Source organism: Sminthopsis crassicaudata, chromosome 1 (assembly GCF_048593235.1).
Source record: "Sminthopsis crassicaudata isolate SCR6 chromosome 1, ASM4859323v1, whole genome shotgun sequence".
In the NCBI taxonomy this organism is placed as follows: Eukaryota; Metazoa; Chordata; class Mammalia; order Dasyuromorphia; family Dasyuridae; genus Sminthopsis; species Sminthopsis crassicaudata.
Window position 1 is genome coordinate 208,874,777 of NC_133617.1, and position 288,358 is coordinate 209,163,134.

Here is a 288,358-nt window from a genome sequence, read left to right on the forward strand (position 1 = left end):
ATGCTCTCATCATCTCATGTTAAAATATTGCAATGATTTGCTGGTTAGTCTCCCTGTAACAAATCTCTCTCCCACTATAGCATATACTCCATTCAGCTTTCAAAGTGATTATCTTAAAATTTAGTTCTTACCATGTCAATCTTCTACTTAATAAAATTTGGTGGCTTCCTATGACATTAAAGAACAAACATAAAATCCTCTGATTGAAATTCAAAGTTCTTTATAACATAGATACTCCTTCCTTTCCAGTCTTCTTATCTCTTACTTGCCACCATATACTGTATAATACAGTGCTGACTTAGATTGGAAAAAGGAGTTTCTTATCTATGAGTACTATGTTAAGGAAATTATGATTTAAATCTTTATTCCTATGAGAACCATGTATTTTAATTTGAAAACTAGTATTAAGTGTTATGGACATATTAATGATCTCATTAAGAAAAAAGACAAACCATATTTGTGAATTCTCACTATTGATATTTTGCATAGTTGTATAAATGCTAGTTAAGGATATTTGAAAAGGTAATAGAATAAGGATTTCCTTGGTACCATAAACTACCTGTTGAGGGAACTTTATCAACCAATGCAGATTGGCATTGCAATTGATTGTCTTAGAGGATTTCTTAGAGCATAGAGATTTAAGTGATTTGTCCAGGATAATGTAGTCAGTCTGAAAAGAAATAAAACTACTTTTACTGATTTTTGAGGCTGTTTCTCCATTTACTGTGTCAGTACATTGACTTTAAATTATGGCAATAAGAAAAGAATATGTTAAAAAATAAAATAGGTAAGAGGAGGATAAGATAACTCCTTTTGAATTATATAATGAATAATTCAGAAATTCCAAGAGATAACTTACATTACTAAAATAACATGTTCAAAAAAACAGTGGAAAATAATATTTTATATATTATTACATTTTGCTAAAATAAAATAAAAGTGAAAGAATACTACCATCCAAAAAGATGATAACATTTATCACATACATGGATATTAATATATCAAGGCATAAATAAGAATTATATTAGAATTTCAATTTTTAGGGTATTGTCATTATGGATTTTTGATTGGATCATACTTTAATGACTTTATTCTGGTCATTAATTAAAGTATTAAATAAAGTGGGGCACTATGTACAGAACATATTGCCATGATTATCTCTCCCTTACTCTCATATCCAGTCAGTTCTGCTATCCTTCTCAGTCCATTCTTAATATGCCAAATGAAATTTTTTTTTTTTTTTAGGAAATTAACGATGAATTTATTTGTTAGCATACTTAACAATAAATTGATAGCAAGTGTTTTCTTTTGGTATCCAATGACCCTTCAGTGAGACACTGAATACCTTAAGTATTTTTTTTTGCTGTTTTGAATTGCTTTATGTTTTCCCTTCCATTCTCAAACAAACTTCTTTTTTTTTTCAAAGTACCCACTCTTTCTTTTTTTTCTTCAATGGTATTTTTCTTCCCACACACGTAAAATAGTTTTAATTCTCATTTATGCAAGATTCCATTCTCCAATTTTTACCTCTCCTCCCTCTTTTTCCCTTTCCAAGAAATTTGTCATATTGTGTAAGTAAAAGATGGCCAAGATGGGGAAAAAAAAAACACAAGAAAGAAAAAACAAGCAAAAAACCATGAAAATATTATGCTTCCATCCATATTCAGTCTCTTTGGTTCTCTCTCTGGATGCAGATAACATTTTCCATTCTGTCTATTCTAATTGTCTTAGATCACCACATTGCTGAGAAAAGCTTAAGTTTATCATATTAGCTCATCATATACTCTTGCTACTATTACTATGTTCAGTGTTTTCCTGGTTCTGCTCACCTTACTCAGCATCAATTAAATTAGCTTGATCATTATTTCTTATAGAACAATAAATAATATTCAATTACACTCATAATCACAACTTATTCAACTATTCCTCAATGGATGGGCATCCACTCTTTTTAGTTCTTTGCTACCACAAAAAGAGCTGCTGCAAATATTTTTGCACATGTGGATTTTTTCCCCTCTTTTGTAATCTTTTTAGGATATAGATCCAGGAAGGGCACTATTGATCAAAAGGTATGCATAGTTCTATAGTCCTTTGGGCATAGTTCCAAATCATTTTCCAGAATGGTTGGATCTTTTCACAACTCCACCAACAATATATTAGTGTCTCAGTTTTCCCACATCCCCTCCGCTTTTATTATTATCTTTTCCTGTCATCTTAGTCAATTTGATAGGTATGAAGTGGTACCTTGATTTGCAATTCTCTAATCAATAGTGATTTTAGACATTTTTATATGACTGTAAATTACTTTAGCTAAATGAACTTCTTGTTCTAATATTAACAAAATAACCATCATCAATACTTTTAACAATATTTATTAATGGCTAAAAAACCCCTACAACTAAATTGTTTTTGATACTGCATGGAGTACTTGCTACTCCAGTACAAAGTACCACATTCAATTCAAAGAAAAATTCAAAGGAACAAAGGGAAAATTGAGATCTCGAGAACTTGGCTACTGATGGATACAACATATAAGAAACTAAGTAAATGCACAATAATTTGAGGTAGGAGAGAATGCTAACATTTTTAGAGATTATGATGGTTTCATCTTGAAGGCAGCATATTATTTGAGTTTTGTAGTACATTAGGCCTTCTAAGAGTTAAAAATGAGGATATCAGGAATAAATGACAAACTTGTTAAAGAAGTAGGAATAAAAGATAATGCAAATGAATTATTTAGCTTTTTTTTCTCTTCCTCTAATGTATTTTTCCTGTTATCATATCCTATTAATATTTCTTTATGATAGTATTTCAACTTCTCCTTAATAATCATAGTCTTAGTTTAGGCCCCAAATATGGTATATTCCTGGAGTCAGGAAAGCCTGAATCAAATCTGATTCCAGAAACTTATTAACTGTGTAAGCCTGGACAAGTCACTTGATCTTAGTTTCCTCAATTATGAAATGGAAATCACAATAAAACCTACTTCCTGGGGAAGGAATTTGTGACCAAAGAAGAACTAGAGATCATTATTGATCACAAAATAGCAAATTTTGATTATATCAAATTGAAAAGATTTTGTACAAACAAAACTAATGAAGATAGGATTAGAAAGGAAACAATAAATTATGAAAATATGTTTACAGTCAAAGGTTCTGATAAAGGCCTTATTTCCAAAATATATAGCGAATTGACTAAATTTATAAGAAATCAAGGCATTCTCCAATTGATAAATGGTCAAAGGATATGAACAGACAATTTTCAGATGAAGAAATTGAAACGATTTCTAGCCATATGAAAAGATGCTCCAAGTCATTATTAATTAGAGAAATGCAAATTAATGAAATTCACACTTCTCAGATTGGCTAGGATGACAGGAAAACATAATACAGAATATTGGAGGGAATGTGGGAAAACTGGGGACTGATATATTGTTGGTGGAATTGTGAATACATCCAGTCTGGAGAGTGTTTTGGAACTATGTTCAAAAAGTTATCAAAATGTTACCCTTTGTTCCAGCAGGGTTACTACTGGGCTTATATCCCAAAGAGATTTTAAAGAAGGGAAAGGGACCTGTATGTGCAAGAATGTTTGTGGCAGCCCTCTTTGTAGTGGCCAGAAACTGGAAAATGAATGGATGTCCATCAATTGGAGAATGGTTGGGTAAATTATGGCATATGAATGTTATGGGATATTATTGTTCTGTAAGAAATGACCAGCAGGATGTATACAGAGAGGCTTGGAGAGACTTACATGAACTGATACTGAGTGAAATGAGTAGGATGCGGAGATCATTATATACTTCAACAACAATACTATATGATGATCAACTCTGATGGATGTGGCTCTCTTCAACAATGAGATGAACCAAATCAGTTCCATTTGTTCAATAATAATAGAACTAGTTATACCCAATGAAAGAACTCTGGGAAATGAGTGTGAACCACTATTTAGCATTTCCAATTCCTCTGTTTTTATCTGCCTGCATTTTTTATTTCCTTCACAGGTTAATTGTACATTATTTCAAAGCCTGATTCTTTTTGTGCCGCAAAATAACTGTATGGATATGTATACATGTATTGTATTTAACATATATTTTAACATATTTAACGTGTATTTGTCTAATTGTCATCTGGGGGAGGGGGTGGGAAGAAGAAGGGGAAAAATTGGAACAAAAAGTTTTGCAATTGTTGATGCTGAAAAATTATCCATATATATACATATGTAATATGTATATATATATATATATATATATATATATGTGTGTGTGTGTGTGTGTGTGTGTGCATATATATTATATGTTAAAGCTTTTTATTTAATATATATAAAAAAATAAATAGCTTTAATTAAAAAAAAAAAAAAAAACTACCTCCTGAGTTGTGATGAACAAATGAGATTTTTTTCAGTGCCTGGAATAAAGTAAAAGCTTAATAAATGCTGTTTCCTTTCCTGTTTCTCCATCTTTTCAAGTTGTTCTGAATCTACCAGGAAGAGTATCTATATATATGTATGTATTTATATAAAGTCATATTAATCATATTCTTTTCTTCACAGGTCAATAAGCTGTGAATTGAGTAGCAAAAAAAAAAATAAATAAAATAACATCAAAATCCTGAAACGGGCTGTCAGATCTTCCATTAAGTTCTCTCTTTCTTGTCTCCTGAACAAGATGGCCCTTTATTTCTGCCTATACTGACCCAAATCTTTAATATTAGAGAAATAAACCCTCTTGTTTTCCTCCCCTTTTGATTACTTTTTCCCTGTATCAGTACTTATATCTTATGCTTTGAAATACTGAACTGTTTCCCCGCAAAATTCTAACACTTACCATCTTGACAATATTGCTCCAAACTCTCTCCTTTAAAGAACTCTTCCCATAACATTCCTGTCATCTTGAAATCTCTCAAATCAATTCACTCCTTTTGGGGTAATAATTCCCTTAGAACTTTCATGGAACAATGCTATCATTTTATTCAGTCATATAGTGTTCCTGTTTTTGACAGGCAGGTTTTATATTTGAGTTCTGAAAGTATAGTTAATTTGAACTCAATTAAATAATAGATATCATTTACTCCAACCCTATAATTTTACAGATAAAGAAATGTTTCTTAAAAAAAATTAAAGTAATATGAAAATGGAATGGGACCTGGGATTTAGTGTTTTTCCTCTCTCTGGATGTGGTACCTGGAGAATTTAATTTAGAGGTGAAACTGAAGAAAAGGTTCCTACTTTGGGTAGGAGTAAAAGTAGTAAATCTTTCATATTATTACTGAAATTCTTTTTTATTTTTGAATAAATATAAAAAATTAAATATATAAAACACTTGAATAAAACAAAAATTTATATAGTTAAATGTGTTAGGATTACAAAGTGCTAACTCAGGTTGTCTAAATAATTCTCTAGCTTAGAATTCGCACCTTTAGTTCAAATCTTTAAAAGAAGTTTACACCTTTAGACTTCTGAAAAGGAGTTTACACATTTAAAGGAGTTTGCACCTTTATAAGGAGAAAGTTCATTGGCTGTAGGAGTTCTCACAAGCCCATTCTCTAGAGGATAAAAGAAGGCAACATTGAGTCTGAAGAGCAGTCTAGACTGGGATATTGAGTTGGCACAGCAGTCTGGATTGAGTTAAAGAGAAGACTTCCTGTGGATTCGCAAGTCTAGTAATTCCACACTTTTGGAGGGGAAGGCTCCAGAAGCCTCCCAAGAAACCTGTTCCCAGAGGAAAAGATTCACAGAGAAAAGAATCCTCCTCCCAGAGAAGGATTACAACTGAGAGAGGACAGAACTTTACAATTTGGTGCCCAAACGTGGGGCAAGGACTAATTCTGAGCCCTTCTGAGGAGCTATCCTGGACTTGACATAAATACATTATTATGCTTATTTTGCAGATGAATAAACTGAGCCCACAGAACTGAAGTCAAACAAGATCACACTAACAGAAACATTCAGATCTTCCCCATAATGTTGAAATTCCCCATACAAAGTTTCATTAGGCTGTTGTTTTCTTATTCATCAAGAAATTTTGTTTTGTTTTATTTTTCAAAGTGTCAATGTCATCTCATATATCATGGTAGAATTTGAGTCAAAACATATGCAAATACACAAATGTACATATATATATTTATATTCATATACATACACAGGCATATATAACTGTATGTATATAGCTTGTTTATGTATATAAAATAATGTTAGTGGGAGGAACCTTAAGGAAAGGAAGTGCTTGCACTTATAGTTTAAACCTCTATTTAATCTACTTAACAAATTCTAGAATGGACTGAAGCATGGAAAGATTAGATGATTAGTTCAGGATCATACAGATTGTAAAAAGAAATGAGATTGGAAGTTAGACCTTGATTTTGAGCATTTCAATTTCATTTTACCATAAATAAGTTTAAATATATTCTTTTTTAAAAAATCTACCCCTGGGGGGGCGGAGCCAAGATGGCGGAGAAGAGACACATGACTCTGTGAACGTCCTTACTCCCTCACAACCAATTAGATAAATCAGCCTCAGAAATAGTGCTGTACTGATAGATACCACAAGTACTGGAAGCACGACTTACCAGCTGAAGAGTATCTGGAGTTTCAACAGAAAAGGTCAGTTCCCAGGGGAGGAAGAAGAGAGGCAAGCACAGACGGCTGGGTGCTAGCATACTGTGCTGATCGCGCTGGGAAGGGCTCTGGGATCAGAGAAGCCACTGAGATAAAGGAATCTGGTACAGGCTGTTAGCTCTTCTCTGCTTATAATACAGCAGTTCAGAAGAGAAATCTAAACTACTTTAAAAATTCAAAGATAGATTAGATCTTCCCTGATCCTGGGGGTGACTCAGCAGATCTCGGCACTGGGGGGTGTGGCCCCTAGCTCCCACCTGAGACTAATTAAGAGATTGAGAAGTGGGCAGATACGGCCCAAGGCAACACACACTGCCTAGCTCAGCTGGAGGGTGTGGAACTCAGCTCAGGAAGTCCCAGAGAAATGGAATCTTTGAACAAGGGACCGAGGTTTCTGGCAGACACTTCCAGTTTGAGCGCAGGGGCTTTTCACGTCATCTGCTGCTGACATCCATGCCCCACTGGGACTCATAGGCTGGGCTTTGTGTCGCCTTTACTGTTCAGTCTCAAACCTCAGGGAAGCCGCTAGAACACAGTGCCCTCAAAGCACAGCAGTGCTGATCACCTGTGAGGCACTTCCAAGGAGGGGGTGGGGAACTCTCTCCCAGAGCTCTCTCTTAGCTCAGGCACAGGAGCCGCTGCATCCATCCAGTCTGGGAGGAATCTGATAAAGAAATAAATAAATAATTTCCTACCCCAGGGACAGACCCCAAAAGATTTTTCAAGTATGAGCAAAAAGCCAAGAAAAACCATAGATTCCTTCGAAAGAGAAAGAGCGGGTATCCAACCCCAAGGAAGTTAACAGCAGAGAGTCAGCAGATAACAACCTAAAGGGGAATGATTCCTGCCCCCCATCACATAACTCTCTCCTAGAAGAGACTATTAAAAAGTTAAGAGAGTTTGAAGAAAAATGGGGAAAGGAAAGGGAAGCTATGATAGAGAATAACAACGTCCTGAAATTGGAGTTGGAAAAAATAAAGAATTCACAGGAGATGCAGGGAAACAAAATTTGTGAATTAGAAAAGGTTAAAAAATCACAGGAAAGTAGGATTTCTGAATTGGAAAAGATAAAAAAAGTCTCAAAAAAATAGAATTTCTGAATTGGAAAAAGAAAATAATTCTCAAAAAAAAATTAGGGAAATGGAAAAAAATTCAATAGAGCAAAATAACTCATTTAAAAACGAAATTGGGCATTTACAAAAAGAACTAAAAACTGTGAAAGAAGAAAATAACTCCTTAAAAGTCAGGATGGAACAAATAGAAATGAATGATTCACAGAGAACCCAAGAATCAGTCAAACAAAACAAAAAAAAAAAATGAGAAGCTGGAGAACAACGTCAAATACTTACTGGGAAAATCTATAGACCTGGAAAATAGATATAGGAGAGATAATCTGCGGATCATTGGACTTCCCAAAAACTATGACCAAAAAAAGAGCCTAGATTCTATTTTACAGGAAATTATCAAAGAGAACTGTCCAGAGATAATAGAAACAGAAGGGAAAGTAGATGTGGAAAGAATTCATCGAATGCCTTCTGAAATAGACCCTAAGAAAAGAACACCACGGAATATTGTGGCTAAGCTGCAGAATTACCACACAAAGGAGAAAATCTTGCAAGCAGCTAGAAAAAAACAATTTAAATACCAAGGTGCCACAATAAGGGTCACTCAAGATCTGGCTGCCTCCACATTAAAAGATAGAAGGGCCTGGAACCTGATATTCCTTAAGGCAAAAGATCAAGGACTGCAACCAAGAATGAACTACCCAGCTAAGTTTAGCATCTTTTTCCATGGAAGAAGATGGTCATTCAATGAAATAGAGGAATTCTATATGTTTCTAAGAAAAAAACCAGACTTAAACAAAAAATTTGATCTACATCCACAAGACTGAAAAGAAACAGAAAAAGGTACACAGAACCCTTGAGAACTGTAACTCTGTTGTGGGTATATAAAAAGTACTCGTGGATAATTTGATAAAAGAAAAAAAGGGGGGTGTAGTAAAGGGAAGGAGGTCGGTTCAGAAAAAGGGGAAGGAATGATAAAAAGAGGGAAACTACATCCCAGGAAGAGGCATAGAAAATACACCATATCTGAGGGAATTTAGTGAGGAGGAGAATCATTGTGTGAATCTTACTCTCATCAGAAGAGGCTCAAAGAGTAAATAATTCACATATTTGTTTTTCAGAGAATTTTCTCTCACCTCATTAAAAGGGGGGAGAGGAAAAGGGAAAAGGAAAAGGAGAATAAGTGAAGGGACTTGGAGAGGGGGGGAGAAATACTTAAAAAAGGGAGGGCTGCGCGTCACAAGGGGGGTCTGTAAATTAAATATCGGGGAGGGAGATCAGGGGGGTCAAGGGAAAAAGCATAATCTGGGGATAATATGATGGCAGGAAATACAGAATTAGTAATTTTAACTGTAAATGTGAATGGGATGAACGCTCCCATCAAACAGAGACGGATAGCAGATTGGATCAAAAATCAGAACCCTACAATATGTTGTCTGCAGGAAACACACTTAAAGCAGGGAGATACATACAGAGTAAAGGTAAAAGGTTGGAACAGAGCCTATTATGCTTCAGGTAAAGCCAAAAAAGCAGGGGTAGCTATCCTTATCTCAGATCAAGCAAAAGCAGAAGTTGATTTAGTTAAAAAAGATAAGGAAGGAAATTATATCTTGCTGAAAGGTAGCATAAATAATGAAGCCATATCAATACTAAACATATATGAACTAAGTGGTATAGCATCTAACTTTCTAAAGGAAAAGTTAAGAGAATTGCAAGAAGAAATAGACAGTAAAACTATAATAGTGGGAGATCTCAACCTTGCACTCTCAGATTTAGACAAATCAAACCACAAAACAAATAAGAAAGAAATTAAAAAAGTAAATAGAACATTAGAAAAACTAGGTATGATAGACCTTTGGAGAAAACTGAATGGCAATAGAAAGGAATATACTTTCTTCTCAGCAGTTCATGGATCCTATACAAAAATTGACCATATATTAGGACATAAAGATCTCAAAATTAAATGTAGGAAGGCAGAAATAATAAATGCCTTCTTCTTAGACCACAATGCAATAAAAGCTACATTCAGTAAAAAGTTAGGGGTAAATAGACCAAAAAGTAATTGGAAAATGAACAATCTCTTCTTAAAGAATGACTGGGTGAGGGGCGGAGCCAAGATGGCGGAGAAGAAACACACGACTCAGTGAACGTCCTCACTCCCTCACAACCAATTAGATAAATTAAGTCTCAAAATTAGCTCAGGACTGATAGATACCACAAGGACTGGAAGCACGACTTACCAGCTGAAGAGAATCTGGAGTTTCAACAGGAAAGGTCAGTTCTCAGGGGAGGAATAAGAAAGACCAGCACAGACGGTGGGGTAGGGGCACACTGCGCCCATTGCGCTGGAAGGGGCTCTGGGATCAGAGAAGCCACTGAGGTAAAGGAATCTGGCACAGGCTGTTAGCTCTTCTCTGCTAATTATTTAGCAGCTCAGAAGAGAAAGCCAAAATATTTTAAAACTCAGATTAGATTTCCCCTCCCCCCCCACCCTGGGGGTGACTCGGCAGACTCGGCACCAGGGGGTGTGGCCTCAGCTACCTCCTGAGAATAGTTAAGAGACTGACAAGTGGGTGGATACGGCCCAAGGCAACACACACGGCCTGGCTTAGCTGGAGGGAGTGGAACTCAGCTCCAGGAAGTCCCAGAGAAGCGGAACCTTTGAACTAGGGACCGCGGTTTTCTGGCAGACACTTCCAGTTTGAGCACAGGGGCTTCTCACGTCACCTGCTGCAGACATCCACTCCCCACCCGGACACATAGGCTGAGCTTCTTGCTGTCTTCACTATTCTACGCCCTCAAAGCACAGCAGTGCTAATCACCTCTGAGGCGCTTCCAGGGAGGGGGTGGGGAACTCTCTCCCAGAGCTCTCTCTTAGCTCAGGAGCAGGGGCCGCTGCATCCATCCAGTCTGGGAGGAAGCTGGTAAAGAAGTAAATAATTTCCTACCCCAGGGACAGACCCCAAAACATTTTTTAAGTATGAGCAAAAAAGCTAGAAAAACTATAGATTCCTTCTATACAGAGAAAGAGCGGGTACCCAACCCCGAGGAAGTTAACAGCAAAGATTCAGAAGATAACAACCTAAAGGGGAACGATTCCTGCCCCCCATCACATAACTCTCTCCTAGAAGAAGCTCTTAAGAAATTGAGGGAGATCGAAGAAAAATGGGGCAAGGAAAGGGAAGTTATGATAGAGAATAACAACGTCCTGAAATTGGAGTTGGAAAAAATAAAGAATTCACAGGAGATGCAGGGAAACAAAATTAGTGAATTAGAAAAGGTTAAAAAAACACAGGAAAGTAGGATTTCTGAATTGGAAAAGATAAAAAAGTCTCAAGAAAATAGAATTTCTGAATTGGAAAAAGAAAATAATTCTCAAAAAAAAAAAATTAGGGAAATGGAAAAAAAATCAATAGAGCAAAATAATTCATTTAAAAACGAAATTGGGCATTTACAAAAAGAACTAAAAAACTGTGAAAGAAGAAAATAACTCCTTAAAAGTCAGGATGGAACAAATAGAAATGAATGATTCACAGAGAACCAAGAATCAGTCAAACAAAACAAAAAAAATGAGAAGCTGGAGAACAACGTCAAATACTTACTGGGAAAATCTATAGACCTGGAAAATAGATCTAGGAGAGATAATCTGCGGATTATTGGACTTCCAGAAAACTATGACCAAAAAAAGAGCCCAGATTCTATTTTACAGGAAATTATCAAAGAGAACTGTCCAGAGATAATAGAAACAGAAGGGAAAGTACATGTGGAAAGAATTCATCGAACTCCTTCTGAAATAGACCCTAAAAAAAGAACACCACGGAATATTGTGGCTAAGCTGCAGAATTACCACACAAAGGAGAAAATCCTGCAAGCAGCTAGAAAAAAACAATTTAAATACCAAGGTGCCACAATAAGGGTCACCCAAGATCTGGCTGCCTCCACATTAAAAGATAGAAGGGCCTGGAACCTGATATTCCGTAAGGCAAAAGATCAAGGACTGCAACCAAGAATGAACTACCCAGCTAAGTTTAGCATCTTTTTCCATGGAAGAAGATGGTCATTCAATGAAACAGAGGAATTCTATATGTTTCTAAGAAAAAAACCAGACTTAAACAAAAAAATTTGATCTACATCCACAAGACTGAAGAGAAACAGAAAAAGGTACACAGAACCCTTGAGAACTGTAACTCTGTTGTGGGTATATAAAAAATACTCAAGGATAATTTGATTTTACTGATATAAAAGAAAAAAAGGGGGGTGTAGTAAAGGGAAGGAGGTCGGTTCAGAAAAAGGGGAAGGAATGATAAAAAGAGGGAAACTACATCCCAGGAAGAGACATAGAAAATACACCATATCTGAGGGAACTTAGTGAGGGGGAGAATCATTGTGTGAATCTTACTCTCATCAGAAGAGGCTCAAAGAGTAAATAATTAACATATTTGTTTTTCAGAGAATTTTCTCTCACCTCATTAAAAGGGGGGAGAGGAAAAGGGAAAAGGAAAAGGGGAATAAGTGAAGGGACTTGGAGGGAGGGGGGAGGGATCCTAAAAAAAATAAAAAAAAAAAAAAAAAAAAAAAAGAGGGAGGGTTGCGCGTCACAAGGGGGTCTGTAAATTAAATATCGGGGAGGGGGATCAGGGGGGTCAAGGGAAAAAAGCATAATCTGGGGATAATACGATGGCAGGAAATACAGAATTAGTAATTTTAACTGTAAATGTAAATGGGATGAACGATCCCATCAAACGGAGACGGATAGTAGATTGGATCAAAAAGCAGAACCCTACAATATGTTGCCTACAGGAAACACACTTAAAGCAGGGAGATACATACAGAGTAAAGGTAAAAGGTTGGAACAGAGCCTATTATGCTTCAGGTAAAGTCAAAAAAGCAGGGGTAGCTATCCTTATCTCAGATCAAGCAAAAGCAGAAGTAGATCTCGTTAAAAAAGATAAGGAAGGAAACTATATCCTGCTGAAAGGTAGCATAAATAATGAAGCCATATCAATACTAAACATATATGCACCAAGTGGTATAGCATCTAACTTTCTAAAGGAAAAGTTAAGAGAACTGCAAGAAGAAATAGACAGTAAAACTATAATAGTGGGAGATCTCAACCTTGCACTCTCAGATTTAGACAAATCAAACCACAAAACAAACAAGAAAGAAATTAAAAAAGTAAATAGAACATTAGAAAAACTAGGTATGATAGACCTTTGGAGAAAAACTGAATGGCAATAGGAAGGAATATACTTTCTTCTCATGGATCCTATACAAAAATTGACCATATACTAGGACACAAAGATCTCAAAATTAAATGTAGGAAGGCAGAAATAATAAATGCCTTCTTCTCAGATCACAATGCAATAAAAGCTACATTCAGTAAAAAGTTAGGGGTAAATAGACCAAAAAGTAATTGGAAACTGAATAATCTCATCTTAAAGAATGACTGGGTGAAAGAGCAAATTATAGAAACAATTAACAATTTCACCCAAGATAATGATAATGATGAGACATCATATCAAAATCTTTGGGATGCAGCTAAAGCGGTAATAAGGGGAAATTTTATATCTTTAGAGGCTTATTTGAAGAAAATTGAGAAAGAGAAGATTAACGAATTGGGCTTACAACTTAAAAGGCTAGAAAAAGACCAAATTATAAACCCCCAACCAAAAATTAAACTCGAAATACAAAAATTAAAAGGAGAAATCAATAAAATTGAAAGTAAAAAAACTATTGAATTAATAAATAAAACCAAGAGTTGGTTTTATGAAAAAGCCAATAAAATAGATAAACCTTTGGTAAATTTGATCAAAAAAAAGAAAGAGGAAAATCAAATTGATAGTCTTACAAATGAAAAGGGGGATCTTTCCACCAATGAAGAGGAAATTAGAGAAATAATAAGGAGTTACTTTGCCCAACTTTATGCCAATAAATTTGATAACTTAAGTGAAATGGATGACTTCCTCCAAAAATATAGGCTCCCTAGATTAACAGAGGAGGAGATAAATTGCTTAAATAGTCCCATTTCAGAAAAAGAAATAGAACAAGCTATTAATCAACTCCCCAGGAAAAAATCCCCAGGGCCAGATGGATTCACATGTGAATTCTACCAAACATTTAAAGAACAATTAGCCCCAATGTTATATAAATTATTTGAAAAAATAGGGGATGAAGGAGTCCTACCAAATTCCTTTTATGACACAGACATGGTACTGATACCTAAACCTGGTAGATCGAAAACTGAGAAAGAAAATTATAGACCAATCTCCTTAATGAATATTGATGCTAAAATCTTAAATAAGATATTAGCAAAAAGACTTCAGAAAATCATCTCCAAGATAATACACTATGATCAAGTAGGATTTATTCCAGGAATGCAGGGCTGGTTTAATATTAGGAAAACTATTAATATAATTGACCATATTAATAATCAAATTAATAAGAACCATATGATCATCTCAATAGATGCAGAAAAAGCATTTGACAAAATCCAACATCCATTCCTACTAAAAACTCTTGAGAGTATAGGAATAAATGGATTATTCCTTAGAATAATCAGGAGTATATATTTAAGACCGTCAGTAAGCATAATATGCAATAGAAATAAACTGCAACCTTTCCCAATAAGATCAGGAGTGAAACAAGGTTGCCCACTATCACCATTACTATTCAATATAGTACTAGAAACGCTAGCCTCAGCAATAAGAGCCGAGAAAGAGATTCAAGGAATTAGAGTAGGAAATGAGGAAATTAAACTATCACTTTTTGCAGATGACATGATGGTATACTTAAAGAACCCCAAAGACTCTGCTAAAAAGCTACTAGAAATAATTCAAAATTTCAGCAAAGTGGCAGGATACAAAATAAATCCACATAAATCCTCGGCATTTTTATATATCACTAACAAAATGCAACAGCAAGAGATACAAAGAGAAATTCCATTCCAAACAAATGTTGAGAGTATAAAATATTTGGGAATCCATCTACCAAAGAAAAGTCAGGAATTATATGAGAAAAATTAGAAAACACTTGCCACAAAAATAAAATCAGATTTAAATAATTGGAAAGACATTCAGTGCTCTTGGATAGGCCGAGCGAATATAATAAAGATGACAATACTCCCCAAACTAATCTATTTATTTAGTGCTATACCAATCAGACTCCCAAGAAACTATTTTAATGACCTAGAAAAAATAACAACAAAATTCATATGGAAGAATAAAAGGTCAAGAATTGCAAGGGAACTAATGAAAAAAAACTCAGAGGAAGGTGGTCTAAGTGTACCTGATCTAAAGCTATATTATATAGCAGCAGTCACCAAAACCATTTGGTATTGGCTAAGAAATAGACCGGTAGATCAGTGGAACAGATTAGATACAAAGGACAAAAAAGGGTACATCTATAGCAATCTAATCTTTGACAAACCCAAAGATTCCAACATTAGGGATAAAAATTCATTATTCGGAAAAAACTGTTGGGAAAACTGGAAATTAGTATGGCAGAAATTAGATATGGATCCACACTTAACACCATATACCAAGATAAGATCAAAATGGGTCCATGATTTAGGCATAAAGAGGGAGATAATAAATAGATTAGAGGAACAGAGGATAATCTACCTCTCAGACTTGTGGAGGAGGAAGGAATTTATGACCAGAGGAGAACTAGAGATCATTATTGATCACAAAATAGAAGATTTTGATTACACCAAACTAAAAAGTTTCTGTACAAATAATACTAATGCAAACAAGATTAGAAGGGAAGTAACAAATTGGGAAAATATTTTTAAAAACAAAGGTTCTGACAAAGGTCTCATTTCCAAAATATATAGAGAACTGACCATAATTTATAAGAAACCAAACCATTCTCCAATTGATAAATGGTCAAAGGATATGAACAGACAATTCTCAGATAAAGAAATTGAAACTATATCCACTCACATGAAAGAGTGTTCCAAATCACTATTGATCAGAGAAATGCAAATTAAGACCACTCTGAGATACCACTACACACCTGTCAGATTGGCTGAGATGACAGGAACAAATAATGACAAATGTTGGAGGGGATGTGGGGAAATTGGGACACTAATACATTGCTGGTGGAGTTGTGAAAGAATCCAGCCATTCTGGAGAGCAATCTGGAATTATGCCCAAAAAGTTATCAAACTGTGCATACCCTTTGACCCAGCAGCGCTACTACTGGGATTATATCCCAAAGAAATACTAAAGAGCAGAAAGAGACATATATGTGCCAAAATGTTTGTGGCAGCTCTTTTTGTTGTAGCTAGAAACTGGAAAATGAATGGATGTCCATCAGTTGGAGAATGGTTGGGTAAATTGTGGTATATGAAAGTTATGGAATATTATTGCTCAGTAAGAAATGACCAGCAGGAGGAATACAGAGAGGGTTGGAGAGACTTAAATCAACTGATGCTGAGTGAAATGAGCAGAACCAGAAGATCACTGTATACTTCAACAACGATACTGTATGAGGATGTATTCTGATGGAAGTGGAAATCTTCAACATAAAGAAGATCCAACTCACTTCCAGTTGATCAATGATGGACAGAGGTAGATACACCCAGAGAAGAAACACTGGGAGGGGAATGTAAATTGTTAGCACTAATATCTGTCTGCCCAGGTTGCATGTACCTTCGGATTCTAATGTTTATTGTGCAACAAGAAAATGATATTCACACACATGTATTGTACTTAGACTATATTGTGACACATGTAAAATGTATGGTATTGCCTGTCGTTGGGGGGAGGGAATAAGGGAGGGGGGGTGATTTGGAAAAATGAATACAAGGGATAATATTATAAAATATATATATATATAATAAAAAAAAATTTAAAAAAAAAAAAAAAAAAGAATGACTGGGTGAAACAGCAAATTATAGAAACAATTAATAATTTCACCCAAGATACTGGCAATGATGAGACGTCATACAAAAATCTGTGGGATGCAGCTAAAGCAGTACTAATCTATTTATTTAGTGCTATACCAATCAGACTCCCAAGAAATTATTTCAATGACCTAGAAAAAAATAACAAAAAAATTCATATGGAAGAATAAAAGGTCGAGAATTGCAAGGGAACTAATGAAAAAAAAAACTCAGAGGAAGGTGGTCTAAGTGTACCTGATCTAAAGCTATATTATATAGCAGCAGTCACCAAAACCATTTGGTATTGGCTAAGAAATAGACCGGTAGATCAGTGGAACAGATTAGATACAAAGGACAAAAAAGGGTACATCTATAGCAATCTAATCTTTGACAAACTCAAAGATACCAACATTAGGAATAAAAATTCATTATTTGGAAAAAACTGTTGGGAAAACTGGAAATTAATATGGCAGAAATTAGATATGGATCCACACTTAACACCATATACCAAGATAAGATCAAAATGGGTCCATGATTTAGGCATAAAGAGTGACATAATAAAAAGATTAGAGGAACAGAGGATAGTCTACCTCTCAGACTTGTGGAGGAGGAAGGAATTTATGGCCAGAGGAGAACTAGAGATCATTATTTATCACAAAATAGAATATTTTGATTACTTCAAACTAAAAAGTTTCTGTACAAACAATACTAATGCAAACAAGATTAGAAGGGAAGTAACAAATTGGGAAAATATTTTTAAAAGCAAAGGTTCTGACAAAGGTCTCAGTTCCAAAATATATAGAGAACTGGCCCTAATTTATAAGAAACTGAACCATTCTCCAATTGATAAATGGTCAAAGGATATGAACAGACAATTCTCAGATAAAGAAATTGAAACTATATCCACTCATATGAAATAGTGTTCCAAATCACTACTGATCAGAGAAATGCAAATTAAGACAACTCTGAGATACCACTACACACCTGTCAGATTGGCTAAGATGACAGGAACAAATAATGATGAATGTTGGAGGGGATGTGGGAAAACTGGGACACTGGTACATTGCTGGTGGAGTTGTGAAAGAATCCAGCCATTCTGGAGAGCAATTTGGAACTATGCCCAAAAAGTTATCAAACTGTGCATGCCCTTTGACCCAGCAGTACTATTACTGGGCTTATATCCCAAAGAAATACTAAAGAGCGGAAAGAGACCTATATGTGCCAAAATGTTTGTGGCAGCTATTTTTGTTGTAGCTAGAAACTGGAAGATGAATGGATGTCCATCAATTGGAGAATGGTTGGGTAAATTATGGTATATGAAGGTTATGGAATATTATTGCTCTGTAAGAAATGACCAGCAGGAGGAATACAGAGAGGCTTGGAGAGACTTACATCAACTGATGCTGAGTGAAATGAGCAGACCCAGAAGATCACTGTACACTTCAACAACAATACTGTATGAGGATATATTCTGATGGTAGTGGAAATCTTCAACATAAAGAAGAGCCAATTTACTTCCAGTTGATCAATGATGGACAGAGGTAGCTACACCCAGAGAAGAAACACTGGGAAGTGAATGTAAATTGTTAGCACTAATATCTGTCTGCCCAGGTTACATGTACCTTCGGAATCTAATGCTTATTGTGCAACAAGAAAATGGTATTTACCCAAATGTATTGTATCTAGGTTATATTGTAACACATGTAAAATGTATGGGATTGCCTGTCATCGGGGAGAGGGAGTAGAGGGAGGGGGGGATAATTTGGAAAAATGAATACAAGGGATAATATTATAAAAAATATATAATAAAAAAAAAGAAAAAAAAATCTACCCCTTAGAAAAGAAAATAATTTTTATCATGTAATTTGATTCCTCTCATTTTTTATTTTTTTTTGCAGTAATTAAATGATTATCTTGGAATGATTCTTATGAAATAATGTCTCATCTACCTTAATTTAAAATGCTCTTTAGCATTTTCCTTTCAATTACTTTGAAATAATGTAAGCTTTAATTGAAAAATTTCTTGGTTATTAATTTAGTTGTAGGTTTGCTTTCCACATAACAGTATTTTGATTTATTTATTTTTATTAGATCAATAATAGTTTTTCTTAACCAATATAGGTGAAACCAAAACATTTTTCCAGTGTTATATGTTCTCTTTTTTCATGAATTTAAAATCCAGAGACTAACTCTTCCTTTTGTCACCACTTATTATAATTTTTGAATGTTTCTGGTTACTAAGATGGTGAGCATTGTGATTTACAAGTTATAACCCTTTTTTTGAAGAAGTATACTCAGTATGTTATAATGTCCTGAGGCCTGTGGGCTTTCAGGAAACACAATTGACCAAATGATCATATGATTTCTAAACAGAATTATAGTAATGAGTTACTTAAGCTTATTCTTTAATGAAAAAGTAGAAACTTCAGAAGAGCCTGAGCCTCTGAATTGGAATATCTCCATGTCTGTGCCCATGAATTGTTTAAACTTTTGTCTATATAGACCGATGGTTCATGGAGTGTTTAGGGAACATTTCTTTAATGAGAAAAATTGATCTCTTTGTGAAGGAGGCCTTCCTTTTTGATGTAAGGATGATTTTATGCTACTGGTCTTTGAAAAGAAATTGTCTTTTGAAACCCTAATGTTAAAATGTAAATAATTAAGTAAATGATGGTGATAAAATTTTATTTAGTGCTTTAAAGTTTACAAAGTGCTTTACATAATGTTATCTCATTTAATTTTCATAAAAGTCCTATAGGTTCAGTGATAACACTATCCCCATTTTATATATGAGGAAATTGAGAGGAAGTCTAAGTGATTAGCTATAGAAATATCTGAAGTAGGCTTTGATCTTAAGTTTTCCTGAATCTTTCTGTGTTTTCAATCTTTTACACCACCTACCTGCTGATTTTACCTATTTTCACTTTCCACTCAAATGTCTATCAATGACTAGAATCTTGAAAATTAGGAATAGGACAGATATAACTAAGAGATTAGTCACTACCTGGTGATGGTCCATGGCAGATTAAACACTTAGTATAAGGAGTCTTGGTATAAGGAATGCTAGATTAGCTTCTAAAAGAAATTAAGATAAAAAACAGATAAAGGAAGAGATGTTTGAATTGTCAATTTTCCTGAATCTGATCATGGTAAGTTCTTTTTTTCATAAAAATAAATGTGCTCTACTGTCTAGAGGAATATAGTCTGGATTAGCAAAACCAATTTTTTTTTATCATGTTGTGATAACAAACATTTTTTTCTTAGTTTTTCAATCTCTAAAATGGAGGAGGTGATCCTGTCTTACCTATGTCATAAAGATTATGTGAAGACATATATAATATTGGGTAATTTACTTAACCTTTTTGGAATTCAGTTTCTTCATCTGTAAAAAGGTGGGTATTTTTCATCTCTAGATGAAAAATTACATAGGATTATTTGTAAAATCACTAGATAATTTTTTTAAAAGAGAGGCACTATGGAAATAATTATTATCAAATTATTTGTAACTTATTGACCATTATGACCTAACAAAAATAAAATTTTTTCAAGTTTTGAGATTATTGCAGGTTTGCAAGAATATGATTTTAGAATTCTCTCAAGAAAACAATTAATTAGAAATTATCATTCATATACTCTATGATTTTTAAGGATAACAACCTAAATGCAATGCTTTTTATCATTACTATAATTATTATGTTTTACATTTGACCCTTTAAGTTAGAATTAAAGAAACCTAGTTTTGTATTCACTTAAACTCATTTAATAATGATACACCCCCCTATATTCTTGCAAGGTAATAATTGATTCAGTTATTAAAAATCTCTTAACCAGCTAGAATATTCTATCTCTTCCTCTTCATAAAGCAGAGGAAATAAGTGAAATTTAATTTTCCTAAGCTAATATATTATAAACAGGAAATCTGATTAAATTAGTTATTATCCCATCTTAAAATCTTTATGAAAATGGGAATAATTTTTTAATCTCAAAAGAACCTTTAATTTTGCATACATTTTAAATAACATATCTCCCTTTATTTCCAACACTGCTTCTACTCAGAATGTATTCATTATTCTGATAAAAGGAAGAATAATGAGATGAAATTGTGAAATAGAAGAGAGGGGTCTGAAAGAGTGAAAGCTTTCATGACTAACTGTAGCAGCTAGGGAATAGACTTCTAAGTACTCCAGGCTCCATTACTTTGAAGAGACCTGGAGTGCTTCTAATATTGCAGTTATTATGCAATGGACTTCATGAAATAATGAAAAAGCATAAGCAGTCATGCAAACTCAGCAATATATTTAAAAAATAATCATTATATCTCTTCAGTCCATTGGTTCTATATTTGCCATGCATGAGTTTCTAAGCTGAGTGTAAATACTGGAAATGTATTTCACATTATAGTATAGTGCAATTTCCTTCTTCCAGGTCACTAATATTGAGCCAGAATCCAATTGTCAACTTGATAGACATTTTTAAGTTATTCTCATAAGCACTCATTCTAGACAATTGCCTGTTTTAAGTACTATAGTTTTATTTGACTTCTTTCTATTCTGCTTACAAAATCTTTATAAACAGAATATTTTGTATGGAAAATCTTCCAAGTAAATAATGTTGTTTTGAATATTCCTTCCATATACTCCTTCCTCTTTTCGGTACTATCCTTCTACCCCTCTTTCTACTAAAAGACCTTGACTTCCTGTTGCTCTCTATCCTCATTTGCTCTTATTAAATTGCATTGCCTTAACTAGACTTGCCTCCTTTCTGAAGATATTCCCTGCATAAAAGTCTGACTGTCATATACTTGTGGTTTATTCCCTGATCTTCTCCACTAAAAAGATGGGAAAGTTCACAGTCTTTAACCTGACATTTAAAGTCTCTCACAGTATATCCCCTATTTATATCTAAATATACATCTTATTGATACTCCATAGGAATTTTCCACATCAGTCAAACTAAATGACCTACTCATCAGTTTGTTGTTTTAGGCCATCTTCTGGCAGAGGGGCATCCTCTTCATATTCTTCATATTATTTGTTAGTTTACTATATTCTCAAATTTTGGTGGTTTGTTTCTTGGAAATTGTTTTGGATTTTGATCATAGTGTTTCTGCCATAATGAATCTTTAAATGTAACCACATTTGGCTTTCCTTAGGATATAAATGTTTAAAAGAGATCATCAGAATATAGTCTATTGAAAACTTTCAGCTCAATAACTGATTTATCAGTCTATAATAATTGGCATCTAATGAACACAGTGTGCTTACCAATAATTATAAACATACTATTAAATTATTAAAGTATTTATTCTAGTAAAATGAGCCTCGTTACTTGGAAATAAAGCAAATAGATTAATAAATTTCTAACAAAGAGGATGAAAGGGAAAGAGGAAAAAAAAAGAAAGAGGAGGACAGAAGGGGGAAAAAGGAGGGGAAAGAAATAAGAATATGAAGAAGAATAAGAAAATAAGAGATGACAGGAAAGGCTCCTAATTTCCTCAACATTTAATGGGGATGAAAATGAGCAATACAAAGATATGACTGCTCCTTTCTCCATTTTAAAGGAAAAAGACGGAATAGGAAAATGTAAGGATTGGCTTTCAGAAATATTGCCTACTGCTTTCATCGAACTAGGTCTTATATCTCAACTAGTGATATTTCTTCTAGGAAGCCTTAGCTATGCTTAATCAATTCAGTCCCACCACATTTGACAAATGAAAGTTGTCTTCTCAAAAATCAGGTTCGTTTGTCCAACTACTGATGGAGCTGTAAATTTCTCTTGGCTTTTTGGAAAGAATCCCAGTCACTGAACTGTATATTCCCTTTGACCTATCAATGCCATTATAAGGTCTGCGCACCAAATAAATCAAAGGAAGAAGAAAAAAAATCTACATATAAAAAGTATTTTTGACAGTATTCCCTAGTCCAAGCCTCTTGTGGTTAGAATGAGTATAAATATCAATTGTTTTTTTGCTCTAGTCTAATACTTTGAAATATTTCCCTCTGAAATTGAATTTGTGCCATGGTAAATTAGGCCATATTTTGTTTCAATGTTTACCTGTCCCTTAGTTTTTTTGAAGGGTGTTGATTCAGACAGTCTGAAACCTGGAAGGATCTGAATTTAGAAAGGTCAAGGTCACCTACCAATTCATTCAATTCAATTCCTTTGTCTTCACTTTGATTCCTTTGTCTTGTTCCTTGATTCTGATGATTCTTGAGAACAGAGAGAGTGACAAATTTGCATAGCTTTACCTCCCTTAAATCCAATTTAAATGGAAGGCAAAAAATCACTCTTGTAATATCTCTTAGAAAACAAAGGAACACCAAAAATAGTAAAAATTAGTAAAATAGTGAAAAAAAAAATAGTAAAATAGTAGCCCTTTTTGTGATGGCCAAAAAACTTCAAATTAAAAAAATGCAAACCAATTTTACTATACTTTATCAAATTGTGGTCTATGAATGTAATAGAATACTGCTGTAAAATAAGAAATAATATTTTCAGAATTTCAGAGAAAATTTTGTGAAATGATGTAAAATGGATTAAACAGCAACAGAACAAAATATTCAATGGCAAGAATATTTTAAATGCAAATAGCTTTGGAAGACTTAAGAACTCTGATTAGCACAATGAACAATCAGGGTTCAAGAGAGATGACAAAGAAGAATCAGCAAAATGTTAGAAAAACTGTCAGAAAAGTGATGGATTCAATATGCAGGATGAAAGACACATTTTTGTCCAATGTCTAAATATATTTTGCTTTTGATCTTACAAATTTGATACAACATTTTTGGTTTTCTTTTCTTTTTTCCTTTTTCATTAGGGTTGATAGGTGAAAAAAGTTGGGAGGGAGAAAAAAAATTAATTAATTAAATTTAAAAAACCCTGCCTCCTCAATACCATTACTCATTTGAAGAGCATGCTTGTACTGGTATACTTCCCCTTCTCTTGCAAGCAACTAGAGAGTTTTAAGTGTTAAGTATAATATTATGAGGCATACAATAGACCCTTCCACATTGTGACTTCTCTGTTTCAATTTTGATACGTAATGGGCCAGCCTAAGAAATGTAATGGGAATTTTGAGAGTTTATGGAAGCTACAGAAAAAATGAAAAGGTGAGTGGATGCCACCAAAAAAAGTTTTGAAATTCACAAATGGCATTATACACACACACACACACATGCACACACACGCGCGCGCACACACACACACACACACACACACACACACTGTCAGTTAGAGTATATATATATCTAGACAGAGTGCATGGGTGTGAGTTGAATATGAAGGGATTTTTAAAAAAATGATGAAATTTAGGGGTGAGAAAGGAATATATTGGGAGAAAAGACGGAGAAATGGAATGGTGCAAAATATCTGCCATTAAAAGAAAAAAAAAAAGTTAAGAAAATGCTTTCACAGTGAAAGGGAAGAGGGAGAGGACAGGGTGAGTGAATGGACCTTATTCTCATAGGGACTGACTCAAGTAAGAAATAACATTACATACTTAATAGGGATATAGAAATATATCTTACCCTGTAGGAAAGTAGGAGAGGGATGGGATATGGGAAAAGAGGGCTGGGATATGGGAAAGGGGGTTGGGCAATGGAGGAGAGGACATATTGGAGGAGGAGTTGGTCAGTGGCAGAACACTTTTGAGGAGATACAGAGTGAAAAGAGAGAATAAATGAGGGAAAATACAATTAGCAATAGTGAGTGTAAAATAAAATTGAAGTGTTTCTCTGATGGAATATTATTGTTCTTTGAAAAATGATGAGCAGGACACTCTCAGGAAAAAAAACAAAACAAAACAAAAACAAACAAACACAAACCTTGGAAAGTCCTACAAAGTCATAGCAATATTCTGGGATGACCAGATATAAATTACTTTTTTTATTCTCAGTAGTACAATCATCCACAATTACTCTGAAAGACTTTTGATGAGGAATCTTATCTATACCCAGAGAAAGAACTGATCAGATCTGAATATAGATTGAAGTACTTCCTGTTTCTCTCTTTATTTTTAACTTAATTTTTGTTGAGTTATATTTTCCTTAGGATGGAAGATCTATTTTTCTTTCACAATCTGTCTTTTATGGAAATGTTTTGCATAACTTCACATGTGGTTTCTTAATTGTGGGTTAATGATGGGGAGAGAACCTGGAACTCAAGAATCTAAAAAAAAAAATAAGAAAAGAAAAGAAAAAAATTGTTTTGAATGTAACTGGGGAAAAGTATTAAAAACCAAAAAAAGGAAATGAAAATAATTTGATATGAGCTGTCCTGAAAAAAAAAAATTAATGTCTCTGTCTTCACAGCTTCTTGTCTAGATGTTCACTAGAACATCCTTTGATGTTGATAATTATCAATTGATATTTTATCAATTATTGATTGATATTATGATTATCATTCCATTAATTAATTATCCTCTCCATAATATATTTAAAGATTATGTCAGGAAAAGCAGTCTATACTGGGCAGTATTGGTACATTGTCTATTCCAGTCTATTTACTTCATGATGGCTAAACAAACTGCACTTTATATTATTGTCATAATAAATGAAGAAATATTATTGTCATAATAAATGGTGACATGAACAATTCCAAGAAAAGTTGGGAAGATTTCCAAGAATTGAGGTAGTATGATATTAGCAAAAATAGAACAATATATATGACAATAAACTGTAAAAACTAATTTTGAAATACTTCAGAAATCTAATTAATTCAATATTAAGTCAGGGGAATAAAAAAATTTCTCCTAATTATAATTGTGGGAATTGTTTTATCTGCTTCTATTTTGCCTATAGAAAACCATCATTTTAAAAGATATCACAGTAACATCATATCAAAATGAATACATCACCTGAATATTAAAAACCAGAATATTTTTTTCTATAGGCAGAGACTTCAATCATGGGGGACATAGTACTTGAAAATGTCCAAATATATAGATGGAGTATCTTGTTCAAGAAACAATAAGGAAGCCAGTGTCACTGAATCATAGTACATGGTTGGAGCAGGGGTAAAGGAGTGTGGATGAGTAAAGGATATATAAATTTGGAAATACAAGAGTTGGCCAAATTGTGAAAGGCTTTGGATTCTTCAAAGTAGAGTCACTGCTAATAGTATCTATGGTAAAAATCCTGTGAATAACTAATACTTCTTTTTACTTTAAAAAATTGGGAAAGACAACATATATAACTTTACTATGTAATGTAATTCTCTAACATCATCTAAAAATAAAGCATATCGAGTAGTATGGAGGTGTGGGGCAACCAAGGTATTGGATTTTATAAGGAGGGAATATTTTAACTAGATCTGCCTCTAAAAACAAACAAAACACTCTAGATTAACTCATAGTACTGCTAAAGAGACATTATACTAACTGTAATGAGCATAGTCACCATTTATCTTAGCTCACTACTTTAGTTATAATTTGATCTGATCTGATTAACTAGATTTAAATATTTACAAAAAAGTCTCAATTGTGCTTACCCAGTACATAAATAAGGTGATTTCAAGTACACTGATCTGCATGTCTGAAAGTATTTTTTTATTCAGCTTCAATTATCTTGAGTGCAGAAGAATCTGTATGCAGTGTTACAAAACATTTTGAATTCTAATTAGTGAAAACTCCATGTTTCTGTATTCATTCAAATGAGGCAAATGTTTCAACAACTATCCTAAAACAAACTTGGTGGGACTAAGGGCCAGAACTTTGCACTGTGGTAAACTTTCTCAATAAATAGTTTCAAAAGGAGTCCACAGGAACTTTGAATAATTGTAATTGTTATTTCTTAGTAGATGTTGATTTTTTTGTGTGTGGTTTCTTCAAATATTCATTATATTTAGCTTTCAAAGAGCAATATTTTAAGCTCCAGAGCTGGCATTGAGGAAGAGCATTAATTAGCATTTGGAGTCCTCTAGTCACTGCTTCCTTGCTTGGGACTGCTATCAAAAGATATGAATATATAAAATAAGCTTTAAAGTAGCCAATTATAAAGATGGTTCCTAAATGAATGCTTCATTGAAGTGTTGATGGGATTTTTTCTGTCCCTTTGCCTCTTTTTCTAAAAGACAATATTAAAACATAATTTTACAAAACTACAAAAAACAATTGATCTTCCTTGAAAATGTTAACGGAATTGACTAGTCTGTTACAAGGGAAATTTTCTATTTGGAAAGGCCAGAATTATCTGGTAGCAATAGAAATAACAAAAAAAATAAAGACAAATAAAGTATTAATAAGACATTAAAACCACACAGAAGAAAGCATTACAAGTCTGATGACTATTGTGTTGAATAAAATTTTGTGAAGATACATTATTGAAGTTCAGAGAGTCTCATCAGTTAGCTATTAAATAAAAACAATGTCAAAATTAAAAAAAAAATGTCAGTTACAGAAACTCATGAAGTGGACCTGGGGGAAATTAACATTTGTTAATTACCTTGTATATGACAGCCACTGTGCTAAAAAAGCCTAAATTTTACAAATATTATTTTATTTGAAGACCATTTGCTAAGGTAACAATTCTCAAAATGTAGTCCCAGAATCCCTTTTGTGGTAGCAGTGATAGTAGCAGTCTATTAGGTCAAAACTATTATAATAATTCTAAGATGTATATTTTTTCATTTTAAATTTTGAAAAATATAACACATAAAATGAAACTTTTTGAGCAGAACCAGGAGAACATTGTACATAGTAACAAGTTTCTGTGTTGATGAACTATGATAGATTAGCTCTTATCAGCAATACAGTAATACAATTTCAGTATACTTGGGGTGAAAATCACTATCTGCACCCACAGAAAGAAGTATGGGTACTAAATGTAGATTGAAGTAATCTATTTTCACTTTTTTGGTTTTCTTTATTGAGGCTCCTCCCTCTTGTTCTGATTTTCTTTCCCAACATGACTAATATGGAAATATGTTAAAATTGATTGTACATGTATTTAAAAAGTTAAAAAGGGAATTTGTTTTTGGGGGGAGTCTCCTATAATATTTAAGAATGAAAAAGGGTCCTGGGACCAAAAAGTTGAAAACTATAATGGTAAGTTAGAAAGGTTGAGATTTTCATTGATGAGGCAAATACCTATACCAATAAAACAATAGATTCTTGGAGTGTTAATGTAAATCTAAATTTACATATATAACACTTTTCTTGAGTGTTAAGTAGAGTTTGGTTTCAAAATAAAGATGATATTAATAAGCAATAATATGTTTTTCCAAAGATCCTTTAATACTAAGGTGTAAAACCCAGTATATATTTAGGAAATAATAAACAAAATTATAAGAACTGTTATAAAGGATTTGAATAGTAACTTGTTTATTCTATATTAAAATGGGAATACCCTGTACAGCTGCCTCAAAGTACTCATCGAGTCTTTGTCTCTAAAGAGGTAATCTGAAGAATTCCATTAAATAGGAAGTTTACTTATTGGATTTAGGAAACAACAATCCAGAAACATTTGGTTAAAAAAAAATGTTGTTTAACAGTTTGGTAAGTCCATGAAAGTATAAGTTTAGATTAAAGCATTTTAATATGATTCATCTTTCTTTGTTAATCATAATTTGATTTGCTTTAATATAATTAAAATATAATTATTAAATGACAATTCATGCTCCTGGAAGTTCAGAATATAGTATATAACCAAAAAGTGAATTAATACTAATGTATTAAAAATGGGATATATGTTTTCATGAATTAGTTGATTAAGGCTGGAAAGTTTTATTTGTACTGACCTATTAATTAGGATTATGTTTTCAAAATAAACTTCTACCTTGAATAATAGTGTTGAGATGGTAATTTTAAAGCTCCGTTTTGGGAATACCTATGCACCTAAATTTATACATGGGATAGAGATGCCAAAATGATGCCTTCAAATATTGAAGCCATGGTGATAAATTATTAATTCCATACCTAAAAATATCCCAACAAAAAATCTGCTCCTGATCTGTAGATTTTTTTTATTTAAGTTTTTTTTTTCTTTTTCTCTCTCTCTTATCACTTGCTTTAAGAATAGACATTGAATATGGCAGGGTAGAAGAAATCATGCTCAGTGTCAAAAGCATCCTTGGACTTAAAGTGGATTTAAAGAAAATCTGAAAGAGCAAAAGTATAAGAAAAGCACTCTATTGCTTAAAGATCTTGATGAGAAGTGTTAGTTAAGAAAGATTCTTTCAAATCTCTTATTAGACTTTATCCTTTTCCTGTGGGGGAAAAATTGGAACCGTAATAATTTTACAACATTTTGATGGACTAATAAAATAAGGACCTTCCCACAATCATCTTGTGGTTTAATAATAGAAAATTTCTAACCATTATTGAAGAAGGAATATAACATCATAAACTATGTTAGGACTTAGTAAATCAAGAAATAATCTCTTCCCTTATTGGACCAAGTATTTTATTACACTTAGATAAGACATTTCTTCAGTCTGGTCTAAATAGTAACTTCAACTGCGCACTTTTGTCTGAAGTTACCTTATTTGATCATTTTCTTTTGTCTCCTGCTCTTGAACATGCATGTCTTTTCATTCTGATTAAAGCCCTATCTGCTGCATGGCAAATATTCCCCTGGAATGCACCACCCCATCCCCTTGAATGATTTCTCTCTTTCTCTAAATCCCACTCTCTTGTGACAGGTATTACTTATCTATCTTAAATTGCCACAAAATATTGCTAATTGGTTGTATACTTTAGCAGGTCCATAAAGCTATAAAAACAATCTGTTGCCAAGGAGGTTGCCTAGGAGGTAGCAGTTTTCTTACTTAGAATGCTAATTTTACATATATATATCTTTTTTTTTTTTTTTTTTTTTTTTTGCTTTCAATTTGGGCTCCTATGTATGACCCATAATCATCGGACCCCATTGACAGCTATCTCTCCCAAGATTTTCCTTTCTTTTTAGTAAAGAAAATTCCCTGAAAGTGTTATAAAATGAGAGATTTGTGTTAAAGGAAAGAGAAACCAGAAGGACACAATTTAAGCATTTTTTAATAGTCCCACTAAATTTCACATGTTCTTATAAAATATAAAATAATATATAAAAGCCTTTAGCTTTTTTTTTTTTTTTTTTTTTTTTTTTTTTTTCCAAATAGGAAAATGATTTACGTAACTTGTAGAAGAAAAAGCCCTGAACTTGGAATCAAGAAGACCTGGATTTTCATCATGACACTACTCATAATTAGCAATGTACTTTAGGAAAAATAAACCAACCAAACCAAACAAAATTATTTTCTCTAATTCTGTTTTACATTTGGATTATGTGATTCCATAAGGCTCTGTTACATTTGAGATTTATTAAAAGAATAAAGTGAGGGAGGTTTCTCAGCAAGATAACCTACTAGCTGGTACATGTTACTTGTCAATGGTTGCCTCCATTCATGAAAAAATATACTTTTAAGGTTTTTGGGGAATACAAAACAAAGAACAGAACAAGAGTAGATGACATCATTGGATTAAGGGCAACTTGATAGATTACATATTGTTTGGGAAACAATATGATTCATTGAAAGTCTGGTTATAGGGGACTAGCAAAGATTCCCCACCATCCTGCCCAACACACACATCTGTTGAGACTACATTTGAATATGGTTATAAGATAGAAGTTTAGATTTTTGAACAGCAAAGCCAAAATCCTTGAAAAATATTTTGGTGAATTAAAAAGTTTCTGCACAAACAAAACTAATGCAAACAAGATTAGAAGGGAAGTAACAAATTGGGAAAAAATTTTTACAGTTAAAGGTTCTGATAAAGGCCTCATCTCCAAAATATACAGAGAATTGACTTTAATCTATAAGAAATCAAGCCATTCTCCAATTGATAAATGGTCAAAGGATATGAACAGACAATTTTCAGATGATGAAATTAAAACTATTTCCACTCATATGAAAGAATGTTCCAAATCACTATTGATCAGAGAAATGCAAATTAAGACAACTCTGAGGTATCATTACACACCTGTCAGATTGGCTAAGATGACAGGAACAAATAACGATGAATGTTGGAGGGGCTGTGGGAAAACTGGGACACTGATGCATTGTTGGTGGAGTTGTGAAAGAATCCAACCATTCTGGAGAGCAATCTGGAATTATGCCCAAAAAGTTATCAAAATGTGCATACCCTTTGACCCAGCCATACTACTACTGGGCTTATACCCCAAGGAACTACTAGAGAAGGGAAAGGGTCCTGTATGTGCCAAAATGTTTGTGGCAGCCCTTTTCATAGTGGCTAGAAGCTGGAAGATGAATGGATGTCCATCAATTGGAGAATGGTTGGGTAAACTATGGTATATGAATGTTATGGAATATTATTGTTCTATAAGAAATGACCAACAGGAGAAATATAGAGAGGCTTGGAGAGACTTACATCAACTGATGCTGAGTGAAACGAGCAGAACCAGAAGATCATTATACACTTCAACAATGATACTGTACGAGGATGTATGCTGATGGAAGTGGATTTCTTCAACATAGAGAAGAGCTAATCCAATTCCAATTGATTAATGATGGAAAGAACCAGCTACATCCAGAAAAGGAACAATGGGAAATGAATGTAAACTGTTATTTTTACCTTCTGAATCCAATTCTTCCTGTGCAACAAAAAATTCGGTTCTACACACATATATTGTATCTAAATTATACTGTAATATATTTAACATATATAAGACTGCTTGCCATCTGGGGGAGGGGTTTGGGGGAGGAAGGGAAAAAATCTGAATAGAAGTAAGTGCAAGGGATAATGTTGTAAAAAATTACCCATGCATATGTACTGTCAAAAAATGTTATAATTATAAAATAAAATAAAAATAAATTAAAAAAAAAAAAAAAAAAAAAAAAAAAAAAAAAAAAGAAAAATATTTTGGTGGAATTAGGATATTATTTCTTTTAAATGGTATTTACACACATATATTGTATCTGGGTTATATTGTAACATATGTAAAATGTATGGGATTACCTGTCATGGGGGGAGGGTGTGAAGGGAGGGGGGGATAATTTGGAAAAATGAATACAAGGGATAATATTATAAAAAATACTCATGCAGATATACTGCGGAAAAAATTCTAAATAAAAAAATAATTATCAAAAAAAAGGTATTATTTCTTTTACACATACTCTTCAAGATTAGATTGTGACAAAGAGTCATATTTTACACAATTGCAGAACAAGAGCAGTTATAGGGCAAAATAAATAATCAATAAAAAATGATACAGGAATGATCTTAATCTTACTGAAGAGGGTGAATAAAGAACGTGATAAACTCTGGGCAGAGATGGGTCAGTGGTTCTTTTCTGGCTGTCTGTCTCTCTATCTCTCTCCTTCTCCCTCCAAAGTACCAAGGCCTGATTCTTAGCAAATGAATTCGGCTACTCAATTTCTGTGTTAAAAAACAAAATCTTTATTGTTTAGAAAAGGGGTAGGCAGGCAATTGACCTCCAGTGAGAAAAGCCAAATTGCCAAGAAAGGGACACTGCAGAGTCTGTGGGCAAAAGGTTTCAAGATAGAAAGCCAATTTGCAAAGAATAGGATTTTGGAGGTTCATTTTATACACAAACAGAATCATAAAACAGAGTTTGTATTTGCAAAGGACTTTTCTGCTTCCTTTGGATATAGAGAAGTTTGTAAATCAAAGAACTTCCTCAGGAGGCTTGTAAATACTTTGAAGTTTGTATAATACAGGAATTTCTCTTGAGGATGTAAGATTCTATTAATCATTTGTGTCTTGGGCTATCTCCTTTAACCTCTTCATTACCAGCCCTTTTAGATTCTGATAGTTTATGATGACATTTTTCCTTTCTGGGATACAGAAACTCTCAAGGTAAACAGCAGAAAAAGGATTTATTATGATCTCTCAAGAAAGGCAACTTGCAACAGACAAGGTGTAAGTAAAGGAGTGCAAAGCACAAACTGCAAACATAGACCCTAACACAGAAGCCCCCTCTCCCCCTTCTGACCTTTTCTCCCATAGCCTTTTAGCCAGAGATTAAATATGGAACCCTGGAAGTACTTTATCCAAAGTAAATTCTTAAACGCTAATGAAAACATGGGAGGGGGAAGACAAGAGGGAAATGTATATCTGAAATTTTTAGCTACAGATCAGATTGTTATTGCAAAGTCTCAAGTCACAATTAGAGCATAGGTCAAAGCCACGTTCTTATGAGATGTCTTTATTGAGTTTTTCCCATTCATTTAATACACATTTATATCTGTTGAGGTTTTCTATAACACAGATGGAGATTTTCAGTAGATTTAGTAACAGAACATTTGATAATGAAAACTTCAATGCTTCTATCTAAAGCATATGTTAAAAAACATAAGGGCAGCAATATTTCTACAAACTTGTACTGCACATAGAATCATATGATTATTTAGTTGTAAGGATCCTTCCTGTACCACAATCATTTTGAATATGTTAATCTAGATAATTTGGCTGTTAAATAATATTAATGTTTATGACATAATCTGTATAAAGTTTCATATAGAAATAAGATACCAATTGAAAATCCAAAGCTTTCTGAGATGCTTTAACTCAGCTTCTATGAATCTCAATCTTGAATTGCTTGTTTGCTTTTCTCCTTCTCCTCCTATATTAAACCTCCTGGAAATATTCCCATGTAGGCTTTTTTGGCCTGAGTATTTTTGTTGTTATTGTTGTTCTTTGAGAGAAGCATCTGAGAGGTGAAGACACTTTGGTGTTGACGCTTTTCAATGATTGATTATCATACTATGAATGTATTTCTTTAAGTAATATTTGCTATTGCCAAAGCAGGAGCAAGTGTCATTGCCATACCTGATATGCATTAGCTCAAATTAAACTACATTAAAATTATTCATATGAACACTGTAGTATCCCTGTCTATCAAATCCTATAACTATCTTGGCAAAAGTGAACTAAGCATGAATTGGAAATATGTTGCCCTTAAATTTGTGAAAGTGTGATATGGTGAAAAGAACAATGGACCTTATTCAGGTGAGACTTGAGTTTTAATCCCAGCTATGACATTTTCCAGTTATATATCCCTGAGGAAGTCATAGAAATTTTCTGAGTCTCATTTTCCTCATCCACAAAATAGAGATAGTGATGCCTGTAACTTATCTCTCAGGATGCACTGCACTTCAAATGAAAAGCCATGTGAAACATTTTGCAAATCTTAAAACTTCATTTAAATGTCAGGTATTATTACATCTCTTATGTATCTTTTAGCTCTGGTTACCCTGTCTTGTTATATTAGAAGAGTGCTTTGTATCTCTTTCCCTTTTCTACTACATAAATCCATTTAGCACACAATGACAATGATTTACTCCCTTATGTTCTTGCTAAGAAGTACTGACTATTATTCTAATCTGATAGTTTACAGGTTAATTTTAAAGGGGCTAAAACTCCTTTTGACTATTTCCTGCCTATTTTGAAGCTTATTCAACACCATTTAAAACAATAACAATACAGTTTTCTACAGCAATAGCATTGCTTTTCATCTTCCAACATAAATGAGTTTTTAGAGATATTTGGAAATAGGTTGATTAAATCTGAAATGACTAACCTAAATGTTCTGTGAGAGTGAGGAGCATGTCTTATTCATTTTGGTGTCTATAATATTCTGAAACACAGGGCCTTGTACATAATAAAACATGCTCATTAAATACTTAATAAATTAATAACAAGACAATTGACAAGTCCACATAATGCTTCTCTAGTGCCTTTCAAGTAAGCAATTGCTGTTAAGCCTTTGTTGTAAAGGAGATTTTAGGTGGAAAGCCAATGAATATAACCTCAGATTTTCTAAAAAAGCCTGATATTAGTTCTTCTTGATCCTTCATGTAAAACAACATGCCTATTACCCTGTCTCATTTTGGCCCAGTATCTGAGCTAACAAACTAAATTGAATGTAGGTAGATATTCCTGTGGTGAAAAGAGATTGCTTTATTTTTCATTCATGAACAGAAAAAGAGAATATTTGCAAGATTCCTAATGGGCATCTCAAACAAGATACAAAATCCTTAGTGTTTTTTCATTTATTGTCTGTCTCTGGTATCTTTGTTTATTAGGAGTTGATAAGTAGTTTCTTGTGTGTATAGCACAAAATCAATTGAAAGCCCTACCTGGAATAAATATACTAAAAATGATTAATTTGGGTTAATTAAAGACAGGAAAATATGGATTTGGTCAAAAGATATAATTTAAGAATTTTATAAATTAAATTTAAAAACCCTCCAACTATTTTGTGTGTGTATGTGTGTGGGGGTTATAAAATGGCTCCCAACTTTTCAGATGAAGTCTTTGAACCTCTTCTCAGAATGATGTTTTTAAACATGTAAAATAAAATACAAAAGATTACAAAGGAAATTGATTTTATTTAGATATCAATTTCTTTAAAAAGTCTTAGACTGTAGGTTATCTATAACTGGGCTAGTAATGCATATTATCTAATTAAGGGAACATTTCATGAGATAAACAATTTTTTTTTCTGTTAGCACCTAACCTGATCTTATTTGTTGAAATTTCTCTAAAAGAATTAGAAAACACTAAGTTCACTTAGATTTTTGGTTTAGTAAAATCACTAGAGGCCCCACTCAATTAATTATGATAAATTGCTGTTTGTTACATATTCAAGAGATTTAATAGAATAGAAAGAATGTTTAAAATGAGACAGTATGGAGATAGTGAATGTATTTTAATCACATTATTGTCTAGAAATATACCCTAAATTCTTCAGTATGTATTGTTTGCTATGATACTATATAGAGCTAAATTAGCTTCCCACATAGGTATGATATTAAATTACTTTTGTTTTGCTTTTCAAATAAAAATGCTAGTTTTTATGATTTGTAGTTTTTTTTTCCTTTTGCAAATTGTGATATATGTTTTTTCCTCCTTTTTTCTCCTTCCCATAACCTCATCCCCAACCCGTTGGCAGTTTTTATCCATGAAGCTTTCTAAGATTTAGTATTTCAGAGTACTTCCATTCTTTTTTTTTTTTTTCTTCTTCCCAGAAGCAAGAACTTGACTTCTATCTTAATTATTTGGAAAATCTAATCTCTTTTCATCTCTAGAGGCAGTAGAGTAACACAATGGAAGCAGCACCAGGACTGGAACCAAGAAGACCTGAGTTCAAATCATGATTCAGATATTTTCTAGGTATGTGTTCTGGGCAAGTCACTTAATCTCTATTTGTTCTGTTTCCTCAACTATAAAATGAAAAGAATATTATCATATACCTCTCAGGACTGTGATATTTACAAAGCTTTTTATCATTAATTTATCCTTTGTCTCCCATGAAGAGGTAGCACTCTCCCAAGACTAAACACATTCTATGGACGATTAATCCCATTCCAACTCACCTTACCTCTTCTATCACCCTCTCACTTGCCTTCATTTTCTTCTTATCCATTGACTGCTTTACAACTGCTTACAAAATATCTTTACCATCCTCAAAAAATCCTTACTTGATTCACCCAACTCCAGCATTATTCTATATCTCTCTTTTCTTTTGTAATTATACTTTCTGAGAAGGTCCACTGACAACAGTTGTTTCCCCTTTTCTTACTCTAACACTCTTCTTAACAAGTTGCTAAATCTAATGGCTTTTTCTCAATCTTCAACCTTTTTTAACCTCTCTGAAGTCTTTGACATTATCAATCACCCTCTCCTCCTTGATATTTTTTTTCCTCTAGGTTTTAGAGATGCTGCTCTGTTGTGCTTTTCCTTCTCCTTATGTGATCACTATTTTTTAATCCTCCTTGCTGGATCTTTATCTAGATCATACCTACTAACTATAGTTATTCCCTATTACTTTTCTGGCCCTTTTTTCTCCTCCCTCCGTGCCATTTTCTTGGTAATGCCAGCAGCTTCCATGAATTCAGTGATCATTTCTTAAGATGATAATTCTCAGATCTACTTATTTAGTTATAACTTCTCTGCTGACTTCCTCTCTGACATCTCCAAGTACCTATTAGACATCTCAAATTGGATGTCTTATAAGACATCTTTAAACTCACTATTTCCAAAAATTGAATTGATTTTCTTCCCCTCAAAACCTTCCTTTCTCCAAAACTTCCTTATAATGTTAATGGTGACATCATTTTCCCAGTCCTTCAGTCTTGTAACCTAAATGTTGTCCTTGATGCTTCACTAGCACTCTCCCCCATCTAATCTGTTTCAAAAACATCAAATTTACAGTCACATTTCTTATATACATCTTTCATTCTCTCTACTGATATCTCCACCATTGTAGTAAGGCTCTCATCATTCCATTTTTGAATTACTGCAAGATGCTACTGGTTGGTATCCTTAACACAAGTCTCTGCCCAGTCTACTTCTTCCCTCAGCTATCAAAGTGATCCTTCTAACATACAGGGTAAATCACATGATTTATGATCACATGGCTGGGTACCTCTATTCAATAACCTTCATCCTATTTGACATTTAAAGTTTACTTTCTCCAATACCCTCCCTATCTTGACTTTAGCAGTTTTCTTAGAACTTATATACTTCTTATCCCTGTTTTCTTTCTTTCTTTTTTTTTTTTTTTTTGATCCAATGGCGTTAGCTCCCATGTTGTTTCTGGAACAAGAAAATCCATCTCAGAATTCTGGCATTTTCACTAATCATTCTCCATGCATAGAAGGTTCTCCCTCATCTCTGCCTCCCAGATTCCTTGATTTCCTTTAAGTCTTCACTAAAATATTACCTTTTAATAGCATGTCTTTTCTAATCTCTTTTAATTCTGCCTTTTTCTGTTGATCATTTCCAATTTATCTTGTATTTGCATGTCATATTAGTAAATAAATTTTGGGTTCCTTGAAGCTAGGAGATTCTTCTTTCTTTGTATCCCAAGTGCTTAGCACATTGCTTAATAAATACTTTATCTACTAGTTTCCTTTCTTCCCCTCTCAAGTTTCTCAGTGTTATTCTTCCTTTCTTTTATTCCTCATCTCATAAAATATTTCACTGGTAGAATCTGAGTAGAGTCTGAGAAATCTTAATTTTTAAAATTTTTATTAAAGCTTTTTATTTTTAAAACATATGCTTGGATAATTTTCAACATTGACCGTTGCAAAACCTTGTGTTCCAATTTTCCATCCTTTCCCCCACACCCTCTCTTAGTTGACAAATAATCCAATACATGTTAAACATGGTAAAAATAAATGTTAAATCCAATATATGCATACATATGTTATCTTGCTTCATAAGAAAAATCAAATCAAAAAGGAAAAATTGAGAAAGAGAATTAAATGCAAGCAAACAATAATAAAAAGTGTAAGAATGCTATATTGTGATCTACTCTCAGTTCCCAGCGTCCTCTCTCTGGGTGTAGATGGCTCTCTTCATCACAAGATCATTGGAACTGGTCTGAATTGTCTCACTGTTGGAAACAGCCATGTCCATCAAAATTGATCATTGTATAATCTTGTTGTTGCTATGTACAATGATCTCCTGATTCTACTCATTTCACTCAGCATCAGTTCATGTAAGTCTCTCCAGGCCTCTCTGAAATCATGCTGCTGATTGCTTCTTATAGAACAATAATATGCCATAATATTCATATACCATAACATATTCAGACATTTTCCAACTGTTGAGCATCTACTCATTTTCCAGTTTCTTGCCATTACATTAAGGGCTGCCACAAACATTTTTACACATGAGGGTGCCTTTTCCTTCTTTAAGAACTCTTTGGGATTTAAAACCAGTAGAAAAACTGCTGGACCAAAGGATATGCATGGGTTGATAGACCTTTGGATCAGTTTACAACTCTGCCAAAAATGTATTAGTGTCCCAGTTTTCCTACATCCCCTCCAACATTAATCCTTATCCTTTCTTGTCACTTTAGCTAATCTGAGAAGTGTAGAATGATACCTCAGAGTAATCTTCATTTGCATTTCTCTGATCAATAGTAATTTATAACACCTTGTCATATGATTAGAAATTATTTTAATTTTTTTCATCTGAAAATTATTTGTTCATATCCTTTGACCATTTATCAATTGGAAAATGGCTTGAATTCTTATAAATTTGAATCAAATCTCTATGTATTTCAGAAAAGAGGCCTTTAACAGAATCTTTGAATGTAAAAATGTTTTTCCAGCTTATTGCTTTCCTTTTAATCTCGTCTGTATTAGTTTTGTTTGTATAAAACTTTTTAAACTTAATATAATCAAAATTATTTATTTTGTGTTCAGTATGAACTTCAGTTCTTGTTTGGCTGTAGATTCATTCCTTCACAGTTCTGAGAGGTAAACAAGCCTTTGTACTTCTAATTTGCTTATAATATCACTCTTTATATCTAAATCATGAACCCATTTCAACTTTACCTTGGTATTTGGTGTTAGATGTGGGTCAATGCCTACTTTCTGCCATACTTGTTTTGAATTTTCTCATCAGTTTTTGTCAAATAATGAGTTTTTACCACAAAAGCTGGAATCTTTGCATTTGTCAAACACTAGATTACTATAGTCATTGACTATTTTGTCCTCTGAACCTAACCTGTTTCACTGATTGACTACTCTATTTCTAAGCCAGTACCAAATGATCTTGATGACCACTGCTTTTGTAATATAGTTTTAGGTCTGGCATAGCTAGGCTACCTTTGTTTGCATTTTTTTTTTCATTAATTCCCTTGAAATTCTTGATCTTTTGTTCTTCCAGATGAACTTTGTTATTATTTTTTCTAGATCTGTAAAATAATTTCTTGGGAGTTTGATTGATATTGCAGTGAATAAGTAGATTGATATAGGTAGTATTTTCATTTTTATTATATTTGCTCTGCTTATCCATGAATGAGCTCTTTACATTTTCTCAATTGATTAGATCTGATTTTATTTGTGTGGAAAAGTGTTTTGTAGCTGTGTTCATATAGTTCTTGACTTTGCCATGGCAGATAGATTCACAAATATTTTATATTATGGACAATTATTTTGAATGGAATTTCTCTTTGTATTTCTTGCTGGTGGATTTTGTTGTTAATATATAAAAAAAAAAAAAAAAAAAAAAAAACTAATGATTTATGTGGATTTATTTTGTTTCCTGCAATTTGTTAAATTTGTGAATTGTTTCTCATAGTTTTTCAGTTGATTCTCTAGGGTACTCATCATATCATTTGCAAAGAATGATAATTTGGTTTTCTCATTACCTACTCTCATTCTTTTAATCTGTTTTTCTTCTCTTATTGCCAAAGCTAAAATTTCTAATATAATAGTGAATAGTAATGGTGAGAATGAGCAATCTTATTTCACCCCTGATCTTAATGGGAATGGTTCTACTTTGTCACTATTATATATGATTCTTGCTGATGGTTTTAAATAGATGTTACTGATCATTTTAAGGAAAACTCCATTTGTTCCTATGCTCTCTAGTGTTTTTAATAGGAATGGGTGTTGAGTTTTATCAAATGCCATTTCTGCATATTGAGACAATCATAGGATTTAATTAATTTGGTTATTGATAATACTCAATTATGCTAATAGTTTTACTAATATTGAATCAGCCCTGCATTCCTGGTATAAATCATACTTGGTTGGTCATAGCTATTATCCTGGGGATAAGAACATTGTCTTGGCAAAAATTATTGATTGTATCTTTTATTTGTTGTTTCACCCTTGCATTATTTAGGATTAGATTATTTAGTTTCCAATTAATTTTTAGTTTACTTTCTCTTAGCCTTTTATTACATGTAATTTTTATTGCATAATGATCTGAGAAAAATGTATTTACTATTTCTGCCTTTCTGCATTTTATTTTTTGGATTTTATGCCCTAATATATGCTCCATTTTTATATAGGTTCCATGTATTGCTGAGAAAAACATATATTCTTTTCTGTCTACATTCCATTTTTTCCAAAAGTCTATCATCCCTAACTTTTCTAGGATTCTATTTACCTCCTTAACTTTTTATTTATTTTATTATTTGATTTATCTAGTTCTGAGAGGGCAAAGTTAAGGTCCCCCACTATTATAGTTTTGCTATCTAATTCTTCTTGCAGCTCTCTCAACTTCTCCCTCAAGAATTTGGGTGCTCTACTACTTGTTGTGTATATGTTTAGTATTGATAATACTTCAATATATATGGTACTTTTATCTAGGATATAGTTTCCTTCCTTATCTCTTTTAATTAGATCTATTTTTGCTTTTGCTTGATCTAAGATCAGGATTGCTAACCCTTTTTTTTTTTATCTCAGCTGAAGCATAATAGATTCTCTTCAGACAGACTGTTACTTTTATTCTAAATGTATTATTCAGCTTTAAATGAGTTTCTTATAAACAACAAATTGTAGGATTCTGATTTTTAATCCAGGCTGCTATCCACTTCCATTTTATGGGAGACTTTCATCCCATTCACATTCACAGATAAAATAACTAACACCCTCTTTCCTGCCAAGTCTTGGCTCACATATTGCTGAAGTTTAGCTTGTAGAATCCTAAGCAAAACCATGCTGGCATATGAAGCAAGTGCATTTGTTCAATAATTTAAACATTCTTTGACATTGATGTTCTTTGGATTGGGACACAAAATAAACTTTTCCAATCTAGGCACCACTGTTCTGCCTTTCAAGGTTTTTTTGTTTGTTTGTTTGTTTTTAAATTTGCTTAAAGTAAATATAACACTTTAGCCATATAGTCTCTTAGGATTTTATATAGGTCACTGAAATTTTATCACCTCCACTAGGCTAATTGCCTTCCTAAGACCCACTTGACTTCATTCTTCAGCATGTCTAACTCTAGATTAGTAATCACAACATCCTGTTATCAGTGATATTAAGATTTTTCTTGTATAGCTCTTTTCTATATTCTATATTCTTCTATATTTTATCTTTCTATATTTTCTGTATTCTGAATTCTATATTTCTATTTTCAATATGCTACTTATTAATCTTTTCACCTTCTGATAAAGCTATATCAATTTTTTTTTGTCTTTTATCATACCTATTTTTGCCATAACAAAGCAGTGATCTAGGATTATGGGGTGAGCAATGGACTAAATATTTTCTAAAAATAACAACTTGTTCTATGAATCTACGTTCATAAAGGCAATGATTCTGTTTCATTTCATCCAGAGCTTCTTAAATTTGCTTGTCATGGACACATTCAGCAGTCTGGTGAAATCTATGGGACTCTTCTCATAATGCACACACACTCACTGCCCCTCCTCCCCTCAATATAGATAGGTATTTTGAGAAGAATTTTCTCTTCTAATGCATATCTGTACTTTCTCTTCAACTTAGAGTTGAAATTCTGTAGAGTTCTGCGGGAACTGTGATAGGTCCATTTTCTCAGGGTTATATAACATAATCTAGCTTTTCCATAGATATCATTTAAACAATGTAAAATATGGATGTGAACCAGTATAAAATATGTATACATGCATAGATTGTATAAATGTTATTTTTATTAGGAATTTATAACTATCTCCAGAATACTGTTTGTTCAAAATTTGAATCATTTCCCACTTTAATCGTTATTTTCAGTTCTCTTTTATGTATTTTATCCTGAATTTATGATTTAACTTATATTTCCAGGATTTAGCATAGTGTCTCCCTCTCTCTCTTTCTCTCTTTGTTTCTGTCTGTCTGTCTTTCTGTCTCTCTCTCTCTCCCTCCCTCTCTCTTTCTTTTTCCCATCAGCTCTACAATTAGGATAATAATGCAAGAAGTATCTATCTTTCATCTGATGTTTCTTTTGTTAACTTAAGGATTTAAGTTATTAAACGCACTCACACACACACACACACACACACACACACACACACACACACATATTGAACCTGCTGGAAAGAAAGTGATGCATTGGAATCAATACTAAAGTCAGAAAAACAGGGTTTCATTCTCTATCACTTATCTGTGTAACATCAGACAAGCTAGTTAACATGTCTGGATTTCTATGAATTCTCCATGAAATAGTCCATTCCTGTTGACCAAATGATTTCAAATGATGTAGATAAATTTCCACAAACTTTATATCATGTCCCCATGTGAATAAGTTATCAAGGCAAGTAGAAAAATCAGTTTACAAAAAAAAAGGTCCTTATGGGGTCTTTATAATTTAAACTAAACCAACATTTAAAAATTGTCATTGATTATCCTTTATCTTTCTTCCCATCCTGCTTCCTTCTCTGCTTGCTTCTTTCCTCTCAGAACAATTCATAAGAACATGAAAAATCCCAATGTCTTTGTTTAGCAACAAACACTTGATAACCAGGTGTGTTTTTCCATGTGCCTTCCTATTCAATTTCTTCTTGCTTAATCAATTTCCTTTGGGTAATTTACCTTTAAATTTGGTGCAGTTACCATAGAAATGTGTTAGTGTGCAAGAGAGCTAAACAGGTGCGACTATCAGTAGTGCTTGTCACAGCCAAGGATGGCATATTTAAATTCTGTTTTGTGTAATTTTCCTTATGTCTTCTTGAACAAATGATAACATGGAAAGGGATTGTCTCAAACTGGTAGCAGTTGGGAACAACATCCTTTAAATACTATAGCTGTTTGTGGTATAAACAAAAGTTTTCTAGTTTTAATGAAAGAAACTTGTGTGTTAATGCATGTATCCATATTTTTGGGAGCAAATGAACAAAAATTAATTACATGAACTGGACCATGACAACCCCTTAGCAAAAGAATTGATGACACAAGAGGGGATTATTTTTACTCATATTTGCCTGAAGTTCTTTTTTAAAAAAAAATCAGTTGTGCTCTTAGTATCTAATAATGGTGTTTTCCAGTGGAACCCCTAGGCATATTGAAATTGAACTCGTATCATGTTTGTAACCTTTGAAGTTTTCATTGCAGCCAAACACATATACTAGATGTAGAACTTTTAGCACACATTCAACTCTCAGTGTGAGATAGCCTTCTGTTCTACTTTCAGTATGTTTGAAACTGAATATATTTACCCCCAACCCATGCAGAAAGTGATATGTTCTAATTTTAGGGGCCTTTAATTGTTGTTACAACAGCAAAGAAATCTAAAATTAATTCGTTGTAATGGCTATGTCAAGGCAGAATGGAGATGGAGATGACAGTTTTCTTCTCTACCCTCTTGTCTTCTGTTCTCACTAGTTGATTGCAAGGATCCTTATCTCAATCTTGATCCTCTTGAGATCATCCTCTGATCTTTATTACACCCTCAGTAAAATTTGCTGAATCTCTGTCCTATTACTGAAGCTCAGATCTCTGTTAAAGTGTTTCAGGAGTTAATCAGGTAAGGTAATTCCTGATGATATTCTATCTATCTTTCTCAGGTAGCACCACACCTTTAAGAGCCTTTGGAAGGCACCCAAGCATTATCTTAAGTTATACAAATTTCAGGAATCTTTGGAAAACTTCTGGGGCAAAATATTGATAGGTAGCTCAATTCTGAAGTCACCTTCCCATCAGAGACCAGCTTCACACTTCACTTAGAAGATTTTTCTTTTTAAACTAATTTATTATCACTGAAGGTAAGGGTTGATTTAACTTTCTGGTTATAACAATAATAATAAGAACATATATAACAACAAAAATCAAATAATATGTACATGTGTTTTCTGAAGTAAAACTATAACAATTAGAAGGTTGTACTATAAAATTCTGCATATTCTGGGTGAAAGATTTTATTTTCTTTTTCTTTCTAACATGAAATACATTATTCAACTCATCCAAAGATGTCCAAACAGTGCTAATGTTTATTGTAACACAATAACAACAAAAACCTCTGATAAAATGTACTATATAAAAATATATTAAAAAGCTGTGGGGATAGGGGAGGTACAGTGACTACTGAGCCTGGGGATTTAAAGTTGACCTCAAATACTTACTAGCTGTGTGACCCTGGGAAGTCACTTAACCCCTGGCTAAAATGGAAGAAGAAAATGGTAAACAAAACACTTTAGTATCTTTGCTAAGAAAACTCCATGAATGGATGGTCCATATGTGTAAATGTATGTATACAAATGTATAAAAGGTTGGTGACCTTCACAGGCCTTCTTCACTCAAAATCCAATTCACTTCAATTTCCTGGCATCACCTCCCTAATGCCATGTTTGTCTTTGAAAACAAAAAAAACAAAAAAACAAAAACAAATAACAACATCAGTATCCCAGTTTATATCCATATATATATATATATATATATACACATATATATGTACATATATATGTGTATATATATATACACACATGATTATCTATCCATCATCAATCTGTACACAAATGTAACAGGTACATACATGAATACACATATGTATGCATGATACATGTGTGTTTATGTTCATATATACATACTGTTGAGTCATTCTAATAGCTTGTTCATATAAATGTATATTGTAGTTGGGGCAATAGGCATTCTTACCCAGTCTCCACTATGTGAAATGTAAGATCAAAATCTTTCAAGTAGTTATAAATTTCATTTTGGAAGCCTCAATATTAGGCTATTTCCTTTCCTTCTTTCAATATTATCTGCAAATGCCCTTGAGATGATTTGATTGATTTGGTTTTCATTTGAGATTTCTGGAAATTCATGTTTCCCTTCACTGTGTCTCACTATTTTATAAAGTGAGACTGCTCAAAATTTTCTAACATCCAACTTAATAAGGTTTTGTCATTAATTTTATATTTATAATGCATTACCCTTAACAGTGATATAATTCCATTTAGCCAATTTAAAGATCTTTTGACCTATTTGTTATGGAGATTGGTTTATGTAAATTAAACTTCCATAGGATATAATAGATGCACAGAAACCTGTTATTTTTTCATTTCCTGTTTTTCTAGCTTTTTTGAGTATAGAAAGTTGGCAATATTTTAGTTGTACATTATTCTCCACATCTCAATAATTCTGTCTAGTTCGATATTGATGTTGATTTCTGCTCTAATAAACTGAGAATTTGTATGTAGAGACAATGGATTCAAACAAGATTTGCACAATGGTGCTTAGCAATTTTCTGTTAATTTCATTTCAGTTTTTGTAATGTAGGTTTTTATTTAAACATTCATTTAATGTTTGTATAACTTTTATTGCTTTATTGAAGGAGAATTAAGAAAAGATCATGTAATCTAAAGTTCATAGAAAACATTGATCTTAAAAGGTTTGTCTGGTTTTGTTTACATTTTTCTCATGTGAGATGCAGCCTTGGGCATTTTTCTAAATGGAAGAATGATCAATATTTTGTTGTCATAGGAAAAAAGTGAAAAAAACCTTAAAATCTAAAGCAAATTGGTAGCTTTGTGTGTGTAAAGATAAACAATAATAAAGCAGAGATTTTTAGAACTAAATGGACTTACATTGTGATATAGTCAAACCCCAAATCTATCCCCATTTTATAGATTCAGGAACAAGCTCACAAACTTAAATTGATGTTAAAAAAAATCACACAGTAAATAGCATATTTGGGACTTGAACACAGTCCTTCCAAATCAAAATTCATTGCTTTTTCTAACTAAAACAGACCAGGTTATAACTCTAGATTTCATTATCATACTATATATAACATCATTAATTGGTTCCATAAAATATATAATTTTAGGTGAAACCATATCAAAGCAATTACTTTCATATCAGTGCCATAAATGTGATTGAATTGTATAAAGACCATAAAAAACTTATATTGAGATAGCAAATATAAAAACTTAAAAACTTATAAAAGATTTTTTACAGACCCTTAGGAGCAGATTGGGCAAGTATGATCTAGATAGGAATACACAGGAATGCTAATAGACATTGAATTATGGTAACTTTTTCAGAGATAGCATGGCTTTGACTTGTATATACCAACTGACAAATCCCTGTGGAATATAATTTCCTTGAAGTCAAGGTATTTGACTTCTTTATATCCTCAATACTTAAGAGAGTACCTCTTATGTAGTAGGAGCCTAATAAAAATTTGTTGGATTGAATTTAAAGAGTACTAAATTGAGATCAAGGAAAACCTAGATTCAATCTCACTTCTGATATTTCTAATAATAATAGCTAACATTTATAATCTATACAGAACCTACAATATGACAGGTACTATGCTAAATGCTTCACAATGCTTATTTCCTTTGTTCCTCACAAAACTCTGGTAAGTAGAAGTTACTATCCTCATTTTACAGATCAGAAAACTGAGGCAAACAGAGTTAAGCAACTTGCTCAGGAACACACAGCTAGTAAGTCTTTGAGGGAAAATTTGAATTTGGGTCTTCCTTATTCCAGGCTCAGCATTTTATATACTGTACTTACTAACTAGTTGTCCCTAGGTATATGAACATCGGCAATGCATGCAATTGTTATAAATATTAGCTTCCTAAAAAGTAAAATGGGAATAATAATATATGTAGTACCTAATTAATAATTTTGTGATTATGTATGCTAAGAATTGCTTAATATGTAGCAGTTGGGTTGCCATAAAAGAACTAAAGATTTTGTTTTTATAGTGAAATACCAAAAGATGAGAGTTAAAAATCTAGATATAATCTAGACATGTGGAAGAACTGACCATTGATGCTGATTGGCTCAAGAATGGAACCAGATACACATTAGGCTGCTATTATGCCTGGAAAAAGGTGTTTATAGAATCTAAGTATAGAAGCCAAATAATGCACAAAAGATTAGCTTAATTATCCATATTAAAAACTGTTAAAGTGAGTGAAAAATATATATTGCCTAGATTAGAACAGGCAGTTGCGTGGGGAGCCCATTAAATTAGTCTTTGAGTACACATATATTGGAGTAGTGCAACAGATAGAAAATAAGCAGGATCTAGATTTAAATAAGGTGAAGATATTCAGCTGAAGTTCACTTGGAGATGTCAATGATTTTAATGATGTGAAAATTATATAACATCACTGCAAATGAATCTGCAATATATGTAATTTCTGAGGGGATTAGAAGTGGACCTTGCTAGGATATTGAAAACAGAACTTCTACAAGAGGATCATAGTTGAAATAAAGATACAGGAGAAATTGTGAAAACTGAAAATTTTGTGTCTACACATACATGGCCCTTTACTATTTGTTTTTCAATGATTTTTCAGTCCTCTAAAAAGATTTTTGGTTTATTATTCATTCTGTCTGTTTGGCAGGAAGCAAGAAAGCTGGTAGTGAAATCTATTTCACTGCTTGCTGAGACTGCCCTGCTGTTGAGTGTTTTCCATAAGACCTGAGATCAGTGAAAACAGAACTGGGACAGATCCTGGAGGGATTCATATGGAAGAGGAAGAAGGCACTTTAGGACAGAGAAGAACTGAAGATGGCAAGTAGAGCCAGAGATAGCACAAGACTGGATCTGAATTTGCCATGAAACTTTAATATAGAATGGGACTGAACTGGAAGACTAATCCCAGAAGCCAAAGCTTCTTCTATTTCTTTATTACTTTCAGAGAGAATATAATCTGATTAAAGCATGAAATTCCTTCCTTGAATCATTTACATGATCTAAAAAATAGAAAAAGATTATATTTGGATGTCAAGTTCATTCAGCAAGACCCAACCCAGGCTTAGTATAGAGCTGACAAAAAAGAGATGTTTCAGAAGGGATAGAAATGGGCAATCCATTTATTCATTGGAGGTAAAAGCTTTTATAGAGCAAAATCACAATAGTGTATAAACAGCTGTGCAAATTATGTTCCTTGTTCCTTCTGGCTGAACACATACTTTTAGCCAATTTCTTTTTCTCATTCATGAGGTCTGTACATACATCAAATTGTTAGGGTCATGGAGAGCTGTGTTTAGATGATGAATGAACATGTTCTTCTAGGTACAGGCTTTCCCGAAGTTCTGCTAGACTAAAGTTCACATGCCACCTCTGCTCTCTACAGTTGGAGTGATTTGGTAATGAGAGCAGAGCATTGTTGCTTTATTTGGAAATCTTGCTTTTCTGATAAATCATATGTCCAAATACAAAAAGGTCAGACGATTGAATGAAAATTTCTTATTTTGTATGTGTGTATGTGTGATTATATAGAAATTTTTATAATTCTATTTTAAATGATATTTAATTTTCTTTTGTATTAGAATAAAATTTGTATTTGGATAATATGGACAAATTAATATTTTACCACAAGAAAGTGGAAAAATGAGATCCCTTACATTATTGCAACATCAGTAATAACTTTGTCAGAACCTTCTTTTTTCTACCTTGGAACATGTCTGGAGTTGAGTTCTACCTGTGGAACAGATAACATAGCAACTTCTCTTGCTGGTTAGTTTATCAGTTTTTAAATGACAAGATATTTTCCTGTAGCCTTTCAGAAAACAGTGCATACAGTGGTTGTGTAGTGCTGCTGCTTAGAGCACCTCAATTGTCATTTAGAATGTCCCAAAGCACTATCAAAATATTATTTTCTTGATGAAATATAGTTGAAAAAAATCTCATGCTAGTAATGTTGGACATTTCTTTATCACTTTAAGATTTAGAATTTGTTCTTTTCTCATTAGCCTACCCTGAAACTCCATAGAAGAATAAAAAATATTGAAAACTCAAAAGGCAATGAAAAGTAATGTAGTGTTTTAAAAGAAAAAGGAATAGAAAAAGAAAAGGCAGAAAATTTGCACTAATCATTTTAACCAATGGAGGAAAAATAATTAGTCTCTGAGAATTGCCTATTTTAATTATAGCTTAATTGCCTGATTTAGTGTATCATATTTTTTTCAGTCTTCAATTGTATGGTAAATAGAATGCTAGGTCTGAAGTCAGGAAGATTCAAGTTCAAGTCCAGTCTCAGATGTTTACTACCTGTGCCATCCTGGGCAAGTCATTTAATACTGTTTGCTTCACATCTTCATTTGTAAAATTAGTTAGAGGATATAGCAAACTATTCTGATATCTTTGCCAAGAAAACCCCAAAAGGGACTACAAAGAATAATATATGATTAAAACAATTGAAAAACAAAAGTGTGTCACACGTCTTTTACTTATTTCCACATTTGATCCTTAGGACTTGAATTAACTATAATAAAGAAGAATCTAAAAATCTATCATCTAACAAAATTTCCTCTTGGTGCTATATCTAGTTACAGAAAATTGACTTCTTTCCCCAACTATGCTGTCTCTCTCCTGTATTTTTCTCTCTTTCTCCCTCTCTGTATCTCTCTATTCTTCTTTTCTTTTCTTTCTTTCTCTCCCTCTTTCTCTCCCTCTTTCTCTCCCTCTTTCTCTCTCTCTCTCTCTCTCTCCCTCCCTCTCTCTCTCTCTCTCTCTCTCTCTCTCTCTCTCTCTCTCTCTCTCTCTCTCTCTCTCTCTCCCCATCTTGAGATTTCTGTGATATTTCTCCCTCTTAGTTCTACTTATTTTTATGACCACTCCTTTCCACTCCCTGTGTGATTATCATTCACCTGTCATCTTTTAATGATATGTGTCCCACAAAAGTACATTCTGTTCTGGCCTTTTTCTTTTTGTTCTCAAAATCTTCTCTCATGGTTATCTCTCTTTAGCTTCCATGGACTTAAATACTGTCCTTATAAAGATGATTTACAGAAAAACGAGCTCTTTGAAAGCATCTGTCATGCCTTTCTATCTGTATCTTCACCATTTAGAAGAGTGCTTGCAATAGATCCATTCATTCATTCACTCACTCACTCACTTGCTCATTCATTCAACTATAGACGCGGTCCAGTTCTGATGTCTTTCTTCACTTCCCATCTGATTTCATCAACTGCCTATTGGACATATTCTATGGGATATACTGAAATGTTAGCATCTTGGACACAGCACTTCATGATCAGAAGAAACAAGCAAATAGCTAGTCTATACTGATTTATTAATAGAAATGTTTGGAGTTTAGATAGCAGTACAAGAATCCCATTATTACTACTAGAAGAAAGGTCATTGATAAAGAGCTAAACATGTCAACTACACATTATTCCATGGAATAGTGGGAAACATACAACATATCATCACTGAAGGTTGTAAAAATTATTATCTATTAAAAACCTAGAAAGATATGATCAAGGGGTTAGAATTATTTGTCAGAAATTTACTGCTTTATAAGCTAATAGAAAACAAATCTCCATATGCAAAATACAGATTCTCCATGCATTCCTATTAATTTAACACATTAACTATTGGAGTCAAAACATTATCACAGACAAAATTATTGCTCATGATCTCTTGGACATCATTTTAGATATGTATTTAATAGTAGAATATTAAATATAATTGAATTGTGGCAAGATGGTGATTTATCTTCAGATCATTTTATTTTCTTTTATACTCTTCTAGATATATATGTATGTTGTTCCCCTTTTCACAGATTCCCAATAAGAATAGGGTTCCATAGCTATCAGCCTTTTTCTCTCATCTAATTCCTCTGGGTTAGTGCTTCCTTTCACAATTCATTTACACAACACAATTACTTTTTTTACCTTTCCCTATATGGTTTTGCTTTCTAGACTCACATCATACTCGGTTCTACCCCAGTCTTTCTTTCCAACAACAATTATTATTATTATTATTATTTTTAAAGATTTCAGACATAGTTTACATTTCCACAAAATTAAAAACATAAACAGGTTGTCTTTACTGACACCCTTGTAATTAGATTTTAATGTTTACCTTATATTTATCTTGGATCTTCCATGTCAAATTTTCTGGTAAGTACAAGTCTTTTTGCAAAAAAATGCTGAAAATCTGGCAATTCATTTTGTTATTGTTGTTGTTCAGGACTATGCTTAATGTTGCTGGGTATATTTTCAGCCATAACCCTAGTTATTTTGCTTTTCTATATATGGTATTTCAAGACCTGCAGTTTTTTATATAGCTGCTGCTAGGTTTTATGTGACTCTAATTGTGGCTCTGCCATAATTGATTTTTTCCCTTGTTGCTCATGATATTTTCTCCTTGTTCTGGGCTTTTTGAATTTGCCTAGGATATGCCTGTAGATTTCTCTTTCAGGTGACCAGTAATTTTTTTTTTCTATTTCTACTTCCTCCTCTTGCTCTAATACTTCAAGAAAATGTTCTTGAATTATTTCTGGTATAATTGTATCAAGACTCTTTTATTTTTTTATTCATATTTCAGGTAGTTTGCTTATTCTTAGGTTTTCTCTTCTTAATCTGTTCTCCATATCAGTTGTTTTCTTATGAGATTTCTCATATTCTCTTCTATTCTTTTCATTCTTTATATTTTTAAAAATTATTTTTTGGTCTCATAATTTCATTGACTTTTCCTTGTCCAATTCTAGTTTTCAAGGAGTCATTTTCTTCCTTAAAATTATTATTTCCTTTTTACAACCTTCTTATTTTTCTTGGATTTTTTAAAAAAAGTTTTTCCTCAATCTGCCTCATTTGATTTGTAGTCTTTTTTGAATTCTTCAAAGAATTCTTTTTAGTCAGGTGACCATTTGACATTACCCAGGTAGAAGAGGCTTTTTTTTTTTTTTTTGGCTTCAGAACCTCATTTTTGTCTAGTCCTATAGTAACTTTCCATGATTGTGGTTTTTTTCTCCTTTGCTTGCTCATTCATACATGCATACATACCCAAGATTATTAGTGTAATCACCTCTAATCCTGAGTGATGGGGGATGGTATCCTGGACCCATGCCCTCCTTTAGTTTTTTTCCCTTTGGCCCAGAATTTGAAATATAGAACTCCAAACTTTTGCAAGTGCCCAAAGCCAGAAGAGTCCTTGCCCCATAGCTTCTCTCCCTGGACCTGTGCTGCTTCCTTCTTAGTCAGGGCCATTTCACAGAAGCACATTTGGCCCTGGCACTCCTTATTAGCAGAAGTTCCCTCAACCTTCCCCCACTCAGATGTGTGACTTCCCACGGTGTCTGAAAGATGAAAAATCTTATGATTGGGATAGAGGCTACCTCCCTATCCAGCTAGCCCCAGGGGATACCCACTATTTCAGTGGAGCTAGCTTGGAGTTTTTAAAAATTTCTTAAGAGGCAAACTTCTGTCTTGGGATTCTTTAGATCTTCTCCAGTTATTCCAGGACTGCTGTTTTGTCCCAACTCTTGTTTTCACCATCCATTTGCCAGGAGGAACTATTTTCTCTTGGTTATAGGGGAAATTTGGAGAACTTGGAATTTCCTGTCCTACTTTGTCATCTTCCTCAAATCTTCTCATATTCGGATCATTTTGACCTTAATGTTATTAAAAATATAAGAACAAGTTAACAGTAATAGCAATACAATTTATTCAGTACAATACAAGCAATTCAATTTACCATTTAACATAACCCTAATACTATTATGACTATGATTATGATTACTATTATGACTATTTCAACTACTATGACTATTATTACTACTACTAAAAAAATAAAAGGCAAAGATAATGAGATATCAACATCATCATTATGAGCTTCCTTTAAGACTTAGCTAATGTTTTACTTTTCTAGAAGACTCCTTTCCTCATCTTCCTCATTATTAATGTTAGCCTAAAATAATCATGTATATGTTTGTCTGTTTACATGATATATCCCATTACCTTCCTTTTTAGTAGATTTTAAGATCCTAAATATCAAGACGTATTTGCCATTTTATCTTCCTATCCTGATTGCCTACCACTATACTTTGGATGTAGTAAATATTTAACAAATACTTGTTAGATTGGATTGAATTGAAATGATGCACTCATCTTTGGCCATTAAAATTCACTAATGAAACTGATTTTTTTCTTTCAAAATGAGAAATAAACACAATTTAAAAACACTTCTCACAAATAAAGTCAGAACTAAACAACTGGAAAAATATCAATTGCTCATGAGTAGGCCAAGTTAAGATAATAAAAATGAATATTCTGCCTAAATTGCTCTATTTGTTCAGTGCCATAGCAATCAAACTGCCAAAAATTATTTTAGAAAACTAGAAAAAATAAAACCAAAATTCATTTGGAAGAGCAAAAGATCAAGAATATGAAGGGAATTAATTTAAAAAAAAAATACAAAGGATGGTGACTTAGCACTACCAGATCTAAAACTATATTATGAAGCATCAGTCATAAAAAATTATTTGGTACTGACTAAGAAATAGGAGTGGTAGATCAATGAAAGAGATTAGATACATATGATACAATAATCAAAGTCTATAGTAATTTAGTATTTGATAACCCCCAAATTCCAGCTTTTGGAACTCACTATTTGACAAAAATTGTTGGGAGAACTGGAAAATAATATGTTTGAAACTTGGTATAGACCTATCTCTCACATCCCATAAGGTCAAAATGGATACATGATTTGGGCATAGAGAATGATACCATAAGCAAATTATGAGAGCAGAGGATAATTTGCCTATTAGATTTTTGAAGAAGGGAAGAACTTATGATCAAAAGGAACTGGAGAACATTATGAAAAGTAAACTGAACAATTTTGATTACATTAAATTAAAAAGTTTTTACACAAACAAAACCAACAGAAACAAGATTAAAAGGAAAGTAAAAAACTGGGGAAATTTTTTACACCCAGTGTTTCTGACAAAAGTCTCATTTCTAAAATACATGAAGAACTTTGTCAAATTTATAAGAAACAAGTCATTCCCAGTCAAGAAATGGTCAAAGGATATGAATAGACAATTTTCAGATGATGAAATTTAAGTCATCTATAGTTATATGAAAAAAATGTTCTAAATCACTATTGATTAGAGAAATGAAAATTAAAACAACTCTGATGTACCACCTCACACCTCTCAGACTGGCTAAAATTATAGGAAAATATAATGATAAATGTTGGATGGATGTGGGAAAACTTGGATACTAATGCAAGTTCTGAAATGATCCAACCATTCTGGAGAGCAATTTGGAACTACATCCAAAAAGGTGTTAAACTACACATAACCTTTGATGCAACAGTGCCATTACTGGGTCTGAATCCTAAGGAAATCATAAAGGAGGGAAAAAGACCCACAAATGCAAAAATGTTTGTAGCAAGTCTTTGTGTGGTAGCAAAGAATTAGAAAATGAGTAGGTCACTATCAAATGGAGGAATGGTTATATAAGTTGTGGTAAATGAATGTAATAGAATATTATTGTTGTATAAAAATTAATGAACAAGATGATTTTAGAAAGACTTGAAAAGATTTACACTAACTGATACTGAGCTAAAGAAACAGAACCAGTAATACATATGCACAGTAATAGCAAGAATGTGTAATGATCAACTATGAAAGACTTAGTTCTTCCACAGTGGTTGAGTGATCCAAAGCACTCCCAATAGACTTTGTATAGAAAATCCCATCTGCATCCAATGAATATAAATTAACATATGCTACCTTAATTTATTTTTCTGTTTTTTTCCTCTTCCATGTCTTTTCCTTTTGTTCTAATTTTTCTCTCCCTACATGACTCATAAAGCAATGTATTTAAAAATAAACTAATTAATTAATTAAAACAAAACAAAATGAGAAACATGGAAAGGCCACAAGATCTGGAATCAGAAATATTTGGATTCAAATCCTTCCTGTAATTCTTATATGACCTTAGAAAAATCACTAAACTGTTTCCTCATCTGTAAAATTAAGCTACTCATAGCTACAGTGAAAGAGCTGTATATGAGATAAGTTAATCAAAACATTTTAAAACCTTTTGAGTCTTATATAAATTGACCTATAAACAAACAAACAAACAAACAAAAAAATCCTTGAATGAATAGTATTATATTACTGTATTGGTACTGCAAAACACATTCTGACTCCTGGAAGGAAAAGAACCTCTAGATGGTTCTTTGTAGTTGGGACAATCTTATTTCAAAGTGAGGGAATTTAAATGACTGGTGAGTATGAATGAACTTATTTGAAAAGACTTCTATATTGTCAAATGGCTAGTATATAATCAGACCTCTGCTCTACTCTGTACATGCAATGGTTACAGAAATCACTAGCTTGACTGAAAGCATCTTCTTTTTTTTTTTTTTTTTTTTTTTTTTTTTTTGGCTATTGTCACAACAGGTAACTGCTATCTCTCTGGAACATCGAAGCAGACCCAAGGGTCAACTTAAAAGTGAGAACTCCTCAAAGCCAATGACCGTTTTTTGCAAATTCCAACATGGGTAAATATCATGCCTAATTCTTATGTAAACTGATTGTGAGGGATTTTCAGGTATAAGATATGGGACTATATCTAAAAAGTGAGCAATAGTGCCTGTAGAGTGAGAATTAGATATATTTATAAAGAGATTTCTTCACATTGAAATTAAAATAGATCTTTGGGACCTTTGCTTAGAAGTCATTTTTAAAAATCGTTATTACATTGTTAGCTCTCCTCCCAGGGGAACAATGACAGAACTATGATATCTTTCAACTTGGTAATCCTTTTAAGTTCTGAATTTTGAGTAGGTTTGAAAGGTCACAGCTCACAAAGGAGGAAATAGAGTCAAAATGTATGATGAAGATAAAGATCTTTTCATTCGCTTTTTTTTGAAAATGTGGAAAGTCTAAGAACATTTGTATGCAGAAAGTAACTATAAAGGGAAAAAAGGGTTGATCTTCATTTCTTCTCTTGTAGCTGGCACAATATATATATTTTCAGCTGAAGTTATGCTACCAACCACTGTCATATCGTTTTCCTTTTCTGGATAAATGCACACAGTTCATTTATAGATCTGTGGTTACAAACATGTATCATTTCCAGAAATGTGAGCTTCACCCAGAAGGTCCAATTAAAGAGTGTTTTTTTTTTTTCCTCTATTAGATGTAAGTACAGATTTTGCTATCAGGAGGTGCTACTCAAATAACTCTGAAGGATTCTGAAACTTTTCTACCATAATTCTAGATCACATGGAGGAAATAAAGTATAAATAGGATGAGAGGGGGGAAAAAGTTAGTAGACAGGATGATTAATTTCTAATGTGTTTGGTGTTGAAGATATTTCTAATTATTTTCATATTAAGGTTTTTGTAAGCTTTGTCATGTGAAGATGACTAAATGAAGTGTAAGAAATGTTTACAGAAAACTAATTGTAAGGAAAGAGCCAATAGTTTTAATCTAATAAATAATAGCTATTTGTATAGCATTTAGGGATTTGCCAAGTGCTTTTCTTTTCATTTTATTCTCACAACAACTTTAGAAGTAGATGCTATTATTAACCCCATTTTATACTGGAAGAAACTAAAGCAGACAGAAGTTAAATGACACAGAGCTAGCATGGATTTGAATTCATAGCTTCCTGACTCCCATTCTTGGGTTTTATTCACTGCTTCATCCAGTCACCTCATGTAACATCTATTTCAGTGCTTGTGGTATCTGAACACTCATTGTTTTGGCTACTGCCTATACCAGTGCATATTAAAACCCCTTTAATCACCATTATATGCACTCCCTGCTCATATTTTTCACCAAAATCTTTGTAGAGGATCCATCCAGAAAATTCTTTCCTTTCCATGGTTCTTATACTATCTCAGAACATAACTAGTTAGACTATCTGTTATCTCTCACTGTTCTTACTGAAGGTTTTTATGCTGCTAACAGCCATTATGTGTCTTTATGTATTTCTTCAGGAAAAGTTCAATTTAAATTTTTCTAAAATTATGGGTTTTTTATGTATTTTCAAATTTGAATGGTTAAGTTAATTTTTTTAGAATAAGTAAGGATTTAATTTTGTGTTATTCAAGCCTCAATGGAAATTTTATATATATATATATATATATATATATATATATATATATATATATAAATATATATATATAAATGATACATATAGAGAAATTAAATGTTATATTTATATAACAATATAAAAGAATATATGGAATACTAAAGACTATTTTTATGAACAAGGAAGTTTTTAATCTAAGTAATTTTCTATTTTTACATGAAAAATATTAATTAGATAATGTTCATCTTGTCAATAAAAATACTATTTTAAATGGATTAGGATGAAGTAAAAATTCTCCCACTATTTTTTTTCTTTGAATAATCTGTAGCTCCATTTTGCAAAATTATCTTAGCTTTCAAGTTGGATACTTAGTAAGAAGTTCAAGCCCACTTTAAGATGACGTGACTAATACTATTACAAGGGATTGTAAAAAATTGTAAAAGACTATAAGAAACAACAGTAGACAACACAGATCCTTTCCTGTCCATGTCTGACTTTGTTCCCCTGGTTTCAATAACACTACTCTTACTTTGCTCCCTTGTGAGCAAGCCAAAATTTTTTACCCCAAGACTACACGTTCCAAGTTCCTTCTTGCTAGACGTCTAGTTTTGTTTCTTGTAAAGAACTGAGCTTGGTCTTTCCTATGTGAAGAGTACATTGAATTTGAGGTATTTGATGCAGAATTTTTTTCTCTACTTTAATAAGTCCATTGGACTTTTATTCTGCACTTAATTTTCCACACTGAGGTGAAAGAAAAAGTGGACATGAAAAGGAGTGTCTGGAGGAGTGTGGCTCATTGTCGAAAGATAGAAAATAACCCAGAAACATCAGTCCTAGGGATAATAACTAATAATAAAAATAAATGCCAATTTTAGGTGAGACTGCTTTCTGCTTATGATTGTATTAACTTTTTGGCACTCACAATGTAGACAGTTTGGTTTATTTTTTTATTTTATTATTATTTTAAAGAGAAAATAGTACTGATGCTTTTAGTCTTTATGTTAGTTATTTTCTGGTATATTTCCATTATCTTTTGGAATTCTTCCCTTAAAACAAGGCATGACAATTTTAAACAGTCAACTAGTACATTAATATTGTTTGGCAATTTGTGTAATATTGCTCATAATAGTTACCTATCTTTTCACTAAAAGGACTCAAGTGACTTTTAACTTTTATTTCCTAAGATTGATATTGTTCAATTTAAAATAAGATTATGCATGTTTTTGTTTGCATTATTACAATCATTATAAGCATTGTACTCTTGGTTCACTCTCTATTAATTTATATAGGTCTCCCCATATGTCTATACACCTATGATTTCTTATAACATATTAATTCTTTCATATTCTTATAGATTGGAATCATTGTTTCATTGAATAGGAAACTCCTGAATGAGAAAACTCTCTGCTATTACTTATTGTTTCCTTTTCCAAGGCAAATTGACCTCCCACCTGTGACCCATAGTGCAAGAAAGCTACCTGGTATATACTGATAGGTAAATGTTATGCCCAGTGTTATTGTAGCCAGTTTGTATAAGAGGCAGTATTTGAATCTAGGTCTTTTGGGCTTCCAACTACAATGCCTTTCTTCCTTTATAGTAGAAACTGAAACTACCCCCTCAAAGATATCAGTGATCTTTTAACAGTTATGACTAATGACTTTTTTCCAATCCTCATTCTAATTGACCTTTCTGAAGGCTTTGACACTCTTGATCAATAGCTCCTGTTTATTTTCTTTTCTCTAGTTTGTTTGTTTGTTTGTTTGTTTGTTTTTTTCTGACACTTTTTCTCTTAGTTACTCTCATATCTATCTGGTACCTCCTTATCAAATTTCTTTTCCTAGACCTTTATCAATCTTTAGGCTCTCTTCTCCATCTATACTATTTCACCAGAAAATTTAATCAGCTCTCAAAAGTCTAATGATCACCTTTATGTAGATTATGCTGAGATCTACATATTCAGTTCCAGTTTATTTCCTGATTTCTGGTCCCATATTATCAAATATCTTCTGGATATATCGAGTAAGATTTTCATAGGCATCTCAAATTCAATATGTTCAAAACAAAGTCATTATCCCTTTCGCCCCCCCAAAAAATCTTGCCTATTCTCAATTTTCCTACAATTGCTGAAGAGATAATCATGGTTTACAATACTCAGGTTTACAATCTCACTGTCACCATAAAATCCTCACTCTTACACATATCTATTATTTCATATGTAAGCCACTGGCAAATCTTGCCATTCTGTCTTCATAACTTTTTCATATATGTTTTCCTCTCTAATCACACAACTACTAGCCTAGTTGAGGCCTTCATCCTCTGTAATCTTGGCTATCACAATAAACTTCTAATGGTTTCCTTGTCTCTTCCTTCTTCAATGCATCTTTCACTTCTCTGCCAACAAATTTTTCCTAAATTGAAGGTCTGATTATATCCCTCTGCTCTCATTCCTCTCTTCCTTTCCTTTCTTTGCCTTTCCTTTCCTTTGTCTTTCTTTCTTCTTCCTCCCTCCCCTCTTTCCTCCCTCCCCTTCTTTCCTCCTTACCCCTTCTTTCCTCCTTACCCCTTCTTTCCTCCTTCCTTCCTTCCTTCTTTCCTTCCTTCTTTCCTTCCTTCCTTCCTTCCTTCCTTCCTTCCTTCCTTCCTTCCTTCCTTCCTTCCTTCCTTCCTTCCTTCCTTCCCTCCTTCCTTCCCTCTTTCCCTCCTTCCTTCCTTCCTTCTTTCCTTCCCTCCTTCCCTCCTTCCTTCCCTCCTTCCCTCCCTCCTTCCCTCCTTCCTTCCTTCCTTCCTTCCTTCCTTCCTTCCTTCCTTCCTTCCTTCCTTCCTTCCCTCCTTCCTTCCTTCCCTCCTTCCTTCCCTCCTTCCCTCCTTCCTTCCTTCCTTCCTTCCCTTCCTTCCTTCCTTCCTTCCTTCCTTCCTTCCTTCCTTCCTTCCTTCCTTCCTTCCTTCCCTCCTTCCTTCCTTCCTTCCTTCCTTTCTTCCTTCCTTCCTTCCTTCCTTCCTTCCTTCCTTCCTTCCTTCCTTCCTTCTTTCCTTCCTTCCTTCCTTCCTTCCTTCCTTCCTTCCTTCCTTCCTTCCTTCCTTCCTTCCTTCCTTCCTTCCTTCCTTCCTTCCTTCCTTCCTTCCTTCCTTCCTGCCTTCCTGCCTTCCTGCCTTCCTTCTTTTCATCCTTCTTTTCTTGCTTCCTTCCTCCCCCATTCCTCCCTCTCTCCCTTCCTCCTCTCTCTCTCTTTCTTTTTCTTTTTTCTCTTGTCTTATTCTTTTTCACTTTTCCTCCTCCTCCTCTTTTTTTATTGTTTTGTGTTGTTATTGTTCTCTTCTTCCTCTTCTTTCACCTTATCTTCCTTCTTCTCTTACCCCTCCTTCTCAATTTTCTTTACATGTCTATCCCATTCTATACTTCTGAAATGTATTAATTCCTTCTCTCATCATTATTCTCCATAACATGTTCAGCATCAAATTTAGGGTACAGCACTTTGCTATGAACTTAATGAATGTTTATTAAATGATTTAACATCTGTCAGTCCAGAGCCCATTATTTTATAGTAACAACTTAATAGTTTTGGGCAAGTCATTTAAATTCCTTGAACCTAAAGTTACCCATTTGTCAAATGGTGATAAATAACTGAAAATCTTTTAATAAACATTTATTATATAATCTGTTCAGGAAATGACAAAAGTAAAGCACTGATGTGGGCCAAGAACTGACTTCCCAACCAAATTAATTTTGTTATTAATATTATTTGTTACCAAATAATTTGGTAATTTTATTGACATAGCATTAAAAGAATAAATTAATTTTGGTAGTATTATTATTTTTATGTATTGACATGACTCAACCCTGAGCACTGAATAATCCTCTGAGAGTTAAGTTTCATCAATCTTATTGGTCCAATGGGAGCAACAGAAGCAGTGTAGTAGGACAACATGATAAAGAGTATCATGGTCAGATATTTGGAGTAGGGGAGTTATAGTAGGCTTGAGTACTACTTTGAGTATTTAGAAGGTGGTTGTAAAGGAAATACTTTGTAAATACTAAACCAATATATTGTGAGTTATTATTATTCCAATATAATGCAGTATATGAAAAGTATTTCCTTTTTTTCTACTTGTGCCCATCTCCCCAAGATATGCAGACTGATTGCTCTCTCTGCCCCCTTCTCTGTAATGCCATGGGCTATATAGAAGCATTATTCCACATACTTCATGTCAATATTATACTGCCCTGTGTTTCATGAGTTAAATAACTTTGTATTAAATTTTAATAATAATTTAAAAAAATATTTAATATCTGGAGCAATTGATCAAAGGGTTCCCAGATTTATAAATCTAAGACAATTCACTCAACATGATAATTTCCCCAGGATGTGGAGTCATAAGGTAAAGAAAGGTATTTCAGTGCAAGACCATCTTTTTAAAGCCTCTTGATTTACACCCTCTATGAGACCAACTACTCCTAAGGCATCCCTTGCTTCCTAGTGAGCAATAATGTTTAATAAATTTATGTTAAGGGAAGGATAGTAGACATCACAGGTTTGCAGAATTTAATGCTGGAGAATATCACACAACCCTGCTCTTCTCCGTTTATGGATAGGGGAACTCTATTATAAAGAAGTAAAATGATTTCCACAAGTTCAAACAGGACTCAAAACAGAGACCAATGACTTCAAAAGAGTCAGCTAAATACTTTTCACGTATTTCAGTATTTAAATACATTGTGGCATCTAATAGGATAAAATGCCTTTCAGAGGATAGTTGTGAGTATTTTCAGAAAGAAATCACAATGAGGTTGATGACTCATATGTCACCTGTGGCTACCTAGACATGCGGCAGCCTTTAATGTTCAACAATAGTAAATAGCAAGCAATACACCTGACCTGCTCTCACACATACCACTCTTTTTTCCAAGAGTTTCAAAATAGCAAATCTCAATATGAAGGCTCTAGATTATCATGCTTCATTTATTACATACTAAAACAAAATGGAAAATGATGTGCATAACTGCAAAAAATTCTAATATCTTTACATATTTTCTCCACTTATCATTTAGAAGTTTGAAAAAACAGCATTTTCACTGTGAGATCAAGAGAGTTGTCATGGTAAGATATTAAATAAGTCTCTTCCATGTAGTAGAGAAGCAACTAGGTGGCATAGTGGTTAATGTGCCAGACTTAGAATCAGGAAGACCACAACACAGATCTGACACAAGTACCTTGGCCTCAGACTTCTTCTTTTTATGAAATATAAAATAGGAATAATAATAGTAACTACCTGTCATCATTATTGTGAGGATCAAATGAAGTAATTTATAAAGCATCAGATATTAACTACTTCTGAGTTCAGTGTGACTGTTTGAAGGGAGTAACTATTCAAACAGGAGTCTTAATCCAAATATAAGATTCATAAAACCAGCAGTCAAAGCAATTAAAACATGATATAAGATCTTCTACAAAAACCGGGGCTCGCACTTTATCTGCATTTGGAGGTGACTGTTGGTAATCAAAGGCAATGCCAATAGGACATAAAATTTGGAAAATCTTACCATACTTTTAAAAGATTTGACTGAGTTAGTTTTGTGAGGAACAAACGAGATAATTAAGGAACACTGACTTGCCAGCAGGTATTGATTTTTTTTTTTTTTTTTTTTTTTTTTGTCTCTGAAGCAAAAGGAAAAGAAATGGCCAGTAGCCTTGGTTGACCTTCTTCCATTTCTTCAGTGGTGATGAAAGAACAATAGGAGGATAGTTGAGGGTGCTAAGAATACATAATTTTAAACCATGAACAGAAAAATTGGACTTTGATCCCTCTATTTGAGAGCCTTATACAATGACTAATGAATGGATATATAGCTGGAGAATTCAAATTAACCCCATTTTATAAATAAAATGAGAACAGTGAAGAAAATTGTGTTTAAATAGAAAGATGTCTCACAGCTACTCCTGGGGAAGGCATACAAAAGGAGTTGACAGTGTAGGTTTTATTATATATTCAAAAGCAAGAAGAAACTTGATTTCATGAAATGTTTAGATTTTAATATTGTAGTATTAATGATAGCTTTTTACAGAAATATATTAAAATACTATCAATCTCTGCATCAACACTATTTGCTAAGGATAAAGTAATAGTGAAATCATATAAATAAATTTTGTTGTTGTTGCTGAATTGCTTCCATCATATCTAACTGTTTGTAACTCCATCCTGGGTTTTCATAGCAAAATATAGTAAAATGGTTTCCCAAATCCTTCTATAATTCATTTTATAGATGAGGAAATAGAGGCAACCAGGGTAATTGACTTGCTCGGGGTTACCCACTTATTAAAATTGATTGAAACCAAGTGTTATTTCAAATCTTGCTGGCAGTAGATCTATCATTTTTTCTCAGTTTGCCACCTAGTTGCACCACAAATAAATTAATAAGATCCTCTAAATCTCGTCAACCTATATTCTGATATTTAATTCTCTGATGCAACTGTAAGGGTAGAGAAAAATGTCCAGGAAAGCATATTTCAGGAAAGTTTAAAGGCTTGTTGATTTGTTGATTATACAGAAGCCCCCATTTCAATATCATGAATATTTTCTTTAGAACAAAGTAACTGGAAAATGCAGGAAATGGTGAGCATCAAATACCATCATAAAAAATAAAATAGAAAATGTCAGATAAAATCCAGGAAGCTTTTTGAGCTTTCTCTAGTTTTCCTCAGAAACAATGTTAAATCAAGCCTCTAAACTGATTCTGGAGTGAAAGAACCCACAAAAAGATGAAATGAAACAACTTTCTAGCTTAAGGTAACTTACAAGAGCTTCAGGAAAGGTTTGTCTCATTTGGATGAAAGGGTAGCCCAGACCAGTGTAGGTGCAGTACAGGCAAGATTGGTAGGAGATTGATAGTCACAGTACAGATCAGAAGTTAAAGTCCCTCTATACTGACTCAGCAGACTAGTGGCAAAACAGGCCATCTGGGAGGACTCCAGCCTCAGCAAAGTAGGCAAATTGTGAGCTCTGGAATCCCAGCAATACAGCCTAAACTAGAATAGGACACCTCTGGTCAGTGACCTGACTCCCATTCCTCAGCACATGAAGCTTGTGACAGTGTCTCCTGTACCTTAGGAGAAAGACCTCAATTTTAAAAAATTAGCTAAAAAAAAATGAAGAGACCTGACCATAGAAAGCTACTGGGCAATAGGAACGATAAAAACGCAAATTCAGCAAAGGACAGCCATGAGAAAATGCCTTCCTGTGAAGCTTCAAAAGGGAATAGGAGTTTTAGTCTCATGCTCAAAAAGTACCCTTGGAAGAGCTTAAAAAGGATTTTAAAAATCAAGTCAGAGAAGTGGAAGAGAAAAGGGGAAAAGAAATTCAAGTTATACTCAAAAATTATGACAAAAAGCAAGTTTGGAAAAGAAAACACAAAGAAATGAACAAGTTTAAAAATTAAATTTGGACAATTAAAAAATCCAGAGAGTAACATCTTAAAAGTAGAATTGGTCAAATAGAAAGTTTAAAAAAATAACAATTCTAACTAAAAAATAATCCCTTAAAATTAAAATTGAGCAAATGTAAGCTAATGACTATGAAATATTTTTCAGAATCATTCAAACAAAAGAATAAAAAATATAAAAATTGATTTAGAAAAGAGATCCATGAGTGACATAATGTAGAAAGAATCAAAACAGGAAAAAAAATTATAAATTACTTTTCCTAATGAATATTGATGCAAAAATTATAAATAAAAGCATAGCAAAGAAGTTACATTTATATATCACTAGGATAATACAATATGACCAGTTAGGATCAGGGATACTTTAATATTAAGGAAATTGTCAGCATAATGGTCCATATCAATGAAAAAAATCAATAAAAATCATGTTATTATCTCAATAAATGCAGAGAAAGCTTTGGACAAACTACAGCACCTGTTCATATTAAAAACACTAAAAAGCATAGGGGTAAATGGAGTTTTCCTTAAAGTGATAAGCAACATCGATCTGAAATTATCAGTAAATATTATATTTAATAAAGATAAGCAAGAACTATTCTCATAAGTCCAGAAATAAATGAAGGATCCATGTTAATGCCACTATTATTCTATATTGTACTAATTAGTTCTAACAATAAGAAAAGAAAACAATAATTGAAGAAATAGATCAAACAATGAGGAAACAAAACTATCACTTTTTGCAGATGATAAAATATTATATTCAGAATCCTAGAGAATCAATTAAAAACTACTTGAAACAATACTTTTTAGCAAAGTTGTAGGATATATAATGAACCCATATAAATCATGAGTATGTCTATATATTGCTAACAGTACAGCTACAAGAGAAAGAAAATATCTATGTTTAAAATAACCATAGGTAATATAAAATATTTTGAAATCTACCTAACCAAGCCAAATTCAAGAACTATATGAACACAATTACAAAACACTTTTCATTCAAATAGTCATATCTAAACAATTAGAAAAATATAATTGCTCACGGGCAAGCTTAGTTAATATAATAAAAATGACAATTGTACCTAGATTAATCTATTTACTCAATTCCATATCAAACTGCCAAAAATTACTTTATAGACCTAAAAAAAGTAATAAAATTAAAGGCAATTATTAAGCAATAATGCAAAGAAAGGTGTCAATCATCAAAACAATTTTGGTATTGGCTAGTAAAAGGATTGGTAAATTAATGAAATATGTTAGGTACACAGTTGTAAATGACCAGTAATCTGCTATTTGATAAACCCAAAGCCTCCAGTTTGTGGGATGAGAACTCACTATTTGATGAAAACTGCTGGAAAACCTGAAAAAATAATGTCAGAAACTAAGCATAGACTAACATCTCACATCCTATACCAACATAAGGTCAAAATGGGTCCATGATGTAGACATAAAGAGTACCATAAGTAAATTAGGAAAGCAAGGCATAAGTTAATTGCCAGATCTTTGAATAAGAAAGCAATTTGTGACCAAAGAAGAAATAGTGAACATTACAAAATCCAAAATCTATTATTTTATTTACATTACACTTAAAAAAAAAAAAAAAAAAAAAAGGTTTTGCACAAGCAAAAGCAATGTGACCAACACTAGAAAATTAAAAAAAAAAAAAAAAAACAAAAACATTAAGCTGGGAAATAATCTTTATACCATGTGTTTCTGATAAATGGCTCAGTTGTAAAATAGAGAATTGAGTCAAATTTATAAGAATATAAGTCATTTCCCAATTGATAAATGGTCAAAGTATATCAACAAACAACTTTCATACAAAGAACTTAAGCGTGTTATAGCCATCTGAAAAAATGCTGTAAATCACTATTGATTAGAGAAATGTAAATTAAAATAACTCAAAGTTACAACCTCATAGCTCTCAGATTGGTTAAGATAACAGGATAAGATAATGGTAAAAAACTATAACATAGACAATAGTTGCATAGAATAGGCTGTCATGGAATGATTGTTTAGAGAGAGAGAGAGAGAGAGAACTTCTGAATTCATGAGATCTCAGATCCATTTGAGTATTTACAAAGCACAAATTTGTAAATTTGTGCCTAAAGGGGTAAAATCATTTATACCTCTAATAGAATTGTAATTGATTTCACCTTCAATTCTTCCAGTTTGTTAGAATAGGAAGAGCATATAGCATCTTCAGAATTTATAGTCACAGTGGTGGATACTTAGAATTTTATGTGTGTACCTCTTGAATTTTCTTTATTAGGAATATGCTCTTAAAAATAATGGCCAAGAAATCTAACTTTGGTTTTGTTTTTTGTTTTTTTCACAGTCTGGATGTAATATAGGGGTTTTTGTGATGAAAACCATATTATTCCTCTATTCCAAATGTAGTCCTCATTCTGCTTCTCTCATCTGTACCATATATATATATATATATATATATATATATATATATATATATATATATATATATATATACATATATATATATATATATACATATATATGTATATATATTGTACATATATAATATATATGTATATATATTGTACATATATAATATATATGTACATTAATATATCAATCAATATCTATCTTAAAGCACCTATTATGTTTAGAGTTCTGGTGATTTACTGAAAAAATCGCATAAGCATTATGTAGAAAGAGTAAACAGAATTTTGGAAAAAATGAGGCATTTTTTTTATAAAAGATAGAGGTTAACTTGGAATTAATTGGAGATAATGGGGTAAGTGAATATAAAGCTAATAGGAAACGAATTGTCATTTGTGAGCAAGAAGACTAATGTGACTGGATTATAGAATTCAAAAGGGACTAATATATAAAGTTGGAAAGTTAAGTTTGGACATATTGTGAAATTTTATAAACTAAGAAAAAATGCCTGCATTTGATCCCGGAAGTTATCTAGAGCTAAATCTTTCATCAGTACATTACTTTTTCAGCAATAATGGTACTCATTTAGTCACATCACCAGATCTATTGTTCCTAAAGAGCAAAGAGCAGCTTCAAGTACCATGGACAATCAGGTCCTATTGGCAATTTTTGTTTTTTTAACCAAAAAATAGTATTTCTTTTGTTTCCTTTAGGAATAAATCGAGGCAAGATAATAGATTACATTGTTAAAATTAAAACATTAACAACATTATTAAGTTTTTCCTTGATTGGTCCTTCCTCTACCCCTCCATCTCCAAGTAAGCCAAATTACTTATTAAATATGTTGTAAGCAGATATTCTTTCTCCCTATGGAACTTGGAAAAGTTTTACTCAATATGCTAGTTGCATATGGATAATTGGCAGTTTAGTTTCTTATCTGGTTTGATGTTAGGCTAAGAAGCCTTTTATTTCATACTCAGATTGCTCAGTTTGATATTCTATCTTTGTATATTACACATTTAAAAGAAGTAGAAAATTGGTAATTGTTTAGAGGTTATTATTGAATTTTTCTCTATATCACTTATTATATTGTTAAGTTTTCTCGGTATTATTATTTGCTCATTTCTATTCCTCTGAATAGAACTATAATGAAGAAACCCAAAAGACTTAATTTTTAAAAGGAAAATATGATTCTAATATGCCAAATTTAACATAATAGGATATCAGGAAATGCAATTCCCTCAGCTTTCTCTGGACATGAAAATCTTTTATTGAACAGTCTTTTAGCAAAGGTTGAAGATTCATCACAATAAGACCTGAATATTTTTAAAACATAGAATCTTACTAAAGTATTTTTCTTTCTTTTTCTTTTCTTTTTTTTAATTTAATTTTAAATTTATTTTATAATTATAACTTTTTTTTTTTGACAGTACATATACATGGGTAATTTTTTCACAACATATCCCTTGCACTTACTTCTGTTCAGATTTTTTCCCTTCCTCCCCCAACCCCCTCCCCCAGATGGCAGGCAGTCTTATACATGTTAAATATATTACAATATATTCTAGAAACAATATATGTGTGTAGAACCAAATTTTTTTTTTATTCATTTTTCCAAATTATCCCCTCCCTCCCTCCACTCCCTCCCCCTAATGGCAGGTAATCCCATACATTTTACATGTGTTACAATATAACCTAGATACAATATATGTATGTAAATACCATTTTCTTGTTGCACATTAATTATTAGCTTCCGAAGGTATAAGTAACCTGGGTAGATAGACAGTAGTGCTAACAATTTACATTCACTTCCCAGTGTTCCTTCTCTGGGTATAGTTTTTTCTGTCCATCATTGATCAGCTGGAAGTGAGTTGGATCTTCTTTATGTTGAAGATTTCCACTTCCATCGGAATACATCCTCATACAGTATTGTTGTTGAAGTGTATAGTGATCTTTTGGTTCTGCTCATCTCACTCAGCAACAGTTGATTTAAGTCTCTCCAAGCCTCTCTGTATTCCTCCTGCTGGTCATTTCTTACAGAGCAATAATATTCCATAACCTTCATATACCACAATTTACCCAACCATTCTCCAATTGATGGACATCCATTCAACTTCCAGTTTCTAGCTACAACAAAAAGAGCTGCCACAAACATTTTGGCACATACAGGTCCCTTTCCACTCTTTAGTATTTCTTTGGGATATAATCCCAATAACAGCAATGCTGGGTCAAAGGGTATGCACAGTTTGACAACTTTTTGGGCATAGTTCCAAATTGCTCTCCAGAATGGCTAGATTCTTTCACAACTCCACCAACAATGTATCAGTGTCCCAGTTTTCCCACATCCCCTCCAACATTCATCATTATTTGTTCCTGTCATTTTAGCCAATCTGACAGGTGTATAGTGGTATCTCAGAGTTGTCTTAATTTGCATTTCTCTGATCAGTAGTGATTTGGAACACTCTTTCATATGAGTGGAAATGGTTTCAATTTCATCATCTGAGAATTGTCTGTTTATATCCCTTGACCATTTATCAATTGGAGAATATGGTTTGGTTTCCTATAAATCAGGGTCAGTTCTCTACATATTTTGGAAATGAGACCTTTGTCAGAACCTTTACTTTTAAAAATATTTTCCCAATTTGTTACTTCCCTTCTAATCTTGTTTGCATTAGTATTGTTTGTACAGAAACTTTTTAGTTTGATGTAATCAAAATCTTCTATTTTGTGATCAATAATGATCTCTAGTTCTCCTCTGGTCATAAATTCCTTCCTCCTCCACAGGTCTGAGAGGTAGATTATTCTCTGTTCCACTAATCTATTTATGATCTCATTCTTTATGCCTAAATCATGGACCCATTCTGATCTTATCTTGGTATATGGTGTTAAGTGTGGGTCCATATCTAATTTCTGCCATACTAATTTCCAGTTTTCCCAACAGTTTTTTCCAAATAATGAATTTTTGTCCCTAATGTTGGTATCTTTGGGTTTGTCAATGATTAGATTGCTATAGATGTACCCTTTTTTGTGCTTTGTATCTAATCTGTTCCACTGATCTACCGTTCTATTTCTTAGCCAGTACCAAATGGTTTTGGTGACTGCTGCTATATAATATAGCTTTAGATCAGGTACACTTAGACCACCTTCCTCTGACTTTTTTTTTCATTAGTTCCCTTGCAATTCTCGACCTTTTATTCTTCCATATGAATTTTGTTGTTATTTTTTCTAGGTCATTAAAATAGTTTCTTGGGAGTCTGATTGGTATAGCACTAAATAAAGAGATTAGTTTAGGGAGTATTGTCATCTTTATTATATTCGCTCGGCCTATCCAAGAGCACTGAATGTCTTTCCAATTATTTAAATCTGACTTTATTTTTGTGGCAAGTGTTTTGTAATTTTTCTCATATAAATCCTGACTATTCTTTGGTAGATGGATTCCCAAATACTTTATACTCTAAAGTATTTTTCTTATGTCAATGATTTTCTTTTTTACTAACTTTCTTTTTCTTTTTCTTTTTCTTTTTTTTTCTCCTCTAAGTGAGGATAACACTGCAGAGCCTAAAGAATTTTTTGATCATCCATTTATGGAACAAGAAAGGGTACACCTGACAACATATTCTTCAATGTCTTTGGATAACTTTTTTTTTTTTTTTAACGTGTCACTAGATGAATCGACTGGTACTAAATTACTGCTGCAGAGTTCCTGTATTCTGCAAACCTGTCTTCAATTAACTGTTAAAGATTGAGATTGCCCTTTGCCCATATTATTGATGACTTGTGGCTTCATTTGATTAGATGGAACAACTGACCATTTGACAGATAATCAAATGTGTGTTTCTAAAGTTCCACGTTTCTAATATTTGGGATCTCCACAGAAACCAACTGATACAAACACCTTATTTTGTAGATAAGCAAATTGAGGCTTGGACATATAGCATGGTGTGGAAAAATCGGAAGAGTTGCAGGAATCAGGAGAGAACTTTTTAGAATTCTACCTTTAGCACTTAATAACTGTGTGATAACCTCCTCATCTGTAACAGATTTTATAATTCCAGTGGTTCTTTTCTCACAGAGCTGTTGTGATATTTGAATGAAGTTCATGTCAACCCTCATTTCTTATGATATATATAAAACACTTTTCAAATCTTTAAGGTACTGTATCAGTTCTAGCTAATATCATTATTTAAGTGACTTTCCCAAGGTTGCAGAAGTAATAAGAGTCACAACCAGAATTTGCCGCAAGTCTAATTCTCAAATTCATTTCATCCTGGGAATTCCAGACCAGAGTTGTCATTTTTTCTTCTTTTTAGGTTCACATCAAGTTTTGCTTCGAGCACAATCTATTTCTTACCTAGTTTGACAGCATCATCTTTGCTCCTATAAACCTTTGCATTAAATCATACATCAACAAGATGGTAGGTGCTAAAGCACAGCTACTGTTGGAGTCCAAGCCAGTCTTGAAACTCAGCTCCACTTTTGCTGAAGGAAGGAGGGTGGGGCATTCAGCTGCGAAGGGGGAACCGCCCAGCCCTTCCAATCCCACCAGGGGAGCCTGCCTGAGTCCTTCCCCATGGGCTGGGGCGCGGAGGTCCGGAAAGGGGCTGCGGGGGAAGGGGGTAAGGGGGAGGGGAGAACAGAGGGGTACCGCAGTGGCCACAGTCGGCTGACCTCTCGGTCCCAGCACTCAGAGGCGCGCACAGCTCACCAACTAAGCAACTGCCTTGGTGAGAACTGAAAGAGAATAACCACTAACTTGGCAGGAAGAAAATCTTTAGTGGGAAGGCCGAAATGAAAGTTCAAATTACGTCGTGATGTCAAAAATTATTTCATGTTTTGGCACTTTCTGAAATCTCAGTGTCTGGTGTGCAGTATGTACTTAATAAATTTTTATTTTATGACTCATCAAAGTGCAGTCTGTTACATGACCATTTTACATACAGAGTGAACTTCAGCAAAGTCTCCACGAAGACAGAAGAATCACAAAAATCATATATTTACCTCAAGATCCACCTTAAATTCCACCTAGAGCAAGCTTTTCCTTGTCCTCCCCCACCCAATCTACTGCCCCGCCCCTTATGCTCACTCCACCAACCCCACTGCAAATACCTGTCCTTAGAAAGGGCATTTTACTCTGTATATCTTGCTTTTCATAGCTGTTTGTGTTTTGCCTTTTCTATTAGAAGAAAAGTTGCTTGAAGGCAAAGACCATGATCTTGGAATTCTCTTTATCTCCAATATGTAGAATAATACTTTGTTACCTTCTTCATGTTTGGGGCAGGTTATTTAGTTTCACTTAGTAATAGTTTCTACATCAATTAAATGACAGGACTGACTAGGTGGCTTTTAAGATTTCTTCTTGCTTTGCTTCTTGTAATCTTGTGATGTTGGAAACTAAAAGAAAATCTCTAAGATTTCGATTACTGCTTATTCTCAAACACTGTTAGCAGCTGTGTCTGTGATTAAATTTATGAAAATCAAGTGTACACATTCAGGTTATTTCATGTCATAGATGACTACAATATAATTTCACATACATTATGTTTTTAGAGCTAAGTATAAAGGTATAGCTGGCATTGATTGCTATAAGATATGAGGACTCTAAAGAGAAATAAGTCCTCAGTACTAAAAACTCAAGGCACAAATAGATTAAGATATTAATCTATGTAGATCTATGCAGATTATTTTCAAACCCTTTTTAGTGAAGCATTATTTGTTCTTCAGTTCCTCAGCTTGGGAAGATCAATAATAATGATTACCTTTAAATTATGGGACAATAATAATACTCTCTCATGTATAAAATTTCATAGTTCAAATTTTGATTAAAACCACAAAGCTGTAGCAGAATTATAGTTTAGAACCATTATTTATATTCAATTCCTAATAAAAAAGGCTTCTATGCAATTTTTTTAAAAAAAGAAAAACTGATTTCAAAATCAGATTAAGTACTCTTCTGTTTTGTATTCTTATTAGTTCTTTTCTTAGGTGGAAAATTCAAGTCTATTCCCACTTTCTGTTTCCCTTAATCCCAATTAATCTTGCTCCCTGTCTTGTTCTCTTGCAGTAAAGGCCTTAATTTTCATTAATATCATCTTCTGGTGTTTGTTTTTCTTGTATTTTCTCTCTTGCCACTTAAGGGCAGGAGCTAAAAGCCTCTCCTGAAACATGAATGGCATTGATAAGCCAGAAAGTAGCACTAGTAGCCAGAATAGAGGCATTTGGAACCTCCAAGAACTTTTCCCTTTAAATTTTATCTCTTATAGATAAGGGTTTGAAGTCTTTAGGTGATCATGAAAATCTTGGGGGAAGTGGAGGGGTCAGGAGGTAAAGGATAAGGGAAGTGCTTATTTAAAGAGGATAATGACTAATCACGATTTATGAACACAGTTATTATTTTATGGTGAGAGATTAAAATTAAAGTTATTTTTTTACTGGATTTATTACCTGGCCGATTAATTATGCATTCAACATGCCATATGCTAAACAAATTAAGGGATAAGGATTAATGTATCAAGCAAATCACAGTTGTAAATACTATACATATTTCTTTTAAAATTTTCCATAGTTGTTTGCTAATTTCAAGAAACTTCATCAAGGTTTTTAGAAGAACTCCTCATCTTTGTGTACTTTTGAAAGCATGTTTTAATTTTTGAGATAATGGGAAAAATGTTTACTTCTATGTAATTTCCTTTTGTCTTTTCTCAGATATACTAGTTTATCCCATCTTCATTTTGGTAAGGAAGAGGGGTAATAGAATTGCAGTATACTTTGAAACTCCTATAATTCATTATGTAATCCACATGCTTTCTGATTGGCCAAGAATTGTAAACTAAAAGTAATCATGTAGTAATTATGACAATTATAAACATTCACATTTATATGGTGATTTGAATTTTTCAAAGATTACCATATAGTATTTCTGTGGGATAGGTAAGGATCTAGAAGGGAAGATGCCATAATAAAATCAGTAGTAATAGGAAGTAAAGGGAAGGGAGAGAGAAAATATTCTTCTGTAATCGTGAGGAAGCAGGAACTGCCATGCAATAGGAAATTCTGGAAATAATTAAAGAGGGCATTTTATATAAAAATATATCTATATCTATATAATGGAGTAAAATGTAAGGAAGAAGGGGGGAAAGGAGAGAGAGAGAAAGACAGAGACAGAGATAGAGAGAGAAAGCTACCAAGATAGAGAAACAGAAAAAAGGAAAAAGGAAAAGAAAGTTGGGAAATGAAGATTTAGTTGTCTCTGGACAATGTTATATGTATCTTTACATACCTAAAAACTGACACAATGCCTTGTGATTATTAAGTCCTGAAATTAATAAGTTCAATGAAATATAAGGTTTACCATTTTTCCCAAAAATGTGTTAATCTTTGTGTTTCAAAATCATAAATTACACATCAAAGGCCATCTAATCTAATTAACAACTAAGTTTCAACTCCCAAAGCATAGCAGATAAGTAGTTATTCAACATTTATTTTGAGACTTCAAATGAGGAACAACCCATTATTTAAAAGACAGATAATTTTACCTTTAAACAACATAATGCATTAAGGAATTATTTTTTCCCACTGTCTGTAAATCTGCCTCTCTACAGTTCTCCCTCATTACTTCATTGTTTCTAATTTTGAAGCTAAGTAGAATATCTATGTATCTATGTCTCTATCCATGTATACACACACACACACACACACATATATATATATATATATATATATATATACATACTAAAAATCTTCTGGAAGACAAGTTATCAAATATTTTATTTTGTCTATCATGTCTCTCTCCTTAAGTTTAAACATTTCTAATTCCTAATTCCTTTAATCAATTCTGTATGGCATGGTTTTAAAAGTGTTACCATTCTGTTTTTTTTTTGTTTTTTTGTTTTTTTGTTTTGTTTTTTGCCTTTTTCTAGACATTCTCCAGATTATTATTGTTTCCTAAAATATGATGTCCAGAGAGAAATCCAATGCTCCAATTGTGGTTCGTCATGCTTTTTTCTCCCCAGGAAATGTTCGTCTACCTATTTTACTTCCATTTGTGGTTTGAAATTTATATAAAAGTAAAAAATTTTAAAGAGTTTTTTCTATTTAATTTAATCTTGTTAATTTTAGATATTCTAGCATCTTGAGATATTTTTGAGTCTTGTCATCCAATGTTAGTTATCCTTCCTAATTCTGATCAGTTAGTAAGGGTTATATGTAAGGGCCCTTTAAATGGGCGGACACAGTGCATCGGGATTGAGGCCCAGAAATAATTTCTGTGGATATTAGGACTGCCCTTGGGCGGGATCCTGGCCATATTGAGATAGCTTCGTAATGGGTGACTCTCTCGCTGATTGGCTGTGTGTGTGACCTCACAGGCCCTATATAAGCCCACTGCAGGCAGCAACCGCCCTCTTTAACCTCCTGCTGTTCACCCTGGCTCACCAGCCTGGGTGGCCAAGCCAAGATGGGTAGCCGAAAGAGGTAAGGGTTTTGGTAGTGAACACATGGGTCTTCTGACCAGGTGTTCACTAGGGAACCAACAAGTCAGGGCATCAGTTAAGGCATTATGTGAGTAGGTATAATAAAGGCTTTTAAGATTACACGTGGTTGTTCTTGAGTGCGCTACCGGTTACTAAGCTATAGATTCAAGAGATTGTGGCCAGAGACCTTAGAAGGCCTCAGAGGAGGCGAGCCGGGTAGAGCTCACACTGCAAAGGACAGTGGTCAAAGGTACTCTGGTGGGTCTAGGACAGACTAGTAATTGTAACTGCCAGGAGAGCACGTTACAGTTATAAGTATGTCATATGTCTTGCTCTAAATAATTAGCAAAAATATACGATAGCATGGGGCCAGAGTAAAATCCTTGAAATATTCCAAAAGTTCTCCTTGTTGAGTTTTAATCCACAAATGACTTTTCTCTAAGCCCCTATATCCAATTGGGTGCCAAGACTTTATCAATTTTACCTCCACAGAACTGCCCACCTACATTTCCTTTTCATGCATATCTGCATGGTACTCATCACAACTCATTTGGACAATATCTTGAAACTCTTAATGGCATTATCTTGTTTCTAGTATTTTCAATCCCTATATACCCTATATAAAGGTGCCAAATTAATAACTATGTCACTTACCTGTTCCAAAATCTTCAATTGTGTATCATTGTATTTTGAATAATATGCAAATAAATACTTGGGATTTCAAGACCTTTGATTGAGCTTCACCTTACCTTTTGTAAGAATACTCTATATTGTTCCCAATTTTACATTCTGTGTTCCAGTCAAATTGACTTATATATTGCTCTCCATCCATGACATTTTATCTCTTCCATTTGTTTCTTATCATTGGCTACCCTCTATACACTGGAATTACCATCCTTACCTTTACCTCTTAGAATTTCCTTCAAGGCTTATCTTAAGTGCCACCTTCTAAGAAAATTTTTCTATATTACCTTGGTTGTTAGTCCCTTCTTCCTTCCCTTTACACATTTACTTATCCATATAAATATTTTATAATCCGTGAACCATAAGCTCTTTAAGGGAGGAGAATATTTTTATTTTATCTTTTATATCCCAGCATTTGCAACAGGCCCTTATTGCTAATAAATTTTAAATTAAATTAATATTTGATCTTATTAGCCCAGGGAATTTTAACCTAAGATCTGTAAACTCCTAATGTATCTTCAGATAGTTTTCAGAGAGTTTGCAAACTACTTCTTTGTAGCCCCATATATTCTATTTTATAATTTTTTTTCTTTTGAGATTTGGTCTAGAGACTTAAACAAACTTCCCAAAGGATCCATGATATTTACCCACATATATACAAAGGGTCAGAATCCTTGTGGATCTAGCCTAACTTTCTTTATCTTGACTACAAGGATGTATGAAAAATGCATAGCAAATGTCTTTCTAAAAATTGAGTTAAATTTAAGGAAATCTGACTAATACAAAATACAGATTCAGTAGTGGGAACTCTTAAATTTTCTGCACAAAGAGAGATACCAGTATTATGGAAAATCATTGGTTGTATTTTGGGGCCAAATTAACCTGTGTGATAACTCATTTAGCAAGTATCTATTCTTTTTATGACTGGAGTTGACATTTTCTATCTCTAATAGTCTCTAGGAAAAAACCCATTACAGAGGGAGCCAATCCTGTTGTTTAACTGTTGGCAGCTTCACCATTTAAAATCCTGTTTTCTAATTTTGCAAAGCCCTTTATGTCAATCTAAGGGCACTGAACATATTCTCTATCATATTTTGAGATTTTTGTAAAAAAAAAAAAGCAAACAAATACTATTAAACACTCCATAGACCACCTATTTATTGATTGGTTACTCCAACCTATCTAAGAAGTTAGGAAGCAATAATACTGAACAAATAAAAAAGCAAACACATTTGGTACCATTCAAAACCAACATACTTTGAATTGCAAAATGGAAATAATAGTCTTTGAAACTATTAAACTTTAATTTAACTAAAACTTTTAAGACATTCTGAGAAGTTATTTTACTCCTGCCCTAACCTCTATTATGGGATTGAAAAGGTAGAAATAATCGAAAAAATCTGGATTTATCTAAGTTTTTGATTAATCCACTTAACTCTCACTGATAATAGATTGCACTAATAATTAAAATATTTTCCCTCTTTCCCTTATATCAAAGCATATAAGCTTCATGTTCACTAGTTTTTTGTTTGTTTGTTTCTTTTTGTTTTTTCCTTTCTCCTCTTTTCCTGTGATCATTGAATATATTTTTCCTCTCTTACTTGCCAAATGCCATTTACATAATCAGGAGAATTGTGTCTATTTTTATTCATCTTAATTATGATATCACTGAAATATTCTGACTTAGTCCTACTCATCCCTTCTCCAATATTTGTGAAATAAAATCTGCATCATCCCAATAACAAGTTTACTGTGCTTGGTTAATTTCATTTTGAGGTTATGCTTGTTAAGTTGGCATTTCTGTAGTCCATTGGGGACTTTTATTGTATTTCTACCCTCTGCTCTGTCTCCAAATTATATGAAAAAATTGCTGAAGATACTTAAACTAGCAAGATTATTTCAAATGAGAGAGGCTAATATGCTTCCTCCCACTCCTCAAGTCTTACTTTTCTCCTTTCTTGTAAGTTTCAAAATTTTAGTTACCACAATAATATGAGTATTATTATTCCTGACCTTGCTAAGTTTCTTCTTGGATCCTAGTTTTTGTAGAAGATAATATTATTACCCCAAGGCAAAAAAAAAAGTCCATATTTTTGCTTAGAGTAGTCTGTTACTTGGAGAATCATTTAATAACATGAGAATACTTTTTCTTCAAGTAGGGAAAAAAGTAGCTGCATCACTGAGGGAAATCCATCAATTAATCAAAAACATTTATCAAATATCTAGTATTTGCCCAGCAGGAAAACTACTGTATCCCCGATTTACAAATAAGGAAACAGTAGCCTGGAGAGTTAGGTGAGTTGCTGAAGGTCACATAGTTTATCATCAAAGATGTCACGGCTTTCATTTTTCCCCAAATTCAGTTGTTATTGTTCAGTTCTTTTAGTCATGTCCAACACTTTGTAACCACATTTGGAGTTTTCTTAGCAAAGATACTGGAGTGGTTTGCCATTTCCTTCTCTAGCTCATTTTCCAGATGAGAAAATTAAGGCAAATGGTTAAGTCTCTCAATCAGAGTTATACAGTTAATAATGTTTGAGGTCAGATTTGAATTTAGGAAGATGAGTCTCCCTTGCTCCAGAACTACTCATTGTGACACCTAGCTTCACTTTTCCCACATACACCCCAAAGCCAGTATTCTGTTGCATTATACTACATTGTTACTCCATAGGAATGAGGACATCAAGATTGTATTCAGGTTGGTCAAACTGAAAGGATTTGGAAACTGAGACCAAAGGTCTAATTAATGATAGAGTTAAGATGAGGAAAGAATACCACCAGAAGCTGACAAATCAAAAAATAAACAAGAAGGATAATCATTAATATGACAAGTTAACAGCTTCCTCTGATAGATCTTTTCATATCTTGTCTTGGCCAGGCTACTTGCTGTTCCCTAAAGGCAAGATGAAGTCAAACTATAGGGTAAGGAGCAAAGAAGCCAGGAGAATCTTAAGAATTATAGCCTAGTCCTTTTTAATGAATAGCGGAATCTGAAAATAGCTGGTGAATCTTGATTATCTGCCTTCTTCCAATAGTTTCCACAAAAGATTTAGTTCTTTTTGTGCCTTTAATTTGCATGATTTTTTTCTACATAGAGTGATTTCCCATGCTAAAAAGACAAGGATATCGTTTTCTATATTACAAAGCACAAAGACAACATTCTGATAACATTGGACATTGAGTGTAGGATTTAACAGTGCTAAAATGAAGCCAAATATAAGGCTAAAAAAAAAAAAAAGAAATAAAGACTCCACAGGTATAAGATGAATAAGGCATGTCTAGGAAGCATTTCATCTGAAAGGAAAAAAAAAGTTTGGCAAGTTTTAAGTGCAACTTGAGTCCATGCAAAATGGCAGCTAAGAAAGGTAATTCGACCTTAGTTTGTATTAAAAGAAGCACTGAAGAAATAATGGTGTCATTGTACTTTGCCCTAGTCAACTCACATTTGGAGGATTATATTCTGTTTCAAACATAACATTTTAGTGATACATTGATCAACTAAAAGTATTTATGGGAAAATCACCAGGATTGTTCCAGGCTTCACATTGGTGCCATTTGAATATTAGTTAAATGAATTCCATATATTTGGCCTGGAAAAGACATAGCATGAACATGATAATTTTACTCAAATATTTAAAGAACTTTGCATAGAAAATGGATTAAATTTGCTTTATTCATTTATTTCATATTAGAAATGATTTTTATTTGAGAATATATTTAAACTCTTCTAGATTAAATTATCTAAATTAACCTTCAAACTCAGAAATTCTGTGATTTTGAATCATTAAAACCTAATAAAGGTCTCATCTATGAAACTTTTCTAAATTCTTTTCATACCTAATCAACAGTGTATTGCCTGTAATGCACCTAATTTAAGGTCACTTTGCACAAGTCTCTAGTTTTGTGCCTTACTGAGTTCTATTTACAATAGAATTATAAGACCCTTAAGGCAAGCACTCAGTGTTGGACCCATAGAGCAGGTTGATGAACAGAACTCACAGAAAACTTTTTACTTTGGGGTAGACCTGATTCAGGTTAGACCTCTGGTAAATAATAATAATTTATCAATTAATTATTAATTAATCATAAATTATTATTAAGTTATTAATAAATTATTAATGCAATTAAGTAATATTACAATAAATTGGGTAGTTGTAGGCCGTTCACACTTAATAAAATTATATTTATTTAGCTATAGAAAGTATTGAAAATCTCTTTAGCTAATTCAACTGAGTGATTCCTTTATCACCCAGCATGGTCAAGTCTTTGAGAGAACTTCTGGGGCTTCTTATGACATTTTTCTATCATTTCTATCAAGAAATGATGTCAATAACCTGAGTTTCATGAGCCAGTCAAGTCTTTAGAATATTCTCAATATCTTTTGAGGGAAAATTAGAACTTTATAAAGGGGAAAAAATTAGGGTTCTTTCCCAATCAAATTCTTCTATCATTTACTTCCATAATTTCTTTGAATCACATGTTTTTACCAATAGGATAAATGTGCCTGCCTGCCTCTTTACCTATCTTTTGATGAGGGACCTAATAACAATAAAGAATAAGGGAAAAATAGAAACAAAAGACCAGTTATCTGGAAAATGAATATCCATTCCCCAAACCACTGAGAAATATTTCACTTTGTGAGAGTTAAATAATTAAGACAGGTTAACAGGCTTCCAGCCTTTGTGCATTGTAACTAAATTCATCAAGTTTTGGGGTAAAGATGGAGGTCCTTAGAAAAAAGTTCTGTGTTTTTTGTGTGTACACCAAATACAAAAAAAAAAAAAAAAAGAAAGAAAGAAAGAAAGAAAGAAAGAAAGAAAGAAAGAAAGAAAGAAAGAAAGAAAAAAAGAAAGAAAGAAAGAAAGAAAGAAAAAAAGAAAGAAAGAAAGAAAGAAAGAAAGGAAAGAAAGAAAAGAAAGAAAGAAAGAAAGAAAGAAAGAAAGAAAGAAAGAAAGAAAGAAAGAAAAGAAAGAAAGAAAGAAAGAAAGAAAGAAAGAAAAGAAAGAAAGAAAGAAAGAAAGAAAAGAAAGAAAGAAAGAAATACTAAAATAAAGTTGAATCATCTTAGCCGGGTATTTGAAGTCTCGAAAGGGAGCAGCAATAAGACACTCCCACTAATACCTCATCATTACTTACAGGAAAAAATGTTTTTGTTTCATCTTTGAATCCAGGAACAAAGATATTGTTAGATGGCTTTTTGTGTGAGAGACTAACTCTTTGCTCTACTTTGCTATTTTTGTTTTTCATTTTCTAATGTGATTAAAAAAAAACTGCAGATCTTTTTCCCATTATCAAATAATATTGGGTATTAACCTTGAATATGAGGCTTTCTTTGCCTGGATTTGCAACTTCAGCATAAATTGTTCCAGTTGATACTCTCCATGCCTTTGAGATTCTCTGGAGGTGATTAGTTTGTTTCCCTTTGACTATTTACTATAGAATATTTTAAATGCACTGAAATCTTTTCATTGGCCTATATATTCCTCTTTTGATGTTCTGTGCCCTAAGGTTGGGACTTTAGCCCTCTGTTGTACTCACTTATTGATGATTCCCTCACTGTTTGAGAATGAGGATAACTAAGACCACCCAAAAACAGCTTTTCAATTTTCAATTTTAATTTTTAATTAATTAATTAATTTAAAACAAATACAAGATCAAAAAAAAAAAAAGACAAAAAAGCAAAAAAGCATTGCCATATGCATAGCAGAATTTAAGAGAGGATTCAAAATAAAAGCAATAAATTTTCAATTCAACAAAGCCTGTATAATAAATACTGAACATTGTGTTTAGAATTGTCTCCTTTCTGTGCTTGCTTGTAGATTTTCTTTTCTTCTCTATTATGCACTTTTTAGTTTATTCCTTTTCCCCTTTCTTTTGTCCCTCCCCCAAGAAGGTTGCAAATAAGCAGGTATATATTTTTACATGAACACGTACATATACACATTCACATAGATAATACATAAACATACACATACATATTCATATGTAGCTATATAACACCATTCCATGATTTTTGTTCTATATTTTTCTGAAGGTAGATAATATCTTCCCTCCTAAATCCATATCTTTCCATATTTTCTTAAGTACACCAATTTTAATTTTGTATGAGTTCATCATTAACATACCTGCTAAAACCTAATAAATTCTACTCTTGATTTATATTATTATGCTTTTTTTCCCTATTCCTTCTGATTCCTCTAACTCGCCTCCCCCTTAAACTATGTTTCCTTTAAGGATGCCTCCTTTATCCTCACTCCCTCCTTTTCTGCTTGCTCTCTTCTCTCTGAATTTAGAAGATATATATATATATATATATATATATCTTTTTAACACATTCACAATGAAAGGTACCAGCTTTTCTCCTCCATCTAATTCCCCTGTATCTATCTCCTGTAATGAAATTAAAATTTTTCCTCTTGTATCTTTTTTGTATGAGATAAACTTTTTTTTTACTCTTTCTTAACGTTGGTTTATAATCATATTCAATCTTTCTTTTCAACTATCCAATTACTGATGACAATTCCACACATACACTTTATAATAACACAGATAAAACATAATTTGTCTTTATTGAGTCCCTTGCAATTAGTCATTGATATTTGCCTTACCTTTCTCTTAGATCTTATATATCAAATATTCTATTAAGTTCAGGTCTTTTTACAACAAAATTCCAAGAGTCTGACAATTCATTGAATGTCTTCTTTCCCCATTTTGGATTATGTTTAACTTTGCTGGGTATGATATTTTTGGCTACAATCCCAGTCCTTTTATTTCTTTGATATATTATGTTCCAAAACCTGCAATCTTTTAATGTAGTTATAGCTAGGTCTGGTGTGATTCTAGTTATAACTTCAAAATATTTCAATTTTTTTCTTTTTGCTCATAATATTTTCTCCTTGAGCTGGGAGTTTAGGAATTTGGTGATGATATTCTTGTTGGTTTTCCTGATAAGATATCTTGTAGGTAATATTTAGTGGATTTTTTATTTCTATTTTCCCCTCTTATTTTAACATTTCAAGACAATTTTCTTTAATTATTTCTTTTATTATATCAAGATTCTTTTTTTGGTTGTAATTTTCAGGTAGACAAAATTAATCTTATTTTTTTTTTTTTGTTCTTGATCTATTCTCCAGATTAGTTGTTTTTTTTTAATAAGCTGTCTCACATTCTCTTCTATTTTTTTCATTCTTTTATATTCTGTTTTACTATTTCTTGGTCTCTTATAACTTTATTGCCTTCCCCTTGTCTAATTCTATTTTTCAAGGACTAATTTTCTTTATTAAAATTCTGCTTCTCCTTTTTCAGTTGGCTGACTTTCTTTTCATAATCTTCTTTTTTTATTGGTTTGTTCTTATTTTAAAAAATCCTTAATCTCTCTTATTTGATTTTTAAAGTCTTTTTAAAGTTTACTTTTGAATTCTTTTTGGTCAGGTAATCATTTAATATTATTCTCTGGGGTAAGAGAGAACTTTCTTTTTACTTCAACATGCACCTCTGAAGATCAGCCCCAGTTTTCTCTATTCCCATGGTAATTTTCTATTGTCTGGTCCTGGAGGATGGCAGGTGATGCCTCTGGTGTCAGGTCTCCTTCAATTCTGCTCTCTGGCCTGAAAGTGAAGTCAAGAAGTCCAGTCTTCTCTAAATGTCTACAACCAGCAGTATCCCTGTCTCACTGTTTCTGCACTCATAGGACTTGTGTTGGTTCCTTCTCAGGCCCAGCATGGTCTGATGTACTTCATTAGCAAAAACTCCCTCATTTTTTCTTCTGCGCAGAAGCTAGACTCCCTAAACTGTCCAAAAGGTGAATGATTCTATAGCTGGGGCTAAGGTCACTCCTCAATCCTGCCAGCTGCAAGGTTCAGTCTTGCTGTTTCAGTGGAGTTAGCCTGCAGTTGTTTATATGTTATTTAGGCCAAATCTTCATTCTGGGATTTTTCTTTGAACCTTCTTTGGTTGTCCCAGGAGGACCACTGTTCATTTTTGCCACTCTATATTTGTACTGAGGCATTATTTTGTATTGTTTGTGGGAGAAATCTGGAGAGCTAGACATTTTCTGACCTGTTCAGCCATCTTCCCAGAATCTTCATAACAGAGATTTTCTTTCTAAAAGTTTCATACTTCTACATATACATACTTCTGTAGCCTAGATCATAGTGATTGACATACTAAGGATAAAGAATGAGGAAATTTTTTATATCCAATCAAAAATTGTAAAAAATTGTGTAAAGAAAAGTAAACAAAAATGTTTACTGCCATCAAAATGGCACTGATGACACTCTTCAGTACCATTTATCCCATTGTAAAAGCCATGAATTAGACTGTTGTTATGCACTGGCAAATATTTTATTTGGTGGTGAAGCTAAGAGATGTTCCTTCTTTGTTCATAAGACCATTAGTATATTTTTATTTTTAAATTGTTTTCAGTCAAAACTGACTTCATGATCCCTTGGTAAAGATGTCCTTCTTCAATTCATTTTATTGTTGAAGAATTAAGGGAAATAGGGTGAATTGATTTGCCCAGGGTCATCTAGTTAGAAAGTGTGTGAAATTCAGACCAGTTCAGGCAGAGGATCACAGACAGTGGAGAAACTTTGGATGAAGTATAAGACCATTTAGCCCTGAGTGAACTTGCTAACAATATCTGGTTCATCTCCCCATCTTCACTAAGGGCTCTCTGCCTTCCTGAGAAGTTTGGGGGTAGTGATAATCGGTGTTGTGATTGAAGCAGAGTGATAGCAGGTGACACACTACTTACAATAGCAAGTTGTTTATGTGGTCCCTTGTGTGCAGTATGTGCTTAGCGCATGTCCAGTGTTTTTGTTACTTAAGGGTATGAGGGTATAAAAGGGAAAGACCTTGTAATAAATGGACTCCATTTTCCCATCATCCTCAGGAGTCCCACCTCATCACTGCTCCACTAGGATGATATATTTTAAGCACCCCAGCATAAGGGCTCCAGAAAGCAATGGTATGTTTTGTCACCCCAATTTGGGGACTTCTAGAAAGCAGGACACAACATTTGGTGCCCAAACTTGGGCCTCTAGATGAGGTCCTATACACATCAGCTCAGTTGACATGATTGGCAGAGTTCAGTGGAGAAGTCCCCTTGACCCAGTCTAGGGTTAGTAAAATAGGAAAGTGGGAAGAATTGGTAAGGACTAATCTAATCACTTTCCTTTTTCAACTGAAATGAGGTAAATACTAAGAAAAGAGCCTCCCCCCAGGGAAGTATGAAGCATGTGTAGCTAGGTTAACAGAGAAGCAAGTTTTGTTGATAACTCAGAAGCAGATCAATGAGTTCTCAGATGCTTTGGGAGTGCACCTCTCTGTGGCTTTGTAAGAAGGAAACTTTGGAGCTAGAGATATAGAAGTTAGAGGGAGAACAACGAACTGAATACAATGGATTAAGGAACCCCACAAGTTTTAAAAAGAGGAAAGATTTTAAAGTGGGCAGCCAGACAAGGAAATATAAGGAGAAAAACAAGCAGAGGGTTGGTACATAGCTGTGGAGGGTACAGCACTTGAGAAGGAGTGAAGGAAGTTTTGTTTTTTTGTTTTTAGTGTTTTACTGATTTATTTGGCTTGTTACTGCCCAAGTTGATTTGTAGATCACAGCCAGTTGGGTGAGAAGAGAGTTAAGTATCTTAACTACTTTGTTGAGGAGCTTGCTTTTCACCTTCAAAGCTCATTTTCAATTCTGCCTACAGCTGAGTATGATCCTTAGGATATTCCCCATCTCCTGATCCTCCTCCCTCAACTCCACTTTCCTGGGCAGGAGAAAGAGGAGTGGAAGGGACAATGACATTCATCAGCACCACCCATGCAGCAGTTTTGCTTATCCCCTATGTTCTCATTACAAGAGATGGGCTCAGCTCCAGGGCCCCAGGCAAAAAACACTTAGGGTGTGATGGCAACTGCTATTATACCCAGAGAGTCTTTAAGCAAGCTAGTGGGTGAAGGGGATTGCAATTAAGGAGAATAGAGCTGTATGCTACCGGAACTACTGAGATATCCCCTGGAGAGTTGAAACCTGTCCCTCTCTCCCACCTATAGACCCCTTGCCCCCAAACACAGTTGGCCTGACCTTTTCACCTCCTGAGAGTGTGCTTATAAAACAGTGTCTGTCCATACCCTGATTTGGGAAACAGGAGAATGTGTAGCTAATATTCCAGTCACTGGCCAAAGATTATGGCAAACACCCAAGTGTCTGGCATAGGAGGATCAATAGCAGCTGAATTTAGTGCTACCCCTTTGAGATGGAAATTTGAAGACATCAAGATGCTCTATCAAAAATAAGAGAGGGGAAGCCATAGGTAACTCTAGAGAATTTCTAAATTTAACTTTATGTAGTAAAACAATTTTGATTTTTGATATACACTGGCTCCAGAAAACAAGTTTGTTTTATAACCCACTGGAAGAGCAGTGTCCAATGTGAGCAGCTCCAGTATCTTTAGATAATAGCAGGGTGATGTGCAGAGATCCAGAAAGTGGTGAATGGGAGGGACCAGATAGGTTAACTGCTTGGGAGAGAGGGTTTGCTTGTATCTCAACAGATGGAGAAGGAACCCAATGGGTACCAATGAGCTGTATCAGTCTTGTCCATCCAAGAAAGAAAAAAGAAAAGAAAAGAAAGGAAAGGAAAAAGAGAAGACCCAAGAAACATCAGATACTTCCAGTGCTGACTTTGCCCACCACTGAAAGAAAGTGGCAGTTAACCCTTTGTCTTGAGTCATTAAGTCATGAGTCATTGAGACAATTGAGTCATGAACATCAAAAATAATTCTCAATGAGATTGATGCAGGACTTCAAAATCTGCAGGAATCATTGGATTCCCTGAAACATGAAGTGATAGACAATAGATTGATTTTGGATAACCTCTTGGCTGCTGAAGAAGGTGTATGTGTGGTTGTGAATTGGTAATTATTTTTTAAACCTTCTTTCTGGGACTCATGGAAATCTTTATAGTATTTTGTTTAGTCATATTATTTGTTATGTTAATACTTTCTTGCATGATATTACAACTTGCCTGTGTGATTCCTCCCATGGTGATGGATTTAACTACTGGTATATACCTGCTTCAATTTAAAAAAAAAAAAAAAAGAGAAAAAGAAAAAAAACAAAGGATGAGATGTAGAGGATCATAGACAGTGGGGAAACTCTGGGTAAGATATAAGACCCTTCAGCTCAGAGGGAATCTGCTAACAATGTCTGGTTCAGCTCCCCGTCTCCCCTAAGGGCTCTCTGTCTTCCTGAGAAGTCAGGGGGCGGTGACAACCTATGTTGTGATTTAAACAGAGTGATACCAGGTGGCAGACTATGTACAAAACAAGTTGATTATATGGTCCATCATGTGCAGTATGTACTTGGGCATGCCCAGTGTTTTTGTTACTTAAGAGTATGAGGGTATAAAAGGGGAAAAGACCTTGTAATAAGGAATCCATTTTCCCCGTTCTCAGGAATCTGCCTCATCACTTCTCTAGGAACATATATTTGAATCACTCCAGCATGGAAGCTCTAGAAAGCAATGGTGCATTTTGTCACCCTAACTTGGAGGCTCTAGAAAGAAGGATACAACAAGTTCCAATGGTCTTGGGATGGAGAGAGAGAGCACCATCTACATGAAGAGAGAGGACTGTGGGAACTGAATATGGATCACAATTTTTCCTGTTATTTGCTTGCACTTTGCTTTTTTCTCTTTTTTTTTTCTTTCTTTTATTTTTCTTGTGCAGCATGATAATTGTGGAAATATGAATAGAAGAATTGCACATGTTTAACATATATTGAATTGTTTGCTGATTAGGAGAGGGGGTGGGGGCAAAGGAGAGAGCAAAAAAAAATTGGAACATAAGGCTTTGCAAGGGTGAATATTGAAGACTATCTATGCATGTCTTTTGAAAATAAAAAGCTTTATTTATTACAAGGGAGGCTTTAATTTCCTGCCAGATGGGGAGGCAAGAGGCTAGGACTAAAAGCTTAACTAATTTGCTCTTTTTAGAGAGAAGGGGTACAAAGCTAGACTTTTATTTCTTTATTCCTTTAAGGATTCTCAGTTTAAGGGATGTAGTTTCAAGTTCAAGCTAAACTTCTAATGACACTTCATTAATAGGAAAAGAAGGAATCAAGTTTTATCTGAAGCTTGACTTCCTTCCCAGTAAATACTAGTTCCTTCTCTCCATCTTTATCTTCTGGCTAATCAGAATTCCTTCAAATGCAGAAAAATCCCATATTCTATTGAACACCTTTCTTGAGCCTTCCTTAATGCTTAAATCCTTCCTTCTATTGATTAGTCCCATTTTATCTTGTTTATAACTTGTTTGCAACATAATATTTGTGTACCATTTCCCTCATTAGACTTTTGAATTGCCTTTATTTCTCCTTTGTTTTTCTTTTCTTAATATCCTTAGCTCTTAAACAGTGCTTGAAACATATAGGCAAATGAAAGAGCTGGGACTTAAATGTGTATCTCTGAGTCTAATACAAGTGCTTGTTTAAGAGAGTTCAGGAAGAAATTTTTTTACCATAGAAACTGAAGTAAAACCAAACCTTAGAGATCTAGTTTATCTCCCTCATTTTTTTTTAACTAAATAAAGAAACTGAAACTGATAAAGGTGATGTAACTTAATCAAGGACACACAGTAAATTCATCTTAGAATCAGGATAAAAATCTGCATTATTTGATTTTCACTCAGGTATTTCCGGAGCTGATTAATTTAAATTTGATAATATAATAATAAGAATAGCATCTATGTAGTTCTTTGTCAAATGTTTTATAAATATTAACTCATTTATATGAATATATATGTACATATACATATATATATATATATATATATATATATATATATATATTGTTTGTTTGTTTGTTTGTTTGAGAAGTATGTATATTATTTACTTGGCAATGAGGACTCAGTGAAAATTTTCCAGGAGAATGAAATCATCAGAACAACTTAATAGACTCATTCTTTTGCCAACAATAAGCATAGATAATTAGAAGTAAAACTAATTAGAAGCCTATTACAATAATTCATGCATACTAATAAAAAGGGACTGCTTTAGGGAAGTGGAAGTGGGAAGAAAAAGGAAGGACAGATGCAAGAGATGTGAAAGCAAAATCAATATGGTCTAATGACTGAATTTATAGGTGGTAAGTAAGGGAGAGGGAGGAGTTAATTCAATAAATGATTATTATTCTTCTAGGGTGAGCCAAGCAGTTTACTGAATGTTGAGGTAGATAAAACTTTTCAGATAAGATATTATCTCTAATTTAATATACCTTATAATTCTATAGGGAAGGAGTAGAACTTATCTCATAAGTGCAGCAAAACAATGTATTTAAATAACTATGTACAAAATATATGCAAACTCAATAAAAGTATTTATTATGTTTATCCTGTATTCCAGCTACTGAAGAAATACCATTGATAACTATGAATTGAAGAGGGTTCACAGGTTTGGAATGATTGATAACTTCCCAAATTATTGAAAATACTTCACATCTTTAGTATGATAGTATTTTTGGCTCACATTCAAATTCCTTTTGGTCATAATTAGTTTTGCATTTGAGCTGTTACAACAGTACTTCATTTTTACTGTAAAGGAACCATGTACAACCTTATATGATCTTATAAAATATATTCTTACTAGTTATGGGAATTTGTATGTTTTAAGTCTATGAAAAAACTTTGAACTCACTAATAATGTCCTTATAACTGTTCTGAACATCAAACACTGTACTAAGCCAAAATCCAGTATATTCAGAGTGTTAGAGGGATTATTAACACAAACAATAAAATACTTGAAGATAATGGCAGGGGACAAGATGGAGAAAAAGAGCTTGATAAGAAAGTCACAGAGAAAATTAGCAAAGTTACTTGAATACTGATACCAAACAAAAACAAACAAACAAACAATAGTGAGGAAGAGTAACAAATTTATGGAAAATTGAGCTTGATTTAGAGATACAAGTGGATATATCAGATAGGAAGATAATTTGGTTCTCTTTTGTCTCTATATACATGCATATATTTATATAGCCATGTATAAATGTGTATATGCACAAATCCATTTGCATGTATAAATGTGTGTTGATATGTATATATCTACTATAAATCTATGCATATGTGCATATAGATTATATGACTCACCCAATGTAACTTCCTTAGAACTAAGAACTCAGGTCTTCTGGTCCAGTGTTCTTTATTTTATTTAAAACAGTAAGAAACAAACAGTTAAAAAGATCTAACCAGCATCAATATGACTGTTTAAAATTGAGCAATTTGATTTTTAAGAACTTAAAAAAAATCCTCACCCCAATTTATTTCTAATTTCTCTAGAAAACAGTCATTCCCAGATTTGAACAGTAACATAAGCTTTATTAACAACCTTGTTTCCCATATTATACCACATATTTGGGCTCTCCTCAAGAGAGCCCTAAGGCTCAGAACTGTAATGGTACTATTTGTTACCTTGACCAAAGTCAATGCTTGTTGTCTAACTTGACAGCTTCCAGCAGAAAGCAGTACATAAAGATAACCAGACCTACTTATTAATTCTTCGGTAAAAAAAAAACAACAAAAAACAAAAAAAACAAACAAAAAAAACAAACAAAAAACTTGATTTTAAAATAACGTGTTAATAATTAGACTACATTTTCAGTCATAATGAGTGGGAAAGAGAGAGAAAGAGGAAAGAGACATAAGAGAGATAGGGGAGAGAATTTATTGATAGACATTAAATAACATCATGCATGGCTTCTGAGAAGCATGGGAAATTTGGAAAAAGGAAATGGTGGAAGGAATGGAAAGGAATAAGCTAAAAGAGGTGGAAAATGGTCTTGGGTCTATGGCAAAAATTAAGAGTCAGCCATCTAGGTGTGTCATACACTAGAAATTATTGAAATCATTGAATTTTTTTTGACATTATATAAACCTAAAACTAAACACAATTCAGCTTGCAATTTTCATTGTGAATAAATTCAACAAAAAAGTAAGATAGAAATTCATTTAATAATTTAATAATAACATTAGGCATTTAAAATGATAGATTTAATTAATATTCTGAGTATATGTGAGTTCAAGACAAGGGGGAAAAAGGAAGAAATATTCTATGAGACTTTGTATCTTCCCAATTACTGATCCAAAGTAACCAGAAAGGATATTATAAAAGAATAATAATGAAAATTTCATTGCAATCTTTATCCTATATCATATGTCCAGCTGTTTATAAATAATTGACTTCCAACTAGGTGGCAAAGTGATCAATTCAACTTATTTAAAAAATGTATTTAGTCATTGAAAACTTCTCAGTTCTTTTTAGTGAGTGGTAATCTTACTTTTGTGGATTCATTAATAAAACATATATCCTATCAGCAAATCTTAAAGGATTTAATATGTTTAAAAATTAATTTATGCTTTGACACCTAAAAACTGATTTCAATGCAGAGACATGACCAAAGCTTTCACACAGTGACTTTGCTAAGTTGTTTACTTTTAAATGCTTATATAGGCAAGAAAGTGTGGATAGTCAGCAGTCCTGGAAATATAGTTCTCAGAAATGTCAATGACAATGGATTTTATTTGCATGTGAGAGATAGTACTTTAAAACGTGTTGGTATATTCCATCTACTTATTCAGATCCCAGATAAAGAACAGCAGGTTACTTATATAGCACTTCAAGATGACATATCACTTTACTTAAATTCCCCAATTTGCAGATGAGATAAATGAGGCAAAAAGGGTTATTTCTTGAATGCAATGTAAGATATGAACCCAACTTTTCTTGACTTTAAGTCCAAAATGAGATAACATTTAAATTGCTTATTAAATAGTATAGTGACTTAATAAATGTTTGTTCCCTTCCTTTCTCTTATTATCTTCCCCTTCAGTAATTTCCCAACAAAGCCAGTTCATAACTCATGTAGGATATATAATCTTTACAATCATAATCTATCGGATTTGATTTGGTACCTTTTGAAAATTATATTGGGCATAATTTTTTGGGATCTCTATTTTGTAATGAGATAACTGAGTGTGACATTAGTGGAGTAATCATTGTGCTAACTTTCCTCAAAATCATTTTTGATAAATTTTTTTGAATGTCAAGATTGTGAAAGATCATTTTGCCATGAAAATTCTGTTAGGATTGCAATAATTACAACATTTTGAATGAAGAAGTAGAAATTTGCTTTGATAGAAGAAAAGCCTATCTATAGAACACATCATTAAAAAGATATTATTCATTAGCAGTGAAATTAACACTCTAATGCCATATTTAAGTCTTAAAGAGTAATTAAATTGAAACATTTTCTTCTGATGCTTATAGTTCTTAAAAGAGGAAGAATTTGGAACCAGAGATATGTGTATATTCTACCCACCTTTTGAGATGGAGTTTCCTTTGTACATTCCTTTAGGGGAAGCCTGTAGTCAAGATGGAGCATATATGCACCATTTGCATCTTTTTACTGACAATAGAAACAAATAATAGCTCCAATACATGTAGATTGTTAATTCATAAGTATTACTGAACACTGAAATAAAGCAACAAGTAGAATGCACCTCAGGATGCCCCTTTCTCATAAGTGAGTCTCTCTATTTTTAATAAGCACATTTTTAGGATGAGACATAACAAAAGCATATGTTTTCACTATCAAAAAACAAAAGTACTCATTACAGTAATTTGTATGTGATGCAGTAGTTGTTTTTTTTAGATCGCTATTTTAGACATCAAGAAAAGCTTCACTTTTTTATTATATGAATTTATGACATCAACAATCAGGAAGCTGGGACTTTTGGAAGCTTTTATATTTACTTTTCTGGCTCCAGTAATAATTTCAAATTATTTAGGAGCATTTTATAGTATTTTGAGGATACATCTTATGAAAAGAAGGTAGTGAAATTTTTATATTTTTTATTTGGAAATCTATCTACCAAGGAAAAGTCAAATACCTTATGAGCAAAACTACAAAATACTTTCCACACAAATAAAGTAAGCTCTAAACAATTGGAAAAATATCAAGTGCTATTGGATAGGTCAAGTGAATATAATAAAGATGACTATACTACCTAAACTAATCTATTTATTTAGTATTATACCAACCAACCTTCCAAGAAATTATTTTACTGACCTAGAAAAAATAACAACAAAATTCATAGGAAGAACAAAAAGCCAAGAATTCAAGGGAATTAATGAAAAAAAAATCAAATGAAGGTTGCCTAGCTGTATCAGACCTGAAACTATATTATTAAGCAGCAGTCACCAAAATCATTTGGTATTGGCTAAGAAACAGACTAGTTGATCAGTGGAATAGGTTAGGTTCACAGGACAAAATATTCAATAACTTTAATAATCTAGTGTTTGACAAACCCAAAGACCCCAACTTTTGGGATAAGAATTCACTATTTGACAAAAACTGCTGGGGAAATTAAATACTAGTATGGCAGAAACCAGGCACTGACCCACACCTAACATCTTATACCAAGATAAGGCCAAAATGTGTTCATTATCTAGGCATAAAGTATGATATTATAAACAAATTAGAAGAACATAGGATGGTTTACCTCTCAGATTTGTGGAGGAGGAAGAGATTTGTGACCAAAGAAGAAGCAGAGATCATTATTGATCACAAAATAAATAATTTTGATTATATCAAGTTAAGAAGTTCTTGCTCAAACAAAACTAATGCAGATAAGATTAGAAAGGAAGCAATAAACTGGGAAAACATTTTTATATTCAAAGGTTCTAATAAAACCCTCATTTCTAAAACAGAGAATTTACTCAAATTTTTCAGAAAAAGAAATTGAAACTATATCCACTCACATGAAAGAGTGTTCCAAATCACTATGGATCAGAGAAATGCAAATTAAGACAACTCTGAAATACCACTACACTCCTGTCAGAATGGCTAAGATGACAGGAAAAGATAATGATGAATGCTGGAGGGGATGTGGGAAAACTGGGACACTGATGCATTGTTGGTGGAGTTGTGAAAGAATCTAACCATTCTGGAGAGCAATTTGGAACTATGCCCAAAAAGTTATCAAACTGTGCATACCCTTTGATCCAAAAGTGTTATTGCTAGGCTTATATCCCAAAGAGATATTAAAGGAGGGAAAAGGACCCACATGTGCACAAATGTTTGTGGCAGTCTTTTTTGTAGTGGCTTGAAACTGGAAATTGAATGGATGCCCATCAATTGAAAAATGGCTGAATAAATTGTGGTATATGAATGTTATGGAATATTATTGTTCTGTAAGAAATGACCGGTAGGATAATTTCAGAGAGGACTGGAGAGACTTACATGAATTGATGCTGAGTGAAATGAGCAGAACCAGGAGATCATCAACACGGCAACAACAAGATTATACCATGATCAATTCTGATGGATGTGATTCTCTTCAACAATGAGATGATTCAAACCAGTTCTAATAGTTCAGTGATGAAGAGAACCATCTACAACCAGAGAAAGGACCATGGGAGCTGAGTGTGGGCCACAACAAAGGTTTCTCACTCTTTCTGTCATTATTTGCTTGAATTTTGATTTCCTTCTCAGGTTTTTTTTTTTTTTTTTAATTTCTCGATCAGATTTTTCTTGTGCAGAAAGATAACTGTATAAATATGTATGCATATATTGGATCTAACATATATTTTAATATATTTAACATATATTGGACTACTTGTCATCTAGGGGAGGGGGTGGGGGGAAGGAGGGGAAAATTTGGAATGGAAAGTTTTTCAAGGTTCAATGTTGAAAGATTACCCAGGCATAGGTTTGTAAATAAAAAGCTATAATAAAATAAAATTTGTAAAAATATAAGAAAAAAGAAATGGGAACACAAAAATTTTGTTTTTATAAAAATGAAATATTTTGAGGATAATTTTGAGAGAACAATTTGTATTAAAAAACACTGTAAAATAAATTACTTTGAAAGCTTTAAGAGTTATAATCAATATGATGGACATATATTATTTCTGAGGAGCAAAGTTTTAATAGCTTATTCACTTATAGAAAAGTGATAGATTTAGAGTGCAGAAGGAAACACACACATATTTATACATATTTGTATGTAACCTTTCAAGGATTTTGTTTTTCTCAACTGTATATGCTTATTAAGAAACAAATTTCTGTTTCTTTTCTTTTCCCTCTAATGGGGAAACATAAAAAAGATAAATTAATGCACTTGAAACTCAGGTTTTTCTATCTGGAATATTGGTATACCATCTTTTAATTGAAATTAATATGATATTCTATTGATGATGATTGTGTATAATATGCTCTGGTTTCTACTCATTTCACTTTACATAAATTCATGTAAATCTCCTCAGGCCTTTCTAAAATCATCCTGCTGATAGTTTCTTATAGAAAAATAATATTCTATAACAGTCATTATGCCATAGCTTATTCAGCCATTCTCCAACTTATGGACATTCACTGTTTCCACTTCTTTGCCAATATATAAAAAGGCTCGCTACAAACATTTTTGCACATGTGGATCCTTTTCCATTTTTTATGATTTCTTGGGTATTCAGGCCCAGTAGAGATATTGCTGGAACAAAGGTGTATACTTTCAATATTGTTCTCTAGAATGATTGGATAAGTTCACAACTTCACCATAGTATACGAGTTTTCCTACATTACCATCTAATATTGATAATTATATTTTCCTGTCATTTTAGCCAATTTGAAAGGTGTATAGTGGTATCTAAGAGTAACCTTAATTTGCATTTCTCTAAATCAATACTGATTTAAAGCATTTTTTTTTTTCATATGACTAGAAATGGCTTTAATTTCTTCATCTGAAAATGGTCTGTTCATGTCCTTTGACCATTTATCAATTGGAGAATGATTTGTAGTCATAAATATGAATCAATTATCAATGTATTTTAGAAATGAAGCCTTTATCAAAATCCTTGGATATAAAAAAAATGTTCTCCCTAGTTTACTGCTTCCCATCTAATCTTGTTTGCATTGGTTTTATTTGTACAAAATTTGTTTACGTTAATTATAATCAAAATTATACATTTTGCATTCCATAATATAGTCCAGTTCTTCAGTCACAAATTCTTTCCTTCTACATAGATCTGAGAGATAGACTAACCTTTGTTGTTCTAATTTGCTTATAGTATCACTCTTTATGCCTAAATGATAAACCCATATCAACTTTATTTTGGTATGGGGTGTTAGGTATGGGTCAATGCCTAATTTCTGCCATATTAATTTCCAATTTTCCCAACAATTTTTGTCAAATAGTGAGTTCTTATCCCAGAAGCTGGGATCTTGGATTTATCAAACACCAGATTACTTATAATGATCGACTATTGTGTCTTGTGAACTTAACCTATTCCACTGATCAACTGCTCTATTTCTTAGCCAGTAACAAATAGTTTTGATAATTGCTGCTTTATAATATAATTTTAGATGTGGCCACATTCATTTGTATTTTATCATTAATTCCCTTGAAATTCTTGATCTTTTGTACTTCCACATGTACTTTACTGGTTTTTTTCTAGTTTGGTAAAATAATTTCTTGGAAGTTTGTTAATATGGTGATAAAGAAATAGATTAATTTAGGTAGGGTTGTCATTTTTATTATGTTAGCTCAGCCTACCCATGAGCACTTGATATTCTTCCAATTAATTAGATTTAACTTTATTTGTGGGAAAACTGTTTTGAAATTCTGTTCATATAGTTCCTGACTTTGTCTTGGCAGTGAGACTTCAACATATTTTACATTATCTACAGTTATTTTGAATGGGATTTCTCTTTGTATCTCTTGCTGCTGGGCTTTGTTAGTAACATATAGAAATGTTGCAACATTTTTAATGTCATGAATACTTTCTAGAAGTTTTTTAGTTGATTTTCTAGGATACCATCATATCAGCAAAGAATCATAATTTGGTTTCCTCATAGCCTACTCTAATTCCTTTAATTCACTTTTCTTCCCTTATTGCTAAAGCTAACATTTATAATACAAAATTGAATATTAATAGTGATAGTGGGCACTCTATTTTTACCCCGGATATTATTTGAAATTGTTCTAATTTATCCCCATTATGGTTTTAAATAGATGTTACTGATCATTTTAAGGAAAACTCCATTTATTGCTATACTCTATAATATTTTTAATAGAAATTAGTAATGGATTTCATCAAATGCTTTTTCTGCATGTATTGAGATAATCATATGATTTCTGTTAATTTGGTTATTGATAAAGTCAATTATGCTAAGAGTTTTCCTAATAATAAACTAACTCTACATTCCTGGTATAACTCCTACTTGGTCATAGTATATTATCCTGGTGATAATTTGCTGTACTCTCTTTGCTGATATTTTATTTAGATTTTTGCATCAATTTCATTAGGGAAATTGGTCCATAATTTTCTTTCTCTATTTTCATCCTACATGATTTAGCTATCAGAATTATATTTGTGTCATAAAAGGAATTTGGTAATAACTCTTCTTCCCCTATTTTTCCAAAGAGTTGTCAAAGCAATGGAATTAATTGTTCTTTAAATCTTTATTAGAATTCACATGTAAATCCATCTGGCACTGGAGATTTTTTCTTAGGGAGTTGATTAATAAATTGTTTAATTTATTTTTCTAAAATGGGACTATTTAAACAATTTATTCCCTCCTCTTAATCTGGGCAACTTATATTTTTGCAAGTATTGAATACAGTTGGATAAAATAGTTCCTAATTATTGCTCTAATTTCCTCTCCATTGTTGTAAAGTTTATCCTTTTCATTTTTGATACTAATTTTGATTAGTATTTGATTTTGATTTTTCTCTTTCCTTTTTCTAATCAAAGTGACTAAATGTTTATCTATTTTTTTTATAAAACCAACTCAGTTTTTATTATTAGTTTAATGGTTTACTTACTTTTTATTATTATTATTTTTTATTAATCTCCCCCTTTATTTTCAGAATTTCAAATTTGGTATTTAATTAGGGATTTTTGATTTATTGTTTTTCTAGCTTTAAAAAATTGCATCCCCAGTTCACTAATCTTCTCTATGTTATGTAAGTAAGCAATTAGAAATATAAAACTTCTCAAAGAACTCCTTTTGCTGAATTTCATAAATTTTGGTATATTATCTCAATATTGTCATTCTCTTGGATGAAATTATAGATTGTATCTATAATTTCTTGTTTCACCCATTCATTTTTTAGAATTGGATTATTTAGTTTCCAAATAATTTTGTTCTATTTTTCCCTGGTCCTGCATCGTGATTTGGAAAAAGAAAAAAAAAAAGCTGTATTGACTCTTTCTGCATTTGATTTTGAGGTTTTTAATGCCCTAATACATGGTCAATTTTTGCATAGGTTCCAGGTACCTCTGAGAAACAAAAAAAATATATATTCTTTTCTCCATTCAATTTTCTTCAAAGATCTATCATAGCTAACTTTTCTAAAATTTTATTTACCTTCTTAAATTCTTTCTTATTCACTTTGTGGTTCAATTAAGCTAGTTCTGATGAGATTCTCCACTAAGTATAGTTTTTTTTTGTTGTTGTCTTGTCTATTTCTTGTTGATTTAACTCCTTAAATTCTCCTTCAGGAATTTGGATGCTATACTACTTTGTGAATATATGTTTAGTATTGATACTACTTTACAGTATATGTGCCCTTTTAAAATATGATCTCCTTCCTTATCTTCTTTAATTAGGTCTAATTTTGTTTTTCCTTGAAATAAGATCAGGATGCCCTAACCCTGAATTTTTTATTTCAGCTGAAGAATAATAGATTCTGCTCCAGTCTTTTATTTTTACTCCATATGTACCACTTTACTTTAAGGGTGTTTCTTGTAACATATTGTACATTTCTGGCTTTTAATCCAGTCTGCTATCTGCTTCCATTTTATGGGATTATTCATCCTTTTAACATTCACAGTTAAAATTACCAACTCTCTATTTCCCACCATCTTATTTCCCCTAATTTATACTTTTCTTTTTCCTTTCTCCTTTTCCCTCCTCCCCAGTATTTTTGTTTCTGACCACCACCAACTTCAAATAGCCCTCACCTTTTATATCTTATCCCTTTCCCTTCTACCTCTCTTCCCCCTTTCTATTAGCTTCCACTTTTCCTTTCCCCTTTCCCTTTTCCCCTTTCCTCTCTACTTCCCTCTAGGGTGAAAACAAATTTTTTCTAAGAGATTATGTATGTCTGATATTTTTTCTCTTTGAGAGAAATCTGATGATATTAATTCTCATACAATGCTCACACCCTCAATTGTAATAGGTCTTTTTTTGCTTCTTCATGAGATGTAATTAATTCCATTTCACCTTCCTTTTTTTCTTCTTTCAGTATAATCCCTTTTTTATGTCATCACAATAAAGTAAAATTATATGTACATACTCTAGGTATACTTTTAACAAAGATACAATTCTCAAGAGTTAAACATCATCTTCCCATATAGAGGACGTAAATTTTAAACTTTGTTTTTTCTTTTCCTTTTTACCATTTTATGCTTCTCTTGATTTCTTTTTTTTGAAGATCAGGTTTTTCTGTTTAGCTCTTGTTTTTTCATCAGAAATGAATGAAAATTTACCTATTTCATTGAACGCCCATTTTTCCCCCTGAAAGATAAAGGTTGATTTTGCTCAATAATTGATTCATGGAAGTAATCCAAGTTTCTTGCTTTTTAGAATATCAGATTCCAGGCCTTTCAGTTCTTTAAGGTGGAAGCTGCTAGGTCCTGGGTAATCCTGATTATGGCTCCCTTGATATTTGAATTGTTCCCTTCTTGCTGTGTGCAGTATTTTCTCCTTGATCTGATAATTCTGAAATTTAGCTACAATATTCATTGAAGATTTCATTTTGGGGACTCTTTCAAGAGACAATCAGTGACTTCTTTCACTAGCTACTTTACCTTCTAATTCTAGGATATCAGGGCAGTTTTCCTTGATGATTTCTTCAAAGATAACATCTAGGCTCTTTTATTCATCCTGGTTTTCAGGTAGTCTCATAATTCTGAGATTGTCTCTCCTGTATCTATTTTCCAGATCAGTTATTTTTCCAATGAGGTATTTTACATTTTATTCTATTTTTTAAATTTTTCTGGTTTTGTTGACTTGTTCTTGATATCTCATTGAGTCATTCACTTCCATTTGTTCAATTATAATTTTTAGTGAATTATTTTCTTTAGTTAAATTTTTTGTTTGTTTCCTTTTGCATTTGGCAAATTGAATTTATAAATGATTTGTTTTGTTCATTGGAGATATATATTAATATTATATATATATATATATATATTTTTTTTTTTTTTTTTTTTTTTTAATTTTTTTATTTCATAGATTCTGTTTTTTTCAAGGAGTTGTTTTCTTTTTCCATTTTATCAAATCTATTTTTAAGGAGTTATATACCTTTTCCATTTTGCTAAATCTGTTTTTAAGGAGTTTTCTTCCAAAAATTTCTGTTTCATTTTCCAAATTCTCCTACAAAATTCTCATTTCCTTTCCCCATTTTTCTTCTAACTTTTATTTAACATCCTTTTTGAATTCTTCCTAGATAGTCTTGTGACATGAAGACCAATTCATAACATCCTTTGAGGCTCTATCTGGAGACATTTTGCATTTAGTGTCATAAGGATTTGAAGTCTGCTCTTCCTTGTCTCCATAAAGCTTTCTATGGTCAGAGTTCTTTTTGCTTTTTTGTTTATTTTCAAAAGTTGAGGTCTGCTCTTAGGGTAAAGGGTAGGTTGTCCCAAGCTTTCACTACAGGTGACAGTAACTTCATGCTTCCCTAGGGCCAGTGCTGCATCTATGAAAATGAGTTCCACATTATTCTAAGGTTCAGGGGCACACTATTTGTCTTCTGTCATTGCATTGGAGATCTCACAGCTAGTCTGAAGAAATTAGCTTCTGAACTGGGACAGAATTGCCAGTGCTGCTCTATTTTGGCTAAGAGACTTCCACTAGATTCTCCTGGTAAGTGGATGTCTCTATTTTGGGTCTCTGGACTGCCCTTACACTGGGCACTTTCTTCCTTCTCCCTTCTCCCCTCCACCCATTGTAACAGATCTTTCCTGAAGTTCTTCCAAAATATCTTCTATTGGAAATTTGTTAAGCTTCAAATATTGTGGATTATGTCACTCTAAAACTTGTACAGAGACTTGATCTGGAGTGATCTGAGGGAAGCCAGGAAGAGCTCAGACAAAGACCTATCTCAACCATCTTGGCTCTGTCCCTCACTTAACTTCAATTTGTCTGTAAGTCAAGCAACCATAGTTTTATGTCATTGTTCAAAAATTAAGGATGAAAAACAACAACTCAGAAAAGATTTACTGTTTATGAGGTTTAATTTTAAGATCAACAATATAATCTAAAACAACATAATCAGTGGGCATAATAATCACTGGGCATTTGGACACTTAACGGATTAAACACTTTACAAGGCCATCTTTCAGGTCATAAAACAACCTCTGGATGCTCCTAATAGAACTGATATGCCAGCAGTAGAGAAGAAACATTGGTAAGTGTTTGGAACGAAAGCACTTTCTATACCTTTGGCTAGGAACAGAATTCATAACCAAACAAGGAAAATAAATGATATTCCAAAGCACAGAAATTTCTAATTCATAAAATTTGTGCTTTTCCATAGACAAAATTTATATGAAACTAAGAAGAGTAGCTGTGAAGAAAACAAAACTTTGCATGAAAAATGCTGTAAAAATCTAACAAATATATATATAATTTTCACAAATATATAAAATTAAGTCTTTCTCTAATATATGTCAGTAGTTTTAAGAAGAAATGTAAACTTCAAGAACCATATAAATATAATTTCCAAGTCTTTCATAATAAGAAAAATTAAAGTCATAGGAGTGTTGAAGTTTTACATAATTTCCATTATTCCATGAGAGAGATAATGTATTATGGTGGACATTTATGCATCTCCATAATTGTTTTGCACAGAGCAGTTTCTTCATAAAAATTTGATGGATAAAATTTAGTGACTTGGCCAGGATCATACAGGTTTTAAATAGAAGTGTCAGAAATTGAATCCAAGTCTTGTAATTTCAAATTCAAGTCCTTATACTTCATCATCATTTTTCTTTTTTAACCTTTAAATCAATATAACATTTTTTCCTCTTTTTTACAAGTCCAAGTTATCCACTTCTTTTGTTAAAGATTTCTGATCTGATTCAGCAGAAAAATGCCAGTAGTCTATTGAATTGTTGGATCCTCAAGCAACCTTTTTTGGCCTGCTCCCAGAAAATTAATGAACAGGCTTGAAAAAGCTTAGCTTGTAGAGGAGATAAAAATCTTACTCTAGCATTGTATGATGGTAGATATCAGTTTTTTCCCTATGTTTATTACAATAATTAAGGGAATTGATTAAAAACTATTCTTTCTAATCAATTTTACTTCTAAATTATAATAGTGCTGACTAAAGAATATTATTTAGTAGATAAGACCAGTCATCTGTACTTGATAATATAGCATTTTTTCCTATGTCCTCTAACTTTGGGGAAGGTTGAGTTATTATTGCCTAGGGTAAGTGATTTTTCTCCCCTTTTTAAAAATTTATATTGTTCTTTTAAATTTTTGAAAGCCCTATGGGCTTTTCTCTTTGTACACCATGGAGTCATGTATATGACTTTTCAACCTTTTCCATTCTGTTGCACAATGGTAAATCTGATCCAATTTTATGGCAAGAAAATTTCAAATAGCACATTTTTTTTTCTTGGAAAATTGTGTTCAACTTACCAATCCCTTTTTCATTGACTGGACTCTCCCTTTTCCTTGTAGCTAATATACAAATTTTGTGTGAAAGTCACATTGATGTGCTTTGTAATTTTAGAGCTAATTTACTGAAAAACTTTCTTAAAATAACAAACTTGTATTTTAGAGGTCATTTTATCCATCCCTCTACCTGATAAATAACTGTTAAATAATGCCTCTGACAAGTGGCATTCTAGTTTCTTCTTGAATTTTTCCAGTTGAGAACCTCTTATCTCCTCTACCTTTTTTATTGGCTCTAATATATGTAAATTTTTTATATTGATCCATAGTCTGCCTCCCTCTAAACTTCCATCCATTAATTTGAGTTTATCTCTCAGGAGTTTTGGAAAAGCATAATTCCCTTTTCATAAATTAATACATTGAAGACCTTAGATTCCATTGGCATTAGAATTTTCAATATGGGATCTTCCACTAGTGATAAAGAGTAACAGATACTCAAAAAAGATAAGTGACTTATCTAACAACACAGAGTAGACACAGATATGTGTCTGAGTTCCAGTTCAGTATTCAATCCACTATAACATATTGCCTCTCTGTGCAGTAAGAGAATTATAGATTATTACATTTGGAAAGGATATCAAAGACCATTAAGCCCAATCTATCCCTGAATAAGAAACTTCTCTTCAACATTGTTTGAAGCAATTGTTTGAATCAAAAAAAAAATCTAATCTGTTAAATCTCATATAAATTTTTTCTTTTGTTCACAATATCTCCAATTTTATCAATAGATTCTTCCCAAATAATCAAAATAGAGTGAGGGAAAACTTATAGCTAATAACTAGTTACCCTTAATGATGTCATCAATTCTTTAATATTCATAATTATTTAGCCTATTATGAATTTGCCTAATTATACTGTAATCTACTCCTCACATACTACCAAGGACATAACATTTATAAAATATATACCTGAAATTCATCGTACTATGGTTTTCTTGTCATTTACCCAAGTATGACTATCATAGATGAAAATGAGGGGTACTTCTTGGTACTTTTTCTAATGATTTCATTGTATTTATTGAACGATATATCTGAATTCATCTTTGTTTCATAGTTTCTTCCTCATCCTTGTATCTGGGTTGATTTTAAGATCTTAGACTGGAAAGAATTACCCATTGCAGTTTTTCTTTGATTTTCCTATCACTATTTAGTTGTGTGATTTTTCTTAGATCTTTGTTTGAATAGTTGAAATAGCCAAAGAGTTTGAACAGTATTGTTTTGTTCTACTATACTACTTTGCTATTGTACATTTTTAAAGTAGAAATGTCCAAGAGAATTTCAAATACAATGTTCAAAAAACAAATTCTTTATTTTTGTCCCCAAATTCATCACTCTATTAAATTTCATTACTCTTATCAAAGGGTACTTCCATTCTTCCATTCTTTAAGATTTGTAAATTTGGCATAATTGTCGAGTCACCACTCTCCATCATTCATAAATCTAATGATTTGCTAAATTTCACCCTTTTCTTATCATCATGTCTCACATTAATCCCATTCTCTTTAAAAACAGTGCCCTGGCTTTAGTTTACAATCTCATCAACTCTCATATTGGACTGCTTTCATGACCCCCTAATTGTTCTCCTTAACTGAAACCTCTTTCCACTTCAGTCCATTCTCCATGCTTCTGCCAAAATGGTTTTCTTTAAGTGTAAATCTGACCATGTAGGTCTCCCACACAGTGAACTCTAATTGTTTACTATTGACTATTATCAAACATAAACTCAATTGCTCATATGCTATCAGCTCTAAACTATTTTTTCTTCATTATATACTACACTTTTTCCCATAATGTGCAATGCAGCTAAATAGACTTTTGTTTTCTTCTCATATATGATATTCTATCTTAAGTCTTAGGGATTTTACAATATCTATTTTCTACTCCTGGAATACTGACCACCATTGATTTTGCTTCATATGATCCCTCACTTCTTTGTAGACAAAGCTTAAATATGATTGTGATATACTCAGCTGGTAGTTTCCTCTTCCTTTAAGCTCTCCTTTTAGCTATAGTGTGTTTTTTAATTAATATTCTATATGTATTCATTCTCATTATACTTACATCTGCAATCAGAAATCTGAAGGTGTTACATGATAGTGGCAGAAACACATACAGAAAATAGCTTATGTCAAGCAGAACACTATATATTTTTCCATAATCTCTATACTGAGTTTTGCCACTACATCATACAGTCACACATATTTTTGACCAGATGTGAAAATATTTACTAAACTTTGCTCCTTAGTATGAAATATACATTGGGAAATCCAGATATACTTCCATTTATTGGCAAAATCATGGAGACAGAAGTAAGCTAAATATCTTTCAGAACAGACATGCAAACAAAAATTCAGTTCATAATAAAATATTATTAAAAACATATTGTGAACCTACAAAAGTGTGGGTGTGAAACAATTGTCAAATCCAAGACAACTTTAAAGTTTTGCAGGAAATTTCTGTCATACTGGGATGAGAGTGGAACACACTGCATTACAGGCTATGTCTACATTGATCAAACCCCAGCAAACCAAGAACAGGCCTCTATCTAAAAAGGTAGCTCCTAAAGCTGTTAGCTCACAGATGGTAAGGAAGTCAAACAATTACTCAGAAAGAGATAGGAGTTTCTGCTGGCACTGGAGGAAGGATTCTTGCTTTATCCATACTTAGATCCAGTACTTAGATGGCAGTACTGTGTGGCAGTTCCAAGGCCAAAAGTAAGCACTAGCATATAAGAGCTTGACACTATAATGGACCTGGTCCCTCATCACAATTTCAGGTCAGAAAAGAGTGCATATGGTTACTCACCTACCAGAGTAAAATAATAACAAACACACCTCTCCACCTGAAAGAACCACCCTAGAATTATCTGAAAAGAGCTGTACAAAATCTCTAAAGTTTAAATCATATGCCATCCAGCCAATATCCCAGTGTAGTAAAGAGTTAAAAATCAAGTGGCTGAGAAAATGAGAAAAAAATAGGAAAAAAATGCTGACCAAAGAAAGTTATTATGGCGACAAAGATCTAAACACCTATTCAGAAGAAAATAGTAAAGTCATAGTTCACACATCCAAAATCACCGAGAAAAATAGGCATTGGTCTCAGGCCACTGAAGAGCTCAAAAAGGATTTTGAATGTTAAGTAAGGGAGGTAAAGGAAAATTAGGAAGTGAAATGAGAATGATGCAAGTAAATCAAGAAAAAAAGAGTATACAGCTTGGTAAAGGATACATAAACATACACACACAACTAAAGAAAATAACACCTTAAAGAACATAATTAGTAAAACTATACAAAGAGGTACAGATCACAAAATGGTACAAGAATACAATAGTAAAAAGAGGTACAACAATCCATAGAGAAGAAAAATGCCTTGAAAAGTAGAATTGGTCAAATGAGAAAGGAGGCACAAAAATTCACTGAAGAAAGAAGAAAGTTATTTTAAAAATGGTGAAATGGAAAAGAAAATACAAAGCTTCACTGAAGAAAATAATTTGACAAAAATTAAAATTGAGCAAGTAAAAGCTAATATCTTTGAGATATCAAGAATCAGACAAACAAAAACAAAAGAAGATAAAATATAAGAAACTGAAATATTTTGTTAGAAAAACAATTGACCTGGAAAACAGATTTAGGAGAGTAAAATTTAAAATTATTGGACTTCCTGAAAACCATGATTGAAAAAAGAGCCTAGATATCACCTTTCAAGAAATTATCAAGGAAAATTACCCTGATAGTCTAGAACCAGAGAGTAAACTATAAATTGAAAGAATATACTTATTACTTCCTTTAAGAGATCCCCATATGATATTCCTAGGAATGATAGCCAAATTCCAGAGCTTCTAACTTAAGGATAAAATATCACAAGCAACCAGAAATTCAAGTATTTTATAGTCACAGTCATAAAAGATCAGAGGACTTGGAACATATTTTTCCTAAGACCAAAGGAGCTAAGATTACAACCAAGAATTTTCTGCTCAGCAAAACTGAACATAATCCTGCTAGGGAAAATGGATATTCTATGAAATAGAGGACTTTAAAGTATTCCTGAAAAACCCCAGAGATACATAGAAAATTGATTTCCAAATATAAGATTCAATAAAAACATAATAAAGTTAACAAGAAAAGGAAATGATAAGGGATTTAATAAGTTTATGCTACATGGAAAGATGATGCTTTTAAATCATAAGAACATTCTCAACAATAAAGTAGTTAGGAAGAATATATAGACACAGGACACCAGGATACAGGTATGAGTTGAATATGATGGGGTGATATCTTAAAAAATAAAATTAAGGAGTGAGAAAGAGGAATGTACTGGTAGAAAGGGAAAGGGGGAAATAAAATCAGACACATTATTTCACATAAAAGAGACAAGAAAGATGTGGAAAGTGGCTTATTAGAATTGGCTCAAAGAGGGAACAACATACAAAGGATTCTATCTTTCCCTACAGAAAAGTGGAAGAGGGAGGTTATAAAAAGAGCATTGGGGTGTGCATAGATACATGGATTCGGAAGGCAATAGTCTGAAGCAAAATGTTTTTGAGGAGGGACAGAATATAACTAAAAATATTAGAATGAACAGGGGGAAAAGAGAATGGAATTACAATTGGCAATGTAACTGAAAAAAATTAAAAGCATGTTTCTCTGATAAAGGCCTTAATCTCTCAAAATTGGTTAATAGAAGAGAAAAAAAGACCATCACAAATGTTGGAGGAGATGTTAAAAAAGGGGAGGGGACACTAATGAACACTGGTGGAGCAGTGAACTGACCCAACCTGTCTGGAGAACAATTTGGAACTATGTCCAAATATTTATAGCAGGTCTTGACTGGTGACAAAGAATTGGAAATCAGAGAGATGTCTGCCAGTTGGGGAATGGCTAAAAATATTGTGGTAAATGGGGTTATGATGGAATACTATTGTGATATAAGAAGACTTACATGAACTAATACAAAGTGAAATGAGTAGAACCAGGAGAACACTGCACACAGTAACAGCAATATTTTTATGTGATCAATGTGAATGATTTAACTTTTCTGAGTAATGCGATGATCTAAGACAACTTTGAAGGAGTTATGAAAAATGCTATCTAGCCCTAGAATACAGATCAAAGCTTATTTCACCAAAGCTTTTTTTTTTTTTTTTTCTTTATTTTTCTTGGGTTTTTATTTTGGTCTATATTTTCTTTTACAACTTTACTAATATGGAAATATGTTTTATATGATTATACATGTATAACCCATATTAAATTGCTTGCCTTCTCAATGAGGAAAGGGTTGAATTTGAAATTCATTTTTTTTTAAAAAAAGGAATGCCTAAATTGCTTTTACATATGATTGAAGAGAATATTTAATTTAAAAATATCATAGATGAAAGCAACTTGTAAAATGAAGAGGTTTTCCTGATAATCTCAAAGGTCTTTCTAGTGCTTACTCTGTCAGTATGATAGGATGGATGTTATCCTTAATTTACTTTGCAATGGTCTTATTAAGAGTGTTCTGTGGCTTAGATCATGAACCTACTTGTAAGTTTTCAGTATGTAAGAATGTTGCTGGACATAATTATCTAACATATTTACAATAAATGTTAGAGAGACGTAACTGTATTATGAATGCTATCTTAGCTCTCATCCTTCCTTTGAAGTCAAACTGACATCATAAAATCTGAAAATGAATTTTATGATCAAAAGTTAGATGTGTTTATGAATAAATATTATGCAAAAATCAGTTCTTATATGTGTTTCTGTGTCTTCAACGAGCTATCGTTAACACCACAGAGGTGCTTAAATTGATGAAATCATAAATTCATGAAACATTGAAATATAAATATAGTGACATTTCTGTTTATTTACATTCTTAGGACATTAGACTATTATTTTAAAAAATAGCTTATTGTTACTATGACAATATATTTGACCGCAGGTTTTCTAACATATTTTACAAATTCAGTAACAAAGACTGTTCTGATTTATTTAAATATGATATGAAGGTAACTAAAAACATCATGATGTGAAAAAGATGTTGATTCATAAATTTGTAGTTCACCATTTTAATTAATGGAAGTGAAGATGGTGGGGTAGAGAAAAAACACTCACCCTGAGACCTCCCAATATTACTCTCCAAAGTACTTAAAAATAAAAAAAAAAAATCAAATAAAATTCTAGAAGAATAGGGTGAAGAAAAGATCAAAGTAAGATATTCTTCCAGCTCAAGATAACCTAGAAGTTCAAAAAGAGACATTTTTGACACAGGTATTGTATAGGTTCTTCCAGAGTTCACATGGATAAAATACCAGTAGTGGGACTAGATGGTGGTGACAGAAGTAGCAACAATTTTGGTAGTTCTTAAGACAAAGATGATGAGTGTAACCTGGCTACTGGTAGAAAGAGACTACATGAAAACTCTGTGCTAGTACTGGATGTAAACAAGATGCTATTTAGAATCTCTACTGTCTAAAATCCTTTTTGGATCACAATTCAAGGGCTAGGAGAACACACTTTCAGGCAAGAGGGAATGGAAGTCTTGAGAGAGTATATACTATTTTCAATTCCAACGAATCAGGGACCCTTAAGAACAATAGTAAAAACCAAGAAGCAAAAGCTAGAGAACTTCCACTTAAAATAATTCCAGACAATTCCTGTAAATAGGAATCTACTACTAAGGGACCCCATCAGGTATAGGAACACAATTACAAAACACTTATCAGACAAATATAAGACCTAAACAATTAGAAAAATATTAATTTCTCATGGGTAAGCTGAGACAATATAATAAAAATAACAGTTCTACATAAGTTAATTTACTTATTCAGTGTCATACCAATTAGACTATCAAAGAATTATTTTATAGAGCTAAAGAAATAGTAATACAATTCATTTGGAAGAATAACATAAAATCAAATATAAAAAATATCAAGAAATCTTTTTTAAAATAAAGGATAGTAGTCTTGCAGTTCCAGATTTCAGGCAATATTACAAAGCAGTAATGATTGAAACAATCTGGTCAAGCCTAAGAAATGAAGTGGTGAATGAATGGAATATATTAGATACACTATACAAAGTAGTAAATGACCATGCTAATCTAGTATTTGAGAAATGCAAAGATCTAAACTTTTTATGGGAAGAACTTACCATTTGACAAAAATTGCTTGGAAAACTGAAAAATAGTTATGTAGAAATTAAGCATAGACCAAAGTCTCATATAATTTCCCATCATAAGCTCAACAGTGATAGAAGATTTAGACATGAATGGTAATATCACAAGTAAATTAAGGAAACATAGAAAAAGATACCTATAGGATCTATAGAAAGGGAAGGTTATGATCATGCAAGAGGTGGAAGACTATCATAGGAAGTAAAATAAATAAATTTGATTAATGACAATGGATAGATTTTGAACAAATAAAACTAACATCTACAATCAGAAGAAAAAATAGAAAATTTGGGAAAATCTTTAGCAATTTAGTAAGGCCTTTATTCCTTAATAGAACCAAACTAAGTTTATACAAAAAAAAAAAAAAATCAGAGCTAAACTTATGTTAATCAGTTTTCAAAGCCTATGATCAGGAGGTTTTCAGAAGTCAAAGCTCTCAGTAGTTACATGAAAAACAATGTTGTAAATCACAATTGATTAGAGAAATGTAAATTAAAACAACTCTGAGACACTATTGCACACTATCAGACTGACTAGCATGACACAAAAGAAAAATTACAAACTAAAGATTTGGAAAAAATGGAACACTAATTGATTGCTGGTGGAATTGTGAACTATTTTAACCATTCCAGGGAACACTTTGGAATTATGTCCAAAAGTCAATAAAACTTTGCATACCCTTTGCATAACTCTACTAAGTCTGTATTACAGAGGTCAAAGAAAAGGTAAAAGGATTTATTTGTACAAAATTATTTATAGCAGCTGGTTTTGTACTAGATAAAAATTAGAAACTAAGAGACTGGGTGAATACATTGTTGAATTTTACAATGCTAGAATATTATTTTGTTGTAATAAATGAAGAGCAGGATTGTTTCAGAAAAACCTGGAAAGACCTTTTTTCAACCTCTGTTGATATTTTCTCTCTTCTCCTTTCTCTTCAGTTTATCCTGTAGAATTACTTTATGATTAAGTATATGAATTGCATAATGAACGTTTTTTTTACCACCTCTTATGTCTTTGTCTACTGTTACAAATACCAAGAACTTGCTTCAGTAGGTAATAAAGTAAATTGTTTTTCCAAAACTGTTAAGTTGGAATGTGCAGTATTTTCTGTTTTTTTTTTTCTTTATGTTTGTCAAGATTAATCTTACTCTGAATGGAATTTGAAGCAAATAAATCAGAAAATAGATAGATAATGTTTTGTTCTGGGTTTGCAAACTGGGTTTCAATAGGTTATTGACTTGCTATGCTGGTAATATCACAGGCAAGTTTTAAATAGGCACCTTTCATGATTCCTAATCCCAGAGTCCTTTTCATTAATCATGTTGCTCAAACTTTGATTTCATTTGGGGTGGTTATATTCCCCTTGCCACCTGCACAGATTACAAAGTTACTAAAATTAAATGATCTTTTAGATCATTGATATGGATGAAAAAATGAAGCATCCTGCAGCCAATCTTTGACAGTATTTCAGATTGTCAGACTATTTTCTTCTCCTAGCAAACTTGAATTCTTCCCTCTCCATCTTTATTATGGGTACTTGAAATTCTCTTTTAAGAAGAGTTTTAGCACATTTTTTTTCTGTAAATGCCTAGGGCCTCTATATAAGAAAAGTCTGTAATCTATGTTTCATTCAATGTGATTTCAGTATTTTCTCTAAAGGATATGGCCACAGATCTCTGAACACAAGAAATAGCATCTAGTTTCTATTCCATAAGGTGTCAGAATGAACTAGTCTCTAATACTTTAGAACACATTCAGACACTCCTTCTCCCCAGTAGCCTTCTACTACAGTAATTCATAGTCAACAAGATTGGTGGCTTCTTGATTTACACATATTATATTATTAAAATTATAAAGTCTATACTTCAGAAAGCAAAGTAGAAAACCAACATGCTTAAATAAGTACATACTATTTTAGGATTATATATTTGGAGCTGGAAGTCATCTCAAGACCATCTACTCCAATGCAATCATTTTACAGGTAAGGGAATTGAGGATCAAAGAAGTTAAGTGACTTATTATCACACTGGTACCAAGTGTCAGTGGCAGAATCTTAATTCTGGTCTTTTGACTTTAGAAATAATGTTCATTTGTCTTCCCTTATAGATTATAAAATCCTTAAGGGCAGCACTTATTCTATATTTGTCTTGATTATCTCCAGGGCCTAGTACAGTACCTAGCATATACTAAGTGGGGGATAAATGCTTCTTGACCAGTAGATTGACTGCATCCTTTGCAAATTTCTTGAAGGAATCCAGATTTCTTTTGGTAACTCTTGATAAGGCATCTATTCTCAATATTTTTTCCAATCCAATAAATATTTACAATGAGCTTATTACCTGCCAGTCATTGTGCCAAATACTAGGGATAAAATTAGTAAAAGGAAAATCACTTTTTGTCCTTCATGAGCTGTATCTAATGAGGAAAAGCAACACACAAAATGAGTTAGGAAAGCAGAGAGAGTGGGGAAAGAGAATAGATAACTTCTTGTTCTGCATATTTAAAATCACCAAATTCAGTGGGAATGAGCAAAAATCCAGAAAAAAAAAATCTCTAAAGAAAAACATTTTAAGGAGTTTATTACTCGACCATGCAGTCTTTCAATCAGATAGGAAAGGAGCCTGAGGAGTTATGTCAGTTTAGAATAAGTTAGAAGTTGAGAATAGAACTGATGAATTTAACCTGGAGGGGGCATTCATTCCCCAGGAAATTGAAACTAGGCAGGATAGCAAATGTGGAGTTGAGTCTTTTACTGAACATTAAAGATGGGGGGGCGAAGCCAAGATGGCAGAGAAGATACACGTGACTGTGTAAGCTCCTTTCTTCCCTCACAACCAACTAGATATAATCAGCCTCAGAAATAGCGCTGGACTGATAGAATCCACAAGGACTGGAAGCACAACTTACCAGCTGAAGAGAATCTGGAGTTTCAACAGGAAAGGTCAGCTCCCAGGGGAGGAAGAAGAGAGGCCAGTGCAGATGGTTGGGTGCTGGCACACTGCGCCGATCATCACACGGGGGGGGGGGCCTCTGGGATCAGAGAAGCCACTGAGATAGAAGAATCTGGCACAGGCTGTTAGCTCTTCTCTGCTTATAAAACAGCAGTTCAGAAGAGAAATCTAAGCCACTTAAAAAAAAAAAAAAATTAAAACCAGAGACTGGATCTTCCCAATCCCAGAGGTGACTCAGAAGATCTCGGCACTGTGGGTGCGGCCGACATAGGCGGTCATAGCTCTCACCTGTGAGTAGCTAAGAGATTGAGAAGGGGGAGGATACGGCCCAAGGCAACACATAGTGCGTGGCTCAGCTGGAGGCCATATCGATACTAAACATATATGCACCAAGTGGTATAGCATCTAACTTTCTAAAAGAAAAGTTAAGAGAGTTGCAAGAAGAAATAGACAGTAAAACTATAATAGTGGGAGATCTCATCCTTGTACTCTCATATTTAGACAAATCAAACCACAAAACAAATAAGAAAGAAATTTAAAAAGTAAATAGAACATTAGAAAAACTAGGTATGATAGACCTTTGGAGAAAACTAAATGGCAATAGAAAGGAATATACTTTCTTCTCAGCAGTTCATGGATCCTATACAAAAATTGATCATATATTAGGACATAAAGATCTCAAAATTAAATGTAGGAAGGCAGAAATAATAAATGCCTTCTTCTCAGACCACAAAGCAATAAAAGCAACATTCAGTAAAAAGTTAGGGGTAAATAGACCAAAAAGTAATTGGAAACTGAATAATCTCATCTTAAAGAATGACTGGGTGAAACAGCAAATTATAGAAACGATTAATAATTTCACCCAAGATAATGACAATGATGAGACATCATACCAAAATCTGTGGGATGCAGCTAAAGCAGTAATAAGGGGAAATTTTATATCTTTAGAGGCTTATTTGAAGAAAATAGAGAAAGAGAAGATTAACGAATTGGGCTTGCAACTTAAAAGGCTAGAAAAAGACCAAATTAAAAACCCCCAACCAAAAATTAAACTTGAAATACAAAAATTAAAAGGAGAAATCAATAATATTGAAAGTAAAAAAATGATTGAATTAATAAATAAAACCAAGATTTGGTTTTATGAAAAAGCCAATAAAATAGATAAACCTTTGGTAAATATGATCAGAAAAAGGAAAGAGGAAAATCAAATTGTTAGTCTTACAAATGAAAAGGGGATCTTTCCACCAATGAAGAGGAAATTAGAGAAATAATAAGGAGTTACTTTGCCCAACTTTATGCCAATAAATTTGATAACTTAAGTGAAATGGATGACTTCCTCCAAAAATATAGGCTTCCTAGATTAACAGAGGAGGAAATAAATTGCTTAAATAGTCCCATTTCAGAAAAAGAAATAGAACAAGCTATTAATCAACTCCCCAGGAAAAAATCCCCTGGACCAGATGGATTTACATGTGAATTCTACCAAACATTTAAAGAACAATTAGCCCCAATGCTATATAAACTATTTGAAAAAATAGGGGATGAAGGAGTCCTACCAAACTCCTTTTATGACACAGACATGGTACTGATACCTAAACCAGGTCAATCAAAAACTGAGAAAGAAAATTATAGACCAATTTCCTTAATGAATATTGATGCTAAATTCTTAAATAAGATATTAGCAAAAAGACTTCAGAAAATCATCCCCAGGATAATACACTATGATCAAGTAGGATTCATACCAGGAATGCAGGGCTGGTTTAATATTAGGAAAACTATTAGTATAATTGACCATATTAATAATCAAATTAATAAAAACCATATGATCATCTCAATAGATGCAGAAAAAGCATTTGACAAAATCCAACATCCATTCCTACTAAAAACTCTTGAGAGTATAGGAATAAATGGATTATTCCTTAGAATAATCAGGAGCATATATTTAAGACCGTCAGTAAGCATAATATGCAATAGAAATAAACTGCAACCTTTCCCAGTAAGATCAGGAGTGAAACAAGGTTGCCCACTATCACCATTACTATTCAATATAGTACTAGAAACGCTAGCCTCGGCAATAAGAGCCGAGAAAGAGATTCAAGGAATTAGAGTAGGAAATGAGGAAATTAAACTATCACTCTTTGCAGATGACATGATGGTATACTTAGAGAACCCCAAAGACTCTGCTAAAAAGCTATTAGAAATAATTCAGCATTTTAGCAAAGTGGCAGGATACAAAATAAATCCACATAAATCCTCAGCATTCTTATATATCACCAACAAAACACAACAGCAAGAAATACAAAGAGAAGTTCCATTCCAAACAAATGTTGAGAGTATAAAGTATTTGGGAATCCATCTACCAAAGAAAAGTCAGGAATTATATGAGAAAAATTACAAAACACTTGCCACAAAAATAAAGTCAGATTTAAATAATTGGAAAGACTTTCAGTGCTCTTGGATAGGCCGAGCGAATATAATAAAGATGACAATACTCTCCAAACTAATCTATTTATTTAGTGCTATACCAATCAGACTCCCAAGAAACTACTTTAATGACCTAGAAAAAATAACAACAAAATTCATATGGAAGAATAAAAAGGTCGAGAATTGCAAGGGAACTAATGAAAAAAAAGTCAGAGGAAGGTGGTCTAAGTGTACCTGATCTAAAGCTATATTATATAGCAGCAGTTACCAAAACCATTTGGTACTGGCTAAGAAATAGAATGGTAGATCAGTGGAACAGATTAGATACAAAGGACAAAAAAGGGTACATCTATAGCAATCTAATCTTTGACAAACCCAAAGATACCAACATTAGGGACAAAAATTCATTATTCGGAAGAAACTGTTGGGAAAACTGGAAATTAGTATGGCAGAAATTAGATATGGATCCACATTTAACACCATATACCAAGATAAGATCAAAATGGGTCCATGATTTAGGCATAAAGAATGAGATCATAAATAGATTAGAGGAACAGAGAATAGTCTACCTCTCAGACCTGTGGAGGAGGAAGGAATTTATGACCAGAGGAGAACTAGAGATCATTATTGATCACAAAATAGAAGATTTTGATTACATCAAACTAAAAAGTTTCTGTACAAACAATACTAATGCAAACAAGATTAAAAGGCAAGTAACAAATTGGGAAAATATTTTTAAAAGTAAAGGTTCTGACAAAGGTCTCATTTCCAAAATATATAGAGAACTGACCCTGATTTATAGGAAACCAAACCATTCTGCAATTGATAAATGGTCAAGGGATATGAACAGACAATTCTCAGATGATGAAATTGAAACTATTTCCACTCATATGAAAGTGTTCCAAATCACTACTGATCAGAGAAATGCAAATTAAGACAACTCTGAGATACCACTACACACCTGTCAGGTTGGCTAAGATGACAGGAAGAAATAATGATGAATGTTGGAGGGGATGTGGGAAAACTTGGACACTGATGCATTGTTGGTGGAGTTGTGAAAGAATCCAGCCAATCTGGAGAGCAATTTGGAACTATGACCAAAAAGTTATCAAACTGTGCATACCCTTTGACCCAGCATTGCTGTTATTAGGATTATATCCGAAAGAAACACTAAAGAGTGGAAAGGGACCTGTATGTGCCAAAATGTTTGTGGCAGCCCTTTTCATAGTGGCTAGAAGCTGGAAGATGAATGGATGTCCATCAATTGGAGAATGGTTGGGTAAATTATGGTATATGAAGTTTATGGAATATTATTGCTCTGTAAGAAATGACCAGCAGGAGGAATACAGAGAGGCTTGGAGAGACTTACATCAACTATTGCTGAGTAAAATGAGCAGAACCACTATACACTTCAACAACAATACTGTATGAGGATGTATTCTGATGGAGGTGGAAATCTTCAACATAAAGAAGATCCAACTCACTTCCAGTTGATCAATGATGGACAGAAATAACTACACCCAGAGAAGGAACACTGGGAAGTGAATGTAAATTGTTAGCACTACTGTCTATCTACCCATGTTACTTATACCTTCGGAAGCTAATAATTAATGTGCAACAAGAAAATGGTATTTACACACATATATTGTATCTAGGTTATATTGTAACACATGTAAAATGTATGGGATTGCCTGTCATCGGGGGGAGGGAGTGGAGGGAGGGAGGGGATAATTTGGAAAAATGAATAAAAAAAAAAAGAAAATCATTAAAGATGACACTGACATTCACCTATTTCACCATTATTTCTGCATTATTTATTTTTGAAAGGCATCTTAATTTTGAGTCATTGATCTAGGATAATAAACTTAGAATAACAAGGCACCCAGAAGTCATCTTGTCTATATCCCTTATTTTAGACACAAGGAAACTGAGAATCAAAAGCCTTACATGATTCATCCAATCCCTTTGATTCTATATTCAACATTCTTCATTACACCACAAAATGATATAATCTAGAATTATGAGCCAGGAAAATAATGAAATTTCTGACTAATAATTTCTTTTTCATAAGTTTTTCATGCAAATAGGCTGGTGACCATACCACCCTTCCTTTTTTCTTCCAATCCAAATTACCCTCTTTTTGTTGCTTTAACAATGTAGCTGAATATCCTTTCTATTGTGCTTAATATAGAGAGAGCATCTCAATTTTTTTCCAATTTATTGATAGAGATGCTAAGTTCTGCTAATTTTGATTATGGCTACCTGATATTTGATTTTTTCCCTAGTTAATTGAAGTATACTTTCCTTTTTATCTGATAGTTCTATAATTTGGCTATAATGTTCCTTGGAGTTTTCTTTTAATATCTATTTCTTGATATGATTGTGAACTCTTTCAAAGCCTCTTTTGCCCCCTGCTTCCAGATATCAGGGCAGTTTTCCTTCATAATTTCTGGAAAGATGGAGTCCAGATCTTTCTTTTGATTATGCTTTCAAGTAGTCCAATGATTTTGACATTATCCCTTGGAGATCTGTTTTTAAGGTCAATTGTTTGTCTGGTGAAGTATTTTACATTTTCTTCTATTTTTTTTTCTTCTTTTAATTTTGTTTGATTGAATCTTTACATCTCAGTCATAGTCTCCTCCTGTCCAATTCTAACTTTGAAGGAGTTGCTTTCTTTAGTAAACTTTTATACTTTCATTTCCATTTGGTCAATTGTATTTTTCTTCTGTAGAATTTTATATCTTCTTTTCCATTCTACCAGTTCTATGTTTAGCATAGAATTTTCTTTTCCCAAGGTGTTGACTCTTGCCTCACCCTCATCTCTTTCCCCAATTTTTATTCTACCTCTCTTTATGATTTTAAAGCTCCCTTTTCAGGTATTCCATGAGTTTTTTTTTTTTTTTTGTTTTTTTTTTCCTAGACTTAAGACATTTCTGTTTTTCTTTTGGGTTTTACCCATAGAAGTTTTGACATTCTTATCCTCCTCTGAGTTTTTATCTTGATATTCCTTATGACCATAATAACTTTTATGGTTAGATTCTTTTTAATCCCCTCATCTTTTATGGTCTTTCCCCTTTCTCTTAAATTTTAACTCTGGTCCTAAAGCAGAAAAGGCACTGCTTCTTGTTGCAGGGGCCATAGGCCTTGGTTATTTACCTAGTGGATGAACTGCTGTTACTTCGAGGCCCCTGAGGCATTCTTATGTTTTGTATTGAGTTGAGGGGTTGAGCTAAGGTGAGAGGGTTTGGATGGTTTTGTTGGAAGTCACAGGGATTTTAACTTGTGCTGAGGTTGGCGAGTTGATTGTTCATTCCAATCTGGCCACTGGAAGCTGCCTGTTTTCTTGAAGCTACATTGAAGCACCATGCCACAATGTCCTAAGTATGGTAGAGATGGAGCCTGGTGCTGGCAGTTGCCTTTTTGCTTAGGTACTGATAGGCTTGGAGCCTACCTCTGCCAGATGCAAAGCTGAAGCACATAGTAATTATTGTTCTTCAGTCTGTCCATTGCCCTAGATTTGCTGAGTCATATGGGGAGTTTTGTTATGAGTGTTTTCCTACTTACAGGGATTCTCAAACTACGGCCCACAGGCCAGATGCAGCCAGCTGAGGACATTTATACGGCCTACCAGGTTATGGCAAATGGGCTGAGGGGCAGAGACAGAGTGTGAGCTTTTGTTTTTACTATAGTCCAGCCCTCCAGCAGTCTGAGGGACAGTGAACTGGCCCCCTATTTAAAAAGTTTGAGGACCACTGGCCCTACTACATCACACTGGATTTTAGGAACTCCTAATTTGATTTGCTGATGTGGGGCTTGTTGTTAGTTTATTGGGACACTTCCTTGTCCTGGATTCTTCCTTTTTGCCTTGAGTAAGACAGATCTTTCTTGCCTATTTTCCAAGTTTCTTGGGCTAAAATATTATTTCACTTTGTCTTTTTTCTGATTCTGATCTTCAAAGATTTGTGTGTATATATATATATATATATATTTATGTATTATTTATTTTATGTATTTTTATATATAATATTTTATATATATATATATATGTGTATATATATATATATATAATATTTTATATATATATATATATGTATATATATATATATATATATATATATAAACTTCAACATACAGAGGCTTTTGAAAAGAACTGAATCCTAGCTATTCTAATGATTTATGAATCTCACATTCAGCTCATTCTCCATCTACTGTACAAACTGCACATATTATCAGAATTTGTCACTTTTCCTGAATTCATTGAGCTGCCTGGGTATTCATTGCTATCCCTCAGAAAGCTATCTGGTTTTACTTAGTTGTGAACATGGAAGCAAGAGAAAGAGAGAGATCTATGTCTCAAGGCTCTATTCTCTGCCTGATATCTATAGCTGAAAATTCATCATCTCTCAAAACTCTTTTGAAGCCCTTATATTGAGTAATGATTAGAATAATTCCATGTTAGCAGACAGTCAGTTCAATAGCTTCCATGTTTTTATTTTCTATTACCTTTATAGCTCACATTTTCTAGTGCTTAATATGATTTTGAAAACACTGCATTAAAAAGCCTACCTTTAAATAACTATGATGAAATCTAAGAAATTCTCATAATGATAACTCACATTCCCATGGTGTGTTAAGATTTACAAAACACTTTCCTCTCTGTTCAAAATAAAGCAAAACAAAATTCTGTAAGATAAGGAGTATAATAATTATACATGTACAAGAATTTATATTTAAGTTTTCTGACTCTAATTATTTTTAGAATATTTTTACCCCTCTTGATGTGTAACAGAGATTTAGGAAATACCCCTTGAGGAAAGTCTGTCAATGCATATCAGTCAGAGTTTTATAACCTAATCCCCAGACAGCTAAACATCTGGGCTACTGAGTATATTGTTATTGTTGTTTGTTCTTTGATCTCAAAGATGACCATGAGGTCAGGAAAGAGATTTCATGACATATAAATAAATTGGATTTAAGTGATATAGAGCTGTGCAAAGTCAGCAGCCTAATTTTCTCTTCCAAAGCCATTTGGATCCAGCGGCAAATTATAAATCAGGATGACTGGAGATGATCCTGGATGCAGTGGGAGAACTTGGCCTTTAAAAACTTTTATATATGTATATACCTTTTTACATATGATTCATATTGGGATAGAAAAATGGGGAAAAAAGGAAAAAAATTCACAAAAAAGAAAAATAACAGATAAAAGTATGCTTCCATCCTCATCCAATCATTTCCAAAATTCTCTCTCTGGATATAACCAATGATTATTGGAATTGTTTTGGATCACTGAATTGCTAAGAAGAATTGTCTGCTAGAGTTCATCACAAGTCATGGTGGTGTTGTGTTCATTTTCTTGGTTCTGCTTAATTCACTCAGCATCAGTTCATGTAAATCCAGGATTCTCTGAAATCAGTCTGTTCATCATTTTTATAGAATAATAATATACTATTATATTCATACACCAAAATTTATTCAGCCATTCTCCAATTTATTTTCCAATTCTTTGCCACCACAAAAAAGAGCTGCTACAAACATTTTTGCACATGTCGGTCCTTTTCCTTCTTTCATGATCTTTTTGGGATATAGACCTAGAAGGAGCACTGCTACATTAAAATAATTTTTTTTCATTTATGGTTCTATAGCTCTTTGGGCATAGTTCCAAATTTCTCTCCAGAATAGTTGGGTCATTTCACAACTCTACCAACAATGAACTAATATTTCAGTTTTCTCATATTTCCTCCAACATATATCATTATCTTTTCCTGTCATCTTAGCCAATTTGGGAGGTGTGAAGTAGCACCACAGAGTTGTTTTAATTTTCATTTTTCTAATCAATAGTGATTTAGAGCATTTTTTCATTACTATAAATGGTCTTAATTTCTTTATCTGAAAATTTTCTGCTCATATCCTTTGATCATTTATCAATTGAGAATGGCTTGTATTATAAATTTGAGTCAATTCTGTATATATTTCAGAAACAAAGCCTTTATCAGAACCCTTGGATGTAAACTTTTTCCCCATTTTTTTCTGCTTCCCTTCTGATCTTGGCTGTATTGGTTTTGTTTGTATAAAAACCTTTTAATTTAATATAAACAAATTAATGGAAGTCTCTTTGAGAAATTTTAGAACATGCTTAGACACCCTGTAACCGATTCTGGTTTGTTAACTACGTAATGAACATTATTCTCTGATTTCATATGATTTGGAAATTGGAACTGGGAGTGTCCTTAAAATGTCTTAGTTATTCTTTATTCACTTACTCTTTCTTGGTAAGTTTCTGATTTTAGTTTGAATTCTTCTTTAATGGCTTCAGGGGAAAGAATGCTGAAATTAGAAAGGCCTTGGGGCCAACGTTTTGCCCTATGAATAGAAGCAGCAATTCTTTCCCTACCTTGACATAAGTGGGAGGGTTCAACCAATAGTGGCTGAATTCAATTGCATTAGATATGGGACTCCCCAAACTCTCAAGATTGCCTATGGGACTTTAAGAAAGGAATGTAGCAGACATTGTTCTATAATAGTAAGCCAGAATATACTTGCTTCCTAAATTATATTGAATATGTGACAAAAAGTCCAAAAAACTTCTCCCACTATAGATTCAAAGACCTTTGGATATTGCAATGTTGTTTTGGTGGAATGGGAAATACAGCAAAAATCATTTATAGTTAATTGGACTATGAATTGTGTAGTAATACAAAAAAGGACAGGCAACTGTTTGATATTTAGTCCTGGGATGTGGAGGATGGTGCCTTTGCCTCAAATGCTCCTTCAATTAGCCCCTTAGCTTGGAGCTGAAACCAAGAACTCTGACCTCCTTTAACTGTCCACATCCAGTAGTATTTCTGCCCCACTTTTTCTGCAGTCATCAGACCAGTGCTGGTTCTTTCTCACCCAGCACTAAGTTCCAGAAACAGAATCAAAAAAAAAAAATCATGAATCAGCGTCTAGAATCTTTATCTACTTTCCTTTTTGAACATCCCTGACATATGCTGTAGCCTCCTAATGGGATTCATACTTAGAGCAGTTTCATAGATAGGAAAAAAAAGTAAATATTTAGGAAAATGATGAAATAGGCCTTGTGACATATAAAAATATAATATATGACTATAGGAAGATTGGTATTTTTTATTTCAAAATGCAGAAATGATTTATATGGCACAGACCTGATACTTTAGATAGAAAAAATTCAGTCAGTGTTCATAAGTATAAATTTCTATACTTTGGTAAATACATTATATCATCTGTATGATTACCACCTTCACTAAAAGAAATTCTAACTCTTTTTTCAATTTCTGCTTTTCTGTGATTCCCATATGAGATGTTATAAAGTGTAATAGAAAGAGAGGGCTAATCCTCAAGTTAGGAAGACCTGAATTCTAATGTGGTCTCAGACATTTGCTATATGATCCTGAATATTGAAATGCGGTTAGCACATTGCTTGTCACTTAATAAACATATAATAAATTATTATTTTTGTTCCTTTTAAAATTAGCCACACAGCCCTCTTTGTGGTGGCCAGAAATTGGAAACTATGTGGATGCCTATTAGTTAGAGAATGGCTGAATAAATTGTGGTATATGAATATTATTGTTCTATAAGAAATGACCAACAGGATGATTTCAGAAAGGCCTGGAAAGACAGAGATGAACTGATGCTAAGTGAAATGAGCAGGGCCAGGAGATCGTTGTATACTTCAAAACAATACTATATGATGATCAATTCTAATGAATGTGGCCATTTTCAACAATGAGATGAACCAAATCAATTCCAATAGAGCAGTAATGAACTGAACCAGCTACACCCAGTAAAAGAACTCTGGGAGATGACTATGAACCACTACATAGAATTCCCAATCTCTCTAATTTTGTCCACCTGCATTTTGGATTTCCTTCACAGGCTAATTGTACACTATTTCAAAGTCTGATTCTTTTTGTACAGCAAAACAACTGTTTGGAAATGTATACATATATTGCATTTAATTTATACTGTAACATATTTAACATGTATTGGTCAACTTGCCATCTTGGGGGGGGTGAAGAAGTGTAAAAATTAGAACAAAAGGTTTGGCAATTGTCAATGTTGTAAAATTCCCCATGCATATATCTGGTAAATAAAAACTATTAAAAATAAAATAAAATTAGCCACAGATGAAACACCCAAATGAACTGGAGGAAGACCTTATCCTGGTTCATTTAGTATTCATTATATATTTATTAAGCTCTTACCTATGTAGCATTTAAGCCATATATTTGTTTTCCCTTATTCTTGCCCCAGACTAATACATATTGCTCTCTAGTCTTATTTTAATTGAAGGTATCTTTTTTACTATTTGCAATTAGCTCTACATTCAAAAGATGTTATTCAACATGAACTTATCCATTTCTTTCTCAGTTAAGTAATATTTTTTTTTAAAACAACTTAAAAATAATAGGAAAATTTTTTCTGTATGTACAACAGAACATAAAGGAGGGTTCAAAATATAAAGCAATGAATTTCCATTTCAAGAAAGTCTATATAATAAATGCTACACATTTCATTCAGAGATGTTCACCTTTTTTTGCTTCCTTTTAGGTTTTCTTTTGTTCTCTGCATGAATTTTTTACCTTATTTTTCTCCTTTGCCCCCTCCCCCAAAAGCTGTCATTAGGAACTTGTAAATATTTAGATATAGATATATACATATTTATGTATAATATAAACATATACATTGATATCTATAAGCATACACCTATATACACATATACATTTATACATATATATGTAAGGCCCTACTATGGTTATTTCTATATGAATTTGAAATTTTAATATTAAGAAAATTAAGAAAGATGCACACAACAAAATAACTCAACAACAACATTTACTAAAGTGGTATACTAAGAACAATTAGGAGAAAATGTCTCTCCAGAAGTCTGAGGAATACCTTTTGACTAGTCCATATATAAAGTCCAGGAGGGAAACACATTAAGCATTGAGAAGATGAGGCAAAAAGTAGTCAATGGAGAGAAAAACTTCTTGTTTCCCAAAAGTCTGGTAGTTTTAGAAAAGGTAAAAAACTGATTGAAGAAAGGGAAGATAGTAGGGTAGTACACACTTGATGGTATTGGGTTATCTTTTGTTAATCTTAATCAGATAGTTCGTCCATATTTCTACATCAATGACATTAAATATGTTATAAAATAACATGGGAAAATTACATAAAAAATACCATCTTTTTAAAAAAGTTTTCCAAATATTCTGTGGAAAAGTTTCTATAAACAAATCCCTTTCATGAATAATGCAACTCGTCTTAAAACTCTTAAAAATCCATTATAAATTCATTATAGCTTAAAAATACACTTCTTTAATGAGATCAGTTACTCCTTAGGGAGATACTAGACTTTAAAAAGTGATCCATGCAGCATGACTTGTTAAATAATGGGGCTCTAATTTATGACAATAACCCCATCTCAATCTCTTTCCTGTTACTTGACTCCCTTTTACAATATACTATTGTAAATCCATATAACTGAAAACATGAAAAAAATTGGTTCTGAATCAAATGAATGACATTAGAGTAATGGTGTTGAAACATGTATATACCCTAGCAATCTACTAGTAAGTATGCAAAATAGTTTATATATTTCCCTTGTGTCTCATGAAGATTAACAGATTTGCATATGCTTACATAATGCATATTTATTAATTTCTGGATTCCCTTTGTGCATTTGAAATATTAGTTGAAGTCCCTATATACCTCTTTTTTGCTAGGTTATTCTTTGGATTTTTTTACATTTTATGTTGGTTCTGTTAGACCTTGTGATAGTCATGTGGTATAATAGTGTCTCTTTCTGATGCATGACAATAAAACTATTGACTGAGTTCTGATTTTGCAAGTAGTATGTTGAAGGAATTATGAATTTTCAGAGAAAAAAAGACTGAACATAAAATTTTGCAAAAACTTTATTTTGGATGATATAGTTCAGTCATTTTATTTTTGCAACTTTTGAAAGTTTCTCCACAGATCACCTTAATTAATTTCAAGGAATAAAAATTAATTTGACAAGAAAGCCTCGGGTTTTTAATCCTTTCATTTGAGAAATTTTCAGAACTCACTTCAGACTCACTTGGGAAAAAATATAAAATGTTTTAAAATCTGAAATATTTCTTCATCTGTAAAATGGGGAATCTCACAAGGTTTCATGAGGACTAAAATGAGATAATATATTTAAAATAATTTTGTAAACATAAAGTAACATATTAATGTTACTTGATAATGATGATCATAATGATGATGATGAAACCTTGGTCTATCCCTGATCTATTCCTTGGGTGTTCTCCAGCAAACAATATATTCATTTGTTTTTGTTTGACCTGCCATGAAGGTATGTACCTTTAATGTATTTTTGGGGGGGCAAAAGCTTCTTTCACAAAGACTTGACTTTGTTTTAAACTATGTCAACCAGGGGAACAGAATTTTTACCATGAACATCAGAAACATTTTTTTTTCTTGTGTTACCATTCACAGAACAATATCGTTTATTTCCTAATTATGTCTAAGTTTCAAAAGTTTCAAGTACTCTGACTGCAGGATTATTGAACAGGCCATAGAGACCTTAAATTTTATGAGATTAAATTGAATAGCAAAAGTTTCCAGCTTGCCTTTGGTGCTTATGGGAAACAAATTTATTTCTGTCTTTTAACAATAGAATTTATCATGACTGTTACAATACAAATACAATAAACTTCATTCTTAACTTAAACTCATTCTAGCACTTTGCTTTATTTACTTCAGTGAATCAATTTGCCACAAAAGTAGATTAACCATAACATATTTCAACATGTTTTCCCTGTATAGAACAATCACAAATCAATAAAACACAGTGTTAGTACCATATTCATTTAAATGATGAAGAGCAGTGAATTGACAGCAGAAACAATATCAAGTTAGTTCGTAATACAAAATCACTAACTTGACATCTATGTCATGAAAATCCTCCCCAGACTGCCTGCATTTTATCAAGATATATAAAATCATAGTTGTATTAGATTACTAGATTACTAGTTTTTATCAGGTATTCTTTGTGAAAGCACAGAAACACTAATGTTTCATTGTAAACAGTTTTCTCTCTAGAACAAAGGATAACTTTATTTGAATTTTTAACAGAAATAAATGCTCAGAAATTTTTTAGAAGAAATAAAAAAAACATTAAAGAAGTTGTTAGTTCATTTAGTTTTTGGCCAGCTTGTGTTATTAAATTTAATCCAGCTTTGATCAATTCTTTTACAGATCTCTAAAAATCCAGTGTCTTCTTGCATTTTGGTCTAATCTGTCATAAAAAATATAGGCTCTTAATACATGTTATATTGAAAAAAAAATCAACTTCTTTCATAGAGACTTGTCCTTGGTTTTTAAATCATATCAACTGGTAAAACATAATTTTTATCATGTAAATATTGAATTTAATCTTATAAAGTACAAGATTTTCTGTATGGAAATTTTTACCATGAAAAAAACCAGTGTTTTTTAAGACAAGGAATTTTAAGATGCTATCCAAAGAAAGGATAAAATTAGTTGTTATATTTTGAGTCAAAGTACAGAGAAATCCTAATTCCTTAGATTTGTTAATTTAGCGAGAATGCTCTATTTGCCAATACAGATTGTTGTTCAGATTTAACAAACAAAAATAACTAACTAACATTTATATAGAACTTACTATGTGCCAGGTACCTACAAGGTAGCTAGTATTATTATTCCCATTTTATAGATGAGGAATCTGAGGCAAATAAAACTCAATGATGTGCCCAGGGTCTTATAGCTAAAGTCTGAGATTGGATTTCTGATTCCATTGCTATTCACAAGGTTACCTAATTATATAAGTGGAATAAATAAGACGTTGGCCTCTGAAAATTACTCTACTTTCTCTTATCCCTAATAGCTCTTCTGTTGAATAATGGATAAATTACTGGACTTGGATACCAGAATATGTGTGTATGTTATCCTTCTTCAGATGTTTACTAACTGTATGGCTTTGGACAAATAATATAACTTTTGTTTCACTATTTATGAAATAAGAATTTTATTCACATCGATTTCACAAGATTTCATGAGGACCAAATGAAATAATATATATTTGAAGTGCTTTTCTAACCTTAAAGTGATATAGCGATGATAATTATTATTGTTGTTGCTAATCTTTTTATAGATATTCCACTCTATATACTGGACATCATAATTTCTTTCAATTAATTAAAAACAATGAAACAAAAAGCTAATTAACAATAATACAAAATTATAGCAGGGACCTTAGGAATTATATAGTCCTGTCAATAAATTTGAAAGATTAGAGAAGTGAGGTCCAAAAAATCAGAATAATTTGCTCTAGGTCATACAACTAGGAAGTATCAGCTGTGGATGTCAGATCTGATTTCATGCCCAGTTGTCTTTCTTTTTTAATATGTATTCTCTAATATACTGGTTACTTCTTTCCTGTGAAGTTTAATTCTTGGTACCTGAAGATATCAGATTCAAGAAAAATTACATTCACAACATTTTTGTTTTGGCTAGGCATGAGGAATTACTTAAATTTTAGAAAATGAATAAATATGTAACTTTCATTTCCTCAATTGCAGTGGTTGAGCAAGACATATCTTTCTTTATCTTATTATGCCCAGAGGTATTATTATTATTATTATTTTTTTTAATTGAACAACATGGGAAACAGATTGCTTGCATCAACATCCTTTTTAATGTGAAATGTCTGGCTCAGAATCCATAGTGAACACATTAGAAGCTTCTGGAGCTTTATATTTTGTCCCCATTGTGTTTACCAGGTTTTAGTAGCTCACAAACATGGGTAATGCATTTCATCTTCCACTTTTTAATTATGTAGCTTAAACAAGTGTTGATATCTTCAAAAATGTATGTAATTGAAATAAAATAAAGTATAATTGACTTTTTTCTCATACTTAATTTTCCAGTTCTCATTTTTCTAATCTGTCAAATTTGTTGAATATTAGACAGATATGTTATTTTGATTGATAAAAAGAGTTCAGAAATTACCACAATAAAAATTCAAACTTATATATGGATAACAAAAACAATTAGGTTGAGTGATATCTATAAGGTAAAAGCTATTTGTTCTCTTCATTAGAGGCAGAGCACAGACAAAATTCATGCCTATATTTGTGGGACACTTAAAATATCTTGAGAAAATGTTAATTAGTGAACAGGAAGCCAAAAGTTGGACTAAAACAATGATTATTAGTGAATAGGAAGCCTAATTGATAGGATTAAGGAAGACCTTGATTCAAGTCTAACCTCTGACAGTAATATCTATGTGACCATGGGCAAGTCACAACTTCTCAGTGCTTAGGCTACTCTCCAAGACTAAATATTACTTTTAATTTGCTGATCTGCTTTTATTGATGAAGTTTTTACCTTTTGACTATTCTACAAGGATGAAATCAGAAATATAAACTTTCCCTTTTCACTTTTAGTCCACATCTACAATGTCTCCTATAGCAATGAATATCTATATTTACAGTTTATTGACACAGAATAAAATCATTTTTTCATATTTTTGCTACTTATTTATGATATAATCTTATATATTATGTTTCTAAGAATATTATCTCCAAATTATAAAAAAAAGATATTGGATAAACAATGGAATTCTCCTTACGTTCAATCAAGTCAGTACACGACTGACTCCTTTAGCTCAATTGACAAGATATACTAAATTGGAAGGAACAGAGTTTAAGAAAACACCAGTTTAAGTCTTATCTTCATGAAAATTGGATAGAAATAAGGTTAGTTTAATTCAATTTGAAAATTTACTAAAAAACAAAAACAAAAACAAAAACAAGGGGCAGCTAGAAGGCGCAGTGGATAGAGCACCAGCCTTGAATTCAGGAGGACCCTAGTTCAAATCTGATCTCAGACACTTAACACTTCCTAGCTGTATGACTCTGGGCAAGTCACTTAACCCCAGCCTCAGAGGAAAAAAAAAATTGTAAATGTACTTATTTTGTCTCTAAAAGTATTCTGATGTGTTGAATAAGTTCTGAACATGTGCAAAATTATGATCCATTCGACTAGGAAAAAAATATATATATATGTATGTATGTATGTATGTATATAAACAATGAAAGCTTTATTATTCTAACATTTTCCACATAAGAATCCCCAGCTTACTTCAATGGTGGTTTAAAAAAAAATACTAAATTCAACTTCATGTATGCCTTAGGCATCCCTGTAGCCACTTACTCTCAAGGGTTTCTTCTTTTATTCCTTTAAACTAATATTGGTTCACACACACACACACACACACACACACACACACACACACACACACACATCTATAACCCAAACACTAAATTCCTGTTCAGGTGATAAGTGCATGTGGCTTATTATACATTCTGGATTAATAAGAAAGAATTAATGATTTATAGCTTTAAAAACCCTTTCTTTTCACATCATTGTAATCTTGTTCATCTCAGCTTGCTCCAGATATATAGATCACCTAGTGAGTTCAGTAAAAGATTTCAACATGACAAGAGAATAGAATATAGTGAAATCTGGATCACTAGTTTCATCAAACAGAAACAGTGTGGAATGAAGAAATATTTGATTCCTTAAAAAAAAAAAAAACAAAAAAAAAACAAAAAAAAAAACTCTTGTCTCAATGCAAAGCACAATAATCAAACAAAATGAATTCAAAGCATGACATATTCTGGGCCTATTTAATTTTTCTACCTCCCCTCATTTGCATTCAACTCAATACTCATATTTTCATTTATCTTCTCTTCTTTTTAATTTTTCTTTCTTTCTTTCCCCCCCCCTTTTTTTTCTCAAACCTTTTCTCCCTTACCCAAAAAAAGCTTAGATTTTCTGAAGCTGCCAGACTTACTACCCAAATCCACAGGCTATTCTATAATTATTTTTCTGTTATGATTTTAGCACCTTATATAAATTATATAAAGAGCTTTCTACAATGTAACCTAAATTAAATATGGGACACATTTAGCAACTGATGCTTTAAATGTGAGCCAAATATCAAATATCTAGTGATAGGGACATATAGGTCATACAGTGAATAAGGGACCTTTCCTGGAGTCAGGAAACCTCAGTTTAAATCCAATCCCAAATACTATCTGTGTCACTTAACTCTGTTTCAGTTTTGTCATCTTAAAATGAGATGGAAAAATAAATGGCAAACTATTCCAATATCTTTGGCAAAAAACCCCCAAATGGAGTCACACAGAGTCAGACAATACTGAAAAGCAACTCAATATATCACACACCAACACAGATTTCAAACCTAATTCATTTGTCTTCAGGAACTACTTCACTATCTTAAACTAGAGTTGGACAGATATTTTTATTTAAGCAGTGTATGCTTTTCTAAGCCATTCTTATCTTTTTTCGTATTTTTTTTTTCTTTTGGTCATCAGGTTTACTAGGGATTCCCAGTTAAGTGCTTTAAACTCATCCTTGCTACATGATGATTATTATTTAATAGACTACATGAGATAGTTGTATTTTAATATACATTTTCTAAAGACAATGCCTTATTGTAAAAGGAATGATTATAAGAATGAAGATTATAGCTGATTATCGTGTTGGAATAGTGCTTTTTTATAGTTAAAAAGACAAAAATTGATCTTTGTATACATGTGTGTATACATACACACTAAATATATGTACATATATATGCATATAATAAGCATTTATTTTGGTAAGTTCATTCATTTATAAATTCAATCACTTTTCCATTTAGTATATATTGAAGGAGAGGATTCTGGAAAGAGGCAGAGTAGGCCAAAAAAAATTCTAAACACTCCAGAATTCCTTCACAAACAAGACAAAATAGCTTCTCAAAGTGGATACTGAGTGACAAAAATAAATAAGGCTAACTAGAGAAGATTGAAAGAAGGATCGAAGGACAGTGGTTTGACCCTTACAAAGCATAAGCATCTCCTGGTTAGCTCCCATAGATGGCAAGTCCTGGGGGCAGGTGAGTTAGCAGACAGCTTCAGCCTCAGCCACAGAAATTTTTTTCCTCTGGGGCCATGTGGGGGGTTGGAAGTTTGAGTAGGGGAAAGTTGAAAAATTTATTTCCCCTCAAGGATGCTTTGCCCAGTTGTCCTCCCCAGATGAAATTTCAAGTAAGAAAAAAAAAAAAAAAAACAGCACATGGCTGATAAGTGCAAAAGCATTGGGGCAGGGATGCTGCTGACTACAGGCACTTACAGGATTGGTGAGTTTGTGACTTTATTTCCAAACCAGAGGAGAGATAGGAAGATTATAGCCATTGGAAAGTTCTCAGGGAGCAAAATCATTTCCAGCATAGTTTGCCAAGTAGCCCTAGTTGTGGGAGAGGAGGTGGGATGGGGGAGGAAGTCAAAGAATTGGGATTAGGACAAAGCTCAAAAAACAACAGTAAGAAGGAGCTGAGGTCAGAGGCATCATCTCCCACATCCCCAGACTATAAATGGTTTATAATAACAAGACAAAGGAAAAATAACCCAACCATAGAGAGTTATTATAGAAATAGAAGATCAAGGCTAATAGGTTTCAAAGGAGGATACTGAAGCACAATAAACAAACAAAAAGCCTTTCCAGCTCCTAAAAGTAATGTCAAATGGTCCTCTGCCCAAAAAATATTCATAGAAAGACTAACAATCAAATATAGAGGGATTCAGGAAAAATTTTAAAAACTAAAAACAATCTAAGTAAACTAAGAAGGTTATAAAATGAAAGTCAGCCAACTGGAAAGGGAGATCTAGAATCTTAAGCAAAGAAACAACTCCTTGAAAATAAGAAATTCCTTGAAAACTTTTTATTGGGCAAGGTGAAAACAACAACATTAAAAGAGAACACGAGATAATAAAACAAAATAAAAAGAATGAATTGGGAGGATTCTGGAAAGGTAGTAAAGTAAGTAAATTTCAAACTCTCTAGATTTCCCCCATAAACAGAACAAATTTGTGCCTCTGAGAGAACATAAACTGGTCAAACACAAAGAGTAGGAGCAGAAAAGGGATCCTCCTGGGACAACACAAAAAGACCTGAAGAAATACCCCAATTAGGCAATTAACTGATGAGAAGTGGAAATACTTTCAATCTAGCAATGCAGAAACAGCCAGCAAGAACCCTGAGGTTAGTTAGGTTTGGCTGGAGCCTCTGCAGGAATCACAGAACTTTTTATCTCCTGGATAACTTGTGGAATTGGGGATCTAAGTCCAGGAAGACTGAGGGAACCTCTGCTGATTAGGGCCCATCTGTGGCAGGTCAGATGGGAGAACTGAAGTAAAGATAGAGACACCATCCCCCATCCCAGGATTAGAGTTGGTACATTAATACTTCTCATTTAAAAAAAAAAATGAATCATCAAAGAAAAAAAGAACAAAATTATAGACACTTACTATGGTGATAAGGTACACTGAGGTTCATCTTCAGAACATAATGAAGTGAAACAAACAAACAAGCAAAGAAACAACACCACCACCAAAAAACCCCCCAAAACCTCTTCTACCCCAAAGAGAAATGTTAGAGGGTTCCCTACCCAAAGAGAATTTATAGAATTTAAAAAGACTTTAAAAATCAAAAGAGATAGGCTGATTGAAAACAAACAAAAAAACACACAAAAAAAGGAAGAAAAACAAAAAAAAATATGGAAAAAAGAGTTAAATGATGAGATAAATGATAAAAGGAGAGGGTCTTAAAAAAGAAAATAACTCTTTGAAAACTAGAACTGGGCAAAAGAAAGTCAATGAAATTAACAGAGATCAAGAAAAAACAAAACAAAATACAAAAAATGAAAAATAGAGGATAATGTGAAAGAAACAATAAAAACAACAAATCTGGAGAACAGATCAAAAGAAGAAAAAAAAATATAAGAATAATTGGAGTATCTGAAAGAGCTGACAAAACAAAGAATCTTGATGCAATTGCAAAAAATAATCCAAAAAAATTGTCCTGGCATGATAGAAAATGAGAGGAAAGTAGAAATAGAAAAAAAAAAAATCCCCAACTATCATCTCAGAAACTCTTTGTGAAAAATACATGGGAATATTATTGTCAAATTTTGACACACCCAAATCAAAGAAAAACAAATTTGCAAGAAACAAGAAAAAAATACCAATTCAAAAATGCTATAATTAGAATGGAAAAGGATTTATCGGCAGCCACATAAAAGGTCCTGGAACCATATGTACCAGCAATAAAAAGAAGTAGGCCTGTGCTACTTCTAACATGTCCAGCAAAATTATCCATAAAGTTGAATGAAAAAAATGAATATCCAATAAACTTGGAGATTTGTAGGACTTTCTTTTCAAAAAATCTGAACTTAATAGAAAATTTAATGTATATGAGGTAATATTAAAGGTTAATTTCAAGGAACTTAACATAGACCAACTGTTAGTGTTTTTTTTACATGAAAATGTTTACCATTAATTTAAGATTGATATCAGTAATTAGGTACCTCAAAAGAAAGATTGGGGCAGAGTTGTGTATGATCTGACTCTAAAAAGCAAAGCCCACTAGAAAAGGTAACAATAGTAATAATGTTGCACAAATGAATTGCAGAGGAAGATTAGACAGAAGCATTAGAAGCCAGAGAAAACGCTTGTAGTTCTAAAACATATATATATATATATATGTATATGAAACATAAAAGTTATAGCAACCTCCAAAATCTATTTAAAAAAATAAGAGATGAGGAAATAGGGTGAGGGGGGGTACACAAGGCTATGTAGATATATGGCAGTGGGACAAGGTCTGTCAAAGAATAATAGTCAAGGAAAAAATGAATAAAGGAAAAGGTGGGGTACTGAAAGGTGTGTAAGAGTAATGGTAGTGGGAAAATGTGCATAGATTAATGGAATAGGGATAAAGAGGGAAGGAAAATTTAGGTAGAGAAGGTGAGGTAGGGGAACCATGGGTGGAAGGGAGATTAAGTAATAAGCAAAGCAAGTTAAGGAGCAGAATTAAAGTAGAAGAGTTAGCAGGAATAGGAAATATCAGCAAACAATGCAACAAGCATCAGAAGTAGAATTTGCTGGAAAAAAAAGTAGCATTAATAATTATTGATTTTAGAAAAAAAATCAAAGATTCAATTAAGAGAAAAATTTATATTGCCAACCATATTATTATTATTATTTTATCTGCTTGGTTACATATACATAAATGAATATAATTGTATCAATATATGTGGTATGTTTTCATATAGGTTTATGTGTATGTGTATATATAGATATATGTATATGTGAGGCGGTATGTGGTTGGGTGCTAACGTCTATATACACACATTTGCACCCACCTACATATGCTCTCTCTCTCTTTTCTTTCATCATATATATTTTATATCTGATTATACAGATGTGTATATGTGAATATATATATATATATATATATATATATATATATATATATATATATATATATATATATATATATATATACACACATACAAATGTATAATGATATATAAATTATGTAGCCTGCTTGGGTACCTGTGCTAAGAGGGATGAAAGGGGAAAAAAGAATAAAGTACAAAGAACTCAACAGAGAACAAAAGAATAGCCAACAAGATAGCAAAAAAAAAAAAAAAAGATGGACACAAATATAATTTCTTTTATTGTTATATTATATTTTGAATCCTCCCTAATTTTCTGCTGGACACATGATAATGTTTGGTTTTCTTTTTTTTTCTTTCTTTTTTTTTTTTTTTTCATTTTGTATTTAGTTCAACTTAAAAAAAAAAGAATGAATTGCCAGACTTTTAGGATTTTGGATAGAACTTTTGTCATTCTTGATAAAGTAATCCCATGTTATGTGTGGGAGAATAAAAATTCATATAATTGAATGCCTAGGCAGTCAACTATCCAGATGTCCATTCAAATATTTATAAAGATCAGAAAGGAGTCTGTATTGGATGATCTGTGTCTATATATTTATATATTCTTTCATTCTTTGGGTAAATTATGAAACAAAAGATACTTTGTAATCAATAATTATAGATTTTCTGTATCCATTTGTTTGTGAATTCCTTTTTTTTTTTTTTTTTTTTTTTGAGAATTAATGAATGAAAATGGGAAAAGCCACTCTCTCCTCCATAATGCAATTGTTGAGGTTTGTTAGGAGAAATCATCCCAATACTCAATTAGAATGATGATCTCATTGATGTAGATCCTCCTATCAATAAGATAATATTTCCAATTTATATCTCTCCATTCTATATAACTTTGGTCTATTTTTGCCTTAAATCCTAATTAGCTGTTCAATATAACATGCTGGAGTAGAGCAAAGAGCTGGGTTTGAGAATTTGTAAGCAATTGATATTTAGAAATAAGTACAATTAATGAACTTTATTATTATTTGATGCAACAAGGAAGCAAAAAAAAGGAAAACACACAAAGTATAGTGATACAGAGAGAATTTTAGCCCCATAGATGCACAGAAACTCACTCGGCTAGGAAGTAGGGAGACAAGCATAGTGGCAAACATATCAGTAGGATTATTAGTCTCAGCAGGCAGAACCAAGTTGGTGGACAGAAGCCAGGAACTTACCTGAGTTCCCAGTTTTCCTAAGAAATGATGGTAAATCAAGCCCTAACTAGATTCTGGAGTAATAGAACCACCAAAATGCAATAAACAATTTTCTAGTTTTATAACTAAAAAGGATTTCAACACAGGGGAGCTGCACTCATCTCAGGTGGGATATGGGCAACTCAAAGGGAGGCATCTGATCACAGCAAAGATCAGCAACCAAAGCCCCTCAGTCCTTGATCAGCAGAACAGTGACATAGCAGGTCAATTGTGAGGTCTCCAGCCCCACCTTAGAAGGCAAATTGCCAAATTCAGAACTGTAGTACAAAAGGCCATGACTAAGTCAGAATACTGTAAAGCATTGAGCAAGCTGTCATCACCTCAGACCCCGGCATTGAAGACCAATGAACAAACTCCTGGTCCCCAGCACAAGAAGCTTGGGAGAATACCCCATGTGTCTTAGGAGCAGGCTTCAATGTTAAACAATAAGCAAAAAACCCAAAAACATTCTTTACCATAGAAAGTTATTAGAGTAACAGGGAATCTCAAAACATAAATTCAGTAGACAATACTGATAAAATCCCCATATATCAAGGCTCAGAGTGGAGTATAAACGAGTCTCAAGCAACAAAATTCCTCTTGGAAGAGCACAAAAAGGATTTTTTAAATTACATAAGAGAAATAAAATGAAAACTGAAAAAAGAAATGAGAATTATTCAAGAGAATTATAGGAAAAGTCAACAACTTGGAAAAGGAAGATAAGAAATTGACTTATATGAAGATCATTTCTGATGGACATGGTTCTTTTTAACAAAGAAAAGATTGAGGCCAGTTCCAATGATCTTGTGATGAAGAAAGCTATCTGCACCCAGTGAGAGGACTGTTGGGAACTGGGGAGAGATCACAACATAGCATTTTTATTCTTTTTTGTTGTTGTTTGCTCGCATTTTGTTTTCTTTCTCCCTTTTTTTCCCTTTTTGATCTCATTTTTCTTGTGCAGCATGATAATTGTGTGAATAGGTGTATATATATATATATATATATATATATATATATATATACATATACATGTATATATATATACATATATGTGTGTGTGTGTGTGATTTAACATATTTTAAACATATTTAACATATATTGGATTACTTGTCATTTAGGGGAGGGGGTGGAATGACGGGAGAGAAAAATTTGGAACACAAGGTTTTTCAAGGGTCAGTGTTAAAATTATCCATGCATATGTTTTGAAAATAAAAAAGGTTTAATAAAATATGGTATCAGTTTTTATATTTATTTAGTAAATATTGAAATATCTTCTTCTTCTCCAAAAGACACACTATGCATGTCAACATGAAAATAACAAATGTTGAGGTCACAGTAAGACTAGACTTTGGCTATCTGTATAGGTGAGTGCCTTCTTTCAATTGTCAGGCCTGCAAATACCGACTCATCTCCAAGGGGTTCTACTTAGATATGCCTCCTTTCAAATTCATACTCTTTGGCATTGAACATTTATTGTAAAGACTTTCTTCTGTGCATATAATTTTGATATTATTATATATTTATAATTATTCAATAAGTATTCCAAACTTTATCCCTCTGTTTCTCTCTGTCTCTCTGTCTCTCTCTTACACACACACACACACACACACACACACACACACACACACACACCATATATATACAGACAAATGTTCTAACTTTCATTGCTTGAGAATTATTTTATTCTTAGTCCCAAGAATACCCTTGACTTTGACATCACCATTCCAGCAAACCATATTGGCATTCTTTAAGTAAAATCAGAAAATTATTTATAATTTTAGACTCCTGCACAAAAACAATATCCTCCATTCACAACTGTCTTCCTTCTACAGCATTTTCAGTCTTTATAACTATACCTTTAAGTTCATGCTTTATGCAGTTATATATCTTTAGCCTAGAGAAAAGAAGACTAGAATAGGGGTGTGATAATATTTTTAAGTAGTTAAAATGTTTTCATGTGGAAAAATAATTAAGTTTATTCTATTTGGCCTCAAGTAACAGAGCTAAGGAGAGTGGGCTAAAGTTGTAGAGGCAAGTTTTGGTTGATTGTCAGAGAAAAGTCTTTCTACTAATTATAGATATCCAAAAGTGTACCTGGTGGTCTTAGGAATTAACGTATGACCTTTCATTAGGTTCTCAATCAAAACTTGGATGACTACTTGTTGACTGTATTAAAAGAGGTAATCCTTTTTGGATTTGGATTAAACTAGAAGAGCACTGAGACTACTACGGTTTCCTATGGCTTTAAAAATGACTTTAACATTTTTGATTGAGAGGGATAATTTTTTTTTTAATTGAAAATATCACTACAATAAAGAAGTTTTCTTCTTTAGAACTCATCATTCCCATTCCATCTATGTCATTTGCAGGTTTAGTTGTAAATCACTGTCAGAGCATCCAAGAATAATTTTAATTGCTTTTTATGCAGTGCTTGACTTTTTTTTTTGACACTGAGAAGCAATTAATTTATTCAGTGTCAGAGGGAAATGCTAGAGAAAACTATAGTTATAATTTTCTCCATTGTCCCTGTCTCCATTGTCCTTGTCTCTCATGCTATTCAAAGAAGAACCTGGTAGTAATCAGAAGATGCAAAATATTCACTGCCAATGCTAAGTCAACAGTGGGTGTCTTCAGGTGGCACAGTTCTTACAATGCTGTAGCAATATCATGGCAATAGGTGGGGCTATTGGATTCATCGAGGAAGGAACTTGCTGAGCAACATTGTCTAATCAGTTGGCCTAACTCATTCAGACATTCAGTCTATTCTTTTGGGAGAATCTGTGGCAAATAGGAGTCATGTTTCTTTACAGAAGGTGAAAATATTATTATGGAATGAGAAAAAGAAAGATAGAAAAGAGAAGTTAACCCTAAAAAAAACTTCAGCTAACTCAGTGTTTTATTAAGGTTGACTTGCCAGGGGTGGAATTTACTTTAGTCTTAGCTTCTTTGTGGCACATAGTGACCATTTCAGTTAATTCTCTATGTGAGAGGAAAATAAACAGTCAGTCAACCAAGAAACACATCAAGTATACATATTGAACCTTTGGGCATGAGAACACAATTTTTTTCCTAAATTTAAATTTCAGGTAGTTTGTAAAATAGTTTTATTCAAGGCATTTTCACAATTATTATTATTTTTAAAAGTCCAGGGAAATAGCATCCCTAATGCTATGTTTCTTTGGATAATAATAGTATCGAAAATCCTGTGTTTTGGTTTTGTCATCTGTAAAATGGAAATAACAACAATTATGTAGCTTAACAGAGAGGACTATTTAAATCATTACATGAATGTTAAAAAAAAAAAAAAAAACTTAGGCAAGAATAGGGCCTTTACACATATAAACCTTTAAAAAGATAATAGGGAAATGAAAATGGGAGAAAAAAAGAATTCCTAGATCTGAGGGACGATGAGTGAAAATATAATTTAGTGATGTAATTCAAATAAATTTGTTTTGATGATTTGGACCAGTGTGGAAGAAAGCTGGCAAATAATTGATACTTTGCTCTACATTATGACATGACATAAGGGTATGATTTATCTTTAAAGAAACCCCTTTTTGTATTCTCATTTTCCACTGTCTGACTGAGCCACTGGAGTCTTTTAACAAATTCTTATGACAAACATAATCCTCTTTAATGAGACCTTCCAACAAAAGGCACTTGGTCTAAATCCCTTTACCACAGAAGACACCCAGGATCTATGAGTGGTCTAGATCTTCTACTAAACTGACTTGCTAACTGCCATCTATGTGGGGCAGTGACCCTTACCCAAATTAAAATTAGGCTCTCAAGGTAAAAAAGCAAAAAGGATTTATTACAATCTCATGAGAAAGAACAGTTCCCAATAACAGCAGTGTCAGTTTAGTAGTGCAAAACACAAGCTGAAAGCATTATGTAGACACTTATACAGAAAGCCTTCACCCCTTTCTGACCTTTTCTCCCATTAGCTGGGGTTTCTAACCTGCAGTTTCTAAAAATGAGATAAGAAAGCCTGAGCCTATCAAATGCTTAATGGAGCAGAGTGTTTCCCACTTAATCTTGTTTCTGATCCTAAGAAGCTTCCATTCCAGAAAAGGAAGACAATAGTGGAAAGCTAGGGGCAAAGAATAAAAGATTCTTTCTAATCTCACACCATCACCCCTGATTACAAAACCTAGCCCCTGCCCTAAAAGAACTTTCTTTTTGGGGAAGATAAATTCTACCCTTGATTTTTACTCGATGTCCTTGTGAGTTTTGGTTTTCTAATTTGTTTCATTTTTTTCAAATTTAATTTTCATAACTGTGAAAAACAAATGTACATCCATTTTTCACACATCTTTTTCCTCTACTTCTAAATGATGATAAAAGAAATTCTACAATCATGCTGATTTGATACATTACAAATTTTTGGTATCTAACGTCAGCTATGTAATACAGTATTTTTATTCCTCCTTCATTCCCTCTATATTATTCACAAAACTATTCCAAATTATTTCTTCTATCCTGAATCCCTCTACCTCTTCTCATTTCCCCCTCCTCAGTTGAAGACATTGACTCTCACTTAATTGAAAAAAGTGAATGCTTTCAATGTGAGCTTCTTTTTTTCCCCTGTTTTCTTTAATCTCTACACCCATTGACATGAAGTTCCATTTTTATCCTCCTTTTGCCCAGTCTCTGACAAATAGACTTTCTACTTACCAAGTCACTCTATATGTGCACTTGATATTGATGAGGTCTGTAGTTAGCAGAGGAATTGATAAAAATTAATCTCTGAGGCAGGCAGGGAGAAAGCACAGTGAGATAGGACCTCCAGTAAAGTTTCCTCAGTACTACATAGGCTCAGCTTTACAAGGAAACATAAGGTAAGTTAAACAAAAGGGGAATTATACTAGCCCTCTTTCAATAGAGTGCTTCTAAATTTGCTGAAAGGAAATTTATAATAAGGAATTGTAGAAAATAGTGTTCTGATAGGCCATAGAAAGCTATGAATAATTAGAATAATGAAGGATCGATATTGCCTTGTATAGATTTGCTAAAAAGATTGTAAACTCTTATCAGTAAGTAGTAAAATGAGAGGGGGGGAGCTGGACTCTGCTGAAAAATATAAGCTTTCTTTTTCTTCAGTTTTGGCTCACTCCCTGGCTGTAGCTATTTGAACAACAGAGGAGGTATATGCCCTTTCTCATGAGAAAGAATAAAAACCCTTTCTGATCTCCTATTCAGACTCTGAATTTTTCAAGTCTGGTAATTTTCTATCCCACACAGCACTGATAGAGATCAAATTAGCTCCATGGGACCACCTTCTGAGATGTCTTTTAGTCTGAAATCCAAGTTATGCCAAACCTCTGAGACCCATCCTAGTTAGATGTCTCCAGCAGTCTCACCTTGCCATGTCTTGTCAGAAATACCAATAAAATGTACTTATGGGCCATCTCATTACTGCTGTCCACTCCTTGGTCTCAATTCTTTTTTCCTTATCTGTCCTCCATACCATGTACTATCTCTCCTAACTCCATTATGCTTCTCAACCCCACTTCTTATTAGAACTAATTAATTCTTTTAGGGTGCTAAATCTATTTCAGGAGTTAATCTGCCAGCTAAATATATGCCCCAACATCATAGGGTGTTTCTTTCTCCTGGGTAATTGTGAATTCCACTGAAGAACTTGTCTTTCTGTGTTCTCCTACTCTATTTCATATTTACCATTCCAGTATCTTTTGTATTCCTTCATTTTGTCTGTAACCTTTGCTCTAAATCTATCTTTTGTCAAAGAGAATGGTCATTATAAATTGTTCACATGACTGAACCCTATTACCCACATCAGTACTGCACCCTACTACTTTCTTCAGCAATTTGCATTCTGAATCATCCTTTCTCTTCAATCTTCAGTCTCTCCCTATCAATTGGTTTCTTCCCTACTGTCTTCAAACATGTTCAAGTCTCTCACCCCCCCCAAAAAAAAAGACATCCAAAACAAAACAAAAAGACAACAACCAAAAGAAAACAACAAAATCCTTCACCAGATTTCCTAAAACTCATGCTCAACTCTTCATGATCCAATTTAGAGTTTTCTTTGCAAAATTTTAGAATGGCTTACCATTGCCTCCTCCAACTCATTTAAAAGATAAGAAAACTAAAACAAACAGGGATAAGTGATTTGCCAAAAGTGAATAGTAAATATCTGAGGCCAGATATGAATTTAGATAGATGAGTCTTCCTGACTTTAGACCCAATACTCTATCTAACCGTTCTGCCTAGTTGTCTTGATGCTAATATCTTCTATCTTTCCCCACTTTCTTAACAGATTTCCTTGAAAATATCTATATTTGACATACTATCCTTTTAATCATACTATGTGCTAGGCAATTTTAAACTATTTTCTTTTGATCCTCAATCTTGGGAGGTAGGTGAATTTTATAGGTGGGAGAACTGAGGCAAACAGAGATTAAGTGACTTGCAAGGCTCGCAGGACCAGTAAGTATCTGGTTACCTAGTAACTTGTAATATTCTTCTCTAAAATGTAATATTCTCTTTTTGAGGTTTCCTTGGGGGGTCTCTGGAGGGAGCCTTAGTTTCAATTCAGTAATTACCCCAAACATAGCCAGGTATTAAAGTCCAAATCCTTTAGTATCTCTTTCTAAGTCTTGTTTCCTTTTCTGTAGCCCGGTTAGCTTTCTTAGAGGACTTGTGTAGTCTTGGTTCTGAAAGCTTGAGCTCTGGCTTCTGAATCTCCAAGACTTAATCCTGGTTGAGGCTCCTAGCTTATATATGCTCTCTTAAAGGTGTGAATCTTGTAGAACTATAAAAAGAACTAAGTATATATACTGAACTAGAAAACTGTTAAGCACCCTGCTAAACAACCATTATCTCTATCAATTCCAGTGACTTAGCACTTTGTTTCAAGTTCTGGCCCATAACAGTTAACTAATGTGAAACTTTTCTCCAAAGTTTCCAGTGATGTCATAATTATTAAATCTGGTAGACTTTTTAAAGCCCTGAACTTTCTTGATCTATCTGCAGCAATTGATACAGATGACCTTTTTTCTATTAGTTACTCTATTCCCTTTGAATTTTTCTATCATATAATTGTCATTTTGTTTACCAATGGCTCCTTGGCCAAACCCCATGTGGTCATTGTTTCTTGAATGACTCAGACTGAATCTAAATAGCGATATTTTCTGCTTTGGCCAGAAATCTGAGGGTCTTCCCCTCCCAAATTTACTTATTTTTTTATTTAGATTTTTTTTGGACTAGGTGAAAGGATTTTTAACCTCAATTAGTATCCAGCCTTTGTCACTCACTAGATGCTGCTTCAGTCAAACTGAAACCTGTTGAAGACCTTAGCTTACAAAGGCCGAAATTTCCCATTTGATCTAGGGTCATCTCCAGGTATCTTGATCTGTATCTTGCCATTGGATCCAGCTGTCTCTGAAGGGGAAAGTGAGGCAAATGGCCTTGTACAGCTCTCTCTGACTCCAATCCAATTCATTTGCATGTCATGGCTTCACTTCCCTAATGGTAGGGTCCTCTTCAGAATGAAGGACAAACAACAACAACCTCGGATTCATATCCTACTTTTTTCCTTGTTGAACATCTTTATTGAAATGAGGGAAAAGTACATTAAATAAAATTTTATATGGTTTTTGAAAATTATTACAGGAAAAATTACAGAATTACATCTAGGGAGAGAGGAATATAGGCAGTGAATAAAATAACATTCATTCTGGTCAGTGCAAACTCATGTTATCTTCATAATCACCAAATTTAGGCCCAGTTGTTTGTGGATGTGTATTAAAAGCTGAGGGAGTTACCAGAAGATATAAATCTTGATTATTTAGAGAGCTTGACAAAACTGAAGAAGAAAGAAAACAGGATAAAGCTTAAATGCTGGAGTGAAAAGAAACACTGTATGGTGCTTTCATTTACAAATTCCTCCAAACTGATTTAGAAAACCCACCAGACCAAATCCTGACAGAGAAATCCCTAAGTTACAGTGCAAATTAAGTTATAATATTATTACATTATCATAGCCTTGGCCAGTTTCAGTTTTATATCATTCTCATTATGTAATCTTTTTTCTTTCATATATTTTGCTGAATGTAGGCCAAGAAAATCAGGAAATCATACTAAATGGGTCCATTACAAATTTATGTGACATAATAACGACTCTATTCTTATTGCTCCTTCAGAATTTATCTTCACCTACCTAATTTACTCATAATTATACTGATCACAGCAGCTATTCAAAATGCTTTCAACCCTTCTAAAAGTTTCCATGAATGTTTTTTTTCCTTCCCTTTAAGTCAAAAGCATTGCCTTATATTCAACTGAAAAAAAAAAAATCAAGTCCTTTTTTGCAGAGAGTTCCATTTTCTTCTCTCTTCCTTAATTCACATAACTCATTTTCTTTCCACTTCTATTTCCACCTTTACTCCAGTCTTAAAAGAAGAGTTTATACTCCTCTATGCCAGTGTCAACTCTTTTACATGCATAAGTGATTCTATTTCATTTATCTCTGTAACAAAATGCCTCACATCATCCCCACTCACTCACTTATCTTCAAACTCTTCTTGTCTATTAATTTCTTCCATAGTCTAACATATACCTATGTTTCCTTCATCCTCAAAAAAAATCTTCACACATCATCTCTCTTGCCTTTTGTATCTAAATTCCTCTATAATTGGTGCCTGTACTTTTTCTTCACCAATTCTTTATAACTCTCTGTAGTCTGGTTTATGATCTCATCATTTTACCCCAAAATTTGGAAATTTTTTTATTATTTCTATTGTTTTCTATTATTTCTTAAATTCCAAATCTCAAATCTTAAAATCTTTAAAATCTTAAAAAAATCTTTAAAAAAATCTTAAAAAAACCTAACAACACAAAAACAACCAAAAAAAAAAAAAAAACCCAAAAAACCACAAGTTTTTCTCAATATGAATTCTCCTGGATTTCTCTGGAACCTTTGACATATTTGATCATTCACTTTTCTTTAATACTCTTCTTTCTTGGTTTCCATGACACTACAATCTCCTGATTTTCTTCCTTCCTATGTGTCTTTCCCTGCTTGTTATTCATTGCTCAGTTCTCATCTGAGTTATGCTCACTAAAGGCAGAAAACCCCAAGCCTCTATTCTAAGGCATTTTCTGTTGTTTATCTATTCTGTTCCACTAGGTGATGTCCTCAACTTCCATGGTTCCATGATCATTTTACACTTCTATTAAATAAATTCCAATGACTTATCACCTCCACAGTCATATATCACTAATGAGAAAAAGGCAAATGAAAATGTCTAAGCTTTTATCTCACTTCCAGTGCAGTGGTATAGGTGAGAAAAGATGGAAATAATGTTGGAAAGACAGACCTACTAATAATAAACTATTGACATAGCATAGAAATAATCTAATCTTTCTAAAAAGAAATTTAAAAAATTTAAAAGCCTTAATAAGTTTAATTCTTTGATTCATTGTTCATAATATACCCAAAGATGCCAAAGAAAGGGGAAAAGGTATCAAATTCAATAGTAGCTGAATATTTTAAGAGGTAGTACAGAATTATGTAAAACAATGTTTATCGATTGGTAATGGCCAACAAATATTGGAGTATATCAATATAATGTAAGATTGTTGTGCCATAGGAAGTTGTTAATATGAAGAAATCGGAAAAACAAATGAAGAACTAATATGTTCTCATGAAGAGTGAAGTTAATTGAGTCAGGGAATCAATACACATACACACACACACACACATACACACACTCATACACATATACACACATCACACATAATGGAGAAAATAACAAAATTGAACTGAATGCTCTATTATGCAATGATAATTGTCAAACTTGTCCCCCAGAGAGAAGAAAAATGTATCTTTCCTCTTTGCTGAGCTAGGAGGTTATGGATGATAAAAATGTTAAACAACATTGACATTATCCTCAGCTGGTGTTTACTTTTGCAGAACTGACTTTTTTTTTTCTCGATTTTTTTTAAACAAAGGGGGAGGGTTACTTGATAAATATATATTTTAAAATCAGTTTGATGAAAATGTATCAATATTGTAAATAAAAAAAATGAAATACAACTCATTTTTCTTGCTTTAAATTATAATGTATAATCTGAATATAAATTATAATATATATAATCTGAACTATATATCAATTTAATTATTTAGTACAGGAGTCAAAGAAAGAGTAAATATCCAATTGAGAACTTTGTAGAAATGATTTTGTAGACTAGTTATCAGTTAAACTTTTTTTTTTAAAGTCAATTCAAATTATTTTTTGAATATCCTCTGCAGAAGAAATTTCTCCCTCTTCAATATTTTAAAAGGCTTTTTCAGAGAAAAGTAGATAGACTTGAGCATTGAGAAAATGTGATATAGCAGAAAGAGCTCTGGGCTTGAGTTTTTGTTTCAATTCTTATATTAACTAACTATCCATGTAATCTTGGGCAAATCATTTATTTTCTCTGAATCTCATCTTCCTCAACTGCATAATTTGGGAGAAGGAGACAAAAGATAATTTTTTTGTATGAGTACATCTTTTTAAAAGTAATGGCTTCTTTTTCATATTCTATTCGGAGAGGGGTATGTTAGCAAGTAATAACAGAGGAGGAAAAGGAAGAGGGAGAAGAAAAAAAATGGAAAGGGGAGGAGGAGGAGGAAAGAGAAGGAGAAAGAGATGGAGAAAATATTAATGAATTATTTGAAAAACACTGAGTGGAAGAAAGCTTATAAAAGAAGACTGACAAACAAGGAAATTTTGCTACCAGTGTGTTAAATTTAAAATTCATTAATATCAGACTTTCCATAATATTCACATTCCACATAAAATCTTGCCCCTTATGTTGTATTTTGTACAATAAAATGTTCATATTCTTTGACATTTGTCAAGTTTATAACAAAAAGAAACCAAATTTGAGGGGGGGATGAGAATGTTTTCTAGATCATTCCTAGTGTTTATTCAGCTACTTGCCCCAGATATTGACTGAAAGAGGCTTTTAATAATCTTTTCAAAGCCAAAATAAGTTTGTGTGAGAAAAGACCACATCCTATAGAGAGCCACATTATGGTAGCACATTACAATTTGGGGGCTCAGAAAAACACTTATTTAGAGCAGTGATTGATAAAATAATACTAGCCAAGTACTACTAGGGGTCTATGATATGACCACAAAGAGCATGTAATCAACTTCTGCAAGACACAGTGCTAAATGCTGGAGATATCAAGGCAAAGATTTATAAAGAAATTTATTTTTATTTAGGCATGTAAGTATTTATATATTTGATTATTTGAGGAAGGAACAAATACTATCAGATTATCAAAAAAGTGATATCAGTAAAGAATTCCTGTTTGAGGGAAACAGTGGTGGAATTGGATGGCCAAGTTGGTGACATTGAAATTCAAGCAGTTGTATAAGCATACACATACACACACAAACATATACATGTACATATTTATGTGTATATATGGAAAGTTTATATATATGATGTTAGCATATATATTTACTGCACAGATATTTTTCCCCAATCAAAAGCTTCCTTTCTTATTCAGTTTCATTGATTTTAATTGTATAAAAGTATTTCAATTTCCTGCATTCAAAATGATATATTTACATCTTTTTTCATTACCTCACTCTTATTTCATTAGGAACAAATACTGTGAAAGATACATCAAGTGGCTTTCTATTATATTTAATGATATGATCTTTAATATTTAGTATATGCATGTAATTTGAGTTCATTATGATGTATATTGTAAGATATTAGTGTATTGTGGTATATGATGATTTGATGGTAGATGTTCTAAGCAAATCAAATATTTGCCTGCTGATTCTCTCCAATTCTTGTCAAACAAGTTCTTTTTTTTTCAAATAATTTACATTTTGAAGTTTATTTGAAATTGGGTTATTCAGCTCAATTATTAATCATTCTCCTTTGTACTCTGTTCTGCTGTTCTACTTAATTTTGTTAAACCAGTACAAAAGAGTTTTGGGGGCGGAGCCAAGATGGCAGAGAAGATACATGTGGATTTGTAAGCTCCTTTTCCCCCTCATTACCAATTAGTTAAATCAGCCTCAAAAATAACGCTGGACTAATAAAAACTACAAGAATTAGTAGCACAACTTACCAGCTGAAGAGAATTTGGAATTTCAACAGAAAAGGTCAGGTCCGAGGAGAGGAAAAAAAAAAGGCCAGCACAGACAGGGTGGGTACTAGCACACTGTGCCAATCAGGCTGAGGAGAACTCTGGGATCAGAGAAGCCACTGAGATAGAAGAATCTGACACAGACTGTTAGCTCTGCTTATAAAACAGCAGTTCAGAAGAGAAATCAAGCCACTTTAAAATATAAAGCCAGATTCTTTATCCCCTCCAATCCAGAAGTGACCAAATAGATCTCTGCACGGCTGTGAAGATGCCTTTTGCTGCCTGGGACTACTCCTTGGGGTAACTGAGAGCCTGAATAGTGGGGACACAGCCCCAGGCAGCCTCTAATCTACATAGTGCAGGGCTCAGCCTAAGGCAGTGGAATTCTAGCAGCCGAAGAATTCCCAGAGAAGCAGAACTCCCAAAGAAGAGGAACCTCTAGCAGGGAACGTGGTTTTCGGGCAGACACTTCCGGTTTGAGAGCAGGGGCTTTTCATGTCAGCTGCTGATATCTACGGCCCATGGGAGGCATTGGCTGGGGTTTGTGATGCTTTCACTGTTCAGCCTTAAACCTCAGGGCAGTCACTAGGCCACACAGCGGGGTCCTTCACTGGGCACTCCTCACAGAGCAGCCTTGTAAAACACTTCTGAGGCATTTCTGGTGAGGGGGGAGGGGAACTCTCTCCAAGAGCTCTCTCTTACCTCAGGCACAGGGTTGTTACATTCTACCTCAGATCTGGGAGGAAGCTGGTAAATAAATAAATAAACTTCTTAACCCAAGGGAAAACCCCAACAGATTTTTAACAATGAGTAAGAAGCTGAAAAGAATGATTGACACCTTCTACACAGAGAAAGAGCAGGTATCCAACCCCGAGGAAGCTAACACCAGACAGTCTCCAGATAACACCCTAAAGGGGAATGATACCTGCCCCCATCACATAACTCTCTACTAGAAGAGACTATTAAAAAGTTAAGAGAGTTTGAAGAAAAATGGGGAAAGGAAAGAGAAGCTATGATAGAGAACAACAACGTCCTGAAATTTGAGTTGGAAAAAATAAAGAATTCACAGGAGGTGTAGGGAAGCAAAATTTGTGAATTAGAAAAGGTTAAAAATCACAGGAAAGTAGGATTTCTGAATTGGAAAAGATAAAAAATTCTCAAGAAAGTAGGATTTATGAATTGGAAAAAGAAAATAATTCACTAAAAAAAGATTAATGAAATGGAAAAAAATTCAATAGAGCAAAATAATTCATTTAAAAACTCAATTGGGCATATACAAAAAGAACTAAAAATGTGAATGAAGAAAATAACTCATTAAAAATCAGTATGGAACAAATAGAAATGAGTGATTCATTGAGAAACCAAGAATCAGTCAAACAAAACAAAACAAAAAAAAATTAAAAGCTGGAGAATAACATCAAATACTTACTGGGAAAATCTATATACCTAGAAAATAGATCTAGGAGAGATAATCTGAGGATCATTGGACTTCCCAAAAACTATGATCAAAAAAAGAGCCTAGATTCTATTTTACAGGAAATCATCAAAGAGAACTGTCCAGAGATAAAAGAAACAGAAGGAAAAATAGGCATTGAAAGAATTCATCGAACACCTTCTGAAAAGACCCTAAAAAAAGAACTCCTCGGAACATTGTGGCTAAGCTGCAAAACTACCAAACAATGGAAAAAATATTGCAAGCAGTGAGGAAAAAAACAATTCATATATCATGGTGCCACAATAAGGGTCACTCAAGATCTGGTTGCCTCCACATTAAAGGATTGAAGGGCCTGGAACCTGATATTCTGAAAGGCAAAAGAACAAGGATTGCAACCAAGAATAAACTACCCAGCTAAGTTTAGCATTTTCTTCCATGGAAGAAGATGGTCATTTAATGAAACAGAGGAATTATATTTGTTTCTAAGAAAAAAAACAGACTTAAACAAAAAATTTGATCTACATGCACAAGACTGAAGAGAAGCAGAAAAAGGTAAAAAGAACTCTTGAGAACTGTGTCTCTGTTATAGATACACAGAATGTTAACTTGGATAATTTGATTTTACTGATATTATATATATATATATATATATATATATATATATATATATATATATATATATATATATATATATATATATATATATATATATATATTAAAAAAAAAAGGAAGTAGTAAAGGGAAGGTAATAGTATCAGAAAAAGGGGAAGGAGAAATAAAAAGAGGGAAACTACATCCAAGGAAGAGGCATAGAAAATCTATCACATCTTAGGGAATTTAGAGAGGGGGAGAAACATTGTGTGAATCTTACTCTCATCAGAGTAGGCTCAAAGAATAAATAATTGACATATTTGCTTTTCAGAGAATCCTTTCTCACCTCATTAAAAGGGGGGAGAGAAAGCAGGGAGATACATACAGAGTAAAGATAAAAGGTTGGTGCAGAATCTATTATGCTTCAGATAAAGCCAAAAAAGCAGGGGTTGCCATCCTTATCTCAGATCAAGCAAAAGCAAAAATTGATCTAATTAAAAGAGATAAGGAAGGAAACTTTATCCTACTAAAAGGTAGCATAGACAATGAAGCCATATCAATATTCCAAGTGGCATATCATCTAACTTCCTAAAGGAGAGTTGCAAGAATAAATAGACAGCAAAACTATAATAGTGGAAGATCTCAACCTTGCACTCTCATAATTAGACAAATCAAACCACAAAACAAATAAGAAAGAAATTGAAAAAGTAAATAGAACATTAGAAAAACTAGGTATGATAGACCTTTGGAGAAAACTTAATGGTGATAGAAAGGAGTATACATTTTTCTTAGCAGTTCATGGAACCTATACAAAAAATAGACTATATATTAGGACATAAAAATCCCAAAATTAAATGCAAGAAGGCAGAAATAGTAAATGTCTTCTTCTCAGATCACAATGCAATAAAAACTACACTCAATAACGTTAGGGGTAAATAGACCAAAAAGTAATTGGAAACTGCATAATATCATCTTAAAGAATGACTGGGTGAAACAGCAAATTATAGAAACGATTAATAATTTCACCCAGAATAATGACAACAATGAGACATCATACCAAAATTTGTGGGATGCAGCTAAAGCAGTAATAAGGGGAAATTTTATATCTTTAGAGGCTTATTTGAACAAAATAGAGAAAGAGAAGATTAATGAATTGGGCCTACAACTTAAAAAGCTAGAAAAAGACCAAATTAAAAACCCCCAACCAAAAACTAAACTCGAAATACTAAAATTAAAAGGAGAAATCAATAATATTGAAAGTAAAAAAAAAAAAAAAAAAAACAGCAAAAAAAAAAAAGCAACAACAACAACAACAACAAAAAACTATTGAATTAATAAATAAAAACAAGAGTTGGTTTTATGAAAAAGCCAATAAAATAGATAAACTTTCGGTAAATCTGATCAGAAAAAGGAAAGAGGAAAATAAAATTATTAGTCTTACAAATGAAAAGAGAGATCTTTCCACCAATGAAGAAGAAATTAGAGAAATAATAAGGAGTTACTTTGCCCAATTTTATGCCAATAAATTTGATAACTTAAGTGAAATGGATGACTACCTCCAAAAATATAAGCTTCCTAGATTAACAGAGGAGGAGATAAATTGCTTAAATAGTCCCATTTCAGAAAAAGAAATAGAACAATCTATTAATCAACTCCCCAGGAAAAAATCCCCAGGACCGGATGGATTTACATGTGAATTCTACCAAATATTTAAAGAACAATTAGCCCCAATATTATATAAACTATTTGAAAAAATAGGGGCTGAAGGAGTCCTACCAAACTCCTTTTATGACACAGACATGGTACTGATACCTAAACCAGGTAGATTGAAAACTGAGAAAGAAAACTATACACCAATTTCCTTCATGAATATTGATGCTAAAATCTTAAATAAGATATTAGCAAAAAGACTTCAGAAAATCATCCCCAGGATCAAGTAGGATTTATACGAGGAATGTAGGGCTGGTTTAATATTAGGAAAACTATTAGTATAATTGACCATATTAATAATCAAATTAATAAAAACCATATGATCATCTCAATACATGCAGAAAAGGCATTTGACAAAATCCAACATCCATTCCTACTAAAAATGCTTGAGAGCATAGGAATAAATAGACTATTCCTTAGAATTCCTTAGTCAGGAGCATATATTTAAGACCGTCAGTAAGCATAATTTGTAATGGAGATAAACTGGAACCTTTCCCAGTAAGATCAGGAGTGAAACAAGGTTGTCCACTGTCACCATTACTATTCAATATTGTATTAGAAATGCTAGCCTCAGCAATAAGAGTGGAGAAAGAGATTCAAGGAATAAGAGTAGGTAATGAGGAAATCAAACTGTCACTCTTTGCAGATGATATGATGGTATACTTAGAATACCCCAGAGATTCTAATAAAACGTTATTAGAAATAATTCACAACTTTAGCAAAGTTGCTGTGTACAAAATAAATCCACATAAATCCTCAGCATTTTTATACATTACCAACAAAATGCAATAGCAAGAGATACAAAGAGAAATTCCATTCCAAACAAATGTTGAGAGCATAAAATATTTGGAAATCCATCTACTAAAGAAAAGTCAGGAATTATATGAGCAAAATTACAAAACACTTGCTACTAAAATAAAGTCAGATTTAAATAATTGGAAAGACTTGCTTGTGGATAGGCTGAGCAAATATAATAAAAATGACAATACTCCCTAACCGAATCTATTTATTTAGTGCTATACCAATAAGACTCCCAAGAAACTATTTTAGTGACCTAGAAAAAATAACAACAAAATTCATATGGAAGAATAAAAGGTCGAGAATTTCTAGGGAATTAATGAAAAAAAGTCAGATAAAGGTGGTCTAGGTGTGCCTGATCTAAAGCTATATTATATAGCAGCAGTCACCAAAACCATTTGGTATTGTCTAAGAAATAGGAGAACTAGAGATCATTATTGATCACAAAATAGAAGATTTTGATTACATCAAACTAAAAAGTTTCTGTACAAACAATACTAATGCAAACAAGATTAGAAGGGAAGTAACAAATTGGAAAAATATTTTTACAGTTAAAGGTTCTGATAAAGGTCTCATTTCCAAAATATATAGAGAACTGACCCTAATGTATAAGAAATAAAAGCATTCTCCAATTGATAAATGGTCAAAGGATATGAACAGATAATTCTCAGATGATGAAGTTGAAACTATATCCACTCATATGAAAGTGTTCCAAATCACTACTGATCAGAGAAATGCAAATTAAGATAACTCTGAGATACCACTATATACCTGTCAGATTGGCTAAGATGACAGGAACAAATAATGATGAATGTTGGAGGGGATGTGGGAAAATTGGGACACTAATATATTGTTGGTGGAGTAGTGAAAGAATCTGGCCATTCTGGAGAGTAATTTGGAGCTATGCCCAAAAAGTTATCAAACTGTGCACACCCTTTGATCCAGCAGTGCTACTATTGGGCTTATATCGCAAAGAAATACTAAAGAGGAGAAAGGGACCTGTATGTGCCAAAATGTTTGTGGTAGCTCTTTTCGTAGTGGAAGATGAAAGGATATCCATCAATTGGAGAATGGTTGGGTAAATATGGTATATGAAGGTTATGGAATATTATTGCTCTGTAAGAAATGACCAGCAGGATGAATACTGAGAGGTTTAGAGAGGCTTACATGAACTGATACTGAGTGAAATGAGCAGAACCATAAGATCACTGTACACTTCAACAACAATACTGTATGAAGATGTATTTTGATGGAAGTAGATATCTTCAACATAAAGAAGATCCAACTCACTTCCAGTTAATCAATGATGGACAGAAACAACTACACCCAGAGAAGGAACATTGGGAATTGAATGTAAACTGTTAGCACTACTGTCTATCTATCCAGGTTACTTATACCTTTGGAATACAATACTTAACGTGCAACAAGAAAATTGAATTTATACACATATATTGTATCTAGGTTATACTGTAACACATGTAAAATATATGGGATTGCCTGTCATCTAGGTGAGGGAGTAGAGGGAGGGAGGGGAAAATTTGGAAAAATGAATACAAGGGATAATGTTATAAAAAAAATACTCATGCATATATACTGTCAAAAATTATAATTATAAAATTAATTTTTAAAAAAAGAGTTTTGATGACTATTTTCTATAATACATAAAGTCTAGAAAATCCAAGTCACTTTTATCTACTGGACTAAAGAATATGGGTTCAAATTTTCATCTCATAGTTTTTGTGTTATCTTGGACAACTTCCTGAATCTCTCCAGGCTTAGTTTGCTTCATCTATATAATAAATGGATCAGACTACTTGGCTTTTGAGTATCAGATCCGTGATTTTAATAATATCTATAAATTGGTTAGATAACTTAGTGTTTTCATAATAGGGATATGATTCTTTTATTAGTCTCCTTGCTTTAAGGAAACAAATGGTCAAAGGATATGAACAGATAATTCTCAGATGATGAAGTTGAAACTATATCCACTCATATGAAAGTGTTCCAAATCACTACTGATCAGAGAAATGCAAATTAAGACAACTCTGAGATACCACTATATACCTGTCAGATTGGCTAAGATGACAGGAACAAATAATGATGAATGTTGGAGGGGATGTGGGAAAATTGGGACACTAATATATTGTTGGTGGAGTAGTGAAAGAATCTGGCCATTCTGGAGAGTAATTTGGAGTTATGCCCAAAAAGTTATCAAACTGTGCACACCCTTTGATCCAGCAGTGCTACTATTGGGCTTATATTTTTTATTTTTTCTAGTAGGAAACAACTCCCAAGAAGATGTCATATTTTTCAGCAGTGCCTACAATTTGTACATTTGGATTTGTTTACATCATTAAAACGTGCCAATAAAGTGACAGGAAAAATAAATATGAAATGAGGAATTATACACCTGGATTTCCCTAGAAGAACAGATGCTAGTTCATTTAGTTGAAATGAAGTTGCTAACTAGCACCAGCTGAATTCCCTGCATGCAGACTGCTGTTTTCTTCCTGTGGAATAGATCCACATACAAACATTTGGAATTTAGCCATTACTGTTGAGGTTTAGGAAAACATGCAGAATAATTAAAGAAAAATTTTGAAATGTGGAGTTTGCATCTAAAAATCTTTTGAAATCTTACGTTGTTTCCTAACAAAGATGAAGGGAGGAACACACACACACACACACACACACACACACACACACACACACACACAGGAACCAGTATAGGTAGAAACAACAGGCAGGGGTTTTGTCTTATTGTTTTCAACCTTTGCTATTTACCACCTTGAGATGTTCTGTTTGCTTATTTTATAGAAATTGGCAAACAAGAGTAAAAAAACATAGCAAGAGAATTTTCTTCACATGGCATACTGCAAGAAGCAGAAGTACCATTAAGCTTCTGCTCCAAATAAGCATCAAGGAATTAGGAATGAACCTTTGTGGTATCAATAAAAACACCCCTTGAATTTAGGGTTCCTAAATATAATAAGTTAGCCATTTAACTCTCCACACTCTGAACCAAATGAGATCAAAATATAATTGGAAAATATTTAACTAGATAAATAGAACATAGATAACATAAATCTGTGGTTATTTAAGCCAACAAATAGTTTTCAGGGATCCTCATTTCAATGTATTGGTCCCTGTTTGAATTTACTGAAGTAAGATACATAAGAAACATCTTAAGCTGATGTAAATTATTATCCACATTCCAATGAAAATCACCAGTACTCTAAGAGTGGCTAAGTAGTACAATGAATAAAGTGATGAACTTGGAAGCATGAAAACCTGAGTTCAAAACTGGCCCAGATACTAGCTGTGTGATCCTAGATTTCTTTCCACCTCAGAAAAATGAGGAATAATAATGCTACTCATGACCTAGGATAGTTCTAAGGAGATAATATTTATAAATTCTTTGCAAACTTTAAAATATTATATTGATCCTAATTATTATTAGCCATGTTTTCAGTTGTGTCTTACACTTTGTGATATCATTTGGGATTTTCCTGGGAAAGAGAATGCTTTGCAATTTCCTGCTCCAATTAATTTTACAGATGAGAAAAATAAGGCCAACAGGTTAAATGACTTGCCCAAGCTCACGTGGCAAGTAAGTATTTAGGAGTATAGTTGAACTTAGATTTTCCTAACTCCAAGTCCAGTGCTCTATACACTGTGCTATGGTCTTAATATTTTGGGGGGAATCATGAATCTGGAGCTAAAAGGGAGTTCAAAGATCATTTAATAAGAACTTTTTTCCTTTATATATGAAAAATGAAGCACAGAAATGTTAAATGTCAACCAAGATTCAAATTAAAATTCTCTTATTGCAAATTTAGCATTCTTTTTATCATATCAGGCTGCCTCTATAATTATGAAATTTTATATATAAAACACTTAATGGTCTACAAAGTCTTTTCATATAACAAAATCCAAGTTTCTAATTCTAAGTGCAGTTCTTATATCACTATTCCTTTTTATATTACCTATTCCAACTAGCAGTGTGGTGGAAAATGTTTAGTAACTGACTCTTTGAAAAAAAAAAAAAAAGAAAGAAAAAGAATGTCTGTATGGCATACAGGAAGTTTAACTTAGGTCATCAGAATTTTCTTGAACACTATGTTAAGGTTTAGAGCTTTAGACAATCAACAAAAATAAATCCTTAACTTATTGCACTTGCTTGTTATGGGCCAGAACTCTGAACTTGAAACAAAAATTCTTACAAAGTGTTAATTCAATGGAATTGATAAAGAAAATGGTAGTTCAGTACATGTACTTAGTACTTAATATAGTTCTACAAGATTCATACCTATGATAAGAGAACATATAAGCTGAGACAAACTCAGCCAGAAATCAGAACTAGGGAAGACAGAGACCATGGTGGTGGTACTCTTGCCTCCTCCACAGAAACCAAGACACATTCAGGAGAACCTCAAGAAAGCTGGCCTGGGTCCCAGGCAAGGAGACAATAAAGGATTTGGACTTTAACCCCTGGCTACCTGTGTGGTGATTACTATGATTGAAAGGAAGGCTGCTCCCAGAGACCTCCAGGAAACGGAACAAAAAAGAGAACATTACAGTTGCTGATTTGTGATGTGTAAATGCTCATATTTAACAATCAGTTTTCCCCACTGAATTGGCTCCAGCAAATACTTGATTCCAACACTTTGATGTAGTAGTGGTGCAGAAAGAAGGCATAACTAAATGAATTCTGGATTTCACACTTTGGTTAAGGATTAGAAGGGGCATAACAAGGTTTGGGAGAGAAATGAAAGGTAACATGGTAGAAAGTAATAGAATCATGAAGTATATCCTTTTATCTATGGGCACATAACAGAAAGAAATCTAACCAGTAAATCCAAGATACCTTTTGTGGACAAAGTGGACAAAGGGAAGAAGAAGGAAAGGAAGGAAGGAAAAAGATGTAAGAAATAACAATCTTACCAGAAATTCTACTTTTTGATGAATGCAGGAAAGATTTACTTTACATTCTTTCAAGAATTGGTGCCTAGATGAGTAAACACATCTTTGAAACTCCAAAGGCAGCATTTTATTTCCTATGCTGAAGTACAAGTCCTTCTTCAGTCTCTCCATTAATTGGAAATTACAGAAGTAAAAAAACATGAATCTTCATCCCTCATTACATAGCCATTCACTGCCCCCAAGCAGCTTCCATTCTAAAAAGGGATGATAACAGAGAAGGTCAAGAACAAAACATTCTTTCCAAATCTCAGGCCTCTTGTCCGGATTACAAAAGTCAGTTCCTGCCCCCAAGGAGCTTACATTCTTTTTGGGGAAGATAACTAACCTCCATCCTTGATTATTTGTTGATGTCCACATGGATTTCAGTTTTCTAATTTAAGTTTTATTTCTCCAATTTAATTTTCATAACTGTGGAAATGCCCATCCATTTCTCACAGAAGAAAGGAAGAAAGGAGTGTTCTAATTGGCCAATTTCAGTTTGTGAGCCAGCTTTCCTCACAGAGGTTGCTGTTTATCCTTCATTCCTTTTTTTTCCCTTGAGGCAATTGAGGTTAAGTGACTTGCCCAGGGTCACTCAGCTAGAAAGTATTAAATGTCTGAGGCCAGATTTGAATTCAGGTCCTCCTGACTTCTAGGCTGGTGCTCTAACCACTGAGCCGACTAGCTGCCCCTTTTTGTCCTTCATTCTTGAAGAGGACCATGACATCAGGAAGGTGGTGCCATGAGATGCAAGTGAATTTGAATGGGACGGGTGCTAGACCTCCTTACCCAAATTAACTAATTAGAGAATCTTTAGAATCCAAAAGAAAGCATTTATTTAGTTAATCCCTCCCGGGAGAAACCCAAGTGCACAGGAAGCACACAGAAAGCATCTATACATATGCTTGACCTGGCAAGCCCAAAATAGTAAAGCTGGTTAAATAGCAAAAGATCCAAGTCTTTTTATTGGATGAACAAAAAGGAAGTAACCTTTGTTCATCAATGGTCACCATTTTGGATGCTTCCTGTGAGTCCTGTCACTTCCTGAAGTTTAGACTTAGATTCTGACCTTCCTAGAGATCTCTAAGCCCAGAGATCATATAACATCCCATAATCTAGGCCTAGGCCCATCCTTCCAGGCCTGTAGACCTCTGGGAATAGGGATCATGTGATTAGGCCTAGATCTGACCCACTCCATCTCACAGACTTTTTGAGAAAACTTCACCTGGTCTTATTAGAATTGGATTTAAGTGAGTGAGGGTCATACAAGATCACCTGCCTCACTTTCCCCTCCTCCAGAGTCATCTGGGTCCAATGGCAAGATATAGATCTGGATGAGTAGAGATGCCTCTGGATGCAGTGAGAGACCTTGGCCTTTTTAAGCAAAAGTCTTCAATGGTTTTCAGTTTGACTGAAGCCACACCCATTCAGTGATTAAAACTAGGTATCAATTGAGGCAATGAATCTCCTCTTTCACCCAGTCCCCTCCCCCCAAAAAAATCTAAATAAATAAATGAATCTGGGAGGGGAAGACCCTCAAAGTTCTGGACAAAGCTGAAATGAATGCTATTTATATTCAATCTGATATAATCAGGACCCAAACAATGGTCAAATGGGCCTTGGCTTAGGACTTATTGTGTCCAATCAGAATTAGTTTTTTGTTTAAGACCTATTTCTTAAGAAAAAAAAAATTCTAGATAAAACCTCATGATATATTGAGAGGGCTCAGAAGTGCAAAAGAGAAAAAAAAAAGCTTTTAAGATTATCTATAAGTAAGGGTATGATACCCTCTGTGGGCAGAGAGAGGGAAGGAGATAAAGAAGAAAGGAAAGAAGAAGGAAAGGAGGGAGGAAAAGAAAGTCCCTAGGCTATTTGGTCATTATTTGGGTACTGATTGTACCAGATTGAATATAAATAACACTTATTTCTGCTTTGGCCAGAAACCATGAGATTCTTTACCTCCCAGATTCATTTGTTTATTTATAATTTTATTTATTGGTGAGAAGAGGGCGGAGCCAAGATGGCGGAGAAGAAACATACGTCTCTGTGAACGTCCTCACTCCCTCACAACCAATTAGATAAATTAAGTCTCAGAATTAGCTCAGGACTGATAGATACCATAAGGACTGGAAGCACGACTTACCAGCTGAAGAGAATCTGGAGTTTCAACAGGAAAGGTCAGTTCTCAGGGGAGGAATAAGAGAGACCAGCACAGACGGTGGGGTAGTGGCACACTGCGCCCATTGCGCTGGGAAGGGCTCTGGGATCAGAGAAGCCACTGAGGTAAAGGAATCTGGCAGAGGCTGTTAGCTCTTCTCTGCTAATTATTTAGCAGTTCAGAAGAGAAAGCCAAAATATTTTAAAACTCAGATTGGATTTTCCCCGGACCCTGGAGGGGACTCAGCAGATCTCGGCACCAGGGGGTGTGGCCTCAGTTACCTCCTGAGAATAGTTAAGAGATTGACAAGTGGGTGGATACGGCCCAAGGCAACACACACTGCCTAGCTTAGCTGGAGGGAGAGGAACTCAGCTCCAGGAAGTCCCAGAGAAGCATAACCTTTGAACTAGGGACCGCGGTTTCTGGCAGACACTTCCAGTTTGAGCACAGGGGCTTTTCATGTCACCTGCTGCAGACATCCACTCCCCACCCGGACACATAGGCTGGGCTTTGTGCTGTATTTACTATTCTACGCCCTTGAAGCACAGTAGTGCTAATCACCTCTGAGGCACTTCCAGGGAGGGGGTGGGGAACTCTCTCCCAGAGCTCTATCTTAGCTCAGGCGCAGGAGCCGCTGCATCCATCCGGTCTGGGAGGAAGCTGGTAAAGAAGTAAATAAATAATTTCCTACCCCAGGGACAGACCCCAAAAGATTTTTTTAAATATGAGCAAAAAAGCTAGAAAAACCATAGATTCCTTCTATACAGAGAAAGAGCGGGTATCCAACCCCGAGTAAGTTAACAGCAGAGAGTCAGCAGATAACAACCCAAAGGGGAATGATCCCTGCCCCCCATCAAATAACTCTCTCCTAGAAGAAACTCTTAAAAAATTGAGGGAGATTGAAGAAAAATGGGGAAAGGAAAGGGAAGCTATGATAGAGAATAACAACGTCCTGAAATTGGAGTTGGAAAAAATAAAGAATTCACAGGAGATGCAGGGAAACAAAATTTATGAATTAGAAAAGGTTAAAAAAACACAGGAAAGTAGGGTTTCTGAATTGGAAAAGATAAAAAAGTCTCAAGAAAATAGAATTTCTGAATTGGAAAAAGAAAATAATTCTCAAAAGAAAAATTAGGGAAATGGAAAAAAATTCAATAGAGCAAAATAATTCATTTAAAAACGAAATTGGGCATTTACAAAAAGAACTAAAAACTGTGAAAGAAGAAAATAACTCCTTAAAAGTCAGGATGGAACAAATAGAAATGAATGACTCACAGAGAACCCAAGAATCAGTCAAACAAAACAAAAAAAATGAGAAGCTGGAGAACAACATCAAATACTTACTGGGAAAATCTATAGACCTGGAAAATAGATCTAGGAGAGATAATCTGCAGATTATTGGACTTCCAGAAAACTATGACCAAAAAAAGAGCCTAGATTCTATTTTACAGGAAATTATCAAAGAGAACTGTCCAGAGATAATAGAAACAGAAGGGAAAGTAGATGTGGAAAGAATTCATCGAACTCCTTCTGAAATAGACCCTAAAAAAAGAACACCACGGAATATAGTGGCTAAGCTGCAGAATTACCACACAAAGGAGAAAATCCTGCAAGCAGCCAGAAAAAAACAATTTAAATACCAAGGTGCCACAATAAGAGTCACCCAAGATCTGGCTGCCTCCACATTAAAAGATAGAAGGGCCTGGAACCTGATATTCCGTAAGGCAAAAGATCAAGGACTGCAACCAAGAATGAACTACCCAGCTAAGTTTAGCATCTTTTTCCATGGAAGAAGATGGTCATTCAATGAAACAGAGGAATTCTATATGTTTCTAAGAAAAAAACCAGACTTAAACAAAAAATTTGATCTACATCCACAAGACTGAAGAGAAACAGAAAAAGGTACACAGAACCCTTGAGAACTGTAACTCTGTTGTGGGTATATAAAAAATACTCAAGGATAATTTGATTTTACTGATATAAAAGAAAAAAAGGGGGGTGTAGTAAAGGGAAGGAGGTCGGTTCAGAAAAAGGGGAAGGAGTGATAAAAAGAGGGAAACTACATCCCAGGAAGAGGCATAGAAAATACACCATATCTGAGGGAACTTAGTGAGGGGGAGAATCATTGTGTGAATCTTACTCTCATCAGGAGAGGCTCAAAGAGTAAATAATTAACATATTTGTTTTTCAGAAAATTTTCCCTCATTAAAAGGGGGGAGAGGAAAAGGGAAAAGGAAAAGGAGAATAAGTGAAGGGACTTGGAGGGAGGGCGGAGGGATCCTAAAAAAAAAAAGAGGGAGGGTTGCGCGTCACAAGGGGGGTCTGTAAATTAAATATCGGGGAGGGGGATCGGGGGGTCAAGGGAAAAAAGCATAATCTGGGGATAATACGATGGCAGGAAATACAGAATTAGTAATTTTAACTGTAAATGTAAATGGGATGAACGATCCCATCAAACGGAGACGGATAGCAGATTGGATCAAAAAGCAGAACCCTACAATATGTTGCCTACAGGAAACACACTTAAAGCAGGGAGATACATACAGAATAAAGGTAAAAGGTTGGAACAGAGCCTATTATGCTTCAGGTAAAGCCAAAAAAGCAGGGGTAGCTATCCTTATCTCAGATCAAGCAAAAGCAGAAGTAGATCTCATTAAAAAAGATAAGGAAGGAAACTATATCCTGCTGAAAGGTAGCATAAATAATGAAGCCATATCAATACTAAACATATATGCACCAAGTGGTATAGCATCTAACTTTCTAAAGGAAAAGTTAAGAGAACTGCAAGAAGAAATAGACAGTAAAACTATAATAGTGGGAGATCTCAACATTGCACTCTCAGATTTAGACAAATCAAACCACAAAACAAACAAGAAAGAAATTAAAAAAGTAAATAGAATATTAGAAAAACTAGGTATGATAGACCTTTGGAGAAAACTGAATGGCAATAGGAAGGAATATACTTTCTTCTCAGCAGTTCATGGATCCTATACAAAAATTGACCATATATTAGGACATAAAGATCTCAAAATTAAATGTAGGAAGGCAGAAATAATAAATGCCTTCTTCTCAGATCACAATGCAATAAAAGCTACATTCAGTAAAAAGTTAGGGGTAAATAGACCAAAAAGTAATTGGAAACTGAATAATCTCATCTTAAAGAATGACTGGGTGAAAGAGCAAATTATAGAAACAATTAACAATTTCACCCAAGATAATGATAATGATGAGACATCATATCAAAATCTTTGGGATGCAGCTAAAGCAGTAATAAGGGGAAATTTTATATCTTTAGAGGCTTATTTGAAGAAAATTGAGAAAGAGAAGATTAACGAATTGGGCTTACAACTTAAAAGGCTAGAAAAAGACCAAATTATAAACCCCCAACCAAAAATTAAACTTGAAATACAAAAATTAAAAGGAGAAATCAATAAAATTGAAAGTAAAAAAAAACTATTGAATTAATAAATAAAACCAAGAGTTGGTTTTATAAAAAAGCTAATAAAATAGATAAACCTTTGGTAAATTTTATCAAAAAAAAGAAAGAGGAAAATCAAATTGATAGTCTTACAAATGAAAAGGGGGATCTTTCCACCAATGAAGAGGAAATTAGAGAAATAATAAGGAGTTACTTTGCCCAACTTTATGCCAATAAATTTGATAACTTAAGTGAAATGGATGACTTCCTCCAAAAATATAGGCTCCCTAGATTAACAGAGGAGGAGATAAATTGCTTAAATAGTCCCATTTCAGAAAAAGAAATAGAACAAGCTATTAATCAACTCCCCAGGAAAAAATTCCCAGGGCCAGATGGATTCACATGTGAATTCTACCAAACATTTAAAGAACAATTAGCCCCAATGTTATATAAATTATTTGAAAAAATAGGGGATGAAGGAGTCCTACCAAACTCCTTTTATGACACAGACATGGTACTGATACCTAAACCAGGTAGATCGAAAACTGAGAAAGAAAATTATAGACCAATCTCCTTAATGAATATTGATGCTAAAATCTTAAATAAGATATTAGCAAAAAGACTTCAGAAAATCATCTCCAAGATAATACACTATGATCAAGTAGGATTTATTCCAGGAATGCAGGGCTGGTTTAATATTAGGAAAACTATTAATATAATTGACCATATTAATAATCAAATTAATAAGAACCATATGATCATCTCAATAGATGCAGAAAAAGCATTTGACAAAATCCAACATCCATTCCTACTAAAAACTCTTGAGAGTATAGGAATAAATGGACTATTCCTTAGAATAATCAGGAGCATATATTTAAGACCTTCAGTAAGCATAATATGCAATAGAAATAAACTGCAACCTTTCCCAGTAAGATCAGGAGTGAAACAAGGTTGCCCACTATCACCATTACTATTCCATATAGTACTAGAAACGCTAGCCTCGGCAATAAGAGCCATGAAAGAGATTCAAGGAATTAGAGTAGGAAATGAGAAAATTAAACTATCACTTTTTGCAGATGACATGATGGTATACTTAGAGAACCCCAAAGACTCTGCTAAAAAGCTACTAGAAATAATTCAAAATTTCAGCAAAGTGGGAGGATACAAAATAATTCCACAGAAATCCTCGGCATTTTTATATATCACTAACAAAATGCAACAGCAAGAGATACAAAGAGAAATTCCATTCCAAACAAATGTTGAGAGTATAAAATATTTGGGAATCCATCTACCAAAGAAAAGTCAGGAATTATATGAGAAAAATTACAAAACACTTGCCACAAAAATAAAATCAGATTTAAATAATTGGAAAGACATTCAGTGCTCTTGGATAGGCTGAGCGAATATAATAAAGATGACAATACTCCCCAAACTAATCTATTTATTTAGTGCTATACCAATAAGACTCCCAAGAAACTATTTCAATGACCTAGAAAAAATTACAACAAAATTCATATGGAAGAATAAAAGGTCGAGAATTGCAAGGGAACTAATGAAAAAAAAGTCAGAGGAAGGTGGTCTAAGTGTACCTGATCTAAAGCTGTATTATATAGCAGCAGTCACCAAAACCATTTGGTATTGGCTAAGAAATAGACAGGTAGATCAGTGGAACAGATTAGATACAAAGGACAAAAAAGGGTACATCTATAGCAATCTAATCTTTGACAAACCCAAAGATTCCAACATTAGGGATAAAAATTCATTATTCGGAAAAAACTGTTGGGAAAACTGGAAATTAGTATGGCAGAAATTAGATATGGATCCACACTTAACACCATATACCAAGATAAGATCAAAATGGGTCCATGATTTAGGCATAAAGAGGGAGATAATAAATAGATTAGAGGAACAGAGGATAATCTACCTCTCAGACTTGTGGAGGAGGAAGGAATTTATGACCAGAGGAGAACTAGAGATCATTATTGATCACAAAATAGAAGATTTTGATTACATCAAACTAAAAAATTTCTGTACAAATAATACTAATGCAAACAAGATTAGAAGGGAAGTACCAAATTGGGAAAATATTTTTAAAAACAAAGGTTCCGACAAAGGTCTCATTTCCAAAATATATAGAGAACTGACCCTAATTTATAAGAAACCGAACCATTCTCCAATCGATAAATGGTCAAAGGATATGAACAGACAATTCTCAGAGGAAGAAATTGAAACTATATCCACTCACATGAAAGAGTGTTCCAAATCACTACTGATCAGAGAAATGCAAATTAAGACCACTCTGAGATACCACTACACACCTGTCAGATTGGCTAAGATGACAGGAACAAATAATGATGAATGTTGGAGGAGATGTGGGGAAACTGGGACACTGATACATTGCTGGTGGAGTTGCGAAAGAATCCAGCCATTCTGGAGAGCAATCTGGAATTATGCCCAAAAAGTTATCAAACTGTGCATACCCTTTGACCCAGCAGCGCTACTACTGGGATTATATCCCAAAGAAATACTAAAGAGCGGAAAGAGACATATATGTGCCAAAATGTTTGTGGCAGCTTTTTGTTGTAGCTAGAAACTGGAAGATGAATGGATGTCCATCAGTTGGAGAATGGTTGGGTAAATTGTGGTATATGAAGGTTATGGAATATTATTGCTCTGTAAGAAATGACCAGCAGGAGGAATACAGACAGGCTTGGAGAGACTTAAATCAACTGATGCTGAGTGAAATGAGCAGAACCAGAAGATCACTATACACTTCAACAACAATACTGTATGAGGATGTATTCTGATGGAGGTGGAAATCTTCAACATAAAGAAGATCCAACTCACTTCCAGTTGATCAATGATGGACAGAGGTAGCTACACCCAGAGAAGAAACACTGGGAAGTGAATGTAAATTGTTAGCACTAATATCTGTCTGCCCATGTTACATGTACCTTTGGATTCTAATGTTTATTGTGCAACAAGAAAATGATTTTCACACACATGTATTGTACCTAGACTATATTGTAACACATGTAAAATGTATGGGATTGCCTGTCATCGGGGGGAGGGAATAGAGGGAGGGGGGGTAATTTGGAAAAATGAATACAAGGGATAATATTATAAATATATATATATATATAATAAAAATTTAAAAAAAATTAATTTTATTTATTAAATTTGTTTTGGACTAGGTGAAAGAAGAGATTCTTTTCTTCAATTACTACCTAGCCTTAATCATTCATTTCAAGCAGACCCATCTTTGGTTTTCCTGATCTATATCTTGCCATTGAACTCAGATTTCTCTAGAGAGGAAAGTAAGGCAGGTGAATTTGTATAGTCCTCCCTCACTTAAATCCAATTCACTTGCATGTCGTGGCATAACCTTCCTGATACTCTTTGAGAAGAAAGGACAAACAACAATATAGTAGATAAAGTGCATTCTGCTTCCTATAACATGGAAGATCAGAAGCCTGGAAATTAAAATGAAGGGGCACTAATCACAAAATGATGGGAGTCATGGAGAGTGCCACTATTCAGCAGGCCAACCAGATTATATCGTGTTGAGTGGAACTGTTGGGAAAGGTAGTTTTAGACTTGGTACAATGTCAATGATGGTGCAAATCATTGACAGGTGACCATATGTATAAACAGCACATTTTATTAGGAAAAAAAAAAATTGTAGTTTACTTTTTAAAATCAAACAATGATAATAAAGACACTTTATTTTCAAACTGAAAAAAGTTAATATCTTTTAAATACAAATAAACTTCATTTAAAATAGTTTGAATAAGACAAAAATAGTAATTTTATGAGACATTAGAGAATGTCTGGATATAAATGGTTTGCCAATCAAAACAGATGATTGCATGGAGCATTGTGAGACTGACATTCTTATCCCTCTACTATATTTGCCAAATCAGCATGACAGTCAGCCACCAAAGTGTTATAAAGAACTAAGACACAAACGTGCTTAAAATCTTTGCTTTAGGACATTCTTGGCATTTCTTTAGGTCAAAAAACATTTCTCTGTCCTTATGCATTAGATAAACTCTTGGGCCCTTTCTGCTTTAAAATTCAATTAGCATGATTCCAAATATGATAACATTATGGAACAGGACAATAGGGAATGGTCATTGTGCCACAAGTAAGTAGTGAGATATTGCCTGAGATGAAAAATTAAAGTTACTTATAATAAGAGTAATAATATCTAATATTTATATAGTATTTAAAAGCTTTTGAAGTGCTTTACAAATATTATCTATTTTATCCTCATATGAATCCTGGAAGACAGGTATTATACTGTAGCAAATAGTAATCAATGTAAAAACTTTTTTTTTTTTTTTTTCCTGAGGCTGGGGTTAAGTGACTTGCCCAGGGTCACACAGCTAGGAAGTGTTAAGTGTCTGAGACCAGGTTTGAACTGGGGTCCTCCTGAATTCAGGGCTGGTGCTCTATCCACTGTGCCACCTAGCTGCCCCCAATGTAAAAACTCTAATATGGTCATGCATTTTAAATTAATTTTCTTTATAGAAGGATAGGCAATTCCTCTATATCCTAACTCATTAAAACAAAAGATTTTAAATTTCCTTATATTTTGAAAACTCAGTATGATTACAGGATTCAAACTCTGTTTCTTCTGTCTCTATATAATTGATACACACACAATATATGAATATATACACACACACATATATATATATACATATCCACATACAAACCTATATATATGTATATATAGGTTTGTATGTGGATATGTGTATATATATATATTGCATACTTATGTGTACATAGTATGTATGTGTGTATAGTTACTAGGTTCTGTAATAAAAAAAGATCACCTCAATTTTTAGTGTTTAGTAGCTATGTCTATTAATTTTAATGTGGCATATAGTCAATTTGCCAAATAGGATATCATCTTATATGACTGGACAATTTGTGAGATGAATGTGAGAATGATAGATCCAATAAAGACTAGCTGTTATAGTGAGTCAACCAAACTTTCTTGCAGAAAGGGAAGTTATGTGGCAAATGAGTAAATGAAAATTTCTACTTAGGAGCCAAGATGGTGGAGAGTAGACAAGCCTTTATTTAATCTCTTCATGTCCCTCAGATCAACACCAGATCAAGGCTTTGAAGTGGATTTGGAGTGACAGAACTCACAAATATTTGCAGTATAACAAATTTACAGAAGAAGAACTTCAGAAAAGTTCTATTTCAATTGGACAGGGGGAGAGGCTGTTGAGCCCAGACCTAGCAGAGGAAGCCTAGGGCAGGGAGCCAGTGAGTTGTGTGGTGTGTGCTCTAGGAATCTCTCGGCAAAATATCAAATGTGCATGGATATGCTGAGCTAATATAATAAATGTGACAATACTACCTAAATTAATTGACTTATTCAGCATCACACTAATAATCTCCCAAGAAATTACTTCACAGAGCTAGAAAAAATAATTATAAAATTCATTTGGAGGAACAAAAGGTCATGGATTTTCAGGGAATTAATGAAACAAAATACAAAGGAAGGTGGCATAACTGTATCAGTCATGAACCTATATTATAAAGCAGCAGTCATCAAAATCATTTGGTATTAGCTAAGAAATAGAGTAGTTGATCAGTGGAATAAGTTAGGTTCACAGGACAAAATAGTCAATGACTATAGTAATCCAATGTTTGACATATCCAAAGTACCAGCTTTTGGATAAAAATTCACTATTTGATAAAAACTACTGGGAACATTAGAAATTAGTATGACTGAAACTAAGTATTGACACACACTTAACACTGTATACTTTGCAAGGTAAGATCAAAATGGGTTCATGATATAGACATAAAGCCTGATATTATAAGCAAATTAGAAGAACAAAGGATAGTTTACCTCTTAGATCTATGGAGAAGAAAGAACTTTTTTTTTGTTTTGTTTTGTTTATTTTATTTTATAATTATAATTTTTTTTGACAGTACATATGCATGGGTTATTTTTTACAACATTATCCCTTGCACTTACTTCTGTTCAGATTTTTTCCCTTCCTCCCCCAACCCCCTCCCCCAGATGGCAGGCAGTCTTATACATGTTAAATATATTACAATATATTCTAGATACAATATATGTGTGTAGAACCGAATTTCTTGTTGCACAGGAAGAATTGGATTCAGAAGGTAAAAATAACAGTTTATACTCATTTCCCAATGTTCCTTTTCTGGATGTAGCTGATTCTGTCCATCATTGATCAATTGGAATTGGATTAGCTCTTCTCTATGTTGAAGATATCCACTTCCATCAGAATACATCCTCGTACAGTATCATTGTTGAAGTGTATAATGATCTTCTGCTTCTGCTCGTTTCACTCAGCATCAGTTGATGTAAGTCTCTCCAAGCCTCTCTGTATTTCTCCTGTTGGTCATTTCTTACAGAACAATAATATTCCATAACCTTCATATACCATAATTTACCCAACCATTCTCCAATTGATGGACATCCATTCATCTTCCAGCTTCTAGCCACTATGAAAAGGGCTGCCACAAACATTTTGGCACATAAAGGTCCCTTTCCACTCTTTAGTAGTTCCTTGGGGTATAAGCCCAGTAGTAGTATGGCTGAGTCAAAGGGTATGCACATTTTGATAACTTTTTGGGCATAATTCCAGATTGCTTTCCAGAATAGTTGGATTCTTTCACAACTCCACCAACAATGCATCAGTGTCCCAGTTTTTCCACAGCCCCTCCAACATTCATTGTTATTTGTTCCTGTCATCTTAGCCAATCTGACAGGTGTGTAATGATATCTCAGAATCGTCTTAATTTGCATTTCTCTGATCAATAGTGATTTGGAATACTCTTTCATATGAGTGGAAATAGTTTTAATTTCATCATCTGAAAATTGTCTGTTCATATCCTTTGACCATTTATCAATTAAAGAATGGCTTGATTTCTTATAAATTAAAGTCAATTCTCTGTATATTTTGGAGATGAGGCCTTTATCAGAACCTTTAACTGTAAAAATGTTTTCCCAATTTGTTACTTCCCTTCTAATCTTGTTTGCATTAGTTTTGTTTGTGCAGAAACTTTTTAATTTGGTGTAATCAAAATTTTCTATTTTGTGATCAATAATGGTCTCTAGTTCTCCCTTGGACACAAACTCCTTCTTCCTCCACAAGTCTGAGAGGTAAACCATCCCATGTTCCTCCAATTTATTTATAATTTCGTTCTTTATGCCTAAATCTTGGACCCATTTTGATCTTATCTTAGAATGTGGTGTTAAATGTGGGTCCATGCCTAGTTTCTGCCATACTAATTTCCAGTTTTCCCAGCAGTTTTTGTCAAATAATGAATTCTTATCCCAAAATTTGGGATCTTTGGGTTTGTCAAACACTAGATTGCTATTTTTATTCACTATCTTGCCCTATGAACCTAACCTATGCCACTGATCAACTAGTCTATTTCTTAGCCAATACCAAATGGTTTTGGTGACTGTTGCTTTATAATACAGTTCTAGATCAGGTACAGCTAGACCACCTTCACTTAATTTTTTTTTTTTTCATTACTTCCCTTGAAATTATCGACCTTTTGTTATTCCATATGAATTCTGTTGTTATTTTTTCTAGGTCATTAAAATAGTTTCTTGGGAGTCTGATTGGTATAGCACTAAATAAATAGATTAGCTTAGGGAGTATTTTCACCTTAATTATATTTGCTCGGCCTATCCAAGAGCACTGAATGTCTTTCCAATTATTTAAATCTGACTTTATTTTTGTGGCAAGTGTTTTGTAATTTTGCTCATATAATTCCTGACTCTCCTTTGGTAGATATATTCCCAAATATTTTATACTATCGACCGTTATTTTGATTGGAATTTCTCTTTGTATCTCTTGCTCTTGGATTGTATTGGTAATGTATAGAAATGCTGAGGATTTATGTGAATTTACTTTGTATCCTGCAACTTTGCTAAAATTCTGAATTATTTCTAATAGCTTTTTAGCAGAGTCTTTGGGGTTTTTTAAGTATACCATCATGTCATCTGCAAAAAGTGATAATTTCATTTCCTCATTTCCTACTCTAATTCCTTGAATCTCTAGGCTAGAGTTTCTAGTACTATATTGAAAAGTAATGGTGATAGTGGGCAACCTTGTTTCACTCCTGATCTTACAGGGAAAGGTTCTAGTTTATCGCCATTACATATGATGTTTACTGAAGGTTTTAAATATATGCTCCTTATTATTTTAAGGAATAGTCCATTTATTCTTATACTCTCAAGCGTTTTTAGTAGGAATGGATGTTGGATTTTATCAAATGCTTTTTCTGCATCTATTGAGATGATCATATGGTTCTTATTAATTTGATTATTAATATGGTCAATTATACTAATAGTTTTCCTAATATTAAACCAGCCCTGCATTCCTGGTATAAACCCCACTTGGTCATAGTGTATTATCGTGGGGATGATTTTCTGAAGTCTTTTTGCTAATATCTTATTTAAGATTTTAGCATTAATATTCATTAAGGAAATTGGTCTATAGTTTTCTTTCTACGTTTTCAATCTACCTGGTTTAGGTATCAGTACCATGTCTGTGTCATAGAAGGAATTTGGTAGGACTCCTTCAATCCCTATTTTTTCAAATAGTTTACATAGCATTGGAGTTAGTTGTTCTTTAAATGTTTGGTAGAATTCACATGTAAATCCATCTGGTCCTGGGGACTTTTTCTTAGGAAGTTGGTTAATAGCTTGCTCTATTTCTTTTTCTGAGATGGGACTATTTAGACTACTTACTTCTTCCTCTGTTAATCTGGGCAAGCTATATTTTTGAAGGTATTCCTCCATTTCATTTAAGTTATCGAATTGATTGGCCAAAAGTTGAGCAAAGTAGCTCCTAACTATTGTTCTAATTAAGTTCTAATAAAGTTCTTGATTAGTGGTGAGATCACCCTTTTCATTTTCAAGACTAACAATTTGCTTTTTCTCTTTCCTTTTTTTAATCAGGTTTTGTCTTAGAAACTAGAGGTGGAAAGGAAATTATATCATAAAAAAGTGTAAAGTGGTGGTACTACATCTCATGAAGAGGCAAGGGTTTGTCTATTTTGTTGGTTTTTTCATAGAACCAACTCTTAGTTTTATTAATTAATTCAATAGTTTTTTTACTTTCAATTTTATTAATCTCACCTTTTATTTTTTGAATTTCAAGTTTTGTGTTTGTCTGGGGGGTTTTAATTTATTCCTTTTCTAGTAATTTTAGTTGTAAGCCCAATTTGCTGGCCCTCTCTTTCTCTATTTTATGCAAGTAGGCCTGTAGAGATATAAAACTTCCCCTTATTACTGCTTTGGCTGTATCCCACACATTTTGGTATGATGTCTCATTATTGTCATTTTCTTGGGTGAAGTTATTAATTATGTCTATGATTTGCTGTTTTACCCAATCATTCTTTAGTATAAGATTATTTAGTTTCCAATTATTTTTTGGTCTATTTTCCCCTAGCTTTTTATTAAATGTAATTTTGATTGCATTGTGGTCTGAAAAGGATGCATTTACTATTTCTGCCTTACTGCATTTGATTTTGAGGTTTTTATGCCCTAGTATATGATCAATTTTTGTATAGGTTCCATGAACTGCTGAGAAGAAAGTATACTCCTTTCTGTCTCCATTTAACTTTCTCCAAAGATCTATCATATCAAACTTTTCTAGTATTCTATTTACCTCTTTGACTTCTTTCTTATTTATTTTGTGGTTTGATTTATCTAATTCTGAGAGTGCAAGATTGAGATCTCCCACTATTATAGTTTTGCTATCTATTTCCTCTTTCAGCTCTCTTAATTTCTCTTTTAAGAATTTAGATGCTGCACCACTTGGTGCATATATGTTTAATATTGATACTGCTTCATTATTGATGCTTCCCTTTATCAGGATATAATGCCCTTCCTTATCTCTTTTAATTAGATCAGTTTTTGTTTTTGCTTGATCTGAGATGAGGATGGCTACCCCTGCTTTTTTGGCTTTGCCTGAAGCATAGTAGATTCTGCTCCACCCTTTTACTTTTAGTTTGAGTGTATCACCCTGTTTCAGGTGTGTTTCCTGTAAACAACATATAGTAGGATTCTGACTTTTAATCCAGTCTGCTAACTGCTTCCTCTTTATGAGGCAGTTTGCCCCATTCACATTTATGGTTAGAAGGACTAATTCTATATTGCTTGCCATCCTATTAATGCCTGCTTATGCTTTTCCCTTTCCTTCCCTCTTACCCCCCTACCCAGTATTAAACTGGTGAACACCACTTGCTTTTCACAGCCCTCTCTTTTTAGGATCCCTCCCCCACCTTAAAGTTCCTCCCCTTATTTTACCCCTTTTCCTCACAATTTCTGTATTCCCTTCCCATTAGCTTACTCCTTCCCTTTCCCTTTTCAATGAAGTGGAAGTAGTTTTACCATAAATCGAATATGTCTATTGATACACACTATGTTCATCTCCCTCCTTTCTTTCTCTCAGATATAATAGGTTACCTTTGCCTCTTCATGAGATGTAGTACCACCACTTTACACTTTTTTATGATATAATTTCCTTTCCACCTCTAGTTTCTAAGACAAATTGTACATATGTTCTTTACATATTTTTTTGGCAGAAGTATAGTTCTCAAGATTTCTTTTTACCTTTTTAGAAATCTCTTGAGTTCTATATTTGAAGATCAAACCTTTTATGTAGGTCTGGTTTTTTCATCAAAAATAGATGGAATTCATTTTTTTTTTTTTTTTTTTTGTTCAATGTCCATCTTCTTCCCTGGAAAACGATGCTCATTCTTGCTGTGTAAGTTATTCTTGGCTGCATACCAAGTTCCTTAGCCTTTCGGAATATCATGTTCCAGGCCCTGCGTTCTTTTAATGTGGACGCTGCTAGATCCTGGGTTATCCTTATTGTGGATCCTCCATATCTGAATTGGTTTTTTCTAGCAGCTTCCAATATCTTTTCCTTTGTCTGATGGTTCTTGAACTTGGCCACTATATTTCTTGGCGTTTTGATTTTAGGGTCCCTTTCAGTAGGTGATCGATGAATTTTTTCAATGTCTATTTTACCCTCTGTTTCCAAAACGTCTGGGCAGTTCTCTTTGATAATTTCCTCGAAAATGGTGTCCAAGCTCTTTTTTTCCTCCCATTTTTCAGGGAGTCTGATTATTCTCAAATTGTCTCTCCTGGATCTGTTTTCCAGGTCTGTTGTCTTTCTGGTAAGGTACTTGACATTCTTTTCAATTGTTTCATTTCTCTGGTTTTGCTTGACTACCTCTTGGTTTCTCCTTGAGTCATTCATTTCTACTTGTTCCAGTCTAATTTTCAATGATGTATTTTCTTTACTCACTTTTTTTATATCTCTTTGTAATTGTCCAATTGAGTTTTTATCTTCTATGGAATTTTTTTCCATTTTATCCATTTTATTTTTTAGAGAGCTGATTTCTTTTTCCAGCTCAATAATCCTGTTTTCCTTGGAGTTGTTTACCTTTTCCAGCCCACTAATCCTGTTTTCCTTGGAGTTGTTTACCTTTTCCAGCTCACTAATCTTGTTTCTCAATTATTTGATTTCTTTATCCACTCTGTTTTTGAATGCATGGGATGACTTCTCCAGGCTCTCTTGCCAAGCTTCCCTTTCCTTTTCCCATTTCTCTTCCAGCTCTCTTGTGAAAGCCTTTTTGATTTCCTCTATGAAGTTCTTTTGTATTGAGGAGCAGCTTATATCCCTCCCAGGGGATACTTCTGGGGACAGTCTGTTCCTAGTCTCCTCAGCATTTGAAGTCTGCTCCCTTGCCACACAGAAACTTTAAATGGTTAGAGCCCTTTTGAATTTTTTGTTCATTTTGTCAGAGTAGGAATCAAAGAAAACAAACTGACAAGAGAAACAATTGGTCTGTTTTGCGGGGGATGGGGCTGGATGGTATTAATGGGCTTCCTCTACAGACTGGGGGTAGGGCCACTAACAGAACAGCAATGACTGTACTGAGTTTGCGCTCTGAGGCTCCGAAAATGCACCGAGTCAGTCCAGGTGGGGGTTGGGGGTGGCCGGGCTCTGAGAGACGCTGGCTTTCTGGGGTTCCAATCTTCACCTCCGGTGTTCACACCCTCTCTACTGCTCCTGGCTTGCTGCCAAGACAGAGTATCCACACTGGGGCAAAAGCCCTTTTACAGAAACGGCAGAGATCACACCCCTCCCCCTCAGGTCTGAGCTGTGTGAGCTGCCTGTCTTGCTCTGGCTGCCTGCCCTCAGTCTGCGCCCAGTCTGATTGACCCTCCCCCAAGCAAACACAGGCCTTTTCTGGCGACTTTCAAGGATGTCTTCTCTTGGTGATATTTTGTGGATTTCTTTCTGGGTCAAGCATTAAGTCTGAGGCTTGTCATGAAGTAAGTTCTGAGAGAAAACGTGGAGCTCAAGCAACTGTCTGCCTCCACACCGCCATCTTGGCCAGAAGTCCCAAAAGAAGAACTTGAGTACATTATTTAGTACAAGAAGGATAATTTTGTTATATTAATTTTAAAAATATGTACAAGGAAAACTAATGCAGACAAAATTAGAAGGGAAGCACTAAACTGGGAAAACATTTTTACATTCAAAGATTCTGATAAAGGCCTCATTTCTAAAACATAGAGAATTGACTCAAATATATAAAAATTCAAACCATTCTCCAATTGATAAATGGTCAAAGGATATGAACAGGCAATTTTTAGGTGAACAAATTAAAACCATTACAAGTTCTATGAAAAGGTGTTCTAAATCATCATTGGTAAGAGAAGTGTGTATTAAGATAATTCTGAGGTACCACTATACAGTTCTCAGATATGCTAAAATGACAGGAAAAGATAATGATGAATGTTGGAGGGGATATGGGAGAATTGGAATACTAACAACATTGCTGGTAAAGTTGTGAACTGATCTAACAATTCTGGACAGCAGTTTGAAACTATGTCCAAAGAGCTATCCCAAAGTGCATACCCTTTGATCCAGCAATGTTTCTATTGGACTTACAACCCAAAGAGATAATAAGTAGTGAAAGGGTCCTACATTTGCAAAATATTTGTGGCAGCCCTTTTTGTATTGGAAAGAAACTGGAAACTGAGTGTATGCTCACCAATTGAAGAATGGCTGAATAAATTATGATATATGAATGTTATAGAATATTATTTTTCTATAAGAAACAATCAGTAGGATCATTTCAGAGAAGTCTTGAGAAAGTTACACAAACTGATGCTATGTGAAATGAGCAGAACCAGGAGACCATTTTACACGGCAATAATAAGATTATATGAAGATCAATTCTGATGAACGTGGCTATTTTCAGCAATGAGGTGACTGAGTCCAGTTCCAATGATCTTGTGATGAAGAAAGCCATACAAACTCAGAAAGAGGACTATGGGAACTGAGTGGATCACAATATAGCATTTTTACACTTTTGATTATTTGCTTGCATTTTGTTTTCTTTTTCATTATTTTTTCCTTTTTGATGTGATTTTTCTTGTGCATCATGTTAATTATATACCAATGTATACATATATTGGATTTAATTATTTTTAACATTTTTAACAAATATTGTATTACTTGTCATCAAGGGGAGGGAGTGGAGGGAAGGGATGAAAAAAAAAATGAAACACAAGGTTTTGCAAGGATGAGTGTTGAAAAATTATCCATGCATATGTTTTGAAAATAAAGAGTTGTAATACAAATAATAATAAAATTTGAAAAATAAAGCTTCTACTTCCTTGAAGTCCTTTTCTCCCTTCATGGAGTCCCTCTTAAACTCTGTTTAAATAAATCTTTGCTAAGAGAAATTTGTGTTATAAAATCTGAGTGCTGATACCATTGTAGAGTTCAGAAAATGTCTTTCCTTGGTCTAATCTGTTTTTGGCGCTGATCAACTCCTGAGTCAAACACTGTTACTAGCCAATCCTTCTGCATAAATCCCTGTCTCCAGTGTACATTGTTTCTAATGCCAACCAGACTTCTTGATCTTCCATTATTAGTTTCTTCCCTCCTTTTTTTTCTCAGGGGGGGAGACTTGATTGCTTTTAGTATGTCTCTCTTTCCAGATGAATACAAGTACATTATCTCCTATAAGACAAGGTCAGTGAGAAGGTGGGAAAGGAAAAATCGGGTACACTTCTCCAAAGATCAATTCCCTCTCAAGTTTCTGTATTTATTTCTTGATGTTGTCACTCAACTGACTCTTAAATTATCTTGCCATAATTTAAATATATAACCCAAGAAACAGGACCTTTTGGTCTTCTAGAAATTAAATTATATTTACTATGTGACTTCATCTGCCTTTATTCAATGATTAAAAGCACCAATTACATTTTTGAATTTTTAAAGAACTTACTCACATTTAATTTGTTTTTCATTGATAGAGTCTTTTGAGATGTCTGGAGTTCCTGTGATTAATAGGGTTGGGTACATATCCATTTTTCCCATGAATATTAATTACCCCACATACACAATCAAATCCAAACTACCTACTCTTAGCTGAGAAAGAATGTTGTGTAGTGAAGATTCCATTTCAAGATTTCAAATGTTTAATAAATATCTATTGGTTAATAGGCTGACATTTTTAACCATTTATAAATTTTGCAACACTAGGCAAATCACTTCCATTTTCTGTTCTTAGAGTTTTTTTCAGCTATAAAATGAGAATATGGAGAAATATTATCTTTAAGGTTCCTTTTTGTTTTTAAAATTTACTTTTTCAACTTCATAGTTAATTAAAACAGAGAAGTATAAAATATTTACACAATGTGATGCAGAATAAAACAAACAAACCAAAGAAAATAATATATGCATTGAGTAATATAAAAAGGGATATGAAGGGAAAGTATAATTATAACAAAACTAATGTCAACATTTCAAAATTGCAAAGCTAAGTAAAAACTTAAAGAAGAGATATGAGATGATACCCTCTAAAAGGGTATGGAATGGAAGGTTCATAGACAGCGAATATACTTTCAGATTTTTTTTTTGATGTATTTATAATTTTTTCCATTCTTTTTTCTTTTTAAAAAATATGTTATATGAGATTGCATTTTGGAAAGGGAGAGGAAAGAAATTCTGAGAGAGACCCTCATGGTAGAAGAACAAAATATATCAATATAATTTTATCTTTTAGAAAGAAATAAGAAACACTTTGCAAATATCTATATAAACGAAGTATAATAGTGAGCATATTTATTAAATTATTATATTCAATATTTAATCCCATTCAACATTTATACAAACTTTTTTGTTGATATCTGACTAATAGATTGCTATCGTCTCTGATCTGATGTCAATTAGTTATTTTAGCAATAGGAAAATATTGCATTTTTCTGCTTTTAGCAATCATGTTCCAAATATGTTGAAATTCTTAACTTGGATTCTTTTCAATGGTTTAGCAAATTATTTCCATGTTTAATGTATGATTTTGAAATTTCTCAATACATACACATTTCTGTAGTTTTTAAATGTTTTGATTTGTGATAGCTTAAAAATACTATATGTCAAGGCACAATGAACATGTATGCCAAGTTTCACCATTAATGGTAGTGGATATAAGCATGTATTTCAAATAATCATCTTGATAATTTTGATTCTTTGTATTATTTATTATCAGATCTGATCAGATCAGTGTTGTCTTATATCAGAAGATTATAATAATTGAAAAAAAGGATAATTCCAACATTTTCTGGAAATTTTTTGCGTGTGCTTGTATCATTGATATGCTCTTCAAATCATGGATAGTATGTAAGAGTCTTTTTAAATCATTTATTCATTTAATTTGGATATTTAGTGTCATTAAAAAGAGATACCATAATGTATGGATCCACTTAATTAGCTAAACAATCAATTGCAGTACAATGGAATATTTTGAAAGTGAACACATGAGAAAGGACTCAATTGTTAATCACTTGGCATTATGAAATGCCTAAACTAATTTATATTATATACTATTCTGACATGCAGACCAAGTAAGAGCACCAGTTTAAATCTGTAGTTTAGTGACTACAACTTTAGTTTTATTCATGTAAACTATATAGAAATAAAAGAATTAATGTTTTTCTCACACTGGTGAATTGCCTTAGGTATACTTAGATAAATTCATTTCCCCACTTTGGAGACTAGTGATCTAAACACAGCTCACACAATGTATCCTGTAGCATATATGTCTTTGACCTACAAGGAGATGGGTAATGACTACTTTCCACAAGTGTTTGGAAGGAAGGGAGGACCACATTAATTCTGAAAACATATACAGTTCTTTGAAAAACAATTTTCTGCCAAAAATGAGATCTTTTTCTTTCAAAATCAGGATTCTTTGTTTGATTTTTTTGTATGGTGTTGATTAATTTTTTTTTTTTTGGTATGATTCTAAGTGATTAAGTATGGATTACAGAAATGCAGAGAGAAAAGGAGGAAGGGAGCAAGTATTTACTAAGTATCTATTGTGTAGCAGGCACTGTATGAAGTAAACATTTTACAAATATCTCAAAATTATCAGAATTTTTTTTTTTTTTTACAAAACCCCTGGCAAGTAAGGGGTATTATTATTTCCATTTTGTAATTGAAAAGCTGAGGCAGACAAAGGTTAAATGACTTGTGTAGGTTTACAGCTAATAAATGTCTTAAGTTAGATTTGAACTCAACTCTTCATGCCTAGTTCTCTATCCAAAGTACCCATCTAATTGCCTCAAATTGTCAAAGCTGAATTTTGGACAAAACTTGCATATGAGATATTGTCAAAGAGCTTTGTAACTTTTTCTGTTTTATACACAAGTTAAAATTAATATATGATTTAGAGAATCTAGCACCAGGTGGCAAATTAACAATAGGTAATAATGGTTTGAAGCATGTAGATTGCATACTTTATAATGTTCAAGGCCTAGACTTAGAAAGCTCTAAGTTGAAATCTGACCAGACACTAGTCATATGAACCTGGGCAACCTTTATTTATATGAATGCACTAGAGAAGGAAATGACAATTCACTATAGTATCTTTGCCAAGAAAACTCCATGGGGAATATTGAATACTATGGTCCATAGAATCATGAAGAATCAAGACATGATTGGACATGAGCAATAGTATTGGTTTTATAAAAGAGATAGTATAGTTTTGTGGTGAGAATAAAGGCTAACAGCTGGAAGGCAAATGCTCTTCATTGCTATATATATGATTTCAAAAAGGAGAACTTCAGTACTTTGGATAGACTACATTTGGAGAATTTACTTTATGGGCAAACATTCTTCAGATTCTACAGAATGAGAAAATACTAATGGTTATGATTTAGGACATTGGGGGAGCAGGTGAGAGATTTGGGTTATGGATATGAAAGGTCTTTGGTATAAGGAACTCCTCACTAAAAATAAAAATCTGCCTGTGTAGTTGGGAAAATATTCTTCAAATTATAATCTTGGAGTACTTCAGGAATATGGAAGAGTTAACTGATTCTTGAAGGATCATACTGCCAGTATGTGTTGGATGTAGGATCTGACTCAAAGTTAACTTGAATTCATGATATCAGGCCTCTTTCACTCTGACTAGTATCTTCATCTCCTTCCTGGTTGCCACTTGGGGACATAATAGCTAAGTTTTGATTTATCTTGTTCATAATCATGCCTGGGCCCAACTCCTAACATGCTACCACAAATAATCTCTGACTTCCAGATTCCTTTTGCATGTTGTATTTTCCCATAAGCATGTGAAGTCTTGAGGGTAAGAATTATATCTTTTTCTTGCACATAATTGGGAAATATTTCACATGATAAATTGTAATACAAATTAGATAATGTTCATTTGTGATTTTCTAAGTCAGAATGCAACCCATAAGGACATATTTCTATTTGTGTTTGATACTGCTGGCCTAAAACAGTGCCTGGTACATAGTAATGGCTAATAAATGCTCTATCTCTCTACCTATCTATTATTTGCCTACTAAGTGTCAATCACTATGAAGGGAATATGCAGGGGAAAATAGAATACCCCCCAATCTTAGTGGTTTCATATTGTATTTGGAAGACATACACATATGAGCATATAAAACATTCAAAATGTGCTTATAATAAACACAAGGTAATTTTGTGACAGATGAATTAGCCAATGAGAGAAGGGTCAAGGAGGAGGATATCATTAAAGGCCTTCTATAGAAGATGGAATCTGAGCTCAACTTTAAAAGAAATTTAGGCTTCTAAATGGTTCTAATGAGAAGGTAGTACATGGCAAGAAGATGAACAGAAAAATATAGTTGTTGAATCATTTTCAGCTGTGGACAATATTGGGGGATTTTCCTGGTAAAGATGATGAAGCCATTTGTCATTTCTTTCTCCTGCTCATTTAATAAATAAGGACTTGAAGCAAATGACAGGATTAAGTGATTTCCAAATAGTGACAGAAATAGTAAATTTCTGAGGTCAGATTTGAACTCATGAAGGTGAGTCTTTCTGATTCAACCCAGTGATCTATCTACTGCAACACTACCCAAGCAAAAAGATAGTTATATGAACACTGGTGAGCTCCATTGTAAAGATTAACCTATGAATATTAAGATTAATTCCTTATTTCATAAGATCAAAAACTATGATTCAGAACATTACAAAGAGGATATGTGTTAATACTACCCTGAATACAACATTTCTTTCCTGTTCTAGCTTATAGTTTCTTCACAAGAAAAATTGGTTAATTGGATTATTCATTGAAACAGGTCATTTAAGAACTTGTTGGGGCAGAATTTTTCTCCTAAGAATCATTATTACCATGTGGACACACAATTGGGAGAAAACTATAAGAGTCAGTGTTCTACATTTCTCTACAGAAGAATGTGAGCTTACTGGATTGGATCCTATGACTGAATTGACAATTTTGTGGTCACTGAGTAGCTTAGTAGTGGATGACCACAAAATTGTTCATTTATTTTTAAATGAGGGCAGCCTCAGTATTATAACTATAACTTTTGGCAGTTAGGACAAGTTTCAGGCCGTCATCATTAGATCCAGTTCAGAGAGAAGGAGAAAGAGCATGCTGTCATTTTGTCAATATTGAATGGTAATGGCAGAAGCAATTTGGAACCATGACTTTCCTCAAGACTGAGGACAGGCTTTGCATTCTAATTATCAATTGTGTATCTTTATACATTCCATCCAAACTAATCTATCTGTTGCATTTTGGACACAGCATACTACTTCCTAATTTTATGCCTTTTCACAGGCTATGCTACAATTCCTTTGCAGGTCAACCTGGTAGAATTACTTTCCTTCATTCAAGGTTTACCTTAGGTATAACTTCCAAAAGCAAATCATTCCTAATACTCTTCTTTCCTTCCCAAAGTAATCATTATGTAAGTGCTTATCCATAAATGTTAAAAGGGATTTTTTTTCCCATTAGAAGCAAAAACAATTAGGGAAGGAGTGGAGCAGTACACAAAGAATAGTCCAAGTGTGAGTATACCTATAGCTTCCAAAAAGGGGTGATATAGAAGAGAACAAGAGGAAGTGGAAAAATGGTCAAGAGGTCACAATAATAATGAAGAATAGCTTTAGGAACAGTAAAGCAAAGGAAGAAATAGGATTAAAAAGGTAAAGTTTAAATGAAAGTAGTCAGTTTAAGATACTATAGAGATGGAAAAGAAAAGAAGTATTAGAATTATTCCTTATTGTAGAAAAAATTGAAATCTGAAGTTTGTCTATACTAGGTGCAGAAGAATTGCATCCTGGATTTGAAAAGCAAATCTCTTATCTCCCTAGTTGACAAATTGGTAGTTGTCAATAAAATTTAAATTCCTAATCCTTATCACTCCTTCCAAAACTACACCAGGCTCAAGCATATTATTAGTTGAATTTTATTAAATTGAATTTCTTGCCCCATATTGTCATTTGATTCCATATTCTCATATCCTAGTAAAGAAACATTGAATAATTATGATTCAAATGTGGAACATCTAGGTGGCACAGTGGATAGAATTCTATGCCTCTAGTCAAGAAGATTCATCTTCATAAATTCAAATCTATCCTCAAGAACTTATTAGCTCTATGATCCTGGGCAAATTACTTAACCTCGTTTGTGTCAATTCATCATCTGTAAAGTGGAATATGAGAAACCACTCCATTATTTTTGTTAAGAAAACCCCAAATGACATCATGAAGTGTCAGATACAACTTAACTCAATAACAACAAGATATTTCCAATAGATCTATTAATTCACTGACTTCAGTGTTTCTTCAAAAAAGACAATCATACTTTTACATCTCCCCATATTATGTAATCTTTGTTAATGTTCTCTTACAATTTCTATACAAGGATCAGCCTACAGTGTTTCAAATTTTCCTTACTTTCTACTGACATAATAAGAACATTCATAAATAACTTTGGCTTTCCACCCACCTTTTCCTTTTCTTGACACATGATTAATTGGTGACACGTAGGATATAGTGAAAGACAAATCAAGAAAAAATTTGAGGCTGGATGACTAAGACAATGGTGGTGCTATTAATAAAGACAGAAAAGTCATTAAAAGTATCCAGGCTGTGGATAAAGGGGAAAGTGGCAAAAATAATGGTTGACTTATTCTGGTTCTATTTATAGCAAGAATGTCAAGATTGACATGATATAGCCTTTCTATCAGCATTTCAACTTGTTTCTTATTACACAATCATTTTATATTTAGAATCCTAAGAGTTACATTAAAGTTTGTGTACTGTTTAGATATTGTGTAATTTCCAGAATCCTATGGTCTCATTATCTCCACTCTACTGTAATTATTATGAAAAGGGATTTGGACACATAGTATCAGGGCCATTTTGCATTTCTTTTTAAAATTTTTCAGTGGCTATGAACAAAAAATCATTTATCATTACCAAATGACCAGATTAATGTTGAATTTTTATGCTTAAGTAGATTGATCCTTGAAAAAATAAACTTGGTCTATTCCCAGGGTCATTCTTAAGACCTTTCTATAAAGGTATGGTAGAAGATACCAGTGTAGCCAGAAGGTTTTAGATTAACATTATTGTAATAGTTGTTGAAAAGATACTAATTTCATTTGTCTCCCAAGATAAAACTATCCAGCTGGATATATAGTGTTTTCAGCAAGTGGTTTAGATCAACTTACTCCCCTGGAGAAAAAGTGTCTTCCCCCCAACCCATTTTAAAATCTTTTCTTAAAAAAAAAAACAAAACAAAGCAAAAAAAACAAAAAAAACAAAAAACAAAACAAAATAAAAACCTCTCTAATTGCAAATTTCTTGTACCCAGTAACCTTAATCAGAAGTAAAAGAGGTTTTTCTTTAATTGTAATAGAATTTTCTATCATAGTGTATGTGTTATTCTTGTAATAGTATTGAAGTTACAGTTTGTTTATAATTGGACCATAATAAACGATGTAAGCTAAGAAGAAATAACTAGCTGTGTTACAAACCATTAATTTTCATAGACCAAAGTTGACACTTTACAGATGTAATTTGCAAGTCAAATAGTAGCTTTTTTTCTGCTTTCCCTTGAATCATCTCTTATTTACAGGAAGTCTTGGTTGAATTAATACATAGTAGCTGAAATCTTTCATTTTAATTAGCATGAGAGGGCATTTGTATAGAAATGTTTAGCCAAGAGATCTGAGTTGCTGTCAGATGATAGATTAATACTGAAACAAAGATCTGAATAAATATATGGTATTTCAAACCAAATTCATTAAACACACGGGAGATCACATTTTAGATAAAGCTTTTGCATTTAAAATGAGATTGTACAGCCTTACTGCTTGGCCCTTGATAAATTGTTCCATAGGTATCTTCGGGGAATTGGCAGAAGAAGATATTATTCTTAACCTTGAAATTGTCAAACTATATGATTTTTTAAAAGTTGGACAGTTTGAAAGAGAAAAAAGCAATGGCAATGTTAGGACTGAGTTTGAGGAGAGAAATACTCTCTTGGTATTTTTTCAGCAAAGGCAGGCATATTAGTATCCTTAAAGATACTATGCATATTTTATATGCATAGAAAGGAATTATGAAATAGCTTAGTTTTTTTCTCTTCCTTATATGATAATTTAATTAAGCTAACTTTTAAATTTAATATTTTATATGTGTCTAGGATCAGTACCACATATAACTTTGGTAATGTGTCATTTTTCAAAAGCATGGCAACTCTGAGCAAATTGCATTTTGCTGATCCATAGCTTCCTGGTTGGTAGTTAGGCTAAGGGACCTATGGATAACTATTCACTTAATATTTCTGTGTCCCTAACTAAAGTTCATTCTTTCATCCATTCAAATATTCATTCACCATATATTGATTGAGAACCTAATATTTACAAGGCAAAGCAACATAAGCCACAGTCTCTGCTGTCAAGAAGTTTACAATTCAGCTGGAGATAATATACATTCAGAAATAATCCTGAAAAAGATTGTATATCATAAGTACTATTGGAGTGGTACAATAAAGAATTTGTAAGGAATTCAAAGGAGGGAGCAAACATTATTCACTGAAGTGATAGGGATATTAATCGGATATCCCTTTCAATGGTATCTACAATTCCTATATCACTGTTACCTAGGACATCAAACTGGGTTGGTTTGTTTGTTTATCTTTTGTTTTTTTTTTTTTTTTTTTTTTTTTAGCACCCTAGCTCTTTAGCCCCTAATTAATTTAAAAAAAAAACACACAAAAAAAAAAACCAAAAAACAAATTTAATAGATTATTCATCCACTGCATGTGAAATATTCTTTCAATTTGGGGGCAGCTAGGTGGTGCATTGGATAGAGCATCAGCCTTGAATTCAGGAGGACCCGAGTTCAAATATGAAATCAGACACTTAACACTTCCTAGCTGCGTGACCCTGGGCAAATCACTTAACCCCAGGCTCAGAAAAAAAAAAAAAATAATAATAATATTCTTTCAATCTATTGAGAGTCTTCCCATGGGGAAAATCTTGATTTGATATTAATTACTTTTTACTTTACTTTCCCATTTTTGTATGTCTGCGATCTTAGGTTCACGAAGTCTAGTTCAGGCAAGCAGGAGCTTTGGCAGAAATATATATCCATAAAAAAGATTCAGTGGCTTATGTTTGCTTTCTAGGAACTATCCTTCAAAAAGTTTGAAGTTAGGGTTAATATTTACAATTTTATTTGTGACCTTTTATATTTTCCAAAATATAGGTGTCCTTCTTTAAGGTATCTTTTAACTTAAAATAATCCATAAAAGGCAAGTAGATGGAGTGCTGGCCCTGAAGTCAGGAAGACTGGAGTTCAACTCTGACCTCAGACACTTTACACTTCCTAGCTATATGTCCCTGAGAAAGTCACTTAACCCCAATTGCCTCAGCAAAAAACAAAATAATAATAATCCATAAATAGTTTTATTAATTTCTTTTTCTGCTAGTCAGGACCCAAAACTTCATTACATTAGTTCCTTATCTTAATCTCCTATTCAGCTACTAATTTTATAATTATGGTGACAATAATCTTTGCCCAAAATTATTCCCTTTTCTTAACTTTCCTAATACTTTTAAGGGTTCCACAATCTTCCCAATGATTCAGGGCTTACAATCGAGGTGTCATTCTTAAATGCCCACTCTGTCTTATATCTCCTTTAGTCCCACCAATGCAATTTGTTGTCTCATTTTTTTAATTCTAGCTTCAAAACATCTCTCATGTGGGCCTCTATTTTTTTCCCTTTTCACTGATATTTTTTACCTAATTGGTACAAATTTTTGTCACAACTGAACTATTGTTATAGCCTCTTAAAAATTTTATTGATATGTTTATTTTATAAACATTTTCAGATCACTCTTACTTTATAAAAGGTCCATTGAAAAAAGTAATAAGCTAAATTAAAACTAATAATAGAGGGATCTTATATGAAAATGTGACAATTTAATTCTGTAGCCCCATATTTACCTCTCTAATAACTTTGGGCTCCCATCTAATCCACTAAGTGAAATCAGAAAAAAAATTAACAAATATGAAGTTACTCAATAGTTGTATATATTATCAATATCAAAGACACACTCTCTCTCTCTCTCTTTCTCTCTCTCTCTCTCTCTCTCTCTCTCTCTCTCTCTCTCTCTCTCTCTCTCTCTCTCCCCTCCCCTGAATCTGTCATAGATAAGGTATTAAGCACTAATAAATATATTTTCTTTTTTATTGTGTATATAATTGCTGGCAATCATCAATCTATTTTTATCCAGTACCAAATTGTTTTAATAATTAATGCTTTGTATTATGGTTTCATATCTGGCAATGTATGACTCCTTTTTCCCTTCCTTTTCATTTTAATTTTTTCTCATGAAGTTCTTTATGTTTTGTATGTTATATACCCCACTTCTATACAGATTTTCTTCTCTCTAATTTATTCTTCTTTCAAATATCAAAGTGATTTTCCTAAAGCACTGGTCGAAACCATGTCATTTCCTTTTTTTCCAGTAATTTTAAATAGTTCCATATTTGCCTTCAAGACAGGTAAATGTATACACACACATATACATACATACATATATATGTACATATTTGAAAACTCTTCATAATATTCCCCTTTCTACTTTTCCAATCTTTTGACATCATACTTCTCTCTGATCTGGAGACTGACTCCAGATTTTGTGAACTCTTTCCTATGTCTCAAATTTTCTCCCTCCTCACTTCTACCTCTTGGTTTTTCGGTCTTCTTTTAATTCTCAACTAAAATTCCACCTTCTGCAAGAAACCTTTCTTGACCCTCTTAAATATTGCTGCCTTCCATGTGAAATTATCTTCAATTTATCCTGTATAGAGCTTGTTTGCACATAATTGTTTGTGTTTTGTCTCCCTCCTTAGACTGAGAGTTCCATAAGTACAGGGGCTGTTTCTTTTTCTTTTTTAAAAATCCCCAGTGCTTACCGAAGACAGTGTCTAGTATACATTAGGCACCTAATAAATGCATGTTGACTCAATTCATTGTGTTATGTTAGATACAAGTATAAGAGGAGTCCTTCATTTATTGACCTGACTTTATGGAATTTTGACTGAATGTGCTTTGCAAAAGTTGTCCAATCATGAGCACTGCTTTATCCTAAACAATGTTGGAAATGACTACATTGCAAACTAATATTTTAATATATTGCTTAATGTATTTTGAGCATTTCACAAATGTATATATGGAGAGTGTATATGTATCTCTCAGTATAAATATGTTGGTTTGTTTGTCAGTGTTTAAAAAAGGAAAAGGAATTTTCTAGTACTTCATAACCTACTAATACAAGAACTACTAAGACAGAAAATAGTTCAACAAATAATCAAAATATTTTGGACAAAATAGATAAAGCTATCCCTGCAATCTTAAATCTTGAACATGCAAAGCTACCATTATGGTAACAGGGAAGATCAAAATGTCAGTTCCGTTAAGGATAAAATATTCACAGAGGAAATTTCAAAGAGTAATATAAATTGGTCTCAAGCCCAAAGAGGCTTCTTGGAAGTGCTCATAAAAGTCTTTAAAAGTTATATAAGAAAGGTAAAAGACAAAAAATGAGAAAAGAAATGAGAGGTATACAAGAGAGAGTCAACAACTGAGAAAAGGAAGGCAATTCCTTAAAAAATACAATTAGTCAAATGCAGAAAAAAATTCACTCAAGTAAACAACACTTTCAAAAGTAGAATAAACTAAATGGAAAAAAAGAGATACAAAAGCTAACTAAAGAAAATCAAAAATTAAAAACTAGAATGGGGTAAATGGAAGCTAAAGATTCTGAGACATGGAAGAATCAGTCAAAAAAACTAAAAAAAAGGATGAAAAAAATGGAAGAAAATGTAAAATACTTCATTGAAAAAACAGCCAACCAGGAAAATAGATCTGGAAGAGAAAAGTTTAAAATTATTGCTTTATCTGAAAGCCATTTCCACAAAAAAAAAAAAAAAAAAAAAAAAAAAAAAAAAAAAGAGAGCCTGGAAGAGATCATTAAGGAAAACTGCCCTAATATTCTACAGACAGAGGAAATGGTCATTGAAAGAATATATCCGTCTGCTTCAGAAAGGAACACACAAGGGAAATCTCAAGGAAAATTGTTGCAAAAGTCAAATACTGCAATCTCAAGAAAGAGATACTGCGAACTACCAGATAAAAACAATTTAAATATCAAGGAGAAACAATATCATTGAGGATGTCTCAGCTTCTACAATACAGGATCAAAGGGCCTGGAATACCATATTCCAGAAGACAAAGAACCTGGGATTACAACCAAGAATTAATTACCCAGCCACACTGAACATCATCTTTTAGGAGAAGCAATGAATCTTTAATATAGTAAGAGACTTTCAATCATTTCTATTGAAAAAACAAAAACAAAAAACTAAAAGTAAGCAGAAAATTTAATCTTCAAAAACAAGAGTCAAGAGAAACATAGAAAGGTAAACAGGGGAAATATATGTATGTATGTATATATATATAATTTAAGGTTAAACTGCTTACATTTCTTAATGGGAAAATGCTATCAGTAACTCTTGAGATCTGTATCTGTAACTGGAGCAGACAGAGTGGGACATTATATGGACAGAGGCTATAGTAGTGAATGGATTCTGTGATGATAGCAAAGAAAAAGACATTAAGGGGTGAACAAAAGACAATACTGGGAGAAGAGAAAAAGGGAGGTATAATGGGACAGATTAATTCATATGAAAAGGCTCAAAAGACCTATTATAATTCAAGGAAAGAAGGAAAGGGGATGAATATTGTCTGAAACTTGATCTCATCAATTTTGGCTTTAACAAGAAATAACTTAATCATTCAGTTGAATGTATAAATTTATCTAACCCTAAAAAGAAGTAGGACCAAAAAGGAGGCTGAATAAAAAGGGAGGGCAAAAACACTAGAGGGGGAAAAAAAAAAAAAGGTAAGAGAAGGGGGATGGCTGATGGAAGATAAGGCAGTAGGTAGGGTAAGTTAAAAAAAACAAAAACAAACAAACAAACAAAAAAAAACCCAGAATGCTACTAAGAGAAAAGGGGAGGGGTGATAGAATATAATGTAATGGTGAGGTGCATCAAAAAAACAAAAGAAAACACTACTAAGGACAGTGTGGAAAGAAAGTTCAGAGGTATATACAGAGGAGAAAATAGTATAGAGGGAAATACAGAGCCGGAAATCATAACTGGGAATGTAAATGTGATGAATTCTCCCATCAAACGGAAGGTATAGCATGGATTACAAAATAGAATTCTACAGTTTGTTGTTAAGAAACACTTTGACAGAGAGCTACATACAGAGTAAAGAGATAAAAGGTTACACAAGAATTTATTATGTTTCAGATAGATGAAGTAAAAAAAAAAGCAGAAGTAGCAATTCTGGTCTCAGATAAAACAAAGTAAAAATGATCTAATTAAAAGAGATAAGGGAGGAAAGTGCATCTTGATAAATGGTACCATAAACAATGAAGTAGTAAGATTCTAAATGTATATACACCAAGTAGTAGAGCATACAAATTCTTAGAGAAGAAAATAAACCAGTTACAGGAAGAAATAGACAGCAAACAGTATTAGTAGGGAACCTTAACCTTTACTGCTCAGAATCAGACAAATCTATCCACAAATTAAAGAAGAAAGAAACTAGGGAAGTTACTATATCTTAGATATGATAGACCTCTGGGGAAAATTGAATAGATACAGACTTTTTCTCAAGAGTACATAGTCCCTACACACACACATATACACACACACACACACACACACACACACACACACACACACACACACACACAATGACCATATAGTAGGGCATAAAAAAACCTCACAGTCAAATGCATAAAGACCACAATGCAATAAAACTTATGTTCCATAAAGGGCCAGGGAAAGATAGACTAAAAACCAATAAGAAATTAAAAAAAAAAAGTTTTGTTTTAAAGAATGAGTTGGTCAAACAAGAAATCAGAAGAATAATTGATAATTTCATCCAAGAGGATGAGAATAATGAGACAACATATCAAAACCTATGGCATATAGCCAAAGCAGTTCTTAGGGGAAATTTTATATCACTAAATAGCAACGTGAATAAAATAGAGAAAGAAGAGATCAATGAATTTTAGGCATGCAACTAAAGAAAATAGAAAAAGAACAAATTAATTACCTTATTATTAAGTACCAAATTAGAAATTCTGGAACTTAAAGGAGATATTAATAAAATTGAATTTAAGAAAACTATTGAACTAGTAAAACAAAGATGTAGTTTTATGAAAAAAAAAAACTAACAAAATATATAAACATTTGGTTAATCTGATTAGAAAAAGGAAAAACAAAAAACAAAAAACAAAATCACCAGCATCAAAAAATGAAAGGAATGAACTTATTACCAAAGAAGAGGAAATAAGATCAATAATTAGGGATTATTTTACCCAACTGTATGGCAGCAAACCTAACAATTTAACTGAATGGATGAATATTTACAAAAATATAAATTTCCCAGATTAACAGAAGAGGAAATCAATTACTTAAATATTCCCATTTTAGAAAAAAGAAATTGAACAAGCCATCAATGAACTTCATAAGAAAAAATCTCCAGGGCCAGATGGATTTGCAAGTGAATTTTACCAAATATTTAAAGAAGAATTAATTCCAATACTATGTAAACTATTTGGAAAAATAGATAAAGAAGTAGTCCTGTTGAATTCATTCTATGACAAATATATTATTGATGCCTAAACCAGGAAGAGCCAAATAGGAAAGAAAATTACAGACCAATCACTTTAATGAATATTGGTGCAATAATTTTAAATAAAATTAACACAGAGATTACAATGACTTATCAGTTATGACCAAGCGGGATTTATATAAAGAATTCAGGGCTGGTTTAACATAATTGACCATGTCAATAACAAAATCTACAGAAATCATATGATCTCAATAAATGTAGAAAAAGCTTTTTGACAAAATGCAGCACCCATTCCTATTAAAGAAACATAGAGACCATAAGGATAAAGGGAGCTTTCCTTAAAATAATAAGCAATCTTTATCTAAAACCAATAGCAAGAATTATTTGTAATGGAGAAAAGCTAGATGCATTCCCAATAAGATCAGGAGTGAAACAAGGATGCCCATTATCACCACTAATATTCAATATTGTACTAGAAATGTTGACTTTAGCAATAAGAAAAAGGAAATTAAAGGAATTAGAACAGGCAGTGAAGAAATAAAACTATCACTCTTTGCAAATGATATGATGATATACTCAGAGAATTCTAAAAAACTACCCAAAAACCTACTTTAAAAAATTAATAGCTTTAGCAAATTTGTGGGGTATGAAATAAACCTATGCAAATCATCAGAATTTCTATATATTATGGAGCAAGAGATAGAGAAGAGAAATTCCATTTGAAATAATTGTAGACAAGATAAAATAGTTGAGTGTCTATCTGCCTGCCAAGATAAATCCAACAACTATATGAACACAATTACATAAAACCTATCATTCAAATAAAGTCAGATCTAAGCAATTGTAAAAATATCAGTTGCTCATGTAGGCCAAGGTAATATAATAAAAATGACAATTCTGCCTAAATTGGTCTACTTGTTCAGTGTCATACCAATCAAACTGACAAAAAATATTTTATTGAACTAGAAAAAATAACAAAATTCATCTGGAAGAACAAAAGTAGAATATGAAGGGAATTAATGAAAAAACAACAACAAACAAACAAAGGATGGTAGTTTAGTAGTACCAAATATAAAACAATATTATAAAGCAGCAATCATCAAAACAATTTGGTATTAGCTAAGAAACAGAGTGGTGAATCAGTTGAATAATTGAGATATATGTGACTCAATAATGAAGGCTTATAGTAATCAAATATTTGATAACTCTCTACTCTGGCTTCTGGAATAAGAAAGCACTATTTTATCAAAAATTGCTGGGAAAACTGGAAAAATAGTATGTCAGAAAGTCAGCATAGACCTACATCTCATGCCCCATCCATAAAAGGCAAAATGGAAAACTTTTATTACATTAAATTAAAAAAGATTTTGCACAAACACCCAACACAAAACAAGATTAGGCTGAGAAAAATTTTTTTTTTTTTTTTTATTATATATATATATATATATATATATATATATTTTATAATATTATCCCTTATATTCATTTTTCCAATTTACCCCCCCTCCCTCTATTCCCTCCCCCCGACGACAGGCAATACCATACATTTTACATGTGTTACAATATAGTCTAGGTACAATACATGTGTGCGAATATCACTTTCTTGTTGCACAATAAACATTAGATTCCGAAGGTACATGCAACCTGGGCAGACAGATATTAGTGCTAACAATTTTCATTCCCCTCCCAGTGTTTCTTCTCTGGGTGCAGCTACCTCTGTCCATCATTGATCAACTGGAAGTGAGTTGGATCTTCTTTATGTTGAAGATTTCCACTTCCATCAGAATACATCCTCATACAGCATTGTTGTTGAAGTGTACAGTGATCTTCTGGTTCTGCTCATTTCACTCAGCATCAGTTGATTTAAGTCTCTCCAGGCCTCTCTGTATTCCTCCTGCTGGTCATTTCTTACCGAGCAATAATATTCCATAACCTTCATATACCACAATTTACCCAACCATTCTCCAACTGATGGACATCCATTCATCCTCCAGTTTCTAGCTACAACAAAAAGAGCTGCCACAAACATTTTGGCACATATATGTCTCTTTCCGCTCTTTAGTATTTCTTTGGGATATAATCCCAGTAGTAGCGCTGCTGGGTCAAAGGGTATGCACAGTTTGATAACTTTTTGGGCATAATTCCAGATTGCTCTCCAGAATGGCTGGATTCTTTCACAACTCCACCAGCAATGTATTAGTGTCCCAGTTTCCCCACATCCCCTCCAACATTTGTCATTATTTGTTCCTGTCATCTTAGCCAATCTGACAGGTGTGTAGTGGTATCTCAGAGTGGTCTTAATTTGCATTTCTCTGATCAGTAGTGATTTGGAACACTCTTTCATGTGAGTGGATATAGTTTCAATTTCTTCCTCTGAGAATTGTCTGTTCATATCCTTTGACCATTTATCAATTGGAGAATGGTTCGGTTTCTTATAAATTTGGGTCAGTTCTCTATATATTTTGGAAATGAGACCTTTGTCAGAACCTTTGTTTTTAAAAATATTTTCCCAATTTGTTATTTCCCTTCTAATCTTGTTTGCATTAGTATTATTTGTACAGAAACTTTTTAGTTTGATGTAATCAAAATCTTCTATTTTGTGATCAATAATGATCTCTAGTTCTCCTCTGGTCATAAATTCCTTCCTCCTCCACAAGTCTGAGAGGTAGATTATCCTCTGTTCCTCCAATCTATTTATTATCTCCCTCTTTATGCCTAAATCATGGACCCATTTTGATCTTATCTTGGTATATGGTGTTAAGTGTGGATCCATATCTAATTTCTGCCATACTAATTTCCAGTTTTCCCAACAGTTTTTTCCGAATAATGAATTTTTATCCCTAATGTTGGAATCTTTGGGTTTGTCAAAGATTAGATTGCTATAGATGTACCCTTTTTTGTCCTTTGTATCTAATCTGTTCCACTGATCTACCGGTCTATTTTGTAGCCAATACCAAATGGTTTTGGTGACTGCTGCTATATAATATAGCTTTAGATCAGGTACACTTAGACCACCTTCCTCTGAGTTTTTTTTCATTAGTTCCCTTGCAATTCTTGACCTTTTATTCTTCCATATGAATTTTGTTGTTATTTTTTCTAGGTCATTAAAATAGTTTCTTGGGAGTCTGATTGGTATAGCACTAAATAAATAGATTAGTTTGGGGAGTATTGTCATCTTTATTATATTCGCTCGGCCTATCCAAGAGCACTGAATGTCTTTCCAATTATTTAAATCTGATTTTATTTTTGTGGCAAGTGTTTTGTAATTTTTCTCATATAATTCCTGACTTTTCTTTGGAAGATGGATTCCCAAATATTTTATACTCTCAACATTTGTTTGGAATGGAATTTCTCTTTGTATCTCTTGCTGTTGCATTATGTTAGTGATATATAAAAATGCCGAGGATTTATGTGGATTTATTTTGTATCCTGCCACTTTGCTGAAATTTTGAATTATTTCTAGTAGCTTTTTAGCAGAGTCTTTGGGGTTCTCTAAGTATACCATCATGTCATCTGCAAAAAGTGATAGTTTGATTTCCTCATTTCCTACTCTAATTCCTTGAATCTCTTTCTCGGCTCTTATTGCCGAGGCTAGCGTTTCTAGTACTATATTGAATAGTAATGGTGATAGTGGGCAACCTTGTTTCACTCCTGATCTTACAGGGAAAGGTTGCAGTTTATTTCTATTGCATATTATGCTTACTGACGGTCTTAAATATATACTCCTGATTATTCTAAGGAATAATCCATTTATTCCTATACTCTCAAGAGTTTTTAGTAGGAATGGATGTTGGATTTTGTCAAATGCTTTTTCTGCATCTATTGAGATAATCATATGGTTCTTATTAATTTGATTATTAATATGGTCAATTATATTAATAGTTTTCCTAATATTAAACCAGCCCTGCATTCCTGGAATAAATCTTACTTGATCATAGTGTATTATCTTGGAGATGATTTTCTGAAGTCTTTTTGCTAATATCTTATTTAAGATTTTAGCATCAATATTCATTAAGGAGATTGGTCTATAATTTTCTTTCTCAGTTTTCGATCTACCAGGTTTAGGTATCAGTACCATGTCTGTGTCATAAAAGGAATTTGGTAGGACTCCTTCATCCCCTATTTTTTCAAATAATTTATATAACATTGGGGCTAATTGTTCTTTAAATGTTTGGTAGAATTCACATGTGAATCCATCTGGCCCTGGGGATTTTTTCCTGGGGAGTTGATTAATAGCTTGTTCTATTTCTTTTTCTGAAATGGAACTATTTAAGCAATTTATCTCCTCCTCTGTTAATCTAGGGAGCCTATATTTTTGGAGAAAGTCATCCATTTCACTTAAGTTATCAAATTTATTGGCATAAAGTTGGGCAAAGTAACTCCTTATTATTTCTCTAATTTCCTCTTCATTGGTGGAAAGATCCCCCTTTTCATTTGTAAGACTATCAATTTGATTTTCCTCTTTCTTTTTTTTGATCAAATTTACCAAAGGTTTATCTATTTTATTGGCTTTTTCATAAAACCAACTCTTGGTTTTATTTATTAATTCAATAGTTTTTTTACTTTCAATTTTATTGATTTCTCCTTTTAATTTTTGTATTTCGAGTTTAATTTTTGGTTGGGGGTTTATAATTTGGTCTTTTTCTAGCCTTTTAAGTTGTAAGCCCAATTCGTTAATCTTCTCTTTCTCAATTTTCTTCAAATAAGCCTCTAAAGATATAAAATTTCCCCTTATTACTGCTTTAGCTGCATCCCAAAGATTTTGATATGATGTCTCATCATTATCATTATCTTGGGTGAAATTGTTAATTGTTTCTATAATTTGCTCTTTCACCCAGTCATTCTTTAAGATGAGATTATTCAGTTTCCAATTACTTTTTGGTCTATTTACCCCTAACTTTTTACTGAATGTAGCTTTTATTGCATTGTGATCTGAGAAGAAGGCATTTATTATTTCTGCCTTCCTACATTTAATTTTGAGATCTTTATGTCCTAATATATGGTCAATTTTTGTATAGGATCCATGAACTGCTGAGAAGAAAGTATATTCCTTCCTATTGCCATTCAGTTTTCTCCAAAGGTCTATCATACCTAGTTTTTCTAATGTTCTATTTACTTTTTTAATTTCTTTCTTGTTTGTTTTGTGGTTTGATTTGTCTAAATCTGAGAGTGCAAGGTTGAGATCTCCCACTATTATAGTTTTACTGTCTATTTCTTCTTGCAGTTCTCTTAACTTTTCCTTTAGAAAGTTAGATGCTATACCACTTGGTGCATATATGTTTAGTATTGATATGGCTTCATTATTTATGCTACCTTTCAGCAGGATATAGTTTCCTTCCTTATCTTTTTTAACGAGATCTACTTCTGCTTTTGCTTGATCTGAGATAAGGATAGCTACCCCTGCTTTTTTGGCTTTACCTGAAGCATAATAAGCTCTGTTCCAACCTTTTACCTTTACTCTGTATGTATCTCCCTGCTTTAAGTGTGTTTCCTGTAGACAACATATTGTAGGGTTCTGCTTTTTGATCCAATCTGCTATCCGTCTCCGTTTGATGGGATCGTTCATCCCATTTACATTTACAGTTAAAATTACTAATTCTGTATTTCCTGCCATCGTATTATCCCCAGATTATACTTTTTTCCCTTGACCCCCCTGATCCCCCTCCCCGATATTTAATTTACAGACCCCCCTTGTGACGCGCAACCCTCCCTCTTTTTTTTTTTTTTTTTTTTTTTTTAGGATCCCTCCCCCCTCCCTCCAAGTCCCTTCACTTATTCTCCTTTTCCGAATTTCCCCTTTTCCTCTCCCCCCTTTTAATGAGGTGAGAGAAAATTCTCTGAAAAACAAATATGTTAATTATTTACTCTTTGAGCCTCTTCTGATGAGAGTAAGATTCACACAATGATTCTCCCCTCACTAAGTTCCCTCAGATATGGTGTATTTTCTATGTCTCTTCCTGGGATGTAGTTTCCCTCTTTTTATCACTCCTTCCCCTTTTTCTGAACCGACCTCCTTCCCTTTACCACACCCCCCTTTTTTTCTTTTATATCAGTAAAATCAAATTATCCTTGAGTATTTTTTATATACCCACAACAAAGTTACAGTTCTCAAGGGTTCTGTGTACCTTTTTCTGTTTCTCTTCAGTCTTGTGGATGTAGATCAAATTTTTTGTTTAAGTCTGGTTTTTTTCTTAGAAACATATAGAATTCCTCTGTTTCATTGAATGACCATCTTCTTCCATGGAAAAAGATGCTAAACTTAGCTGGGTAGTTCATTCTTGGTTGCAGTCCTTGATCTTTTGCCTTACGGAATATCAGGTTCCAGGCCCTTCTATCTTTTAATGTGGAGGCAGCCAGATCTTGGGTGACCCTTATTGTGGCACCTTGGTATTTAAATTGTTTTTTTCTAGCTGCTTGCAGGATTTTCTCCTTTGTGTGGTAATTCTGCAGCTTAGCCACAATATTCCGTGGTGTTCTTTTTTTAGGGTCTATTTCAGAAGGAGTTCGATGAATTCTTTCCACATCTACTTTCCCTTCTGTTTCTATTATCTCTGGACAGTTCTCTTTGATAATTTCCTGTAAAATAGAATCTAGGCTCTTTTTTTGGTCATAGTTTTCTGGAAGTCCAATAATCCGCAGATTATCTCTCCTAGATCTATTTTCCAGGTCTATAGATTTTCCCAGTAAGTATTTGACGTTGTTCTCCAGCTTCTCATTTTTTTTGTTTTGTTTGACTGATTCTTGGGTTCTCTGTGAATCATTCATTTCTATTTGTTCCATCCTGACTTTTAAGGAGTTATTTTCTTCTTTCACAGTTTTTAGTTCTTTTTGTAAATGCCCAATTTCGTTTTTAAATGAATTATTTTGCTCTATTGAGTTTTTTTCCATTTCCCTAATTTTTTTTTTTTTGAGAATTATTTTCTTTTTCCAATTCAGAAATTCTATTTTCTTGAGACTTTTTTATCTTTTCCAATTCAGAAATCCTACTTTCCTGTGTTTTTTTAACCTTTTCTAATTCACTAATTTTGTTTCCCTGCATCTCCTGTGAATTCTTTATTTTTTCCAACTCCGAAAAAAAAATTTTTTTTGACAGCCAGTGTTTCTGCTAAAAAATCTCATTTCTAAACATATAAAGAACTGTTTCAAATTTGTAACAATACAAGTCATTCCCCAGTTGATAAATGGTCAAAGGATATGAACAATTTTCAGATGATGAAATTAAAATTGTCTATAGTCATGAAAAAATGTTATAAATCATTACTGATTAGAGAAATGCAAATAAACAACTCTGAGGTACCACCAGAGTGGTGTGAGGCACCTCTCAGAGTGACTAAGATGACAGGAAAAAAATGATAAATGTTGGAGGGGATGTGGGAAAACTGGGACACTAATGTATGTTTGGTGGAGTTGTGAAATAATCCAACCATTCTGGAGAGAAATTTGGAACTATGCTCCAAAGTCTATAAAACTGTGCATAACCTTTGACCCATGAGTGCAGCTATCTCTGTATCATAAGGAAATCATAAAGGAGGGAAAAGGGTCCATAAGTGCAAAAATATTTCTAATAGCTCTTTTTGTAGTAGCAAAGAATTGGAGAATGACTATCAACTAGGGAATAGCTGAACAAATTGTGATATATAAAGGTAAGGGGATATTATTATTCTATAAAAATTGATGAACAAGATGATTTGAGAAAGGCCTGGAAAGGTTTACATGAATTGATGGTGAGGGCAACAAGCAGAACCAGGAATACTTTGTAGACAATAACAGCAAGAATGTGCGATGATCAGTTATGAAAGAGTTGGTTCTTCTCAGTGGTTTAGTGATTTAAGGCAATTCTAATAGACTGCAGATAGAAAAAGTCATCTGTATCCAGAAAAAGGACTAGGGAAATTGAATGTAAATCAATACATACCATGTTCCCTTTTGTTTTGTTTTGTTTTGTTTTGTTTTTCCTTTACTCTCCTATGGTTTTTCCCTTTTGCTCTGATTTTTATTTCCCAACATGATTTTTTAAGCATCATGCATTCTAAGTAAATAAATAAATGACAATTTAAAAAAAAAAACAAACAAAAAACAAAAACAAAAACAAATACAAATACAGGATCAGCCCCAGTGAAAATGAATCAAAGCCAAATGTAACATTTTATTCTTTGTTATAAACATCTGAAATATACAGGTTATGTAAATATATTCTTTTAAAACTAATAGAAATTGAATTAAATTCTTGGTTAAGGTAACAAAAATATAAATTCTAAAAGTATGTTTTTCATATGTATTAACTCACTTTTATATTTATATTTATAAAGGAATGGGGAGAAGTTTATATATATAATTATTCTTTTCAATATATTTTTCATCTTCTTTGTTTATAAATGAGTATATATAAATGAGCATACATATGTGTGTATGTTTGTGTATAGTCAGCCTGCCTAAATATTCTTACTCTTTAAGTGAATGAATGCCTTTTATTTCTTTTCAGGGTAAGTATTTTTAATGTATTTCTTTTCACTTATTTGTCTCCTGTGGAAAACTTGAAGTAGAAACTATTTTGCAATTAGAAATTTCAGTACTTTGAAAATGATATGCAATGTTAAAGTTCATTTAGTGAAGATGATGAAAGTACCTATCAAGACATCACAAGATCAATGAGATAGAAGCAATTTTAAATTACAGTTCTAGAGATTCCTTTTATTCAAGGAGTGAGGGGAAAAATACCTTTTCTTAATCTATCATCAAAAAAGTCTTTATGTAGTTTTAAGCCACCCTAGGCAAAAGTAAGAACTAAAAGTTGCTATGAAAGTATCTTAGACTTTCCTTTTCTCTGAAAATTAATGGAGTTCCTCCTATCTCCCCTTATGAGCAGCCTTTATACTTACATAAAATTTCTTGCTATAATATATATATATATAATATATATATGTATATATATAATATAATTCATTTTAATAATAATCAAAGAAACTAAATTCCTTTAATGTGAATATAATCTATTGCATATATTTGCCCCTGATATTTTGCAAAACTATACATTTGGATGTGTTTTAAAGATCTGCTATGCTTGAAACACTTAATCTGTTTCTTTTTCTTTTTATTAATTTGTTGTTATTGCCCTCCTATCTTGGAGGAGTTTTTAATGTCTGTTTCTGAAACACATATACACATATACACAAGTAACCAAGAGATAATAGCTACAATTTGAAAATGTGACTTGAATATATTAGAAACTTTAACAAGAAAATTGATTTCATTGTTTAACATCTTTTCTTGTCACCGTGTTAAGTGCCATGGTACTTCATTGCCATGTGAATATAGACACATGGTCAAGTTCCCAACATGTAGAGAGTTCAAAGTGACTCCTGGTGATGCTCTACTATTTAGTGTTTGTGTCAAGCTTGTTAAAGATTGCATTACATTACAAATTTGCTTGTAGGAACATAAAAGCACAAATTTTGAACTCTAAAGTCTTAGAGGCCATTTTATCCCATCATTCAAAAAACTTATTTTAAAGGACTGTTACATATTATTATATTACAGTTCCTGGTCCTATACAGACTACTGAATTTTTAAAATATAATTACTATAGGTTCCCATCAACTAGGGAATAACTGAACAAACTGTGATATATAAAGGTGAGGCAATATTATTTTCCTATAAAATTAATGGACCTCCTCCCAACTCCCCTCATGAGCTGTTTTTAAACTTATATAAAATTTCTAGCTATAATTGGGGACATTTTTGTTAGAAACAGATGAGATAATGTACATAAATGTTCTTTGTAAACTTACCAAATAAAAACCTTAACAAACCATAAAAATGCTTCCTCTGAGAAAGTGTGTTGTACCTGAAAGTGTTCAGGGCCTTTAGCATTCTGTGGGACCTTGCTTAGTATATTTCTTCTGCCCTTTAATAATAAAGGGCAAATCACTTAACTTTCTGATATTCATCTTTTTCATATGTAAAATAAGTGTATTTACATATAAAATACTTCACACAACTGGGTTGTCATTTTCAAGATAAAAGAATGCAAGCATTTCTCAACTTTACAGTATAATAGAAATATAAATCAATACTGTTATTATTCTAAGCACAAAGTTAATACTTTCCAACATCATACACATCCTAGCTAAATTAAGATGGGGTCATCACAAGGTTCTCTGAAGTGTGATAATTTTTTAAAAAATGACAGTTACTCAAATTGTACCTAATAGGTTGTTACACAAGTTTTGAAAACACAAGTAAAAGGAATGCACATGTGGGAAATCATTCAAGTAACAAGCATTTATTAAGTGAATATCATGTACAGAGTATCATATTACACAGGGAGTTATAAAGATAAAAGTTTATCTTATAAACTTCTTATATCCTAAGAGAACATATAGATAGAAACATAATAGAAACAAATCTGATACTGAGGATATGATGGCTAAGATACTAATATACATAATAGGAAAGATTTCCTGTGCTAAGTGGCCCTTGATCTCTCTTTAAGAAAACTAGTGATTTTAAGAGATGAAGTTAAAAAAGAATTTGTTTTATGTCTGGGGAATGGACAATGAAAAGGCTTAGAAATGGAGGATGGAGTGCTACATATAAGGAATTGTGAGACCAGATCTAACAGATTATAGAGTGCATCAAGGGAAATCCTGTGTAATATAGCTAGAGGTCAGGACAATGCTGGGATGCACTTAAATGTCAGCTAGACAAATTTATATTTGTTCCTAGAAATAGTTGCTTCTGTTTAATGTCATGATTTGCCATTTATAAAGTTATGCTGGCTTTTAGTGATGACCACTTCCTTTTATAAGTGAAGATAAATCATTTCCATACAACCACATTGTAGAATTTTTTTCAGAAATTATCAATAAGTTCAGCATTCTGTATTTGAAAATACCTTGCTTCTTTCCTTTGTAAAAAATTGGACTGATACTTGCCCATCTATAGAATTTTAGCAAATATGCCATTGTTATGATTTTTTTAAACACCAAGAAGAGCTTAGTAATTATATTAAAAAAAAAATCAGTAGTCTGTATAGTACCAGGATCTTGAATTTATTGAGAAGTGAAGATTATATTGTCATTTCTTCACTTCATTTAATTTTCAAATCCTGTTAATAACTTTCTTCTTCCAATTCCAATTGATTTGTGCACTTTTAGTGAAAGGGAATTTATTTGCACCTGAAGTAACTCATTATAGTTTTTAATAGCTTTAATGAATTATTTTTCTTACATCAAGTCAAAATCTTACTGTAAATCTTCCTGAACTAATCCTTATTCTACCCTCTAGATTACTAAAAAGTTAACTGCTTCCATGTGACATATCTTTATATGGTTGAAAATGCCAATAATTCTCCAAACTAAACACCATCAATTATAATAACTGTTCCTTGTACAATACAATTTACAGATTCCAACCTTTACAATGAAGTGAGTATCTTCTGGATATAAATTAATTTGTCTATGCAACTGTCAAAATATAACATTTCTTATGTAGAATATTTTAAAAAATAACCAAATCATTATTGAGCTTATAGTTAAATAAAACCACCATATCTTTTACAAATCAACTGCAATTAGAGAAATCTTTTATAATATATTTCAGTAATTGATTTTTAAAATGTATATTCAGTAATTTTCTGTCATTTATATAAATCTTGTATGTTTTAAATAATCAAACCATAAAAACTTATTAACCATTTACTTTATAAGCCAGACACTGTTTTTATATCTTGGGATTAAAAAACAAAAACCAAAAACTTACAATCTTAAAAAGGAGACAACATGTAAGCAAAAATAAATAAAATAAATAATAAACAGGGTACATTGAAAATAATTAATGATTTAGTTTTAGAATATCATTCCATCTTTTGAGATTTTTTTGTCTAATGGAATCCAGTATAAAAATATTTCTCTCACCTTTATGTTATTTGAAAATGGGATAATAATTTTTTTTCTTTCTATTCATTTGAGTAGGGTCAAAAGCAAAACCTTGTATTGTAATTTGCTTATATTATCATCTTTTGTGTCTAAATCAGAAACCCGTTTCAACCTTCTTTTAGCATTTGATGTGAAATGTTGGTCAATGCTTACTTTCTGCCATACCATTTTCCAGTTCTCCCAGAAATTTTTGTTAAATAGTGAATTTTAATCCAAGAAGCTGGAATCTTTGGATTTATCAAATATTATATCACTAGAGTCTTGTGTATTTAACCTATTCTACTTATGCACCACTCTTTTATAGCCAGTACCAAACAGTTTTGATGACTGATACTTTACAGACTTTTAGGTCTGGGTATTGGTAGCTCCTTTTGCCATCCTTTTTTTTTTTTTCTCCTCCATTACTTCTCTTGATATTTTTGGCCTTTTCTTCTTCCAGATGAATTTTGTTATTTTTTTCTAGCTTTATAAAATAATTTTTGGTAGTTTATTTGGTATGACATTGAGTAAGTAGAATAATTTAGTAGAATTGTCATTTTTGTTATATTAGCTCAGCTTATCTATGAGCAATTGATATTTTCACAATAGTTTAGGTTCTGATTTATTTGTGGAAAAGTGTTTTGTAATTGTGTTCACTTAGTTTGACTTTGTCTTGGCAGGTACACTCTCAGATATTTTATTCTGTCTAGAGGTATTTAAATGAAATGTCATTCTATCTCTTATTGCTGGGTTTTGTTGAAAATACATAGAAATACTGATAATTTATATGGGTTTATTTTGTATCCTGCAACTTTGCTAAAAATTGTCAATTGTTTCAAGTGGTTTTTTAGTTAATCATTAGGATTCTCTAAGTATACCATCATATCATCTACAAAGAGTGATAGTTTAATGTCTTCATTGTCTAGTCTTCTTTCAATTTCTTTTTCTTCTTATATTACTAAAGATAACACTTCTAGTATAATATTGAATAATAGTTGTGATAATAAGCATCCTTGCTTCATCCTCACTGTTACAGCAAATGCTACTGGCTTATCTCCATTAAATATTCTGCTGATGTTTCAGAAAAGTGCTGCTTATAATTTAAAGAAAACTTCACTTGCTCTCTCTTTTAAAAATTCTTTATTTTGTCAAAAAATCTGCATTTTATCATATAATTTCTGTCGGTTTTATTATTGATATAGTCCATTATGATGATAGTTTTTTTTTTCTCATATTGAACTAGCCCTGCATTCCTGGTATATACCCTACCTGGTCATTGTGTTATTATCCAGATGATAAATTGCTGTATACTCTTTGCTATTTTATATAAAATTATTCCATCAATACTCATTAAAGAAATTGGTCTATAAAATCTTTCTCTGTTTTGGCTCTTCCTGGTTTAGGTCTCAGCACCACATTTGTGTCACAAAAGAAATTTTGCAGGACTACTTTGTCTATTTTCCAAATAGTTTATATAGTGTTGGAATTAATAGTTCTTCACAGGTTTACTAGAATTCACTTAAATCTCCCTGACTCTGGAAATTTTTTATGAAGGATTTCATTGATGGCTTGTTCAATTTCTTTTTCTAAAGTAATATGAATTAAGTATCTTCTTCTGTTAATCTGGGCAATTTATCCTTTTGTAAACATACATTTCAATTTTATTGTCAGATTTATTGGCACATAATTGAGCAAAATAGCTAAGAATTGTTGCTTTAATTTCCTCTTCTTTGGTGATAAGTACATTCTTTTAATTTTTGATAATGGTAATTTTGTTTTCTTTCTTTTTATGTAACCAAATTATCTAAAGATTCTATTTTATTTTTTCATAAAACCAATTTTGTTCATTAGTTCAATAGTTTTTCTATATTAAATCTTATTAGTCTCTCCTTTAATTTTCAAAATTTCCAATTTGTTATTTAATTGGATTTTTAAATTTGTTCTTTTTCTAGCTTAGTTAGTTGCATTCCAATTCATTGGCCTCCTCTTTCTTTCTTTACCAAAACATTTAGAGATATACAATTTCCCCTAAGAACTGCTTTGGGGAGGATTCTGGGAAGATGACCAAATGGGTCAGTAAATTTCAAGCTCTCCCAATTTCTACCACAAGTAGAACAAATTTGTACTTCAGAGTGAACATATACTGGTGAAAAATCAATAAGACTTGGGGCAGAACAGGGGTCTTCCTGATACAACCCAAGAAGATTTGAAGAAAGACCCTGATGGGGATTAACCTATTTGAAGCCAAACATCTCTAGTCTAGCATCACACCATTGAAACATATTATGGGAATAGGGAAGAATGAGGTTCATATTCAGAGGAGAATACTTTAGTAAATAAATCTTCCACCATGAAGAATAATTTGAAATGGCTTCCTGTCCAGAGAGAATTTATAGAATCCAAAAAAGAATTTAAAATTCAAATGAGAGAGACATTGAGAAAAAACTAAAAAAGTAAAAATAAAAATCACCTATGAAAAATAAGAAGATTATGTAAAACTAGTTAACCATATAGAAAAAGAGCTATAGAGTTTCAACACTAAAAATAATTCTATGAAAATTAGAATTGGGCAAGGGGAAGCCAGTGAAGCTATGAGAAACCAAGAAATAATTAAAACAACAACAACAATGATAAGAGAATCAGAAAATAGAACAGAATATGAAATATAAGAAAAATGACAGGTCTGAAGAACAGATCAAGAAGAGAAAATGTATGAATAATTGGACAGCCAAAAAGTTGTGACCAAAAAGAGAAATTAACACAATAATGCAGAAAATAATACAAGAAAATTGTCCAGGCATGATAGAATATGAGGGGAAATTAGAAACAGAAAAAAATCCACCAATCATCACCTCAAAGTGATCCTTTGCACACAGGAATATTATGGCCAACTTTTGAAAACCCCAGATCAAAGAAAAACATTTTCAAGAAACAAGAAACAAACAAACAAACAAAAAAAGCAATTAAAAATGCTGGAGCTACAATTAGAATTGTACAAGACTCATCACCAGTTATAGTAAAAGATTGCAGGTTCTGGAATCATATCCTCTAACCATTAAAAGAAGTAAGCCTGTGGCCAAAACTATCATATACAGCAAATTTATAATTTCTGAATGATAAAAAGATGGATCTTCAATGGCATTGCGGATTTTCAGGACTATCTATCAACCAAACCTGAACTTAACAGAAAATTAAACATATAAGAGACAATATCAAAACTCAATTTTAAGGAAATTAACAGACAAATTTTAAACCTGGATAAATTGCTTATGATTTTTTTAAACTTGGGAAATATCTATGTTTAATATTGACATCAATAATAGGGTTGCTCAAAAGAAAGATTGGCAGAGTTAAGGTAAAAATAGCGACCACTGTATACAAATAAGGTACAGAGAAAGAATAGACACAGAGACATTAGGGGGGAGGAGGGATCCTACCAGAATTGAGTTTAATAGATAACACTACTTACATATTATAAAGGCCAAATTCATAAGGAAATAAGAGAGGACAGCTGAACAGGTGGAGAAGAAGAGAGGGAAAAAGACAAGAGAGGGATCCTTGGGTAGGGGGAGGTTAAGAAATAGCAGGGCAAGTTATGGAGCAAAATTTAATTAAATAAATAATAGGGATAGGAAAGATGTGTACTTCTGTGGAGTGTGTATGTGTGTATGTATGTGTGAGAGTGTATGTATGCATATATCTACACAAGTATACATACATATATCTTTATATTTAACTTCAGCTTGCTGGGGGGATGGAAGAAGAAAAAAGAATACAATAAATAAGGTACACAGCAGAGAATCAAAGAACAATTTACAAGAAAGAAAGAAAAAAATGACATTTATGAATATAACGTCTACTAATATATATTTATACTTTCTTGAGCTGGTGATTTTGTTGTTATCACAATTTTGAATGTTCCCTGATGTTCTGCTGAACACATGACAATGGTCTTTTTTGTGTTTGTATTCCTTTTCTGTTTTTCTTTTCTTTTCTTTTCTTTTCTTTCTTTCTTTCTTTCTTTCTTTTTTTTTTTTTTTTTTTTTTTTTTTTTACTGTTTTTTCAAATAAAATGGATTAAAAAACTGCTTTTGGCTGCATCCCCAAAATTTTTATATGATGTCATCTACTATCTTTCTCTTAAATGATATTATTCAGCATTTCTGTGGTTTATTGTTTGACCTACTTATTCTTTAAGATTAGATTATTTAATTGCTACTTATTTTTTTCCCTATGGTCCTTTATTACTTGAAATTTACATTGTATCATATCCTGAAAAGGATACATTTAATTTTTTCTACCTTTCTTCACTTAATTGCGAGGATTGTATGCCCAATTTTTGTGAAGGTGCCATTTACTGATGAACAAGAGGTATATTCCTTTCTATTGCCATTCAGTTTTTTCCAGAGATCAATAATATCTAATTTCTTTTTAAAATTCTATTTATTTTCTTTATTTCTTTCTTATTTATTCTGTAGTTAGATTTATCTAGTTCTGAGAAAGAGAGGTTTAGAATCCAAACTATTATATTTTTGGTTGACTATTTCTTCTTGTAACTCATTTAACTTCTCTAATAATTTGGTTGGGACAAAACTTGGTGCATACATGTTTAGTATTGCTGTTACTTTCATTATTTATGTTACACTTTAGCAAATTATAGTTCCCATTCTTATCTCTTTTAATGAGACTTTTCTTTGATTTTTCTTTGTTTGAGATCAGGATTGCCAAGTCTGCTTTTTAATACTTCAGCTGAAGCTTATTATATTTTGCTCCAGCATTTTACCTTTGCTCTGTGTGTATCTCTTTGCTTCAAAATTGTTTCTTGTAAACAACACATTGTAGGATTCTATTTTTTAATCCACTTTGCTATCTACTTTCATTTTATGGCTTCCTTTATATCAGCACCTCCTTTTCTTCCCCTTTCCCCTCTTCTTCTGCCTTCCCTCTTATCAGCCTTTTCTTTTCCCTTTTTTTTCCCCTTTCCCCTCCTACTTCCCTTTAGGGAATGATAAATTTCTATACCCAACTAAGTGTGATATGTTCTTCCCTCTTTGAGCCACATCTAATGAGATTAAGGTAGAAAACAATGTTTATCTCCTCTTCTTTCCCTCTACTATAATGTGTTTTTTGTGCCTCTTTATGTGGTGTATTTCACTCCATTTTACTTCCCCTTTCCTCTTCTCTGAGTTCAATCCTTTTTCTACCTCTTAAACTTTTATGTCATTACATCAAAGTTAACTTGTACCCACAATTTCTGTCTATGATTACCCCTTCAAGCTACCCTAAGAAAGTTACATTTCTGAGGAATTAAAAATAATATTTCCTCAGGTAGAGATGTAAACAGTTTAACCTTTAAAATATTTTTTCCTGTTTATTTTTTAATACTTTTCTTGAATCTTGCATTTGAAGATTTGATATTCTGTTCATTTCTGGTCTTTTTATCAGAAATCCTTAAAATTTCCCTATTTTATTGAATTTTATCTTTTGTCCTGAAAGATTTTGCTCAATTTTGTTGGATATTTGATTTTTGGTTGATTTGGTTGGTTGCCTTCCAAAATATCATGCTGCAGGCCCTCTGAAACTTTAATGAAGAAGGTGCTCATTATTAGTTATTCCTGATAGTAACTCCTCTATATTTGAACTGTTTCTTTCTGGAGATGTTTGCAGTATTTTCTTATTCACCTGATAATTCTGGGATGTAGCTACTATATCCCTTGAAGTTTTCACTTTGGGTTCTCTTTCAGGAGATGATTAGTAAATTATTTCATTGACTATTTTATCCCCTGGTTCTAGGATATCAGGACAGTTTTTTTCTTAATTTCTTAAAAGACTCTGTCCAGCAGTCATTTTTGTTGTTATTTAATTATTCCTTTCAGATATTCAAATAATTCTCAAATTATCTCTCCTGTATCTATTGTTCAAGTGAGGTGTTTTCCCAAGGAGATAGTGTACATTTTTGTTTGTTTGTTTGTTTAATTGATTCTTGATGTTTCATAGTCATTAGCTTCCACTTGTCCAATTCTAATTTTTAATGCATTCTTTTCTTTAGTTACCTTAAACAAGCAAAAAATCAAACAAACAAACAAAAGAAATCCTCCTTTTTCGATTAGGCTAATTCTATTTTTAAAGGACTTGTTTTCTTTGGTCAATTTGTATTCATTCTTTTTCCATGCTGTTTACTCTTTTTAATAATTCTCCTGCATAACTAATTTATTTCTCAATTTTTTGTTCTGTCTTACTTGACCTAAAAAAATGTTTTTTTTGCTCTCTTCCAAGTAAAACTTTTGAGTTTGTGTCAAATTCATATTCATCCTTGAAGCTTCACATGTAGACTTTTTGCCATTACTTCCCTCTTCTGAGTTTGTATTGTAATCTTTCTTGTCATCATAGTACCATTTGCTGGTCAGGGTACTTTTTTGGGAACTCTGGACCTGTGGCATAGAGGATATTGTTCCAAACTCCTTTTGTTGGGAGACAGATGTCTCATCATTAGCTTTCCCCACTGGTATATAAAGTTCTGTTGGCTTTCCCACTGTGCTAGCTTGGCCTGGCCTAGCTAAACCTGTTATATTCCTATTAGGGGGCTTACAATTTGCCTTCTAAGATGGGTCTAAGTGACATAGCAACTAGTCTGCTGAAACAGGAATGAGAGGTTTCATCTGCTGATCTGTCTTGCAGCTGAGTCTCTTATTAGATTACCTACACCACACCTTCACTGGCTCATGCTCCCTTTTTATTCAAATGAGACAGACCTTTTCTGAAGTCTTTCTAAGTTATCTTAAGCTGAAAAACTGTTTCATTGTGTCTTTTTAAGGTTTCTGTCATTCTGGAATCTGTTTATAAGTTTGACTTAGCATTGCTTCTGAGGGAAACTGGAGAGAACTCAGGCAAATTCCTGGCTTCTCTAGACAATTTATGTAAATTATTTTAGGTAGTTTTATTGTATTGTCTAAGCCTACCCATGAGTACTTAATGTTTTTTTTTTTTTTTCAGTGGTTTAAGATATGTCTTTATTTGTATGAAAAGTATTTTTAATTAGGTACATGTAGTTCCTGTGTGTGTAGATTCCCCAATATTTTACATTCTCTGCAGTGGAGTTTATCTTCTATCTCTTCCTGCTGAGTTTTGTCAAACATATACAAAAAAATTGAAATTTCTTGCTTGTGCTTGGTAAAATTCTCAGAACCAGAATAATGATATGACAAAGAATATTCAAAAAAGCATGAAATTTATTATTAAACTGATTTTCAAAGAATACTGTATTATATATTTATATCATGCTAATGAATATGTTGCCTCATTTAAATTAGCAACTCTATTGACTATAAGTGAACTTAAAGGAGGTTGAATGCTTTCTCTTTATATTAAGTATATGTAACATTTTACATATTTAATAGAATTTTATTTTCATTGATGTGAATATTTCCACCAAAAGGACATATAGTAACAAATATACATTTTTTTTCATATTGTGCAACTTGTCTATATCCAGCCAAAAGTGTGTCACAAGGGATCCAACAAAAATTGGGGGTTTTGTAGGCATTTTCCTCTACTCTGTAGGCACTCCTGAAGCATGAAATAGATTCATCTATTATGTTTCACTCTCATTTTATGAACACTTCTTTTTTGTTGTAAATCTTTTTGATGATATCTTTTATGGGACATTCTATTGTTTGTAATATGTTACAGTCAATTTATACCTGCTATACATCACTTCATCATTTGGGTGAATCACAATTATATTGATATAAAAATATGGAAGTAAGTTATAATGATATGCTTGGAGTCATTGTACATATTAGAAATTTTCCAAAACATAATTTAATCTACTTTCTCTTTCTATTAAATTCAGGGCTGAGTTTATTGTCCTTCATCAGCATCTATCTAGTGTTTCCATTTATCAGTTGAGCTTCATGTTGTCTGTGACATTGTAACAATTGTGCACCATTGGGAAGAAAGCCCATATTGGGAGGAGATGGAGAACCTGGCTTTCAGGGCTGGATTTTGATTTTTCTTTCTGACTTTGGTCATAAGATTCTATCTCTTTGAGTCTCAGTTTCATCAAATTAAAAAGGAAGGAATTTAGTCATGTGATTCATTTTCATATCATAGACTGAACAAAAGGCATTCATTATTCATGAATATTTCATGTATAGATTTTCAATTATTTTGATTAACTATTTCATTTAGGAAATGCAAGATGACAAAGATTGAAGTTATAACTGCAAGGTCATCTTGAATTGGTTGTTATTGTTCTTCATTCTCAAAGAGGACCAAAATGACCTCACTATATTAGAGTAAAATTACAGCTGTAATCAGCTGTAGCTGATCAGACTAATATGAAATCAGAATGCTCTACCACAGATTGGGCACAAATAGTCCATGTAAACATTTAGGGTGGATTCCCTAAATTTTCTCATTTTGAATTTCTTTAAGCTACTTCAATTCTGCTTTGCTCATAGAGTACAGCACCTTCACTGATAAACTCAAGCTTGGTGGGCCAATGTTTCTCATATTTCACAATCAGTTCCAAAGTTTTTAAGAGAGACTGAACTTTTTCTGACTCTCATGGGAGTGCTTGCTCTGTATTGGTTCTTGATAAAATAATCTTTTTAGCAAACATACTTTTGACATTCAAATAATGTGGCCAGTACATTGGAGTTGCACTCTTTGCAGTAGAGTTTGAATACTTGGCAGTTTAGTTCAAGAAAGGAACTCAATATCTGGTATCATGTCCTGCCAGATATCTTTAAAATCATTCTGAGATTAAATAAATAGAAACAATTCAGTTTCCTGGCAAGGCACTGGTATGCTCTCCAACTTTATAGTCACACAGCAATGATATCAGCACTACAACTCCTTAGATCTTCAGTTTGGTAGTCATTCTAACACTTCTTCTATCTCACATTTTCCTTCAGAGCATCTTAAAAACTGAGTTTGCTCTGGCAATTTGTTTATCAACATCATCAAAGTGTACTTACCAGGAAACTACTGAAGTAAGTGAACTTATCCAAAGTATTCACAACTTCATTTGCTGTAACTGATGTCCTAAACATGGATGATTTTAAATCCTAAAACACTTTATTTTCTTATGCCAATCTTTTCATTAAACTCATTAAGCATTAACATATATGGTGATTTAATTTGGATTATTTTATCCCGTTCTTACATGATTTATCTATATTCTCATCCTCTACAACAGATGTAGCCAAATGAGCTCGATTTTTCTTTATGGCTGTCCTTTTTTTATGCTTATCATGAGCATTGCAATGTAAAGTGATTAAATACTTCATAAAAATAATGGTTCTTATTGCCATTAGGCATGTGTAAAACAAATTCCATCAACTCAAAGATAACCTGCAAACTCCATTTTCATGTAGATGTGACTTTCTTACATCTTGTAGTTTTATTTATAATGAGAATATCAATAATTTTATAATTCAGTCTCTTTAGTAGTAGGCCAATGTATGTATAAGCTCATATTTTGAGATGGTCAAAAATATGATTAGTAGAAACCTATTCCCCCCCCCTTTTTTTTTTTTAATTTTATAACCATTGCTGCACAACTGAAGTGGACTTGTATATGGTAATTTTTTTGTATTTTAGGTTTTTTTTTGTGGGGGAGGTTGCTTTTTTTTTTTTTTTTTTTTCATATGTTTTGATAACTAAAAAGATTCAGCATGAAATGGCCCTTTACTTCTGCTGGCAATGATCCTCTGCATTTTTCAGCTTAATCAATACCTGGTAAACAGATTTGACTTTCATTAGGAACTTCTCTTATTTCCACTCTGGTTACAAACTCCATGTCCTATTTCTTTATGATCATTTATAGAAAATGACTTCATGTTGAATTTAGTTAAGCTACTTTGCTGAAATGAATTTTATATCTTTGGTTATATTTAAGAGATATAACAGAAACAATGACCATTTAATTATTACATTTTGTCCTAAGAGTGGGGAATGTAGTACAAATCTTATCCATTTGCACTGTATTATTTAAGCTACCAGTATAATTGAATAAACTATGTTGCATATGATATGAAAGAGAAGATTGGCAGTCCCAACATCTTTGGCTTTTGTAATAATTGAATCAGAGCAAATTATGTGGCTGTCTAGAACAGGCTGCAAAATACAATTGAATGTAATCACTGATGAGACAGGTCTTTTGATTGTTTCCTTAGCTTCTCTGGCTATGTTTGTTAGGTTTGACAATTTTTGTAGGGGGGGAAGAAATTGTATTCACCAATAAATATCATGAAGACATCATATTCAATAATAATTTCAATTGCAAGTAGATAGCATAAAGAACAAAGTATTTGCTAACATTTAATAGAATACTACTTTATTCCTTTTACATAATGATTCACATTGTTTATTGGCTAAATCTTGAAGGAAACATTTTACTACCTCTCTTCCTGCAATCTCCTCCTATTCTTTTGTATGCGATTGTAAAGCAGTTTTTTAAAGAAAAATTCACTATTGGAACTTGGAACAAACAAGTAAGTGTAAGTTATGAATCTTACATAATGAACACTCATAAATATAAATGAAAATCATAAACAGCTACAAGTTTCATTCTGTTCAGTAGACTATGTATAGCCAAAGGAAAAATAAAAATAATAAGCAAGATGGAATATCTAGTTTTAAAATACATTCTAAAATCCCAGTTGTAGTAGTATATTAGAACAGAGGGAACTCTAGGTCCAGATCTATCTATCTAGCTGTGTAAATCTGAGCAAATCATTTAAGTACTTGGTATTTAGTCTTTCTGTAATGTGAAGGAACTGGAAGAGCTAGTTTTTAATGTGCTTTGGATTGCTATGATCTGTATATAAGAGGTCCTTGATTTAGAAACTCCCTCCATCAGTAGAGTCTGTCAACTTATCTATAACCAATCAACTTAAGAAATAAAAAGCTGTGAGTTGCTCAATTATATTTCCTATCTCTTTGAGTTAGAGTGTTAGAGATATATACCAAAAGTTTCTGATCCTAAGTTCATCCCTCTAGCCATTTGCTTTGATATCTCATATGACCTATGTTTATGTATGAACACTGAAGAATTAAATTCACCATGGAGTAAAGAAAGCAGTCACCTTTATAATGACACTTATCTGAATTTATTTTGAGTTATTCATTAGGTTATGCCTATATCTGAAAATATGACCAATTTATACTTTTTTCTTTCATTATCTTACCTCCAGGTTAGAATTTGGAGAGGAGAACCAGTTTATTTCAACTTAAATGCCGTAGTTTATACACTGAATGATAAGGGAACTGGAAATATGCTTGTAAAGTTATATATCAGCTATGTCCTCATCACCCACTGGGGGAAAACTGCTGGTAATTAGTAGCAATTAATCCTGAGGAAAAATGTATAGGGTGAAGAATCACAGACTGAGGAAAGTTATAATGACATTTTCAAAAGACTTGACAAAATCATGGATCCAAGTTAATAGAAAAATGCTCAAAGTTAAAGAAAATCTCTCCTCAGATTAATATGAAGTTTACATGAGGAAAGGCTTTAGTGAGTTTGCCCCCTACAAAATTTTCATTTTACTCATTATGCTTTTGTGGCAAATAATCATTTAAGCAGAAGATATGCCCTAATCATCAGAGATAAAAAAAGAAAAAGTCAAGCACTGCTCTCTGAAAGCTTCCATGTAACCAAGAAGATATTGCCTATATTTGTACCTTTTTTGTACCTTTTTATTTGTACATATTTTATAAAGTTATATGACATCTCTCCTGAAAGCTTGAACTAGGTTCCTAGTAATGGAACCAACTAAGGGCTGGTTCAATTTTAAGCTTGTGTTTCCAGTACCTAATATAAAGTCAAAGGATTTGGGAATTGAAGAGAAAATGACTTTGGCTCCACTATACTTGAATTGTTTCTTTCTGGATGCTTGCAATATTTTCTCTTTGACCTGAGATTTCTAGAATTTGGCAATAATATTGCTGTGAGTTTTTTATTTTTGGATTTCTTTCAGGTGGTGATTGATAGTCTTCTTTCCATTTCTATTTTACTATCTTATTCTAGAATATCACGACAGTTTTCCTTCATAATTTCTTGGAAGATGATTTCAGCGTTCTTTTTTTGATCATAACTTTCAGATAGACCAATGATTTTTAAAAATTCTCTTTCCTGGATCTATTTTCCAAGTCAGTTGTTTTTCCAATGACATATTTCACATTTTTCTTTTCCTTTTTTTTTTTTTTGTTTTGTTTTGTTTTGCTTTATTGCATCTTGATTTCTCATAAAATTATTAGCTTCCATTTGCTCAATTATATTTGTTAAGGAATTATTTTCCTCAGTGAACTTTTGTATCTACTTTCCCAATTGGCCAATTTTGCTTTTTAAGGCATTCTCTTCATTAACTTTTTGTATTTCTTTTTGCACCTCTCTCATTCTTTCACTAATTTTTCTTCTTGTGCTTGTATTTGATTTTCAAAGTTCCTTTTGAGCTCTTCCATGGCCTGAGCCCAATTTTTATTTTTCTTGGATGCTTTGGATGTAGGAGCTTTAATTTTGTTATCATCTTCTGAGTGTGTATTTGGACTCTTATCACCATAAGTCACTGTGTACACATCCAGTCACTGTGGATTCAGAGCTAATGCTGGAATAGAGCTGGGGCCAGGGCAAGGCACTGGGCTTGCTGGATGGCTTCCCACTCTGGTTCCACAGACTGTTATATTTGAACCTAAAAATAATAGGAAGACACTAGTTATTATTAAAGAAGGGAGTAATATGGCTAGATATAGGTCTATAGGTAGACGTGTGATTTAGGAAGATCACTTTAGTCACTTTGTAAAGGATAGATAGAAGAAGAGAGATTAAAAGGAAATTAATTAGAGGAATATTATAACTATCAGGGTGGGGGGTTAAAGTAGTAGATGTTTAAGTTAAAAAAAAAAGGGATGGATGTAACAGAAAAGGATTTAGACAAGATTAGACAACTGATTGACTAGGTGCATTCTGAAAACTTGAAAGTATGGTGGTTACTTAAATAGAACTATGGATATTCAGGAAAAGAGTGAGGTCTTAAGATGCCTATGGGACATTTAGTTTAAAATGCCCAATAGGTACTTTTATGTGGAAGATAGGAGGGAGAACAAGATTAAATATGTATATTTGGGAGTCATATGCATAAAAGATAATAATTAAATTCATGGAAGTTCATGAGAATTCTAAACAGGAGACTATTGGCAAGGAAAAGTCCAAGTGAGAGAAATGGGGTATGCTCACAATTAGAGGGGGGATGATAGCAATTATGATCCAACAAATGACATTAAAAGTTGAGAGAGGTAGAAGAACAAGAGTAAAAACTTAGAAAAGGAGAGAATTTAGAAGAATTGGGTGTCCTCCCTTGTCAAATATTTCAGAGAGATCACATAAATTGAGGATTAAGAAAATATCATTCAATTTTTTCAGTTAAGTTAATGGAAATTTTGTAGAAAGAAGTTCCAGTCCAGTCATGATGTTGGAAGAGATATTACTAATAAATTGTTGAGAAATGAGAAAACAGGAGACAGAGGCAATAAATGTAGAACTTCCCACACCCATACCCAGAAGTTTTGGTTTGAAAAGACAAAACGAAATGTTGAAACTGGAAATGGGGACTCCAAAAGTTTGGGGTCATTGACCAGTGTTTTGAGTTGACTCAAAAGAATTTTCAGGCTTGAACCCATCTTCTTAGCCAAGGGGCAAAGTTTATTATAATTATAATTCGATTACAAAGTGGGCTGAATTTCCAAAAGAAATTTGCAGAGAAATAGAAGCAAGGAGAACCATTTATCCAGCTTTTTTTCATTGATATGCTAATTCTATGGCTCATAGATAGGAAGGAAGAGTGGTTTCCAGAATTAGGTTCTCCCTAACAAAATTATCAGTCAACAATGAATTGAGAAGTGTCTCTAGCATCCAGAAGGCAGATTGTCAGAACAACAGCATTCCTAGGTTGGGTGTGTGTGTGTGGGGGGGGGGGTGCAAAGACAGAGGACTTCAGAATCAGATAGATTGACACAGCAGAAGCCCTCCAAGATCAGAGGACCCTAAAATCACTGCTAATTTCACTAGACACTATACTATATCAAAAGTTTGATGTTTCCACTAGGGATTTGTAAGGCTAGATTGCAACATTGGCAAGTTTGTAGGGCATGGGGAATGAGTTTGTAGATGGGTAGAGAATAAAAATAAAGAGGAAGACAGAAAGAGAAAAATTAGAAAGGAATGGGGAAAAGGTATATGTAGAGATTTTGACTTTAGAAATGAGAAGTGTCACTTTTTCATCAAAGATAAGATTAAGAGACAGAATACTGACAAGGTCAAATGGCTTTGTGGTATAAAAAATTAAAAAAAGAAGTTCATGGCACATAGAAAATTATGAGGAGAGATCCTCATCTGATGATGATAGGGTGTTATGAGATAATTAGGAGAGAAGAGAAAGTCAGTTTCTTATTGTAATAGCCACTGTGGGGAATGAGATAGAGACCAAATTAGAAATACAATGACACTGGCCTTCCTTTTTTTTTTTTTTCCTCTCCTGAGGCAATTGGGGTTCAGTGACTTGCCCAGGGTCACACAGCTTGGAAGTATTAAATGAGGTCATATTTGAACTCAGGTCCTTCTGACTTCAGGGCTGCCCTTCTTATTTCTACTTAACTTTTTCCTGGCTGTCCTCCATATTTAGAATCTCATCTCCATCTGCCTTCCCCAGCTTCCTGCAAAACTCAGCTAAATCATATTTTCTTTAAGATGCTTTTCTATTCTTCCCACTATTAATTCCTGCCTTCGGAGATTGCTTGTTTTGTCCTATCTCTTGTTTATTCCTAGATAATTACAAGTTATCTCACTCATTAAAATGTAAATTCCTGAAGTCAGGACTGGGCTTTTTGTCCACTTATTGTTATCTCTAGCATTCAGCATAGCATTTTGTACATAGAGGTTGCATGATATTTACTTGTTGACTCACTTAAGGAGTGGTAAAATGCTTGTTTTGCTTCAGTGAAGGCCAAGTTGAAATAGTACAAATCTGATAACATTATTCTACTTTGGAGTCTGTCAATTATATTGAATAATTTCTGAGAAATCCATTCCTTGGCACATGCACAAGAATGGTGGTGATACCGAAGACCATCTGGCAAGGAGTTTGACAAGTTGTTAGAAATTACGAGGAGACAAATATTTTAAAAGTAGAGGAAATTGTAGAGTTGACTTCTTTAACTATAAAGCTGGGAATAGGAAGGGAAAAAAACTGAAATTATAGCAGGGGTACTAAGGGATAAAAACTATTGGAGGTCACATATGATTGAAAATTAAGCTTATGAGGTATAATATATAGGGAGAGATAGAAAGGTAGAAGACAATGATCAACTAAAATAATATCAGGGTTCTTGCTCATACAAATAATTAGGATAGTAATATGTTTTCTAATTATATGGTATACCCTTACTCAACAAGCGATGAGACAGGTATGGTGAGAAACAAGAGGTTCCTGCAAGTGACAGTACATTAAACAGCAAAACAGGAACCAATAGAAGCTTCAATTTGCAAACAAATTCAGAGTCATACAAATATAAGGATCTGAGACAGAATTTGAATTAAGGTTTTTTTGAACATTGAACAACCTATATGCCTCAATCAATTATCTCTGTCCCTTCACTAGAGAATAGATATTTCCCCCAATTCTCTTTTGCCAATTCTCAGCTGTCAAAAAGATTATTATCCTTCTCTGAGTGCTGAGAAATGACCTTAATTAAGCATGATGATAATTAAGGTAATAAAAGTGCCACCAATATCAAGTGTTTCAAGTGTTTCAAAATAGTTATCCCACTATAAATGTCAAGCCTATTTCAAACTTTAACATTATCCTCAAAATTTTAAAATATGATTTTCAAATCAGCAATCAAAAATCATGTTAATGCATTCATATGGGAAATATTATGTACAAGCTCATTAACCTTGGCCTTATGTCAATGCTTAATTTTCAGTCCTTTTGGGCATCTGTCTTACAAAATAAGGCCTAGTTTGTTTTTAGCTGTGAATGAATCTTCATATATTAAGAATTCAGGAGAATTGAAAAGTTTAGCTATGTTATATACTTAATATTTTAATATTTGTTGAGGTTACGAGAGAGATTACCTTTTAATACCTTTTGATCTGAAGGAAGGCTGCTACAAGTCTTTAGATATAATTTTTTTCTTTGTAAGGCAATTGGAGTTAAGTGACTTATGTCTAGGGTCACACAGCTAGAAAGCTTTAAGTGTCTGATGCCAGATTTGAACTCATGTTCTCCTGACTTGAGAGCAAGTGCTCTATTCACTGGATTATCTAGCTATCCCTAGATATCATTTTGGAAGTTATATAACTGTACTAGAAAGATCAAGGTCACATTTTTAGGCTCTGTCTTTCACTTTGCAAAGAGAATAACAAGCCTATGGTGGAACCACTTTCTCAGGAGATAACCTTGTCTCAACTTTTACTGAAAAAATTGAGACAATTTAATTAGATTTCTTTCTTATCTATTCAACTCACAACACCCAGATGACTTCTGTCATAATCTCCTTCATTATTATCTTTCCCATAAAGATGGTCCTTCTTATAAAGGCAGGGTTACCCTTTTACATTCACACACAATCTTATTGTATCTCATCTTCTCCAGAAGAGTGTCCTTCCAATACACCCCTCTCACTTATTTTCAATCTCTTTTTGCTTATTGGTGAATCCCTTATAGCTTTATAATCATGAACATACTTCTCCTTCCTCAGAAAATAAACATACAACAAACAACAACAAAAAACCTTACTTAATCCATCCATCTCCAATAGCTAAGGTCCTATAACTTTTCTCTTTTATGGCTAAATCACATCTTCCATTAGATGTCTTAACTTTTAGCTTTAAAGGGTAGTTCCTTCCCTCTACTGATTATCTCCAATTTAACATCCATCCATCCATCTCACCTAGGTGGTAGAGTGTATAGAGGGCTGAGCTTGGAATCAAGAGCACTCATCTTTCAGAGTTCAAATCTGATCTTAGTTAACTAACTGTGTGACTGGGAAAAATCACTTAATTTTGTTTGCTTCAGTTTCCTCATATATGAAATGAGCTAGAGAAGAAAAAGGCAAACCATTCAAGTATCTTCAGCAAGAAAATTACAAATTGGGTCAAGAAAAAGTGAACAATAAAAATTTATTTATCTTACTTTCTACACTTCGTTTTGTATCATCTATGCATAGCATATTGATTATGAACAAAATAGATACTTAATAAATGTTTACAGCAAAAGGAAAATTTTTGAATGTTGTAGCTAAGTTCATTTACGTTGGCAATGCAATTTTTTTAGGATGTGAACTTAGACAATAATGTTGACAACAAATATGAGAGAAAAAAGACCAAACTGAAAGTCTAGAGAGTCACTGGGCTGAAATCATTGTTCTTTGCCTGTGAAACCTGAACAATCAGCCCCATGCCAGGAAACTGAATTACTTCCATCTGAATTGTCTGAGAAAGATTCTAAAGATCACGTGGCAAAATAAGGTACCAGACATTCAGTTCCTTTCTTAATCTGAACCATCACACATTCAAATATTATTGCAGAGAGCACAACTTCAATAGTTTGACCATATTTGACCACATGCTACAAATTCATTTGTAAAAAAGACTGTTTTATGAAGAACTCAGGCAAAGCAAGTGATTACATGGAGGACAGAAGAAACAATATAAGAACACTCTCAAGGTCTTTCTGAAGAATGGCAAAACACAGGAGACAGTAATGTAGGACCAGGCATGGCATGCCCACATCAAAGAAGGTGATGAGTTCTATAAGTAAAGCACAACAGCTTATATTAAAAGAAGCAGGAGATGTGGAAATTTAGAGGCATTTCCATTCTTAATGTTAAAATGGATTATTTATGGATGACATGTGTTAGAACCTTCTAAGATTACACTAGTCTGATCAGCCACAGTCAGATATATTATGCCTTGACCCCAACATAGTATTATTTTGGTCCTCTTCAAAAACAAAGGATAACCACCAATCAACTACATACATACATATATGCATATACACATATATAGAAACATACACATCTGCAAAGATATACACAGTATATATATATGTATATATATAGTACATATGAATACACATACAATACTATGTATATGTGCTCTATGTGTTAAAGTATATAGTACGTACATTGTTTCTTTTCCTTTTTTTTTTTATATTATATTACCATTACCATTACCTATTAGATTCTGAGTATCTCAAAGAAAGGAACTATATTATGATTTTCTTTGTATCCCTATCCGTTAGCACTGATGAAATCACAGGACTGCACAAGAAAAAAACACTGAACAATCCTAATTAATTTTTTAAAAATTTGGAAAACTATTAAAACAATTAATGCCTAATAGAACCATTAAGAAACATTAATAATGCAAAGACATTGTTATATGGTTACCCTTCTTTTTCTAAGATAACTTTATGTTATATAAATAATATTTACTGGGAAATGCAACTTAAAAAGGTCAACAAGGGACTAACCTATCTTCTCCATGTGAAACATATATAAACTTCCTTTTTTAAAAAACTGCTAACTAGAGTGTCTGAATAGTTTTGAGTTCTGTCTTTTAGACTCACAGTTGATGTTGGTTCTTTATTTAAAAGGAACATATTTGCAATATTCTTCTCTAAAATGTAATCTTCTCTTGTTGGGTTTTCTCTGGGGCCAGGTTTCTTGGGGGGATTCTGGGAGCAGCCTTAGTTTGATTTCAGTAATCACCCCAAATGAAGCCAGGTATTAAAAGTCCAAATTCTTTATTGTCCCTTTCCAAGTCTTGTATCCTTCAGGGGCTCGGCTAGTTTTTCCGGAGGCCTTCCGGATCAGGTCAGCCTGACTGTCTTCTTTAGTTCTCCCTGACTGCCTTCTCTGGCTTCTGAATCTCCTCCACTGAATCCTGGCTGAGACTCCTAGCTTATATATGCTCTCTTAAAGGTATGAATCTTGTAGAACTCTAGTAAATACTAAGTATATGTACTGAACTAGAGAACTATTAAATACCATACTAAATAATTATTGTCTCTTATCAAGTCCACTGACTTAACACCTTGTTGAAAGTTCTGGTCCATAACACATATTGTTTTTTGTTATCAATCCTATCCATTTGAAATTTTTCAGTCATCCACAATTTTCTTATGTTGTTTCATTTTCTATTTTTGTGAATTCTTAAAAGTATTTTGGATTCTTTTTTTTTTCCTTGAATTGCTCTAGTTCAATTCATTGCAAAATAGTAATTTTAGCATTCTGCTATCACATTTTTATTATAAATTCATTCTCATCTCAGTTTAATTACACTGAGATGATTTCTGTTTCATCTTTGTTGAATTAACCTCATCATAAGCCCGTTACTGGTGATTTTGCCCCAGAATTTCCTGCTGAGTAACACCAATAGATGATATTGATAAAATTACTCTAAATTTTGATATATCAGGATAGTCCAGATGTTGTTAGCACATATGAATTTCATGAGCATTTTTATTATTTAGCATTTAGTTTGGTTAGGAGCTAGATGTTTCATTAATTTCAGAATGTCAGCAGCCCAAATAGCCATGTGATTTTGTTGATTCAATTCTAACTACTGATGAACTTGGAAAAAAGAATAGGGATTTATTTTGATAGATTATAACTATGGTAACCTCTCAGCTACTATAGCTTGGAAATCATGAATGATTCAAGGAACACTGAGGAGGTGGAAGGACTTTAAGAAGCAACACATGATATCAGGAAAATATTGGTATGAATTCTTCCTATCTTTGTGATCATGTGTAAACTCAGTTATTTTTGCTGTAAAACTGGCAAACAATGAGTAAATATTTTACTCTCTTCTGCAGATTGTTGTGAGGCTCAAATGGAATATTGTATATAAAATCTCTTTGAAAACATTAAAGTTCTATACAAAAGTCAGCTTTTATTTTTATTTTTTTATTAAATTTTATAATTATAACATTTTCTTAGACAGTACATATGCATAGGTAATTTTTTTTTTTTTTTTTTACAACATTATCCCTTGTACTCCCTTCTGTTCCGAGTTTTTCCCCTCCTTCCCTCCACCCCCTCCCTACATGGCAGGGATTCCCATAAATATTCAATATCTTATAGTATATCCTAGGTACAATATATATGTGCAGAACTGAATTTTGTTGTTGTTGTTGTTGCAAAGGAAAGATTGTATTCGGAAGGTAAAAATAATCTGGGAAGAGAAACAAAAAACAAAACAAAACAAAAAAAACAATGCTCACAGTTTATACACATTTCCCAGTGTTCCTTTTCTGGATGTAGCTGATTCTGTCCATCATTGATCAATTAGAATTGTATTAGCTCTTCTCTTTGTTGAAGATATCCACTTCCATCAGAAAACATCCTCATACAGTATCATTGTTGAAGAGTATAATGATCCCCTAGTTCTGCTTGATTCACTTAGCATCAGTTGATGTAAGTCTCTCCAAGCCTCTCTGTATTCCTCCTGTTGGTCATTTCTTACAAAACAATAATATTCCATAACATTCATATAATCTACCCAACCATTCTCCAATTGATGAACATATATTCATTTTCCTGTTTCTAGCCACTATGAAAAGGGCTGCCATAAACATTTTGGCACATACAGGTCCCTTTCCCTTCTTTAGTATTTCCTTGGGATATAAGCCCAGTAGTAGTATGGCTGGGTCAAAGGGTATGCACATTTTGATAACTTTTTGGGCATAATTCCAGATTGCTCTCCAGAATGGTTGTATTCTTTCACAACTCCACCAACAATGCATCAGTGTCCCAGTTTTTCCACAGCCCCTCCAACATTCATGGTTATTTATTCCTGTCATCTTAGCCAATCTGACAAGTGTGTAATGATATCTCAGAGTTGTCTTAATTTGCATTTCTCTGATCAATAGTGATTTGGAACACTCTTTCATATGAGTGGAAATAGTTTTAATTTCATCATCTGAAAATTGTCTGTTCATATCCTTTGACCATTTTTCAATTGGAGAATGGCTTGATTTCTTATAAATTAAAGTCAATTCTCTGTATATTTTGGAGATAAGGCCTTTATCAGAACCTTTAACTGTAAAAATGTTTTCCCAATTTGTTACTTCCTTTCTAATCTTCTTTACATTAGTTTTGTTTGTGCAGAAAATTTTTAATTTGGTATAATAAAAATGTTCTATTTTGTGATCAATAATGGTCCCTAGTTCTGCCTTGGACACAAACTCCTTCCTCCTCCACAAGTCTGAGAGGTAAACCATCCCAAGTTCCTCCAATTTATTTATGATTTCGTTCTTTATGCCTAAATCTTGGACCCATTTTGATCTTATCTTAGAATGTGGTGTTAAATGTGGGTCCATGCCTAGTTTCTGCCATACTAATTTCCAGTTTTCCCAGCAGTTTTTGTCAAATAATGAATTCTTATCCCAAAAGTTGGGATCTGTGGGTTTGTCAAACACTTGATTGCTATTTTTATTCACTATCTTGCCCTGTGAACCTAACCTATACCACTGATCAACTAGTCTATTTCTTAGCCAATACCAAGTATTTTTGGTGACTGTTGCTTTATACTATAGGTCTAGATCAGGTACAGCTAGACCACTTTCATTTAATTTTTTTTTCATTACTTCCCTTGAAATTATCGACCTTTTGTTGTTCCATATGAATTCTGTTGTTATTTTTTCTAGGTCATTAAAATAGTTTCTTGGGAGTCTGATTGGTATAGCACTAAATAAATAGATTAGCTTAGGGAGTATTTTCACCTTAATTATATTCGCTCGGCCTATCCAAGAGCACTGAATGTCTTTCCAATTATTTAAATCTGACTTTATTTTTGTGGCAAGTGTTTTGTAATTTTGCTCATATGATTCCTGACATTCCTTTGGTAGATATATTCCCAAATATTTTATACTATCGACCTTTATCTTGCATGGAATTTCTCTTTGTATCTCTTGTTGTTGCATTTTGTTGCTGATATATAAAAATGCTGAGGATTTATGTGGATTTATTTTGTACCCAGCAACTTTGCTAAAATTCTGAATTATTTCTAATAGCTTTTTAGCAGAGTCTTTGGGGTTCTCTAAGTATACCATCATGTCATCTGCAAAGAGTGATAGTTTGATTTCCTCATTTCCTTGAATCTCTTTCATGGCTCTTATTACCGAAGCTAGCATTTCTAGTACTATATTGAATAGTAATGGTGATAGTGGGCAACCTTGATTCATTCCTGATTCCAGTTTATTTCCATTACATATTATGCTTGCTGACAGTCTTAAATATATGCTCGTTATTATTTCAAGGAATATATACTCTCAATATACTCCTATACTCTCAAGCGTTTTTAGTAGGAATAGATATTGGATTTTATGAAATGCTTTTTCTGCATCTATTGAGATGATCATATGGTTTTTATTAATTTGATTATTAATATGGCCAATTATGCTAATAGTTTTCCTAATATTAAACCAGCCCTGCATTCCTGGTATAAATCCCACTTGGTCATAGTGTATTATCCTAGGGATGATTTTCTGAAGTCTTTTTGCTAATATCTTATTTAAGATTTTAGCATCAATATTCATTAAGGAAATTGGTCTATAGTTTTCTTTCTCAGTTTTCGATCTACCTGGTTTAGGTATCAGTACCATGTCTGTGTCATAAAAGGAATTTGGTAGGACTCCTTCAATCCCTATTTCTTCAAATAGTTTATATGGCATTGGAGTTAGTTGTTCTTTAAATGTTTGGTAGAATTCACATGTAAATCCATCTGGTCCTCGGGATTTTTTCTTAGGAAGTTAGTTAATAGCTTGTTCTCTTTCTTTTTCTGAAATGGGACTATTTAGACTACTTACTTCTTCCTCTGTTAATCTGGGCAAGCTATATTTTTGATGGTATTCTTCCATTTCATTTAAGTTATTGAATTGATTGGCATAAAGTTGAGCAAAGTAGCTCCTAACTATTGTGCTAATTTCCTCTTCATTAGTGGTGAGATCTCCCTTTTCATTTTCAAGACTAACAATTTGCTTTTTCTCTTTCCTTTGTTTAATCAGGTTTACTAAGGGTTTGTCTATTTTGTTGGTTTTTTCATAGAACCAACTCTTAGTTTCATTAATTCAAAAATTTTTTTTTTTTTTTTTTTTTTTTTTTTCTTTCAATTTTATTAATCTCACCTTTTGTTTTTTTGAATTTCAAGTTTTGTTTTTGTCTGGGAGTTTTTAATTTGTTCCTTTTCTAGCAATTTCAGTTGTAAGCCCAATTTGTTGGCCCTCTCTTTCTCTATTTTATGCAAATAGGCCTGTAGAGATATAAAACTTCCCATTATTACTGCTTTGGCTGTATCCCACACATTTTGTTATGATGTCTCATTATTGTCATTTTCTTGGGTGAAGTTATTAATTATGTCTATGATTTGCTGTTTTACCCAATCATTCTTTAGTATAAGATTATTTAGTTTCCAAATATTTTTTAGTCTATTTTCCCCTGGATTTTTATTAAATGTAATTTTGATTGCATTGTGGTCTGAAAAGGATGCATTTACTATTTATGCCTTACTGCATTTGATTTTGAGGTTTTTTTATGCCCTAGTATATGATCAGTTTTTGTATAGGTTCCATGAACTGCTGAGAAGAAAGGATACTCCTTTCTGTCTCCATTTAGCTTTTGCCAAAGATCTATCATATCAAACTTTTCTAGTATTCTATTTACCTCTTTGACTTCTTTCTTATTTATTTTGTGGTTTGATTTATCTAATTCTGAGAGTGCAAGGTTGAGATCTCCCACTATTATAGTTTTGCTGTCTATTTCTTCTTGCAGCTCTCTTAATTTCTCTTTTAAGAATTTAGATGCTGCACCACTTGGTGCATATATGTTTAATATTGATACTGCTTCATTATTGATGCTACCCTTTAGCAGGATATAATGCCCTTCCTTATCTCTTTTAATTAGATCAATTTTTGTTTTTGCTTGATCTGAGATGAGGATGGCTACCCCTGCTTTTTTGGCTTTGCCTGAAGCATAGAAGATTCTGCCCCACCCTTTTACTTTTAGTTTGAATGTATCACCCTGTTTCAGGTGTGTTTCCTGTAAACAACATATAGTAGGATTCTGACTTTTAATCCAGTTTGCTAACTGCTTCCTCTTTATGAGGGAGTTTACCCCATTCACATTTATGATTAGAATGACTAATTCTGTATTGCTTGCCATCCTGTTAACCCTTGCTTAAGCTTTTCTCCTTCCCTCTTCCCCCCCTACCCAGTATTAAACTTGTGAACACCACTTGCTTTTCACAGCCCTCTCTTTTTAGTATCCCTCCCCCATCTTAAAGTTCCTCCCCTTATTTTACTCTTTTTCCTCACAATTTCTGTATTCCCTTCCCCTTAGCTTACTCCTTCCCTCTCACTTTTCAATGAAGTGGAAGAAGTTTCACCATAAATCGAATATGTCTATTGATACACACTATGTTCATCTCTCTCATTTCTTTCTCTCAGATATAATAGGTTACCTTTGCCTCTTCATGAGATGTAGTACCACCACTTTACACTTTTTTATGATATAATTTCCTTTCCACCTCTAGTTTCTAGGACAAATTATACATATGTTCTTTACATATTTTTATGGCAGAAGTATAGTTCTCAAGATTTCTTTTTACCTTTTTAGAAATCTCTTGAGTTCTGTATTTGAAGCTCAAACGTTTTATGTAGGTCTGTTTTTTTCATCAAGAATAGATGGAATTCATTTATTTTGTTAAGTGAGAGCTGCTAGCTTTCCGGGGTTTTATTTTTCACCTCCAGTGTTTACACCATCTCCTCTGCTCCTGGCTTGCTGCCAAGATGGAATATCCACACTGGGGTAAGTCTTTTTGCAGAAAAGGCAGAGATTGTGCCCCTCCCCCCTCAGTTCTGAGCAGTGTGAGCTGTCTGTCTTGCTCTGGCTTGCCTGACCTCAATCTGTGCCCAGTCTGTTTGACCCGCCCCGGAGCAAACACAGACCTTCTCTGGTGAATTTCAAGGATGTCGTCTGTTGGTGATTAATTGTGGGTTTCTTTTCCAGTCAAGCATTAACTCCGAGGCTTGTCATGAAGTAAGTTTTGAGAGAAAACAGGGAGCTCAAGCATCTGTCTGCCTCCACGCCGCCATCTTGGCCAGAAGTCAGCCTTTATTTTTATTAATTCACATAGGATAGTTCAAGAGAATGGAGGAGAGCAATTCAAAATATTCAGCAAGTTTAAAAATCCAGTTTATCCTATTCTGCCAAACCTCATAATTTTATTGATTATAAGTACATTGATTATTTTGTGGAAATTCTAGTCTTTTAATTAATTTAATTTTAGTATCAAAAATTGTTTGATCTTAACCATGAATTAGTGCACTGTGGCCAGGTTTTTGCATTATGGATTCAGGTTTCAAAAGATTTTCAGATGTAAAGAAGTTTCTAATCAAGGATACAATAACTTTTTTTTTTTTTTTTTAAGATTAAAAAATTGAATTTAAACTCCTTAGGTTACAATTTTAGAAGCAAATTCAAGTTCCTTCAGTTTAGTGGGCAATATGTGGCTCTCCCAATTCACAAATCTATAGAATATTAAAAGATATATAAAAACTTTCTAGACATCTTTACTTTAGTTTACCAAATTGTTTTTCCTTTCATAAATGCTAATTTCTGAATTGCTAATATTTATGGCTTTTTTTTTTAACTCCAGGTTTTTTTTTTTGTTTTTTTTTTGGGTAGAGCCAATATGGTGGAAAATAGACAGGTCTTTCTCTGAACTCTTCCAGGTTTCTCTCAGAATCAACACCAGATTAAGTCTTTGAACTTGTTTTGGAGTGATGGAATCCCCAAATTTAGAGTATAACAAATTTGCAGCAGAAGATATTTTGGAAGAACTTCAGGAAAGGTCTGTCTCAATTGGGTAAGGGGAGAGGTGTTGTAGCACAGGGAGACCCAAGGCAAAGAGACCTCCAGGCATCAAAAGAATGTACTGAGAAGCTTTTAGCCATAATACAGCAGTATTGGCTTCTCTGTGCTAGTTCAGAAGCCAGTGGATTGGCAGATTAGCTGTGAAACTTCCAATACAATTGTAGAAGGCATAACAAGTGGGACTTAGCCATACACACATAGATAAGAAAGGTATCTTGCAGTGCCCGTCCCAGAACTGTCCTTTGTAGAAGAAGCCACTGTTCCTTGTAGAAAAAATTTGGGATAATTTCCCCTTAGTCCTATGAATAGAACTCAATTTTTAAAAATTAGTAAAAAAGCAAAAAGTGCTCTGAAGATAGATAGCTATTATGGTGGCAGGGGAAAAAAAGGCCTCAAACCTTGAGGACATTAAAAGCAAAACGTCTCCAGATGAAGCCTTAAAGGGTGATATGATTTGGTCTCCAACTCAAACGACTCTCTTGGAAGAATTCAAAAAGGATGTTAAAAGAGAGAAGAAAAATGGGGAAAGGAAGTGAGAGATTTGCAGGAGAGTTTGGAAAAGGAAATAGAAATTATTTAGGGAAAAAAAAAACAACTCTAAAAATACATTTAGCAAATTGGAAAAAAAGAATGCAAGTCCTTCAAAAACAAATTTGGTGAAATGGCTGAAAGAAATCAATTCTTTGAAAAACAAAATTATTGAAATGAAAACAGAGAACAAGTTCCTAAAAACAGAATTAGTGAAGTAGGAAAAAACAAAACAAAACAACTAATCAACAGAACAACTAATTTAAAAGTTCAATTAGCCAAATGCAAAAGAAAGTAGAAAAAAAACTGAATAAAATAATTAATTCATTAAAAATTAGAATTGAACAAATGGAAGTGAATGACTCAATGAGACATCAAGAATCAGTCAAAGATTGAAAAAAAAAGAATAAAATATAAAATACCGCATAAGAAAAACAAGTGACCTAGAAAATAGATTCAAGAGACAATCTAATAATTATTGGACTACCTGAAAACCATGATGAAAAAAGAATATATCAGAATTGCAGACCTGGTTCAAAATCAGAAAAACTATTACCTTAGTTGACTATATCAATAACAAAACCAACAGAAAATATGATTACCTCAATAGATGCAGAAAAAAAATTTTTGGCAAAATCTAAAAATACTAGAAAACATAGGAACAAATGGAGTTTTCCTTAAAATTATCAGTAGCATTTATTTAATTCGCAAGCATCATATGTAATAGTGATAAACTAGAGGCATGCTCAAAAAGATCAATCATGAAACAAGGTTGCCCACTATCATCATTTCTTTCAAATATTGTATTACAAGTGTTAGCTTTACCAATAAGAGAAGAAAATGAATTAGAGTAGGTAATGAAAAAAAAAAAAAACAACAAATTATCACTCTGAAGATGACATGATAGTTTTTCCTTTCAGAATCTTAGAGAATCAACTAAAAAAAAATGCTAGAAAAAAATCACAACTTTAAGCAAATTGGAAGATACAAAATAAATTCACATAAATCATCAGCATTTCCATGTTACCAACAAAGTTCAGCAGCAAGAAATACAAAGAGGAATTGCATTTAAAATATAAATAATATTACTCTTTAGGAGTCTATCTGCCAAGACAAAGTCAGGATTTATATGAACATAATTACAAAAAAATGTTCCACACAAATAAAGGCAGATCTAAACAAATGGAAGAATATCAAATGCTCATAGGTAGGCCACCAAGCTAATATAATAAAAATGACAATTCAACGTAAATTAATCTACTTATTTAATGCCATACCAGTCAAGTTGCCAGAGCTAGAAAAATAATAACAAAGTTCCTTTAGAAGAACAAAAGGTCAAGAATTTCAATGGAATCAATGAAAAAAAAAAATTGCATATAAAGGTGGCCTAGCTATACAGAACTAAAAGTATATTATAAAGTAGCAGTCATCAAAACCATTTGGTACTGGCTAAGATGTAGAGTAGTTAAACAGCAGAATAGGACAGATTTACAAGACAGTAGTCAATGACTATAGTAATCTAGCGTTTGATAAATTCAAAGACCCCTAGGTTCTGGAAAAAGTACTTATTACTTGACAAAAATTCTAGGAAAATTGGAAACTAGGCTTTGATCAACACCTAACATCCTATACCAAGAGAAGGTCAAAACCAGTTTATGATTTGGATGTAAAGAATGATACCATAAGAAAATTAGGAGGACGAAGGATAGTTTACCTCTCAGATCTGTGGAGAAGGAAGAAATTCATGGCCAAAGAAGAACTAGAGTAAATTATGAAATGAAAAGTGGATATTTTTAATTATATTACATAAAAAAGTTTTTGTACAAATGAAACAATTGCACACAAAATTCGAAGGGAAGTAGAAAATTGGGAAAAATGTTTATATCCAAGGTTTCTGATAAAGGCATCATTTCTAAAATATTTAGAGAATTGACTCAAATTTATAAGAATACAAGTTATTCCCCAATTGATTAATGGTCAAAGGATATTAATAGACAATTTTCAGATAAAGAAACTGAAACCATTTCTAGTCATATGAAAAAATTCTCTAAATCATTATTAATTAGAGAAATGCAAATTAAGACTACTCTGAAGTACCATTATATACCTCTCATATTGGCTAAGATGATAGGAAAAGATGATAAATATTGGAAGAGATGTGAGAAAACTGTGACACTAATATATTGTTGGTGGAGTTGTGAATTTATCTAACTATTCTGGAGAGCAATTTGGAACTATGCCCGAAGGATTATCAAACTGTAAATACCCTTTGACCCAGCCTTATTTCTGCTGGACCTAAATTCCAAGAAGATCATAAAAAAGAGAAAAGGACCTACATGTACAAAAAGTATTTGTAGCAGCCCTTTTTGTAGTGGCAAGGAACTGAAAACTGAGTGGATATCAGTCCATCAATTAGAGAATGGCTGAATAAGTTATAGTATATGAATGTTATGGAATATTATTGTTCTAAAAGAAATGAGTAGCAGGTAATTTCAGAAAGATCTGGAGAGACTTACATGAACTAATGCTAAGTGAAGCTGTACATAGCAATAACAAAATTAGGTGATGATAAATTCTGTTGGACATTGCTCTTTTCAACAGTGAGGTGATTCAGGCCAATTCCACTAGACTTGTGATGAAGAGAGGTATTTGCATTTAGAAAGAGGGCTGTGGGGACTGAATGTGGATCACAACATGGTATTTTCCCCTTTTTTGTTGTTTGCTTGCTTTCTGTTTTTTTCTCATTTTTCCCCCTTTTTTATATGATTTTTCTTATGCAACATGATAATTGTGGAAATATTTATAGAAGAATTGCACATGTTTAATATATATCGGATTATCAGTTATCTAGGGGTAGGGTGGGAGTAATGAAGGGAGAAGAAATTTGGGAGATAAGGTTTGGAAAGGGTGAATGTTGCAAACTATACTTAACATATATTTTGGAAAAAAAAGTTATCATTTAAAAAAAAATTCCAGTTTTTTCTCAAACGCTTTTGAAATGTTATTTAGTTTTTAAAAGACTTTCCCCATCATCCTCAGTTGTATCCACAAAAAAATTATCAAGAAATTAATTTGTCATTTTTTGAAAGAAAAACATCTAGATTTGTATATCCTAAAACAAAGCTGGACCTAAATAATTTCAGGAAAGTATAAATTTTAAGTTTGTTGATTACTAAGGAGTAGGAAGTCAGAACATCTGCACCAAAAGCAGACATTACAAAAATTAAGAATACCAAACTGTATTTAAAGTTGAGTGTTGTGAGGAGAATGTCAAGACAGAGGGACAGATGGAATTGAGGTTTCAAAAGTGACAAAATTTGAGATCTATCTTTTATTTTAGATATTTAGGGAAAGTTTAGAAATGATCATAGCAGTGAAGAATGATCATGTATTGAAAAAGAACAATTCATATTTGTGAATTAGGGATGGACTAAGTCACTTTATACAACTCAAATTCTAGTAGGACCATCTTTGATGGGATGATGAATGCTAGCCATAATTCTTCCTAATCCTTCGAATGATTAGCCTATCAATATTTAGAATTCAGAGAATGCACATTAGGTTTATGACTTAGGTCATTTATTTATGGATTTCAAAGTGAACACATAAAATTCCAGATCAGTGAACTCTGCATTGCTGGTATAGTAAGAAATTTTATGAAGAGGAACTAAGAACTAAATTTGAAGAGATGGCAATGTGTAGTTATTTCTTTCTTTATTTTGTGGTGAAAAGCTGTGATTTCACTGTAGGGACTTACAGGTGTGAAAATTTTTCCAAAGATCCAGGTTAATATATTAATATATTGTATTAATGTTAACATAATATATTAATATAAAGTATTAGATTGTTTTAGGCACTGAGAGATATAGATGTATTTGCATATGATCAATATATGACATGTATGTTTCATGATTAGTTGGTTCAGCATTTCCTCCAGAATAGGTTAGACATGCCCTACAGAAGAAACTCTTTTCATTCTCCCTTTTAATTAGCATTATTTTTCCTTAAAAGGAGAGAGAGTGAACAGATAGTTCTCTGACTGCCTGATGAAGAAGCTTCTTCCCCTTCTCTCCATCTCTAACATAATTTAGATCTAGGGCCTTCCTCCTGTCCTTCTTGAACAGTTTTCCCTAAAAATGAAACAAAGGTATTCCTGGGCCTTGATTGTATTTGATTTCTCTAATGTAGCTTTCTGGTCATTAAAAGCCTAAAATGAAATTTTACTTTTGAATTACTTTTAAATACATAATTTTGTTCTCCACATCAAATATGAACAAAGTGAATAATGGCATCAGGCCTACCTTTGACAATGTCAGAATCAAACCTTGAATCCAGACCTTCCATACTTCAAGGATATCTTTCTAACATCTTTGCCATTCTGCTTATTTACATATATGGCATTAATACCTTGTGGTCACAGTCTCCTAGTACAGGCTGTTACATATCTCTTCAAGTTTCTTCTCTAATGCTATTATCTCAAGATCTCTACCAGATGTGCTCCTATCATTGTTGGGGAAGACCCTAACTAGTATCCCATTTTAATTTAATCATTTAATATCAATTGCCTTTTGTAAAGAAATATTTAAATTCCTTCCTCTTTCCCTCCCTTTCTTCCTTCCTTCCTTCCTTCCTTCCTTCCTTCCTTCCTTCCTTCCTTCCTTCCTTCCTTCCTTCCTTCCTTCCTTCCTTCCTTCTTTCCTTCCTTCCTTCCTTCTTATCTTTCTTCCTTCTTTTTTGCCCTGTCTATCTGCTTTCCTACCTTTTCAGCTGCCTTTCTACTGTTGTTTCCCATTTCATTCTTTGGGAATGGAGATATGGTAATTAGCTCATAATTTAGTTTAATGCCCACATTGCTGTGGACCCATCAATTTCTTGTCCAAAGGCCCATATCTGCCAGAAAAGAACTTCTACTTAGTTGAGGTGGGACTAAAGCCATTTAAAAAGATCATTTCTTATACCTCTTGGCATTAAGGTTGTTTTGGCTGCAAAATTCAGTTTGGATTCCAATTCCCAGATTTTCATGACTTGGTCTCCTAACTTTTTCAATTCTCCAAACTAGGGACTTAGCTGCCGACACTTAGCATAGAATGAAAAGACCAAGGAACTAGGTTTATTTCTTGTGAGTCATATAACCTAGGTGGGGCAAGGAAGAGTTCTAAGGCCTTTTATCTTAGCATACAATCTCACCAACCATTGTGGGTGAAGGAATAAGTTTATTCCCTTAGATACAAATGTGAAAAAGAGTTGACTAGAACTGACATTAACTTTTTTTGAATATTCTGCTTGCTATGGTATGTAGCAAATAGAGAAAAAGGTCTTCCCATCCATATCATAGGTCAATTGTAAACAAGAAGCTAAGCATCCCTTTATGATGCATTCACTGCAATTCCTCCAAAATAAGTTACATATGTCTTTTGTGTGGAGATTCCATCTTAGCTAGCTAAGGGGTATGCACATGCATGTAATTCCATGCTATTCAATATTAAATAGCTACAAAATATCCCCCAGGTTTAATAAGGCATCTTATTAATATACTAGCATTAGCATATAAGCATCATTATATAGCATGTCCCAAAAGTCTTAGTGCTGTTTTAAGCTATTAAAGGTTTTTGAAGTACCCTTTATATATACCCATGCCATTTCCTGGAAGCACAGATGGTGTCAGACAATGCTGGCAAAACAATATCTTTTTATAAGCCTTTTTTATAATAATGGCTATTATTTTACATATATGATAGGGTAATTGCTATTCTTGTTAATAATATATAGCATTTATATAGCACTTTCAGATTTGCAAAGCATTTTAAATGAATTCTTTATTTCATTTTCACAACTAATCTACAAGGTTGTAGCTTTTGTTATTTCCTTTTTTACAGATGAGAAAAATAAGATTGAAAGGTTGCTCAAAGCTGTGCAAAAACCAAGATCCAAAAGTTCAGGTTTTCCTAATTACAAATTCTATCATCAATCCACAATATCACTTAGTTGCCCCAACTACTATGTGGAATGTGTTTTCTGTAGGTGAGTGTGTATGTCTCTCTAAGTAGATGTATGTTATATTCCTATATTTTTGTTGTTATAATTGGAGATCAGATGTACTTGATACAGGACATCCAATGACCATAAGTACAAACTGTGCTTCATTATTCTGGATGTAAAGGACTGAGTCATAAGAGAATATAAATTATATCTCTAGTTATGTTAAGGTTCAATAGACATGATCCATAGTGTATAAGGTCATGGACACGGACACATAAGAATAAATAATTGTAGTTAAGCAAAACTGAATGATAATTACATTAGAGAGGTAAAAAAACAAAATGTTGTGTTTAGTCCTTAATTGTTTGGGGAGCAAGTTCTATTAGATCAACTTTAAGGTTCCTTTTAACTTAAAAAAGAAAGGTTTTATGAAAATCTTTATCTTTCATCCCACTTGAAGATTCCTCTTCCCCCACATACTGACCAAGACAAAGCATTTTCTACCTGTGGTTGCAGCTGTTGTTTTGGAGGAGAAAAATAAGTTGTGAGAAAGAGGATGCAGAGGGAGAATTTTTTTTTTCTTTTTAATCTCAAATTGAAGGGGAATATTTGTAATATATCTTGGTGAGTGAATTGGGAGATTTGTTCCTTCTTAAAAGAAGGTTGCAATTTAGCAGCTTGTTCTGATAAAGTACCATGACGGACTATGTGGATAATTTAAATGAACTATAACAAGCATAATTCTCTACTGACATATATAATTAGCAATAACCTGTAAATTTTCCACAAACACTCAAATGATTCTAAATCTTCTCTAAATATATCTTCAAAATGCAAATCTTATTATTATGACTTCACATTTCTAGTGATTACTTAAGTGGGACTTCGCTTATTTCTTCAGAAAGAAAGTGTCAGGATGATTATTACATTTCTAATTGAGGATAAATTATTTGGTCAATTATTTTATTCAATAAAACATTATTTATGTTCCATTCTGAGAAATGATGGTTTTTATTTCAAATCATATCATAAATATGATTTACAAATAATGAGAAAACTCATTTTATGTTCTTAGTGTTTCTGAATAGAATATATGTTTGGTATTTTCTTCCTCCACTAATATATTTCTAGGATACACAGAGGTAGAGTCACCATTTTTATTGTCGGGATAAAATTATTTTTCAAGGCTTTGTTCTTTATGATTGCTAAAAATTGAATATTTTATGGATTACATGATTTCTCATTACATTTTTCCCTCTATTGTAGAGTGAAAATACTGTGTAAATACCTTTGAGATCTTAAGACACATGCCAGAATTATAGAATTACTTTTAAGTATGTTTAGTAAATGAAAGAAAAATAAATTTTAAAATTGACAGTACTATAAAGTGATACAAAACCTTATTAAAGAAATATGGAAGAAAAAAGAAACAAAAATAGGGGAAAAAGTGAAAGATCTCATAGGCAAGACAAATAACTAGACATATCTTGAGAATTCTTTTTTTGTCACTTTTCAATTATTAAAACTATTCTTTATTTCTTAAAGCACAGCTTGATAGTTGAATTTATATGACTGTCTTGTAGGTCTGATCTCCAGATATTTAATGTAGCATTTTGCTATTCTTAATGGAATGTGGGTTACTAACTCTAAACATTCCTCTACCTTCTGTAGCAACAATTTATGACTTTCTCCTAGTGCTTAGCACTTAGTAAGCATTTATTAAATGTTCAACCACAGACCCTAACAAATAATTCATGAACCAGTGGACTACCTAAAATCCATGAACAATAACAAAAAGACTTAATACATCATACTTAAATTATAAAGGAAAACTGTCCAGATAATTAGGTCTCAAGAAAAAGTAGAAATTGAAAGAATCCACTAGTCTCCTCCTGAAAGAAAGCCCCAAGTGGATATACCCAGAAATATTATGGCTCAAACCCAAAGATCCCAGGTCAAGTATAAAATATTGCTAATAGTCAGAAAGAATGAATTCAAGTACTATGGAGATGTATTTAGCAACAAATAAAATAAAGGAAAACAGGACTTTAAATATGATATTCCTGAAAACAAAGAAGACAGGACTACAATCAAGAATAATCTACACAGGTGAAAGGAAAAAAATTTGGTACTGAAAATAAAAGAGAATGCATTTGAAAATAATAAAAAGTATGTCTGACTGACTCTATTAAGGCCTTTTTGAAAACAAAATTCAAACTTATTTGTATGTGTAATTAGACAGTTAATTATTCTTTCTTATTTTATTATAATTTTATCCTTGTCTTTAATAATATTTTAGATGAATATAGAGAATAAGGCAAGAAGAGATCAGTAGCATTTTCACCTAAGGTAAGTAAGAACACATTTAGCATCCTTTACTGTCTCATGTCAACAGGTCAGGACAAATAATATATCAAAGTACTCAAAGAATTGGTGGAATGTGAATGTTGAATTAATTTTAGTAATATTTTAAAAAACAAGAACAAGATAACTATATGGAGTATGGCAAATAGCATTGAAACACAGAGAGGTAAATATTGCTCTAATCTTTATAAAATGAAATGAGAATGAGATCATTAAAGTATAAGCCAATAAACTTCACTTAAAAAAGACTGATATTTATTATCATCTTTACATTAACCAATTTTTTTATCCTTACAACAACTCTTTTATTTAGGTTCTATTAAGTACTGTTGATACTGTTGGTATTTGAATTGCCCATAACATGTCAATAGCAAGAACAAAGACATAAGCAGCATAACTATTAAAATCAGAAATGGTATAGACCTGGGAGTAATAACTAATACATTACACAGCAGAATAAAATATTTAAGTTTTAAAATATAGAGCTAAATTTAAATAAATAAAATAAAATGTACAATGAGTTTTTAATGTTGAAGTTTTAAAAATTTTAAATTAGTGGAGAAAGTATGAAAATATTTTTAATTTAATATTGTAAGACATCAAATAGATTGAAAAATAATATCTGACGACAAAGATGGTTTTATTATGTATTGATTTACAAGACAAAAAGAAAAGGGGTAGAGGAACTATAGATTATTGGTGAAAAGAAGTAGAGGATATATGTATATAAAGGTATATGGAAAGTACTACTTCCTACAATCATGGAAGCAGTGGGGAGAGTAATTATTACTTGAATACTCCTTTTACTTAATTGACAGAAATAGGGCAGAATACATATAAATGTATATGCACACATTTGAATATATAAAGATAATTGTAAGATTACATTCAATACTACAATGATACAAATAAGAAGAGAAACAAAGGAAATGGAAGCATAAAAATAATTTAACAATGAGAATTATAATAATAATGAATATTCATGAAAGATTTACTATCTTCCCCATACTATATGTAGATCTAGAGAGAGATTAGTTATAAAGAAAGAGAACCCTAAGTTTGGAGAGTGGGTAGTGAAGAAAAAGACAAGGGTAAGTCCTTACAATAAAGAACAAATAAGGTGCATAAAGAAGAAAAAGGCATAAAAAGATTACATTGAAGGAAATATGCCATGAACTATCATAACTTTAAAAATAAATGCATTTAACTCCCCCAAAATGGAAGGGGTGAACAGATTAGATTACAAAGCAAAATCCAAAAATGTATTATTTTATAAGAATCAAATTTACCATCTAAAGACTCACACAGTTAAAATATTTGTCAAATATTAAAATTATTTGTCATTAAAAAACAATTTCAAACATTACAAAAATTGTTAGTAGAAACTGTGAAATAATGACCCTCCTGAATTTTATCAGCCAACTATAGTCTTCTTGCATATATTAGGGAGAATCAAAATACGGAAAAGAAAACAATGTAATTTTTTCCTTTGCAAAGAAGAACAATGGCATCATAAGGGTAATTCTTGACTTGCATGTGAATTGGATTAAAATGAAGTTGAGAAAAATAAATTCATTAACCTCATTCTCTCCTCCAGAGACATGGGAGTCCAAGGACAGGACAAAAAAAACTATTAGTTGAAAAATAATACATTGTGGTATGAGATTGTGATAGAGTATATTAAGAAATAATTTATTTGAAGAGACCAAAAAAAAAAAACTTGAATAAAGTAGAACTATAAAAATGATTTTAAATATAAGATCAATAGTATAAAATAAATAATGTTGAAGTTCTATAACTTGAAGAAACATGAAATAAGTATAACAAGGAGAATTTATATAACCACAAAATATAATGAAATGATTTTGCAAATTGTAATGACTGTGATCAATACAATGGTCTTCATGATTCTAGAGAATCAATGAAGTAAGCTAGATCAAGTTGTAGAATGAGATTAGCATTAGTTTTAATACTGTGATTTCCAATCATAAAACTATCAATAAATGCTAGCTTTGTTTATGAAACTTAATTTTTAAAAGTCTAGATTTGCATGTAAAAATAAACTTTACAAATACAAATAAAGAGTCATGGCTAGATGTGATTCCTATTACTGGTTTCAGTAAAACACAATAACAATAGTATAATTTGACAGTTAAAGTAAAGTAGGAAATTAGATCAGATGGTCTCTAAGATTCCCTCAAACTCTGAATCTAAAATTCTGTGACCCAAGAATAACTTTTTAGAAAATAGAAGTCATTATTTAGGACATAATTGGTCACACTGGAAAGTGTTTTTTTTTGTTTTTTATTTCTGAATATAGGAACTTTATGGAGACTAAAATTCATTTTATTTAATCCAATAAATGTAGTGTTAATTATATGTGTACATATACTGGAGTAAAGTCTTTCAGGTTGCAAATAAAGTTTCCTAATAGAATCATCTAAAGTAGAATGCATTCCCTTTGGAATTTATGAGTTTCCCTTTATTAGTGACCTTCAAGCTAAGGGTGAATATCCACTTGTCAGATATATTAGGGATTCTTTTAAAGTTTAAATGTGGCTGGTGGAGCATCAAATGTTGTTATTTAGATACCAGATAACGTGCTTTCGGAGAAGCACCAAAAGTTGGGGTTCTGTCATGTGAAGAATTCATAAAGGATATCTTTTTTGGCAAAAAGTAGGCTTATTTAGAAGAGGTTGCACACAAAATAAGAGGTACAATAGACACAAAAATAGTCAATATGAAATAGAGTTGGGAGAACATAGAAAGGGATTATAATAATTAATGATGGAAAGGTCAAGTTCCCTAGTGGATCCTGCTATTTACCAAGACAAAGAAAATACAACATAAGGTTGGGATATACCCTTAGCTGACAGGCTAAATCCTGAAAGGGATGTAGTACCCCAAAAGAGGTAGGTTAGTTAATAAGGATGAGAAGTGGGATTAGCATGGGAGAGGGGGTGAGGGGAAAGACATCAAGGTAGACTGCCATGGGTCTGACTGACCCAAAAGAGGATAGTAGTGAAGCCAGGGGCCATAAATTATTTTAAAGGGAAAATTTAGTCTCAGGGACTTGACATAACTTGGATTTCTGACTACATTATGTATAGAGGGTGGGACCACAGAATTAAACTCACGTCAATTATCAGAACCTTCTTCCTGCTTGCCCCAGGGAATATTTTTTTTTTTTTTTTAATATCAATTCTTCAATTTCTTTCTACCAACCACATTCACCATTCAGAACTTCAGCAGTTATGATTTGGAACAAATGGCATATAGAGCTCTCTTTCAACTTATAAATATGGTAATAAGATTGAGGGTCTATTTCATTGCTATTATAGAAGTAGTGTGGTACACTAGATAAATGTTAGAATTAAAATCTGTAAAACTTGGGTTTAAATTCAGAAATTCACTAATGATATGAGTGGACAATTTAGTTAAGCTTTTTGAATTTCAGTTCCTAATCCATGAAATGGAAATGGTTTTACCTTTTAGGCTTATGAATCAGAAATGTCCTCAAAGACAGATTTTGCAAATTTTCAAATTGACTGTTATCTCAGAATAGTTGTTAAATTCAGGAATAGGTGAAATCCAGCAATTTAAATTAATCAAATCCAGAGGGTATTAATTGAAATCCTACATATATTCCTATTGATTTGTAAATGCAGGAACAACAAAAAAATTAAAATAAAATAAAATAAACTAGATATAATCTGGAAGGACCACAAGATGACAGTATTTCTCTTGGATGATTTACACATATGACTCAATCACCTCATGTCATTCTGTCTTTTTATTATTCTGGGCACATGATTGTTATATGAGTCTCCCCATAAATGTCATTTTTTTTTTTTTTTCTTTTCTGTCTTTTTGAGCTTTCTCTTTCTTCTCACCGTCTTTTTCTTTCTTGGACTTGTTTAGATGAAACAACAGTAGATAGGGCCTTAGCAACTGTATTAATTTAGCACAAAGTATAATTTGATGATTAGCCAATTATTTTAACCTATAAAACATTCAAGCTTGATTGTGTAATGGATTCCTATGTTCATACTAAAGGTAGCACTGGTCTTGCCTTCTCAAATCCTTGCATATTGTTTCAATCAGCAAAAAAATATTCAGTATAATAAACAAGCATAATGCTGGAATTTGTTGGAATTTGCTGGATATTGAGTATATAAACACAATAGTGAGACTATTCCTCTTTTAGTAGGGCTTATATTCAACTATTTACATAATTTTTGTTATTTTGATTTGGATACAGAATTACAAAAGTAAAAGTGATTAATTTAAGGGACTTTCACGTTTTTTGTGGTGAGCAAGGGTTTAAAACTAGAAAATCCTTTTCAAAGGGAAAGTATGGCATAATCAGGGGAATATGATCTCCAAAGCTATGAAATTGAGCCTTAAATCTCTTCTGGTTAATGGAGCATTATCTTATTTTTTTTCAGAATTGTAAATCTGAAGTATTCAATATGTCACAAAAAAGATAAACTATTTAGCTATCAATGACAATAATTTAAATAAACTACCTGCAAAGCCTAGGGTACAAGTGCAGCATAGTAAGTGTCATCTTTGTAAAGTGCCAGTCAGAATCTGGGATGTTTTTCATTTTTCCTACTCAAAGACACTAGATCAAATGAGAAATAATGTGCTTAAATGAATCCCCTGGAGCTTTGCTTATGCAAAATAACAGAAAAATACTGCAAGCAAAGTTGGAATAAAAAAGCCTTTGGGATCCTGAAAAGCTATTTAATGAAAACAAAACATGATAAATGAACTGTGCATATTTTCCAGAAATGAAATGAAAATTCTCAGCCCTAGCTGTTCTGCTTCACAGACTCTATTCTCACCTACCAGTGATGAATGTCTTTTCACTTACCTTTTCAGAATTTCACATGACTACTAGCATTGACCCATGATTTTTCAACAAACTTAATCAAGCATTCCCAGGGTCTAACTACCACCATCAAGAAGTCAAGGTAAACTCCCATAATGCACATACACTAGACAGTTTTCAGGGACACTCAATCAAACAGCTGACAACAGGGTGAATTAAGCACTCTTCCACTTGTCTGACAGCTTTCTGTGGAAATACAGTTCCAAGGAGAGCCCCAACCCAAAATGATTATTCAGCAGTGGCTTTTTTCAATAAAACATTGTGCTGACTAAGAAGTATTCATCAGTACTTCTATTCCTGAACTGATAATGTAACTACAACTTTACCATTTCCCTTTAACGGTCAGTATGCAGTTGAACTTTCAAAAAGAATAATTGACTTGGTCTGAGTTTACCAAACTCCATATTGGTGAATAGCTTACTTTTGGGAGCCCTGCTTCATATGAGTATATGAAGTTCTTTCTCAGAATAAAAGGTAAGCTTCTTGATGGCAGAAGCTAGTTCATTTTTAATTTTGTATCCTTGGTGCCTAACCTGATGCCTTGCACATAATAGGTACTTAATAAATGCTTATTGAAAGATTATTTGAGTGAACCTGGAGAGCTAAGTGTAACTGGATGCTTTCAATCATAGAAATACATTTCTGATTATTGGGGCCCCAAGTCCATTGAGTGCTTACCTTTAGATTGGGCTTTAAGATTCAAAAATGTTTTTTTTGTTGTTGTTGTTGTTTTTTTAACCACTTTCCACTTCTTCCCCTACTCATTTTACCTGGAAGAAAAAAAAATAAAGAAGTTGCTAATTTTTTTTTTTTTTGGCCTTTGGTCTCATAATGAATGTTAAAGCAAGAATTCAAAAATGTTAAGATGCAGAATACAAACACAGATACTCTGAATGTCAAATGCTCTTACCGTTATATCATGGTTCATATAAAACATTACAGATTTTACAGAATAAAAGACTTTTTTTTTTTACAATATTCCTTCATGAGGCAGAATTTTAATTTTCAGCAAATTATCTAATCTACCTTTGTCTATTATTTAATTTTGAGAGAAAATTCATTCCTTTCTGGATAAAGAAATTGGCCAAAACAAGTGAACATTCTCAATGTCTAATATCTACTACCAAAATCCCATGTGATATTATAGTGAATTGTGCTTTCTGAAAGGTAACATTTACACATTAGTATAAATTAGTGGTTAAATGTACACATATGAGTGTTTTCTTACATGAAATATTACTGGACATTATATTACTTATTCTCTTACTATTTTCTGAATCTTTGGGAAAATGTCAGATGGAAGACACAAAACATTCTTCTCCATTCACTCATTAATCATTGACTGCACAACATTTGTGTGTATATAATGCTGTGTTAGGTATGAGAGAAACACAAAAGTAAAATAATATAGGTAGCCTGTCTTCCAGAAATATATGATATAGTTGACCAAATACAAGTGAAATTCAACTTAACAAACATTGATTAAGCATCTATTATGTGCATATTGCTGGGAGACACAGTCCTTTCCCTTATGAATAGCTGATACTATTGCAGACATATATCACACATTGATGGATAACTGACAGATAATGTGATATTTGATTCAGAGTGTATAAAATACACTTCTAAGAGAGTTATAAGGCAAAATTTATTGAAAAAGAGAAATCTGAAAGGTTTACCATCTCATCCCTTCATATCTGTATTATTTCAAAAATCTGATAATCAGTCTACTTTGTTTCTCTTTTCTCCAATCTATCTATCATTCGGCTGCACATGATTTTTCCTTAAGTGCAAGTCTGATTTCATCATTCTAAACAACAAATTTCAAAGACTCCATTTTATATCTAAGATAATAGGTAAGCTCCTTGATTTTGTTTTGTTTGTTTTGCTTTATTTTGGTTTTTAAAGATGTAAGGATACTAGGTGACAGTGAATAAAGCAAAGGTCTTAGAATGTGGACAACTTCAATTAATATACTGTTTCACAAATTAAATAACTCTGTGTCCCTAGATAAGTTACTTGATAGATGTATGCCTCAGTTTCTTTAAAAAGGGGGCAGAAGATTCTTGTAAAATAAGATGATAAAACTTTTGCAAGGTGCTTTGAAAACTTTAAGTTTCTATAGAAATGCTAGCTATTATTTTCATTTTTTAAAACAAAACAAAACAAAGCAATTTAGCTTTCCAGATTTCTTTGCCTTAGTAACTTTATAGTGAAGCCATACTGATACATACATACATATCTTTTATGATAATCTTTAAACTATATCTCCTATCCTTGACATTTCTTAAGTCTAGAATACTATCTTCTCTTACCTCTTCCTTTTATAATTTATTTTTTTTAAATCTTGAGTCATATGCTTTCTCAAAGAAAGAATAACATACTCAGTCAATTGGATATAGAAAAAGAACCAAAAAAGGGAGGATGAGAAAAGGGATAAAAGACTGAGGGAAGCACAAGTCAGAAGCAAAACCCTTTGTGGAGAGATAAGGTAAAGGGAGAAAGGAATAAAATAAATGAAAGGAATGGGATGAAAAAATTCATTTAACAATCCTAACTGAAAAAAAAAATGAAGCAAGTTCTATGATAAAGAATTCATTTCTCAAACATGTAATGAACTGAATCAAATTTATAAAAATAGGAATCATTTCCCAAATGATAAATTTCAAAATATTTGAACAATTTTCAAATGAAGTAATCAAAGGTAACTATAGTTATATGAAAAAGTGCTATAAATCACTATTGATTGGAGAACTGAAAATTGAAACAGTTGTGAAATACTATACCTATTGAACAGATCAGAAAAGGAAAATCACATCTATTGGAAGGAATGTGGGGAAAATGAGAGATTAATATACTATTGGTGGAGTTGTAAACTGATTCTATAATTCTTTAGAACTATGCTTTTTATTTATTTATTTATTTATTTTTATTTATAATTTTTGACAGTATATATGCATGAGTAATTTTTTAAACATTATCCCTTGTATTCATTTTTCCAAATTTTTCCCTCCCTCCCTCCCTCCCTCTACTCCCTCCCCTTGATGACAGGCATACATTTTACATGTGTTACAATATAACCTAGATACAATATATGTGTGTAAATCCAATTTTCTTGTTGCACATTAAGTATTAGATTCCGAAGGTATAAGTAACCTGGATAGATAGACAGTAGTGCTAACAATTTACATTCACTTCCCAGTGTTCCTTCTCTGGGTGTAGCTGTTTCTGTCCATCACTGATCAACTGGAAGTGAGTTGGATCTTCTTTATATTGAAGATATCCACTTCCATCAGAATACATCTTCATACAACAATGAAGTATACAGCGATCTTCTGCTTCTATTCATTTCACTCAGCATCAGTTGATGTAAGTCTCTCCAAGCCTCTCTGTATTCCTCCTACTGGTCATTTTCTTGCTGAGCAATAATATTCCATAACCTTCATATACCATAATTTACCCAACCATTCTCCAATTGATGGTCATCCATTCATCTTCCAGTTTCTAGCCACTACAAAGAGAGCTGCCACAAATATTTTGGCACATACATGACTCTTTCCCCTCTTTAGAATTTCTTTGGGATATAAGCCCAATAGCAGCAATGCTGGATTAAAGGGTATGCTCAGTTTGATAACTTTTTGGGCATAGTTCCAAATTGCTCTCCAGAATGTCTGGATTCTTTCACAACTCCACCAACAATGTATTAGTGTCCCAGTTTTCCCACATCCCCTCCAACATTCATCATTATTTGTTCCTGTCATCTTAGACAATCTGACAGGTGTGTAGTGGTATCTCAGAGTTGTCTTAATTTGCATTTCTCTAATCAGTAGCGATTTAGAACACTCATATGAGTGGATATAATTTCAATTTCATCATCTGAGAATTGTTTGTTCATATCCTCTGACCATTTATCAATTGGAGAATGGTTTTATTTCTTATAAATTAGGGTCAGTTCTCTATATATTTTGGAAATGAGACCTTTATCAGAAACTTTAACTTTAAAAATACTTTCCCAATTTGTTACTTCCCTTCTAATCGTGTTTGCATTAGTATTGTTTGTACAGAAACTTTTTAGTTTGATGTAATCAAAATCTTCTATTTTGTGATCAATAATGATCTCTAGTTCTCCTCTGGTCATAAATTCCTTCCTCCTCCACAAGTCTGAGAGGTAGATTATCCCCTCTTCCTCTAATCTACTTATGATCTCATTTTTTATGCTTAAATTATGGACCCATTTTGATCTTGTCTTGGTATATGGTGTTAAGTGTGGATCCATATCTAATTTCTGCCAAACTAATTTCCAGTTTTCCCAACAGTTTTTTCCAAATAATGAATTTTTATCATTGGTATCTTTGGGTTTGTCAAAGACTAGATTGCTATAGATGTACCCTTTTTTGTCCTTTGTATCTAATCTGTTCCATTGATCGACTGGTCTATTTCTTAGCCAGTACCAAATGGTTTTGGTGACTGCTGCTATATAATATAGCTTTAGATCAGGTACACTTAGACCAACTTTCTCTGAGTTTTTTTTTTTCATTAGTTCCCTTGCAATTCTCGACCTTTTATTCTTCCATATGAATTTTGTAGTTATTTTTTCTAAGTCATTAAAATAGTTTCTTGGGAGTCTGAATGGTATAGCACTAAATAAATAGATTAGTTTGGGGAGTAATGTCATCTTTATTATATTCTCCCAGCCTATCCAAGAGTACTGAATGTCTTTCCAATTATTTAAATCTGACTTTATTTTTGTGGCAAGTGTTTTGTAATTTTGCTCAAATAATTCCTGACTTTCCTTTGGTAGATGGATTCCCAAATATTTTATACTCTCAACATTTGTTTGGAATGTAATTTCTCTTTGTATCTCTTGCTGTTGCATTTTGTTGGTGATGTATAAAAATGCTGAGGATTTATGTGGATTTATTTTGTATCCTGCCACTTTGCTAAAATGCTGAATTATTTCTAATAGCTTTTTAGCAGAGTCTTTGGGATTCTCTAAGTATACCATCATGTCATCTGCAAAGAGTGATAGTTTGATTTCCTCATTTCCTACTCTAATTCCTTGAATCTCTTTCTTGGCTCTTATTGCCGAGGCTAGCACTTCTAGTACTATATTGAATAGTAAAGGTGATAGTGGGCAACCTTGTTTCACTCCTGATCTTACTGGGAAAGGTTGCAATTTATTTCCATTGCATATTATGCTTACTGACGGTCTTAAATATATGCTCCTGCTTATTCTAAGGAATAGTCCATTTATTGCTATACTCTCAAGCATTTTTAGTAGGAATGGATGTTGGATTTTATCAAATGCTTTTTCTGCATCTATTGAGATGATCATAAGGTTTTTATTAATTTGATTATTAATATGGTCAATTATATTAATAGTTTTCCTAATATTAAACCAGCCCTGCATTCCTGGTATAAATCCTACTTGATCTTAGTGTATTATCCTGGGGATGATTTTCTGAAGTCTTTTTGCTAATATCTTATTTAAGATTTTAGCATCAATATTCTTTAAGGAGATTGGTCTATAATTTTCTTTCTCAGTTTTTGATCTACCTGGTTTAGGTATCAGTACCATGTCTGTGTCATAAAAGGAGTTTGGTAGGACTCCTTCATCCCCTATTTTTTTCAAATAGTTTATATAGCATTGGGGCTAATTGTTCCTTAAATGTTTGATAGAATTCACATGTAAATCCATCTGGTCCTGGGGATTTTTTCCTGGGGAGTTGATTAATAGCTTGTTCTATTTCTTTTTTCTGAAATGGGGCTATTTAAGCAATTAATTCCTCCTCTGTTAATCCAGGAAGCCTATATTTTTGGAGGAAGTCATCCATTTCACTTAAGTTATCAAATTTATTGGCATACAGTTGGGCAAAGTAACTCCTTGTTATTTCTCTAATTTCCTCTTCATTGGTGGAAAGATCCCCCTTTTCATTTGTAAGACTAACAATCTGATTTTCCTCTTTCCTTTTTCTGATCAGATTTACTGAACGTTTATCTATTTTATTGGCTTTTTCATAAAACCAACTCTTGGTTTTATGTATTAATTCAATAGTTTTTTTTTTTTTTTTTTTTTTTTTTTTTTTTTTTTTACTTTCACTATTATTGATTTCTCCTTTTAATTTAAGTATTTCAAGTTTAGTTTTTGGTTGGGGCTTTTAATTTGGTCTTTTTTTAGCTTTTTAAATTGCAGGCCCAATTCATTAATCTTCTCTTTCTCTATTTTGTTCAAATAAGCCTCTAAAGATATAAAATTTCACCTTATTTCTGCTTTAGCTGCATCCCACAGATTTTGGTATGATGTCTCATTATTGTCATTATCTTGGGTGAAATTATTAATTGTTTCTATAATTTGCTGTTTCACCCAGTCATTCTTTAAGATGAGATTATTCAGTTTCCAATTGCTTTTTGGTCCATTTACCCCTAACTTCTTGCTGAATGTAGCTTTTATTGCATTGTGATCTGAGAAGAAGGCATTTATTATTTCTGCCTTCCTACATTTAATTTTGAGATTTTTATGTCCTAATATATGGTCAATTTTTGTATAGGATCCATGAACTGCTGAGAAGAAAGTATATTCCTTTCTATTGCCATTCAGTTTTTTCCAAAGGTCTATCATACCTAGTTTTTCTAATGTTCTATTTACTTTTTTAATTGCTTTCTTATTTGTTTTGTGGTTTTATTTGTCTAAATCTGAGAATGCAAGGTTGAATTCTCCCATTATTATAGTTTTACTGTCTATTTCTTCTTGTAACTCTCTTAATTTTTCCTTTAGAAAGTTCGATGCTATACCACTTGGTGCATATATGTTTAGTATCGATATGGCTTCATTATTTATGCTACCTTTCAGCAGGATATAGTTTCCTTCCTTATCTCTTTTAATTAGATCAGCTTCTGCTTTTGCTTGATCTGAGATAAGGATGGCTACCCCTGCTTTTTTGGCTTTACCTGAAGCATAATAGATTGTGCTCCAACCTTTTACCTTTACTCTGTATGTATCTCCCTGCTTTAAGTGTGTTTCCTGTAAACAACATATTGTAGGGTTCTGACTTTTGATCCAGTCTGCTATGCATCTCCGTTTGATGGGAGAGTTCATCCCATTCAAATTTACAATTAAAATTACTAATTCTGTATTTCCTGCCATCATATTATCCCCAGATTATGCTTTTTCCCTTGACCCCCCTGGACCCCTTCCCCAATATTTAATTTATAGACCCCCCTTGTGACACACAGCCCTCCCTTTTTAGTAACCCTCCCCCCTCCTTCCAAGTCCCTTCCCTTATTCCCCTTTTCCTTTTCCCTTTTCCTCTCCCCCCTTTTGATGAGGTGAGAGAGAATTCTCTGAAAAACAAATATATCAATTATTTATTCTTTGAGCCTCTTCTGATGAGAATAAGTTTCACACAATGTTTCTCCCTCTCTCTAAATTCCCTCAGATATGGTATATTTTCTATGCCTCTTCTTGGCATGTAGTTTCCCTCTTTTTATCACTCCCCCTTTTTCTGATACTACCCCCCTCTTTTTTTTTTAATATCAGTAAAATCAAATTATCCATGTGGACTTTCTATATATCCACAACAGAGATACAGTTCTCAAGGGTTCTGTGTACCTTTTTCCTGTTTCTCTTCAGTCTTGTGGATGTAGATCAAATTTTTTGTTTAAGTCTGGTTTTCTTAGAAACAAAGGGAATTCCTCTGTTTCACTGAATGACCATCTTCTTCCATAGAAGAAAATGCTAAACTTAACTGAGTAGTTTATTCTTGGTTGCAATTCTTGGTCTTTTGCCTTTCAGAATATCAGATTCCAGGCCCTTCTATCTTTTAATGTGGAGGCAGCCAGATCTTGAGTGACCCTTATTGTGGCCCCTTGATATTTGAATTGCTTTTTTCTAGCTGCTTGCAATATTCTTTCCTTTATGTGGTAATTCTGCAGGTTAGTCACAATATTCAATGGAGTTTTTTTTTTTTTAGGGTCTTTTTCAGAAGGAGTTCGATGAATTCTTTCCATGCCTATTTTCCCTTCTGTTTCTATTATCTCTGGACAGTTCTCTTTGATGATTTCTTGTAAAATAGAATCTAGGCTCTTTTTTTGGTCATAGTTTTCGGGAAGTCCATTGATCCTCAGATTATCTCTCCTAGATCTATTTTCCAGGTCTATAGATTTTCCCAGTAAGTATTTGATGTTATTCTCCAGCTTTTCTTTTTTCTTTTCTTTTCTTTTTTTTTTTCTTTTTTTTTTTTTTTTTTTTTTGTTTTGTTTTGTTTTGTTTTGTTTTGTTTGACTGATCCTTGGGTTCTCAATGAATCATTCATTTTTATTTGTTCCGTCCTGATTTTTAAGGAGTTATTTTCTTCATTCAAAGTTTTTAGTTCTTTTTGTTTATGCCTAATTGAGTTTTTAAATGAATTATTTTGTTCTATTGAATTTTTTTCCATTTTCCTAATTTTTTTTTAGAGAATTATTTTCTTTTTCCAATTCAGAAATCCTATTTTTTGAGACTTTTTTATTTTTTCCAATTCAGAAATGCTACTTTCTTGAGACTTTTTTATCTTTTCCAATTCAGAAATCCTACTTTCCTGTGATTTTTTAACCTTTTCTAATTCACAAATTTTGTTTCCCTGAATCTCCTGTGTATTCTTTATTTTTTCCAACTCCAATTTCAGAAGGTTATTATTCTCTATCATAGCTTCTCTTTCTTTTCCCCATTTTTCTTCAAACTCTCTTAATTTTTTAATAGTCTCTTCTAGGGCAGAGTTATGTGATGGGGGGCAGGTATGGTTTCCCTTCAGGCTGTTATCTGCTGACTCTCTGCTATTAACTTCCTCAGGTTATGAAACCCGCTTCTTCTCTGTGTAGAAGGAATCAATGGTTCTTTTTAGCTTTTTATTCATATTTAAAAAAAATATTTTGAGGTCTGCCCTTGGGGTAAGAAGTTAGTTTATTTATTTCTTTATCAGCTTCCTTCCAGACTGTATGGATGCAGAGGCTCCTGCACCTGAGGTAAGAGAGATAGCTCTGGGAGAGAGTTCCCCTCCCCCTCCCTGGAAGTGCCTCAGGGGTGATTAGTATGGCTGCGGCTGTGCTATGTGGGTTGCCCAGTGAAGGACCCTGCTGTGTGTCCTAGAGACTTCCCTGAGGTTTAAGACTGAACAGTAAAGGTGACACAAAGCCTAGCCAATGCATCCCATGGAGTGTGGATGTCAGCAGCTGAAGTGAAAGGCCCCTGAGCTCAAACTGGAAGTGTGTGCCCAGAAACTGTGGTCCCTTTTTCAAAGGTTCTACTTCTCTGGGACTTCTGAGTCTGAGTTCCACAGCCTCCAGCCAAGCCTGGCACTATGTGAATTATATGTTGCCTTGGGCCGTGTCCCTGCTTTTCAAGCTCTTAACTACCCTTAGGTGAAGTCCTGGACAGCTAGGTCACTTCCAGATTTGGGTGGTTCTAGGCTCTGGCTTTATATTTTAAAGTGGCTTGATTTCTCTTCTGAACTGCTGTTTTATAAGCAGAGAAGAGCTAACAGCCTGTGCCAGATTCTTCTATCTCAGTGGCTTCTCTGATCCCAGAATTCTCCCCAGCCCGATTGGTGCAGTGTACTAGCACCTCACCCTGTCTGTGCTGGCCTTTTTTCTTCCTCCCCTGGGAACAGACCTTTTCTGTTGAAACTCCAGATTCTCTTCAGCTGGTAAATGGTGCTTCCAGTCCTTGTGGTTTCTATCAGTCCAGCGTTATTTTTGAGGCTGATTTAACTAATTGGTAATGAGGGAAGAAGGAAGCTCACAAAATCTCATGTATCTTCTCCGCCATCTTGGCTCCGCCTCCTAGAACTATGCTTAATGGGTGATACTACCCTTTGACCTAGCAATGCCAAAGGTCTGTATCCAAAAGGTCTGTATCCAGAAAAGTGATTTAATAAAAGGGCAAAAGAACTTATATGTCGAGAAATATCTGTAGAAGCTCTTTCTTGATCTAAGAAACTTGGAAGTTAGGAGGATGCTTATTTATTGGGAATGGCTGAACTATTTGTTCTATTGGATTGTGCCATAAGAAAAGCTGTGCAGAGCAAGTAGAGTCAAGATGGCAGAGGGAAGCCAGGAAGTTGCCTGAACTCTTCTGAGCTTCCCTTTAAAACAATGCTAAATTAAGCCTCTAAATGGGTCCCGGAATGAGAAAATCCACAAAAAAGAGGAAGATAAATAATTTTTCATCTTAAGATAATTAAAAAGACTTCAGCATAGGTCTTGGGTAAAAGGGAGCACAGCCCAGCACAGGTACTGTGTGAGCAATCTACTGGGAGACTCTCAGATTTAGCACAGATTATCAGCTGAAACCCATCTCTCCTGTCTCTGCAGACAAGTTGTGAGGCTTTCAGAATGCAAACATTGAGCTACCAAAGCCTAACATAACAGGTCAACTGAGGTACCAACCCAGAACAGTTTGGAAAAGGAAGCATAAAAGTTGAGTGAAAAAAAAATATATTTTTTTAAGTCATCAAATTAGGAGATGGAAATATTCTGAAGAAAACGACTTCTTAAAAAAAAAGAATAAATAAATAAAATAAAAGTACACTGACAAAAAATAACTCCCTTGAGAGGATAATTGCTCAAATAGAAAATGCTGTAAAAAAGCTAACTGAAGAAAATAATTTATTAAAAAATAAAATTGGACAAGTACTAACTACTGATTCTATGAGACATACCAACCAAGATAGTTGAGAGTAGATAGGTCTTTGAGCTCTTCCTGCTTTCCTCACAATCAACATCAAATTAAATCTTTGAATGGGTTTTGGAGTGAATCTACAATTATTTGGAGTGTAACAAATTTCCAGCAGAAGATATTTTAGAAGAATGCCAGGAAAGTCTGTCTCAATTGCAGAGGTGGGAAGAGGCCCAGCATAGGCACAGTGCAGAGATCCAGGGCAGAGAGGTTGGGGGAACCTACTGAGTCAAAAAAGTCTTAGTCAAAATACATCAGTATTGGCTACTCTGTCCTAGTTCTGAAGCTGTGAGACCTCCAACACAACTGCAGGCCATATAATAGTAATACAATATAATAGTAAAAATAGTAAGACCAGGAAACCTTGCATAGCAGTGCTCCATACTCACTCAGCATGGGAAGAAAGTCAGCCCCTCTAACCTTAGAGCAGCATGAAGCCACTCTCTTCTGTACAGGAAGCTTGGGAGAATCTACCCTTTACCCTAAAAGAAAACTTCATTTAAAAACGAGGTAAAAAGAAAGAGGATCTCTGACCATATATAACTTTTATAGAGACAGGGAACCACAGATATCTAAGCTGAATTCACTAAATGTAAATTTTCTCCAGATGAAGCCTCAAAGGTTGATATAATTTGGTCTTTAACTCAAAAAAAGGATAAAAATGGAATAAAACAATATTTTTAAAAATTCACTCATTCATTATTTATTTTGGTTTTTTTTTTTGTTTCTTTTTTTTTAAAAATAGCTTTTTTATTTTAAAAATATATGCAAAGATAGTTTTCAACCTTCACCCTTGCAAAACCTTGTGTTCCAAATTTTTCTCCCTCCCTCTTCCCCATCCCTTCTCCTAAACAGCGTAGATTTTAAAAATTAATATGAAACTATTTTTAGGTTTTCTGTGTTTTTTGATCATCCTTGTCATGCCTTTCCTTTTTCTTCTTTTTTTTTAATTAAAGCTTTTTATTTTTAAAACATATGTATGGATAGTTTTCAACATTCATCCTTGCAAAAGCTTGCGTTCCAATTTTTTCCCTCCTTTCTTCCAACTTCCTCATCTAGATGGCAAGTAATTTAATATTTGTTAAACATATGCAATTTTTCTATATGTATTTCCACAGTTATCATGCTGCATAAGAAAACTCAGATCAAAAAAGAAAAAATGAGAAAGTAAACAAAATTCAAGCAAACAACAACAAAAAGAGTGAAAACTCAATTCCCACAGTCGTCTCTCTGGGTTCAGATGGCCATCTAGGGGAGAAGGTAGGGGGAAGGAAAGGAGAAAATAAATTGGAACACAATGTTATGCGAGGGTGAATGTTGAAAACTATCAATACATATGTTTTGAGGATTAAAAAAATAAACTTTATATAAAAAACAGACTTTTTTTTCTTATCCAGCCAGTTGCTCTTGTTCGTAGTCCCCCATATTGCTTTATCATTATTTTTATATATTTCCTCTTTATTTATGTACATGCTATCTTCTTCTATGGAGTGTAAGTTCTTCAAGGGCAGAGGATGTTTCATTATTGTCTCCTTTCTGAGGAGTAAGCAGGGCACTCTTCCCAATTATATTGATCAGGTTAGATTCTTTCTTTGGTTTCAAAAATTATTCATTTGTTTGATGACCTGATTGTGCCTTCAGGAAACATTGAAGTAAAAGTGAAGAGGTCTCACAAATAGAGTCATAAAAATGTGACAATCAGAGATTAATGTGTTTAACACTGGTGGTGCTCTATGAAAATCATAGGCTCCTGATGGTACAAAGTGGTGGGAAGCCTGAGAGCACAGGATTCTGCTTAAAGTCTGATTCCTGAGATTGATCTTGAATGTCAGAGTCAAAATTCTCCTTATCACAGTGTCACTTGCTGAAAAGCTTTTTCTTCCTTTTTTCCCCCAGTCCATCCCAATGTACTTGAAAAGCCTCCTAGCTACAGTAGTGGAGTGGAAAGAAAAGTCAAATGGGAGTTGACTTAAATTAGAATCTTTATCATGTCACTGACTAGCAGTATGACCTTCATAAGGCGCTTCATCTTTCGGCTTCTATTTCATTTTGAACAAATGGATTGCACTAAATAATCATAGATTTTAACTGGAATGCTAGATTTTGTGCTTCAACTGGAAAATGTGAATATATAAAATGTTCTGGCAGCCATTACTTCATCATCTTTGCTGAATTTTGATAAAAAATGTTTCTAAGTCTATAGGAAAGAATGTTTCTAAGTCTATAGGAAAGGTTTCAGTTTATTACTCAAAGGCCTGATGATTCTTTTTTTTTTTTTTTTTTCTTTCTGAGGCAATTGGGGGTTAAGTGATCACACAGTCAGGAAACATTAAATGTCTGAGGCTAGAATTGAACTTAGGTCCTCCTGACTTCAGGGCTGATGTTCTGTCCAACTAGCAATCTTTTCACAGACACCAAGTCTCTTATCTATGGTAAGCAACTCTCTTACACAGACTTTGGCCCTCTATTTGATCCTGGCTGTGTTTTTTGTTTGTTTGTTTGTTTGTTTGATACTATCAACTTTGTGACTCAGCTAGTGTCTGTGGTAAGATCTGAAGTCAGGTCTTCTGACTTCAGACTTAGTATTCTATCCACTGCATCAACTAGTTGTTGATTTCTATTTAGGTATATATGTATGCATTTATCTGATAGAGTATGTACATTTGTCTTATAGACAAATCAAATCTTTTTGTTCTGCTAATTTTCCATTTTTTAATAAGATAAAATAAAATTTCAAATTTATTAAGGTAACACATAAATATTGATTATATTATTGATTATTACATGTTTTCAGATGTTAACTTTAAGAAGTCTTATAATTTGAAGTTTATATGTGTGTATATATAAATACATATTGTATACATACATATTATATATTATAATACACATGCATATGCATTTAATTTCTAGCTACAGAAGTCCTCTTCATTATGTTATGAGGATAACCCAGTATAATTAAATTTCTTTCAGGTCTTGACAGTCTGGGAAATCTTCCAGTACTGGCCCAGCTGTAGACATCATGTCTGTTGTCCTGGGAACATAGTAGCTAATCTCCAAAAGGCCAAGACGACTAGGTCATTCACCATGTGAGGATCTTTTTGAACCATAATAATTCCTGTAGACTATTTATTAATGAGCAGAAGGTATATTCTCTGTGTCAGTGAAACAAATGCCAATGATAGAATGACAGAACTTTTGAAATATGTTTAAATTTCACAGCTGGCTCCTTTCTGACTAACTCAAACTGTTATTAATCCTCATTTAACTTATTCAAAAATCTGTAATTCCTCAGAGAGTGCTAATTAGAAGTGACTTTGAACAAGCTCCTGCAGCTTCAGTGTGAGACCTCCTGAGGCTGCCCTAGCCCTCTACTTTATCAAACCCCATGTTCACAGGTCTTATACTTCAGTTTATACTATAAATGAGATGCTTATTAGTTGCCTTTAGCTGCTTGTTGTAATTGTGTCTAGTGTGAGAAAAAAATAACTCAATTGCTACTATCTTATACACAATGGCTTATCCTTCAACTAGGGAAAAACTTCAATAAACTTGTTTGTTCTCATTTCTCTAACCAAAAGTACATGCCCAGTAGATGTATAGAGCACTAAAGAAATATCTGTTGAATTTGAAATCCTCTTTTAAACTAATCAGGTAATAATGCCAAATATTATACAATTATTGAATTATGTGCTATAGTACAAGCATATACTATTTAAGAACCTCCCTTACATCCAACTTCTGGAAACCTTAGGGCGATTATTAACTATACTCATCATTTCCTCATTTCTGAACTCCCATATCCCCTGTTAATATGCTTTCTCCCCCATCTTTGCTGATTTTTATGCTTATTAGTCTCATTTGTTCAGCAAGCTCATTGAAGTCCATATACTTTTCTATCATAATGCCTAGCAAAGTCATCATTCAAAACATTCAATAGCAATTATCAAGTATTAACTATGTATGCTAAGAACAGGGAATAAAGTGAAAAACAAAAGCCAGTCTCAGCTCTCAAAGAATTAATAGTTTAATGAGGGAAAGTGTTCAACATATAATAGTCACTTAGTCATTAATATTGACTAAGGTACTTTTCTGGAAAGTAACATATAAAATTGTGAATTCCAAATGAGTTAGACTCTTCAAAAAACTGTCATTTTCCAAACATGATTAAATGATGATCATGACTTGATAGTGACATTATTGATAAATTTGGATAAAAAACTGGATAGAAATTTCATTTCTGATGAGAGGTCATAGGGTTCATCAAATTTTCTCCTATCAATTAACTATATCGATAATGCTATGCCAAGTCCTCAAATTAATTTACCTTCTATTATGTACTTTTGAGACTTCATTTCAAAAGCATATATTATCATTTTAGAAGTACTACCCCCACTCCTGCCACCATTATCACTACTAATAAAAAGGACAATAAAAAGGATAATGATGATTAAAGAAATAAAATCATAAATTAAAACATATAACAAGAGTGAGATATAACATCTTTTGTTTTTGTCCTACCTGCTATTAAAATTGTCTTGAAGATGATTGCATTGAATCTATAGAAGATGAGCCAATGAAGACTTGTTGACTGACTAGTATTTAAATCTAAATCCTACTAAGATCATAAGGATAATAATGGTAGAAGTGGCACCTGGATTAAGTTGATCTGACTTCACTTAACATTATTTCAATAGTGGTGATTTAGCTTCTTAAATTCTATTCTTGTTGATGAAAACATAGAGACTGAATTATTTCTATGTTCTGGAAAAGTCTTTGGAAAAAAATAGCTTCTGTGTAAAATTGCTCAATTTTTGTCTCCATTATTATATCATACAAGGTAAATTTGGTTTTGAATATGCCCAGCACTCTGTTAAGTACTGGGGTAATAAAGAAAGGCAAAAATAATCCCAAGTATCCTTTTTTATTGGAGTACTTTTATATATATAATTTAATCATAGTGATAATTAACATTCCTAGATTTTTCATTCTTGTCAATTCTAATAACTGTTTCACTGCAATTGAAAAGATATCATGAATTCATCAATATTTTTTCTCATTTTGTTTTTAAGGATTTTTTTTTTTTTTAGTTTTGGGGGTCATCTTAATAGAATCATTATTTGGGCCATGGATATTAGTAAGTCCTTTAAACGCCTTTATTGGGGACCTTTGATTTTGGCTATTGTTTGGGATTCTACTTTGTACAAGACCATAGGTGTCGATATTGAAATAATGTTAGCTACAAAGTGACTTGGTTGATGTAAAGAACAGAAGAAAAGGAGCAGAATGCAAATGGCCTCTCCTTCTACACAATTAAGAGTAATAAAAAGTGCTACACTGTATCAGGATTGCTATGTGAATGTGGGCAAGTCACTTAAATTCTCAGTTTTAGTTTCCTCCAAAAATGTGCATAAGATACAGGGCCAAAATGGGATTGTTCTCATACCCCATGATCTATTCATGCCTGTGGTTCCCTCTTCTGTCAAATATGGGTAATAACAATAGTAAGTACTTCAGTGCTGTTGTGAAGTTCAAGTGATGTATTTGTAAAATACTTTGAAAAATAAAAGTAAAAAATATAATTGTCATTAGAGATGACAGCTATTATTATGTAGGTAGAATAGCCTCTAGCATGACAACAAATTATTTACTTTTAAAAAGCCTATTCCTTATTGGGGAAAGGATAAGGTATTTGGAGTTCAAGTTCTTGAGTTTGTTTCAGAACTTATGCTACCAATATATGTTAAACGTGCAGTTTTTCTATACATATTTTCACAATTATGCTGCATAAGAAAAATCAGATCAAAAAGAAAAAAAAATGAGAGAAAACAAAATGCAAGCCAACAACAACAAAAAAGTGAAAATGCTGTGTTGTGATCGACACTCAGTTCCCACAGTCCTCTCTGTGAATTCAGATAACTCTCTCTATCACAAGATCATTGGAACTGGTCTGAATCACCTAGATGTTGAAAAGAGCCATGCCCATCAGAATGGATTGTCATATAATCTTGTTACTGTGTAAAAGGTTCTCTAGGTTATATTCACTTCATTTAGCATCAGTTCATGTAAGTCTCTCCAGGCCTTTCTTAAATCAGCCTGCCGATAGTTTCTTATAGAACAATAATATTCCATAACATTCATATACCATAGATTATCCAGCCATTCTCCAACTGTTGGGCATCCACTCAGTTTCCAATTCCTTACTACTAAAAAAAGGCTACTACAAACATTTTTGTACATGTGTGTTCTTTTCTCTTTTTAATGATCTATTTGGGATACAAGCTGGATCAAAGACTATGCACAGTTTGAAAGCCCTTTGGGCATAGTTCCATATTGCTCTACAGAATGGTTGGATCAGTTCACAACTCTATCACCAATGTAATAATGAGCCAGTCTTCCCACATCCCCTCCAAAATTCATCATTATCTTTTCCTCCCATTTTAGCCAACCTAAGAAGCCAGCCCCACATTATATAAACAAAATTTGATATCTGACCCATCAAAATCCAGTTCCATAACAAATTTATGTTATGAATAGTAAGCAAATCCATTTATTCAATAGCAAACAGGAATTTTAAAAAACTTTAGTAGATAATATATCAGGTAATATATATTATGGAAACAATATACACAGTGTATAGAATATACACCAATACACCATACCTTTTGTGAGTGTGATATTTAAGCACAGATAAAAGACAAAAAGATGAAAAGAGATTTCTTTATCTTACCCAAAGATGAAATTCTCTGAAGTTTCTATTGTAATATAACTAGGGACATGATGAAGATAACCACTTTCTACAAGTTACCATTTTCCTTGAAACTTCTTCTCTCTTTAAGACCTTTCTACAGAGGGAATTTTAAAGATATATCTTCTATTTTTCAAAGTTAAAAGTCATCAAAACATTTTTCTTCTGTTCTCAAGCTATAGTAAAATCTGTCTCTCATACATCTATTGATTAATCAATCTCTACCAATAAAATTGTTTTTCTTTAATTGATTAGTCGTATCTGACTCTTCAACATCCCATTTGGTTTTTTCATAGCAAAGATTCTGAATTGGTTAGCCCTTTTCTTCTCCAACTCATTTTACAGCTAAGGAAACTGAGACAATCAGGGTTAAATGACTAGCGTAGGGTCATACACCTAATCAATTATCAGCGCCCAGATTTGAGCTGAAGCTCTCCTTACTCCAGGACTGGTAAACCTTACTACCTATCAATGAAGAGTCATATGTAAATGGGCTTTGGGCCAAGGGTAACATTCATGAGTATACACACAAAGACACATGCACACACAGAGAGTTTTGCATGGAAACTTACTCTTTACAAACAGCTGCTCATCATACTTAGGAAACCAGAACATAGTCTTCTAAGGAATCATTACTAAATAAAAAAAGAAATTCAATACTTTTTTTCCTATTAAATATAAAGATATTTTTATAAGTTGACCTTTACCCATTTCCTTCCCTGTAAAAGTGGAAAACTTTTCCTTTAAAATATAGTAGTTCCTTAAACATACTATCTTAATTGAAAAATAAATTGTTTTGTGAATAGAATAATGACAAAAATCAAATTGTGCTTTACTTCACTTGTTTGTGGTGCTGAAGACTGGAAAAAAAACAAGTTGTAGAAAACTGCATCATCCTTGTTGAACTAGTGATGTCAAGCCTTGCCTGGCAGAATTATATTGCTGGCTGTGAAACTCAAGGGAATACTAGGACATGAACTTTCATCTCAAGCTGAAGCTTCCACTGTCAATCAGGAACTGGCAGTAAAGCCCCATGAGTGGGAATGCATTTGATTTTCTTTATCTTGTAGTAATACAGAACATTAAAAGGTAATCTGAGCAATGGTGAGAAATCAGAGCTTTAACTTGTAATGTGTGTTTCTGCTTGACTGAATTTTCCTTTTCACCAAGGTTTACATTAGTAGACAAATATCTTAAATAGTTAAATCTAGTGTATTTGAGGTTTGTTTTGTTTGTTGTTTATTAGTACCTGAATAAAACATATGTCCATTATCCTTATAGGACATAAAGATCAGCAACATGAGATTTTTGAGTTTGAAATTATATCTTTATAATAGCAAGAACCTATTTCTTTGGAACATGCAACAATACACTTTCATATATACACACATGTTTAAAGATGTACATAAAACATACATACATGTATCTGGACATATCTTTATAGAATATTCTTTTTATCATGGAGGGAAAAACTCCTCTCCTTCAAGTTTGTGTCATTCTCTCCTCTTAGTTTCCTCTAATATTTTAGTTAAGAAAAGAAGACTTGTGGACGATGACATTTCTCTTGCTATTTATTTCTGGAAACATTCATAAGTCTCAAGCTCATTTTCAAAAGAATCAGCAGCATATACCCTTGCACTGCTGTTTGTGACACTGGAGTTTAAGAGCTCTTTTTTATTTTTTGATAGTTTCTATCAAGCAAGCCCCAAAACTCTTTTTTGATTTTTTTTTTTTTTAGAAATAGTTTCCTTTTTTTCCTTCCTTTCCAATTTTCCACCTTTATGCAAAAAAAAATTCTTAGTAATATACATGTTTGAATTCAATTGTAAGTCTTAGAAACTTTACCTAGAATTTTTTTAAGGGGTAAGTAATACATGTATAATATATCTTTTCTACAAATGAATATGACAAGCTGAAAGTAAATTACTATCCAAGTTTAGGGCTTCACAGGCTCCTTAATTGTGCCTATATACTTGATGTCCTTATAAAAAAAAAATTGGGATTGCTAAGAATGTATATATCCTTGAATCTAGAATGACTTTTTTTTGTTGCCCTGCATTTCACTTGTGTGAATGAATGCATAAGTAGCAGGGTATACTGTAAAACATTTACCTCAGAAATTTTCTTTACAAACAATAGAAATGACTCCATTCCTACCTGCTTTGGAATTGCTTATTTTCTTTATTATTTTTTAATGAATGAGCCTTGTTAAAAATCTGCTGAGTGATTATTAATGAATTAGATGGTAGTGAATATTATATAACAAGTGAAATAAAACAGTTCACAGAATATATTGTATATAATGGCTGAACCAAAAGGGATTACATAAATCATTCAGTCCAAATTCATCATTGTTGAAAAAAGTAGTTATAGGAGTACTTTTCCTACTATACCTTGCACATTGAGAATTATTAGCATTTGAATATAAAATAAAAGGAATAGGGGAAAATGTAGGGGTAAACTACCAATTATCATAATCAGTCAGCAAAAACCCCTTAGTAATTTCTGTTATTCTTATTTAGTTTGCTCATATAATTTATGAGTAAGGTTTCAAGAGAGTACTCTAGGAGCAGTATATGCCTCTTTGTCCAGCATAATGCATTTGTGGATCATTGTTACTCTCATTAATTTCTACCTTATATTAGTGAGAAAAAGTGGCAGCATTATGTGACCTTTTTTATATTTTACTACTGACCTGTTAAATCTCTCTCTCTCTCTCTCTCTCTCTCTCTCTCTCTCTCTCTCTCTCTCTCTCTCTCTCTCTCTCTCTCTTTCTCTCTCTCTGAACCTTTCTCCTTCTCTTTATATAAAGTGTGTGTATATATATGTATATATGTATATATATATATATTTATCACATACATACATATACATAGTTGATACCTTTGCTGATTATCGAAATTTAGGAGCAAAAGGGAGCTTGTTCTTCTTGTTTTCTAAGTGAAGATTAGAAATGTATAATACTTGGAGGTTCTTATAGATTAGTGATGTTGGACCTTTTATGAAGAAGCAAATTCTCTTGCTTCAGAGAATAAAGGAATCCAAGAAGCCACCTGGATTGTAGACATATAGGAATCCTTAGAAGAAGAAGACAAAAGTAATAAATAGGGATTGGCAGTTCCCCTTTTAGGATTGCTGAAACAAGTAGTTTGTTACCTTTATAGAGCATATTTCAGAGACTTGATGGGATGACCATTTAATTTAATAATCATTACATATTCTAAGTAGTGTGAGAACAATAAGAATACAAATTATCACCAGAAGGAATATAAACTATTTTTCTATGGATTTTGATATTTTCCATAGCAAAATAAAAATCTAAGGATCATTAGTGGTAAATTCTTCATAATAGTTTATATATAAAAATTACATTAGTGAAAGACACTCTGAAACAATTAAATAGTTGGTGAAGAAAAATGCTGTCTGGAAATATAATTTCAAATTGATTTGGTTTCTATAACTTAGTTAAAATGATAATTATGATCTGCTGGTGAAGAATGAAGTACATTGAATAAAGTACAATAAAAACTTTTTTTTTCAGTTTTCTTACATATATAAAGGGATCTTTCATATAAAAATTCAAGAGGAATGAAAATGCTTAAAATTTACATGATAACTTTATTATGTTATATATTACATATTTATTTCATGTTTAAAGGAAAAGCAAGTTGCATATAATGGATTTGCATTTTCGTGTGCAATCCTTTTCTATGCTACTTTGCTTTAAAAATGCTTGTTTTATTTCTTAAATTAAGAATTAAAACCATGTTTTAAAAACATATGCAGAATTACCCAATAATAGGTACAAAAAGTCAGCAAACTAGCAGAAGAGTAATGAATAATTTGGAATTATCTTCAGATATGAATGATATTAAAGGAATCATTTCTGCCCTCATATACCTCTCTATGCAAGTGTTTTTGATGTCCCAATTTATAGAATACTTGAATGGAGAATATTTCAGTAAAAATTGAGCAATAATTTTTGTTTTTCTTCTCAGGTAATTTTTACCTTCTTTCTAAATCCTATCATTCTTGTGCAGCAACTGTTTAAATATGTATACATATTGTATTTAACATATTTGATGTGAAGGGATTACCTCCCATCTAGGGGAGAGGGTAGAGAGAAGGAGGGGAAAAGTTGGAACAGAAGTTTTTCCAAGGGTCCATGTTGAAAAATTACCCATGTATATGTTTTGTCAACAAAAAGCTATAATAAAATGAAAAAAAAGAAAAAAATTGAGGAAGAGCTAGGGTTTATATAGTGGTTAAATGAGCAATTTGCTTCTCTAAGTACAAAAATATGAATAAATAATAGGTAATATTTATATAGCATTTGCCATATGACAGGCACTGCATGAATGCTTTACAATTCTCTTTTTTGATCTTCAAAATATTCCTGGGAAGATGCAAATAACAAATAACAACTAAGTATGCCTTAATCCTAAATCACCCAGGATTTTATTGATTAGTAGACAACAAATTCTAGCCCCAAACTCTGTTGGTCATTGTTTTAGTTTTGATGGTTCAGAGCTAGAGAAAATAGCTTTTGTTTCTACTCTGACCTGAATTCTCCTCCCAGATGGACTTTTTTTTTTTGAATTGGTAAAAGAGATTTAAAGGGCCAAAACAAACAAGCAACAATAAAATATTATAAAGTAGATGCTAATTACACCCACTTTTTCGTTGGCAGAGAAAAGTACAGCAGAAAGACTGGAAGAGTCCTGCCTATTCTTCGTCATAAGTTATCTGGTAATTATATGTCCACTAATATACACCTGCTTCTTTTTTGACCTTCCGCTTTTTCTCAATATAGCTTAAAACAGATAAACATATAAAGTTATATTCAATCCAATAAATTTTAGAAGCTTTTAGATACTGTATTGAGATTAGTTGGAGATCGAAACAGCTGACATTTATAGTGTTCAAGATTTGTAAAGCATGTTGTACCCACTATATTTATTTCTTGCTACAACCATGTGAGTTAGATATTAATACCTTTAAGGAAAGAGGTCTGTATTGGAATGTGGGGAGGTGTTACAGGATGTCATGATCATTTCACTAGTGAGATTCAGAGATTACATTTAAATTTGTCTTGATTTCAAAACCAGAATTCTCTCTACTAAATTGTGCTGCCTCTCTCACTGCTATGAAAAGTACTAGACCTTATCTACTTTATTCCAAGATTTACATCAGCTAATCTCTTTACTTTTGCTTAAAATGATAATAACATTTTATGTTGTGCCTTTTCACCTCATAGCTCTTAGTTTTTTATCATTTGCTGATGCTTCTATAGATTACTATTGTCTCTTCTAGGTTGAGGATAAACTGTTATGGAATGTGATAGAATTGCTCAATTTGATATTTAATATTAGAGCATCTTATAAAAAAGCACTTTCTTTTCTTCTTCAGTTTGCCATCTAAAAGCCATTTGTTCTTTTGTAAATTGGAGTTGAAAAAAATAAAATAAACTATATGAAAAAAACATGAAATTATTTTAAAAAATATCAAAAAGCTATATAACATATATAGCTTTGTAGAACAAGTACATGTCAAGGACTGAGGTTTGTGTTTATAACACAATCAAGGAAGATAATGAGACAAAATAAATAGACAACAAATAGGCAAAAATAGTCCAATTAATTATATCTAAGGCAGAAAAATTTGTCCAAATTTTTGGCATCATTACTTACTCAGTCTTTAAGCTGTTTCATACAGGTCATAATTCAGAATCATGACCAAGTGATCACGGAACTGCTTAGATTTACTTGTACCTGTAAGTATGTCTTAGGTATTTGCTCTCAACATAAGAGTAACTATTACTTAATTGCACTTTGTGAAAATACTAATTAGTGTCTTGAAATAATTATTAAGCTTCAAAAGACAACCTGAGAGTATCATTTTATATAATCATATATGAAGAAAATATTAATGCTCAAGAGAAGTTTTTAAATGTTAATTAAAAAGTATGCTCATCATGAAACAGCATTGACTGACACAAAATATGGCTCTGTTTTTAAGTTATGGTTAAAAAAAGGTTTTGGATAACTACAGAGTTTGATGAAAATAACTGCCAAGGAAATATACTTCTCCAGTCTTCCAATGTATTGTCTCAATTTTATCTTTGAAAGATCTAAGTTTCAATTATTGAGAATAATGACAATATAATAATAAATGTCACATCACTTTATATACTTTATGTCTTTCAAAGCAATAATATTGAAATAATAAATGTTCCTTTACATACTTCATATATTTCATGGCAACTAAAATATATTTCATTGTAACCTCTAAGGTAGACAATTAAGTTATTATTGAAACTCTTTGATTAGTGAGGAAACTATTAATTCCTTCCATTTACACAAATTACTCCTCTGTGCTTTAGTAGACTACCTTCATGAGTTGCTCTAATCTAAAGAAATCATCATTCATTGACTAATCATAAGACACTGAGCGTCTTACAATTTAACTAACTCATTCTAAGAGAGAAACAGTGTTACTTGGCTTTTCAAACTGTAAAATTGATCATAGCTTGTATTAGATGTCACAGTCATCCCCTATACAAGGTAGTAGAAAGAGGCAACCTAGTGTGACTGGATTGGAGATATTAAAGAGAGTAGAAAGAGAAAATTGTGAATTAGGCATCTAAGATAGATCCCCTTTAAAATAAGAATACATTTTGCTACCCGGAATTTTTCTGACGCAGAACCATTCTTTTATAATATGGAAAGGACAGTGTGATGAAAAATAATAAAACAATGAGAGAGGAAAATAATCTATCAGAAATCAATTCAAATTGAGTAGATTTTGAATAGATGAAAGGAATATTTAAAATTATTTAAACCTTTAAAAATGGTAAATTCTCTTTGAAAATAGATATAATTCCATTGTTCCCCTAGCCTTTTCTAGCAGCCCCAGAAATATAAACAAAGTTTTCTCATTAAAACTTCTAAGTGTTCTTATTTTGAATTTTTCTTCTTTTTTCTACAGCGATTTCCATTTTGTTCGCATCTTCTAGCTTAATTTTTATTTCCCCCATCTTAGTTTCAGAATGGTTCTCATCCATACAATAATCTTCCATCTCCTGCTTATAATTTTTGAACATTTTTTCTTTAAAATTTACAACACTGCTTGTATACTTATCACATTCACTCTTCACATAATACTTTATGCACTAGAATCCTTGCTTTTTCCTTTGTATTAATTGTTATAAATAAGGAAATGCCTAATTCTTTCCCTGCCCCCCCAATATCCAAATACCTGGATTAAAATGGTCATCTTATCACATTCCCTACTTACCTCTCCTTAAAAGAGAGACATTTATATCACATGTCCATGTAGACATTTGCATCACAAAGTATAGATAATAGATTCAGCAGGGAATGAAAAGAAAACTGTATGTGATAAAAAGGGAAACTGTATGTAATATTATATTAAATATTAAGTGAAGCATAGTTACAGAAGTGGGAATGGGCCTTTTCTATTCAACCATTCATCCTTCAAAAACATGTCTCCAGAGCCCTTTGAACCATCACCTGAATTTGTCTCTGGTATTTTTTCACTACATAATGACAGCAATAGCAAGTGATTGCTGGATTTAAGGGGGAAAAAAGCCCTCAAAGTGTTCAGATTATATGGCTGTGGAAAAATCTGAGCAAAATGACTTAAGGGAGGAAGCATTCAGATCAAAGTGATTGGCAGGTTTTTACCATAGCAATAATCAGACAACTTTGACAAAAGAAAATAAATTCTGAAAGATTCTTCACCTTGAAGAAAAGCAAGAAGAAGTACACAGTGTGAAAACTATTCATCAGAATATTTAAAAAAAAAGGCATGACAGACACAAAACTTCTTTGAGTTGCGAAAAACTACAGCAAAAATCCCTTGTATGATTAATTCTTGTCTGTGTTTCACTCATTTAGTTTAGTTTTGAACAATTATTTATGATTGGTCATGGAAAATGGAGAAAAATATTAAAGAGAAAATTTCCTAAACATCATCTCAGTGAATTTATATTTGACATCTAGAAGGAAACTAGGAAAAGGTGATGAATTTAATCATAATATTGATGTTATCAGATGTAAAAAATAAGTGAACATGACTTTGATATGATCATGTTAAGCCTCATTTTAAAATCTCTACAGGATGGAGTCACAATTAATATGTTTGACCACAGAATTATGCTAACAAAATTGTGTTATTAGGATACATTATCAAGTATAATCATTGAGAAATAGACTATGAAGATTACTGTGTGAAAGAAAGCTTAGAATTCTTTTGGGGAGATTTTTATTTATTTGTTTTTGGCATAAGACCACAGAGTTAAGAGCAGTTAGAGAAAGTTGTATAGAGGTAGATTTTTTTGTTGTTGTTGTTGACATTAGGAAAACTTTCCTAACAGTAAAGTCATTTCAAACTTAATTCATCTATCCCATCCCCTACCCTACCATCTCCACCACAACTTTCCCCCTAGAAAAGGCATCCTATTTGTCATTTCCCAAAATATTTGATATCTGCAATTATAAGCTCTAGAATTTATCTCAGATTATACCTATCATTTTTTATCTTCTTATATTGAACATTCTAAGTACCATCCCATCAAAATTTCTATCATTTTCACAATAGTAGAATACTTCTCCTTGTACTTGAGAATAAGTTTCAGAGTAACAATTCCCTCCTTTAGTTGTTTTCTTGAGATATAAAGTTAGGTACTTTATCTTTAGTAGGGAGAGAGTTCTAGCAGATATTGGGATAATTGAAGTTGTTTTATATTTTCTAGGCTTAAGTCTGTTTCTCAGACCTCTCATTTATTCCACCTTTTTATCCATATAGTCTTTGGTAAGGAACTATATTGTTTCTGTTTCTGCTTTTGCAGATAGACAGCCAAATCTTATCTTTGCTTCATCTCTTTGGACTCTTTTTTCTGAATATATAATTTGACTTCTCCCCATATCTTCTATCTTGTTCTAAAGATCTTTTACAATGATAAGCCAGTCTCATTCAAGCAGTTATCATTATTATTGATGAAATAAAATATTTCTCCTTGTTTTAGAATCTCTACTCTTTGAAGGCTGCCCATATTTTATGATATCATTCTAGGTTTTATTTCTGAATTCATTCTTATATTTTGTGTTCTGGAAACTTTGGAGGCATTTTTGTTTTATGTTTTTGCTGCTGGATATATGCCAACATTCACCTCATGCCCCCCCCTTTGCAATATAAAAATTTTTGGTCAGATATTTGAGACTCCAATTATATTTTTTATCAACTTTAATGCTAAATGTACTCTACCTCTCATCAGTAGTAAGTCATACCAATATTTTTAAGAAAATAAAAAAATTCTAAATCTTATTCTTATATGTCATCTTCTTTAAAAGGTGTTCACTTTAAAAAAGTCTTTCTCTACATGCGTGTATACAAAAGTCCCTTAGTGTGAATACCCTGCCAAGTGTCAGGAGAACAATGAAAGTCAATCCAAGTTCTCTTGAGCTACTCTTCTCCTGTTCTATGGACTGCTTCATTCTGTTTCTTCAGTGCAGGTAACAAAGAACTGTTTTGAGTCTCCTTAAGCTTGCATTTGACTTTTCTCAAATTTTATTGAATGTTTATAGTTATTAACTATTTCAGACTACCTTGCTTTCCAGTATTTTACTTGACAAAATTGCTTAACTTTGTAGATCTGGTTTGTGTGTAAGTATCCTTGTCTAAGGAGCAGCTAGGTGACAAATGGATAGAGTGCTGGGTCTAAAGTCAGGAAGATGCATAATCCTGAGTTAACACTTGCCCTCAGATACTTATAACCCTGGGCAAGTCATTTAACCAAGGGTTTTCAATCCATCTTTGATAATTCTTATCAGGAGCTGCCCACTAAGAAAGCTGTCTTCTTAGTCTACTGTTTTCTTAAACAGTAAATAAGTAAATCTATTCTTGCCGCAAACTTTGTGCCTGTATTTATTGGGGTTTACAAATTATTTTGCAAAACCTTCCACCAGCCAAAGGGGATTCTATTGTTATTAGGGGATTTCAGCCCTCAATTGTTGCACCTTATCAACATGACTTTTCCATAGATCCAAGCTTAATATGTGTCAGAGTCACAATTTGACCTGGATTATTTTCTCACTATTTCTCAAGTTATTTTTTTTCCATTTTAAATTTATTAAAATAAAGCAAAATTAAATTTTAAAGTTGGTTGCTGTCCAGATCCTTCATTTTTACTGAAAGTCTTTTGAGAATTCAGCTCCCTGATTGGTTTTCTCTTTGATGAAGCCCTGGATTGGCAGAGAAATATTGCAGCCTTGATAGAATTGCTCCTTGGCACAGTCAGGGAAGAGCATTGATAGGAGTCAGTTAAGCCTCATAGTCCTACCCTTTGTTGAAGTAATTAGTGGCTCCACTTTACTATATCAGTTCAAAAATCCTAGTTATGTCAAACTCTGAGGTTCCTATAGATGTGTTCATGACTCATTCCCTCTTTTTGGAATCCCTCTTGGCCTATAGCCCACCACAGCACTCAGTCTAATAATTCCTTTCCCCTTCCTCCTATCTCATGGCACATAGTCTCTTTTCTCATCTCAACACTATCTTTCAAGGGTACCTTTCTCCTTTTAGAAAAATAAGTCTTTTTAGGGTGCTAAACTTCTCTGTGGATTAAGCCTGCCAGCTAAAGGCATAATCCAATCTCATGGGATTATTTGGTTTCAAATGAAAAATAGAGTTTGAAAGTGATTTGACAGGCATAAAACTTTCACAAGTTTGAGATAAGTACTTTATTGAAATCATTGTAATAATATCAATGTAGTCATCCGATCATTACGAATTAGGACACTTTGGTCATAAGAGAAGAGACAGATAGGAACAATGGAAAAAAATTACAAAGAAAATAAATTAAGATATGGGTTAAGGAAAACTTCCTAACAATTACAGTTTTCCAAACTTTGAATTAGCTACTTCAGAAAGCTATACATTTTCTATTATTTCATCTCTTCAGTCATTATGGTTGGATGACTACTTGCTTGATATATTAAAAGAATTCTCATTCAACTATAGGTTGGGCCAAATAGTTTTTTGGTCTGAGATTTGGTTGAATTGCCCATTTATGTATACATGGAATATATTACAAAATTTTAGCTAGTCTTATTTTATACAGTGTGAATTCACTATGCATAATTTAGCTTACAATGCTATTTCACACAATGTATATGCATTCCTACCATGTACATCAACAAGTTCATCATGAGGTTTCAGCCAATGTGCTTACACAACTAAAAAAAAATTCTTTATTATTTACCATATTTGGCAATCAAATGATAACATATTTTCTTAAAACATTGCAGCAATAGCAAGGGACAGATACAATTATTGAATGTAAAAAGGGGAACATTCATGAATAATTGGTAAGTTATATCCTAATATTTACCTTGTTATGAAGCCCAGAAGGCCTTCACCTTCCTTCATATGCTAAAGGTCACATAATGAAAGCAATTTTATTTTCATGATTTCTTTTCTTTACCTGTGCTTTTTTTTATCCTGTGAAATGCTAAAAAAAAAAAAAAAAAAAAAAAAAAAAAATAGAAAGCTTGTCTGGGAAAAGAATAAACAAAAAACTTTAAAAAATAAACACACTAAGCTTAAAACTTATGTCCAAGCTTTAGGTGTGTAAATCTCCATATACTACCATATCAGAACACAGTTAGTTGCCTACATCTTAATCTACTTTGCCAATTCATTCCTTCCCAATTATTCCCTTACAAAAAAGTCATTCATCTCAAATAAAAACAAATAACAGAGGATGATTCTCAGATGAGATTTTGACATTTTTGGAGATTTTAATCCAGCTTCCTCTCAGAGGTTTTTTGACAGATCAAAAGTTAATTCCGTCAAGCAACAAGTTATTTGCATTATATATATATACAATCTCTTTTGTACTTTGTATTTTGTAAACACAAATACTAGAAATATTAGGAATTTACTTTGTAGCATACACATTTGTACAGTTAGATGTGAAAATAGGTCAATCAAGGATTTTTATCTCCCATCAATAAAAAATATACTCTACAATTTGGCTATTTATACATGGCAAGAGCATTTGATAATTAGAGAAATGATCATTGTTCTTATTCTGCAAGCAAATGACATTACAAACTTTTCCCAAGATATAATAGAACTAGGTAGTTATAAAGCAATTTTTATTGCAGTGTTAAAAAGTACTTTTGCTAAAATCTATTAATAGCAAGAACTGTCTTTGCCTTTTTACAGATGGGAAAACTAAGATCAATTGGCTCACCATGGTAACAAGGACTAGACTAGATATGGAAGTGTGTTGCTTTTTGTTGGGCCATAGCTATGGCTTCCAGGCCAAATTAACTTTTTTTCTTCATAGTTTTTTTTTTTTTTTAAATGTCATTTCATTTTGTTTTAGGGGGAAAATGCAAATAGATCTTGGTAATTAAATTGGATGGTGACAGCCAGAACACAACATTTCTGGAACATTGCTAGGAGAATTTTTTAGAAGTGGGAAAATGTGCTATCCAATAAAAGTCAAATAGCATCCAACAAAGGACCTGAGGATACATTAGTGTAATCTAACTTGTGAGTCAATGGCTGTTTTTTTTCCTTCTTTAAACATTTAAATGTGGTTGAAAAAAACATGTTCCAAAAGATACAATGTTCAGTATCTAGATTTGAATTTAATTTTGAAAAGATATGACAATGGCATGGTACCTGATACATAATTGTATTTTACAAATGCTTGTTGATTGATTGTGTTGTGCAACAGACTTCCTAAAATATATTGTTCTCAAAATTTTATTAAATCTATTATTCCAGTTGACATGAGTGAATAGTAATCTAATCAATGCTATTATCTTAAGACTTGGGTTTCCCTTCTACATGCTCATCATCCTTGTTTCCTAATTTGAGATGTGCAATCAAGAGTATACCATGAAGTATTTAGGTGAGAAAGTGTTTGATATCTGGATAATTGCTTTCAACTCTACATGTATAGACTGCCTCCATGAAGTACTCTGCTATTTGATGAATGAGTGATTGGAGCAAATATTTTTAGCTTCAATTATATATTTGCTTATGAATATCTAAACTCATAATTTTTTATATGAAACTCTTGTAGAAAGAAATAATTCCTAGCAATGAAAAATAATGGATGAAAAAATGCCTTTTTAATTAACTGGGGAAAGACTTGCAAAGTATATTAATACCAATCTGTTTTAACAATAAAAATGCTTAAAATCTTTTGCTGCACTTTTTGATCTTTTGAGTCTCCTCTCTACCCTGTGATTTTTAATAGTTCTTTCTTTCCAATTATATATAAAAACATTCTGTCTGAGAACAGATTTGAACTCCTGATTTCAGGGCTGGTGCTGTATTTACAGTATCCCAGATGATATTTTCCATCCAAAATTTATTTATTGAAATTGCTTTGGGTCATTAACCTGCTGAGAAGAATCAAGCCTATCATAGTTGATCATCACACAATCTTCCTGTGGCTGTATAAAATGTATTCCTGCTTATGCTTGTTTCACTCAGCATTAGTTCATGTAAATCTTTCCAGGCTTTTCTAAAATCAACCTAGTTTTGTTTCCTCCTTGCTTGGGTCCAATTCCTTGAATGTCTTTTTCTCTTCTTGCTAAAGCTTACATTTTGAGTGCAACATTGAAAAATAGTGGTGGATGGGAATCCTTGTTTCACCACTGATTTTAATGGGAATGATTCTAGTTTATTTCCATTACATATAATGTTTGCTGATGAATATGGCTTGTTATTTAAAGGAAAACCTTTTGTTCTTTTGCTCTTCACTATTTTAAATAGACCTTGAGGCTATATTCTGTCAAAAGCATTTCCTGAATCTATTGAGATTATAATATTATTTCTATTAGTTTTATTATTGATATAGCCTATTATGCCAATAGCTTTCCTTATATTGAAAGAGCCCTAAATTTCTGATATAAATGCCACTTGATAATAGTGTATTATCCTACTGATAAATTGTTGTAATCTTTTTGTAACATATTATTTAAAATTTTGCATCAATATTTTTAGGGAGATTGGGCTATACTTTTCTTTCTCTGTTTTGGCTCTTCTTGATTTAGGTATCAACAGCATATTTGTATTATGGAAGGAATTTGGCAGGACTCTTTTTTTTTTCCAAATGGTTTTCATAGTATTGAAATTAATTTTTCTTTAAATGTTTGGTAGAATCTACTTGTAAATCCAACTGGCCCTAAAGATTTTTTTCTTAGGGAGTTCACAGATGGCTTCTCAATTTCTTTTTTTCTAAAATGGGATTATTCAAGTAATTTATTTTCTCTTCTGTTAATCTGGGAAATTTATATGTTTTTGCATAATCATACATGTCAATTAAATTGTCAAATTTGTTGTCATACAATTTAGCAAAATAGCCCCTAACTATTGATTTAATTTCATTTTCATTGGTGGTAAGTTCACCCTTTTCATTTTTGATGCTGTCAACTTTTTTTTCTTTCCTTTTTCTAATCAAATTAACAAAAGATTTATCTAATTTGTTGTTGATTTTTTTTCATAAAACAAACTTAATTTTAATTTATACTTCAATAGTTTTCAAACTTTCAGTTTTAATAATCTTTCCTTTGATTTTCAGAATTTCTAATTTGGTATTTAACTGGGGATTTAAATTTTTCTTATACTAGTTTTTTAGTGTCATGCCCAATTCACTTATCTCCTGTCTTCACTATCTATCATCCTTCCTGTATTCTCTTAGGTTTTCTTCTAATGATTCTCCCCTCCATTCTATCCAGCCCCTCCCTTTTCTTTCCACTTTTTTCCTTCTACCTCCAAATAGGCTAAGATAAATTTCTAGACCCAAATGAGTGAATATGTTATTCCCTTTTTAAGTCAAAACTAATAAGATTAAGCTTTAGACAATGCTCATTCCCATGTCTTCTTTCCCTCTATTGTAATAGTTCTTTTGTGCCTTTTCATGTGGTTTAATTTATCTCATTTTATTTTCCTAGTACAAACCTTTTCCCAATACTTAATGTCTTTTTCTTTGCTATCATCACATTCCAGTCAATTTTTACTCACATCCTCTGTCTAATTAAATCAATAAAAGATATTGCTGTCAAGAGTTACAACTATCATTTTCTCATTTAGGAATGTAAACAGTTTAACCTTTAAATGATATATATATATATATATATATATATATATATATTTTTTTTTTTCTTTATTGTTTATTTTTCTATGCTTCTCTTGAGTTGTGTATTTGTAGATCAAATCTCTTTAATTCTGTTTTGTTTTGTTTTGTTTTTTTTTCTATAGAAATGAATGGAAATCTCTTGCTTCAATGAAGATCCATCTCCTCCCTTGAAAGATGATGCTCAGTCTGGTTGGGCAATTAATTCTTGATTGTAATCCCAGGTTGTTTGGATTGTAGAGTATGATATCCCATGCCCTCTGAACCTTAATTGCAGAAATTGACAAATCTTGTGTAATCCTTACTTAGATCCCTCAATATTTGAGTTGTTTTCTTTTTACCTGGCAGCCTTCAGTATTTTTACCTTGAAATTACAATTCTAGTGTTTTGCAAGAAATTTTCTTGGACTTTCCCTTGTGGGATCTCTTCCCAGAGAAGAGAGATAGATTTGTTCAATGATTATTTTGTCTTTTTGTCCTAGTATAGCAGAGCTTTTATCCTTGACGATCTTTTGGAAAATTATATCCAAGTTCTTTTTTTTTTTTTGGTTATTATTTGGTTATTATTATTATTATTATTATTATTATTATTATTATTATTATTTTGGTTATTATTTGGTTATTATTAGCCTTCAGGTAGGCTAATAATTTTTAAACTGTTTCTTCTGGATATATTTTTCATATCAGCTGTTTTTTTCAATGAGATATATTATATTTTCTTCTTACATTTCTTCACTTACATTTTTTCTTCTGTCTTATTTGCCTTTTAAAATCCTTTTATAAGCACTTCCAAGAAAGCTCTTTGGGCTTAAAACCAGTTCATACCTTTTTTGAGGTTTCATGTGTGAGGGGCATTTTGTCCACACATATAAGAGATATTTTGGTGTTTTGATTTTCCCTGACATCATAATAACTTTCTATGATTAAGGTTCTGTTCTGCTCTTTTTCTCCTTTTTTGTGACCTTTACGGTCAAGCTCTGATTTTTTTTGTTCAACCTATTCATTCTTTAAGATTAAACTATTTTCCAGTTGATTTTTAGTGTGTCTTTCTATGGACCTTTATGACGTGTAATTTTAAATAAATTTAATATTTCTGCCTTTTTACATTTGATTGTGAGGTTTTTATGTCCTAATGCATGGTCAGTTTTTCTATAGGTGCCATATACCACTGACAATAAGATATAATCCTTTCTATGCCCCTTCAATTATCTCTAGAGGTCTATCATACCTAGCTTTTCTAAAATTCTATTAATCTCCTTAACTTTTTTCTTGTTTATCTTGTAGCTAGATTTATCTGTTTTTGAAAGAGGAAGCTTTAGGTGCCTTATCAGTATAATTTTGCTGTCTTTATCTTGTGATTCACTTAACTCCTTCTCTAAGTATTTGGTTGTTATAATACTTGGTAGATCTATGTTTACTATTGTTATTTTATTATCTTTGGTGTGATTAGAAAGATGTGGTTTCCTTCTTTTTCCATTTTATTAGACCTAATTTTGCTTTTGCTTTATCTTAGACTGAATTGTTTACCATGCTTTTTTTTTTTAACTTTACCTGAATCAAATATATATTCTAGCCTTTGAACTTTCCTTTGTATATATCTCTCTGCATCAAATGTGTTTCTTGTAAGCAAAATAATGTAGTATCATGGTTTTAATCCACTCTGTTGTCTGCTTCTGTTTCATAGAAGAGTTCATCACATTCACATTAACAAATTTGGTAACTAACATTGTATTTCCCTCCATCCTATTTTGCCCCATCTATACTTTTCACTATATTCTATCCCTTATCACCAATGTTTCACTCCTGTTCATCAACTATTTCCCTCAATCTGCCCTTCTTTCCATTGGATTGTCCTTTTTTTCCACCACCTTCTTCCTATTTTTGCCCTTCCTTCTATCATCTCCTGTGTTTCTTGTCTTTAAGCCCTCTCTTTCTAGGTCCAAATAGAGTAAGATAAAATTATATATTCAACTGAGTATATGTCATTCCCTCTTTAAGCCAAACTCAATAAAAGTAAGGTTTAAATAATGCTCACCCCTCCCTTTTCCTGCTACTATAATAAGTCTCTGTGCCTTTTCATATGATATACTTTACCCACTTGTCCCTCTCTCTTTCTTCTTTCCCAAGTACAATTCTTTTTCTCAACCCATTTAAGGCAAATGTGACATCAAAGTCATTTTATACTCACACTCTGTCTATGAATATTCCTTCTAACTTCTGTAATAGAGATACAATTCTCAAAAGTTACAACTATCATCTTTCTATGTAGGAATTTTATTGAAAAATGTTTTGTACTTACTTTTTGTGTCTTTAGATATTAAAGACTGAATTTTCTGTTCATACCTGGTATCTTCATCAAGAAAATTTGAAAGTGCTCTATTTCATTGAATATCCATCTTTTCCATTGAATATCCATCTTTTCTTTGAAATATTATGCTCAGGGGCAGCTAGGTGGTGCACTGGATAGAGCACTAGCCCTGAAGTCAGTAGGATCTGAGTTCAAATCTGATCTCAGACACTTTCCACTTCCCAGCTGTGTGAGCCTGGGCAAATCACAACCCCAATTGCCTCAGGGGAAAAATATGCCCAATCTTGCTGGGTAATTGATTCTTTGATTGTAATACAAACTCCTTTGCCTTCCAAATTATCATATTTCAAGACTTCTGACAATTTAATGTAGAACATGCTAAGTCCTGGGTAATATACTGTATTTCCCTGATATTTGAGTTGTTTCTGGCTGCTTATGATATTTTCTTCTTGACCTGATAACACTGGAATTTGGCCATATGGTTATTTGAGGTTTTCCTTTTGGGATCTCTTTCTGGAGATTATTGGTGAATCTTTTCAATGACTATTTTAAATTCTGGTTCTATGATATCAGTGGAGTTTTTCTTAGATAATTTTATGAAAGGTGCTTGCCCAATTCTAATTTTTTAAGAAATTATTTTCTTCAATTAGCTATTGTATTTTCTTGTATCATTTGGCCACTTCTACTTTTAAAGAAGTTACTTTCTTTAGTAGATTTTCCTCCCCCCTACTCAAATTTAGGGAGCTCTATTTTTTAAGGAATTGTTTTCTTGGTCAATTTTTTGTTTTTCCTTTTGCAAGCTGTTTTTTTTTTTTTTTTTTTCTTTCCATCATTTTCCTCTGTAACCTCATTTCTTTTCACCATTTTTCTTCAACATCTTTTATTGATTTTTCAAAATTCTTTTTGAACTCTCTAAGAGGATTTTTTTTGTACTTGAAATCAATTTAAATTCCCTTTGAGGCTTCATATGTTGAAATTTTGCCACTGCTGTCCTCTACTGAGTTTGTGTTTTGATTTTTTAGGCCATTTTATTAGCTTCCTATGGTCAGGGATCTTTTATGTTTCTTACTCATTTTCAATCCATTTCAAGATTTTTAAAGTTGAGCTTTGGTCATGGACATAGGGAATGCTTAGAAATAGATGCTTGTTCAGTGGCTTTCCACACAGGGGCCTCAGGTGTTTGTGACTTACACATGTCCTGAAGTATCCAGGCCTAATCCTGCCAGCTGTGTTGGAGTTCAGGGGCTCACAATTTGCCTTCTGCACTGGGACTAGAGACCTTTAAACTGACATGCTCTAGCTTGATTCTAGCAGAATCAAGAAGTCTCTATGCTATGTCTAAAAGCCTTGTGCTTCCTTGCTCTAATGCCATCTGTATTGAGATGCACTCACCTTTTACCCAAATGGGAGATCTTTCCTGAATCCCTTGAGTTTGAAAATGTGATCCTTCCTGTGGGATCTGTCATTCCAGAATGTATTTAGAGGCTTACTTTTTAACATTATTTCTGAGAAAATTCTGGAGAGTTCTAGCAATTTTCTTGTGATTTTTTAAAGAGGTAATCATTATTGCAAAGGCACATAGATATTGTCAACACTTTAATTGAAGTTTGATTTTATGTTTGTATTATGAAATTTGAGGGTACTGAAAAGAGAGGAATATAGAAATAACTTATTGTGTTTGGATAGTCTAGCATTCTTGGAAATATCATTTTCAAAATTTTCTCAGCATCATTCATCTTAAAACATAATTGCTCACATTTCTGTTACAGTAATAATATCACCTAATTAAGCTAAAAGAATTAGGCTTCTAAAATTAGGTTTCTTTTTGATTTTTTGATTGTGGCATTTAACATACTTCTCTGAAATTAATGCAGAGAAAAATGGCAAGACAAATCAGACAATACAGCAAAGCCCTGATAGAGAAAACTAAACCTCAGGAGAAAAAAAAAATTGAAAAAGATTGTCTTTAACTACCTTTTTTTTGTGTCCCACTCCATATTTCTTCTCTCTTCTGTAAACAGCTATTTTACATTATCTCTTGTTGAGTTATCTGACAAATTTATATACATATTTAAATATATATATATATGTATATACATATATATATATGTAGAAAACACATCTCCATTAATCTATGCACATCTATGCATGCATGTATACATACATAAAAACAACACTATAGGGGATATAAAGAATAAGTTGTCTTTACAAAGTTTCCAAATTAAATAAGAAAGTAAAAGCATGCTTATGCCATTTCTCATATAAAAATTAACCTAAACAATTAAATCTATTTAATAACATTTATCCACTGGCTCAAAGAATTCCACATATGAGGATAATTTGTCAAAATATCCTATTCTAACAATAATTGCTGCTATGGAAAAAGCTACTATTTTCCTTCTGGGCATCATCACCCACAAACTTCTTTGAGTGTTTTTATTTAGATTTGGGTATTATAGGTAGAGGAAAATTCAGGTGAAAAAAACCCTCAAATTACTGCAAATCAGTAACTCCTTTGCAATTTATATTCATATGTAATTGCCTAGGGCAGTGGTGTCAAACAAATAGAAATCAGCCCATATTGATGGAGAAAATTACAATTGACATTGTTGTAGTATATTTTTATTTACATTATTAAGCACTGACCAATTTTATTTTAATCTGATGGGATTGAACTTCATGCCCAAGTGGCCTTAGCCATTGAACATCTATATAATTTGACCAAAATTATAGATTAATTATGTATCAGGTAGGACATAAAGAGAGATATTCATAGTAAGTTTTTCTCCATGCCCTCCTGATGCAAACAAGATTGAAATGTAATTAGGAATTTTTTGACAAGATAAAAATACCATATAGATAATGTTAATTTGTGGTTTTCTAAGTTGATATACAGTTCTTTTATTTGAGTTTGACACAACTATTCCATGCCATATATGTAAATATGCATACCTATAATTGATTTAAAGACAAAAAAGAAAAAAATATACTAAAATAGATAAACTGTTGTTTTATAAATGTGAAAACAAAATTTGAGCATAGTACAAAAATTAAAAGTATTATACATATATTATGTTTATTTATATATGTGTATACATTTATTTGCACATATGCTTACAAATTTGCTATTGCCTAATTTATTTCATTTACATTGAATTTCTTGGTTTAATTCTTCTATGAAAATATACTTTAAAACTAATGAAATAAAAAGCTCAAAATTTACTTATTGGACAGGAAGTTAATTTCAGTTTCCAGTGATTGAATGTATTTATTTTTATACTTGCAATATAGTTATTGTCTGAAACTTTAGACAAAAAATAAAAACCATACTTTGATTCCACTGATTTTCTAATCCTCTACTTTGACAAATTTCATTGTTTTAAAAAAAAAAATCTACATCTTGTGGCTGCTGATGCTGTGAGTTGTCTTATCTTAAATTAGTTGTAAATTGTATAACTAAATTATATGTCATCACCTGTCAAACAGGACACATTTATAGATTTAGGAACACTGGTTCTCTTTTTCAAATAATTTTAGCATTTTTCTTGGAGCCATATTACAAGAACAAATCAGTGGGCTCTTTACCAAACCTGACAGATGCTCATTCACTTCAAAGACAACTTTTTCCAAACATTTTCCACAAATGTGATCTGAGATATGACTCAGAAGATATGGGACTCTATTCTTAAACTGTGTCCCAGTTTTGCTTTACCTCTTCTTTGTCCAGGTTAGATAAAAGAAGACTTTTGCTAAGTGAAAACTTAAAAATGACAGTGCAGATTTGTCATATCTGCAAGTGGGCTGTATTCCACTTCTATTCTTGATTGAAGCAATTATTGAGTATGTTGTATATATTTCCTTCTGAATTCAGGATAGTAAACTTTGCACACCAGATAAAAGAAAATTATCCTAATCTATTAAATCTCTCAAATAGAATCAGCAAATGTTTATTCTTTTGGCCAATCATACTTAGGTTCAGTGAAAAGAATTTGTTATTAAGATTAAATAGTGTCTGATTTTTCATGACCCTGTGGACCATAGCAAACTAATTCTATGTAGAATGTGTGAGCAGAAGGGGGTGGAAGTCGTTCTTAGCAGTGACTTTACATTTCCTTTTCCTATGTATTAGGAAAACAGAGATTATGTGAGTTTCTCAAGGTTACACAGTGAGATTTGAACTCAGGTCTTTCAGACTTCAGGTGCAGTGCTCTCTACCCACTGAGCAACCTAGCTGCCACTTAAAAAAAAAAAAAAAAACTCTACAAATTTTAAGTCATATTCATATTCTACTCAGAAAACATTTAAATATTTATTCATTGATGGCATAGTTTAATATGTCTCAGCAGTGGAGAATTGCTGCAAGCTACTCCTCTCAATCCTTACTCCTCTCAAACCCAATTTTCCTGGATAAGGATGTCAGGAAATGAACATTTGTGTGTTAATTGTTAGAGCAGCATGAAGCACACACTTATCTATTAATCCCAAAATGTTGGAGTGAGCAAGGACCTCAGTAGTCATTTGGTCCACACTCTACCTGAACAGGAATTCATTCTACAATGTCCTTGAAAATCATCTTCTAGACCTTTCTTGAATATCTGCAGTGATTGGGAGCACATTATTTCTTCATGCACTGTTCTGTTTGTGGGCTACTTTTATATTTAGGAATTTCTTTTATATCCCAAAATGGTAACTTCATAAAGGCAGACTAAATATTTTAGTAAACTCATTTGATTTTTCACAATATTACTATGAAATAGACAAGTCAGAAATTATTTACAAATAAATAAGGAATAAAATACACAGGCTTCTATGGCATTAAAAGCGTGGGACTTAGAATTGAGAGATTTGGGTTTACATTGTGTCTCTTACTCATTAGCTGTGTGATTAGAGGCAAGTCACTTTTCAGTCTTCTCCTCTACAAAGGTTGTATAATAAAATCTATGATACCCAGATTATTTTTGAGACAATTGAATGAGATAATAAATATGGTGTTTTGTAAACTTTAAAATACCCTACAATTTTCTCATATATAGCATGTGTGTGTGCTGGATTTAGGTCATACCACCTTGTGAAAGGCAATTTTTCAATTTTTAATTTTAATTTGACAATTTATACCTCAGAAATATCTTGATTTCTTTTTTGTTTTATTGATTATTGAGACTTAAGGAAGTGATGGAAAAACCTTAATAATGCAGATTAAACTTAAAAATAATTTATGGATACATTTTTGATAGCTCATTGTTAAATTTTTATTACCATACTTCTATATTATAAACCTTAGAACAGTGGAGGAACTTCTATGCTTTTCTTAATGCTATATAAATAGTGACAGAAGTAGAATCTGGTTCTTTTGATTTCTAGTCTGCTACTTTTAATATCATTGGGTTACTCCTATGTAATTTTTTTAATGATTTCAGTGAAAACATATTAGATATGAGCACTGAGGAGATATTTGATTCCATAGGAACTATGGCAAGTGTGTGTAATATCAATGGTTTAACAAGAATAACTCTAAAATTGAAGATTTTAGGCAGTATAAGGATATGGAAATGACAAAGATTGGGAAGAGTTTCTGGATAACAAAGAAAAAAGCAGTCTTTAATAACCTAGTCTGAATATACATAAATATAGTGCTTTATTATGGTTTATTGCAGTGATTTATATTTGAAGAGTGCTACACAAATCTGTTTTGAAGATAAGAGAAGTAAGGATATGGAAAAAGATAATTCTATCCAATAGCCCCAAACCTGTTGGCTAAATAGACTAAGAAACACAGGAATTTGTTACATCCTTCCAAATGATTTTTTATCTTTTCCCAAATGAGGTGATTTTGTAGAGAGGTCATGCTTTTTGTCTTACATTTGGGGGTATTTAATTTTAAAGACCAATGTTAGACACCAGTGACATCAAGAACTCCATGCCATTTCCCCCCACCAAAAAACCTTCAATTAGTTATATTTCAAAAACTCACAAATTACTCATTAAGTAAATGAAAAGCTATTAAGTAGCATAGTAAGGATGCAAAGAGAGAGATTTACAATGGTAATACAGTATCCCATAGGATTTTAAATAAAATGTCCTTGTCTATAACTATCACAAGCATGTGTCTAGTGAGACTCCCCTAATGGTCCCTCCTGATTTATAATTTATACAGTCAGAAGTTAATGTATGAAAGTGCTAAAGTACCACATCTTAAGGTAGAGAGGAAAATTTAAGCTAGAAAACATTCATTACAAAGATATTTTTCCTACTTCTAGAAAATTTATATTCATGGTTAAATTAGTTTCTATGAAATTATGTAAAACCTTTTATGTAGTAAAAATGTGACATCACTGAACAGAAGTTTCAAATATATTTTCTGCATTAGATTCCTCATACCAATGAACTATGGATTTTAAGGTTCTTTACAAATATATTCATGTTTTTCTATCCTCATTGCTTATTACTTATATTTATACATTCTACATTACATCTAAATTCTACAAATTGTTATTTTTACTCAAACTTCTGCCATCTCCCTCCTTTCATTCACCAAAATTGTCCCCCTGCTCAAAATAGAATATATCCATGCCTTTCAAAATCCTTATTTTCAGTGATATCTCTTCTTAATTGTTATTTTTTACTCAGTCTTCTAGTTGCTAATCCTTTTCAATTAGAGGAATAGTATACTATACTAGAGTGCTTGCTACATTAGGAAAAAAGAAAACATATTCAAATATTACATCTAGTACTTGCTTCCTTTGTGGCTAATCTCAAACTATCTGAACCTTGGATTAAACATATGTGTGTGTGTGTGTGTGTGTGTTTTCCTGAAAGTTAGCACCATCTTTCTGGATTACCCAGATTCTTTACAATATCTATCTATCTATCCATCCATCCATTTTTTTTTTCTTTTTGCTAAGGCAATTGGGATTAAGTGACTTGCCCAGGGCCACACAATTAGGAAGGGTTAAGTGTCTGAAGCCAGAAGCCAGATTTGATCTCAGGTTGTCCTGACTTCAGGGCTGGTGCTCTATTCTCTATGCCACTTAGCAAACATTTTAAGAGATTATTCACAAAGGAAATTAATACTAGTCATAATATTTCAATCCAAATCTTCTTTCTTCCAAGGCTAGCAAACTGTGCACTATAGTATAATTTTAAACAGCCTTCACAAGGATTCTAGATACCAAATACTGAAGGCATATAGAAGAAAAATTAAGAAGAATGCATGTATCAAGTAAATTTTTTTTGAGAATAGTTAAAGTATGTATGTGTTCATAGGAATAGGGATCCAATTGGTAAACAAGGAAATACTGAAGATAAAAGAGAGAGAGGGTATGACATAGACAGAGTGTGATATACTAAACAGGATATAATGGAATTACTTATGCATGCAGAAATGTTTAATTTGGCCAATGAGAGAGGATGTGGAGAAAAGGAGGACAAGGCCAGAAAATTCCAAGTTTTCTATAACTCCCCTACAAACAAGAAAAAGAACCGTACTTAGGGTGACAATAGAACAGCTAAAACAAATGATGTGAGAAACAATAGTATTCCTTCTGGGATATTTGGAAAAGATCCAAAGAAAGCTATCAGAATGGTGATTTGACCCCATAAAGGGTAAACACATTAAGGCTAGTTCTTTTGAAACACAAGCTTTGATCTTTGGGATTAGGTGATCTGGAAGGTAGCCTTTACCTCAGCCACAGGGACTTTCATTTTCTAGAAAGTATAGTAATTATTACAAAAGGCAAATAGTGAGTCTCTGAACCCCAGAAAAACTTTGGACCTGGCCATGCCCACAAAGCACTGGAAGAAAGTCAGCATCACCAAACCAGGACAGCCTAAAGCTGCTATTGCCTGTAGAGGAAGCTAGAGACAATTCACCCTTTGCCCTAAGAGCAGACCTCAATCTTTAAAAAAAAATGAGCAAAAAGAAAAAAAAAAAGAACTATGACCATAGATAGCTTTTATGGAGAAAGAGAAGAACAGACCTCAAACTCTGAGGATTATAAAGACAAATTATATCCAGATGAAGCCCCAAAAGATGATATGAGTTGATACTCATCTCACAAAGCTCTCTTGGAAGAATTCAAAAAGGATGTTAAAAGAGAAGAAAAATGAAGAAATGAAATGAGAACATTCCAAGAGGTTTTGAAAAAGGGAACAATCTATTTGAAGAAAACTCCTTAAAAATAGATTTAATGAAATGAAAAATCATACAACCCCTTAAAATTGGTTTGATGAAATGGAAAAAGCATATAACTCATTACAAAATAGATTTTGATAAAGAAACCTATTTGTTGAAAAACAGAATTCATGAAATGGAAAAAAAAAGCAAAGAACAAAACATCTCAATTAAAAATTCAGTGGACTAAATGCAGAAGGAGATAAATAGGTTAACTGAATAAAATAATTTACTAAAAATTAGAATTGGACAAATGGAAGTGAATGGCTCAATGAGACTTCAAGAATCAGTCATAACCAAAAAAATGAAAACATAGAAGACAATGTAAAATACCTCACTGCAAAAAACAACTGACTTGGAAAATAAATCTAGAAGAGACATTTTAAGAATTAATGGACGTCCCAAAAACATAATGGAAAAAGAGACTGATATCATCATTTAGGAAATTATCGAGGAAAACTACCCTAGTGTTCTAAAACCAGATGGTAAAATAGTAATTGAAAGAATTTACTGATCACTTCCTGAAAGAGACTCCAAAAAGAAAACTCTGAGAAATATGATAGCTAAATTTTAGAATTATCAGATCAAAAAAAATTGCAAACAGTAAGAAAGAATTTAAATATTAAAGATCATCAATCAAGATTACCCAGGCCCTAGCAATTTCCATTTAAAAGGATCAAAGGCCCTGGAATTTGATATTCCTAAAGGCAAAGGAATTTGGATTGTAGCCAAGGATCATTTACCCAGAAAAAAGGTGGATATTCAATGAAATAGGTGAATTTCATTCATTTCTGATGAAAAGACCAGAGCCGAACAGAAAATTTGATCTTCAAATACAAAACTCAAGAGAAGCATAAAAAGGCAAAAAAGGAAATTAAAAAAAAAAAACAAAAAAAAAAAACATCAAAACTTTCTTTTAAAAGGTAAAAATCTTAAATCCATATATAGGAAGATGATATGTTTAACTCTTGAGTATTTCAGTATTTTCAGTATAATAGTATTTCTGTTATAGCTATATTTAGAGAGTACAGATATAATTTGATTTTATTGTAATAATATTTAAAAAATTAGAAGTGGAAAGGAGATTGTGCTGAAACAAAGTGGAAAATGGAGGTAAAATGGGGTATATTACATCTTGTGGAGAGGCAAAAAAAGACTTATTATAATTAAAAGGGAAAAGGGAGGGCCACGAACATTGGCAAATCTTATTGTTATCAGATTTGTCTCAAAGAGAAAATATCAGACCTAGTTAGCTTCACACACACACACACACACACACACACACACACATAAGTGCTGTAAAAGAGAAGGATTGTTTAAGGGAGGTAGAAGTTGAAGCAAATACTGGGGAGGAGGGAAAAGGGGAAAGGAAAGGAAAAAGAAAAGTACAACTTGGGGAAAACAAGATGATGGGAAATACATTCAACAGTGAATGTGAATGAGATGAATTTTCCCATAAAGAACACTAAATAGCAGACTGGATTAAAAGCCACAATCCTACAATATGTTGTTTTTAAAAAAACATATTTAAAGCAGAGTGATACATACAGAGTAAAGGTAAAGGGCTGAAATAGAATCTATTATGCTTCAGTTGAAGTTAAAAAACAAAACAATAAAAAGCAAGGGTAACAATCCTGATCTCAGATCAAGCAAAAGCAAAAATAGAGTTAATTAAAAGAGATATGGAAGGAAACTACATCCCATACTTGTTAAAGGGTACCATAGATAATAAAGTGATATCAGTGCAAAATATAAGGGTTCCAAAGGGACAAAATCCTAAAGGAAAAGTTGAGAGATGCAAGAAAAATTCGACTGAAAATCTATGCTAGTGCAGGATCTCAACCTTGCTCTCTCAGAACTAGCTAAATCAAATCACAAAAAAGTAAGAAGAAGTCAAGGAGGTAAATAGAATTCTTAAAATTTTAGGTATGATAGAACTTTGGAGAAAATTGAATAGAAAAGGAAAGGAATATATT